Here is a 288,358-nt window from a genome sequence, read left to right on the forward strand (position 1 = left end):
CATCACTCTTCTTCTTCGTGTCGTTTCCTCCCTGCGCCATGCTAACACCGACTTCTGCCCATTTTATTTGTGCGAGGGTCCACTTGTTCGATCTGAAGTTGGGGCATTAAACGATGAATACGCCAGCAAATGTTAGCTAAAGCTGCAAGGTTGTGATCCAGAGTCTCTGTTTTCCTCCTTTCCGAAATGAAAATCTGGCATTTGTTTTGAAAGCTAAATTGGCTCCTCATTGTTTACCCCATTGCTTAGAAGAATGCAGTACTTACTTTTTCTCGCCCCTCCCTGGGAACCTGCATTACGCAACACAAAAAATAATGGCCCAGTCTGGCCGCACTATATGTTTGAAATGCAAAGCAGCGACGCAAAGACGGTGCTTCGTTAATAATTGCCATAATTGTATAAGTATGTGGAAACTGCTACACAAAATGGAGCAATGACTATTATCAGGTTGATAACCAATAATTACTTACAAACTCTGTGCTCATTAAGCAGCTCCTGTGGAGAAACTGAGCTCAATATAGCCCTCCAGAATCCCCTCCCCTCACCCACCAGGATCCTGCTGCTCTCCGTCTCCCTCTCGTTATATCCCAGTTTCTCCCTCCTCTTTCTTCATCCTGGTCCGCTTTTCATTCCATCTGTTATCCACGTTGTTCTGTTTCAATCACCCTCTATCTTTGCGCTCAGGCCTGCTCGTCTTTGTCCCCCTTTCTCGGCCCTCCATCCTCTATCTGCGAGCGGCGTCTTCCCTCCGCACATTTCCCTACTCAAATCCCAACATCCTGTTTATTTATGTGCATGGCGTGCTGCTCTCCACCTCCCTCCTCTCTCTGGTCTTTCTCTCACTGAAAGATTAACCATCCCCTCTGCATCTCCTCTCATCTATCATCCTAATGGGGGCTACAAGGGGGAAAAAAACAACAATTTGCTGAGGGAGAAACAGCCACAGAAGGGCAAGGAAAGTGTTTGGATTGCAACTGTTGATCGGGTTCCAGCCTGCCAACTGGTTTATTTACGTGAGGCTGGTGGCACAGGACCTCTTTTTAACGTCTGAAACCGTCATCTGCTGCAGCTCACATACATTCATATACACAAACGCTCCAACATGCAAACACCTAAATGACATTAATGCTCGTGTTAAAGTGGCAGGCACGGCCCCTTTCTCAAACTGCTGACTGTGGTCCAAGACAGAACCGCGGCATCTGAACAGTCAGCTGCAATCTGCCTTCAACACATTCAGCAGCGTTCTTGTGTTCACAACAAACAAAGCAAATTAACTATAAATTGAAACATCTATGTGTGATCTTATGCTGAAAAGCAGAAACTAAACGGGCCGTATATTAGCTGGAGTTTGGTGCCAGGCAAGCTCTGTTCTACTGTTGCGGTATTATTCCTAAAAACAGGTGCTGATCTGTGTTTATTTTCAAAGAAAAAAAAGCAAAAATTGGATTAAAAACACAAGCCCCAACACCATATATTGACGAGCTACTTATAGGGACTCCAGTACATAATCAGCAAATTACAAAAAAATAGAAAAATGAATATGAGTTCATTCTAAACATCAGCTGACCTGCCGACAGCCAATTCGGTCTCTGCTTTTCAGCATCACTCTTTGTCTTTGCACAAACTAAATCCCCTTTGCAAACACTGCCACAAAGATAGGACATTATTAGGTTTAATGCAGATTAGTAGCAGCTCCCAGCGCTGTCGATTTCTGCCGTACCCACTACCCACTGCTCCTCTTTGTCAGCGCAGTCTGTCTTTGTTTGATATTTGCTGTCACAACTCAGATTGTTCCCCTTGACATTAGGAACCGTTTTACAGTTTATTATTTTCAGGGCACAGATGATTTGGCCTCTTTAGAGCTCTGTTTTAGCTTCAAAAAGCTCAGTACCGAAGTGCTGATTACCAGCTACAAACTGACATTAGCGCTGCTGCAGCGGTGGTGATTGTGCTGAATTGAATATGCCCTGTGTATTACTGTTATTCCTTGTAATTTATGGGAGATTTTTTTTTAAAAATGGCCATTTATTCCCTGGCTTCCCAGACCCTGCACCTCCTCTTAAACAGCCTCCTTTCCTGTAAGTGGGAGAAGCTGACTGCGGGAGGCCCCTGGTAACCACATGCTATCACAGCTCGGCCTTCCAGCCTCCAACCGCGACATGCTTACACTCATCCACTCCACAGGGGAAGTGTTGAGCCTCGCTCGCCGACGTGAGAGCACAAACACAGAAACATTTACCCTCCGCTAGATAGGCAGCGCTGCTTATACCCCCCCCCCCCCCCCCTGCTTCACATCTCTCCCTCTGCTCCTCCCATCGCTGTTTCCTGCTCACTCCGTTTGTCTCTCTCCTCCTCTCAAAGCGCAGTTTCCCCTCCAGCTTCGTCCTGGTCTCTGTCATTTCTGCTGCTGTTTATTTGTCTGTCTGTGTGTCTTTCTCTTCCTCCCCCCGTCTCCTTCCCATCCTCCTGTCAATATTAGTCTTTGTTCATCTGCATCTCTAATTCTCTCACTCCTCTTCATTCCTATATGGTGTCAGCGTGCTCCCTTACTGAGTAATGCAATGTGTGATGCTGAAGCTGATGATACTCTGCAGTAGATACCAGTGTTTTGACACAGTCTAGATCTCGAGTTAATACCTCAGACTGTCGTTAGACTTTGTTTTGTTTTGTTGAAACCTTAATTAAGACACATGGAGCCACTTAAAAGTGACACGATGTAACGTTTGAAAGGAGAAGGCAGAATTATGTTTGAAAGGAGAAGTTATTGCTCGTCATACTCCTCGGCTCGAGTTTAGCATTGACGTCAAAGCTGCTGTACCGAGCAGTGTTCAGTGTTTCCCTCCAGAGTCCAGAACAGAGTCGAAAAGAGAGTGAATGTTGGACTTTATCCCATCAGGAGGCCAGAAACTTGCTTGCTGAATATGTGAATAGGCAACTGTCCGTAAAAAGGCAACTTAGCTTAGCTTGTTTCTGCTGCCCCCAAGTGGCTAAAAAAATCTGTTTTTGCAGGTCTAACGGGAAAAAATCCTTTTGAATAAATCAAAAAGGATTTATTGGCTTTTTTTTTCAGGTGTTACAAGTCGTGTTTCTATCAACATACAAACAACAATATTTTGAGCTCGCCTGAGGTGGTTTTTTGCCTCCAAATAAGCGTTAATGCACTGAACAGAAGATGGAATCAGGTTCGTACATGAATCAAACACAAATTGAATTCTTCCATTGTGTTTTTTTTCTTTTGTTTTGTTTGTTGTAGGTTTATTTGAGGTTTGACCGGTACTCTTTTTATTGCACCCTCCTCGTCTGCAATGGTATAATGGTTTTCTGACTGGAGACCTGGCGCCTCCTACTGCGTATCTCCCTGACCCAAGTCCTAATAATAGCATAGCGGGAGCAGATTGAGATACGTATTCATTCGGCTATAATTTGCGATACATTTGGATGGAAACTCAGCTAATGTTATTCTAAAGTTGAATTTTGTAGTTTGAATTATTCCTCTGAGAGAGACAAATAAATCTGATTGATTGACAAGAGCTGCTGAAGTAAACGCTGATCTGTCCTGGACTCTCGCAATACTGGATGAAAATGCCAGCCAGTCCTTGAGTTTCAGCTACCCCTAATAAAAACATCTTCCCTGCACTTTAATATTAGAAGCAAAACATGTTATTAGTAAATAACACGGATGAACATATCAGAAACCTTCAGAAATAGAAATGGTCCGAAAGCTTTGTGTTACTGTACAGTTTGTGAGTGTAGGCTTGAAACTGTATATTAATGTACTGTCTTCTCACAAACAAACGCCTTTACATGGTGTTGTTTGCAAAGAATATGTAGGCTAGAGGGTGACTGTGAAGCGTCAGTATCGTGACTGAATAGATTGGAGTAAGTGTGGACGCGAGGGAGATGGATGTGACTGTCGCACGCCGACTCAACGCGAGCGCCCTTTTTTCCCTCTCAGCCCTGAGGGTATAACTGGCCTCCCTTCAAAGGAGGAAGCTTAAAAACAATCTCTAAAAGAGTGAGAGCGGCGCTGGTTTGTGGTGGGCGTCAGTCAACCAGTCAGTCGCTCACTAGTCAGTCAGTCAGTCAGTCAATCAGTCAGTCAGGCGAAGGCCTCGCTGTCTCCCACTCCAGAGAACAGGTACGCTGAACTAGTTTCTACAAAGCTGAGTCGGAGATTTAATGCAATATAAAGCCTCTGGGCCCTTTTAGCAATTTGGAGTCAACACACAAATACGCCCACGCTCAACGGCAAAGACTTTCCATCCCTGCCCCTTCATGTGCAAATGTGCTGAATGGAGGTGTGTAAGTACGCGCTGGTGTGTGTGTCTGTGCGCGCTCAGCATGTGCTCAGTTTCCCTACTGAATCCTCCCCGCGACTCCCTCCTTCCCTTTTCTGATCTGTAGCAACACATCAATGGCCAGTCAGTTCAAAAACCCGGTCCAGAAACTCGCAGTCCTCCTTTTTTTTTTTTTCTCCTTCCTTTTTCCAAACAACTGTCCATTTAAACTGCAATCTTCCAACGTGGCTGCCGCCCACGCTGTGTGGGGTGAAGCACGGCAAGTAATTTAACACATGATGATCATTCAGTAAAGTGAGGAGTTGTTGATACCCTGCAGATTGTCGAATCTGTTCCTTTGTGAGAAAAGTTCTTTATGAGACACCGTCACATGGTCGCCATATGGCAGTGATGCAATAGAAAGTTTTCTCCAGATGCCAGTGATGCAGTATTAGATAGAGTGTGGCTCTTGACACTGCGTGATTGGCAGCTTTTCCAGCTGTTGGTGGAGTTTTTTATGCTGACATCAGCTTTGGCATCTGTTGCATATTTGAAACGTTGAATGAGGGGGAGATTAAAATATACAGTGATGTTGTGTTGTTCCTTTGAGATGGTGAGGAATCAAAATGGATTATATCCTCAGAAAAACAGTTTTTTTGTCTGGCCAGCTGATTGATTTGAGCGTTTGCCTTTACAGATGCAAGATAAACACGAGTTGTCAGATTTTGCTGTATTAACACGTCTCTCTGAACTCGAATCGCTTCAGCTCGAGCTGAAAGAGCTGAAACCTGCTGCAGACGTTGTGTTGCATGCACGTTTGCAACCCCAAGTCACACAAAGTTGCATTGTGGAAAACATGAATAAAACAGAAGGTGATAATTTGCTGGTCATTTTTGACGTTAACAGTAGAAAAACAACATTTTTTATGTTTTTGTCAGTAAATACTTATGTTTTTGTTTATATTTCACACAGAAACTTTAGTTTTTTGGAATCGGGGTTGTAGTTTTTGCAGGAATGTCTTTGGTCTGACTTGGCTGACCTTAGACAAACTGTTATTCCAAAAACCGAAGGTGAAGGAATTGCCATCAAATAGACAACGTGAATGGGAGCTGAAGCCAGATGAATATAAAAAAAAAACAAAAAACAGCAGTCCCTGGGCAACACGGCCTGAGGCTATTGCATTGCTAGCAGGCAAACAGGCACCCAGTTGCCCCGGCAGGGTAGGGATGTATCAGGCAGCCTATCGGATACCTGACAGCTGATTTACTTCCCCCTTAATGAGCAGAGGACTCTGCTGCAGAAACCCCACAATCTGTTACATAACAACATCACAAATAGCATGCACAGAAGAAGCAGAACGCTAACGCCGGCAGAATCTTGTGAAATCAAGAGATGTTGCATTCAGTGCACAGTGCATCACTAAAATGGTTAATAGTAGTTGAAAGTGTGCAAATATTGTTTGTGTTAATGTGCTAATGTAGCTGCACTGTATGAAGGTTTATAGATTTTAATCTTTAAATGACTTTTAAGATGTTTTACCAAAATACATTATCAATGAAAAATGTTAAGGTAAACAGACTTTGGGAAGAAATTAAGTAAGGTCATCATAGTATGAGATTTAATGAAGTAGGGCAGTCCTTTTATTTGTGCTCATGACTAAGCAGTTATTTGAAACAGCAGTTACATTAGTGGCAATGTCCCTGTATTTATTCAACTATCTACATAGTAATGTTGTTGAGAGTAAACATGTTGGAAACACACCAGAATATACTGTAGTGAAATTGTGTTCGTCTGTTTCTCAATACTTTGTGACGCTCTGCCTCGCCCAAGCATATTTGTTTTTTTTTTTTAATGATTTAAATCTATAATAAAAGGGCCCATATATATAGTCACATTTTAAAGAAAAGCTAAATAATTCTCTAAAACAGCAGGGCACTGTAGTTCCCATGAAACGCTACTCAGACAGGAGGAAATAGTGGATTTGTCAGGGACTATTTTCAGCTGCGGATTAATACACATTTGGTACTGTAGTGAGCATTTACAGCAGAAGTACAGTTTACGGGGGACTGGCACAAAAACTGCATTGCTCCTATGCATCATAGTGAAGGAAAATGTGACCCAGACCAACACTAAGCTCAATGATGTGTTTTTAATAGTTTTTGGAAGACAGCGGAGCTCTATGCTAAGCTATATCAGGCTTTGGTTAAACAGGCAGGGATAGATGATCACATCAGTTTGTATTTTGGTGTTTTCAAGGGATGTGTTGACAATAAGAAAAATACTGAATATCAACAGATGTATCCTTTTAGGAGTTAAGTAGGGCTGAATAAGGTAGCCACTATAACGAAGTAGAAGGACACCTTTCATTTGTGCTCATGAGTGAGCAGCAATTTGATACAGCAGTTACATTAGTGGCAATGTCATTAGCAACCCTGCAACTGATCTAGATTCACTTTATTTATTCAACTATTTACATGGTAATATTGTTGGGTCTTAAGTGTCGACATGTATAAGGCATATACTGCAGCGTGAGAATCATTAATCATTCAATAAATGCTCTATACAAATATCAACATGGAACAATGTGAAGCAACACTGTAACAATCAATGAAACTAAAGTTGTCTAGGAGCAGTGTTACTGAAAATCTGATTCTGACCTTAGCAGGGCTTGCTTGGAAGTATATATGTTCTGACAACACAGATGTCAGAGGGGACCCTCAGGACCCCAGCCTGTCACCGCAGGCTAGCCAAAGGGGTGGGGAGGAGGCTAAATTAATCTAGGCTAGGCCAGGAAGGGAAGGGGTCACAGTTCACTGTGTATGCCCCGCTGCTTTAGCACCGGCTGACAGGCCACAGGAGTCTGAAAGTCCATGATGTACTGGCATTTGCTGGGCTCCTTCACCGATCGCAAGGCTGTCTCCGTTCCGCATGTCAGTGTGACCTAGAAAAGCACAAAGAAAGGAAAGTTGAGGTGGTGCGGGGAGACGAGCCGTAGTTAGCCTGAGTCAAGAGCCATGCCAGCTTTGTCTCCCGGAGGGGGCTGATTGAAGACGCTGTCCTACCTCTTGTTTTAGTGATTTTCAAACTTTTGTGAAGCAATGGGATTCACTACAAATGAGAGAATTATACCGAAGCTACAGTAGCAGCGGAGTTGGTGAATCAAACACTATCAGGCCTCCCGTCAAATAAAATGATCGCACTGCACATGAAGAGTTTCATCACTGCCTAGCCTGCAATCCGAGTGCTACAAGGCCCGAAGTGATGCTGTGACTGCGGGACGCCGTGGTATCATCACCGCTGCCGTCCCCACGTGTGAACAGGACAGGCGAGGATGTGATTACCACTGTCATGACTTTAATAGGCGACTTTGACGCCCTCTGCAACAGAGTGGAAAGGGAAAATAAAACGCATTTTACTTCTAGGGAGTTTCCATAGCAACCCCTCACATCATACTGCACCCTGAACAGACGATACCGCTGGCGAACAAAAGCACCTGGAGAGGGAGAGAGATGGGAACTTGACAGGTATTATTGTGCTGAAGTTTCAGGCTGGTACAAGTGGTGATTTGGTTTTGTCCCGTACTTGGATTAAAAATAGTCTTTTGTTATGTCACTTAGTATCTTGTTGCACAGAGATATTAAGTGGGTGTGTGCCACTTGGTGAGACAAAGTGTCTTCCTGTGTGCGTGTGCTTGATTATTGGTGATTCAGAGCCATGGGTCAGGTTTGTGGGGCGACACTTCAGACTTATAAGATTATTTTTTTGTGGCTTCACGTATTGAACTGTCCAGCATGGGCATGTACTTCTGTTTTGACCCTTTTTTGTTTGAATGAGGAACAGCTACATGTCTTCTGGGGCTCTGTAGGTGGAGCTTTGTCAAATCTGACAAAATAACCCAGATGATGTCATAGTGATGTCATCAGGGCTGTCTCATCTTGGACTTAGAGGCTACTCATTTACAACTATAACTGTGACAAGTGAGCACCTAGTCCAAAAGAGGTGGGTGTTTGCCAGGCAAGGAGGAGCTAATGAAAGAGACTATTGAGTTGCATCATGGGAAATGTAGTATCTAAGGTTTGTGGAGCTCGACTCATACTAGGGGCCAAAAATTTTTTTTCCATTCAGTTTTTAATCTCTCTCCTGCAAGCCCACTAACTCATGTCAGCAAATTATGTCCATGGAGTGCCCCTTTAACACATGTTAACATATGAGCTAACTTTAAATATTCTAAACAAGAAAAAATAGCAATGATAGGTTAAGAAAATGCAAATAACACCAAACGATACCATTTATATAAATAAGTCTATTAGTTCTGATAATATTGTATTCACCAAAAGTAATACTGAGATCTGGGAACGTGGCAACGCCATCGCCTAAAAGAAGTACAAAGAAACGTGATCAGATTGTAAACAAGCCAACAGTTTAGACATTTTATCTGTTATCCGTCCAACTGAATGTGAGCATGCCACAAATGTCAGTAATTATCCCCCCACTGCACAGGAAAGCTGTGTGTGTGCACAACTACGGCAACCATAGTGGGTCAAGACGCTCTGCAAACTGTGCCGGATGTTTACAACAGACGGTCTGGGTGACTTTCACCGTTGGCCTTTGTTTTCCAAACTCAGGGTTTTGTTTAAAGCCTGCATGATTGCCTGAGCGTGAATCTTTCTTGTCCCATATAGCTTTCTTAGCAGTATCGGCCCATTCTCAGATCTTGGTGAGTACAATATTATCATAAAGGGGGACAGAGTGTGCACAGATCCAGGCGAAAATATTCAGGTGTGAGACAAGAAAATAAATATCACTGCAGGCACAAAGGCTCCACTGTTTATCTGGAGCCTAACAGTGTGCAGACCTTTCTCCTATGCGCCTGCAGTACAATATTGACAAATAGAAAAGATGGCCGGATCTACAAAAATCTGACCTATTATCCTTGAAACAATGGGAGAGGCCGGTTTAGATCTGGAGCCGCAGTTGTGGTAGTTGTAGCTGAACTCGCAGCTCACATGTTACAGTCACACTCCAGCACTTTGAATTTAATTAATAACTGAAACAGTTGAGTTCACTCTTCCCTACAGACTCTTAAGATACACTGCACGCTGCTTGAATTTGGATTACCTCAATATCCACCACTGAAACAATACATCACTGGTCCCACTACTCAAGTATAAAGTGTGTTTCACCGCTGAAAGAGAGAGCACTACCCAAAGACGAGGTTCAGCATTTCAAATATAATGAGCGTCGACTTCTGACGAGACTTCATTTATGCCGACTGCACACGGTTAGGGGGTTGTATCAAAGGAATTCAATTTAGTCTTTTCAAAGGGGGCCCCCGGATGGCATGAGTACATACATTTGCAAGCGACATTTATTGGACTCCGATTTGAAGAGGGGGGCCAGGCAAAGAAAATAAGATGATTAAATGTGCTGCATTTTTAATTGAGCAAATTCTCACACGGAAATGTAAATGGGTCTCATAAAAGTGACTGAAAGAGGAGGGAACACTGGGAAACGAGAGGGAGAGGAGTGGAAGAGGAGGAAGCTGCAGGAGAATGCAACCGGAGCGACATTAACCGTAAAAACCAATGAAGACTGACAGAGGGGGGAAAGCGAGTCAGCTTCCATCACTTGGCTTTGAACAAAACATCTTTTTGCCAGGCTGCTGAGTGGGCCATGAGGACTGAACGTCTTTTACTGATTGACTGACTAACTCCCCATTGTTGAAACACACATGCGCAGAAAGAGACATGCAGAGAGCAGACTAGGCTTCAAATTGTCCCTGATGAATGTGGAGAGAGGAGCTTCATTTGGCTGTTTTCTTTAGCTTTCCCTCTGGAAATAAGCAGTCCATGGCCTCTTTGTACAGTTAAGTTGTATTTATTTCTAAGGTTGATTGTTAAAGTCATTATCTACAGCATCTTTGGGCTACTGTAGTGGGAGGAGTGTTATCTGTAGCTAAAGAATCTTCTTGGTGTTACGCAAAAAGAGGTTTCAGCATCATTTATGATCTATGAGTCATGTGTCAAAAGTATCTGAAAGCCTGACTGTGGTAAAACCGGTGCTACAGAAACATCAGCCAGTCCTCGGTCAGTTTGCTGTGAACATTTTTTTTACTGCAGCCTCTATGAGAACGGCTGGCAGAGTGTTCTGTCCAGAGTAATGGCGACATTGTTTCTGGACAGACAAGTCGCTGTAATTTTTCTGTGCTGTGAGTATTGCGGTGGCAGCAGAGATCTCACAAGAGGAGATTTCAGAATCTGGCCATATCAAACCAAACTGCTGTAAATTCAAATAGTACCAGGCATCATTTCTAATTATTCTCCTGTTCCCCAGTTAATGCAAAGTCAAACCCTCCTCCATGTTTACCCCTTGTCTTAATAAATTCAGGATTTCCGCAGCACTAGTTCCATCAGCACAGCAAGTCATGTGAGGCGCTCCACTTTGCTTTTTTTCCCCGAACAATGTTAAGCTCTCATGAATGAAACTCAACACTTCCTCCAGAAGTTTCACATTAAAAGTCTTGCATCCTTCCCTTTGTACTGTACTGTGTGTAGTTAATCAGAATAAACATCAGTGTTAAGTCTTGTTGACGGCAGATATACACTAATCAGGAGTACAGCAAAGAGGAAACAACTGGAATTAATTTGAGTATGGAAACATTATTTCTGTAAAAAAAACAAACTCGGCCCAGCAGAGTGATGAGTATAACCTGACTCTGTTGTTCAGCTGATGAGCTGTTGCAGTAGGCTCAATGGTTCTTTTGTTCTTCGATGGCCGCGCCCTGGCTATTATTTGAGACTGCCATTATTTTATTATTTTATTTGTCATACCAGCTTTCATATGAGAATTTATGTTATCTGCATGGCTACAGGTCAGTTAGAACGCAGAGAATACTGTGAATCCTCACAAGAAAAGAAAGTAAAGAAAGGAAAAATGATTTTATGTTTCTAGTTTCATCAAAAATAATTAAACTCTGAATAGAAAACAGCAGTATTTCTGTTACGTTCTGTAGATCCCAGTAAAACAATTGGTGCGTCGGACTGTTGTACTAATGTAGATATACATTATACTTAAGTTTATCAATACAACACGTTACCATGAAGGGAATTTTGGAGTTTGCATGAAAGTGGAGGCTACTTTCCAAAATATGATATAATATACTTATAAAACATGGAAAATTAACAATACAGTAATGTCTAGTTTTTAAACAAAGGCCTCAGCCACTATTTGGGAGGATACGATAGTTGTGCTGTAATGTTGATACAGCGCTGGTTTTGTGGCGTGAGTGCAGGCAGCGTTGGTCTATAAAGGTATCTGAAACCAAATGATTTGCTCATATTTGTGTTGCCTAACAATGCGTACCACTGTGTAAATTACAAAGCATAATTGGTGTAATTTTTTAATTGCCTTTGAAAATCTAAAGTGTCCACATCTGCCATAATGAATTAAAATCCAAATAAGGTCTGTATCACATCTTTTATTTAGGGTGGAACTCTAATGAGCTGTGCAAACGACTTCTTTTTGTTCCCTCATCCTTTACTGTATCATCTACCCATCTGTGTATTTGACAGTCTGTCAGTGTGTACGTACCATTTGTTCATCTGTCTGTCTATTAGTTTATTCATGTCTGCCTCTTCATGCTCTCATATGCTCCCACTACTGTGTCTGTGTGTGTGTGTGTGTGTGTCTTTTGTGGGATTTGTGTGAAACACATGTACTTACTGTAGTACTGCGTGAGCCTCCTTGCCAGCAGGGTTCTCCATTCTCATACACCATCTGACTGTACGGGTTCTTTGGTGTTCCTGCCCACATCCCCCACTTCCTGGAATAAAAAAAAGAAAAAAGATAGTTTCACGGTCATACTCAAGTGCCTGTGGAAGCAAAGTTTCTGTCTATCAGTCAAGCCAAACAAAAACCATTTCCTCATCTTTTGTAAACATTTGGGACAAAGTGATCGCAGAAACATACATACATTTTTAAACACCACGACGTCGGCTTATTGAAAAACACTTTCTCCCAGCAAAAATAAAAAGCTGGCATGAAGGCCAGTCTGGCAGTGCCCTCCTTTGGATCCTGGCATTGGCGCTCCCGCGTCCCCTCTGCTCTTCAACAATGGAGGGGAGATATTAATTACCATTTTGTCAGAGTTAATTCTGTGTGCAGTAACACACGAGGGAAGGAGAAGAGGAAACCACACGACGCTAGTGAAGCCCATCTCGAATGAGGTTGTGCCTGCCCAGTGCTAGCTAATTACATTCTCACCAAACATTTGGAAAACCAAAGCAAACCAGGGTGCCAGTAGACACTGTCCAACACAGCTCGCAGTACTGACAGATGCCATTTGATTACGCTTCCACCAGCTAACTCCCTCTGATCTTTTGTTGAACTTCAGCAGCGTCTTTGAGGTGCCGTCGACTGCAGCCGTGCTTGCTGGTAAGTATTGATTTTTGCACAACGCTGTAATCCTGTTAGAGAGGGAAAACTTTTTCTGCATTTGGTGCATGGTTGATTGAAGATTTTCACAGAAATGTGTGTTGCTCTGATCTCTCGCCTTACACGGGCAAGCAACTGTTTTCTGTCAGTGGTGCTAAATGCAAATAATGAAATCAATCTTTTCACTTCCAGAGAAACACACATGGAAAAAGAAACCTGATGGTCTGCAAGCCTCTTTTTTTCTTTGCCTGTCAATGCCCTATTAATCATCCGGGATAAAAAGCTACAAAAAGCTATAAATTCTAGTTTTGGTTCCTTTAATCTGCCTAAGTGCTTTTCTCACCAGTGCCAACCCTGTCACGAGTGTGCAACACTTGATCAATGTGCCTACTGTACATTGACCTTTCATCGGTGGATTAAAGTAGCGCGATCTGCTCTGTTCTTTAAGCACTGCTTTTAGTATTATGGAAGCTAATCTGCCATATTTCATGACCTATTATGATGTTTTTATTGGTTCTCTAATTGATCTCAATGGTGTTCTATTCTTTTAATGTTCATTTTCACACATATAGAACAGAAATGAATAGGTTAATCCGTAATTAATGTTTCATATTGCTCCTTTTTTCCAAACAACAAACAAGTGATTACAAATCTTAGATGACAGGCACAGGACACAGACTATGGGCGGTAGTTGGAAGAAAATTTATTCTAGTTGGTTGTATTAAGTTGTGTCCAACAAACACTGAATTTCTTTCCACATTTCTGTAACTGCTGTTTCGTTCTCATTTGACCTTGATGAGGGCAAACATGGAGTCCTCTTTGATTTCAAAAAGCACTCTCAAGCTTTTACAGATACATGGCCGTCTTCAGGTCCCTGAGTGTGGCTTCTCTGCCGTCCATGATGTGCATGGCTTATTTAAGATGCCTGAACGGGTCAGTCAGAGGTGAATTGCTCACACAAGTGGAAGCCGGCTGGGCCCGAGCGTCTCGCCTTTTTCCTTCCAGCCTGTTTGATTGGGTTTTAGCACTCTCTTAGTACCATGAGGCCCTCAAATGGATTGCTGTCAGGGCCGGCGGACATGGCAGGCAGAGGAAGTGACAGCGCTGCGGCTCTGGCTGCTAGTTGACCAGCGATCCCTTGCGCATCACCTCCACGCCGCCATGTCCACGCACCCCTCCTGTCCCCCTAACGCACGCCAGTACCTCATTCCCTCGCCTCACCTTCGTTCACTTCCTCCCTTAATCTCCATTCTCGCTCTGTCAGCCCTGTGTGTGCCCCAGGAGGCAGCGTCGGCCCTGTCAATTAGGTTTAAGTTATCCCTGAGATGAAGCCAACACACTCCAGTCATTTGGACTCACAGGAGTCACGAGATGGGATCTTATTGACAGATCATTCCCCGTAATAATACCTACTTCCACTTGGTATTGGCAGGCCATTTTCTACAGCCATTCTACAGTTATCCCCAGACTAGTGCAAAGCTGGTTATTTACACCTCTGGAGAACATCATATTGGGCCTTAGTGCTTAATTGCATGGCACCAGGGTGCATAAACATTACTGTATGTTAGTCTGACCTGACTGACAATATAACACATGTGCAAAATGGACCCAGCTGGCTTAGTGACAACTTAATTTTCTCGTCCAATTTATCATTTGGCTTTAAGCTGCAGCCATGCTCACTTGAACTTATAGCAGCAGGGCCAGTCGCCTTATCTGGGTTACTGTACACATGCATGTATGTGCTGCACCTGTTTTCTGCAGCCATGCAGGAAATCCTGTTTGCCTGACCAGCGAAATGTTTCACACCCGACTATTATTATTCAGGTCAGAGCAGAGGCTACATTTTTTAGGAACAGAACAGGGGAGACAGTAGTAAAATAGCATGAATGAACATAATTAGATTAAAAATTGGCGGCAGAGAGTAAATTGCGTCTTAGCTTTTGTAGAAAATCCATTTCCGACCACATGCAGACAAGGGAGGGGCCGCACATGCAGACTTCCTTTTAATGATTAATGATGGCAGACACTGAACACATGCTCCTTTTAAGGCTTAAAACCTCGAGAATCTTATTTACAGATATCTGGGTTATGAGTCATTCTTTGTCTGGCCTCCTCTAATGCCATAAAATGCACCTTCCATCACAGATAAACCTGTAATGGCAGCGTATCTAGGCAGCTAAACCTATTATCCATACATTTACTTTGCATTGTGGGTGAGATAGTGGGCCTCGGAGAACTCAGACATGCCTCTAACCGCACACATTAGCCAGTCAGTCTCATTTAATTTTCTCTCTGAATCACTAAGGTGTGATTTCTATTGACACACAGAATAGCAGATGGAGTTGTGATTTAATTAGATCCAGTACCCACAAAAACACCCTTAAAATTGCAGTTTCAGCTCCTTGAAGGCTTCAGCTAAGTTTACTCTCAGACTAAATAAAGGAAATACTATTTAATATGCTGTTAATCACACAGTATAAGTCCAACACGCTAATTTTGGAATTTAAGAACATTAAGAAATACTTTTTGTAACTATTGGGACAAAATTGGTGTCAAAGTATTGTTTTACAGATTTTTTATAATCTAATCCTCATTAGGAATAATTAGCATTCAAAAAAGCTGATTAGCTTCCTTTTCTTCTTCTGATAATGGCTTGAGCTGATATAAGCTCCTCTTATTTCTTTAAAACGAAGCGGTCGCCAGTGATTCTGTTTTAAACTTCATCGCGGCATTAATCCGTATGCCTCGAGTGATAAATCCCCAAGATCCACAGCTAATCTCGCTCAACACTGAGAGGAGAGTTACCCCCTCTGATATAACCACAAATCAACCTTTCAGAAGCAATTATCATTTAGACAACTCTACTCTGGTATTTAAACACCCCGCAGATACTGAGGGGGGGGGGGGGGGGGGGGGGGGGGGGGGGCGAAATCTGGGCCAAAACTGTGTTTGTGCATGCTTTCATGTGTGTGTTTGTGTGTGTTTGTGTGCGGTTTGAGACCCTGGGCCATCACCGGAGAGAAAATGGATGAACAAAACTGCAGGGAGAAACAGCACAATGGCAGCCCCGATTGGTATGTCTGTGGCTTCCTCAAGAAAACGGAATATAAATTTGCTCATTTGCCGTCAGTGCTGTTTTTTTTTTTTTTTTTTTTTTTTTTTGCATGTTTCTAGACATCAGAAAGCTGACGTAAACGCCACTGAAGCATCATCAGATCTGCTTCTCATGCACGGGAGCAAGCTGCCTGCATATATTCACGCATGAAACATGTTTGCATACATGTGCACTGCGTGTAAAGGAATTACGGCTCTGGAAAAAATTAAGAGACCACTACAAAATCAACAGTTTCTCTGATTTTGCTATTTATAGGTTTGTGTTTGAGTAAAAATATTTTTTTCTTTTATTCTATAAACTACTGACAACATTCCTCCAAAATTCCAAATAAAAATATTGTCATTTAGAGCATGTGTTTGCAGAAAATGACAAATGGTCAAAATAAAAAAAAAAGATGCAGTGTTTTCAGACCTCAAATACCCCAAAGAAAACAAGTTCATTTTCATTTTAAAAACAACACAACACTAATGTTTTAACTTGGGAAGATTCAGGAATCAGTATTTGGTGGAATAACCCTGATTTTCATTCACAGCCTTCATGCGTCTTGGCATGCTCTCCACCAGTCCTTCACATTGCTGTTGGGTGACTTCATGACAATCCTGGCGCAACAATTCAAGCAGCTCAGCTTTGCTTGATGGTTTGTGACCATCCATATCCCTCTTGATCACATTCCAGAGGTATTCAATGAGGTTCAGGTCTGGGCATTGGGCTGGCCATGACAGGGTCTTGATCTGGTGGTCCTTCATCCACACCTTGATTGACCTTGCAGTGTGGGGGAACATTGTCCGAGCAGAAGGAAGCCAGTTTTCTTCCAGGATAACCTTGCTGAAGCACCTCCAGATCGTCACTGATCCTCCACCAAATTTCATGGTGGCCACGAGACACTGTGGCTTGTAGGCCTCTCCAGGTCTCTGTCTAACTATTAGACTGTACTCATCAGGGAAGATGACCTCACTCCAGTCCTCTACGGTCCAATCCTTGTGGTCTTTTGCAAACCTCAGCCTGGCTCTTCTTTGCTTCTCATTGATGAAGGGCTTTTTTCTAGCTTTTCATGGCTTGAGGCTTGCTCCTAGGAGCCTGTTTCGAAAAGTTCTCGCCGTGCACTTCACCCCAGCTGCCAACTGCCATTCTTTTTGTAGGTCACTTGATGTCATCCTACGGCTGCTGAGTGACATTCAAATAAGTTGATGGTCATGGTCAGATCAGTGGAGAGTCGTTTTCGCCCTCTGCCGGTCTGTAGCCTTGTTGACCCCGATGTCTGCTTCTTGATCTTGTTCTTATGAAACGCCGTCTTGGAAATTTTAAGGATGAAATGGCTATCATGCATGTAGAGATGCTGATTTCAGAAAATTTGCAGTGGTCACTTCATTTTTTCCAGAGCTGTATATTCATATTTTCACAACATGTGCTTTCACAAGCAATGAGAGACAACTGTATCTACACTGAGGCACCAAGGGCTGGGTGTTTAACTTCAATACTTTATGAAGCATTGAACAAAATGTGCCCACGGTGTCAACTACTGAAAACTGTCATTGACTACTTGGTTAGGTTCTTACCATGCATTTAGCACTGCACTAAAAAGATGCCAGGGGCTGCGTTGGTGTGTCATTTATCAATATTTGCTCATTTTAGCCTTCACTTTATTTTTGCATTTCAAATATTCTGATTATGGAGTCAGCTGTTCTAGTTCAACACTTTTTTTAATGCAAAATATGGTTGACTTCTGAAGCTCAGATGGAATAGACATGTTCTGGATTAACTGTATTATTTTACAAGGCTGCTTTATCTTGAATTATTCCATTTAACACTAATTGGGAACTCGAATTAGAAGCAAATGGAGAAGAAAAATGAAAAAAAATGTCAATACTCCTCAATGTGAATGAGGTATAAATTCAAAAAAGGTCATTATGTGTAGGTGTGGAAACTAAGATATTGTTTTGGCCCCAGTACTACAACATTTCAGAGGTATCTCCTATCAGTTTCTGTTATTAAAGAACGCACACTCCATTCATTTGCAGCAACTGTCAACCATCTCATGTGCCAACTCAGCTTTAGATTACTTGTAAATACTTCTCTAACAACCAGCTCCTCGTCCCGAATCCTAACCTGTGCTAAGATGGTGTAAAGTCGGCGCTTATTACCGTCACCTTCCCACCGTAGCATCCACTCATTAGCTGCCACTGCAATGAATTATACCTCACAGCTATGCTTTTCGCTGCTTTAACAAGGGGTCTGGAGCAGCAAGTTAGTCCCCTCACTATGCTGTTAATGCGCTAATCATTTACAGCATGAGACGCTGCGCTGCACTGGCAGGTAGAGAGAGCAATTTGGGAGCTGCTGGCTAATTTGGATTCAGTGAAGCAGCGGCGCTACAAAAAAAAAGAGGCTCCACTCTCATAGCCAAGCAGTTCCAAGCATCGCTAACCTCTGCCACTCGTGTAAGGTCACCAATCAGAGAGTGGCGTTTTGAGACGAGCCCAGACACTGTCATTACCGTGCCAGTCACTGATGCTCCTCTCACCCTCCTACCACCCATTGTGCCCAGCACCTTAATAAATAATTCATACGGATAGGAACATGTGAAGGGCACATGCTCAGTCGGGGCTTTGCTTTCACTTCATTTCATATGACTGATATACAAAGAGGGCACTTACACATCCTTCCTCTTCGTTGTATTTCGGAATTGCGGGGCTCAGAACAGGATTTAAATATATTATTAGACGTAACAGCGCATGTGGGGATATATACTGTTGAAACTGCAGGCGGCATCCTGGATGTTTTTGTGTCTCGCAACCATCCTCTTGGCCAATTTTCTTATGTATAACACGCCGACCCACATAATTACTCCAGATCAGTGAGTAACATCCATGGCACATTTTGTTTTGCGTAAACAGAACACCGAGGCCATTTTATGTGCAGCTATAAAACAAACTCAGGGTGCATATTTCATCAACACCTCCTGACAGATATGAATCAGGGCTGATGTCAAACCCAAATCAGTATTCTGTTAACAGCTCACTTGTGCCTCATTAACGACTGGGCTAGACGTTGCCATGGCTACCCAGCAGAAAGGCCATCAGGGGTTCACAGTGTCAGCTCCCCCCGTTCTCCACTCCCTCCCACTTTAACCCTCTCCTCAGACACACAAGAGTCATTACCCTTTCGCCTTGATTGCCAGATGAAGTGTGGGCTGTTCAGGGTTCAGGGACCATACAACAAACACATTAGGAACACAAATATATAGGCGTTACATTTCCCATATAAATTCGGCATCTCCTCTGTGGCTGCGCTCCTGCACCGCACCATGCTCCACTTGAGCATTGGGCATTGAGCGGCTTCCAGGTAGAGAGGGCCCCTTTCTTCGTTAATGGCACTCCAGCGAATGACCTTGACAGCTTGAAAATGAGCGCATTAAGTAGAACACTTACATGTATAATTATGCTCTTGTTCCAGTGGAACTGTCACTACTCTGTAGGTTAAATCATTAGAAAAAATTAAATCGTTAAGTACATCTGCCTTTTTTTTTTTTTTTTAAACATGTTTATGAAAACAATAAAGGGACGAGGGCGGGAATGTTTATGGACGAGGTAATGTATTAAAGATTTAGCTCGTCACTTCCTTCCTCACTCTCTCACATATCGCCCAGTCCGTAAGTTACAGCAACTAGAGAGGGTAAAACAGCCAAATAAAACGAAGCATTACCTTGAATAAAGTCAAGGATTTTTCCAGGTTTGAACATTGTTGGAAACATATGGGATAATGTAATGTCAATATACAACTTAGGTTGAGTTGTTCATTTTAATGTGGAAGTGTCAAATATTATGCCTTTAAATATGACATTTTCATTAAAAATTAAATCAGAATATCACAATAATCTATATAATGTTTTAAGAACACGAGCACTATGTTAAACTTTTATGTAAACATTTATATGAAAATATAAATTATGTATCAATAACACAGACAAAAAGAAAGCCTCGACATAAAAATAGTCCCAGTGCGATGCACTGTCAGCGTATACAAGTGAAAGATAAGGTGTCTCCTATATCTTCAGAGCAGTCTAGGCACTCCGACAACATATGAAATTAAAAAAAACAAGTCCAAATTCATTGCGATCAAAAAAGAGTCTATTCATTTTAATTTAGGACCACATTCAAAAGGGGGTTACACAATGTTTTGTTCCTTCAACATACTTTAGTATAATCAACTGGTTCCTGTATGGCCTATAGCAGTAAGAAGAAGACAGTATCACATTGACCGCAGTGAGGTTTTGTTTTGTTGCTCCAATGTTCCTGTTCTTACTACTCATCCAACACTGTTTGCTGACTCACACATCACACATCAGTTAGTGGAAGCTGCGAAATATTGTCAAATATCAACTTTGTCAAAATGCCAGAAGACATTGTGATTGTATTTTCAGCCTGTATCTGCCATCTTTAAGTGAGGCTATGTCGCCCAGAGTTGCTTAAGTGGATTCAATCTCAGGCTGATGTTCAATTTCTTTCTGCTCATTTGTAACCTGCTTGTGTTTGAGTAGCTTTACAGTAATAATCTTACAGCTCCCTTGTGATTGCTGTGCAATAAAAATGGCCACCTATCGAGATAATTACCTACAGTACTTCTCTCCTATTTATACATGCGCAGCCACTGCAGAAAACTGCAAGTGAACAGTAATTAATCTTAAAAGGAGAAGGGACGTGATATATTTCCCATCAGAACTTCATTCCTTTTAATACTTTTAAAAAGACGCCGGGCATTGCAGCTGCCCTCATGAGAAACGGACTCTTATTGATCAAATGAACATATTTCCATATTACCATGGCCACAGAGTGGAGGCTCTCCTTTCTCGGGCCTCCTCCGCCAATAAATTTGCTCAGCTGGATCACTCGAGCCCCTCAAAGGATTTTGACGGCCTGGAGGCATTCGCATCGTGCACCTCTTTCTCTCCGCACCTGGGGATATTTCTTTCTCTATTACATTTTGGAGATCTTTCATTTGGAGAGCTACAAGAACTGCATCGTGGCAAGACAATAAGGTCACCAGCCCTGGCTTTAAAGTGAGCCCGGCAGCTGGCGTGCAGGAACAATTTTAAGCCGGATGTAGCTCAAAAAAGGCAGATCTGTAAACAGCATGCGTATGTCTACAGTGTACTGCTACAAACAGCCAACCTATTTGTATTTTCCACGGTGGCCAGCACATCCCACTCTCTCTGGGGTTGCTCTGCGCTGTCATTTCAACTGCCTGGCTCCTTCGCAGTGGGCATACGCAGTCATTCACTGTGGTTTCAATGTTGCTAGGCTACCTCACTTCTCCACTGTTTTCTGTTTGAAAATCTGCTGTTCAATAAAGCAGTTCAAGGGAGACCTGTGGGTTTGAATACTGAGCAATATGAACCTGCAGGAGTAACTGACAACACTAATAGCCTTTTTTTTTTTTTTTGTTTCACAATACACTATTTCTTTTTTTTTTTCTCTTGACTCGGCAGCACAGTAGCTCTATCTGTGCCTACCTTTACAGCCCATGCATCTGCTTCAGTCATAATATTCATACATCAGAACATTTATCACCTTCTCCGGTTACATTTTCTGGTTTTTAAAGTGTACAATCTGAGTCATAACAGGAGAAAATCTTCCCTTTGTAGTCTCTCACTGTTCTTTTATGGTTTGTATATTCATATCCGCCCAGCACTGTCTAGGAGTTATTATTATTCCTGTTTTGTCTATCCTGTTTTCAGCTTAGGATGTTGGGCGTATTCCAAGCTTGGACTGTCAAACACAATGTGTTTCCAAGGTTGAAGGGCGAATAAGCGAGGCGCGCGCCGGGGCCCTGCACAATTTCAGCCCTTTGTCTCTCTCCCCGTGTGCTCTCGATGATGGCGAGAGCAGAGCGGTTTGACCCCGGCACAATGGAGGGCCCAGCTTCTTGAACTTTGCAGGGCGATACGGGCCGCCCCCGTGATCCCAACAGTGTGGCCACCTGATTTCCCTGGAGTCCCAAAACAAAAACTCATTGGATGACCCCTCAACTGATCCCTTCCTCCTCCACAGATACATTTAAATCATCCCACCCCCCCTCTGTCTGGTGGAAAACATGCTTCATGTTAGCACAGCGATGCTATTGCATGTTGCTAAATTCTAGAAGGTTTGTTAATCTTACATCTTAATTCTTGATTGGCCTTTATGAGAGAATAAATTAAAATACGTCTGTCACATATTTGGCTTAATATTCAGAATGAAGGTTTCTGAGTTCAAAGTCCTTGTTGTTGTCTGAGTCCCGACTGTTCCATATCATTGCTTCTGGAGCTATTTCCATGTGTTTATCCTACGCTGACTCTGAAAGGGGGCACATAAATATTTCAAATGCACTTCTGCTCATGGTGAAAGGTTATATGGCCAGACACTGTTGTGAGGGCGTACTTTAAAGAGTTGTTTTTCCTAGTTGTTGCGGTTGTTAGCAGGAAATGGCTCGAACACTAAGCTAATTACTGGATGTTGACAATGTACTTCCTGGGGACTTGTGTTTTAAAAACTTAAATGGATCAGGCTGATAGTGAGCTGTGGTGCTGCATGTATTTAAGCCATTAGATTCATTTGAAAGAAATGAAAATGAGGTTATATACTGGGCGCTCACTGCTAACTGGAAGAAAGTGCAGCCGGTGTCTTGTGTTACATCCTTGATTGTATCGCCTCAGTATGAACCTGTTCCTTGTTTGTAGTTGACTGCACACTCCGTGTTTCTGCCACTGAGAATCTGAAACTGCGCCGTACTTTGTTCTGTGCTTTGTCATCATTTTCACAACAGTGGTATAATGTCACTGCATTCAATTATGTTCCTGTGGTTTAGCATTATGGTGTGATTGTTCCACTTTAATTTTTGAAAACAAGAAACTGCTGTCACACCTCACTTTCTTTTTTTTTTTTAACTCCATGTTTTTTAGTTCCTTCTTTTATATTAAAGCTTGTATTTTTTTTTTTTAACTTTTGACCCATGAGTACTTTCAATTACCAAAACAGCCAATCAGCTGCAGGTTGCCGAAGCACAAAGAACCTTGTCACATATTAATAGACTACTAAGAACAGGTCGTGGGCACCATATTAAATAGTAGTAGATGTCTGAGTTTTTACTTCGCCTTCAGTTTTGACTCTTTGGGAGGGTACAGACCACCATGTCCCGCTGCTGCCAGCATGCACATGGAGTCGACAGCGCTGCCTTTTTACCTGACTGTGCAGTCTTTCATTTGGCAAGTGCAATGCATAATTCTGCCAAGACATTTAGGCAGCGATGACTGAAAATCTGAGTAAAAGGAGTCACAAAAGCTGAAAACAGCCTAGCAGTGTGTCAGCTACAGTAAGAGGTGTGACAGTAACTGTTTTACTGGATGAGAAGATCTATATCATCTTATTGTCTGAGCATTAAGTATACAGCTATGGCCAGGAGGTGGTTAGCTTTGGTTAGCATAAAGATTGGAAGTAACAGCTTTGGTTATAATATAGCACAACTCCTCACAAAACCACAAATGATTGCTTTTAGACTTGTTTTTTTTTTGCAACAAACAAGCTGAAATGTGTTAAATAATGGGCATTAGAGGTTCTGGCAGGCATTTTTTTTTATCTTGGAGAGAGCTAGGGTAGCTGTTTCCTGATGCTTTAAGTCTTAATGCTAAGCTAAGCTAACTGCTTGGTTCTAGCCCCATGTTTGACCGCATTCCATATTTCGTAAACTCTGATATTGAGCAGGCAGAATGGAAAAAGATCACGTGCCAAACACGACAAAACTACAGTGGCAAAGAGGAACAGTGGTCTCAACACTGACCACGTTTGAAAAACACTTAAAGGAATATTTGCTCAACAACCCCACAAACGGCAGCCTCAAAAATGACCATTGAGTTCAATCGAAACCTGCGGCAGTCACAAAAAACAGCAAATAACAAACTATAACTATTAGCACACACACACTTGAGTTGTGAGATTGCACCACAGAGGCTTGTGGGAAATGAATGCGACACGCTGGTGACAAAGGGTGATAAATGCTCTGTTTGTATGGAGAATATGCACAGTGTGCGTGTTGCTTCCGCCTCACAGTGTAAAGTCAACGCTCTCATGTTATATAAGCTCATATAAGATGTTAACAAACAGCACACGGCCTCTATGCTACTGCTTATCACTGATTTACATATACGTGTGTGTGTGTGTGTGTGTGTGTGTGTGTGTTTTCAGGTGGGCTGCATTTAGTAAACCCTGTTTGCTGTCCTGTCAGCGTACCCACCACGTCTGCCCGGGGTGGGGGTGGGTAGAGGGGACATTATGAAGATGGACGACGCTGTCACAGTGAGATGGTGTTTGTCGCAATGCAAGCATTTTCTTCTACTCTATTATCATTATCGTGGCTGATGTTATTGTTACAATGGCCATTTCAGGAAGCGGTTGAGCTGCTGAGACCGAAAGGCACAAACCGCTAAATGGAAAACGGAGACATTGGAATTCACGAGGTGAATATGAGTTGTATAATATCTACATTTACAGATAATTGGGAGCATACAGTATGACTGCTGTGCCTTATGAAATCTTTATGGCTATGCGTGTGGCCACAATATAAGAGCAAGCAGCTACAAAAGAAAGTGTTCCCAGGCTGATTTATTGTTCCTTAAGAACATTTGTAAAGCTAATGGTCTAACACCAACTATGCTGCAAAACCAAGCATGAAGGAAGGTTGGGACTCAGGGAACAATTTCAACTTTTATGAGCCTTGACACAATTCACAAACTGAGCGCTGGCCATGAACGGTAATCAAAATTCAGCAGCAACAGCCTCCATTTAATACTGCAGGAACGTAACATAACTAATCCAAATTAGTCGAAATGGTGCAAGCAAGTATTAGCAATGTCATCGCCACCGCGCTCACAGTTCCGGATTCACACTCCTTGACAGGCCACACATGTTAATGTTGTTTCCCCTTCTCTCCCTCACATGGTTGTCCTTTAGGATGCCGAAGCAGGTGTGATAAATGCTGCCGTTTAAATCAAAGCACTCCCCTCTTCCCCCTCACCCCCTCTGGGGAGAAGGAGGATGCCTCCATGCAGATTGATATCAGGAGGCCCAGCCATATCCTGCAAGGGCTGACTGATGGTCTGTCTGGATAAAAAATGAACTTTATTCCCAGCGTGCGAGCTATGATTCATGTATCTCCCCTCCCCCTCCCCTTCCTCCCCCAAAGCCATTCCACATATACCTTCACGACACACTCTCTAGAAACGGTGTAGTACATCATATAGTGCTGCACCACCTGCCTACACCCAGAAAATACCAACAAGGTGTTTGTGTGTGCATGTCATAAAACAAGTAATATTAAACTAGCATTATTTTTGAACGGATAAAAAGTCGAACATCCTTCCAGACTTACAATATTTCCTGTTGTGTTCAGTAACATCAGTCCTATGTAAAACATTTCAGACATAAAGATATATTTGAAATCATTCCCTCGAGGTCTGTTTGGCAGCGATTTGTTCCCAACAGAGTGACCAACTCCCATGAGCCGAGACGTGTTTGACCACTGGTTCCGTTTGGTCCTTCTGCCCTTCCATACCATCATGAGTGACAGGCAGGCGGAAGCGCTGGGGTCACATTACTCACAGTTAGCATTCTGTTCTTCCTCTTTCCTGCGCTAAAAACATGGTGAAGCATTGCACTTTCCGCTCCAAAAGTGAGTGGGTAGTGTGGGAGGTGGCGGTGCAAAGAGAACACAGCCCTGCTTCAGATTCCAATTAATTTGCCATCTGAAAGCAAAACTACATGTGCAGAAAGGGATAATTGCTAATAAATTATCTTTAACGTCTCACTTCGACTGCCAAAAGAAGACAAGTCAAGCCTAATGGCAGCACATCTCAAAGGAGACAAAATGTTTTGACACTTTGTCGCAAATTTCCCGCGGTCATTTATGCCTTTAAATTGTCTGCTCGCACAACAAGTCATTAGCCTATGGGCCCGCTACAACCAAAACAGCTCTGCAATTGAGTCTTCCTCTTTGGGGAGGAGTTGCAGCAGATCATAAAAGCTTCTTTTTTTTTGCAAAGAGGTGTCAGTGTCGATAGAATAGCGTTTCGATAATTGCACCTTATAAAAGTGCCGGATCACTGACGGTTAAGGCTAATGAGAGTGCAAAAGGACAGCGAGAGGACATCCCATAATTATCAACTCAAATCTAAAATTCAAAGAATAGCAAAAGCATAAAACAAGAAAAACATCAGTATAATATGTATGTTTTTTTCCTTTAAAATTCAAAGAAGAGGAAAAGTAAAAAAACAAAACAAGGAAAAGGTGTTTTTCTTTATCTGTTTGACAGAGATGTTACAATTTTGCAAAGGTGGGAAAAGGTTTTGTGATGTGGTTACAGAAGAGAAACTGCTGCTAAATGATTGTTGTTGCCATTGTTTCAACTCAGCAGGTAGAAAACAAAAAATCAAGACCACATATTTGATGAAGAAAGTTACTGTTGTACCCATAGGCAGTGTTTCTGCTGATCCTTCAGAGCAATTTCACTTCCAATCTACACTCCTCTGGAACAAAGAACGAAAAAGGACAGAACATATCTCGTGACATCTAAAGGTCCGTTTCTATGGGGACTGAGTGGCATCTTTCATAGCAGACGGGCATTTTGATACACGCCGATGTCCAGCAGTCGACACAGCCAATCCCACGGGGGACGGTAAAAGGCCAGAGCGTAATCCTTTAGATGAAATTGAAACCCTTCGAGGCTGAGGAAATACAACCCCAGCAGTATATGAAACTCGCCCCGTTTGTCATTGATCAAAAGGTATTAAAACCATAACAGAGATCTGTTAGCGACTGATTAAAGGTCGTATGAAGCCTAACAGAGATTGAATAAGAATTTGGAAAAAATCAATAGCACAAATATTGGTCTCAGGGTAACTTCACTATAACTATAACAATGATTAAAGAGCTTTCATAGGAGTACAGTGGTGGGATTTGTTTCAGGTCCACTCCTGAAATGACAAATGCTGCCATGTGAGTTTATCTAATTGGTGTAAATAAGAAAAATCGAACTTTGCTGGCTTTACTCCTCATGAAAGACCAAGGAAAACAAAATTTATGTTGGAGTCCTGAGGTAGTTGCAGAAAAAAACCTTCACCTTTTCTGTGGCTTGTTATTAGAACGTGTTCTGCTGTAGACTCCCAATGTTGTAGTACACAATGTACTCACAATGCTGTAAAGCTCTTTGAAAATACTGTCTCGCAAACTGCATTTAGGATATTACCACTGTCCCCGACATACTTTGGCCAGTCACTGTTTGGGGTTTTGAAAGAACAAAAGAGGAGTGGATTGAGGTACTTACCCCAGTGAGACCTCTGTTCCCGCAGTGCTCTTCTGAGTGACTTGATTGAACGGGCACAAGGTATAAGTATACCTGCAGAAGGGAAACGAAAACATCATGTCCACACTGAACTGCTGCACAAGGTTTAAAAGGTGGTTCTTTTCATGCTGTGCTTTGTTTCTTGCTCTTTTCCCCAGGCTTTGACAAAAAACTAGAGCTTGATTAGTACGCTTCAGCACTGGCAAAACTGTTGGTTTAGTTTATTACAGAATTGTTGCTATGAGTGTATGTTTCAGCTGAAACGTACCAAAAATGGCACTAACAGCATACCAAAGATGTTTGAGGTAATTTAGAAAAAATGTCGGCAGTACGTAGAGGAACTAGGGAACACTGTTGACTTTATTCTTCAATTATAAACGTGCATATCTTGGTCAATATTCTTAGATAGACAAATTTAAGGGATCATTAAATGCGATGTTTTGTATTTATATTAAAGCTGCTCTCCATAATATTTTTATATTACACTTTTTAGCATCTTTCAGTTTGTTTTGATTGTACAATCTGCAACTTGTTTTTTTTTATTATTAATTCTTAACCCCACAGCAAAGAGTGTCTTTTTTTTTTGGGCAAAAATGCTTTGCTAAACCATCTTTTAGCAAAGCGTCCGGCACCAAGCAGCAGAGGGGCAAAGTTAGCGACTAGCTGGAAGAGTGTAGCGGAGCATGTAGCATCTAAAGAGTCACATATTTCCCTTGGTAGTTGGTGGAGGCCAAAAACAGAGCTAGAAGGAGAGGGAATATTGGACTTTCATTTGCCAGGTGGCCAAAAATAGCGACACCGAATGAATGCTAATGTTGTTGTATGTAGATGTGTATGTGTATGTAGGCAAGCGTTGCTAATGCATTAGTCAGTTCAGCTTCATAAGGTGACAGCAAGTCAATGTTGTGTTTATGACAAAATAAAGAAAACAAATAAATAAAAATTCCATTATCAGTCCAGTTCTGTGAAAAACACACTGCAGACAAGCAAACTATAGTGAAGACAGTAAAAGCTAAGGAAGAAAGTGGTGTTTTACAAAGCAGCATTATTGAACAGTGACACTGTCTAGGCTCAGTGGCTACCTACTGGGACAGAAGATTGACAAGGAGCTGCCCTGCCACCCATAGCTCTTCTAAGGCAAAGACGAGTGTGAGGGAGTTCGCAATTAGCAGAGAGTAACACTAATGTACTCGCTGTGGAGAGTGCTAAAGAGTAAAGGCACGATCACCAGCTCCAGTAACAAACTGATCAAAGACCGTGATGGTGAAACCGACAAGAGGAAAGGCAGCCGGGCTTTTTGCCTTGACATTTGAACCATTACACTGACTGTTATAAAAGAGCAGAGGATGCCCAGACAGCCACGAGAGAGAGAGAGAATGAATGAGTGAGTGAGAAAGTGCAGGGCGGAGGGGGGAAAAAAAACGGCTGGAGCGTAAGAAGACGTGGGCCAGGAAGTGCAGGGGGGTGGAGGATCAAACGCTGTACGAGAGAAAAGCAAGATGAAAGAAAAGAAAATGATGAACATCAGAGAAAGGGAGATAGTGGGAGAGAGGTAAGTGATTGGCTGCCGACTTCTTTTGCTCATGCGCTTGTTTTGCGGATTGCATTAAATGCTTCTCATCTCAGAGACTTCCATTTAGGCATTTATCCTTTCATGTCTACTGTATGTTTTGACGGGGATGCCCCTTCCCCCATCTGACAGATACAAGCGCAAGGGAAAAATATCAGAAGCGTCTTTTTTGACTGCAGCTCAACTTAGCGTACAATTACATAACATCACATACATCACATCACGTAACTAAGCCTATGAAGGATGCATTGCCCCTCCAAGACACCATGCAACAAAGTTCTGACTGGGATGTTTTCTTATTTATTTGTATTCTATTAGTTCATTCTCATACTTTTTCAGCCATGCTAGCAGCAATGTCGGTCTGTCTGTGAGTCCACGACAGACTGAAATAACTATTGGATGGATTTTTAGCAAATTTTGTACAGATATTCATGGTCCCCAGAGGATGATTCCTATTGATGTTGATGAACTTAAAAAAAGTAAAAGTTTTCACTTATCCATACACATATTTGAACATCTACTTGATAGATGCTATTGCTTGTTTTTCACGGTTCCTAGAGGATGAATCCTAATGACTTTGATGGTACCCTGAGATCCCTCTAGTGCCACCATGAGGCTGACAATTGTGAATTTGAGAGAAATGTCTCTGCAACTATTGGCATGAAATTTGGTACAGACATTCATGTTCCCCTCACGATGACTTGTAATATCTTTGGTGATCCCCTAATGATTTATCTACAACCCTTATAAGATCAAACATACCCAAGAGACAAACAACATTTTCCATCAACCTCAGCTGAACTTTGCGTTTAGTGCTTCAGCAAATGTGAACAAAATGGTGAACATGGTATGGTACCATGCTGTCATGACCACTTAGCTAAAAGCACCACTGTGCTTGAGTGCAGCCTCCAAGTGCTGCTAGCATGGCTGCAGCCTCCTGGTCTTGTTCATCTCCTCAGGAAACAAAAAGAGCTAAGAATTGGTTAAAGTTTTCTTCACAGCTGGCCTTAACCTCATCAAGGACACTCAACGCCCTCAGTCAGCTCCACCATTACATGACAGGTTAGCAGGACACCCACGCCTGAAGGACCGATGGAGACCTTACATAACTGCTGCATAGTAGTTGAAACAGAATTTGAATCAGTGCATTGGTCCAGAATTTTAAGATGCACAACAATTTCTCAAGCAGAACCTTCAAAAGTGCCATCAAAGCCAAACAAAACAACGTGATGTGTGCCAAATAGCTTCATACACTAAATAAATGAAAAATAAAATAAATAAATCACAATTCCCTCTCGACACTGGCTTTATTGTTCCTTATACATGCCACTAGATTCATTAAGTTTGTAAAGCAGGTGTTTCAGCAACAACAAACATCCTCATCTGAGCCCAGAAACAGATGGCACCTGATAGACAGAAGTAAAGTGAGCAGAGGAAGGGGGGAAGGAAAAGGGGTAACACAGTGAAAAAGCAATCAAATGAGTCCCATAAGGGAGTACCCCTGTACGTCTGCACCTCTCTACCCCCTCTCTCTTACCCTCAAGGCAAAGCCATCCATCCCTGCCCACTTTTGCTGACATGCCAGCACCGCAAAAAAAGAAAGAAAAAAAAAAGGCGAGGCTATTTGTGTGTGGGGACACTGCAATCTGACCTTGGATGCTCGCCTCCATGTGGCAGCTTGTGAGAAAACAAAAGCAGGCAAGGCAGCACAGAAAATGTGTCGCCGGGTAAAAAGAAAAAAAAAAAGTTTGGAGAGATTAGAAATGCCGAGCCCAACATGCGGACGGAGGTGCAGGTTGATTAGCTGTCTGTCTCCAAGACAGACACTTCACATTCTGCTGTCTGCGTTACATAAATGGGACACGGCAGAAAGGTCAAACAGGCACATTTATACAAACTGTCCCCTGCTATCCTTAGCAAATGAGCGCGGTGTGACACGAAGAAGGAAATGTCCGCTGAGACGGGCGGGCGGTGACAAAGGCTGACTGACAGCGATGGAAATATAAGACAAAGACAGAGGAAAGGGGAAGTCAGAGAGATGAAAAAGAAATAAAAGTGCGCAAAAGAGAGTGGGAGGGAATCAGAGTGTGCTGGTGGTGACGCCGAGCATATGAATCACCGACTGAACAGGCCGCAAATGTGACAGATGATGACGTGCGGCAAGGGGGACACTGGGCGGAGGACGCAAAGGATAAGAAAGACGACGAGAGGACAAAACTTGGCGGGTCACTGATTCAACCGAAGACAAGAATTAGAAGGCTGTGATGAGCGGAGGATCAAAAATGACACAGGGGTCCTCCCATTCGGGCCCTGAACTCCACACTGCGTCTCTCGCTGTCCCCCATGTTCGATCTGCCTCCGGCTGACAATGCGGCTCCGATCCGAGCCATGATAAGTTGGTACCACTGTGTCAATCTTTGGCAGGTGTTCTGGGGCCTGAAGCTGCACAGTTAGAGAATAAATATCTTAGATGCAACCACTTTGGCCCTCAGGCAGTATTTCACGCTTCACTGGATCGGACTGCAGGCTCAGTTCACTCAGAACTCTGCTGATTTCTGGAGCAAAACTAGTTCTAAACCGAATACTTTCCAATTCAAGATAATGACATTAGATGAATGGTGACAAGCAAGCATAGAGTATTAGGGTATTCTCGTGAAAAGTGAGGAACCTTGAGCACTTTTTAGGAGATAATATATTTAAGACCTAATTTGTTGAAATGATCCTCTGAACTTTTCTCAAGCGATAGCATTGAAGAGGTGTCAGCAGCTCAACTGCAATGTTATTATTACACATAGCAATTACTAACTCCAAAAATAAATTGTAATTATTCTTTAACAGTCCATTGTTAATTAAAGATTTGACAGAGGCACCCACTAGGGCTCTATAGGAAGAAAGAGATCAGTATATTTATTTCTCAGTCCACTGAGATCTAGTCAAGAGAGGGAGAAGGAGAGAGACAGCAATTAAGCCCTTCTCCCACTAGACTGCTATGTGACGGCGTGGGTGGAGTTCACTGAGGGTGACACTGCAAACTGCAGCAACGTCAACACTAGCTAATTGGTTTACAGGTAACACTGTGTACATTCTGCTGGCATGCTCTACAGCAGGTCAAAGGTGACTCAGCAGTTTAAAGTGACGTGGTTAATTGTTTAGTTAAGGAAAGCCACAGCACAGAGCAACCTGGGGTCACACATTTTCAAGCAGAAGGTCTTTCGATAACAGTTTCAACATCGAATAACAGGTTATGCTCTAGGTAGCTTTATTAATTTATAAGCTCATATTCGTGTTGTTGATGATATTTTAAGATTTATATAATTTACCTTTAAATTAAAAATTAAAATCCTGCCCTACGTTTTTTTTTCATCATGCATTTATTAACATGTGAAGTGAGGCTATGTTTCAATGCTGTTCATAAAAACGTATTTGCCTAATTCTTGGAAAGATATTCCTAAAAAATATAAACAAGGTGTTACAATCTCCAAAATAAATGTTTCTCTTTCTGCTGAGCTATGGGTAATTGTGAGAGAGATAGAAATGAATTGCTTTAACACCTTCTTCCATGCAATGCATTTTTTTTTTTTTCAATTAAAGGCTAATAATTTACACATATATAGGAAAATGCACTAGTGGCTGCAATATGAACATAGAACATCTGCCCAATTTGAATGGAAAACAAGTTAAATTAATATACCAATCATTTCGGAGGTCAGCTTAGCTTATCTTAGCACAAAGAGTGGAAACAGAGGGAAACAGCTAGCCCAGCCTGGAGTCTCCATTGGTTGCGTAGTAGCCTCCTGATGATGACCACAGCCCAGGAAGCTGATCGGGTGCTGGCTGTGGCTCCACATTTAACAAACAGATATGAAAATCTTCTCATCAAACGAATAAGCGTACTTCCCAAAATGTTGAACTATTCCTTTAAGAGGATTTGGCAAACATTTATTCAGTGTGAACACAGAGTAACCCAACAGTGACTAGAGGCTTTTCTGACTATCAAGTTCACTCGCTGGAAATTGTAAAGGAGCAGTTGTGAAACTCGTTTTCAGAATCACACTTGCAGATTAAATCTTTAGCCAGAGCCGAGCGTTTTGTCCGGCGGACACACCTGACAGGAGTTTTCTTTCCCCCGCAACCGGAATCAATAGTGAATCATATGACCTGCTTGTAAAGGCTGCAGGGTTGTCTAGTGCCTGTCTGTCCTTTAATCAGCAGATCCAGCTTTAAGCCCCTGTGTCAACAAGTCGACTGAGGTTGCTGAGGTGTCTTTGGTGCAGGTTACAGCTGCAACTGCACCCTTGTTACTGGTTGCAGCTGGCAACAACAGCAATTCTATATGTGACAGTAATGCTCTCTTTAAACCAACCCACAGTACAGAGTCCACACTAACAAACAGAACAGGAACAGCTATTCTGGATTATACCCGTTACTTTAAAAACGTGTACTGCACATTGTGTACCCTTTGGAAAAGGGGCATTCCCTGGACTAAACTCCTATAAGTGCTGATGAGTTGAGTTTTTTAACTTACAAAAATGCAGAGCTGGTGATGCTACAACACATGTTAGTGTGCTTGTTCAGGACTGAGGACGAGGCTAATGTTAGCCTGCAATGATTTTCTTGTTAGCTTACAGCGAATCAACATGAGTATTAGAAAATCAGAGGAGCATTTCTGTGTGTGCCGACATCATATGTGTCTTTTGAAATATGGATGAGTCAGTGTTAACATATTTTAAAATGCCTTCAAATACACTTTGTTAAAGATGTAATGTTGCAGTACTCTCGCCAACAAGCACACAAAAAACCACAACTCCCTTAGAAGCAAGAATATAGTCGTTCTCTAGAAATATCATTATTATCAAGGTATGTAGTGTCTTGAATACAGATCCATGGGGTCTTTACATGCAGTAGAGTGCTATTTAACTGCATGAATGGCTTTGAACATATAATGATGATTAATAAGTATACACAGCCCCATATATTACAGCCAGAAAATGTAAATATTTCAGTGCAACTTTTATTACACCATCACACTTACAATCATTGTATTGTTAAAACTGCGGTTAGTGTACTGATATTAAGTAATAAGGGGGTGCCTATTCCTATTCTGGGAACGATCGTCTTGTGCTACTACAGTGGATTTTTTTTCCAGGAGTGCATCTAATATAAGAGCAGCTACTGTAGAGCATGGAGGTGGGAGTGAGGCACTTTGATTTATGTCTTTGTGGTGGAAAAAGTTCTGCAGTGTTTGGATCTCTCTCCTAAAGTAAAAGCATGAAAGTGCAGCCATGTTGTGAGCTTCCCTGCTAGCGCTCGAATGGTCAGCTCATTAAGCCTCAAGTGCAATTAGGGAATCAAACTCCAATAGTGTGACTTTTCTATTTCCAGGACACACATAGTTTCAAGAAGAGCATCACAATCATTGTGAGATCGGGTCATTGCAGGTTCTGAGAGTTTGCTGCCGGCCCAAAGACACAACTGCCAGTCCAATCTAATCCATCTAGAGCCAGTTTAAAAGAAGACACTCAAAGTGGGCCGTTTTTCAGTTTACCTTCATTTTCCACATGGTGAAGCACAAATGCAAGTCTGAATAAAAATGCTGGACAGTGTTTTCACTATGAGTCTGATTGAAGTCCACTTTCGTGACAGCTTATCATATTTTGGCCCTGAAATTCTTTATGCCGAGCTGAGAGTCAATGCATAAGATAGAGATATATATCTTTTTTCTTTTTTATCTTATTATGCTTCGTTTCTGTGAGACAACATGAAGAGGGAAGGTGAATGCACAGCAGAGGCCCCTTTCCCACATAAATTACCCAGGAAAAAAAAAAAAAAAACAGAGCGAAAGAGCCTCGCTCAAAAGATGCCTCAATTTATATGCGCAAAATGGGAAACAAAACAAGCCAAACTTGAAGCCAATTTAGTTTTTAGAGCCATCACTAAGGGCAATGAGGCAAATAGCCTCTGGCAGATCATTTAAAGCGGCATTCTCCCTGCCAGCTCTCAAGATGTTACATTATTATTGCTGCCATTTTCTTCTCGAAATAGGTGAAGGTTGAGGCATGTGGAAAATATAACAGGCAGTAAGGGGACAACAGCTGGTCTTTATCGGTCTTTCAAATGTCTGAAAAAACACATTGAACTCAATTATAGAATCATGGTGCTTTAAAAGTACTTTATTATCTTTATTATTAAAATTTGATGCAACAATATAAAAAAATGTATTGTATTGTCATACTTTTTTCTTTACATTTCCCAACTTAAATTATGGCCGTTATTGCTAATATGTACTTAATCCTACATAAAAGAGATTTCTGACATGCCTAAAGGGACTTTTCCCATGAAGTGATTGTCAATAATATTCATACTGTACATATACTGTATGTAACAGAATGTAAAGGATCCTACGTAGGTGTGGAGCAAGTTGGCTCAAAATAACATTTTACACTTTTCCTCCTCAAAGGTGTAAAAAAATGTCTCTTAACACTAAAACGTGTTAGGAAATCTACTTCAACATAACTTAAGGTGATAATTAGAATTCCCACATTAAAAGTGAAGAAGAACTGAGCCAATAATCAGAAGCTCTGAAACTCGGAGAGTGACTGTGAAACATCTGTTCTCGCGGTGCTCCAGCTCACTTTAAAAGGTTTGCGGTTTTGCTCAGGCTGTGTTTAAGAGATGTGCTAAAACCAGCAGAGTGCAAAACTTTGAGCGTAGCTTTCATCGCCGTCACTAAAACGTGAAAAATGTAGTTTTCATGATTAGAAAGTAGAGGTACAATACAGCATAACGGGGATGCCCAAATCTCACACAAATCTGGTACCGAAAGGAGGAGAACGTCATTTCGGAATGTGATTTTAATTTGTGGCATAAAGTGGAGTCCATAAAGACGGTTGAACTTGACTGACCTACACAAGAGCATTCATCACCTTTTGGATGAACTGGAAAACCAACTGAGGCCAGGCGTTATTATGCAACCTCGCTAATGCTCTTGTGGCTGAATGGGAGCAAATGCCTGCAGCCAGCTTCCATAATCTTGTGGAAACCTTTCCCAGAGGAGTGGAGGCTAGCAGCAAAGTAACCTCTGTGGTTTCAGATTGAGTTGTTCGACAATCACACATGGCATATGGTAAGTTTGGATATCCACATGGTTTGGACCACAGGTGTCCATATACTTTCGGCCATGTAGTGTGTATATGTGGAGATGTGCACGAGTGGAAAGTCATTCTTGAACTTGGATAAAGTAGTTTAGAAAAAAAAAAAAAAAACTCAAGGTCTCCTTCCTAGCTTTCTTCAACCACATGTTGCAAACTTCCTTGGCAGATTGACTGAGTTGTCATGGAGATAAATGATGTCATACACTGAGGTCAAATGAAGACATCTCAAAGTGACCTCCATCAACTGATGAAAGCCATGAAATGGGGCTGCAAGCTCCAGAACAAGCTAACACATTGACCTTAAGATTATTTTTTGAAACCACATGTGATGTTCATGGACCGACGTTCTCTCGTCCTTAGATGTAATGACAGTATACTGTTTGGTAATTTGAAAAACTCATGCCATCACCTTCTCTGGTCTAAAGGTGATGATATAACACCATGAGTATTTTTATGCTTAAACATGACATTGCTTTTCTATAACTTCAGCTCATTTTCTGAGTCAACAGTATAGACAGTAATTTCCAAATGGAACATTTACATCTTATTACAGTCTTATTTTCAGTCTCTGCGTGTTGAACATCATGGCAGAAATAGCTTCCTCGGGGTGAGGAGTTAAGATGCGCTTCCTCTGGCTGTTAAATATCATTCTCAATTATAGGTGTTTTGGTGAAGTAAACTGATGGGAGTGATCCATTTCAATAATTCGCTCCAATTTACACCATACCGTCACCACTCCTCAAAATACATATTAAATGGGTCAAACGCACTAAAAGTCTTGGCCCGATTTCCGTGCAGAAAATGCTCGGGGTAACAGGTTAGTAGATCAGAACCACCACAGCTATGCTAATGCAGCCACAGACAGGGTGCAGACGAGGGGGAATCTTTTTACAGCTATGTTTATACTATGTTTGTACTGTGTGTATTATTATAGACAATGCATTAGCTGGACCAGTCTGCTTTAGCTGGACTGACGATACAACATGTGGTGAAGGCCACTTTCCAGAAACCGACACCTTTTGACTCAAGTCTCTGTCTATATGTGGGCTGCGGGTTACAATTCATGTCAAACATTGCAGAAGTGCACGATTCAAGTAAAAAGTCACATCATAATGCGGAGTCGGCGAAAGGCAGCATTTTTTCAAGCAAGCTGCACTACTCAGTAGTAAAGTAGAGCAGAAACTATTCATTTTAATACATCGTCTTAAAGACATGTGCAGGAAAATAATTAGACTTTCACATGAGTTCTTACAGCTACTGAATTGGATCTTATTAGATTTGATCAGATAAGATAAACCCTGTTGATCTCACCAGGAAGTTAAGGTTGTCACAGCAGGAACTGTAGATGAGACACAGCATGAAAAGAAATACAATATAAACACTGATTAATACAGGGATAGTCATTTTTATACATTTATGAGTTTTAATGATTTTTATTTTATGCATAATTCTCTCCTGGGTCTCTCTGTTATGACTCCATTGACCATTTTAGCTACAGGTTCAAACCACACCGCTCAGCGTAGCACTGAAAATCTAATTTGATAGGGAATATAAAATCTTTGCAGCGGTTTCCAGACATCACATCACATATTACAGTGACCTTAACTTACTTTAAATTGGTTTATTCATAAATTAAAGTTTCAAAAATATTCATCAGCAGTGCTGACCTCATGTACAAAGCTGATAGGTGGCGACTAGTTCAATCCCACCAGAGCTCCTGCCTGCACAAATAGTGCAGATTTACATATTTAGATCAGCTTTCGCTCAACAATCCCATTCTTTAGTTTCAGAGTTAACTCAAAATAATTCTTCAGAATAAGATCATTAGCAAGCAGAGTTGTAGTACTCATGTAGTACTCATGATACCATTCACAGTGACATGGTAAAACTTCAAACTAACACATAGTCTGTCTCAAGTGGCATCATATAATCCTCTCATGATACATCTAACGTTACATGCTATCTGTATAACACCAGTGGTTTTCCAAATGAATGATCTGAGACACTTCTTTGTCTGAGTGAAACTCAAGAGCAGACCCACACAAACAAAAAATCCTGAATATGAAAACCTTTTGTCCAAGCTGACCCGGGCACACACAGCAAAGCCAGGCCCCACTGTTGGTTCGTGGCTTCCTCGGCGCAGAGGAAATTAAGCATAATTGCAGCTCATGTTTTGGTGGCTCGATTTGGTGTTTTGGAGGGTTACATGCTCTCTCAATGAAGTGCAATGCCTGTGCAACAGCAAGAAATTGAAAATTTAACTTGAGCCGGTGCAACAATGACAAGAACAAAGACGACTAACTTGGCTCCAAGTGATCTCACTGTGAATTAGAAACAGGAAGTCCTGGTGTGCAGCGAGAAGCTGGGATAAACAAAACAACAACAAAAAACTCTGAAAAGTTGACCCAGACTGTTTCAACACAACCAACCCACAGATACTCTGCTTGCTGCCCACTTCTCCAGCCATACAGTTGGCAGCACAACAAATACTGATGAGATGTGATGATTTTATGACCCCACCAGACACACATGCACTCACTGCCAGCCCACAGGTCTACTGGACCAACGGAAAACTCATGCTACTTCAGATGGCCACCCCTGCTGTGGAATGGGCAGAATCTCCACGTGCTTTCAGTTGCTTACAGGAAGAGACCAGCATCTTGAAAGCCAAAGGCTTTGTTGACTCACAATAGGGTGAGGGAGGCAGTGATTCAACAGGAAGATAAACTGACTGTGCTCTTCAACATGGCGTCTAGGAAAAACTTATCAGCAGGCATGCAAATACAAAAGGTTTTACTTCTAAATGCCTCACACTGCTGCACCAATTTAATTCAACTAAACTGTTAAGCTGGTGCAAAAATAACGACGGAACAGTGGTTTTAAAGACTGCTGCAGAATTTCAAAAGCTTGCTCTTGCTTTTATATGTAAAACAAATACTCATAATCAAATAAAATTTACTTTTAAAGGCCATTTTATTAACAGATGGTAAAATCTGCGGTCATTTCAGTTCACTGCAAATGATAGCTTATAGAACGGAGTTGATGACAAAAACTGAGTGAAATAAGACTAAGTGTGGTAATATTTTTGACTTTTGTCATTGCCAATGAATCCTATGCAAAGAGCAATACCAGCAATTAAGTGATTCTCCTAGCAAGAAATATCTGTGTCGTCAAACCTGATCCAGAGTCTCCCATAGAGTCTGTGCCATAGATCTCCACTGTTGTCGTTGGGATTTGTTGACGATAAGAAAAATACAGAATATCGCCACATTTATATGTCACATTTCCCTTCACTCTCCAGAATGGAGATCTTAAAGCAAGAGAATGCACTCTCTCTGCCCCCTCTGTTACTGACAAAAAACCAAACGTGACCTTTTGAAGTTAATTAATTGCATGAGCAGCTCATTAAGAGTAATGCTAAATTTCATGCTTTAATTTAACAACAGTGTCTGTGCCACATCTATCATAATTTGAGAGCTACTGGGTGTGACAAAGTGCTCATGCTCTAAGGCATGGATCTGCATAAACAGCTACTGCAGCACAACCACTTATTTTAACAACATTCCAATTATGGCTAACCGGGCCCTCGGCCCTTCTGTCCCCTCGATAAACCCGGACAAACAAGGTTTTCATTTCATTTGTGCGCATGCATGCATTCGTCTGTTGTTAGCTTGTTTGCTTTCCGGCATGACATCAATTTCCACCAGCGAGAGGCCTTCATGTTGAAGCATTAACACTGAAAGCTCATTTCTGCTTTTAATTATCTGTTTCTAGGAAAACTGACATGGCAGAAAAATGTTATTACTAGCAAGAAGTTTACTCAAATGCTTCCATTCCTTACAAGTACTTGCCAGACAGCAAATAACTTACTGTCTAAAGATCCCAATGGTCCTGTCAAACCCTATTTGCAACTAGATAGTATTCATGGCACAGCCCTTATGAAATCTACCACGTATATGGCTCTTCATTTCCATGTTACTCTCACGACAGTGAGCAGACACATCTAGGGCTCCACACCACCCGCCTTGCAATGGTTTATATCCAATTTGAAACCGCTCCCTCTAGGCTATCCTCACGGAGTCTCTTTCTTCCCTAGAATAACCCAGCGCACTGCTAAGGCCATGTGATGTTCTACAGACAGTTGGAAGTGTCACTTGTGCTGCGTTATCCTTCTCTCTTCTCTGTCAAAGCTGAACCACAGTGGCGGGCATGACTCACTGAAGTGCTGTACTTTCTAATGACACGAGAGCGGAGGCTGAGTCAATCTGACCTGACAGTCTTGCATAAATCACGGCCCTTCGATTTAAGTTGCTTTGAGGAGTGTCAACAAATCCACAGGAGGAATATTAGACTCTGCTGTAGGTAGGGACTCCGCCTCTGAGAACTCATTATGGGGTGTCTTCCTTCATGCTGTGCCAGGCTGTGTTGACTGAATTGCCAAGCTTATTTCTGATTCACTGGCAGAAGCCTGCGTTTTAAATTCCCGACTTGTGATAAGGGCCCACCAGCACCCTAAAGACCATTTCAGGGGAGATACATGGATTTTTAATGGGTGAGTTTTTGGAGGTGCGCTTCAATAGCTTGAATATGATGTAATGTATAAAAAAAGGTAACTCTAGGCTGGAAAGAGGTGCATGGAAGTACAGGAATAAATGCCATTAAATGATAATGCACCAAGAACAAGCTCCCTCTCTAAGCTTTTATCCATGTTGTTTATGGTCTTTAGAGAAACTGATGAGAAGGCAATGCGCGCTAGTACACAGCATTTAGCTTCTAATCTTGCCGTTAATCATTCCACTTGAAAGTGTTCAACAACAAAAGGCTGTTTTCCCCCCTTTGAAATCAAAGTAATTATTTTCTTTTTTCCCCTGGACAAACAAGAGGAGGCTCCGAGCCCCAGTTTGCAGAAGTGATTCACACCGTCATGAGGCAAGGCTGAAGCAAGGCTGAAGAAATAAGTCGACAAAGAGGCGCAGAGAAAAGGATCCTCTATCGCAAAGACAAAAGGAGCAATCTCGGCTGACACCTTCAGATAGAAATGAAACACACTTTCAAGTTAACAAGTTTGGCCTGCAGTATATAAGTGTAAACAGGACCAAATCCAGTTCCTATGAATCTCCTAAAAAGCAATCAGCTCTTTCTATTTCCTTGCTCCATTAGGGCTGTCTAATACACATGTGTCACTGTCATCAAATGATCCTCAACCGGCAGCATTTGCAACCTTTTTCCCACCACACCCCACACCAGCAGCTGAAATCCATTCATTGAAATAAGCTATTAGTTATATTACAGACAGCGTTTCAGCTCAGCAAACTTTTATGGCTCCGGGCACTTTTTCTCCAATATTGGCTTCCGCTCAAGAAAAAAAAAAAAAGAAGGAGCAATTTAATCAAACGTGAGAGATCTAAACACCAGGGCGGGCGAATGTAAGATGGTTTCAACCGATGATCAAGAAGCTGGAAGGAGAAGTGTGTGATTCTGTTCCATTATTGGAGAGGAACCGGAGCCCTGCTCGTTCGCTACTCAAGGGCATGGGAGGGAGTGCTACAGAAAGCCGTTGGTTTATGTGTCTGTCAATGTCATGTCTTTTCAGGATCACGGTTCAAGGCGAACAGAAAGGATAAAGGGGGGCAGGGAGGAGAACTGGTACATTGCTGAGAGGGTGATGGTAGGTCAAAGGACCTTCAGCTGAGTTGACGCTGGTGGATATTGTGCTCTTCAGTGAGCTGAAGGATGAAAAATAACATGGAGTGTATGATACCAATAGGGCAGTGATAGAAAGGTAGCAGAGTACAGTATGGGTTTCTGTGCAAAAGACTGAAGAGAGACTGAGAAATAGTCTAACTTGATGCAGCCTGCATGAATTGGATTAAACCTACAAGTATTATATTAAAACCTGTGAAACAGCTATATATAGCTAAAGGTCTTGGTTTGGTTAACATTATTCCTCTTAGTTATTGTTGCAGCACCTGTCTCTCTCTATTGTCTCAAAGCAGCAAGCTAATTAAGCTAACGCTAGCCCCATGAACTCCAGCTGACTTCTGCATGTTAGCATTTGAATCGTTTTAGATACAGTTTAAATACGGTTACCTATATGACATCATGCTAAAAGGCTGAGGCTAAAGCTGTATGCTGCAGGCAGAAATTCAGCATCCTCACCAGCTGACGAGAGGCTGCAGATGACAGCATTGTTCTTGTATTGCAGGTATTGGTAGAGATAGTTACCTCCAGTATCATGAATATGAGTAAAATGTAAGATCAGCGAGCAAACAAAATGTTAAATCCATTAATTTTCACAAAAAAAAAGAAAAAAAGGGAACTATCCTCATGTGGAAAAACACGATGAATGAATGAATTTGTTCATTTAAGTCTATTTCACTATCAGTAGCAAAGGATGATCAGCATCATAAGAGCAAGCTCTGCATCCCAAAAGCATGACATAGTCTTTCAACCAATGTGCAATATTGTTATCGAATACTGTCTACAGTAAAAAGACTAAGACAGATTTTTCTGGCTTATGTATGAGAACTGCAACTTTCCTTTTTCAGATTTTGCCTCCTAAATGGCAAACTAAGCAAACAAATCACACTGGTGTATGAGGGCATGGGAAAACCACTGATTCCAAGGATGTCTGAGAAATATATTTGCAGTGCAGATCTCAGTGCAGATCTCAGATAATTTTCTTTCAAAACTGCAACCACCCACAGGCTTCTAAAGCTCCAGCTGGCAAGCAATCCTGAGGAGAACAGATTCTACCCCAGCAGGGGCCATAGGGATGCAGCGGGAGAGAGTAAAAGAAGCTCATTCTGTTGATTAAATTTAGTTGATTTAGCTGCTTGGCTTTCTCCAGGGTGACTTGGAGCTCACAAATTATCAACTTTAAATGGTGGATCTTTACTGAGATGGTTCACATTTGCTACACATAGAATTTGTTTTAGTACCGTTGCTCAAAATAAGATGGATTCCAGCCTGTGCTTAACATTTTGATTTTGTGACGGTTCTCTGAAACTGTTTATTCTTCTATCCAGTGGCTTTCATGGCTACCTGCAGTGCACAGGTATGGCACAAGTAATTGTTTTCCATTATTTTCATTGCGGAGAGCAGACATAACTATTAAAAGCTTCAACAATTCATGACAAGACTGTCAAAACCATTGGAATGTATTTTTTTTCAGCATGTTTTTCCATAAGAACCTTATACAACCCTGATTCTGAAAAAGCGGGCACGCTGTGTAAAACACAAATAAAACAGAATGTGATCATTTGCTAATCATTTTCGACATATATATAAATTGAAAACAACTGCCAAAACAATATATTTAATGTTTTAACGGATAAACCCCATTGATTTTTGTAAATAAATGCTTATTCTGAATGTGATGACAGCAAACAGGGGCAACAAAAGACTGGGAAAGTTGTGGAACGCACCAAAAACACCTGTTAGGAACATTCCACAGGTAAACAGGTTGATTGGTGACAGTATCATGATTGGGTATGAAAGGAGCATCCTGGAAAGGCTCAGTTGTTCACAAGCAAGGATGGAGCGAGGTTCACCACTTTGTGAACACATGATGGTATAAATGATGTTACAACATGGACTCAGGAACAGTTCATATAACTGTTGCCAGTAAACACAGTTTGTTTGCAAATGACTGAATTCTGTTTTGATTTATATTCCAGACTAGTTTCCATATTGATGCCAGACACAATAATCAATACTAATCAAAAAGTAATGAAAATTCTGTGGGCACTTACTCATATACTTTCAGCTTGTAACACTGGCTGTTCAAAAACAGAAACTCCCAGTCTGTTCCATAGTCTATGGCCAGCTTCTTCTGGAGATCACTGAGGAAACCAAAATACATGTGTTAGGCACATTTTGAGCATAAACGGATGGGAAACTATGCAAGATTTTAGCCAATTAACATTTACATCTGAAAACAAGTCTCTCAAAAACAGACAGAAACTACAGCAGAGGTATAGTTTAAAGCAAGTCACTTAAACTAAACTTAAGGCTGAAGGTATGAGATGTTTTTTTTCATATGTCTTCTGGATGTAATCTATTTGTTTTGAGTCCCTGACAAGCTGCTTTAATAACTTCTAGATGACTCCTAACAGTGCTGACAATGTAGCTTTATTTTCCTTGCTGCCTTAAGTGACTGACTTCTTGGATAGTGTGTTATGAGGTGGCCCTTTAAAGCCCGTCCCCAGTCTCCAATTATCTGAGCTGGTGAAGGCTGATTTTCTTCACTGATCACAAATAAGGGATGGCGCACAGGCACTTATTTCCATATTCATAATTCAGAATTGCTAATGGGGTTAACAAATGTTTGGGGAGGGTGGTTGTTTCGCTTGAGGTTGATAAGGCAGGGTGGCAGAGGGGGGTGATTCGGGGTCAAAAAAGCAACGCAGGTTACATAACTGTGTGTGCATGTGATTCTCTGCAGGGCAGGGGTCGTAACATTCATGCACAGAGCCAATTTTTGAGGAAATTGCCCTGCACGGCATGCTAAAGGAATAAAAGATGTGGACTAATGAGGAGGAGACTTTAATTTCATGCTAGTTCCAAAAGGTAGGAAGACGCGAATGCACTACCAGCATATATCTGCAAACTGATAAAGGACATGGCTTGAAGAGAACAAGTGGGGGGATGCTCCATCCCACATAAATGATAGTGAGTCATTTGACCAGGAGCAACTGAAGCAAGGTGGACAATGAAAAAATAGAGCAACTGAAGTAATGCCAGCTCCTTTTGCCTCTGTTCCCCACATGCGGGCGTTTGTTTAGGGGGGAAAAAATCTTGACCTTTTGGTAACTGCCATCTCTGTGGTTGGCTCTCCGACTGTAATGAACAGTTTGCAGGCCTAAGGGCCACAGTAGCTACTTATCAGCTATTGCTGGCTGGCTCAGAGCTCTGTGAAAACATCTGAGCATGCAACCGGATTTCTCATCCAAACCTGCTCAGGTTTTTTCTCCCTCCCAGCTGTTGTCTGGACTGTATACTGCGTAATGTTTAAGGGGGGAGCAGAGGTTGAATGCTACAGGATGCTACAGCATTTGGAGGCTGACAGATTTCTGCTCAGATATATATGCATGTAACTAATTTGTTGTGACAGGAGGTCATTTTTGTCTTTTAAAACAAAATAATTACAGTTACTAATTTGTGCCATGTCTGTCTTTTAAAAAAAAAAATGGCACAAAGAAGTTTGGATAATTCAAACCCAGGCAGACGCCGTTCCGCTCAAAGTAAGCTGGAATAGGCCTACCCACCAGAGCACAGTAGGCAACCAATAGCGTTTGTTTTTCTTCATTAAAATTAGCCCTAGGTATCACACAGTGCAAATTCATTACTGTGCAGCTTTCCTCTTTAGCGCAGAAGGATGGAGTCTATTTTAAGGCCTGGTTACATACCATGCTACCCTGCTTACAATACTGTATCAGTGTGAGCAGCGAATGCATCATCCACACGCAGTGCAAAATGTTGAGGATTTAGCCACAAATATGTAACAATGGAACCTCTGCTTCTATTTCTTTGTTATTCATCCCTTACCTTATTTCCATGTTGACTGTCTCATAGGCTTCTTCTACCTTCTTCAGATTGGTAGCCTCCCACTCCGCAGCTAGACAAAACAAAAGGTCAGACAAATTAACAATGCGGAGTTGTTGCATCTCAACAGCTGCGTGTTGCCAAACAGTGGGCTCTTAATATAGGCTGTTATATCTAGCACTGGGAGAGGAGCAAGGCTGCACATAAACAGAAAAAATGTTGTTTCCAGGTGTGGAAACTGCCGAAAGGCCCGCAAGCTTATTAGTCTCTTCGCACAGAGAATTGTGTTAACTGAGACTGAGAGAGAAGAGGAGTTGTAGGGAGTGTGAGGGCAGCACTGGTGGCCACGGCGATGATATGTTTGTCTCTTTGTCACACTTGCAGGTTCCTGGTATTACACAATGTCAGGCTCTAGTGGGAAGCGAGATCTTCAAAGTCCTTTCAAATGACTGTGACGGGTAAAAACAGGAATAATGGAACTGCAGGTGAAAGTCTGCATGTGCATCTCTGTTTGTATATCTCACCATCACATGTGATGAACCCTAATGCAAATCTTGAAAATAATTGATGCACTTGTTAGTGCTGGAACAATTAATCACTGATTAACATAAAATAATTTGACATTTGACAAATCACATTTTCATAACTAATCAATTGAGCTGCAATAACTGAGCAACAACTGGTTTTTAGAGAGCAGTGACTTATAAACACAAATTTCACATGCTGTCACCTAATAAAGCGGTTTTGGAGGATGCGATAGCCAACATTCGCTTATGTGCACATGTAGCAGATACTGAGCGACATTAGCATTCATTTGGAGTTGTGTTTCTGGCCACTTGGTGAATGTAAGCCCAATATTCACTCTCTCTTTAGCTCTGTTTTGGTTTACAACATCCCCTGAGGGAAATATCTGGCTCTTTAGCAGCTAAATGTTCCACGAGCTGGTTGCTCACTTTTTCTTTCTGTCATGTAGTGTTGGGGAAGGATTACTGGTGTCCAGTCAGTTTTCATGGCTTTTTAGCAAAACAGCCTCCTGCTGCTTGCTGGAAACAGGGTTGAAAAGAGTTGAGTTTTTAGGCCACGAGGAAGACGGTAACATGCTCTGCAAAGCTGATTGGCGCTGCCGAGTTGAGCAACAAATCTCTGGTTTGTAACTATGAGCAAATCCTTTCGTATTAGACTGTTGTCATTCTTCAATTGTTAACAGAAAAACAGTTTAGTGCAATTAGAGGCCCTTTAATAAATGGCGAAACATTTGCTGGTTCCAATCTGTTCAATTTATGGGTTTGTCACTTAACTATTTTGCACCATTGAAAATCTTTATTTTCTCTTAGACATTCTGATGGTCCTTTTTCACTTTTTCCTGATTTTAAAGACTAAATGATTCCACGGTAAGTCAGAAATATAACGCAAAGTTGACAGATAACGCAAAGTTTTATCTTTAATGAAAATTTCTAATTGGAGCACTAGTTGGCATTACAAGCATCTTTACTCCATCCCAGACACCTTAATGTGAACTGATAGTGACACGGGCGACGCCTGACCATATTCAACTGGACAATGTTTCAGTCAGTCGGATCTTTGTCAGGTCAAAATGCCATATACACTGCAGCGAACACCACTGGGCTGAGAGACGAAACATCTAATATGTCAAGAATATACAACATACCTGAAATATACAAGAAAATAGTTGTAAATTACATGAAAGGAACATCAAAATATTGTACATGGAGGCAGCGTACAGCCATTACTCTCATCAGTGATGCTGATTTCCAGTAAGTTTGCACCTACGTGTGTTGCAGGGTTGGGCAGTTGGACGAATATATCAGCAAACAGCGACTGGCTGAGTCCATGGCCAGTTGGCTTTTCTGTGCAATTTTTGTCATTTTATTTGAGGAATTTAACGGTCTGCCTCTGAAACATGAGCGAGAGTCGCCGCTCAGAGACAGACACTCATTCAACAACATTCATTCAACGGGCCGCTGCACACACACCTGCATGAATATATCGGCCGTTGGGCTGACGGTGGCCGGATGGAAAATTTTAACATATCATCCAACCCTAATGGGATGTGTAGCTGTGCTTCTTAAAATCAATGCTGCAGTCTGAGTTATTGGCTATCTGTTATGGATCACTTCTCAAAAGAGGCTGAGGCAGCAGTAAAACAGGATTAAACATGAACAAAGAGCCTGAGCCGCTGAAGAGGGAGAAGAAGGCAGAAAACTGAAGTGAAGAAACGCTGAAGGTACTCTAGTTTAATTGTCCAGTGCTGATGGACCGGGGGATTTATTGTGGACAGCGTAGTGGACAGGTTCATCTCTGTTGTCGAAGAAACTCTAACTGGGCGCCGTGGCAACAAGAAGGAATGTGTATGCAGTAAGGACTGCGTGGGAAGCTGTCACAGCCCTGGCCTGAATACCAATTAGCATGTTCCTTGCATGTGGTCTCAGCTGGTTGCCCATAAAGATACCCCCCACACAATTCCCCCGGCACCTATTTCTTGCCGAACCTAGTACAGATGTGAGGTGTCCAAGAGGCAAGCTGTGATTTCCCTTGCTGTAATGGCTATTTTTATAGCACCAAGACGGGGAGATCTGTCCCTAACCCACCCCCGATCCCCTCAAACTCCTTCAGAAAATCACAAGAATGCTCTCTCCAGCCTGCTCGTGCATACTCTCAGATTCCCCTCTCTTGCCCTATTTCTCTCTCTCTCTCTCTCTCTTTCTTGCAGACATACACACCAATCATCAGGCTCAGCAATGACAAAAGGAGACGCGGAATCTCAAGTGGGTGACATTTGACCCCTTGCAGCAGCCCGGTTGTATATGGAGAGAGTGGTGACGGTAAGGGGGGCAGCTGAGGAGGGAGAAGAAAGACTGAGGGAGCAGCCAGGCGTACAGAAGTACCCAGAGCAGGGAACACAGGGCGAGTAAAGCCTCTGGAATGGTCTCTGCACCAGTCAGGCCGACATAACCTGAGGCCGATGTACAGTACGCCAAAAAGACCTCATGCCATGGTCTAATGACCACAAGAATTAGATTATCTGTCACACGGTCAATGGATGTCACGGCATCACAATCGCAGCCAGGATAAATGAACTGCTCGAGCCTGTTATGTCCTCATGCTGCATCTTTTGGTCGTGTGCAAATTAAACCTCATCAACATAATGGCTCACGTCAACAATCAGTGTAAAGGAAGAAATGCCTTTCATTAGATGGAAAAAATCGACTTTCTCTACACGCTTATGGAAAAATGTAGGACAAACGATTGCAAGTTGAAGCTAAATTAACCAGTAGATGACTTTTTCCACTTCAGGAAACGTACTGTACTTCGCTTTTAGCACTAGCCGCTATCAAGAGGGTTTCTAAATCACAGAGGCCGTGTACAAAAATAGAAAGAGAGGAAGAATACGCTGTATAGTATATGCCGTCTTCCGTCAGAAATCTCCTGTGCATACATACCTTGAGCCGGAGACCGGAGATGCTCTGTTTACATGCGAACAGATCAATAGGCAAGGCAATTTCTCTGCAGCTCTAAGAAAAGAAACCTGGGAGTCTGTGCAATGTGCGGCGATGCTTAACAACACAAGGGCAATGCAGTGAGGCCACCCTTGAGCCTCGGACTCACACAAGCAACAGACACCTTTAGCTAGATTACGTAGAGTGCGAGGCACATGTAGGAGTTTGCTTTGTTGTCTGTAAAGCTCTTTAAAATAAAGACAGCATGCTCAAGCTTCCATGTTGGTTCCTATTCACTTCCCTTTATAACCGCTGTTATTCGGCGCCATCTATCATCCCCGTTTTTTTCTTTTCATTCTGACTTCAACATTCTGAACTCCTTCAATATTTCCAGCATGAGCTCCTCAGAGTTTTCCTGTCACCCTCTACTCCCTCTCTCCAGCTCCATTTTCTCTCCGTTTCCCTCAGTTTCACTCCTCAGCTGACGAACTTGTTCCGACTGCAGAGCGAGGAGTGGGGAGGGCTAAAATATAGGTTGTGGATTCCTGTAATGAAACGTTTATGGCAGGTTGTAACGATGAACAAGAGGCCTTTCAGATACTGTCAACAGGGCTGGCGATAGCATTAATAGCCACCTGCTGGCATCAAACACGACCGCCCAGAGGTGCAAATTTTCTCAAAAGAAGCTATGTTATCAAAAATGAATTCAACAAAAGGTAATAAGAGAGGTGTTACATGATAGGGGAAATAATGAATGCCATGTTATGTCTTATGTTTCTCCCTTTGCCCATCTAAATCTAGCAAATGATTCTGAAACTGTAGCACAGGCTGCTGGGAGTTGAGGGGAGGTCAATCTCGCCCCCTGTATAATCGTTGTGTTGGAGTGTCTGATTGTATTAGGGCTGAGTGAATAACAGTAGCTGGCAGAAATAGCATCATGTTTTGAACCATCAGTGCAATTCATATCCCTGTGACTGACTCAGTTTGTATTCATTCTCCCACACTCTCCTGCAACTCTTTTTTAACCACGGCGGTCTGAAGGACAAGCGCAGCGCCACGAGCAGGACGCGCTGAAATTAAGAATGGGTCCATTCACTGCACGGCCGCCTTTATATCGAACCATATGAGCCAAAACGGAGAATGGCGAGCATCGGTGACCACATAATGTGATTTGATTATTAGAATGCGCTCAGATGTTTCAATTGCAATGATTTGAAAAAGACTGTTTCATTATCTGGTAGACATAGAGGAGTACTGTGATTCCCCTGTGCTAGTTTTGACTGACAAGGTCAATCACTCAGGCCTCACAGGGTACACGTAACAGTAAACATGACAAACCAGGGCTAGAATTAGTGCTAAAACAATTAGCCGATTGATAAGTTGACAGGAAATTAACCAATAACGTTAAAGTGATTTGTGAGGAAGAAATGTCAAACTATTTTCAGCTTCACAAATGTTTAGATTTGCTGCTCATTTTTATGCTATTGTTAATTGAATATTTTTGGCTCTTGGGACAAAACAAGAAATTTGACGTGTCGTCTTGGGATCCAGGAAACTGTGCCGAAACTATTCTCTGGCCTCTTTAGACTACTAATAAACCCTATCTAGAATCATTCATACATCTAACACAATCTAGGAGACTTTAAGGAATATTTTAAACATGGTTATTTGCGTTACACCACTCTGATATTTGTGCTAGCTTAGCTTAGCTTAGCCTAAAGACTGCAAATGGAGAACCAGCTAGCCTGGCTCTCAATTCACAGTAACAAATGTGCCTAACACCACTGAAGCTCACTAATTAACACACTGCTTCTCATTTGTTTCATTTGTAGCAAACTGAAGCGTAAAAACAACACGTGGTTTTACAGGGTGCCGTGTGCCGGACAATGTCTTGGCTGGGAGCTGCGACTTGCAAGGGAACCAGCAGAGTCACTGCTCCCTGGCCAAGACATAGTCTGGCACATAACTCCCTGTAACACCTCCCTGCCTTCTCACAGAGCCAACCTAGCTGTTTGCCCCAGCCTCCCGTCTTCATGCCAGGCTAAGCTAACCAGCTGCTGGCCACACCTTCAGATTTAATAGACAGATACGAGGGCGATATCAATCTTTTCATTCAACTGCCGGCAAGAAAGCAAATCAGCGCATTTCTCAAAATGTCAAACCATTCCTTTAAATAATGTACTGCCCTGGTTTTTTATGTTTCTGCTAAATGCGCTGATGCTTTGATCCCAGTGAAATGCATGACTTATCGAGACGAAGAGGTGTTAATATGTGATTACAACAGCATGCTATTCACGTAATAGCGGTAAAAGGCATGTAAATGCAGCAGTCAGGCTCAATTGCTCAGATTATCATCACGATGCGTAATCGCTATTTAACATTTAAACAGAGAAGGGGGCCCCAATGAACAGAATAAACAGTCTGTGTGGAGTGAGTTCACTCTGCAACAACTGGGTGCTGTTTATGAATATGTATGATGTAACAAACGCCTAGGAGCTGACCTACTTCTGTGTCTCCTCTGCTCATGACTTGGTCCCCTTCCGGGGTAACTCTGTCATCTTGCAACATACTGTAATAGCAGGAAGGATGCGACTCTCATGTACAAATCAACATGCTCCCATCTGATGGTTTTGCAAGCGACGATCACCGTCTGCTGAGGGACAGCGCTCAATAGGTGGTTGCGCAGCTGTAGGAACAATCGGGATCCGGCAGTGACAGGTTATTCATTCATTACACGCGTGCTGACGTGAGTTTTGACAAGTTTATCATTTCTGCCTGCCTAAATGTAGATGTTAGGATCAAAAACATCAATTTGTACCGCTTCTAAGGGACTCGTGTTAAAAAAAGTAAATGTGTTTGAACATGTACTCAAGCAGTCATGTGACACGCATACAAGCAGATGCAGGAAATGGAGTAAATGTGTGATGGACAAGTAGGAACAGACAAAAGAAAGCTCTCGACATAACTGGGGCTGCACACTGGAGAGTATTCGTCTGCACCATCTCATAAAATATCTTTATCTGGGATCATCTTGGTACGGTGCCAAACGCTGTTAGCTTCAGGAGCTGGGAAAGAAAAAATCTATTTCAGACAGCATAAGAGACAGAAAGCTGGCAGCCGCTCAAATCAGACTTCCAACATTTGATAAGTGAAAATGGGCTAATTTGGTGTATCCCTCAAATGGTTGCAATCCAATACATTCCTCCTGTGGCTATCGAAACACACGAACAAGGGTGAGAGAGCGTGAGAGGCAAATCGTTTCAACCTCTCCACGGCTTAATGGAAGAAGAGGGAAAATGTAGTTGCTCATTCTATAGCGACGGGAGGCTTGGTACACTTTTCCACCAGGCTCCTCTCTCGATTCTCCCTTCGCTCCTTCTGTCGAACCAGCACTCAAGGTGAGCACAATTATGTCTCAAGGACGCGTCGCCCTCAGCCGGGGTCAAAGGTCTCGCCGTGCACCACGTTAATGGCAAACCCCTCCTGCTTAACATTTCACATCTAATTTGGAAAGTGCTGAACAGAGCCTTTAATTAACATCAGCCCTTGCCAAGGTTTGTAACCTGCCAGTGCACGAGTCCCCGTGCTCTCTTATACAGCGACGCTCCGCTGCCCCACATGCCAATTCATTTGTTGAGTGCTAGGGTGCATTGTCTTGGAAAAGCTCCCCGGTCACCCTGGTGTGAACTGAGTGACATCCTGAAGCATTTTCTAGCCAACATTTCTGAAGACAAGACACTGGTTAAATAAGCAAGTTTAACAGGAGAGTGATACCCTAGAATGATGTTAATTATTATGCCATCTTAAATTTGAGCTATATTCTTAGACAAGCCCTCATGTCTTTAGATGCAACCTCACTAAATTAGATCAAAGTGAAGCCGAACTTCGCATAACTCATATGTACAAAGCTAATTTGTTTATACTACTTAAAGCAGCAACAGCTTAGCAAGTAGCGTAAAAATAACACCCTGGACTCCAAATCTGTGCTTGCCCATTGGATGACACATAGGCCTCTTTCATATAACTCAGGTGGCAGGGTCTAACTCTGATCCAGATTTACAAAGTAGTACAATAGTACAATAGTACAGTAAAGTAGTACAATAGTACAATAGTACATTTTCTCTGAATGTATGTCGGCCATATTGTACTTTAGGGTTTACCACAGTGCTTTGAAGCAGAGGCGGCCCACGTTTTAGCACAGCAAGCGCCACATATCTAATGAGTGTCTATTATCTGGGCCGTCATCTACTAGCTTAAATGATTACAAGATGAGATGCATCAGGATGTGTGAGGGGGGGAGGAAAAATCTTCTTTTCTGTGCAAACACAAGAGTCTACAAAGCTAAATATGGAGGCTGAAAGTAAAAACAAGAATTAAAGAGGTTTGTGTGATTTTTAAAGGGCACCTCAACCACTTAAAGCAAAGAGAAGACACAGAATTCGGGTGTGGCATGCACTCCACACCTGCTCAGAGCACACAGGCAGCAGACGGCGCAAAATGTGGAAATTAGACTAGAGTGCCGGTGACACTCCCCCTACTGCAGCGCATAGTGAGTCACCAAACCAGAGCACAGAACAGGGAAAATCCTCACTGCACCTCAGGAAAATGCCACTGTGCCTGCATGGAGATAGAGCCCATGAGCTACAGCAATGACAAATCTTCTTCCTGACACACATTTAACTGGCAGGATATGAGCAGGGTATAAAAAACAAAGGTTGCTCCTGAGGATTCGAAACACGGATCCAGAGTGGCAGTTAGCGGCTTACAATCTGTGGCAGACATTGGCTCCGCTTGCAGTAAGTGGTTACCGGGCAGCTCAGACTGCATCGTGGCCCAAACCAGCAGCGTTAGCACTGCGGACGGCACGTGCTCTGCTCGAAACAGATGAGGTAGCACAAAGGACAGAGCAGACAAAAGCTAACACCGTCAGCTGTAGCTCAGCGAGGGCCGACTGAAATTGGACCAGTGACGATAGCACCGCGGACAGCACCGGTTTGCCCCCGTCCAAGTCAGCACCATGGAGAGCGCTTGCTGAGCAGGCACCAAGGAAGAACAGACCACACAGGAAAGGCTGGGCTGGCAACTCGCTGAGCTGCAGCGCAAGAATGCCAGATCCAAGACAGCCCTCTAAATGCTGCTCTTTTCTCAGTTTACACCACATCTGACTAGAGGGCCTGAAAATCTGCCCCTGGATCATAATAGGTGGTTAGTAGAGGTGTCAATGGTTGTTTAGCTCAAAATTTCAGGGGACACTGGACACAACAGAAGAACTGCGTCCTGTCCCTTTCTGCATGGGAAGACACCTCTGTTGACACCACTGCACTCTTAGCTGTGCTATGCTAATGCCTCTCCAAACGGGGGGCCTTTTCAGGACATGTCGTACAAATTAGAGAATTAGAAGGCGAGAGAAAGACACACACACACATGCATGCACACAAACATGCTGACACACATACAACTGTGCAGTGAGACAACAACAAAGGAAGCCCACGAGTGTGACAGCGGTAGCTTGTAGAACAGAGAGTAAGGGGGAAGGGTGATATGGAGGAGGGGGAAGGGAGAGGGTGTGTGTGTGTGTGTATTAGTGTCAGCTGTTGTTGGACTAAACTGAACCACTGGCTGGCTGATCTAAGCGCCGCAATCGGCACCGCGAGGGCGCTGTTGAGCAGCAGCGACCTCGACCAGCTTTAATGGCCCTGAAGGAGGGGGTTGGTGGAGACAAGCCTGGTGACCTATGGTCTTCCTCCAGGCAACAGCTCTTTGTGAATATGCTCTCTCTATATATATACATATATATATATATATATATATATATATATATATATACATATATATATATATACACACACACACATACATACATAAATCTATACAGTGTGTGTGTGCGTGTGTGGTCCTGACATACATCTCCTCACTGCATCAGTCTAATCGGGGGGAAAGAGGGAGAACGACAAGTGTGAGTCAAGTCATCACGCTACGGCTGGCGATACACTCCGGGATAGCTCTCACCGGCCCTGAAGCGCAGCTCTTTATAGCAGCGAGCTCGGATCTGAGACACACTCACACACACACACGCACACAATGAGAGGATGCACCTGCATTTTAACCAGAAGACACGGAGCCGTACAGCGGAAGCGGAATTGGGTTTTATTGCATGATTCGGTACATCAATGATGTAGAACTTTGGGCCACACTTTAATGATTTATGGACCTTTCTGTGAAAGCTGTAGGTCTGCACAATCATGCAGATTTATACAGTGTAATTACTGTACTTTTATTCTATTTTATTCCAACTGTAGCTGTGCCAGTACAGTCCTTTTCAAATTACACAAGTGCTTTCAACTTGACTATTCTATCTTCATTCCTCAAAGGAGCTTTTTCATTTTTTTCACACTACTTTTCAAGACAGACCCATCTGCCTCATTTACTTTTACAACCATCCTCAATCCCCACTGGGACGAGCATGTTACCTCCCTCTCTTCTGGCGGTGTCACAATTATGATCAAAAGCTGCCTGCGTGTGCGCGCGTGCGTGCGCTCGTGTGCGCGCGTGTCGGGGACAAGTGTGGACAAAACAAATGGTGAAGCCAACACCAAACCCTCTTGTGTCAGTTAATTATTTTCAGCGCTCCAGATGCTGTCGCTGACTGAATACACAGCTTAAGACTTTGCTGAGGGCACTGCTTTGTGATGGCGCGCCGCTCCTTTAAATAATACTAGAACTAAAGGCGAGGGACGGTGGCTACCAACACTGATACAGCAGCCGCAGCCTGATGGCAATTATTTAGACGTCCCCTTGCTAATTATAATCGAGGATGACAGGTGCCCAAAACAATTTGAGCGCAAACTGCCTGTGAGCTTCTGCGTGTGGTTGTCTCTGCTTATGGTTAGAGATAAAGATAGCCAAGCCAATGTCTCATCAAACAAACGACTCTCTTGCTTCTCAGCCGGGCTCGGCTGCACTCGATTCTTTCTGATGAGCATGTTGTTACTGAGATGCTGCGCGTTGGTGGTTTCACCGGTCACCTGCACTGTGATAGACCCGGGAGGTATGAGGGGTGAAGGCGATTATGGTACCGAGCCGAACGATCGAACATGGCTGCACGACATGGTTTTCACATCTGTGCGTGCGCTGAGTTTGACACAAGAAAGAGACCCTGATTTCAAATTCATCTGCTGACGGAAAGTTTCTCTGCGCTCGCCTTAAATCTGAGTTTAAGACGTGTTCGCACAAACAAGGCTCGTTTGCAGGCGAACATGGTGAAATAGAAACTTGAAGATACACTAACAATGGTGTGATATTTACAGTGTGGTCTTGGAAATTCGCATATTCATAGATTCTGGATTCACAGTGAGGAAGTATAAGAAGATGTCAATTCGTAACTAGGTAATTAAACATTTTTGTAGCTAAACTACACACAAATAGTTACATTTTGTCTAAAAAGCCTGGAGGGGGTTTCTAATATTCACAGGTACATTTAAAGCAATATCAGGCATCTTTGCTTATTTTTTCTTAACTTGCCCAAATCAATACATGCATGTATTGATTTGGGCTCTTGCTACTTTCATGTTTAGACAAAGCCTGGCAGTGGAAACTGTGAATTAGGGAGGATGCATTATTGTACTGTAGAGGACTAATAGAGGGTATAATCTGCTGACTGACTGACTATTATTTTCATTATTGATTAATCAGAGAATTATTTTCTCAATTTGTTGATTAATAGTTTTGTCTATAAATTGTTTCTAAGAGCCCATGGTGATGTCTTCAAATTGCTTTTGTTTGCACACCCGAAAGTCCAAAACAAAAAGAAATTAAGTATATTTTCATACAAAGTCAATAAAAGAAGCAAAGCATCGCATTAAAGAAGGTGGCATCAGCAGATTTTTTTCTATTTTTTCCTTGAAAAATAACCGATTATGACATTATCACAACAAAGTTTTTGAACTAAACCAGATAATCTAAGTGAGGATCCTTAAGAATCCTCCATTAACAAATAATCAGGGGCTAAATAAAAGAATGATCAGATCGTCAATATCAACTAAAAAAGAAAAATAGACTACTCACTGATTTGCATATAAGTTTTTAAGTCTTTAATGTTTTGTTTTTTTAAAAAAAAGCTTTGAACCTTTCTGCAGGCTTTCTTCCTGCCTCTGTTTCCTTCAGGATAAGTCCTGATCAAACTCATCCAATCACATTTGCTCTCTGCTCATATCCCAAAAGCCGTATTACTGCCACACGCCCAGCACCATTTAACATACATAAAAGACCCGCAGCCACACACACACTCGCTCACACAGCCATCCACTCTGTGAGCTGAGGGGAGACATTGAGACCTCCCGTGGGACTGTGGAAAGCGGGGGGAGGAGCCAGCGGATGGTAGAGGGTATATCCAATCACTGAAATCAAGGCAGTTGACTGGTGAATAATGAATATAAATTGAATGCCCTTCGCTGGCGTCGCCGTGCGCGGCTGCGGTGAGTGGGAGAGCGAGCTGATGCACAGCTGTTGACGTGATGGGGTGATTGTGGGGTGTGTTTATACACACTTAAGATAGGGCCGCATTACTGTCTGTCTGTCATTTTGTCTGCTTCTCTCCTTTATTGCTTTGCCGCGTGTGTGTACGAGTGTGTGCATCTGCGTGCGCTTCGCTGTGTCTGTGAATGAGGCCTATTGACATCCTCCACTGTGACCCTCTGACTCCTGACAACTCCAATCAGTAGGATGAGTGGGAGGCGAAGGGAGGGGGTGTGAGTCCACAGCGAACGGCTATGATGAGCGTGTATGTGTCTATGAGTGGACTTATGTGTGTGAGGAAGTGAGCCAGAGAGAGCTCTGCACGCAAATTGTTGCAATCCGCGAACAAAAGTTCATGAGAGGAGGCAAGAAAGCTTGATTTTCATGCGATGACTTATTCTGTATTTATGCAGCGTAATTTAAATGAAGACATGTTGCAGTAATAGCAGCAGAGACACGTCTAGTTTCATTAAAAGTATCAGAACATCGCTGTTTGTAGAAGAAATAAGCAGAAATATTTGCTTCATTCAATAAAAAGACAATTCAACTTAGTGCAAACATTGTTCAAGGCCTCCACCTGAAAAAGGGAAAATATGGGGGCTCTATTTTCAATAAAACTAGCTCTGAGTGCATCATACAAACATGTCATCTCCTATTAAGCAGGCAATTATCTATTAGCACCATTGCCTGCACTGGGGTTTGTGAGAGTCACATGCCAAACAGTGTGACCTGCCATTTTCTATCAACAAGGTCCAGATTTAGATTCCACATTAGTCCCTACATGATGCCAGGCGCCGGTGTGAATGAGGGAGAGGAAAACCGTTGCACTTTGCTTAACACAAACACAATCCCAGATGGTTTTCTTCACCGCTCAAGAGGAGAGCGAACCCGACGCCGTTCGCACACACGTATGTGTGATTTTTAACACACACCCCAAAAGGAAACAAAACAAACAAAAAAAAAAGAAAAAACGGTGCACTGTCATCATCCTTCAGTCGGTTGATCCACTTGGAGAATTTAGGCCCATTTCCTGTGATCCTGACTAACACCCCATTTACACCTGGTATTAAAATAGGATCTGTATCGGGATACGTTATCTGAATAATACAGGATCTGATCTTGCCTTTGCGTTTACATGTGGTATTTTTAATGCGTTCTTGTTCTCCTCAGTGTGAACGGATCTCTGCCCTCCCGAGCTAAATCTGCATGTGAGTAGTAAATGTGGAAAATAAGCCCCAGACTCCCTTAAAAATCACAGTTGTTGAATTAAAGGAAACTTAAAAACTTTGTGACAAGCTGTCTACAACAAATTCTTCATTATTTGCCCCTTCTTGTAAATTCACACATTAAGTTATTCCTTTCTTTGTGTAAAAAATGTTGTGTCAGGTTGTCCCTGTGTGTTGCAGTACCTGCGTGTGGGCTTTTCTGTGACTAGATAAATTGTGTGCCTTGTTAGCAGCAGATCTGCTGCACAGGTGAGTGTGACAGTTATTTCTTCTCATTCATTTCCCACCGCGCTGCTTGGCTTTGATCACACAGTTCTACCGAATGACGCATCTTTCACTTTGACGGCACAGAATAGACGTGTAATCAGTAATTACAGGCATGTCTCTTTCAGCCTTTTTGCTCGCTCGCTCTCTAACTTTGAACAACAACCAAGCTAGCTAAAAACCTAGCTAGCTAAAAACCTGCATCATGTTATGTTATGTACTGATGCAAGCACGCTGTGTGGATTATGTTTACACGATGCGAGCCAGACTACCTCCAGATGTGTTCAAGCAGATCTGATTACATTTTAATTATGACACATTTACACCTTGCATTAATGTGTGTTTTTCATTATCAATCATTATAACCAGATACAAATCACATTTCAATACCAGGTGTAAAAGGGGTCTAAGAGGTGTGTAAACAGCAGACATGGCTATATAGAGCCTGCATTTTTTATCCTGTGTGGAGTAAAAGTGGTGTGGTTGATCACAGTTCAGATAGTGTAACATAAACACTCACAGAATACTATATTACAGTACGTTACATTGTGTTCTGATGTCAGGAGCCCCAGGCATTAACAGTCTACAGCCATGCAATCAGCTCTGTGAGGCTGTACTAAAAGCAGTGCTTGACCTAAATGCTAAAGTCAACATGCTAACACGCTCATTGACAATGCCAGCATGCTGATGTTCAGCACATATAATGTTTACCATATACACTGTCTTAGTTCAGCATGCCAGCATGCTAATATTCATGAATTAGCATTTCACACAAAGTATAGCTGAGGTTGACAGGAAGTACTAAAATACTGGTCGAATTAAATCTTTGACCTGATAATGGCACTATGAAAAGTTAAGGGATTATTAAAGTTAGCACAATTCATAGTGAGGGGAATGTGAGCGTCTGTGCCAAATGTTATGGTAATCCATTCAAAATTTGAAAAGACAAAAATGTGAACCTCATGGTGGCTCTGGAGGAGAAGTCATTTGGATTCATCCTCTGGGAACCATGAGTGTCTGGACGAAATATTCAATTTATTGGATTTATTTCCTTGGATAAGTGAAAACTGACCACCATTTGGTGCTAAATGAAAAGTCAGTGGATCAACAAAGTCAGCCACAGTGCTAGGGTGGCTAATAATTATTCAAAAATGTCTCTTTTTGTCTCTTTTTACAGTGTAAAGACCTCTGGCCGACATGGCAATGATAACCTGCAACTACACTTTCATTTATTCCTGCTGATTTACATTAAAAGTTAGTATGGTATGTTCATCAGAGAGATGGGCATGCATCAAGTAGATGACGCGCTGAATGGTATTCACCCAAATAGCTATATTTTCAATTCACAGAATTTAAAGGCCAATGAAAGAATTAACGCAGCTTCAGCAGAGAAAAAAAACATGTTGGCATGCTTCCTGAGCACACGAAGGCCAGGCAACCGCACTGAGTAATGATTGAGAGGGCAAAGCACGACTGAATGTGATTTATGCCTAATCTGTGCACTCAGTTTCATAAGGCTGTAACCGCACTTTCATTTCAGAGAGTAGTTTGTTACCCAGAAGGAGCCCTGTAAAAACCTCCGCTTCATGCAATGATATAGTAGAGGTTCGTGGGACTCGTGGTGCACCCTCGGTCTGCAGCTAGACCGTACATTTTTTTTATACGGGTGAAATTGAAGTGTGTTCTATTGCAGAGGTCCTTCATGAGAGGTTTAATATATGTTTCAGTCGCATGACATATCAGCCAATGATATGGCTTTCCATTGTTTACAACCAAACATGATTTTTTTCCTTTTTTTCCTGCCAGCAGTCGCAGGCTTTGAGGCACTCTTTCATAGGCGCGTAAAAAGGGTCACATTATAAATTCCCTGGTCTATTATTACCTTTGCTGGAATGACACATCCTACACAGCCAGTGCCAAAGAGCTCCACTTGGGCCCAAGGCACTACGTTATACCTTGCTAACTGCATTGTAGTGATTGAAATCTGAAAACCGAGTGTAAGACCTCATTTTTCTTTTGCTCTGCATGCCACACTCTCCTCTTTCTGGTTTTGCTCATTCATGCGCTTGCATGCTCTCTATCTTCTGCTCTTTTATGCTTAGGAGTTCAAGGGCCACTCTGGGGTCGGCAATGGCTTCAAGAGCCCACTAAACATAATGAATTACAGACTTAAGAATGTGATTCGCAAGTACACAATTATCTTGAAGAATGGCTCTTTAAAAAAGTTGTAGTTGCACTGACCTTTAACAATATCATACCAGCAGACTGTTATAGATATAACTATGTAGTAAATCCTGGTGGTTGTGAAGGAAAGTGAAGGCAGCACTATCCTACCAAACTACCCTGCTACTGCACTATGTTACGTTATGTGTTATTCCCCTACTTCTGCTACACCATCTAGTGCCTCCTGCACTAATTTCTAATTCATATGCATGTATGTAAGATCATGTTTTGAAATATAATATCGGTGTACTACAGTATCCCCACGGTGCAAGTGCAAGAAACCAATGTAAAATGTGAAGTAATCAAGTCTCGGCTCTGCACATGGGAGAATATGCAGCCCCTCAGTACACACTAGTCTGAAAGACAACAGCATAAACTGCATAGATATGATTGACTTGCCTAATCCAATTACATTAAGAAACCGTTGTTCATTTAAGATGTACATTAAGCTCCAATTTGAAGAATATTTTCTGATTAGCAGACAGCAACAAACAGACTAATTGTTGTGTCTGGTGATTTGTGCTGCATAACATGATTCATGCGCTGTCAATCAAGCTTGACTCGTGGATGGAGGGACGCAGCGTTGCTGTCAATCGCCACAACCCCGACATGCAAAACCGCACGGAGGCACGTCTTCATGTATAGTGTGTGCATATCAGTACATTGAGCTTGCTCGCATTTGTTTATCCATAGTTGTATTTAAAAGCCCTGACATTTACCAAAATTGATTTCCTTCACAGCCTTGCATTTGTTTGAACATACAACGGCGACGACTCTGTAATCCCATTTTAATTAGAAAGATGTAGCGGGCACGGTAAGCTCATGCGCTCTGTTCCCCGCAGCGATGCCACACTGGCAAGGAATCAATCACCAAGGCACCGGTTGCCAGGGCAACGAACAGGGGGCTTCTGCACTACTGTCTAAGTGGTAAATGATTGCCGGTGTAACTCATTGGTGAATGTGAGGAGTTTTTATCTCTCTCTCCGTCTCTCTCACTCTCTCTTCTTCCAACCCCCCACCCCCCCTCTCCTCTCATTGCATATCCAGAGAGTTAATTAAAAGCAGCCAACATGAAATAAATCTAAATCTGAGTAGAAATGAAACATACAGTACAAATTGAATTCCTACGTCAAGGGGTTTGAGGTTGGGTGGATTGGTGGTGGTGGGGGGGTTGGTAACAGAAAGGCAATAGTAGTGAAAAATGAATATGCAGTGTGAGAGAGGTGTGAAATGAAGAAAAGCATACACACGCCTGAAGAGGCTGGTGAATTGAGAAATGGAGGGAGGGGGCATAAGGACGCAGGCATCGGGTTACACATTTTAACTTGGACCAAAATTTCCCCAGCCCTTGATCCGACCACTGTTTAAACCACAGTCCACAGTTTACCACCCTGCTTTAACTGCATGTACTATGAATTAAACCCTTTGCAGACAGGGAACGCATAACACTACTGGTGTCGCTTTTTGTTTAACCGAAACAGGTGCATGTCTGAAAGGGCTTTTTAGCTGCTATTCTCCATCAGCTTAATTCACATTCCTATAATTTGTATTGGTAAAATGTTGATTTGTAATATTTAGAATGGGGTACTACTACAAATGCACTGTATCTAACTTAACTATAAAAGAGTAATACAAGCACATTAGAGGATTTGCCTGGTGTTATTCTGTATTCAATCAATAAAATCCCATGAAAAGACTAAAACCAACAGTTAGTTGTTAGTCTGTGTCTCAATACATCTGACTTCCCCAGCCTGTCTGTGGCACTCACCTTCAAGCCCATTGGGTCCTACTGAGGATGTAATTGTTTAAAAGCCTGTCACAACTATATAGTGTCTTTCTTATAAAAGGCTTAGTACTTTCCTAAAACAGCTGGGAACTGCAGGTTGTAGCAAACATTACTCAAACTGGAGTAAATAGTGCATTTGTTGGGAACTATTTTGAGCCAGTCCAGGGGTGCCAATCATTGTAATAACATGTCACCGAGCGCAAAACAGGAGGATTATGGCACAGTGGAATCAGGCTTTGGCTACACGGTCAATTCACTGTTTGTTTGTTGTCTTTTCATGAGGTTTTTCTTCCAATTCAGCCTTTTTTTCTGGACACTTTGTGAGAGCTGAACAAAACTGCAAAGTCACTCATGTAATCGGAATTGGCATTATTCACGAAATATCACAAGGTCGCAAATTTGTGGAGACATTGTAAGCTGTTCAGCAAAAAAATAGAAAGAAAAAAGAAAAGAGGATAAAGTTCATGACTCAGCTACAAAACAAAAGGTCAGCGGTAAGATTCACAAACAGGAATTTTCCTGAATGAAGTATGGCTCCGCCACAGCAAAGAGAAAGGTGACACAAGCCAAACAGACAGTCGGCTGTATTGAAGCAACAGGCGACCGTTCCTCAGTGAGCCCTGAAGGGGTCCTTTATAGTCTCGTATCAGATGCCCCGCACAGAAACCACAAACCGTCTGTGAAGATCTAATTTTGCCCAGTGCTGAAGACATTATTGTTGAAATACTGAGGGGACGAGACTGCTGGGGAAGTCGATACAATGCGACTCTGCACAACACAGTGGCCCCGCGCAGGATTTGTCACGTCAACATCCCAACTTTTGTAGGAGCTCATACATAACACAGGTTTTGCATTCCGAGTGAATAAAAGCAAAGACAGCCACTGCCGCACGCTTGCTTGTTTATATTCAGTATCACAATGGGAGAAAGTCGTGGAAGAAATCTACTACTGAGAACATCAACAAACTTCCAGTACACCTCTCCCCAAACCTCTTTCTGTCGCACACACAAATTGCAATGCAACCTCTGCAACATTTTAGACATAGAAAAACGTTTCTACATACATCTCTGCAGCTAGCTGATCTAGCCATGGTCTTCTTCTTAAGAACACCAGACTGCTCTGCACTGACGAATGCTGGTGCACTCAGTGTAGACAAGTATTCAATGTAAGCTCTCACAGTGCATCGCTAGTGAAACTGGAAACAGGCCCAAGCCTATTAAATGGCATTATACGAGTTTATTTATTCCGTATGGAGAGCAGCAGGATGAGCAAACAATGTTTGACGATGAAAAGTCATACACCACTGTAGCCTGGTTCTGCCAAAAGCAAACAAATATCCCTACCAAGAAGTTGAGCCCATTTTAACCTGTAGCAGCAATTTTGTGATTTTAGGCAAATTTCTGTGGTGTAACTACACTACATATATAACATTTCCGGCTACAGGGCAGGTTCACAAACGCAGTCAGTGTGCACAGGTTTTGGTACAAACCTGGCAACCTCATTCTGATTAATTAGTGAGCTTCAGAGGTGTTAGTAGGTGTGAGACAGCGCCAGGCTAAGCTAGGCTAAATAAGTCCTGACCTCAGCTCCAAACTTGAAATTGTTGTAGCAAATAAGCGTATTCTCAAAAACGTTGAAGTTTTCCTAAAAGGCTTAAACCTGCGATAACAGATTTTTGGACACTTGGGCGCAGCGGAAACAAAACGTGTTTCTGGAGCATTCATCAACTTTCCCAGTCTTTTGTTGCTCCTGTCCCAACTTGTTTAAAACATTAAATATATTGTCTTTGTACTGTTTTCGATTGATGTCAAAAAGGAACAGAAAACGATCACGTTCTGTTCATGTTTTACACAGCGTCTCAGCTTTTTTGGAACTGGGGTTGTACAATCGACACTTAACTGTCAATACTAGGATCCACTGCATGACATCTCTCAGAAATTGCCTATTGTCAAACCCTCCAAAAGATAATCTGAGCATTGTTCCTGTCTAACTCTGCCCAGTGAAAACAGCAGCAGTCTGCAGCACTTGAGATGTCTTGGGCCAAACTACGACTCTCCACCAAGCTCTTTGTAAAATAGAACACACACCGCACTGGCCCGAGAATGAAATGTGTGCACTCCAGGAAACTCAGGTTGTCCATCTGGCAGCAGGCACTGCCTGTCTATCCACTGGGATCATTCCTTCCTACTCTTTTGCCTCCCACCACTGTCTCTCCAATTAAAAGTTACACATCAGCCTCAAGTCTGAGCCAGACTTCCAGATGGTTGGAATGATAGAGCAAGCTTTTCTTCTGTTGCATTGTCAGTGGAGAAATCATTTACCTGTGTGTCTATTTTCCAAAAGTGCTGTGCAGTTGGGTGGTTGGTGGATGCTTTGGGAATTGAGCCGAGTTCTTGTGCTTAGTTAAATCCCCAAACTCTGCTCTGCACTTTTAGACACAGCAGTCTGAAACTGAGCAAGGAAGTGCACATTTCAGATGTTAATACGCAACTACATTTTGTTCCTTGTTGGGTTAGATGACATTGTTCACTTTTCACTTGAGAGACATTACAAGAGCTTCTGAAATAGTTGAGGTTTTCAGTAAAGTTTAAGTATACTGTGACTTGCTTTGTTTTGAGGAATCATCCTCAGGTTTAATCACTTGGAAAGGTCTCAAGTGTCCAGAATTATGAGGGTCATGCATTGTAGGAAGAAACTGTGAATTCTCCTTTAAAGAGACACTCAGACGTTTATTGAAATCTTGAAGAAAATGCCAATTACAGCTCTGCACATTGACGAAACATAATCATTTAATTTGCTCCTACCATGCTGTAAAATGGCACTTTAACTACGAAGCAAAGAAATGAAGCAACCAAAGAACTGAGCATGAAATGCTGGCTTACATATCAAATATTTGCCTGTGATAAGCCGACATGAAAAATGATTTTGAAGACACTGAGGTCTTCAAAACACAGACATCCATGCAGCCATCTTTTAATGCAAGTTTATTTTCTGCTTAGCTCCGAGGCGCTGACATACATGAAGCCGTCAGTGACCGAAGATCACAGAAAAGACGTGTCAGCCTTTATTTTACCATTGCAGCGTCTAGCGTATGTTATCCCACATGCTTAAGTGCAGTTGACAGGTAAATCCCATGGCTGTGTATTTCTGCTGCTCTCACGCTTCCTCGTGAAAGTCTTTCTGTGTATGAACGACCATCAAATCTCTTGAGATCACAAGACTGCAGCTCTTGCAAAATATAGAAACCAACTTAAACAACTGGGACTGTAATCTTAGCAAACAGCAGCACAAAGAGGAGGGCATTGTCCTGGAATGGTCTTCATCGCCTCAATGCATCCATAGCCAAGCCTGTAGACAAGCATCAGCTCCAAATGTAGCCTGCAATTAACACCAAGCCCATGTGGGAGACAACTTATGTTTTTTATGTATCACTACAAGGCTGGCAACCGACTGTCTCCATGACGTGCTATGCTTGAATTCTTCAATTCTTCAGCAAGCATGAGTTTTTGTTCCAATAAAATCTGACAGGCACATCTAATGATAAGCGTATCTGCCAATAGCCCAATTTTTCAAAGCAACATGGGACTTTAACAGAATTTCAGTTTCTTGAACTGCCTTTCAGCCGGCTGCTGCCAGGAGAGATTATAACAGAACTTGAAAGCCTTGGATGGTCAGGCTGAATATCGCTGTGGTAAGAAAATGTATATCGTGCAGACTGCGAGAACACTTTATCGGACCCATCTCACACAATGTGACATGCAACGAACTTGAAAGGCTGTTGTTATTGCACAGTCTGTAGGTGCCACAATGCTGTCAGGTTTTCAATCTGCAATGCTATTGCTAACTGAGCAATAGCATAGCTCTGCACTCAAGAGATCTGAGAGAAAGAAAACAGACACCTATCATACAGCACGGTCAAATCCTCAAGAGTGCAGAGGAAATGAGGTCAATTAGTAATTGAATAATGCTGATCTTTTGACCATTGCGAACATTTTAGTGTCACAAATCGATACAAACCACCACACTGACATTCACCAGGGTCACCCCTCAATGATCTCTGGCAAGAAATGTGTCTAATGCTGTCTCCTCCGTCAAGCTCATTACCTGCCAAATGTGGGCTGAAGGTGAACTGTGTGGGTGAGCCTCAAGTATGTGCCCCTAATAAGTGCTAAAGCAGCATGGTGGGCAGTGGGGGGAGAATACACGATGATAATTGAGAGCATAATGGTCACTTACAGCATGTGCAACCTCTGTGATAAATATAGCAGGAATATCCAGGAGTCCAGCATATCAGACAACTGGCTCTCACAATATACTGTGAGGATACATGAGGGCTTTGTTTGAAGGGGGTAATCCCGCTGAGGATGTGACAATGGAAAATTCTTGGATTCCTATCTTAAATTTACTGGTTTAGATTTGATTTCCACTGGAAATAGTAGCTCATGTTTGTGCTTACAGCCTGCAGGGCTGGCTTACCAGGAAAAGTAAGCAGTTGCCCCAGCTCCCAGACCCCCAGGGGCCCCGAAAGCCTCAGGTTTACTGCGTGTCATTTGGCTTGTGGTAATTTGATTCATTGCATTGCATATTTGTTTGGGAATATGCACAACTAAAGCAAAATATCAGCTGAAAATTTAAGGGCCTTAAGGCAGGTGCTGCATCATTACCTAATCTCTAAAGTTGCCCGTGTCCAAATCTGCTACTGCAGCTACTTCGGTTTTAAAAACTTTAAAATCTTTAATGAGACAGCCCTTATATAGAGCACATCCGAACATAAGATCATCTTTAGTCACATAATTAAACCTGAAGTCTCTGATACATACCAAGCCTGGGTCCATGTGGCATACCAGTGGATGAGAATTGGTCGATTTTTGGGCTCTAGGAAAAATATAGGACTAATGTAGGTTGCATTATCATAAATATCTATATATAAATGGCACTGACATTGAAAAAAAATGAGTAGATGCGTAATAAGCCTTGAAGGAAATGGAATTCAGTTTCAATATTTTCAAAACACTGAAACTACATTTGGTATTTTGATGGTACTGAATGCTCTATTACGTGTTTCTATCTTCTCAGTTGTAGAAAACTATTCCAAATCATTTGACGCGTATTGTTCTGTTGCCTGTAGTGAACTACACAAACCAACATCTGATTCTTGGTTTACTAAGCAGAAATAGGCCTTCAGCAAAGCGATGCACATAGCTGGAGTGCAGATTCTAATAAACTTGTTATTGTAAAAAAAAAAAAAGGAGTGACATATTAAACAATAACTGCATTTCCAAACGGTAATCAGGATATTGTAAATAGCAGTGGTGTCTGAATTAAACTTTGTATTAACAGTTACACTCTCTGAACATGCTTGAATAGATGTGGGGCACCGAGCAGAAATGCTGACAGCTGGTATGAGAAAAAAACTTGTGAATACCAAATGATGTTAAAATGTCATATTAACCTCAGATACAAAGGCCCCGGGAACACATCTAGACTGAATAATTAATGCAACATTGTAACAGGCTTATTAATAAGTGACGTGTTGCACACCAGGCGCTCAGACCGGTTTGGAAGGGGAAACATTTTGAGTGAACAGATCAAAGAGAAGGAAACAAAGTGAGTAAACACAGGGTTGTCACTGAGCTTGCTTGCACAGCAATACTCTAATTTCTCTAATTCATCAAACTGATAAACCTCTTCCTGAACAACCATTGTCCAATCACAGCTCAAGAATCGTAACTAGGCTTGCATGAGGCTGCAGTCTGTTAAAATCATCCGTGTGTTTATCCGCACTAAAATAACATGTATGTTCAGCTACCTACAGCAGTAGCCGCATTGCTTCCATGACCGAGGAGCATTTCATACTACGTAATTTTGCAGTGTTACACATTCGTAGCTTTAGCCTTAATCTTTTGGCATGCCATCACATATGTAGCCATCAAGTGCAGGTTTAAGACCATTTTAGGATAAGCTGGAGGCATTTATAAGTCAGCCGGAGACACTGTTCTGGAGAGATTCATGGAGCTAAACTAGCTCAAATTTAAGATGTCTTGCTAAAGCTGATATAGCTGTTTGAGATTTATTGTTTATATAAATTACTAAAATCTTTTGAGTGGTTGATATGCCACTACTGCCATTGTAAACTGCATACTGCAGGAACTGAGTGAACACAATTAGACTATTTGCTGATTCAACTAATGTCACTTACACAGTCCCATGTAATAATCTACAACAACTAATTGTCTATTCCTTTCCCCAAAGCATGCAGCATCCTTTCATGTACATAAATACAACCCCAATGTTCTTCTCTAGCAACTAACATGTGAAATTAGAAAAAAAAAAATGAAATCTTAAGCATTTACTGCCCCCAATTAATTTAACTCCTTCCTAATTGTAAGTTTGAACAGAAATGTTAGCGGTATATGCTTACTAGCATTAAGATTTGAACCTTAGTTAAGATAATCTAAATGCATTTTTTTTTAGGATTAACAGCTGATCAATGATCAGATTTAAGTACTACTATGCATGTAATAACATATGAACAGACTTCAGTCAACTACGCTTTTTCTTTCTTCATCCATGCGATTGTGATCTTTATATAACCGACTTGTGCAAAACAATGAAGTAAAAAAAATCAGACAAGAAGATTTTAAAAAAGAGCAGTTTCATCTGTGCTCGGCAGAACAACACACAGCCAAATTGGGCTAATCACTGTTGTCAAATCATTTCATGCTGCAAAAAATAAACAACTGCTTTTAAATTACAGATATTAGCGGCGCTTGTCTCCTAGAAAAGCACAAAGTCTTTGTTGTGCCAGCGAGCAGGTCAAAGCAAAGTCATTTATCTCTGTTGAGTTGGAAATTAACTTCTGCCTCCAAGCAATTCAACCTAGTAAGAACCCTGCTATGCTGCTGACCTCTCAGGCAACATGTGTGTGGCAAAAATAGCATGGCGGAGGGCGTATGACTCCAGCAGATTAGCATCACGTTGTTGATGTGACATACATTCCGAGGAAAAATGAGAAAATCTTCCGGCCGTTTAAGTTGCAGGATGAAGACATGGAGGCAGGGGAACTTAGGTTATTCACAGGACAAAGGAAAGCACAACATATGTAGAAAATCCAAGAGTATAAAACAGTAGATGTGATTCTCATTTTGCAAGTAATAAGGATGCTGATTTTAACATAGCTAGTTTTGTTTCCTACAAACAATGAAGCCTCTGTAACAATAAGTGGAATACATACATGGAAAAGGCTGGGACGTGATATATTTATATATCGTGACATATCTATGAGAGTAGTCCACCATTCAGATAGTGTAAATGGCAAAAAAAGATATTAATGCACATGCTCTGGGGTATATGATCCAGTGTTCCAAAAATGCTTTCACAAATCAGAAAATCCTGAAGGGACTGCCCACTTTCAAAGAAACAAAGCATTGCAGAGAACGGGGGAGGCTGGACATGCACACCTGGAGCTTCTCTGTTCACCATCAACCCAGTGAGGTCTGATGATATAGGAACACATAATGAGTTTTGTGCATGATTTAGAGCTGCACTGAGAATCAGGATGGGGGGCAAATTTAACATCTCAAGTTAAAATTATAATTTTAATGTAACAAAAACGTCATGCTTGCATGGCGAACACAATTCTAACCCCATCTTCTTTGCCAGATGAGGCCATCATAATCAATGCCCATAAAGCCCAAATGCCTGCTTTAACTGTACTTTCATTTCTTACTGCTTTCTTTCTGCAACTATTTTTGTTGCTATGACTTCCTGTGCTTGAAAGCTGGAGCCTAGTTCACTGCAAATGGTATACGCCTAAAAAAAGCACCAAATAGCCCATTTCAGCCAATTTTATACTGACGTGCACAAGGTCCCAAACACCCAGGCTGGTGCTGTATCATATAAGCTTTTTATTATGTTTTATTCACGGGTCAGGTCTCATCGCTCGATGTTACAGCAAAAAAAAAAAGTTTTAAGAATGTAATTACTGGGTTTCGACATCAAGAAGTTGCACACTGTAGCTTTAAGATATCACCAAGTTGTGGCTGCCTTTGTCTGCTCATCCACACAACGACTCGCAAGCCTGAAGAGATCAATTTTCTGAGCTCTGCTCTCTCCTTTGCGTGGCCTCAGAGATTCTGCTAGAGGGGATAATTGTTGTCTTCTATACACTCGCGCTAGCTGTAGGGACTCACCTGGAAAAGTACATGCAATATAGTGCCGGGAAATCAATTCTGTACAACAGCGCTAATTGGGCTCGCAGCAGAGAGTCAGGAAATGGCTGCAACTCACACCCATTTCTACAACCCAGAGAAGATGAAGAGCAGAAATTGAATGTGACATGCAAGACTGTGCACCATGTCTGCAAATAGAATACAGTTAGATTTATCTGCGTCTCACCTCAGCTTCAGATCAAATCCAAGTCTCTCCATTCAACACTGGACACACGGCGTGTTACATTTTATTCATAGTACATGGCCACCCTTTTAAATTTTTTAAACCACACATTCTATTTTGCTACAGTATGTTGAATATCAGATCTCCTGTGGTCAGAGAAAATCTTTACTCTTCTTACTTTAGGCAAGCAGCATAGTAATACAGGAGCTTATCTACCGGTGCCGAAAAACTGCTTCAAAGATACTGATTCATACATGTTAGTCCAACAATCCTTGGATTTCCCTGTAGCCCTTCATAGCACGGTAAAAACTCTTATCAGCTCGCAACACCTTGGATTTTTTTTTTTTTTTTGCACACCCTCTAGTGATACTACCGTACCTAAGACAAGTATCCACAAGTCAACGTCTTACAAAACAGTGACAAAAAAGTGAATCCCCTATAAGCAGATAAAAGTGAAAAGATTTAATAAATACTTTTCAGTAGCAGGTAGATGAGCGCGAGTGTGGACATGATAATGCAAACAGGGCATGACTACAGCAAAGGCGATGTGACAATGAAGTCGTTCGGTAGGCTGAATGGTACATTTACATGCAGACTTTACGTGTAACCGCAGATTAAGGCATCAACATTGAGTAATACAGAGCTGCTATATATGTCCTCATTGCTGTTGTTTTTGATGCTGCGTTCACTTACCGAGTTGTATCAGGAGTAATGATATTAATGTGTGTTTGAGCTAAGTGCTAATGATATTTGCTTGTCTGTGTGTGACTGTTAGACCCGAAGGATGGAAAACATAGCTCAACATAAGTCTGCTGGTGTGTTTGTGTCACTGCCTCGTAAATGTACAGCATTCTGTGACTTGTTAATTATTACTTACAGTATATAAATATGTCTGCTGGGCTAGTGCCAATGCAATGCCGTAGTTTCAGTACCAGCATCTAAATTATACCTAACTACTTGAAGGAATATAAACAAGTTTCTCTACAAAACCCTTTTTTCGACTAACAAAAGAAGCCAGAGCTTTCAAGTGATAAATGTCCTGTGCAAGGACTTTCCCTGAATAAAATGCAGTCTAATGTGGAGAAAATCTGGATTTACACTATTTGATCAAAGAATAGGTAAACAAGATGATGCATCTGATGAGATGACATTTAATCCCCAGCTTTGAGTACAGTTTTTGATACTCACACCATGCACACCACACCAAATAAACTGTGTTTACCGACAACAGTTCCGCAAAGTGTTCCTGCGTCCATGTAGAAACATCCTTCATACAACCATGTGTTCACAAAGTGTTGAACCTCGCTCCATCCTCGCTTGTGAGCGACTGAGCCTTTCCAGGACGCTCCTTTCTTACCCAATCATGATACTATCACCTGTTACCAGTCAACCTGTTTACCTGTGGAATGAACCAAATGTTTTTGGAGCGTTCCACAACTTTCCCAGTCTTTTGTTCCTCCTGTCCCAACTTGCTTGAAACGTGAATAGAATAAGCAGATATTTACAAAAATCAATGCTGTTGATGAGGTCAAACATTAAATATATTGTCATGTTTTCTTTTAGCATCCCAGCTTTTTGGAACCAGGGTTGTACCGACTACTAGAGCAAGTAGCACAGTGGTATTTCATGAATCCAAATGCTCCAATAATGCTTTGTAAGCAATGTACTGTATTTACATACTGTAAGACATGTATTGCATAACACACTTTGCTCTTTACATCGACAATCTGGCCTCACCAGAATAAATTTAAAGGTTCTTGAAGCCATGAAACAACCAAGAAATTGCCCGACACCCTTCATTTCCTGATTCTAAAGGAAAACCACTGACTTATTTGCTGGTGGCTGCCTTAGTGCATCCACTCTAGGCTGGCTTCTATGGTTGGGATTGTTTCTCTCCCTCTCTCTCTCTCTCTCTCTTTCAGACTCTGAATCAGCAGGTCCCTTCGGTAAACAAGGCAGAGTGATTGTTGGATTTGCATATTCCTGAATAAATCATATTGCATTTCTGCGATAAGCAGTGCACAACTGTTTGGTAGCTTTTCCTCCTCCTTTTTCTTCCTCCTCTCTGCTTTCTACACCATTCACGCATGCTGCCACGAATTAACCCTGATCACGAGGGACCATGGCAAGTGAGAAAGTGCTGCTCAAAATTCATGTTTTCGGCGGTAGGAAAAACCATGCCATTGGCCCCTGGTGGAGCCCAGACTGCCAACTACGTGGACGGTTAATCAGGCCTGATAATGATGCATGCCCATGTCCGCCACCAAGGACAAGGATGGCAGCCACGCTCAATGGTGGGAGATGGGGGTAGAAAGCCTGGGAGGAGAGGAGGTGGAGATTAAAGAGACTGAAGCTACAGAGAATTGAAATAGCCGAAGAGATGGAGGTGGAGAAGAGAAAGAGGGCGATAAGTAGTGGAAGAGGAGAGGAGAGGAGGAGGACTCCCAAAGATGAGTCTATGAAGGAGTGCAAAAGAAGTCTGATCTTCTGGATGAGGTTATTCGACGTGGGTGCAAATTAGTATTTTGTGTGTGTGTGTGTGTGTGTGTAAATGTGCGCAGCCAGGCAGGCATATGGACACGTGTGCATATTCACATCACTGTGTCTAATGGGGCTGGGGGATGCGCTTCTTAATGTGAACACATCTACACACTGTAGCCCCTTTTTAATTACAGCCCTGGCATGCTAAAGAAGCGACCAGGAGAAAAAAAAAAAATCCTCCATTAAAGCCACATGTAGGCCTCAGCCTTCTCCCCCTCATCAGTTCAGCTGATGACTGCTTTTTCTCCCTCTCCCCCTTATTCCCCTCACTTCCTTAGGAGAATTGGGCTGGTGGTATTTTGGCTGTGAAAAGGAAACCATCGGACGGCAGGGGCATGAATATTCCAAATGACTAATGTTGCACATGCTTATTTTTGACATATCTGGCTTCCGCAGGGAAATAAAACACTTCTAATGCAGGGGGACCATCTGTTATCTGTTGCTGGTGTTTCAGAGCAGGCGGGCTCAGTGTGCGCAGACACACACGCACACACACATACACTCGCCCGCGCTCACAAAAACACACACAGACACACAGGCGTACGCACGCAGGCAGACAGATCGACACATTCTCACACAGCGGGAGGCGTACGTAGACAGCGAGACACATGCGCACACACATGTACTAACAGCTGAATCCGTTGGGAGCACGCACAACAGACAGGCTCTAAACTCCTATACAAATTGAACACTCCTTTTTTTTTTTTTTTTTAATTCGCCGTGTTTGTCAAATGTGCTGTAAATCTCGAGCTGTAGGCTGACAGGGAATGCACACACTTTTTTATGCTAGCCATAAATACCTGGGCCTGTCTCCTCGCAGCAGCTGGAGCGGGATAATATGCTTGTGGTGTGAAGGGGGAATAAACTAGCTGCATCACCTTGAAAACAAAACACGAGACACACAAACAGCCTTCCACATCAGCCGCACATCTACGCTAGGTGCACACTTGGATTTGTTTGGAAGTATGGCCAAAGGAATAGATGTATGGTAAACAAAGCTCTCTTATGCATGGGTAATCTGTTTGCTGTTTTCAGACAATAACCAGGCTTCGAGGTATGCTTCCATTCGAGCAACAGATTATTTTGGACCGCTATATCTGTTGTAGAATTCCCTTTCCACTTGTGTGCCTGTACACTTCAACACCACAAACTGTGTTTTGAAAAAAGATTCCAGAGGATATCAAATGTTCCAATTAACTCCTAACTAGCTCCTGTGTAAATACACATCTTTTAATACCTAATACTACTAGATACTAATATCTTCCAAATGTTTTGCAGCTGGATTTTTTGACCGTTACTTGTACAAATGATTCGGTTCATCACAATATGAAACGGAGAAAAGGTATTTTGGATTTGTTTGGGACGTCTATGACAAATTATTGAAACAGACAAGCAAACTTAAAAATCAAATTGTCATCGATTTTCTGTAAAACAGCCAATCAAGGAGGAAACGTGAGGGATCAAATTCGGCTGGCGTCAGGCTGTTGCAAAATAGCTACGAAAACATCTCTGCTTGGGTGGATGTCAAACTGGTTGGTTATCCTGTAGCTTGTCTCCTCAGTCAAAGTAATTCACTGAACTCAAATGCTGGCCACTACCAGCGCTCCATCTGCGTCCTTGCTTTGTTTTGTTAATAATACATGAATATGAAAAAAAAAACATTTTTATTGTTGACTTTATTTCTAGTAATTCTATCGTCCTGCAAATTCAGAAGAGGCCTTTAGCAGCATGCTTGTGGCGCTCTATATTCACACCTTGCCATTTCATACCTCCCAAACAACACTATTATTTTTATGTGGCTGGACTATACGCTCCCTTAGGTGGGCCTTTTTTGCCATGCAGGCATGTGTGCTCCATCCTCGGCTTTTATTTAGCGAGAAGCACTGCAAATTCTCTAAACACAGTGCAATTACGCAAACATTTCACTTGATCCATTGTGGGAACACCTTGATAAAGTCATATGCAACTAGCATCAGGCGAGATAAACACGCAAACCTCTTGTGTTCAGGACATACTTTGGGCTTTATTAAAATTTGTGACACAATAAAAACATTGATTTAATCCCGGAAATGAACTCAGGCGTGCATTAATATCTGCACACGCTGGCCTGTAAAGTAGCTTTATGTGGAGGGATTTTATGTGGGGACCAAAAGAGCAGCAGGGGTAGAGAGGACAGTGAGGTTTAATAGCTTACCTCTGTCAGCTGCCTTTAAGTGATGATCTTCACCCGCAAGACTGCCTGGTGCACCCTGTGTGTCTTTGATCTACAAACACATAATGGAAGCAGAGAGGCACAGAAAACAAGGTCAAAGATCTATACACTTATAAGACCTTGGGTATCACCTGCATTAATGTATAAAGTGACAACAAAAGCATGTGTGTGTGTGTGCGTTTGACAGAGAAAGTGATTTTGAAAGATCACGTCTGCTCAAGTCCATGACTCTAATATGCACCTCCCAGCAGACACTGAAGACACTGTGCGCTTGATGTTGCAAAATACAAGGTTCCTTTCTGTGCTCTAGGAGGCTCCCACGAGTCTTTGCAAGACAGTTTAATGATGAAAGACAACATGCCTGGATGCTAGTGTTCTGTTTTAGGTCGCAGGGGAAAAACAGGCAGCCAAAACAATTTTAGGTCTTTAATTTTCTTTTTAAGATGCCACATTCATTGAGAAAGCTCCGAGTCACAATGTGGATTCTCACCTTGTGGAAAGCTTCAAGGAGACCCTTCCTAGAGTAAATATAGCTGATTGCTAAGCTGTGGTAGTAAAATATTGATATACTGAAGATCAAAATATTGATGTTTATCTCTAGCTGGGAATCTACCTGAGGTTAGAAAAATGTGTGTTGTTACAATTGTGCTGTCTTCTGTTGTTGATGCTTGTAGCATTCTCTAATATGAAATTAAAAAGGATGATAACGTGCAAAGCATCAGTTCTTTGCAGAGCGTTCCTGCTGCTGAGGAGGACTACATATGACAAGAGTCCCACATATGGGGCAGAGGAAATATGGGTCTGATTTGAAGACTTGACGCACGCTAATGTTTTTTTTCCTTCACCAGAAAACCAGACTGTAAACTCAACTGTGCAAGTGAGAGACGTCACCAAATGCAAAGTGACTCACCACCTCTGAGGAGAACAAAAACCTGCTTCAGATCACTGTGACATCGCATGCGGTATCCGCGGATCAGAATGTTTTGACAAACTGGACTGAAAACAAAAACGATAAAATAAAATAAATAAATAAAGCAGGTCGCTAAGTTACTGTGTTGGAAAAATCTTTTAAAATAATAATCCATAAACGTTGTTCCCATGAAGCCTTGTCAGCTTGGGTTTAACATCTGAAAGGGAATATCTACTGATTCCAAAATCAGTCTATTGATCAGAGCTCTGTGTTGTTGATAGTTATAGTAATTTGGTCTGCCCTAAAAGGAAAGCACTGAGACGGCAGTTCAAATCTGTCTTTTCTCATTAAATACAAATAGAAAATAGAAAACAAGCACTTCAACATTTTAAGATTCCCCACAGTCCATTCACCCACTGCTCCATCGTTGCTTTCCCCTCATGCCAGTAGACGATGCACGCTATCCAAAAATATAAACTTAGCAAACATGAGTGACAAGCTGCACATGGCAAATACAAGACAATTAAGTGGACACACAAACAAACAAAAAACAAACAAACAGAAACATTAAAAAGATTCAGAGCTAGTTCGCGGACTGCCGTAGCTTGCGAGCTAACCGCTAACTCGCTAGCTGGCAGTGCTGGGAAGCTCTAGTCAATAGGTGCTGGCGCTTCTCTCTGGTTTCTCGCAACTGTTCTGTTTACTTTCCTCTGGCATTTTGTTCGCTATTTCACATCACGTTGTTCAAAAAAAGGTTACTGAAGGGGTGAATAAAGCCCTCCGAGCAAAGCAGCCTGCTAATGGTGAGCTAGCAACACACATTTGCTCAACATCGTCAACTGGACTATGAGCTCGCACAATTTATTCAAAAGCTGTATTTGTAGCATCGACTCCTGTCACATAGTGGTCTGCAAAACATTGCTCTTTTGTTGAACAGCTAATACTCCAAAAGAGGGACATTCGTGCTGATTAATTTCGATTCTTCAAGTGGATCCTCTGATTGTGGCACGTCCTTTATAATTAACTGATTTTGCGGCAGAATTTCATTATTTTAAATCCTGTAGTGACCATATCGTTATGCATGCATATGCACATGCAAAAATGACTAAACAATCCATTTCTTCTGGACATGAATGCAGACTAACAACTTACACAGCAACTGAAAAGCTGAAGGATATGTCCAGGTATGCTTGAGTCTTTTTAAATTATTTGATATGAAATACACAGGCCATTCTTTGGCTAACAATAGTTCAGATCTGCTATAAAAGTAGTGGCACCCTCATGACAACAGTCAATGCTCACTTCACCACAATGGCCTCAGCAAGTCTCCTGCACGTACTGTTGCACTGTGAGAGGCAGAAATAATGGAAGCATCACTTCAAGCTCAGTCCTCTCAGTCTCCCTACCTGTCTTTTTCATGTCCGCATCATTCTCCAGTTCTTGTTTGTGTCTGAGAACGAGACGCCGGCAGAGTAAAGCCTTCAAGCGGCCACATACACCGCTTCAAGAAATCAGCCAGCACACGAAAACAGAGGCTCGCTCTTGAAAACTGTCTGCCTTTGAAGGATCTTTATTCTCCATTCCCCTGCTGCCGGAGATGTGTGTAACGGCTTAGACATACAATGGGCGAACTGTGGGTATTTGTCCACCGAGAGCCAGGCCCACCGAATGAAAAGAGGGGCACACATACCCAGAAAGCGCCTAATTAATTGACAAGCAGATATTTCAGAATTTATAATCATCAAACAGACTTAATTTTGTTCCCCCACCACCATCCTCGCCAACCCATCTTCCCAGGCGACTTACTTAAGAGACTTATCTTATAAATACAGCCCTAATCAAAATAAATGACTAAAAGCTCTAAGGGAGTTGAAGGCTATACACATTTACATCAGAGGAACTGATGCAATTTAAATAGCCGCCTGTGCACCGACTTAAGGTTCAAATAATCACAGAGAATCCCAACTTATGTAATACTTTCAGTGGTTTTTGTGTGTTGTTGCTCAGTTTGGCAGACCTATATTCATAACAGCCAAGTAGGAGAGACATGGCCTCCTTCTAAGTGTGCGTTATACTGAATTCCCTCAGCAGCATGCTCAGTTGGGTGAGTGTGTCATATTTTACAGAATACTATTAATAATTAATGTGTCACATGCTTTTTGTCTGTTTGAATGCACTTAACACATGTGCTATCTGCATTTGTGTGCATCTGTGTGCTATACATGACTATCTACACGTGTGCTGCTCCACATTCTCCGCCCTGTGGTGCTCTGGGTAGACGTTTCTTGCAGGATGTAGCAGCCTCGGTTATAGCCGGTCAGCGATGTGTAGCTAAGGTAGGAGACGTAAAGATGGATGGACTTTTGCCACAAGCCAAAGTTTTGATGGATATGTTACTGCCACAAAGCCCAGTACGACAGATTGCACTGTGAAGCCATATCTCTCCGTGTCCGACGGCTCTCTGTTAAATCAAACAGAAGCTGCTACAGCAATTTAACTCAGGTTTCAGCTGCACCAAAGTCAAATTTTGGGTCTGTGCTGGGACTGCAGTGTTCACGGCACGACTGGCATCTCTGCAGAGGCAGAGTTTAATGGTAAATGTGGCGGCATCACAATGTTTGCAGAGCTCCCAGAATCTCCTCTGCCTCGTGACACTGTTGCTAATGCAAACTGAACTTGAGTGTGACATTTGCGGAGGCCTCTGCGGAGGTTGGACAGGAGTGCAGAGTGAAGGGTTGATGCGGACCCTGCGCAGACCTTTTGTAGAGCTCCGCACACACCGCACCGAGGACGTTCCCACACTTGTCGGTGAGATGGGTTGTTTTTCAGTGCCTTCCGAAGCAACCCCTTATGACCACGTCAAGAATGAGTCGTGAGCATTTTCTTACCTGCCAACTGAGCTCCGCAACTAAAGTTACTTGGTTATGTTTGGACAAAGACAGTGCCTTGCATGTCAAAGTGCTCCAAAGTTGAATTCTCCATGAAATCACAGCACAAGTCCACTTCAGCTCAACAAGTGATACACGGATCACAGCGATTCAACTGAAATGAACTGACTGCTGTCCAAAATACTGCTATTATAAATGCTGGTGCGACCAATAGCTAATAGTGAAGGCGCACTGGAAGCCATTAAATCAAGCAACACCATCTCTGCCACTTCTTGCTTGTCGTTGTGGATGCGTTGATGCTTGCAAGACGGCGAGTATTGCAAAAATAAGCAAACTACATTGTTGTTGAGCCATGCAGGGGCAAAGGTGGCAAGCAGCACTTTGTTCTTTGTTAACATGCGTAATTTCAGTGAGGACAGTCTATCCACACAAATCCTAGATAGCATGAACACAAATGAATGCTAATGCATGCTTTGTTTGGGTCATATGAACAATAATGCAGACAAAAAAAGCATCACAGCATATGGACCAGTCAGTATTCAACAGCAAGTGCATAACAATGCTAAATACAGTTATAGGTACATGCCATTACCTCTAATATAACAGACCAATCATGCAGTATTTTAACATTTTAATGAAAATTGCGAAAAAAAAAAAAAAAAATTGTGCAGTTCTTCCATTCTGTTAAAGTTGGCCATGTTTGAGGATCTGGTGCTGGCAGCAGTTAAGAGCAGATCAAGGCGGCACAGACAGTGTGTGGCGATGTAACTGTGCATATGTGCCTGAGAGACGGCGTGTGCGCTCTGCGAGAGGTAAAATAATGACAGGCGAGAACGGATGGCTGGTGACGCCGCGGCGAGGAAAGCGCCTCGCATTTTGGGCCTCAGGCTGGGCAGCTGTGAGAAACTTCTTCTCTGTTATCCCCCCTTCCCCCCCTCCCACTCCTCTTTCCCCCCCTCTGTGGCACTGTTTAAACAGAGGACAAAGACGCCCCGAGTGGCTTTCCTTTTTCCGATCCCATACATGGCTGCTGGCACTTTCCTCTTCTGTATCTCCTGCTCACAGCCAGAAGAGCGACGGAGTGAGTCATGGTGGTTTTAACAAGGGAATCTTTTGATTAATTTTAATGGCACTTCCTAACAAAATCTTCTTCCACTAGCAGAAGTTTCCTGTCTATTATGACATGTTATCATGTTTTACTCTCTCACATGAGTTGAGATTATGTTGAGACTGAAAACGATTACAGTGGTGACATTTAACACCTTTACGGAATAAGAAACATGTTTAGATTTCACAAAGAACTGATACAGTAAAAAGGCTCTCTGTGATGAATACGCCATTTTTAAAAGTTTGAGGGTATTTGTTTGTGCGTGAGCGAGAGGGAGACGAGTATGACGCCGGTTGCCTTAGCAGCATACTTGACTTTGAAAACTACAGTCAGCGATAAATTCTTGGACATATGGCAGATTTATGTGTGACTAAGTTTGATGAAAACACAAGAATTTATGAAAATGAGGGACACAAACACACACACACGCACAAACACATAGCATCTTTTATACATCGCTGGCACCCTCTGCTGCATCCTGGGACACCAGTTCAGACAAGAGCGAGAGCCAATTAAAGTTCTTTAATCTAGGAAAACGACTGCATTTCTCTTTATGTATGTGCGCGTGTTGGATGGCTATCAACGGAGAGGAAAAATGGCAGCTTGCGTGTCGCCGTCACACTTTCAGGTCATGCCAGTTGGCTTCCCCAACGTGTGACAGCGGTGAGATCCAGACAGAGCAGGAACAAGAAAAAGAGCAGAAGGGGAGAACATGGCAGCCGAGGACTACCACTTCTACATCAAACGAATGTTGTCACAACAGAGCGACTGAGCCGCCCCTGTTAACTGTGACACCATTCAGCTGCTCGTCACACTGAGCAAGGCAAGGTGGAAACCTACTGTAAGTCAAGCAAGCACACTGTTTATTAAATAAGAGAGCAGGAGAGAAGGGAGAGAGCTGTGATGCGGCGGCGGCGGCAAAGTGAGCATACTGTAGTGTTGTCAAATCTTCGTAAGTAGCATGGAAAGGCAGCATTTTCTCATCCCTCCATGAAATTGAATGCTGGGGAGGGAAATGAAGTGTGCCTTCCAATAACAGTAAAGGCAATCATTGAAGCTTGCACTTGAGAAATATGATATTGAGAGGCTGGCGCTGAAGTTTGAGTAGTGCTGAAAGAAACAACAAAAGTGATTATTTAGTGGTATTATTTTATGGTTGATGCAGCATATTTCTATAATGCGACACCGAGAGAAGGCTGAGGTCAGCTTAAAAGGTAAAGGCAGATGGAATTGTTCTGTATCCTGAAAAGTGAGAGATTTTTAAAGTCCCTTGAAAGAATGGCACTCCTTTTGCAAAGATAATTTAATAATTCACTCATTAGTGTAAACATCAAAGTTGGCAAAAGAGACACAGTTAAGTTTCTGTGTGATCTTAAAAGCGTGTATCATATCATTAAGTGGTATAAATGTTGCAGTCTGTGCAAAACCAGATTTGTATCCATATGTTGGCATTTTAGCTAACAGTATCAGATGGATCGGCAGAAGTTTTGCAGTCATACTAAAATTTAAAGAAACAGCTAAATGATCAGCAGCCAGACTCTCGCCTGTAAGAACTGTTGTCTGTGACAGAAGGAAAACGGGAGGGGAAAAAGGAGTAGGAGTGTCAGGAAGACAAACCAAGAAGAAAGGCTGTCTCCTAGCGGGCGCCAGCGTACGGTCCTGTCAGTCGTCATCGCGTGCCACTCTCGCTGCTCGACACAGTGAAACTGAAGCAATGTACCCCATGAAATATTTACCAAAGTTGTCTTTGCTTAAAAAGAAGGGGAGAGCAAGGGGGAGGCAAAAAATGTGCTGCGATGTGATAGATGGAGAGTCCCCCAAATGCTCTTGATGTCAGGTTTGCTTAGGCCTCTTTACAAAGGGTGGAGGGGGGGCACAGGGAGACCAGCAGGGGGTCCATTAAATGTTCACACAAATGTACCCCTAACAGCGCGCCAGTCTCCAGAGCGAAAGCCCCCGATCTCTAGAAACACTCTGCTAATTCTGCTGCACTCTCTAAATATCCGAAGCATGCTTTCGCTAGGACCGCTGACGCTGCTGGTTCTCTCTTTCGAAGACAATTCCTTATTTTCATTGTTGATGCTTGCGGTGAAGGTAGCATATTATCAGCACGCTCGCCCTTAGTGTTGTTATTGTGGGTAAATTACAGAGAGTGAATTTGTTGCTTTCAACCAGGTCGCACTTTGACATTTGAAACTACTGTGTATTTATTGCCATTCTAACCAATGAGATCTATTTGCAAATACCAGCCTAAACCAGCTTTGAACACTGAGGCAAAGCGTGGTGATCTATAATGTTTATGTGCTGAGGGAGAAGTGGGATGCCACAAATGTAAAGAATGAAGAAGAAGAAGAAGAAGAAGATGAAGAAGAAGAAGATGATGATGATGATGATGGTGATGATAATGATGATGATGATGATGGAGAAGAAGACAAAGATGATAAAGAAAAAGAAAAAAAAAAGTTGATGTGAAGATGAAGACGAAGATGATGATGATGCAGGAGAAGAGGACAGCGATGATTATGAAGAAAATGAAGATGATGATGAAGAAGATGAGGATGAGGATGAAGATGAAGAAGATGATGACGTGATGATGATGATGGTGATGATGATGATGACGATGATCATGATGATGTGATGATGATGATGAAGGAGAAGAAGACAATGATGATGATGAAGATGAATATGAATATGAATATGAAAAGAAGATGATGATGATGAGAAGGAAAAAAAAGAAGAAGAAGGTGATGATGGAGAAGAAAAAAAAGAAGAAGAAGAAGATGATGAAGTTGAAGAAGATAATGATGACGATGATGATGATGATGATGATGATGACGATGATGATGATGATGATGATAAACTAAGTCCTGCAGTAATCTGGCAACCCTTTGACAAGGCAAGCGAGGGCAGGTTACAGTCATATGAAATTAGAGAAAAGACTGAATAATTAGCTCCTAATTAGGCTGCAACACAGATGAGGTGATTCATTAGCAATCTAGCATTGCTTCTGAAACAGAAAACACTGTCATGGCCATTGCATTTCTGATGGCCTCTGTTGCCGGGAAGAAGTCTGTAATGAAAGGGTGGAATGAAAAAAACGCCATTAAGGCTTCAACATAAGACAATCAGACCAAGTCCTTTGTATCTGTGCAAAAAGGTCAAATCTGTCACCCATCTTAATGCAGCACGCTCTGTAAGACACTCATTTCCTGATCAGGTGTTGAGATTTAGACGTCGCAAGAAAATGAATGGCGTGAGTGAACTGAGCATATGGCTGGAATGGATGTGACAGAGATGCTTGATCAGGCAGTGAAGAGGTATGAAACTGAACTGCTTACGAGCGGTTGACGACCTCTTGAGAATCTAAGTGTCACACTCATGGTTAAGTGGCACGTAGCAGCTGACACGTCTCCTAGAGTAAACAGAAGCAAAGCTTAAGATTGCTTGATGATAAATGGTTATCACTTATCAGCACTTTTCACAAGCTGGTCTGTAGACGTGCTGCATGCGATGATGAATAAATCAGCTCCGTCACGCCAGCGGAAATCCGTTAACATAAAAAATTTATAATATCCTAAAATCCAATAAGCCTTCACTTTTCACACAGAGATGATAAAATATCCACAGAAGGAAGAAAATACAAGATGCACACAACAAACAATGGCAAAAGTAAGCAACAGTAGAGTAAAAAGTACCCTGTACTGCATCATCTACTGTACCCAAGAACTCCATGTGCAGCGGACAACAACCAGCCTATCCTCATTTAGTAACACAAGAAAGAGCTTTTGTGTGCCGCAACTGCTCATCTTCACTGTGCAATCACAGCTAAAATGATGCTATGAAGTTAAAATAAAATTCCATCAGCAGAGGACTGTAGAAAGGCAAAACATACTTCATCTTCAAACATCTGGAGGGTCACAGAAACTGAGCATCTACGTACCTCTAGGGTCGCGTTTGGACATCTCGGTCAAGACTTCCAGTGCCTACGATCTTGAAATGAGACTGGATAATAGTTAAAGGTAAAGATGGGATTGAATGAAAAGAGAGCTATTTCAGAGGCTATTCAAACGCAGAGTTACTTATATTCTGACCTTTATGTTTGACCCGAGGAACACGACTACGCGACTACTGAGTGGAAAGTGATGAAGAATAAACATATGCACTAAAAGCTGCTTTATCGTGAGTCTTAAAGGGCCAATCAACATTCTTTGAAGCACTTTGGACATCCATCCGTCTTACAGAGTAGATATATTTCTGTTTCCCGGTCAGTTCTGACCTGGGGAACAACCTTACAGACCAAGGTCTAAGGCTTCGTATTGAATCTCAATGCTTTTGAGCTCTTTTTGGCTTCTTTCTTTTATCATGTGTTCCCTGATCTTCTAAGCAAGGTTAACTTGCAAGGTTATTTAACATTAATGCATTGAGCTAGTTGGCATATTTCAAAATAAATAAAAAAGGTCTATATTCTCCAATCTAAGGTATAAAAAAATATTGTCTTATATTGGCAACAATCTAGAAATCTAGAAAGGTCATACTTTCATTGTGGATGATTTGGCATTTTATTTTAAAAGACTTCCTTGGCTAGGTCAGACAAGGCTGCAATACAGTAATTAACCCTGCTAGCAATGAAAGTATCTACCTGGCATTACTTCTGCAGTCATTCTCAGATGGTGAGAAAACAAAAGAGGCTGTTTTGGGTATATTTCTAACGTGGACATCGAAATTCAGACCAGTGCTGCTGCTGCTAACAGCAATAGCGCAAATAAAATCATTCCGTTTCAAGTCCAAATGTATTTCAGTGGTGTCTTCATGTAAAGACAGGGGACAGGAGTTTGCCTTATAATTTATATTCCATGATGGAGCTACACTAAGAGAAGGCGGGCGGATGGTGAAATCTAATCTGAAGCCCAATGTTTTTTGTCTATGGAAATGACGAGCTTCTTATCGGCAGAGTGGGTTATTTGAGCAGATCCTCGCTGTGGCTTAGCGATGGGACTCAATCACTGCTGCCCAGCGATACGCCTCACTTTCATCCTCTCCCTCTCTCATCTTTTTATCTGGAGGAGCGGAAATGAAAGGATGGTATCTCGCACTCGCCGCGTCCTCAGTGCAGGAGACGGGGAGAGGCGCGGACATTTTCTTTTAGGCTTGGCTGTCAGATGAAAACGTGGTTTATAAACCTGCGCTCGGACAGAAATGTGTCGGCAGTTTAGGGGCTCTAAATTAACACAGACTGAAGAAAGGAAGGTATTATGAGGTTTATTTGTGTTGTGGCTGTCAAGATAGGATAGAACCATGAGATAAATCAAATCACACTCTGCTAACTAGCAGAACACCACTGCGTCAAGTCACCACTAACTCTGGAGTAATCAAGCTTCTGCACGTCATTGTTGAAGGAACACGATTTTTCCTCATTTTGTGCTTATCGCCTTGGTTTTCTCTCGTCTCTGCGTTGTTCCTGGAGGTTATTGCACACAGTCAGTGAAGATACAAGTGCTTTAGTTTTCTATGTACATCTATGTAGCCATTGTTAGAAAGTCGTTTTTATCAGCCGGTGGGACAGTTTTGGTTAGGGACCAAAGTAAAATGGCACAAAGAGGGAAAGATTTCAATCTACTATAGGTTAATGAAGGAAGGGACCGATGATGCATAACCGCAGCATCTATGTAGTCAATTCATTTCAGTGGAGTTGATGCAATCACTGGTTTCACACACAAAGGCGTGTAAGCGAACTTGCCCGGTAACTTTTGAATTTTGGCATGCAAATCCCCACTGTTCTACAAAACTGCCAGCTGTTGTATTAGCTGTGTCAACAGCTACAGCCATTCCAGTGGCTCTGTGAGGTTGTATTTCACAGGACACAGTGGTATTTTAAGCTGAATGTAAAATTAGCTTAATGTGTTAGCATTAGTTTTGCAGGTATAAATTAATCTTCTGACCAATGATGCTGCTGGATGAGGAGAAATTCCACTCAGTGCCACACATATCCACCTCATGGTGGCGCAAGAGGAGGGACCACGAATGTCTGTACCAAACAGCATGGCATTCCATCCCATAGTTGTTGAGACATTTCAGTCTGGAGCAAAGTGGCGGACTGACGGATCCGACAGACTGACACTGGTGTCTGTAGAAACAGGCCGCTAGCATTGCTAAACACACATTCACATTAGTACAATTAAAAACAGTGACACGAATGTTTACCGATGACAGTGAGTCGCAAAGAGTATCAAGTAGTCACTACTGAGGGTGTTTTCACACCTTTTTAGTCCAGTTTAATCAGAGTCTGCTTCGTCCTCCCTCTTGGTGCGAGAAGCTTGACAGGAGGTGGTCTCTGTCCAGTCCCAAATGAACTCTGGAGCGGCTCGTCCGTTATGGGAATGTGAGCCGACCCAAGTTAGTTTGAGCTAAACGTCTGTACAGTATATCAAGACCCTTCCTCTAAGTGCATTCGACATTCTGTTGGTGTAGTTTTAACTCGTATGTTGCTCAGATAATTACCGCAGTTATGAGCAAACGCAACTGTGCCGGTGCTCCATGTTAGACTGCAAAGCAATGTTTCTCTCACAGATGTGGGTATGCACCAGTCCAGCACACAGGACATTCTTCCTGTATTTACACTCTTGCTCAAGCATTGGTGAACGTTCTCACGTGGTAGTGATGCATTTTGGTTCGCTTGGATTTGTCTTTGTGTGAAAAGAAACCGAATAAAGCTGGAAAAGGGTCCAAGTTTAGAAAAATTATAAACTGATTCAGACCAGAGCAAACACACTTCAGGTGTGTGAAAACGCCCTGAATGTCACTAAGGTTCCTGCACCACCTATTTCACGAGGACAAGTCAATGAATTTTTCTGTGCTAATTTCTGGTGTAACTGGGAACTAATCTGAGAAAAAAGGAATGATGGAGTGAAAGACGAGTGGAGCAAGAAGAAATGAAAGAAAAGAGAAAAGGAAATAAAGAGTGGCAGGGCTCACCTTGACACTGTCTCCTTTTGTCAGGATGTCCCAGAGTGTGTGTTGAAACTTGGTGAGATCCATCTGATGGCCTCCTCCCAACAAACCCTGGGTGGTAAGAGGTGAGAGTCATTTTCAAATTTTTTATTATTATTATACACTTTTTATTTAAAGTACGATCAATAGTGTAACTGGCAGTTGGAAAAAATTAGTCACAATCAAATAGCATACAAACACTCGCTGTGCAAACGCAGTACATGAACCAAACATGGAGCCTCTGTATCTCCACAGGCACTCAACATATAACGCATTTTCTTCTCTTGTAAATTCTTAATACAACCAAAGACACGACCTGCACCACAAATGCACACATCTCCTCAAAAGCATGTACACATTCTGACACATATCTTAGGATGCACACAGTAGCTCGTAATCTCACATCTATTGCAGAGTGCCTGTGGCCCCACAGGTATTGGCTTATGAAAAGTGCATTACATGACTGATAATAAACTGCACACCATCCATCTCCCATTCAGCTCACCTCCCAATAATCCCCGCTGCCATATCTGCTTATCTATTCAAGTCACTCTCTCATTAAATCAGCTTTTACAGCCAAACGGAAGAAGTTTACTGCTTATAGAAGTCAAATACCATTCATCACGGAAAAGGCTGTAGTTATACAGATAAACTGCATGTTTTAATTCGGTGGAGGACAAACACACCATTCCTCCTATCTGAATAAACTCCGGCAGAGAAAAAAATTCACAAGCGAATTAATCTGCTGTCTTTTGCCTGCTGAAATGGAAGTCAGTGAGGCGGTGCGTACCAGTGGACGCCCATCAGTCACAGGACCTTGTGCAAGGCCTGAAAGAGCCGAATGTGATGCTGCTGTGCATTGGAAGGTAAAGGATGGGGACAGAGGGGTGGAAGGTGGCGCAGCTTTCAGTGTTTATTCATCTGAAACAGTGTCCCCTGGAAGCCATTTTGGCAGCGATGTATCACAGCAGGCACTGACCTTTAGATACTATGCACAATTAAGCTAAGATAATAAACACGGCGGCAGATCTGGACATTTGGACAGGAAGGCAGGTGCTGTGAAAAGTTCTTTTGTGCTTAGGTAGCCTTTTCAAAGCCGACCGGAAATGTGTTTGTTTGAAAATGCATCCAAATGATGCTGTGTGCACCGAGAGGAAATGAGCTGAACGCGAGTTTTGTTTGAGGCTAAAGTTCAGAGTTTGTTATGCAGTATTCGGTCTTTTGTTATTGGTGACATGCTCTTTGAATCTTGAGGTCAAATTGTTTGTGAATAAGCAAAATAATGCTTCGATGGGACTTTTCATTTGTGAGGACTTGCTGTTTTTCCTCATCTATAAGATTATTTTAAGTTTTGAACTGCTGGTCATACAAACAAAGGCATGTGAAGGCATCACCATAGGATTCAGAACATGTGATGGCTATTTTCACTATTTTTTTGACATTTTATAGACTAAACTAAAATGAATCAATCATGAAAATCACCCTCAGTCACAGCCATGCACTGTAGTTGGTAGATTCTGTTCAGTTAAGCAGCTGCCACAGATTGGTGGTTGCAGAAATCCTCATGCTTCTCCCATCTGTTTTACACCCATCACAATAACCATTTTTGCCTGCTTGGCGAACAGTTTAAAAGCATAAAGATGACTGGGGAACTAATGTGAACCTTCTCCTCTCCCTCTGTGTACAACTGTTACGAGCCTCAACCCTGTCCGTGTTCATTTGCTGAAATACAAAAACATAACAAAATCTGGCTGACAGCAAGGGAACAACAGCGTGTGTTTGCAGTCCAAAATGTTACAACCGCAGGTGAGGAAAAGAAAGTCAAAAATTCCTTCAAAATCCTCAACCGGGCTGTAACTTTAAGTGATGTTATTTAAACTCCTGTGGTTGAATTGCACATTAGGCATGCATTGCTTTTAAATAGCTGTAGACTTAGCCTGTAAACTGTACCTGAACTTCAATTTCTGAGAGATCTGACTCCTGCTATGTGGAAATTCACCAACACTTCTGACAAACGAGCTCTGTAGTTGATTTAGTCAAACGAACACGAGGGCTGATAAAACAGTATGCAAAGATATTGCCTTACAGAGAGAGAGAAGAGAGGAAAGATCAAATAACATTGTTACATACTGCGTTATGTTATTTGATAGATCCAGCTGGTCCCAGAAGCACAGTTCTACAAATACCACTTATATCCACCTGGCAAGAAAATATTGGGTTTCTAGTCGGAGTTATGAAATGTATCACCTTGCAAATATGTGGAAACAGCACAAAGAAAAAGATGAGACATTTATTACCATGAACCCACACAAGTGAAAATATTACCACTCCCACACAGTATTAAAGCACATACAGCATGTGTGCATACTGAATGTACACAGGAAGTCACATATGTAATAAAGCTGCCTGCTACTTGTGTCAGTTTGCCTCATCTGTGCATCTCCGTCACTCAGTTCAGGCTTTCATCCTTTGCTCAGTCAACTACCCAGCAGCAAATACAGCAGCACAGCATGTTGTTCGGATAGAAAAGTACTCGCTGGTGATCCCCTTTCAGGCCCTTTGACAGATGAGGGCGGAAACATCGACCAAAATAATAGAAGACAGAGGCAGATTTCCCAGGGTAGCAAGAACACTGGTCATCTTAGCTGATACTGAACGGTACATACAATCCCCCGAGTCCAGAGGTCCAATTTGAAGCCCAGATGGTTTCCACTGAAACCTTTCCTGGTAATTTCAACCAGGACTGTTCCCCAAAAAGTGAGCCTAAGAATCCAAAGATTAATTTGGTGATCAGAGATTATTCATGCAGACCCGGAGTCGCTGTTTCACACCGCTCTGCAGAATTACAGCATTCCTCTACACTTTCAGGCTACGAGAAATAACCTCACTTCACGTGAAAGATAAAAGTCTCAATAAAACAAGAAAGCGATGCCAGGTGACAGAGGGAAGAGACGGGAGGCTGTTTGCTGTCGACTTATTAACATGCACGTGGCACTACTCACCTTTTTATAAGCTAGATGCATGTTTACAGTAACTGCGACTTGAGCATCGACCGATTCATCCCTAGAGATGACAGGACACATAATAATCTCGTCATGTACCGGCCTGATTAGGCCACCTGAGGTGGTCATTAAAACAAGATCAAACTACATAATCTAAAGCTTCTTGGCTAACTCCAGTTGTATCTGCAGAGGCATAATCTTAAAGGAAACTACTGTTGCAGGTGAGCTTTCAGCTTAGGCCCTGTCATTTCTTTGCTTATTCAAACTGCTGCTGGTACATATATTAATGTTCTTTGTGTCAGTGGAAGTTGCAATAAAATTCTGCGTTTTTAGACTCAGATTCAGACTGAACTTCAAAGAGACTTGGCTTGGACTGTAAGAATACTTGCTTTTCAGGTATAAGCCTTGATTTGTGGCGCATTTCCCAGGTATGTAACATGCATACCAATGCTGAATAACAGCTCTTTAAAAATTTGCTCATTAATCAATTAGCTGATGGTTGGGAAATTAATTGAAAATTGTTTTATATCTCTGGACAGTGTATATTTGGGTTGTTGGACAAAAAATGCGAAGACATCACCTTGGGTTCAGGGAAGCAGTGAGGCATTTTCCACCGTTTTCTGACACTGCAGACTAAACTAATTCACGGATTAATTAAAAACAGAATTTGACAGTTTAGTTAATGATGAATATATGAAATGTCTAAATACTTATTTTCCATCCAATTATCCATCCACCACATTCACACATTTTATTTTAAACACATTCAAGCGATCCCAGAAAAATAATTATGTATATACATATTGAAGGAGATAAGTCACGGACTAAAAATGTTGTCTTCACAGCATTATCAACAGTAAGTCTGCTGGAGCTGCAACAATCAGCGGCAATTCTGATCAAATCGAATTATCATTTAGGTAATTTCTCAAGCAAAAGTGGCAATTCAACTGATTTCAGCTTGCGAAATGTGAATATTTGTTGGTTTTCTTACTCTTCTATGATTGTAAACTGAATATCTTTGGAGTTTGACTATTGGCTGGATAAAATAAGACATCTGTTGCATGGGCTGTTTGAACACTGTTAGCTGACAGTTTAGAGACTAGACAGTTGTACATGTGACATTTTTATATTATTTACTTACTTGTGTGTGTGTAACTCATTGAAACAGCCCACCTATGTACAGATTTACTCCTTGCAGATAACCAGCAAAGCTCGATTTCAGCCTTCATTGATGTAGAAATCAGATTGTTGCTGTTTGATTCTTTAACCATGCTAATGAACAGGGCCTCTGATCTTAAGATAAAAGCGAGAAGACAGGCAGATGGATCGATATATAGCACCGCATCAGTCTATATTTTGCTCAGCATCTGGGCCCAGGGAACATTTCATAAAGGCCATAGGGTCGGCTTATCACGGAGCTAAATGCCAATGTAATTATTAGTGTCTGGAGATAGTGGAAAGGGAAGCACATCCTGCGGCAGTACACCATATTTAATTAATGAATGTCACTCTGTAGAGGGAGTGAGGGAAGTGCGTGAGAAAAGAGAAAGAAGCAGGGAGGCAGGGAGGCAGAGTGACAACAATACTGATCCGGACTTAAGTGCACAGGCACACAACCACACCAGGTGCATGTGGAAATGCACTCGATAACAAACACAGGAGACTGAGATTAAACAAGCATGAGAACATGAGTATAATCAGGTTCTTAGTTTAAACCTTCTTATAAAACATGCAACTATAGAGACACAAACACCCACGAATTATGTTCATAACCCTGCAAATAAACACTGAGGCTGCGCCTGTGCTAGCTGCTATTTGTATCCAAACGGACACACACCTGACACACAGTCTGCACAGCCTGTATATGAGCATGAGTATTTCTCTGTATTTTCAGTATTGACTCTTTAACCAGCTGCTACTGTTGGATGTTCGGTAAAAGCCAGACAATGAGCGCTCCGGTGCACGGAATTGCCACCTGCGAGCGTGGGTGCGTTTTGACCAACAACACGATGATAACCAAGTCGGCGCGCAGCAACTCAGTTTAGTGACAAATCAACTACAGGACCGGTTTTCAAAAGGCGAGTGACTCAGTGGAACTCATATCATCCTCCAGACTGTTAGGCTGAAAAACACCCGAGCAGATGTTGTTCATCAACAACACACTGGTTTATATTTAAACATGTGTATCGGTGATGCTCAGATTTAAACAGACTGTTCTTTACCTGTGTCGCACGCCTTCACTGTTGCTGCTTAACATGATGAAGAGGGAGGTGTCCAGTGTGTTTGCAGTTTAACACTGTGCATCCAGTTAGCTTTCTTTTAGCTTTCGGAGTAAAGAGTGAAACCACTCCCTGAAATCAGGTGTATATGCTAAGATAAAAATTAGCATTATATGAGCATAATTCTATTAATTATTAATCATAATCAACAGATATCAGGGAGGCCAGCTCACTGAATATTTTTCAAAAGAAACTAAAAACGCATCTCTTCACTTTAGCCTTTAACTAACTAGCTGTGACTTCCTGATACAGGTCTGAAACTTTTTTCCTTTCCCTCGTGCTTATGTGTTGCTGCACTTCTTTCAAAATGTATTTTATTTGTTTTCTATGTATCTATTTTTACCTATATTTTATTATTATATATGCATGTTTTTATGTACTTTCTGTATGTAAAGCACTCACTTGGTGCATGTGATTTCTTTTTTGTAAATCACTTTGAGCTGTAATTCCTGTATGAAAGGTGCTATACAAATGAAGTTTATTAATATTATTATAATTTGTAGGAGACAACATTGAAATAGTTTAATTGGAATGTCATTCTCAAGACCATTTCCAATTATGGACTACTTCTCTTTCCTGGATGTCGTGTTTGATGTGTGATCGACAGCTTTGTTAATTAGCTGGTTAGAATGGTGGACGAATGAGTTGTGCGTGGAATATTTCAAGCGTAGTTTGTCATTAAAATAGATTTGTGCCGTATTGCAGCTATTTCCGAGTGACAACGGCAAACAATACTTGTATGAATAGCACATTTCAGCCAGGCATCAAAACTGTTGACGCTGGTTAATTTATTTGACCACAGCAGGGGTTGTCCTTCAATGGACATCAAAAACTGACCTTATGTTTGGGAAGAACTCTCTGACAATTTGATTCACCATTTAATAACTATGCACATTGTCTGTCTAAAAGGAAAACAAAGCCTGAAGAGCTTGAATAAAGATAATAAACTGCATGCTCTGCTAATATCTTTTCCTCTCCAGTGACTAGCACTAGCATGGCTGAAACTGTGTTACGCTATATGTAAGCCCACTGCAGTTAGTTTCAGCCTCACCTTCCTGCTTGTTGGTACACAATCAATGCTTTGGGTCTACAAGCCCAGACGATAGCCTGCCCCATCCTAATCCACTGCAGCAGCTTTTCTGCTGATGAACAGGAAAAACTCCTGGTGCCTGAGCACCGGTGGCGTCTAACGCTTGGACCCAACTTTACTGAAATAAATACAGAGGCGAGAGAGGTGCACACTCACGCCGCTGCTGTTCAGTACCAGAAGTCTGAGTCCTGTCTTACTTTGGTGAAGGTCAAGGGGGTCAGGCGTCCTGTCTGTTTGCTTTTCCTGCTGTCAGGGAGTATGCACACGACAGGCAGCTTGTCACACAGGATGCAAGCGTCCATGATGCCCCCCATGTTTCTTTTCTCGCTCCTTGCCCCCCTCAATCACAACCTCCTATCTTGGAGTGCTACTTGAGTCATGACTACACCTGGGACCCTCTCGCCTCGGTGCCATTTCTGTCATTGGATCAGCTGCTGACTCCAGCCCTGTATCCCCTGCCTTTTGTTCTCTGCCCACGTATTAACTCTGAACTGCCTGGAGAACAGAAAAGGAGTTGAGGCAGCTATGAAAAAAGAAAATAGATCAAGGTCCTGAAAAGCTGCAAAAAAAAAAAAAAAAGAAGATGTCTCTAAATGTTTCTTATGCAACAATTTCTATCCCTCTCACACATTTCTTCTGAAGGCGACACTCCTCGGCACACAGAAGTGGGTATTCTTGTTTGGAAACAATAGCAGGCGTGCTTCTGAGGCAACTGTTAAGCTATTGCAAAGCAGATGCTTTTTTCTCTCGCCAATCAATTTAACACCTACACCTCCCCTCTCCTCCTTCATGCTGGCTTTGGCTCATCAGTTTTAAATGGCACAAGGCATTCTCGCATTGTTCTTTTGACTTACTCAGAGGACAAGAAATGTCTCTGCTGAAGCAACAGCCCTATCAAGCCTTAATCACCAATAGGTTGGGTCAGCACAGCAAAAAAGAATAAAGGACGGCGAGAGAACGTATCACAAAAGACAATAACACGCTATTGCAGTATGTGAAGACTCACTGGTTTCTCTACTTTTGTAGAGGCAATTATATTTCAGAGAGTCTGTAAAAACAGGATGAAGATTTGGAAACAATTTTCTCCCCCCCTCTCTGAATCTCGCGCTAGACAGAATTGCAAGGGAAAAAGCCATCTGTGTCTGACTCTTATCCCTGGCTTCTCCGGAGCCTGGATGAGCCTGAGCCAGCAAATGTCAGTCGGATAAAGACCAAGCCTGACAGACAGACACAGGAGTTTTGTCATTCCGTGTGTCATCCCTTTGCTAGCAAGCCCAATCTTTGCCGGTCTCAAAAGCCCCGAGATGATGGGGGAAGGAAACATTCTCAGGGTGAACGTCAGGTTGTGTAACTCCTCCAAGTGCCACAATAGCTGAAACGTTGAGGACATGCACTATTCTGGTGCCCCTCCGGCCTTTGAGAGCTTTCATTATTGTCTTATGTGCTGTGCGGAGGGGTCACCATGGAAACACAAAAACACATCAACCGTTTCTCCACAAAGGACATAAGGCTCTTCAACAAGATGTTCTTCCAGGGGCCAGCGGTCTGTCTGGGGTCAGAGGATGCAACGTGAGAGGCTGTTATTGTTTACTGACTTTCAGAAGAATCTCATTGTGATTACCGACCATATCAGGTTTTCCTTTAACGAAATGTTAAAGGAAAAATCATTTCAAGCAAATTCACAGGAAATTAGCAAAATTAGTTAATCAAGTATTAGTTTTACATGTTTCCAAACGTTTTGTTTGATCTAATCTGTAGCAATCTATACCAGTATAGGAAAACGAGTCTCATTAAAGGGAAATTCCCTAAATTTTCAACCTGCGTTATGCGCCTTTTGACGTGTCGCATTAGAAAAGGTTGACAGAAAAGGCAGAATTTGCAAAAATTAGCTAATGCACCTGATGGGAGGTGGAAACAGTTCTGCCGTAGCCAACAATTAACTCACACAACTGATCAACTGTTTCCGATCAAACGTCTCCTCATCGCTCCACACAGATCTGACGGAGCCTTCCTCACGTTCAGACATGAAACAAACTGAAATGTTCTGGGCATCACTGAGCACGATAAATGCTACGTAACTGTATTCATTCACATTTTCTCTTGCTAATTTTCTATGCAATACATTTGGATGGAAACCCAGTCATTGATCCCCATGCAGTTAGCTACAATAACTAATGCAGGAAACTACTTCCTTTACTTTCTCTGTTTACTGGACTGGAGTCAACCATTCCAAATTATGACCCATAGCCATGCTAAGGTCATACTAACTGAGACCCTGGTTGAAAAAAAACAGATTTACCAGGAAGTTATAATCCTTAAAATTTTCATTAAATCAACCCTCCTTTCTGACACTGTTCATGATGGGCATTTTTCAGCAATAGCCATTAAATATAAAGTATTTACATTCTGTAATTACCACTTTACATGTTATTTTTCATTCCCACGCTGAATTGAAATTGCCTTTACACAAATGAGGGATTCACGGGAAACAATGCAGCATGTAATCCAGCATTACAGTCTTTAATTTCAGCCTCACTATTTACTGTTCCCTCTCCTACAGCCGTATCAGAGCTGTATTAAGTCACCGCTAATGAACACCCAACGACGTTTTCTGTTCACACAACACAAGACAACGGCCGTTTGTTTAACAGTTGCTCCACTGTTGTGTGTCGGACAAAGTTGCTGCTCGACGAGTGTTTGCTGAAGTATTAAACAGCATTTGTTGTTGCCACAAGTACCCGCGGGTGTCGCCAAATCAGCCAGGGCTGAAACCTTAAGGAATACGACTTTGACATCATGATATATCATATATACCACCCACCCCAACCATGCTGTAGAAAGAAATGCATGTACATAAAATAAGCTGATTATCTTCTTTCTGTCATTAGCATAAATTAGGAATAATCCATCTGAAATGCTCCTGAAATGTTAGGGGGTATTTAGAGTTTGCTCCCACTGTTAAAAACCTCCTTTCTCTTCTTGTGATACAGTACAAGATCACTGATCAATGCGTTCACCTGGGAGGCACTAGCAGAGATTGTCCCACAGGAAACCGATGTCTATTCTCCGTGGACGTCGCTCTTTGCACAGTGTGTACCCTGTTCTTGGGAGCTGCGGTTACACGGGCGCAACATCAATAGTATTTGTCAAGTGGTTAAAGCTGATAAGAATACAAATGATTGCCTTGAGCTTGCTTCAAGGCTGGTTTGTCAGTACAGCTTGTAAGACAGAATTTTCAGAGATGGAGTCAAAGCGGTACAAACACAGCTGTGTGATTCAACTTTCTTAAGTCTGTCACTGTGTTGTATTTTTTTAGACACTGCACTTTTTTCTGCCATTATTTTTCATATTTCGTGGGGATGCTCATAAGAACAAAACAAAAATCGGAAAAAGTGACAGGTAAACAGATACAGAAGGTAAACTGCAAGCATACGGATAAATAAGACGCCTCGTGAAGTAAGGCACCTCCGTCAGGACTTGTTGGAGCAGCATAAAGCGATGCCTCTTCACTCTGCTCATTCCCTCTCTTGCCTCTGACCTCCTGCTGGTTCCATTACCTGTGCCACCCGCGTGACCTCGAGCGCATCCAATCACGACAGTTACATAACAAAAGACGAGCGCAGAGAAGATTAGAGGCGCCGAGGAAGAGGGCAAGGCGAGAGATTGAGGAGTGTCAGGTGTACACCCTGAAAACAGTTTCCACCCAAATCATACGTTGCACCCTCCCTCCTCCGCCTCCCCGCACTGTGCTCCTATCTCGAAAGAACATGACACATTACAGCGGTTTTTTTTTTAGCAGGTCAGTTTTCTCTACCTCAGCTCTACAAACTGCATATCACTCCACCTCTGGTTTCAGCCTGTCATTTCGCATTATATAACTTGAAAGCACTCCAGCTGGGAAGCAAAAACATGACGCGTGTGATGGGAGGTGATGAATGGTACTGAGGGGGGAAAGGCGCAGACATCCCCCTTTTTCCATCAGCCCAGCTAGCCTCATACACCCAGCAGGCTTTTAGCACAAGACTATAATCTTGTTGGAGTACAGAAAATGATATGCAAAACCCGTATATGGCTGCCAGTGTTTACTAGCATGACTCGGCTTGCCTGCACATACCTAATTCTACCATCGAAGTTACTGAGATGATGCAGTGTAAGCCGTGTATGGTTTTCCTTGACTACTGTATAATCCACGAGCAGCCACAGCGTGGAGTGGCAGGCCTGTGCACACACTGTAAAGTAACATCATGGCCTACATCCATACAGTCAGTTCAGTAAGAGTGGAATCATGAGTACAGCTTAAGTCTGCAGATATTAAACTTCTAGGTTACTCTCAGTGAGCATATCTTGCTCCAAAAAAAGGCATTTCATGAAGTTAAATACAGAAAGTCTGCTCTTACAGTCCCATCCAGAACTCTCCTCAGAACACACAAATTAAATCCTAGAATCACTGCGAGCTTACAAAACCTCCCCACAAATGCATGAGAAAGGAAATTCTTAGAGGCAGATGAGGATTGTTCCTTTCTGAACGGGAGGGATCTCTCTCTCTTTTTTTGAGAAAGAGAGAGAGAGCGAGGCAGGAAAGCAGCACCGGAGGCCCAGCCCATGACAAAACAAAGAGATTAAATGACCTGTGAATGTGACTTTCCATTTTTCCATTAGTTCGCACTCAACTTAGAGGCCTGCTGCCCCCTTCTGGAGGCTGGCGAGACACCATCCAGCAGGATGCTGATTTGAATTCTAACCTGACAGCCTGTTGGGTTGATTAAATGTGCAGCAATTACAGCTGGGGGTTATATCTGGACTCTGGATGTAATGGGAAGTTTATATGCAACATTGTGTGAAAAGCCATTACTCTGTACGTAGCAGAACATTTTAAAAGGCTACACACTGACTCAGTATGTGCCACAAAATCCCTCTCTTCAGTAATATCTTGCAAATTCAGGGAAGATCTTAATTCCTGCCTTCCGAGTGCTGAATAGCTGAAATCTGTTATCCTGATATAAAACACAAAAACAGAATGCAAATATGCCGGGCCCCCCTCTGAAGTGAGATTTCAGTGCCGGCCAGGGCCAAATGTCAACCAGTCCAAACAGATGGTGTGAAGAGCCGGGCCGAGCGGCTGACCTTGTGGCTAGTGACTTAGGGTGTGTGGGGGGGGGGGGGTAAAGCGAGACACCGGGTGTTTGTTTTTTTATGTGTATCAGTGAATGTTGTGAACATCATAAGAGCTCAGTGTTGTTGCCAAGATAAAAAGGTGAAGTCACTTAAGGCCGGCTTGCTTTGCAGGTGCTTTCTGGCTCCGTGGGATGCTGTCAATCTGTCACGATGACAGAAAAAAGTCCAAAGTACATGGATGAATGGTATAGTGAAGGTTTTTACTGTTGATGACTACTAAACGTTTTATGGAAAGCATTTACACAGACGTTTTTACAAGATTATTCATATTAGCAATTAATTTGTCTCTTTTTTGGTCAGAGAAAATAGTGAAAAACTCCAAATTTCCCAGAGCCCGAGGCGACATCTTCACATTACCTGTTTTGTTCAAACAACAGTCCAAAACACGAAGATATTTGATTCACAATTATACAAAACAGAGAAAAGCAACAAATACTCACATTAGGGAGGCTGAAACCACTGAAAATGCTTGTCATATTAAATGAATTAAAACGCCTCCGCCGCTATCAGAAATGCTGTAAATCTTTGACAATTAACAATGAATCGACTGATTGTTTCAGCACTAATTACTGTTATCTATCTGCTTTCATGCAAGTTTAGTTTTTGACACAATTTTGTTAAAAGTGTTAAAAGCGATCAGAAAAATAATTGGGATTTTCAACATAATGTGCCAACCCCATCTGCTGATAGGGATCATGTGATATGGTCAAAGGCTGCAGAACAGCCACTAAATCGATATTAAACACACAATTCTGTCAATTACTCAATTGCTAACTTAAATTCTACAGTGCAAGTGAGAATACAGTAAGACTTCGATGCAGTTTGCTTCTCTATCAAGCACTGACAAATGGAGTATTTAGTCTTCTGCTGATGTAGCATTCAGGACTTGTTAAAGGTAGTTATAGACGCCAAAGAGTTCATTATAATGAGATCTTTAAGGTTCTGTTTTTCCCCTTTGTCCATGCACCACTACCTCCCAACTACACTGTCTTCATTTCTGCCTTGTTACCAACTAATGCCAGCTTCCTCTTCTGCTGTATATAGGAACCCCTGGGGTATAGCCAATATTATTAAACTGTGAAACAAGCAAGATTTCCATACCTACTAGCAAGCTGTTACGGGGAATTCCCAACCTTTCGTGTACCTACAGCAACGTTTTTCATCTACGCACTTTAAAAAAAGTTTAATTCGTCCATCTTTGTTCCTTTCTTATCACTACCAAGAGGACTTTTTTTTCTAAAATCGGGGGATTTGTTCGTTTCCCCGTTCAAAAGAAAACATTCTATATTCAGCCTCTCTCCGTTTCTGGTAGACTGAGTAAGGGGCTTTGAAGGGAGGCGGGTGGGTAGTAGATGGATAAGTGAAATTCACCTCTGCACAAATGCCTATTTCTTGAGAGAAGGCAATTTCCTGCAGCTCTGTTCACCAGCACACAGCCACGGTCCGAGCTTGGTCACACATCAGCGCTCCTGAGAATGTATTGTCCTATGGTTAATGCCAAAAGAGAGGACAGTCCGCTCTTTGCAAGGTTTTGCTAAGAGCTGATTTAGTGCAAATGCTTCAGTTTGAGTACTGAAATGATATCTGTTCAGGTCTCTCCACTGCGTTTAACATCCCGAAAAAGGAGAAAAACTCGACAAAAATGGCGCCTTTCTGCCGACGACGGCAAGACATTCTTCCTGGATGTCTATGATTACCTTCTAAAAGCAGCCGAACTTGAATCTACATTAACGGCGGTTTCTGCGGGAATGGAGGGCCATAACATAATGATAGAATACTGAGGGAGCGCCACGCCAGAATATCCCTTTTCCCTCCCGAGTGGAGTGCCTCCTTTGATCATCAAATTGTTCTCCTGAAAATCCTCTCTGTTCTTGAATTATCTGGGCCGCTGAAGTGGAAACTGAATTTTCTGTGGAGTCCAAAGCTTCTTAAGAGCGAGGAAAAAGAAGGGGGAAACTAATAAAAAGGTGTGAAAATGACACAAATTGAATAAGCGTGCAAAAAAAAATAGATATAATATATATATGTATGTGTGGCCCTACCCTTGAGTGTGATAGAGGAAAAAGTAATCAAGGTCTTTATACATCACAGCGGAGCACTGATGAGGACATAACTCTATTTTCCTTTCTGCCCACATATACAAAAAAAAAAGAAACTGCATGAATATTGTGTTCTCTCAACAACAACATGTATTCATCAACCTGAAAGGATTTACACGTATTTAGAATATGCACGGGGTGTGCAGCAGCATACCTGCAGTGTTAGTTACCAGAAAACGTATTGTCATGATAGAAATGCCAAAGAGGTGATAGCGAAGCAAAACCATTTATCTGAAATCCCTCCTGGTACACAGAATTAACTTCTCATATGGTACAACTGTTGCTGCCCTTGGACCTTGATTAAGGTGCTAACACAGGGCCGCTTGTCAGTTCTAATGTAAATTGCCTGTTAAGTACTGTCAATGGCACCCTGTTTAATTTGCCCAGCTTGATCACCGTTTGTTGTGGTTGCAGTTAAGTACACATTTTCATATTCATGCATATTCATACCGATTCATCCTCCTCAGATGCAGCTGGATTCATTAGGAATGCCTCCCCGTTAGCCAGCAGGAACAACAAATGAGCGGTGATTTTTCCCATCCGTGAGCCTTTCATTTGGGTTACAGCTTGGGTGCCGCTTAGGTGTTTTTTTGTTATATACTAAACACCACAACATCCGACGATTTCTCTGGTTAGATGTTTACCAGCAGCTAAAATTAGCAAGCTAATGCTTACATAGTGGAGGGCATTTCTACTCTAAGCATACACACAGCTAATGTAGTTTTTTGGAAAACATCTCTTCAAGCACTTTTTCAGCAATGTGACAGCCTCACAAGTTGAACTTTTACTGCCCTGCAGAGGGAGAACCCAGACTTTTTTTTGTTTGCTTGTTTGGTGTGTGTGCTTATGTGTACGACCGTGCATACCAATTGCCATTTATAATAGAAAAAGGCACAGGGAGAGGAAGAGGAAGAGGAAAAATTGAGCTCTAGCCATTTTGTTTACAGCCAGCGATTTTGATATCTGCTGCCTGGTAAGAGGGAGGCTCAACAAGTTTAAAGTGAAACAGACAGCCGCATTCTCACACATTGCAGCTCGAGGGAAAATCACTGTTGGGAAACTGTGCTCGTCCTGTTCAGAATTCAAATGAATGTGGAAGGGACCCTGTTGTACGAGTGGAGAAAACAGCGGACCCAGACAGACAGCCAACCCAAGCAAGATACAAATATCACAGAGAAGGCAAGGTGGATGTAGATCTGCATCAGCTTGTTGCTCGGCAAATCTGAAAAGAGCTAAACTACCCGACGTGACTGTGTGGCTAAAAGCGGACGTTTTAAAGTTTTTACATTAGATTCTCATGTGCAATTGCGATCTTGGAATTTTGATTCAATCTCACTGATTTGATTCACTCACTTGTGCACCAAATGAGTATAAGCCTGCAAATAGTTCCCAAAAAATCTACTTATGTTTCAGTTATGTTCGCTAACATCTACAATGCTGTTTTAGGAAATGACTAATCCATTATCGAAAAGAAAAAAAAAAACGGTAAAATAGGAAAATATAGAATTAATACCACCTTTGTCCTTTGAAGTACTCTCCTAAAAATAAAGGTGGACACGCAGTACACAAACGTATTTAGATGATTTATTGTATATTACAGTAACTTGCAAAGTACCTGAAAGTCAAATAGGACCGTGGATTCAAGCCTCGCAAACCACTCAGTGAAGCCAACAGCCCCTCATGATAGCTGCCAGCATTTCAGTATAACCTGCATGAATAAAAGACAACTTACCACTGCTTCATCCTCAGAGAGAACTCGCTCCTCATCATGGACGAGTGCCACTTTAGCCTGGACTTCATCCACTGTTATACTGTTGTGTTTAAAAAGAAAAAAGAAACGATGACAGCAGTGTGAATATGTCTTACTGTTTTGGGACAATGACACGCAGTGTCCTAGTCATTTTCTCCACCTCCTACACTAAAATGTACAGAATAGAAAGAATACTAAGGTTTCACTCCTTAAAAAAATACTAACAGCACCACAAAACCTAACCTAACATTGTTAGCATATTAGCATGCCTTACAGTTTAAAGCACATTTTGGAACAGGCATGAGCTTTAATTCTTTTTAATGATGCTCTGAACATGTCGAGGCCGGTTCAGAAGGCAAGTATTCCAGAGCACCCGAGGGCCAGCAAGACATTTCCACTGGACTTGCTGCAGGGGGGCGTGAGGAAATTAATGAAATAAATACCGGAAGCATGAGCTGACTCCCCAGCTGGTGTTTCAACTGATACTGAATGTTGTCAGTTTGGGCCCAGTCAACGTTGGACTGGATTTTAGCCGATCTCACTCTGAGTGGCACGCGACACAAAGCGACACACAGCGGCACACGGCGCAATCAAAAATCACACACGCCACCGCTTATCCTAAAACTCTCTTTTCTTCAGCCATTCTTCCCTGCTGCTGTCTTTCTTGCAGAGGCCCCGCCTAAACTAACATGACCGAGCTGAGATAATGACTGCATAGCCTGGATCAATCCCAGGGGTCCATCAAAAGCGGAAGAGCAGGCAAACATACAAAGCGAATAGCTTGTTCCACTACAGAGGATCAATGCTCGGGGTAAGTGCTGGAGAAAAACAATAGCTGTCTCCATTGTGAGGCGGCACAGTGGCTGCAGCTCTGAAAACACGTGTGAAGAAAACTGGCTTTGGCCCCAATCACACACACACGTACGTATAGACCATGGCATTGTAAAAGCAGGTGCACACACCTACAGTGGGTTTGACTGAAAGAGAACGTAATGAACATAAGGGAAGTCGCTCGCACTCACACACATACACTTGTAATCCTGACAGAGAGGAGGGGATAAAAAGCACAACCTGTTCATGGGCCTTTGGGAGGCTCCATCATGGTTCATTTCCTGAAGCAGTTGGTAGACTCTATTTATAGGCCAGCATACTGGTACCAGTTAATCCTGCACTGGGCTGCCAACTGCCTGCCAGCTGGCACAGTGGGTTGCACTTGTGTGTGGTGGTTCGGGATGCAATAATGGTAAGGAAGTCCAGAAGCTACCTTAATGACCAGCGTGTGAGGGAGATTTTTTCTCCCCATAGTACAAACTGACAGGAAGAAACTTCCAGACTTAACCTTTACTAACTGAATGCTCTAAATGTGACCAAAATATCTGAACTCGCTAACCCACAAATCACAGGAATAATAACCTTCCCACATGTGTTAATATTTGTATTAAAATACAATTATGATGCTATCAGCAGCGAGTTAGCTCCTGACATGTTCTTTTATGTATTTCAGAGAGGATTCAAAACTTCGTGGAAAAAAAAAAAATGTCAGCGTTTTTGTCATGAAGCAATTATTGGTGGCTAAATGGACACAAAAATGAGATTAGTTCACAGTATAAATGAGAGAACAATTATCTGTGAATCTGCATTAAAGATAATTAGCAATTCCAATCGAGTGGATTAAGAACGGGGTAGTGTTTTGCTAAGTGTCCATAGGGACAAAGCCGAGAGCTTTTTTGTACAAGATAAAGAGTCTGTGATGTGCATGCTAATCCGGCTCAAAGTCAGCAAACTGCCTGGCAATGTGCAAGCATCAGGTATATCGGTGCCTTTGGACTTTGCATTTATCATAATGGCGACTAAATCAAGCTTGACACTTGGGCGTCTCGGCTGCAGAGCCTTTCAGAAAAAAATGGTGATGTAGCATACATACACAGAGCCTCCGCCTCCTGCTTTATTCAAATGGGCCCCAATACATGTCCTGACTCAAGATGGCCAGCTCACGGGATCACACTGACGAACGGACTGAAACAATGGCTGTATAGAAATGAGCGAGCACTTGCAGATATTTCAGCTTAGTAATGCGTTTGTTTAAGCGCAGCCCCGCGGAGGGATGGAGGGGATAGAGTGGATGGATGGAGGCAGAGCTGGGGAGGGAAGGGGATTCGGGGGGCAGAAGGGCTGAATAATGGTACACATCCAGGCGAAGGAATGCATAAGTGTGCACACAGCGCTGCCCGGAAAATCGCTGCACAAGCACTTCATCCTCGACGCAGCCATATGTTTTATAGCACTTTCAGTTTACTATGCCCGGCCTCGCTTCCTTTCCGGGAGAATATGCCCAGTTAGCTTAAGCAGTATTGATTTTTCCAGGCGTGGTGTGGAAAGGTGAGGAAAGCGAGGGTGGGGACAGCGGTGGAAAAAGAGCACGAAGGGGACCGGCTCATTGGATATCACGCGCTCTGTTTTTCTGCAAGCCACCAGCAAACTTAAGCATCTCTCCTGAAAGCAAAATGGATGCCATTCTCTTTAAAGCTGGCAGAGGTTAAACACTGCTCACGACAGCAAGTTAGTGAGCCTGGGAGGGGAGGCTGGGAGATTGGGTGGGGAGGGGGAGGCGGCGGTGAGTGGGTCTGTTGGGACTTGAAGATTAAACAATGCACATACGGCAATGAATTACTTTTTGAAGTTTGCTGCAGAACAAATAGGTGTGGGAGGTTTCAGGGAAGGAGATGTGTGCACTCAACTCAGACTGATGAGACTTCTGCATCAGAAGTTAAGGTGGAACTAATGAGTGTAGTACATATACTGTACATATTGATTTGAATTAGGTGCTTGAGAAACACCCATTTATCTTATAGCGTGGGTAATATCAGATAAAAATAAATGTGAGGGCAAAAATGTGACTCATTATTTCAATCCAGCGCTATGGATCTTAGTCATCGTCGGCTGTTTTTCTGTCAATTTGCAGCATTAGCAGGATTTCTCTCGAGGACGACGAGAATTACAAGCGAGTGAACATGACTTCTGTGAATTTGTTGCCCCGTCTGACATGGTAATATTTCCCACAACCCCTCTCATCCTCATTGATAGATCTTATTCTTTACATACTGCAACCTTTGTTTTCATGTGTCGTCTGTAAAGCTAAACCCAGATTCCAATACAGTTTAGACGCTGTGTAAAACATAAAGAAAACAGAATGTGATAAGTTGCTAATCTGTTTTGACATACACTCAATGAAAAACTGCACAAAGACAATTCATTTAATGTTTGACCTCATCAGCTTTGTGGATTTTTGTAAATATCTGCTTATTCTGAATTTGATGCAACAACACGTTTCAAACAAGTTGTGATAGGAGCAACAAAAGACTGGGAAAGTTGTGGAACGCTCCAAAAACACCTGTTTGGATCGTTCCACAGGTAAACAGGTTGATTGGTAACAGGGGATAGTATCATGATTGGGTATGAAAGGAGCATCCTGGAAAGGCTCAGTCGCTCACAAGCAAGGATCAAGTGGGGTTCACCACTTTGTGAACACATGGTTGCAGAAAGGATGTTACTTGATGGACTCAGGAACAGTTCGTGAAACTGTTGTTTTTTGCAAATGATTGAATTTATTATTTTGTTCATGTTTCACACAGCGCTCAAACTGTTTTGGAATCAGGGTTGTCCCTGCCCTAAAAGAGGGTTGCTTTTCATTTTTGTGCATTTTTATGTAATCAACTGGGACATGAATCAGCTGGGTTTTCCATTGAAAGAGCCTCACACCTCAGAGAACTAAATTTACCATTAATATCAGGAAAGGCGAGGTGCTAGGAGAGCTCTTCTCTTCGACTTGTTAACTTGTATTTTGCAGCTGAACCTTACAACAAGATTGAAAATGACAATGTCAGTCAAATTGTCACCATTTGAGCACAAAGCTATATTCACTTCACTGAACCTTGCTCACTGGACAGCTCAGTAGGAGAATGTTCAAGGACAGTAGATCATTTGGTAGAAAAAAACAGGAAATATAAAGCCAGATTTGAAACCTTCAACCTTGTTCCTTTCTTTCACACTCCCCAGCCTTCATGCCCACTCTGGTACATTTTTAAAACTGCACAGTAGGAGGAGAAAAGCCCAACCTGGGAGCAAATATGCTTTAAGAATTTCTTTAGTATTGGATTTCATAGCAATCTAAATACTGTGACAGAAGCCTTTTCACCCTGGCAAGAGCAAAATCCTGAGGGAAAAACTGTTTCAGTGCAAAAATATCAGCAGTGGCTTTCAAAAAACAGAAAAAGTGGATCCCTAAAATCAAACAAATAAAATAAAGTACAATATATTTCTATTTTTTATTTAACGTTTTAAGACATGCATGGGCTTTGGAGGGGTGTCGTCATTTCTAGCATCATTAAAAACTGTCAACGATGAAATAATCAGCATGTTAGTTACCTGCCATCTTTATTGCTGTCCAGTAACTTGAAAATGCTGGTTACTGTGCTGTTCTGACGTCTGAGACCTAAAAGGAGAAATCATATATGGGTTAACGCTAAATTACCTGATGGAAGTAATATTTCTTTTTGCAACATAAACACTAAACACTAATCCATCTGAATGCACACTGAGAGGCAGGGATATAGAAAGGGACGGAGCTGGAGTTGGATTTAAAAACACGGGGAGCGGCAGGGGGATGGAGGTTTTTGGGCAATCAGGCAATGAGTCAGTCACGCTGTGCAAGAACATTTGGTTTCCCTGTAGGAAAAAAAAAAAAAAAAAAAAAGCGTGTCAGAGTCCAGAATGCAATCAGGAGGCTTTGTGCTGTAACGGCTGGTATGACAGTGATTTCCCTCTTCTCCATTCACATTCACAGGCAGATGAAAAGGAGACGCAAAAACTTCCTCAACCCCCTTTCCAGCGAGCATGTGACCCCAACTGATTCATTTTGTGAATCGCATTCATTGGAGTGGGAGGGAGAGGAAGTTCTCTTATGTTCGGTACTAAGCATCTCCCACATCATCAGCAGCACGGAGAATGTAAAGGGGCAAACTGATTGGCCCCTAAGTCTGGGGAAAAGCACTTTACATAATGCTAATTGCACATCCGCCGCAATTACCTTTCCGTACTAATTACAGAAAAGCTAATTGTGAAATTAGCATTTTTTTTTCCCAGTGTACAGTAGAGCGCCTGTGTTGAGTGTGTGCTGCAGGGGTTGTACAAAACATGAAAAACTAAACCCCAGCTCATAAATGCAGCCTTGCCAAAATGCACATTACATTCGGAAAGATATTTTTTGGATGTCAGCTTAAAAAAAGATTCAAGATTGTGCTCGTCACCCACGACATGACTGGAAGCAGAAAATGTCTATAGAGGAGCCAGATTCCTCACCCCCGTCGTTGCCTCAAGATTTGCTAATATTCTTCGGCACTACACACAGCATCTGTCATATTAGTGGCCTATTCTTTTGTTTGAACAGCGCTCTATTCCCAACCTAATGCTTGACATTCTCGACCCATCCTCTAGTCGCTCCGTCTCGCAAAAATGAGTGCACAAAGGAAGGAAGAGAAATGGTCTCATCCCTGCCTCTGCTGCGGAGCTGTAGCTATGAAAAACAACCATAAGGAGGATAGATGGAGAAGGGAGGAGAGGGAGGCAGGGAAGGAAGGAAAACGATGGAGTGGGGGCGATGTGGTGAAAAGGTAAGAGGAAGAGTGGGGAAGAATGTGGAAAATAAGTGAGTAGGAGGGCAAAAAAAGAGAGCGAGAACAGAGGTTCAAGACGTTGGCTCTTTAGGCCGATGGCACATATAGGGGGCTATGTTTACTAATGGACACCATCACTCATCCACCCATGTTGCCCTGGCGATAGCGCAGCACACTCGTAAAATAAGAGAGGCACAAAGAGAACAGAGAAAATGGAACATATCAGCAGGAGACTGCAGATCTATGCTTAGGCTACAGACCGTGTTATCCACACAGAGCTTTCTTTGTTACTGGAGACTGTGCACTCCAAGGCTAACAAAACAGACATGTTGCTTTCTTTCATACACTATTAGGCAATATTTCCAGGCAGGAATTTACTCCTTTCAGAGGAAAAAAGAAAATGCTTTGAGATGGAAATGGATCAAAAGGGCTGCAGGTGTTGGGCTGAATTTTCCCATTTCAGAGGAGATACTGTACATATAAAGACAGAATCTGCAAATGAGCCTTTTAACCTAAAGGGTGCGTCAGATGGTGTGGCTTTACAGCATCAGAATGACACCGCGCTGCATTCAGAAAACACTGCAGCACAAAAGGAACGCTGCAGCGTGCACGATCAATGGCTCACTGATTTAAATGTGTTCACGAATTCATCAGGGTTGTGATTACAGTTGATGAGCTTCTCAAGGTTCCCATATGTTCATACTCCACGTTACTCTCCAGGAGAGGTGTCTCAAATGAGCCAAACGAATGTGCATTATTTTCCACAATGCTTACCTTTGCTTTTAAAAATGATGCTCACCTGGGGGCTAAGGTGCCGACCATGAGCTGCAACATCCCCTGTTCAAATCTGGATAACGACTTTGTTGACCTTTGTCTCTGCTATCTTTCCAATAAAAACTTAAAAAAAAAAACATAAAAATATATATAAAAATATCTATTTAAAAGCCAAAAGGCTGCATAATATTAACTGAGAGATTGATTGCATATTTCAAGTTTCAAGGCACTGAAAGTTAATATTCATAATGTATTGAGGGAATAGAAATCAAAATAAGAAAAACATTATGATAAATAAAAAAAACGTCCATCCACTTCTGTGTTTATTTCGACAGAAAATTTACATTTTCCAGCAGCTGATGGGTGTCTGTTTTATATTTGTTATTGTGGGGAGAGGAGGAGTATAAGCAGTAGGAGCATGAAACGTTTGGAACTGGATCTGTTGCATCCTGGTTACCTCAGGGGAGGTTCTGCTGAAATCCTCCGAGACAATCTGACAAACACTGTCTTCTCTGCATATTACATGTTTCTTAATATCCATACTGCCCAACGCAAAATCCCACATATATTGTAGGGCTACAGGCAAATAAAGAAATCCTCGAACACAGGACAGATTGCAGACAGAAAAGCATCTGTAGGGGTGCAAATTTCAGTTTTACCCCATTTGCAGTAACTGGCCCAGCATACAGACCCTTGTATACCTTGAATGGGACAAACATTAATCCATAAGGCAGTGTGTCTGGCAATAACTTTAGCCAACTAGACCGCAGAGATATTAGTGCAAGTCCTACATTTATGCTTGCAAGTGAGTTCCCAAGTGCAAGTTGAATGTTCTATACCCTAAATGTGTCGGAACAGCAGACAGAAGCAAAAGTGAAAACAGCAAAGGTGTGTATTTTTAGAGAAGAGGTAGATATACTGCAAGCCCACCTGACAAAAGTCACTCATTAAACTCACTGGCAGAGTTAGCAGGACCTGATGGGCTGAAGGGAGGTGGACGGGTTCAGACTAAACCGGCTGTGAAACTGGGATCAAAGGATCATTTTTGGGGGGTGCAGCTTGCTTAATAAGATGGGGAAAAACAATTCTACTGTAAATGAAGTGTTAACATGTGATGTTTATCTGGATATCTTATCTGGGTAAGGAAAAATGCAATGAACATAAAACGCAATCCAAATAATATCGGATCAGCCAGACCACATCTGGTGGATGTTCAACAGCACTGCAGAGGGACAGCACAAGCAAAACTGGAAACATGCTACAAAATCCCCCTCAGTTCATAAATAAGTGGCCAAACAGATGGCAAGCAGGTGCAAAACTCTCTCCAGTGCCAATATAAACTAAAACACCTGAAGGTGTCTCATAATAAGGCGAGGGATGACCACACTCAACAAACGCACAAGCTCCACCTACCTGGATTTGCTTATTGAGATCAGCTCCTAACACGGAAGCAAGAATCCTTCAGGTGTACGGTCAAAATCAGGTTTCACTGTCAAGATAACGCATCCAACCACCCTACCGGGTGTAAATTGGGTCTTTGCATCATCATGTCTCACTTTGTTGGCACTTTGTTGTGAAATACCTAACACGTCTGTGCCTCCAGGCCTCCTCTGATAATTAGTCAAATCACTTTATTAATACGGTAAAAACAATCTTCCCATACAAACAATAACGATCTCCCTCAGGGTGATGTATGGCAGGGGAACACATAGAGTAAATCCTCGTGGAATAACAAAAGCCTAAGCATCACACCTTTTTCTTTTCTTTTTTTTCTTTTTTTTTTTTTTAACCAAATGAATGCTCATGTGGTTTCCTTATTCATGCATCAAAATGTTCTGGTCAGTCTAACAATACCATCTGCTGAGAACAAGGTGCTATTTGTTGCACTACAGTGTGGTTTTATGAATTGCTAATGACACAAATGATTCAAAAGGGGATGGAAAGCCTGCATAAATACAAATTGACATGTCTGACTATGCAACAATTATCGTTTACACTCTGCTGTGGGTCGACCACTGCTGGGGAAATGTGACTCTGACATTATCAAATCATTCTGCATGACTGTATTGCTGGAAAAAGCTACCAATCAGACATTAAAATGTGCATGCAAACAAGCAACATGATGGAATTATGTCAAATATGAACGTCATTTTGAGGTCAAATTCCATAATTTTCCAATTTAAAAGGACAGACCATGAATTATGTCCATACGTGACATAAATGAAATGACCAATTTCATAGCTTTTTCTTAAGTAAGCATCTTCAGTGGTTAAGTGTTGAAATATTGTGCATGTTGCTTGGTGCGATTACAACGAACGAAGCTGGTTTGACTGCAGAGGCATCCTACCATCTCAGTACACTTCGTATATGCTATATGGTGTCATACTGCACTCATCCACCTTTGGAAAACACGAACAGCAGGGAGGTGGTTTGCGAGACGGTCTGCTGGAGAAATCAGGTCAACCGCTGGATTAACGATGAACTTGGGGAAAGCCCCTCAAACTGTGGGTGAACTGCGAGACAGCGTAGCTTTGCATATTTGGGCGTATCATTAAAGAGACTAACAGACATTCAATACAGTATGTCTCTATATGAGGGGATCAGGTCAAATAAACATCATCAGAGAAGGAGGAGACCTCCATGTGAACCCCAAGCTTATCGAGGTTGGCATTAAAAAGGATTGCTTTCAAAAACAAGCACACATGACACATGTGTCCTTTCTGAGTGGCTGGAAAGAACAAAGTCTTTGTTATTCAATGAGGATTTCATCAGATTTCCAAGCATGCTTTGCAAAATATGGCAGAATTATAAATACTGACCTCGCTAATGAAATGACAAGATGTAGCTCCATAATGTGGTCCTATGAATGAGTGAAAACAATGTGCAATATGTTTGTATCTTGTAATATGTAGTTTGTCTATGTATGCTTGATCTGTCCTTCGCAAATAAACCATATTAATAATAATCATACGCTTGTATGAAAAGCATGCACACATACAAAGCTTTAAAAATCTCTCATGCTAAACACACTCAAACTGTGAAAACAATATCCAATAACTCCAAATCGCCAAGTCCTGCAATTACTGTTTCATTGTACCAAAAGCACCAAGAGAAACTGCAATTTTCTTTGAGGGTACAAATAACCCGGCCCTTTAAAACTTCTCAATAACTGCACATGAAGCCCTGGAGACATGTCTGAGTGACAGCAGCGGTACAGGGAAAGACTGTTAAGTTCTACTTTGCAGGCTCAGCTGCTTGTTCTTCAGGCTTTTCATTCCTATTTTTAGACTAGCTATTGACGGGTCATAAAGAGAGAGAAACGGTCATATAAAAAAAGAAAAAAAAACAACAGTTTGTTTATTGCGCTGTTCCTATTTTTAATTGAGGTAACTCAATATTTGTCCTCATGGGCCCTTTTTAGTTTGAGGATCTGTTGCATTCTGCATTTGTTTTAAAGCTTTAACAAATAATGTGGAAACACTCAAGATGCATAGGTTAGGAGACATGTTTATACAATATTAGTCAGTGCATTAGGGGTGAGAGGAGGTCTGAAGGAAGTTAAACTGTTGCTCCTTTAGCCTGACATGCAGTTGACAGCTCATGATGGCAAAATTACACGATGTTAAGAGTTATGCTAACGCTGAGAGAGCTGTGGCCATGTACTTCATGACATTTTTTGAGGAGCTTTGTAATCCAGGACACTTTTGAGACATGGAAACTAAACCTGATTTAAGGCATGTAAGTGACGGGGTGATCTTACTGCACAGAATGTAAATGTAATGTCCACACTTGTGACATGCTACTGGTAAGAAACGATGTCATTTAAAACTGGAGCCTAACCGATCCTTGAGCCGTTGCCTAGCGCTTTATCAGGGACATAGCAATTAAAAAAGGCAGTAAATTCACAACTGCTTAGGTTGCTCTTCTGAAAAGTATTAAAAAACAAGCTCAGGGCCACGCATTAGCCAGATCACATTTAAAATTCCATCAAATATAAACACTACAGATTGGGAAAATACTTTCATGATTACACTTACGTACAATCTCTGCATTACTGTGTCTGCTTTTTAAATGCAGAAACTAAATCAAAATATGTATGAGAGCCGTAACAACTTGCCAACCCAACAGTAACGACAGTAAGGCCCATAAAGGAGCCGTAAAGTGTTCTACTGTTGGCAGATTAATGGCACTTATTCACTAAAATTCAAGTATTAATCAACATGTAACGTCATAGGCTGAAGGCAGGAAAAAGGATGGATAAGTAGCCTGAGAGTGAGTGAAACATCCCTTCAACTTCAATGCACTACCACACACACACACACACACACACACATACATACATACATACAGAAACTGTCATTAGAACTGTATAAGAAAACCAGGAGAAATAGCCAACAGGCATAGCAACACGACTACGGAAATGAAAAGTGATGGCTGTTACACCTTGAAGATGAGCAGTAATGGAAGTAAAGAACACGGGGGGGGGCTGGAGGGTGCGGGCTGTGACGTCTAGCAAAGGTCAGCTCACGCAGCAGGAGGCATGATGGATGCATGCTCACAGGAACCAGCAAAACCTAATGACCTTTATTGCAATCAAAACTTTTACTTGAGGGCCCTTTTGACACTAGACAGACAATCAATCACCAGAGAGGAACATGAGCAACATGACAGCAAAGTGTTGACAAGTAGACCAAGGAAATAATTCTGATTAAAACGCGTTGTTTGATGAATTTTGTTCCGTATACGGACACTAAAACTTTGAGCTAAATTACCTCCACCAACTGCCTTCCCTGCACGCACACACATAATGACTCTAAATCCTTATGGACTTCGGCGCAAAAATGATTGAGCCCATTTCCTCTCCAGCCCCACCACGTTCTGTACATTCACATGCGCAGGTCTGAACGTCATTTAAATGCCGAGCCAGCTAGTGCTCGGAGCGATAAGGGAATTTTCCTGTGAGTCATGAGCAACTTCTCTCTGAAGGTTTGAGGAATGTAAAAGGAGAGCTGTGGGACTGCAATATGCTGTTGCTCAGCACTCCTCTCCAGGTCCATTTATTTCAATGGCACAGGCATCTGTATTTAACCCTTCCAGATGTTCCTGAAGTTCTACCATTTGTCATCCTGACCATCTGGCCCGAGGCGCTATGGCCAATTTACTTTTGTTCGATGTAAGGCTGAGCTGAAATAAAATGGAAGCAGCCCTGTGGTCGCCATACAATGAACTACAAACTGGAGCAATTCCGCGGATTGAATTGAGTCAAACCAAATCACGGCAGGTTAAAGGTTTTGAGGCACTTACTGCTGTCCCCTGCTTCCAGCGCCTTTAACGTTTGCTCTTTGAGTCGGTCGGCCTCGTGTTTCCTCCTTCTGTGCTCCTCTAATTTGATCTGTAGGTCCTCAGCTGCCTGCTGAAGCTCCCTGAGCTGAGCCTGAAGAGAGACAATACAGAGACAAACACAACGTCTCAGATCAGCAAAACATGGCAAACACCAGGCTGCCAGCTGATGGACACTTTCATACCACTCAGTCACAGTTGTAGTACAGTTAGTTGGTGCCATGCTTTTCTAGTTTACAGTCTGTACACAAGAAGCACAATCAAACTTATTTCTGAGTTTTTCTTTCTGATATTATCCCTCGTTTGTGGTACAAATCTACACAGAAACACAATTAAATTTTATGATATGGTCCTAAATCTGAAAAATGTCTGAAAAGTCAACAATTAAAAAAAGCATCACCATCTTAAAATTCGGGACATTCTGTGTCAATCAAACCACCCGAGTAACTTTCCAACCATTCTTAGCTCCAATCTCATAATTTAAATCTTGGCTCCGTTGTCTGTAAACTGCAGCGATCATCCACTGCATATTCATATACCACGCACTGTACAGGTACAGGTACATGTCTTTGTTGGTTATCAAAGCAACGCTGTTCATGTGCATTGTAGATTCAGCATACTGCAGAAATCTTGGTTTCCAGTTTGGAGACATGTGAACCACTTTGGAGCATTTTTTTTTCTCATCATCCAGTGATTAATTTGCAATGAAATTAGGTACAGATCTTCAGGTTCCCCTCAGGATGAATTGTGATCACCGTGGTGATCCTTTGAATCTGAATCTAGCACCACCACGCGGTGAAAAATTTGATTTGTCCAAAACTTTGGTTTGTAACTGAATGCCTTCAAAACTAAATGCATTCCCATGGCACTCAGACTGCTAATGACAGCTAATGCTAGCATGCGAACACACTAAACATTTTACCTGGAAAATGTGAGCATGTTAGCATTGCCACTGTTAGAAGCTCCAGATCACAACTAGCTATATATATATATATATATATATATATATATATACACACACACACACAAAAAAAAAAAACTGTCCTGCAGTAGTCGGCCCTGCACAATGGACTATTTAAATCACTTGCATCAGGAGGTGTTGCTGTCACACACCAAAAATGACAGCTTTTGACAACCAAGCGTAACCCATCATCACTCTCCGTAATGGACCAATTAATATGAAAGAGTAGAAAAGTCCCTTTTTGTGTGTGTGTGTGTGTGTGTGTGTGTGTGTGTGTGTGTGTGTGTCAATACTACCTTCCGACCCCTCCTCAGAGACGCTCATATTGCGGTGATGGATTCTGCTTGGTTTGGATAGGGATGACTACCTTTCTAGGCCACGCTGCTTGCTTAGGCTCCTTCAGCGTGCTGCAGTGATTTATGGGCTCCATTTTGAGTGTATAAGAAGATATTTACTTGTGAATGGCACCCATGTAAAAACCTTCATCCACAGTGTTTAAAGTCCTGTACAAAACACCAGAAACTAATGCAAAATGTGTTCGTGTTTAAGTAAGATTTTTGCACTGGAAAATCTGAGCTCCACAAAAGTCGAATATCTGTAGAGTCACATACTAATCTGAAAAAATAAGCAACACTCCCGTTGGGATGAGTTAAAATGATACTGTTTTTTTGGGTTAAAAGATCAAGGAGTGCTGATTCAGTACACAGCGTTTGAGACTTCTTCCTGCTGAGTTAACTCTTGGAAAGCTGTACAGAAAAAGCACAATATGTTCCTCTGAAATCCTGACAAAATTCAGACAAAGCTATGCTGGGAAGAGAAAAAATATCTTCAAAAAGGACTGGGGAGTAGCCAAATGCTGCACACCATTCCTCACTTTAACATGCACACTTACAGTGGGGCAATCAGCAGAAAGATAATCACAAACCTCCTGAAAGAGGATTTTATCGAATACCAATTTGTATTCAATCGACAGCAGCATCCCTATTTCTGCTGGTTCTAGGATGCGTAGTGCTGACACACCCCACTCAGCTTTCCCTGGGTAAAGGCTTCTAATTTGCTTAAAAAGTTCTCTAGCATCCTTCCAGAATCTCCTTTAACCCTTGAACCGCAGGAGGAGTTCACTTTTGAGTCATTGTGTAAGGTTTCCGAGACAAGGCCCCCGAGGTAACGCTGCCATATCAACAGAGACGCACTGAGAGCAAGAGGATCACAATGTGCGGCTGGGCTAGGAGGGCTGGGTGACACTTCAGCCTCGATCTGCCAATCAGCCGCCACAGAAAAGAACACGGGAAAAGAAAACAGAAGAGAACAGAAAAGAAGAGCGCAGGGTACACGCTCAGAGACCATCAGCTGGCAAATGCATGATAAAAAAGTGGCCTTCAGTTAGAATCTGTGATTGTTGAATAAGTGGTTTCTTTCTAACTGCATCTCCCATTACAAGCAATACATATTTTAAACAGGACTGACATTCTTGAAATGCATTTCTTACACCGACGTGTGCTGTAAAGTGCCCCGACATACCTTGATAGAAAGTAATATCTCACATATTGCACAAATATAACACAAGGATTGAGGGTAGCCCTGAGAAGCTGTGAAATGTGCTGCAGCAACATCTTTCAGCTGCCAATTCCGAATCCCAAATACATTTTTTCATGACCATAACTACATCTTGATCAATGCCCTTACTGTATTCAATTTTCTATAACTACGGCATGAAAGAATGGGAAATCGTCTTTGCGTGTGCAGCACGTGAGCGAGACTTGACCATCAAACCGTGCAAGGAGGGCGACTTCAATTTCCTCAATGAAGATAATGCATTAACTAGTGAGACCGCTGAACCAGTAAATATGACTTACAAACATCTAAAGAGACCCTCAGCTGCCAAATTTAATTTGCACCGAACTCCAGGGCTCCGGTGTCTAATTTGGCCTAGTGCTTGTTGAACTAAATGTGCAAATGGAGAGATGAGGAAACACTGTGAAGTAGTTTCTGCTGAGCTGGAAGTTCTGTAAAGGAACATGTTGATTCAAAATGGGCTTGATGACTCGGTGCTTGTTTACTTGTGCCGACTTAACCCGAACCATTTACTCCTTACGGCTTTGGAGTGAGTGCAAATGAAGCATAGTTACATCTCAAATTGTGAAGAGATAGAGGAAAATGCAATGCTTATGGCAGTAAAAGAATATGATAATAAGTAGAATTGTTTGGATAGGAGGCGTGATACATTTCTTCTTATGCTAAAATGAGAGGAAACTCACGAGGGAATGTCATAAATTGATGAACTTAAACGCAGAGATGCCAGTTAGTTAGTGGTTGGAAAGATGCTTTTTGACAGTTCTTATAGCTAGAAGGCAGCGAACATCTCATTTCAACATGGCAGAACCGCACAGCAGGCTAAGGTTGATGATGGAAACTGCACAGCAGACGCCTGTAGCAGCAGATGCCTGGAACATGTGTGGTCAAAACAATATCATAGAAGCCAAGCTGCTCATTTAGAGCAGGAATTCTCAGAGCGCAACACACATGAAAGCAAATTAACCCCGACGTCCCTATAAATCAAGTGTGTTAGCTAGCGAGCCAGGTAATAACACTATAGCGACATAGCGGCAGAACAAGTAGCCAGGGTGAAAAGTTAATTAAATCTATTGAGAATAATAGAAAAACATCTATACACAGTAAGCACAAGGTAGAGGCACACTGGAGCATTTGTGTGATAATTTTAGGGGCATTCAGCTGTAATGTGGAAGTTGACAACAACAAAAGACAAAAAAAAAAAAAAAAAAGAGTAAAAAAAACTCATGAAGAAGAATAAAAGCCAGGATGGTGCTTTGAAATGGCAACCAAATATTCCAGAGCTACTGCATCTCAGAGCAAACTGAATTCACCGAATGCAGCGCAGCCACAAATTAGCTCACAACATACATGAATGTGTGCCGCGGTTCAGAACACACCCATGGGTTCACCATGTTGACTGCGATGGGCTCTGACAACAGGCCAGCGTTCATCATGCAGGCTACAGGACACGCTTTGCATCCTTGTGAGGAACTAGGTTACAGGTATAGAATGTCTGTGCTGTAAACTACAGCAAATTAAACTTGAGGGAAAAAACACAACTAATCAAAAGGTTTGACGCTTGAACGCAGCAGTCGCAAAGAGCCGAGAAAGGTTGAAAGGGGTCATTAGCGGCGACTGTGGCTGACTCACAAATCCTCAGCAGAGATGTGATTAGATCATTCATGGCAGATCTAGGGTCAGTTTTCTGTAATAGATTACTGAGTCAACATATGATGGATATTCAGGCTTTTTCAGCTCCATGTCATTTCACTATTATGGAATAAAACCTACACTATAACGTGTGGGAATTCACATATATTTATTGATCATACACTGAACTAAAGGCCAAATTTCCATACAAACCTGATTCATTATTACACACCTGGAATTACTTCAGTGACATTGCAAGGGTTTTGTTATATAGAAACCCACTTATTTGAAAGTACATGTCTCTGCAATATTTATCTAACCATTCCCTTTGTGTAAAGCCAGTTCTGAATTATTGGTACTTCATGTATTAAAACTACATTTAGAGAGTTTCTACTTCCCAACAGTGTATGTTCGCCTGTTTTCTACTGATGTAGGGATTACCTGAAAATATAAAGGGTGCTATAGACTAGATATAGACCGCTTTATGAACCCAGCGTATGTTTTGTGCAGGTCAGACTAAACTAAAGTGAAAGTGACTGGTTTTCTAATAACAGGAACAAGATAAAGCTTTTGCAGGAAAACCTTGATGACTATCCTCTGGTACTACTACATGCCACGCAGCAACAGTTCCTTCAGCAGAATACAGTATACCTGTTTCTCCCTCCACAGCAGAACTCCCTCCTCAATCAGTTGCTGCTTGAGTTGCAAACCCTCGTCCAAGGTCCTCATCTGGCCCTCCACGTATGCTCTCTCTCTCTGTCCCAGATTCCTGGAGGAGAGCGAGACAGGGGATGCACAGTCCCATCATTACTGAGAAAACATCGGCCACCCCTGCCATGGTCATAGAGATGGTGCAATCCAATTTTTAAGGGCCCACAATGCAGCAGGAATCCAAATGGGAAAATAGAAGAGTAAATAAGATGGGGGCTGATGCTCTGTGGCTGAGCTAAATTGTTTCTGAAGTCTGGCAAACATAATATGAGTGTGGACCTTGTGAAATCATAATGAGATATATTCTGCTTGTATGTGGTTTTGGGGCGAATGGCAGTGAATGAAATAACAGAGGACTGTCAACAACAGAAGTGGGTTACGGTATTAGAAGTTACATTTACACTGCGGGCTACATTTCAGCATCATAGTATGGCCAATCTTTGCAGTGCATCTCAGAGAAGATGATAAATATGACCTGGCAGGAGCCTGCGTTCTGATAAATATAAAAACATCTATTTGTACCATCTATGCTGCATATAATTCATATCCTGTAGAAACTAAATTATCTGCATCAAAAACACCTCTGGATGTGGTTATTGAGAGGACATTTTACAGAGGAAAGAGGTGGTGAGTCAGATCTGTCTTTATCATGGATGAACTCTTTAAATCAATATTGTGATGCATATACATTACAAGCGATGGCCTGAACTACATCAAGTTTTTAAATCATAGTGACACCATGCCCCCTGGTGGCACAGTGAATGAGTCACTAACACATGAGCGCAGCAAGTGAACCGTCTATCACACTCATGCTGTGATAAATAGCTTTATATGACAGACAACTTGGATTTAACAAGATCAGCGTTTTCATCAAATTGCCCAAAACGTAATATTTGATACAATACACCCAGGGAAATTGGACTGGTCGGATATTTATTCATTTAGCTGCGCGTGGGCCTCTAATGCCATGTTTTGAGTCAAAATCTGCATGTGTTATTTTATAAATATTGAATCTCAGTTTTGATTCAACTGACCAGCAAGTGTTCTGGCAGCGAGCGTGGCTGTTGTATTCATCTGAAGCATCGCAGCAATCTGGCACGAGACACAGGAGAAACCAATCCAATGCACATGCAAGAGAACAGAAGAGCATTCAACATCATCAGCAAGGAGAGGTGAGCAATATGTCTTTATTATCCACAACGTGATCAATACATAATTTGGGAACAGAAGTGAAGACAGATTGAAGTTTAAAGCAATACTCAATAAAAACACATTAACAGTAACTATTAATAATTTCAGGCACTTCTGGGGCATAGTATCAATCACTTTTGCCCCTTAAAAGTGAACATTTGACCATTATAACTAAACATGATGTAATGGACAAGAGTTGACACAATTAACAATCAGTTTGTTAAATGTAAGAAAACTAATGAGCTCAACTTTTCTGGTAATCAGTTCATTATCTCAGTCATTTTTCCTGGAGAAAATACCAAATGTTCACTTGTTCCAGTTGCTCAAACATGCTCGTTGCTTTTCTTTGTCATATATGCTGGTTAGGTTTTGGGGTTTTCGACAAAACGAGACATTTGAGGTATCATTTTGACAGTGGGAAATTTTAAAGGCCGTGTCTTTTCTGACAATTCATAGCTAAAATCATTAACAGAAAAAATAATCATCACATTAAAGAAACCGACATTTGGAGAAATACTTGTATTTGCTTACTTGTCAAGAGAAGAGAAGATTTTTTTTTACCATTCTCATGTCTGTACAGTAAATATGAAGCTACTGCTGACTGCCAGTTAGCTTAGCATAAAGACTAAAAACAGAAGAAAGCTCTGTCTAAAGGTAACAAAATCTGCCTACTAGCACCTCTAAATCTCACAGATTATACTTAATGGACAGACATTAGAGTGGCACAAAATCTTCTCAGCTAACTCTGCCCGAAAGGAAATAAGTATATATTCCTTTAATCAATATGAAAATAACCGTTAGTTACACTCCTAAATGACAGTATCATTAACTTGTACACATTATTGCACAAAACAAGTACATTGTGCTTAATTTTTGTGTAATTTTGACCATTAACACCCATTAAATGGCATGTCTACACCAATTGTCTTACACTGATAAAATGTGAGGTCTCTTTAGTGCAGATATTGTTGACCTAACCAGTCACTTTTCATGCTCACTGAAGATCAGACCTTTGTGTCTGCATGATGTCTCTCTCTGTGTTTCAGAGAGGGTCTCTTGAGATCAGCCACTTATAAGATCAGCTGCACGGTGTTTTGTGAGAGCTCAGACCTGGCTTTTGCTCAGATGTTTCACCCAAGAGAGTGGGCACAGTGTGACATTTCTCAATTATCTGGAACCGCATTGGCGACCGCTGGTACAAGAGTTTTAGAGCCCAGATAGTGAAGCCTATGAAAATCTCTCAAGAAGCAGTCGAAGAGGAAAAGCGACAACGTGTTAGCTATTAAGTGGCTCCATTCAAGGCAGGGAAGGTATGAAAAGACAGGTGGGAGTAGAACAAAAGGGGGGAGGAAAGGGAGGAGGAGGCTTTGAGAAAAATTCCACTACAGCTTTTTCATTCTTCATTCCTTCATTTTTTTGCCCAAAATAGTTGCATTCCGTCTAATGCTGCTGCGAGCACTGGCGACAGAGAGGAAATGTCGATGACAGAATGTATTGATTTTATACAAAGTGGAGAGCTACAGGAGAACAAACGTGGATAAGGCAGGGGGCTGAAAAACTATCTGATTAGGCATGGAGTTTGGCAGATTTTATAAGAAAGAATGAGGAGAGGCCTTGAGGAAAGGGACAGGATGTTTTTCAAGGAAAACTGTGTGAGGACAGCGAGCGCGCGGCATGTGTGTGTTAGAGAGCCAGGTTTTGTTTGCTGTGTCTACTTCATCTGTTTGTTTGTACTACAAAAGGAGTGACAGTTTGTACACCAACATGTCAGCTTTTTGACATCGTGTAAAATATGAATTCTTGCCCGTGTTTGCAAAACACACAGAAGGGGAAAAAGCAAACAGAACAACTTCTTACCAGATAAAAAAAGAGACGTGAACTATTTTGATTAAAGCATCACAACCGCCTATGAAATTAATTAGGTTGCAGGATATTAGAGAGCACGTTCAGCATCAAACCTTTTCACAAGCTATTTTGAAACAAATAAGATGGCGATTCATTTTCTGCAAGAATAAATCAGTTCATCACCATCAGCACTCGCAGCGCTGCCCTTGTTGTCCTTGAAAAATGCTGAAGCAGAAAACATTGTTGATACGTTGCCTCACTTCAAACGATTCTGCAAAGTTTATTAAAGTCACCTCTCAGGAGAGTACCATTACGTTCGAGATAATGCAATGTAAAAAGCCTTACCACAGATGCCATCGTTGACTCGCGACGATGGGATGTAGTGTGGGCGGAAACCCAGGTTGGTGCAGTAGAATCGACCACGAGGACAGGCTGAGGTGCCTACACAGGGGCAGGAGCAGAGGTCAGCGCTGCATAATAAGCTAACTTTCAGAAGCAAATTATCAAACTATTTATAACACATGCACAGGGGCTGACGCCAGTAACATGTACCTTTTCAGACTTGCTAACATGCACTTGTACAGATGGTGCTGGAGTTTTGTTTTGTTTTTGTGGTTGTGATTTACCCTTTGACTTAACTGCAAACTAGAAAGTTCTTCCAACCTTGTTTTAAATGCGTAATAAAGTATACTTTAAAGCCAGTGTTATAAGACTTTTTGTTTGCGGTATAACGCATTTTAATTTTTTTTGTTTCAAGTGTTGACATACTACATACGCAAATATGATTCAAATTACTGCATGGAAACTGGATGCAACTCAAACTGTATAAACTGGATGAGTCAAAAGATTTTATCTCGAGGTCTATATTTTCCTGGTTCATCAGCATTGGTGTGGGTTAGTAACATTATCAACATGCTCAATTTTCAATATACTACGTATGGCAACAAATATGACTCGTAAAATATACGTTTGTGGATAGTTCAGCCGGGAGCTACATGGTTTCGCTCCTCTCAGTATGACGTCATCGCTGGAACCCCCCAACGTGCTCAATTTTGATTAAATCGCCTCTTCCCTTTTGTCCACCCCCACACTGTAATGAGTAGAGAAGTTCATTAGGGTAGCTATACTTCAGCTGCAGGCAGTGGTAGAGGCTGGATTTACCTCAGCAGTATGTAACAGTAGGAAAGGTAGATTATGTACTTTAGCTGCCAAATAGATTGTTTGGTGGCTTACAAATCACATCAAGTCTTTCAGACGCACCGTAATCTTCTAGTTAAACACTGAACAGGCACAAGTGTACACCACAGACAATGGAGTTGATCCCATGAGCAGAAATTGTGAGTAAAATCAGCAATTTAATGACTCCTTCACTTAATTATGCTTTTTCTTTTAATTTTACGACAAATCCTCATTGTTCAACTTTAGCAACACTTTTGAGGGCTTCGGACTCCACAAGGAACGACAGATTTACATGCTGAGGTTCAGAAAGAGAACCTTGAATAACTAATGAGTCGATGATGAATGACGATGAAGACGATGATGTTTTGTAAAGGCTTTACATGTTTCATAATCCCATGAGGGAAGGGCCACGAGATGACTTGGTATCGAAATGAAGTGTATCTAATACATTCATTCACAGCCTACTCTACCGAGGGCAGGCATCAAATGTGTGGCTATAATAGAGTCTGAATGGCATATGGTCTGTTAAAGATGTGCCAGAGTGACTTATTTGAGATGTAGTGCAGTCCATTATTAAGCTCCACAAGGACGAAAAAAGAAAAATCAGATAAGGAACTCTTGGTGAGCTGTATCAGAAAATATGTCTACAGTGACATACATTTAACTGATGTTTAAAACAACCGATAACTTATATTTCATTTATTTTTGAGGTATGCACAGGTCACATTGGTGACTCACTTGGTAAACAGACACCCACTCGCCCAACTTTTTACCTGGTTCATCAGAGCCATCTTCACAGTCGCAGTAATCATCGTTCACCTGCTCAAAGGGGATGATTTTCGACCCATCAATGCACAGAAAGGACTTCCTCTCCCTGTAGAACCGCTTGTCTGTTACAGAATGAAAACAGCACATACTTATGCAGGTTGATGACCTTGAAGTGTAGCTAGAAATGCAACCAAACTAAGGAGTAGAACATTTTGTATCTTGTAGCAGTTATTTCAGGATATAAGATCGGTGCTTAGGTCCAGAGTCTGGGAAGAAATGCTACTGAAACTATGTGTCTGATGTTATTGTTGCCATCCCGAACAAATGTACATGCTGTGTACGTTTGTTACCAACTATTTTCAGCGTTGACAACTTCGTAAGACCTTGCAACGTGTTGTCGGTGTTGAAGCTACTGAGCTGTTAAAGTCACAGCACGTTACACCATGCAGTCTTGTTTACAAATATGATGATAGCTACGTTACCCTTAAGCTAGCTACAAGGGGGCAGTGAACTTACAGGACGAAGATATTCCTCTTATTTTCCGCGAGTTTACGAAACCACACCAAAAGACAGCGGCGATAATAATGTGGGAACGCATGTCAGATGGCAGAAATGTAAATTGTCTCCCCCCTGCCTCACAAAAACGCGCTCAAAGGTGGTTGAAACTCATGACATACAGCACAGCCAGCATTTCAAACTGACCATGTCCTGACTTCCTGAAACATGCGGTCTCGTGACGCCACGGACGCTTTCTATTGGTGTTTCTCCAAGCCAATGTGGTTCCGTTGACCAATCATGAGTAAGAATGGCTTTCTGAGGCGGAGCAAGAGCTACACTTGTTCATGTTGTTATTAAGGATTTATGGACTTTTTTCCAAATAGAAAGAATGGATGGAAAAGAAAGTCTTTCAGCCTCCTTGCATTTCTTTGCAATTTTAAACATATCTCACACTGTCTAGTCTGCAAGAAGTGCATAAAGTGTCGGGCAACGAATATTGTGACTCAACCCTTGCCGGTATTAGCGCAGCAGATAGGCTGGTGAGGAGGTTTGATTACATGCACAAACTCCAAAAGCAGGAGGGGGCAGTAATTTCCCTAGCAACCAAACGCATTCTGACTCCATCCTGAACGGTCACATTCTGTGACGCACAATAGCCTACATTCTAATATTTCAAAGCTTTGACGTTCCGAAGTTTAATTCATGACATGAAACACGACATTCGCTACATTGTAACAATCCAGTGATGTGACACTCCGGGGTTCCATTCATTCATCACTCACTGGAACACGTCAAGGCCGTGACGTTCTATTCTAACGTTTTATTCTCATTTGTACTGTGATATAATGACAGTTTCAACATGGCTGATGGAAAGTCTGTAAAATCCATCTTATTTTTAGTCAGGCACATTGTCAGACTGCAAATACCTGTGACACAAAGTGAACTTCTCACTAAAGGTGTGTTTGAAGGAGAAAGTTATTTTTATCTGAGAGTGTGAACAGCAAGTTGTTAAGAAGTTTTAATGTATCTCATAGGAAGAAAAGCAGATAGATAGATAGATAGATAGATAGATAGATAGATAGATAGATAGATAGATAGATAGATAGATAGCATCCTATAAGATAATATAAGCACAAAACCATGGACTCATAAAACAAGAGCACCTTTTGATGACTTTATTAATAATAAACAATCTTTACAGAATGTGAACAAGTTTAAAAGGGAAATTATCAGGATGCAGTGATTTTAATCAGCACTTTAGCTGGGTTTGAGGTACCGGAAAGGCGATTTAATGGTAAATCTGATAGGCCATTCACAATAAGAGTAACTAAAGAATAACATTTTTTTACTTGTAGATTTTTAATTTGTCATTTTTCACTGTTAAATCGTGTATAAAGACCTGTACTGCATAGTGACTCCTTGCTCTGAAGGTAAGAGAGGTCTCGGATCATTCCCGGGAAGGAATATGAGTCCAAGGGTGGACGCAGTGGAAACACAGGCATCAGTCCAGATGGCATGTACGGCGACATAAAACCCGCCATGCCACCGTTTGCAGAGGAATAGGCCAGCCGCAGGGGGCTGACGGCGAGGCGAGGGCTGAGCCCGTAAAGACTGTCTCCCCCGGCGGCCGTCGGTGGCATGTGGAGCGGGGAGAAGGCAGACTTGTTCCCCAGAGCACCGAGCGCTCCAGGCAGCCCAACAGAAGGCCTGAGTGCATTTGAGTGATTAGACACAGACACGCTTTCAGAGTCAGTTTTGCTCTCTTTGGAACTCAGCACCAGTTCAATGGACCTGACAATGTCGCCTTTGCACGTTCTCACCATAGACTCCAGGGTGTCACGTTTCTGGTGGGGGAAGATCTTGGCCATGATGTCAGTGGGGTCCCGGTCCAGGCTCGGGAAGTCCTTGGGTTTCTCCAGCTCGCTGCCTGATTCCGGATCCGAGGAGGAAAGCGACCTCTGTGGACTCTCCATGTGGTCGAACACCGGGGAAGGACTTGCGCTGTCACCAGAGGATGAGGTGGTGTTGTCCTTGATTGGAGACAGATCCTTCGTGTCGTTTGGAGAGGGCAGCCGTGCGGTGTGGGCTGCAAACAGGGGCCGACCCACGAAGCCGTTGTAAAAGTTGTACTTGCTCAGTTTGTCATCTGAAATAAGGACAAAAAACAGGTGGTTGATCACGGCTCTGTCTGCGCTTGAATCAAAGTAAATATTCTTTATTATGTTGTGATAACTTGAATGCAACTGAAAGTGCTAATAAACCTAGTTTCTTTCTTGAATTTAAATTATTTTAAGCTTTCTTTTTTTAACACAGTTGGGTACAATAATCTCCAAATTAATTCTTTTTATTTTCAACTTACCATCTTTTTGGTTCTCTGCTCCAATAACATCAAAACTGGGAGCTGTTGGAGTGCTGCCGGTAACTGCTGGGACCCCGGGGCCTACGGGTGAGCCTTGAGGGATCCCTGTCTCCCCGCCGATCCCCGAGCCGGGGTACAAGAGCCGGAGCTCCCGGGCCTCGCTCTCCTCCTGAGCCTGCTGCCTCCTCAGCGCCACCTGCGCGGCCATCACCCGCTGCCTCTCCGCTATCAGAGTGCACTTTGCGCACACGCAGTCCCTCCAGCGGCAGAAGCGCTTGTGGCCCTTGAGCGCCGAGACCACGCCGTGGTTCCTGCACCTGGCGCACTTCGGGGTGCGGGGGTACCCCCTCTCCAGCGCGGGGTTGCAAGCCCGAAGGAAGAGAGGCGGAGGGCGCAGGAGGGAAGGGGGCACCTGCAAGCCACCGAGCGGGTTAGCGGTGTGCCCCGCCAGGCCAAGCGGTCTGATCCTGCTGTCCATTTCCTGAGGGGGCGCGAACGCTAAATCAGGCCAGTTATTAAAGCGATGTGGCCTTCTTCAGTGACTCTCTCCACTGCCGCTGGCACCCTCAGCCGGCGCGCCTTAAGTGTCTCCTCTCCAGGTGGTTTGACATGAAATACAACACCCTCGTCACACCCCTTTCCTCTCCAGCCTCTTAATACCCTATCATGTTTATTTGCATCCAGGGTGAATAGTGGTCTAATCTGATGCAACCGAGCCAATATGCAGCTGCAGTTTAAGAAAAAGTGAGAAACTGTGATCTGCGGGAAATTACATCCACATTTGCATTGAAGTTTCAGTTGCGTTAAGTTTGCTATGTTTAATATGCATCAGCAGTGGAAAGGGTGGACTTTTTTAAATTGCATGTTAGCAAGAAGGTTTTTCAACACAAGGAAAAAAAAAACATGTTGCCTCAGGTCAACTAGCTACAATGACCCCCTTTGGATGCCCTCCTGAGCACTGAATATTCACTATTAGGATGTTTTTAACACAACAATGGCCCTAATAGCCACAAAAGCAACAGGTAATTATCTACCTGGTTATTCTGTTGAACACATTACCTTGACAAAAGACCCATCTGTCAACAAACACCCAAACTGGTGGATAACTAATCGCACCTTGTCACATGTTTCATTCATTTTTCCCCATTCTACCAGGATCCGGTTACACGCAGCAGCTTGCCTTACCGTTATTACACAGAAAGCAACTTGAACATAATGTGACAAACAGCGGCGGTCACCAAGGGAGACACATAACGACAACGCTGCTAGACCTGCATGTGCACATAAGCACACTGCCTTCCTCTGCATTTGCATACAGTCCACATGTCATCTGCAAAAAGACGCTAAAAATGATATCTAAAATGTTAATGATAGTGTCCTCAGCTATTAGACATCTCCTAATTATCTGTAGATGTGAGAGTGAGACAGAGAGTGGCTTCTCTTGGTCTCCCTGTAGTTCTGACTCCACTAGACTATCTCTGAATAATGGATGTGGGTTAAGGAGGCAGTGGATGGAAGCACTCATCCCCCTTGTGTTCTTTCACAGAGATAATGAATCCCTGAATGGCATCTCAGAGGAAGGTCTGCTACAGCAGAGGCCAGGAAACTTGCTTATGGTATAATACACAATGATTTGAGGCAGAGGGAGCTATTATTAGTCTCTAATAATACTACTTAGCACCCGCTCAGGCTGATAGGTGTTTCAACTTGCTGAAAAAAGAGGATGACTGTTTTCCAAACCAAAACTTATGAGTGACAGGCAGTGACTTTTTTCACCTCCTGTGCTCCATCATTGCTTAAGTGATGGATCTTATCAGCAACGTGCCTGCCCCACCTGCCCCATCACACTGCATGCGTGCACATATGCAAAGAGAAAACACATATCCTGCAAAAAACACAAAATCTGTGGGTATGTGTGCGCAGGCATTTGTCGTAACAAAAGCATCCCGATAATGACTCGCACAGAAAGAGGTTTTGAGAAGCGAGTCTGCTATTTGCAGAAAGATGTTCCACAAGTTATGGGCCTTGATAGATAGGGGTTGGTACAGAGTCACTCCAGCTGCGCAGGACATGAAGATAATCTGAAATGCATCCATCAACAAAGAATGCTAAAAACATGAGTAAATGCCAACGCTGTGCAGACGCACATGCAGCTTTTATCACTGCATCCACTGTGAAGTGGAATTTGAGGTTTGGATTTGCGGCTGGCGAGTTTATCCAGGCACATTAAGCTGCTCTCACCTGAATCTTTACACAGACCACTTAGGCGGTTTATATGGACCAGTTATAGCATTTTCTTGCAGGAGGGGTGGCTGGAGGCAGCGTGGTGTTAAAAAGCCTGTAAATGTGTGTGTCCTTATGTATTGAGCTCTCAGAAAGGTACTGTTTTAGCCTTATTTCTAATTACCCAGCGGAGGAAAATGGGACCAAAATAGCTGTTTTGGAAAAGCCTCTTTAAATTGGATTATGGATAAAAGCTGTGCTGTTATATTTACTCATTTACTGCCTCTTCTGTTTGTCTCTGGATCATAGGATTACTACAAGGCCTGGTTTGTTTAAGTGCCTTCAAACCAGATCAGTTTCACCTTGAGATAAGGTCATTTCTCAACTAGTTTGTGTCATTCGATCATAATCTACAGAACAACTAGTACAGTATACACTACAGGTATCTGTCCATCATAGAAGACCTTGCATCTAGTTCCACTGTTTGCACGGGTGATCTGTTTTTAGTCAGAACCTTTCAACGTCATCCCCAACACAGAACGAAGGGATTAGCAGGGACAAGTGCAGCTGGAGTAGATATGGCTAGACAGTGTCTTAATTGTGTTCTTAACAGATCTGCTCATGTCAGATATGGCGTTTAATCACAGCCATGTGCCTCCAAGGACAGGGCTTTATCAGTGAAGCTTCTTATCTGAACCAAGGTGGCTGCTAATCTACTGCCAAATCTCACAAAACCTGATCATGTCTCCCACTGTCAGAGAGATGGAGAGACGGAGGGTGGGGGTTAAGGAGGTAGGGGAAGAGAAGCCCATCATTAAGCAGTAAATCATGACATCTGGATACAAATCTTCTCTTTTATAGTGTCCTATAAAGACATGCTGTGCATTCAGATTTCATACTGTAGTAACGCTGTATCATAGATTATTGTCCTGCAGCTCCAAGTTTTCCGATGCACAAACTCAGATCAGGTGATTGTTGCCATCTCTGACTCACAGACGCTACAGAATCATGTGACGTGGAAACATTTGTAGCTTTGAGACGACGGCACTGTTTCTGAAAATACAGCACTCAAGTTACAACAAATTTGCCTCCCTTTCAACGTATGAAGCGTCTTGACCTTTGCGTGTTTACATTCTCATCTCTCACTTCACGCCCTTGTCATTTAAGGGCCACACAGTAGCCCCCACTTCGCTGCTGACGGACGAAAGGCCACCTGGCGAAGGCCATCAGGTTGGTTGGGCCGCCGCTGTGATCAACGCATTCGCTCATTTTCATTCCCTTTATGTGAGTTCAAGTCTCTCCCCGCTTTCATGTCACTGTCACTTTGTTGTGTTAAAACTTTGTGGGAAACAGGAAAAAAAACCCAACAACACAGAGTAAACTGATTTGTGTTCGATGTGACGTGTGTGGTCTCGGCGGAGTTCAACAAGCAACTTTGCTTTAAGTCGAGCTTTCAAGATCATTTCCTCTGTTTTATTTTCGTGCCAGGGGATGCTGACTGTTGCTGTGCTGTTGGACTTGGCGTCTCTGTTTACAACGCCTGGAGCAGAAGTTACGCCTTTGCCAGCATCCTACGGAAATATTCTCACACATCTTTCTCTGGAGATCAGATTACTAGCTCGCTTTGAGGTGCAAAAATTCACATTGAAACATGTAAGTGCAGAGTTTTGTTCCAAAGTATGGAATCTTTGTGACTTTTGACAAAAAGGTGGCATATTCTTTAGAAATCATTGATGACACCCAAATAAAAACAACAGGTGTCCCTCAGGATTGCAGGTGACTTGCATGGCTAACCATGCTAGCAGAGGTGACACATTCACTTCAGTACTTCTGAGGTACTTGTACTTTACATGAGTATTTGTATTTGGTGCAACTTAATCTCTACACCACTAGACATTGGAGGTAAATATTCTTCTTTCATTATATTGCTTTTTTGACAGCTATAGTTACTAATTACTTCGCTAATTGTGTTTTTATATGCAAAACATATGATAGATATTCAGATTTTACAATATAGTGCAATACTTTAAACAGTAACACAGTAGACGTATAGGAGCATCACCTCAGCTACAACATCAAAATGCTAGTGACATGCTGATATATAAATAATTCATAACACTCTTTTGTTACTTCATTACACTATCATTATTTATGTATATTTTCTTGAACATGCATCAATTGATTTTTAATGCTGGATGCAGCGCAACAAGCTGTACGATAACTGATCACCTCATGGAGTTGTTGGAGCTAACATGTTAGCTTAGCTGTTGCCTATTAGCGCATCCAGTAGATATGATGCAATATTAGCTTAACTTATTTTAATTTTGGGCGGTGTTTCAGGAGACTTGACAAATGTAAGGCCAATGCTCACTATTCTTTTTGCTCTGTTTTTGTCTCCACCACCTCGTGACATAAATTTCTGGCAGTTTAGCAGCTAAAGTCTGTTCATCAGCTAGTTGCTAGCATTTTGTGCATGCTGTTTGATGCGGGGCTGGTAGGGTGCAGAGTTTTTACACTGAAAACAGTTGCCTGGCGAGTCTGGAAATGACACTGATGAGAGCGGTGAGAGTGAACCAAACCAGTAAAGTTGCTAAAACCAAGATGCTAAATCGCTTTCAGCTAAAACAAGGAGAGGTTCAAGCAATTCATTTTTTTGTTGGTTTGTCTCCATGAGCAATCCCTTCCCTTTCCCATTTGCATCATCATTTGACCCATTCTTAATTCAAAAATATTGATCAGAGCTGTTAAGCAAACCTTTTAGTGCATTTACTTGTAATGGAATATTTTCTCCATGTGCTATTGCTGAATTTACATAAAGTTATTATAATGCTCTTCTGCTCTTCTTTTTTGACTATAGCTGGATGGAAATTCAGCTAATAACCTTGTCGCACCTATAATTCACACAGCGGAGTGAGCATTTCTATTCTATAGAGGTGACATATTATATTACAAGCCATGCAGAAGGGGAGCATCCATATTACTCTCATACACACACCTGTGCATTTGAATGCACGGGACAATAGATTTTCCTCCTATTCCTCGCCTCTCCCTTGCATTTAGATTCTGCTATCTTCTGCCATCTTCCTCTCCCCTATTCATTATTCCTCCATTTACTCTCTTTCCCCACCTCACACCTTTATTGGTGGTCTGAGTCTGGTAGGGATCCATCAGGGCCCCTCACTTAGCCTGGCAATGCCTCAGTGCCAATGAACAATGGTGGGCCAAAGACAGCCAAGTTTGCTCATGAGCACTGGGGATGGATGTGTGTGTGGGCGTGGGTTGTGTGTGCACCCATGTGTACCTGTTTTAATCATGCATATTACATCTGCATCAACACGGTGCATCTATAAGGAAATGCAGGCTCGCTTTTACATACCGGCTCATTGTGTGTGCGTGTGTGTGTTTGTGTGCGCATTTAAGTGCTTTAAGTGCTAATACGAGTGTGTGTGCGTGCGTGCGTGCGTGTGTGTGTGTGTGTGTGTGTGTGTGTGTGGGGATAGGTAGCATTAGTACCTTGAAAGGTTCTGGTCAGGTGCCAATGAATGCAACCTTCACTTCTAAACAGGCTAAGCTTGAACCCGTAGAGTTCCTCGTTCTGCACTTACTCTAGCTACACTCTCTATTTGTTTCCTGTCAAACACTTTTCTTTACTTAACGATACACTTGCGAGGAGAGCTTTGCAGTTCAACAATGCATAACTTAGTGGCAGATGAGCACGGCCCTCTGTGAAGGATTTGAAGAATCGTGTTTCTAAGTGTGCGTTTTTTTTTTTCATAAAAATGTGACACTTGACAGACATTAACAAAGAAGTGGAGTGTTAATGATAGACAGAACGTGGGAAAGAACTCGCTGTTGGTACTTCACGAATATGAATGTGCACTCAACACTGAGGCTTGAGTGAATAAGGCAGAGGTGATCAGTAGGCAGGAAATATTTTGACAATTCAGTTCCTCTTTTTGTATAACCTTTAAATTTGCAATTTGCACTTTTACATAGGTTGAAAAAGATCAGTTATATTGATTATATTAAATTAAATGCAATACTTTGGCGTGTCACAGCTAAAAAGACAACCCAAATGACAGGGAGAGTCTCCCTCTCCTCATTCTCATATACAAATAAGCAAACACTCAGACCTCCAAAGCGTTGTTTACAGGGTCTCGAGTGAAAGGATCTGTCGTCATCCTGTTGGCAAAGGATTCTGGTTCATTTCTGTTTGCTGAAAAGATTTCCTCCTCCTGTGAGGGTCTTCAGATGTCTTTAGGATCAGATGAGGAGGCTGTAAGAATCTTTTCAGAACAGTAAATCTGATGTTAGCTCTTTAGAGAGTTAGAAAATGGCAGCAAGGAAGAAATTCAACAATATTCATGTCTTCAGGAACTTTCAGCCACTGATATATTATCACCATGTAAAGTTCTTAAGGCAAGTGTGTTAGCTTATTACACATTCAGCAGACGCAGACATTCATTTATTCACTTAGAAACATGTTTATGGCTACAGAACCCCAATGTTTACTATATTTATTATCACAGTATTTACTGGTTTGGTCTCCACTCCTGTGAAAGTATCTGGCTGTTTAGCTATTTAATGCTGCGAAACAGTTAGATTGTGGGCCGCAAAACCAAAACAATGTGCTAAAAGGCACTAAAACATGCTATGAAGGTGAAAGGACCTGCAGAATTGGCTGATCATTTTCTATCTTTTACGTTTCAAGTAGAAATCTGGGTCACTGATGATGGAAAAATAATTTTAGAGTAAATTATATCACAGTCATACACTTCCCACAGATCTATGATAGTTAACAGTTTCAGTGCTGCACCGTTGAGAACATAATGACAAACAAGGAAAGGCGGGAGGTGAAGCATAAAGAAGGAGGTGAGCGCGCTATCAGATGAATGCAGGGCACAGGCAGAGACATCAGCGCTGCACATCTCTGCCAGGGTGTTATGGGAAAATATTCTAGGCTTTCAGTGACAGACAATAACAGCTTCGAAATTGTTAAACATTGTCTCTGATAGTGGCTAAACAGATCAGATATGAGTCGCTACTGAGATTAGGGGAAACATGAAACCGTCAGAGAGGCGGAAGCGTTTGGAAGTGCGTTTGTGTGCATGGTGATTTGTGAATACATGCATTGTTGCAGAGTGCATGTTTTCTTGGTTTAAACAGCATAAATCTGACTTTTTCATTATGTGATTGAAATTTCCGAGTCGCTGCAGAGCCAGGGTTGCTACAGATTTTGAAATGCCGACCTCGCCTGCCTCGGTGTCTTTGCCCCCAGCATACCTGTGACTCCATGTTCGCATGAACTCTGCCCATTTCTCGCACAGGAATCCACTGAGACGTGATAAATCTGTTACAGTTGAACGAAACCTCACAGTACTTTCTTTATTTTTATTTCATGCTGTTTATTTTCACCTCTCGTGACCTTGCTGAGCATTCGTACAGATGGCGATGCAGAGCAGCGTGTATGCTGGCCTCCAAAATGTCACACTTTCTTTATTTAATTAAACAAATAAGCCACTGGAAATTGCAGTGAGATATATATTTAAGATATTTAACTCATAGTATGACAAAAAACGAGAAATCTTTCTATGTTTTAAATGTTATAAACATCACGGCAACAAACTTTTAACTGCTGTTAAAAGCGTTAATTGTGCCCTGTTTTCTTATCAAACATGACATTTATAGAATAGCAAAAAGCGCTTGCCAGAGCTGTGGCATTGTGTAGCTACAGTCCTCAAACCTGCAGGGAGTTGTGCCCTACTCCTGCACTTGACGACAGAAATTAGGCAGCAAGCAAGTACGACTAAAACAGGAGCAATAGCGCAGAAGCTGTGTGGGCTCAGCATGTCTGCCATTCCCAGGTGCTTCAGTTCTTCTTCAAGTTATGATACATGTTTGCAGGACTGTAGCCACCATTGAGGACACAAAGGTCGTGTCCTCAGGGTTTTTTCTTGGAATCTGGTGGTTGTAACTGCAGAAATAACACAAAGTAACCCTAAATAATCCCCTATGAGTTGGGGATTCATATAAACATTTGTGCACATAGGAATACTGCCTCATTCCTGTATTTTTGGACTCAATAGGATATACTGTAAAACAGCCAAGAAATCTTGTGCATTGTCAATCACTCCTCACTTTATTTGCTTTGGGTTTGTTTGTTTTTTTAATTTCACACTTCCTCTGCACTGAACATGATATTTTTCATTTCTTTATAATCACATTTGTTGACCGAATTGTCAAAAGGAAGTGGCAGCCATTTTTATATTTGTTGGGTTCTGATAAGTTAAGTGGAAAATGAATGCTTTCATTAATTTACTATAATAATAAATGATAATAATCATGGCCAAACAGACAACTGATTCATACATATGACTCCAAACGTATGAGAATAATACGGAACCCTCTTTACATTAATGAGACATGATATTTTGCTTTACATGGCATGACATTGGGGAAAGGTTTTCAAGTAAGATTTGCTTCCTTCACATTTAGTAGTGTTGGCACCAAACCACAGGAACATGCATCTACATGGACCGACACCTGGATATGGTTCAAAGCCGCTGGGGAGCCACAGCCAGTCAGGTACAGAGACAGAGGAACAGATAACAATGCACACTGCAGTCTATTCAGAACTATAGACTGCAAAATGCTGGCTGCATGCAGATTAAACTCAGATAAAGGAAAAACACAAAATAAAGTGCTGACCACAGGTGTGAACAAAGCCCTATTTTCAAAAACATTTACAAATGGGGGACTCTGCGGATCTTTGGGGAACTTTTTGAAGATCTTACTCCCTCGCATCTACAAAACCCAAGATAAATGGGATCTTTTATCAGTTTAGATGTTGTATAATTGTACAACTGGAGTACCGGCATCAATGCGGGCTTTAGATTCTAAGAACTGCAACCTTAAGTTCACAGGCTTTAGGGAATTTATCTGATCATGACGCCCTGAATCGCAAACACAGCTTATCATTGCCATCATTCACATTTTGGTTAAGATCCTCTTCATGAAGCTGCACAGAGTGTGAGAAAGTACTCTACCTTATTTGAAGTTATAAAACTGTTTACAAACTTTAGAAAGCTTTGACAAAAGGCACTTTTATTGCATCGTAATGTCTATGAAGTCGATCCAGGATTGCTCAGTCCAGGGATGGGGATTGCTGGCCTACGGGCCATATGTGGTCTGCTAGACTGTTTGATCCGGCCCATAAGGCAATTCATGAATACAAAAAAAGGCAACTCAGAAATACAAAAGGAATCAGCAATCATTTGTTCTTTTGTGATAAAAGAAAATAACGTATAATAATAGGTTAACACGTCCTTCTGGTCCCTGAATGCAACACGCACATAGTAACCTTGTTGTCAAGCCAATGTGTCTAAGATAGTTTGTGATGAACACGGCTAATCTTGAGAGTCATTACAGCTGCAAACATACTAAACTGGAGGAGCTACAAGGACAAATGCACTTGGATAAAGTTAGTGCTCTCACACAGAGTCTGAATGCCCAATGAACAGCTTTCACAAGACCATATTCTGACACACACAGTGTTATGCAGACAAGTTTTGTGGTGATTGACCTAATGGCTAAGAAGCTGAAACCTCATTCAGAAGGAGACTTTGTGAAGGAGTTTTGTTGTGTCAGTGTTGGTGTCAGTTTTTCTCATAGAATCCATGGAGATAAAGGGAAAATCTGGTGATAGTAAGGGTCTGTGTGATCTGGCCTTCATCCTGGAAGTACCTCTCAGTGCTGAACCTCAAGCTCCAGCCAACTTCTCAGCTCAAAACGAACTGAATATATCTGCAACGCTGTTTAATGTGGAACCAGCTGATGTGCCTGACAACATGCTTACAACACACAACACAAAATCACCAAGCCGCAAAGCAACGCAAGGTACAAAGCTCAAAGCTCGGTACAAGCCAGGAACCCTCTTTCTCTGCTCTGAGTCGTATAAACTGCATGTATGTCCTGAGGATTTTCCCAGATGACATGCACTTAAGTTTGAATCTTAAAACCTGGAAGTAGCATCATCATCACCCATCTGACATCAGACGCTTTGCCAAAGGGAAACAGTTTCAGCCATCACATTAGAGGTCAGTGTGATATATGTGGTTAATAATTTAGTTAGGCTCTCAAAGGTCGGAAAAAGGTTCCCCCCTTGACTAAACTCTAGCCAAACTCGGTACAAAAGTGTTATTTTAAACTTACAAGGAAACAATCAAAGGTATTCACGCTTACAAAATCCAGTGACACAAACGAATAATCGCTGCTGGTATGAGGTTGGTGAGAATCTTCAGCATCTAACAGGAAGGATTAAGTCATGAGGCATTTAACAGTCACCAGTATTTCCTTTCAAACAAATCTCTGCTATGTATCAGGGCTTTGTGTTCCAACCACAAAACAGGTTATGTGTTTAAGCTGGAACATGACTCCCCTTTAGCCAGTTTGTTGTTGAATTGAAAGTGCAAGATCACTCGAGTGGCTGAAATTGTGTCACGGATTGTTTAAAGTGCGTATGTGCCAGGTTTCAGGAGGAGGAATCACTGCTCTTAACAATAATGTACAAAGAAGTGTCATCTGCAAATACTTGAACATTTGGCCAATAAACCCTATGTTTGTTTGTTTTTTATCATTACTATTGCTTATTTGATGTTTTTTATAATATTTAACCTCAACCAGAGAGATATAGTTGCATGAATTTAACCACAGGCAGGTCACAGGACATGAATGCTGCTTTCAGATGTTGAAATCCTGCCTTTTGTTCTTCCACCATCTAAACCATCCTCCTATGACTTCACTCCAAGAACAAAACACTTACTGGAGCATTAAAAAAAAACATTGCCAGCGAACATAATCTATGTGGCAATTACGCTTGCTCCTAAATGTCCTACATTTGACAAGCCATACCTGTCACCAGTGTTTTCCTCAACGTGACACGCAGGGTCACAGCACGGTCAGATGGTGCTGTTTGGAGGGCTTCTCATTTTAGGATCAGGGCTTAATGAGAGGACGGGAAAACAACCCGCTGGTGAGAACAAGGGGGACGGCCCGAGAGACGAGGCGTACGAGGAAAGGATACAAAGGACAGCTTAGAGGACCTCTGATGTCACCCCAGCACCAGCAGAGTGGCTCATTGAAACTAAAGTGCCTCCACTGTGTTGCTTTTGTCTGATTCTTGTCAGGCTTGTCCCTCTCCTATAATAATGAGCCCTTTGACAAGTGATTAACTTCATAGTGGCTTTTATTTTGATTTTTTTCCACAAGTGTTTGTTTTAATGGCAGACCTCAGTTCATCACCTTTTAAGTAGCTTTTTCTGCTAATACCCAAGGGTGAGCTTACCTACTGAAAGAAAGGTCCACTTATTAGCTTTTATTCTGGAACTTTCAGCTACATCTCACAGTATTCATCAGCAGATGGAGTTTTCTCAGATTTGATTGGTAGATGTCTTTTCTGGGTGAACATCTGGTGATGAAGCCAATGGGCAATTAGCCTTTAGCCTGTGTAATAAGCTTACACATTTCCTCTTATTTATTTAGTTTTTCATCCTGAAATTTGACAAATTTGTCTTCCTTTCATTTAAGACTTGGCTCTGATCCTCTCAGTTGGGCAGGGGGTACAGTCGTCCCCTAAGGGATGAGCCCCCCTCCCACCCCCCGATGGGAGAATTGTTTTTACCCCAGCTGTGATTTGCTTGTGCTGCAACATCCAAATGCTATTTTGTCAAATCAATGCCTGGACTTTGTCTTGTTAAGGCCAGCCTGGTTTCCTACAGCAAGCAGGGTGCTTTAACCCCCCGATGAGGGCGGCAAGCTGAGGCTGCCCCTCACAACAAAACAACACACCACTCCACAGCAGCATGACACTTCCTCGACCAGCAAATGAGATGAAAGCTTAACCATGAAAATAGTGGTTCGAAAAGCTTGTGAAGCCCTGCTACCCTGCTAGCACGGAATAAAGATGGGCTGTCCACCCGCAACAAAAGCCAAACACAACAGGGAAAAACATCAAAGTGTGATTTCATCAGGGAAAAAAACACCTATTTGTCGGAGGGAACCCACTGAGAAAAACGCAGGTGAATTGTCAGGTAATAGCCCATTGCAGTTAAGCGCTACAGTTTATTTGCGCTTCTTACTTTGCCATACTGTGATACCCTTTCATTACAGCGTTAAACAAAATTCACCTCTTACAGTGTTTTTGATGCTTTATATCTGTTTCCACTCTCAGCAGTGGTGCCAAGATTAGATCTCGACATTATGGTAAATATAAATCAAATTTTAACCAGTAGTTAAATTAAGACTCACATTTTGGAATTAGTTCATTTACAGTATATGGTTGTAATTTTGTATATTTTCTAATGACGCGACTCGACACACTATAAGCTATTTTTAAAATAAATTTAATGAAGGACTGAAACGACATTAAATGAGACTAAAAAATAAACACATGATATTCAATATGATGTACTGTACACTAGTCTTTAATTTGAGTGATTGATGAGGCCCAGCTTGATTTTAACATCTGCAAAGCTGACTAATGGGATCCAGCCTCAAACGTGTAGCTCAGGATCAGGTGATTCTGACAACAGCAGAGTTTTTGTTCTCTGTCCACAGGTGGAATTACCTGCCTATGTGGATTACAATCGTTCTTTGATCCAAGTAAAACTAAAAGGAACAAGCTGAAGTTAACAAGGTGTGAAATTCCTTCAACAAGGAGCTTTTTGTGGTACTTTACGTGAACAACGCCCCCAAAAACAAACTGTCACTGAAAGTCAGGAGAGTAGGAAGAACTCAATTCAAGGTCAATCCAACAAACTATATATATACAGTATATATTGTGACAATTTCAGTATAACAAAATATGTTGTAGTGCATCCACAAACTGTTATCAATTTGCATTTAGCACTACATGGCTTAAATTCCTTGTAACACAACAGGTAATCTTGTGCGTGGGAAATTTGTTAGCAATTTAAAATAAGTATGTGCATAGACACTGAGCCACATGACTAAAAGACATGCAGTATACAACATGATACTGGTCAACTTTGCATTTGATTAGCAAGTACCAAGAATAGGTTGAATCCATTACTATGTGTTTTAATGCTGGGCATTGAAGAGAGGAGCTCAAACACGGCATGTTCATGATCTCATTGTGAAATTCCACAGGTTTAGGATTAAACTGCCTCGCGCAATCAGATTGTTCCATGCAGATGGATGTTTATTAAATGGGCTGCAGTGAAGTGTGGGAGTCAGAATGCAGCACATTCCCCAGTTTAAGTAGTGTATAGGAGTGTCGGCAGAGACGACTGTGATAACCACAATAAAACAATGCTACGCTCAAACAGAAATCTGCATTTACTTAAACAATACTTAACATTCAATCCTGATTAGAGTTCACTGCTCAAACTGCAGCCACGTATTAAATATTCTGTTTTTCAATATGATATTTGAGCTCTAAACATCCTCAGTGCCCTCAATCATCTTTGAAATAAATTCTGCTCAACACTGATGAACAGTAATTGCCATCCAGCTCAATATGTACGATGTCATGACTTGGCAGTAAGTGTACAAATGCGGTTTTGAGTTTGCGGACGACACATGCTCAGGACATTCCAACCTCATGAATGATTCACAGCTGCAAGAATAATGACGGCGGGTAAAAACTTGGTGCGAGTAATGCGCAAGTAGACTCATCAGCGTTAGGAGTGTGTCTGTGTGGAGTAAATCTCATCATTTTCCACATCAAAATGTGGCAAAATTATGCTGCTGCACAATGAGAATAATAAGAAAATCACTCACTGCCACTTTATTATTTTATTTTTGCTCCTGCATATCCAAGCAACAATCAACTCATGCCAGTTTGACAGCTATTGTGAGCAGATCTGGAAACGTGAGAAAAGTTGTTCCACATTTTTTGTCCGTGGCTGAGTTTTAATTTGTATTCTCAGCTCCCAGCACGCCTGTATTCCTTCCACCTGGCTGTGCTCTTTGCTCAACCCTCTGTGCCTAAGTGACCATATATTGGTCTGGGCATCCATTCAGGGGCTCTATTTTCTAGGTGATTGACTCTGAAAAACTTGTGTCGTAATCCCCCAACGTGTCCCCTGTGTTTGAGGAAGGGTATGCATTGTTGAGACCCTGGGAGTCCTGCCCGGTTGTATGTCTGTCATGCTGGGATTAAGAGTAGTGGGAGGAGCAGGATTTTAACAGGTGGAGAGATACCTCAGGAGCAGGATGGACCAGATCTGCCAGAGCTGAGCCCGCCTCCTGTCAGTCTTTCAAACCGACGACACGTAGTTCTATTTTTGCCTAGAAAATCTAAATATTCATTGATTATTTAATGATTATTTGTGTAATGATTAAGGTAGTTTACATTGAAACACAAAGGAACAGTGCTAACATTCTATAGCCATGCTAGCAGCTCTGTTAAATGGAAACAGCTAATGCTAGCATGGCAACGTGTTCACAGCTAATATTCACCAGAATCATCATCCTAATTTAGCATATTAGCATCCTGACATTTGATAATTAGCACTATACAGAGCGTAGCTGAAGCTGATGGGACTAATTTTTGAAGCATTTGGAATATTACGTCCTTCATACCATTACTTAGGGATGAATGAAATACTCACTGGTTGCTACTGGTTCTTAAATGTAAACACACTGGAAGACAAAGACTACGGGGAACAAAGGAGTCCAATCTTAGAATCTGGTCAGGGTTGTCCTCTGGAACATCTTGGGAGTTTTTACGGAGCCTCACTTAATAACTGTCATGAGTAGCAGTCAAAGAATAACATGGTAGCCTAATTCACCTCTGCGGTGGGTTAGCATTTAAGCTTTATCAGTCCCATATAAGTATTGTACATTACTGTATTGTATAAATGATTGACAGGTTCCTCATTATTCCAACATTTGTTTCAACTTTCTTCAAGCTTCCTACCCCCAAACTGTGTTGCTGTGTCCTATAGTTGATGAGTAGCCTACCCCTGTAATACATCTGGGAAAGTTTTTCAAGAACCCCTTCATCTGGGTTTTGAGAGATTTACCCCATTACGCTATTGTGCCCCAGGAATTTCAGGAGAATATTGTAACCATATTATAGCATATTGGTGGTGCAACACATCACCATTTTCCCCAAACTTTTGTTCCCCAGGACTGTGAGTTTTGGTATCTAGCACTTACAAAATAACTGGAAGTATAATTAACTTGGCCTTTCCTCCAAAATGCCCAATTGTTACTCCTTTGTTGCTCATAATCTGTTACCTTATTTGGTCAAAAACAAAAGAATTGGAAAAATAAAAAAATTGACCTCATGGTGGCACTAGAGAAAAAGTTAAGGGACTACCAAGTTGTTAGAATTGATCCCGAGGGGCACTTGAATGTGTGTACCAAATTAAATGGCAATCCAACCACTGTTGAGACATTTCACTTAAAACTACATATTTCACCATCATGGTGTTGGTAGATTAAAAGTCAGAGGGTCAGTAGAGCCATTAAGTGGTGCACCAACAGATTGACTGACGGACATAAAACCGTGCTGCTTGCATGGCTAAAAACAAGACTTTCAAAGCCTTTTCTTGACTGTGTTGCTATAAATCATGAACTAGCTCTGAAAATCAGCACTTGCCAGTCAAAAGAAATCAGACAAATCAGAGAAATTTACAGACCATTACTCACCACTATGCCTGCTCTGTCAACAAGCCTATAGCGATGGATGAATGCTACACTTTTCCCAGCAAAACAAGCCAATTTGTCTCCGTCAGTCAACATCTCAGCTCATCTTTTCCATCAGTGACTGGTCTACTTGTCAAGTCAGGCCTGCACAGTTTGCAATGGAGGATTTTGTTTATCTCTTTTTCTTTGCGGTATACAATAAAAGATAGTAAAATGGTATGAAATGCATTATTTGTCATGAAATAAAGATAAGGTAAGCCTTTATTGATCTCCAGAGGGTAAATTCTGGTGTTGCAGTAGCACAAGGTTGGAAATAAATACAGATAAACAGAAAAGAATAAAAATAAAGAAATAACTACAAGTGTGTAACAATAAAATTAGGAATAGAAACACAAATAGAGGCTACACAAGAGCAATTTAAAGGCAAGCAGGATACAAACAGTACCCATGACCAGTGTTGGACTTTGTAGTGAGATAGCTGCTGCAACAGGCTGCCTACCGCTCAGAGCCTGGAAGTATAATCTACAGCAACAAATGAAGAATATTCAATATAGCTTCTCTGTTAGTTTAAGCAACCCAGCCGAATTAATTCATCTCGTTAATGAGCTCATTTCCCCTCTTTATCCTGGAAGAAATGAGCAATGCCATGAGCAATGGCAGCGATTCCCTGATGCTTCAACGCGATTGGCTGCAGATAAGGACCACCACCCACATTAACACGCAGGTAATTATTTGGATTTCTGCAAACAGGTGGTGATGGAGGCAGGAGAGTCCGCGATCAAGCTCCAGAGTATCTCCAGATAAACATCAGGGGCGCCGAGATACACCGACACCAGCCCCTGCAATGCTCAATACCCTCATAGCTCTCCCCAATCATGCAGTCATTATGCACAGCGTGTCGTAAAAAAATGTGGGATAGCTATATAGGCCAAGGGGCTGTTGAAAATACTGTACTCGGCTCTGGGTTATGATTTGTACCAGCATAGGAATAAAGTGGTTTCTGTCAAATGAGACCAACAGCATCGATGGGAGGAAAGGGTAAAATTGAAACTGTAATGCAGACTAATTTCATAGACAGCCATAATGAAACATGTTTAAAAAGGGGTTCAGAACCAAAAGCACAGATGGATTAAAGTAGGAGAGAGACCACAGAGTTTTATTGGGAGTATAATGATTATGAGCAATTGTGAAAATACATTGTTTTTTAACTTAACAGTTAATCTAACGTGATAACATGCTAATTAGCAAGCTGTAGGTGGCTTTTGTTATCTTAGGATAGAGTGATGATGGCTGTTTCCTCTTGGGTGACCATATTTTCAAACCCCCAAACCAGGATGCTTTATTGTACCGCGCATTCATGCATGCAAACATGAGTGCTTATGTTTTCATCAGGATGGGGGACAATTATTTCAGCACTTAGCACTCCTTCCGAGCGCACCTTTCAACACCAAGGACGCCGTGAACGCAGCATTTTCATTGAACTTCATGGAGGAAGGAGTTAGCCTCCTGGAGAGCCTTACAAAACGCCGACTTTCTCTTCAGCATGACCGCTAACCGTTAGCATACAAACGACGTAGCCTATGACTCGTTGGCATATAACAGCCTTGACAACGACACATTGATAGTGATCGGGATTGAACACGATAAGCGTCGATGTAAGTGTTGAAAGCAAGTATAATTTTTACCATTTTTAATGTGGTGTCACCATAGTTTCCCCACCTGCTCTCAGTCTTAATGCTAAGCTGTCCGCTGGTGATAGCTTCATTTTTAACAGTAACATAGGAAAGTGGCTGCTTTAAGGTTAGCATCGTGGTAAGGTTAAAATGACAAGTGTCAACAAAGAATTACGTATTCACTTGTTTAGCAGACCAGCAGTAGCATTAGCATTCATTCAAAGTCATGTGATCTGGTTGCTAGGTGAATAAATGTAGGTTCAATATGCTTTCTCTGGTCTGAACCAACTGCTGAGCTAATTGCTCTTTAGCTGCAAAATGCTTCACCCAGTGTGGGCTACCAACGAGATGCAAACTGTGTCTGCTGTTTGGTGCTGGGAAGGTAGCCTACAGTGTTTGGTTTTGCTGTGGGCTGGAATGCAAAAACAATAGCAAAAATATTAGCCACAAGGTGCTAACATGCTACATGGAGCAAAGATGAACCACTGAGCCGGGTGGCAATTCTTTCATCTCTACAGGCAACCCCTCTTATATTACACATAGTCATTCCATCAGTGTTAATGTGAAAATATGATCTGTGCAGACTCTAGTTTTAGATATTTTAATCAAGTTTGGTAACTTTGGTTCAGCTCTGGTGAGGCCAAAATTACTGTCATCTCAAATGCATGTTGTGTTTGAATCATTTGCATCATGTGCATCCTGGACTTTGCATTTTGCACAAATTTGTACACATTTTTCACCTCTGGCTTCTAAAAAATTATGTAGAAATTTATATTACATTTGTTAAAATGTGCAGATATGCTGATTATTGTCAGACAAAGACACATATACAAATACTTGGATAAAGATTAATACCTTTCCTTATTTTGCACACATGAATTAAACAGTTTGTGTTGAGTCTTGCCACTCGAAGAGCTGAAAAATAGCTGCTGTGACTTGTTGGCAGATGTTGTACATACGTGACGAATCCATCTCCACCTTAATCATCTCATCTCCTCTCTCTCTCGCTCCCTGGCTGTTGCTGCCTTTGTATGGAGGTTTCAAGTCATCGCAGATAAGGACCGTTTTCGCACTGTTAATCAGATCGTCCTGACGATCTGCTCCCCTGCAACATGCATAGCTTGGCATGGTGTTTTCCTGCGAGACATTCGCCTCAGATCTAATCCCCTCAAGCTCTCCACTCCACTGGACTGATGGGAGGTGGCAGGCAGCCGTGGATGAGTTACTACGGAGAGATTATGACTGGATGATGCAACGGTGGCGGAAAGCGCAGGGGTCAAGGGAGCTTGTGGGCAACACGTCCAAAGAAACTTCCCCGTTGCTTCACAAAGTCACATCACAACGTTCTAACCTTGAAGTCAATTTCCATTTTCCATTTCCATTTAAACTTGATTAATGCAGAGAAAGTTTGCTTGTGTTTACTTTTTTTCGCCAGCGCAGCCTGCTTCATATTCATGCGCTGAAGTGAAGTTAGGGAATCAGCGCTTTGCTCAAAGGCACAACTCGACTACAAGGACATGACATCACGGAAAATCAATAGACCTCTGCTGACATCATAAAATGCTCAGACTCGTGCCGCAATACCAGCAGACTATTGGCAGAATATTGACGAAAAGTTTGAAGCAACATGAGTTAAAACCACAATAATAAACAGGAGAATAGTTTTTTCTTTGTGGCAAAAAAAAAAGAAGCTTTAAATTACCCAGGGATGTATGAAAATGGCTCCTTCAGGGCACCAGTCCTCCATCTTGCCTGCAGTCATTAATTAGATCTAATCAACACCGCAGGGAAAAGTTACTGTCAAGACTAATTAGCCAAAATGGAGCTTGTGTAATGGGAAACAAATGAACAACAACAGTTAACTGTAGCAGCCTGCTCCATGCTTCATGGCTCATTCAGCCTCAGCAGGAGAGATTTTTGGAGCAGCACCGTTCAGAATTATATTAGCACTTGATTACTGCTTTGAGGGAAGGTCTGAATATTCGGCTCACTAGCAGATTTTCAATGATAAAATGATACTGAGGTATTTTCAGTCACTGTGCTGCAGTAAAAATCATTTTTAGCCGAATTCTCCACCACACTCACACACACACGCCTCTGACAGGTTGCCTATTGTAAGCACCACGCAAGCTTCCCCTCCAACCCCAGGCCTCAGAGGTCATGAGAAATGTTGACTTAATCCTTCCTTCATGCCCACACTGCTTCTGAGAGTCAAGGCAGGGAGTAAAAAAAAAGAAGGAACCTTTGTTTCTCCCACAGCGCTGCGAACAAAAGGGGTTGGGATTGGGAAAAGCGTACGCACACACCACCTGCAATTAAGAGCTTAGAGTTTGTCCTCTCGGCACAAAACCCTCAGCGGCCGAGGAAACGTCAAGATTAGGGGGGAAGTACTACGAGGGTGTTAGAAAAACTAGTGAGAATGAAAACATTTGTCACAGAATATTACTTACAGGATGCTGGGGGACAGACACCTTATACCCTGTGCAAGAGTAATTGTGGAGGATTTGATAATTAGCGGCTATTAATGACAGTTGAGCACTTTAATGACTTGGGTTGGAGGTTTGCACTACGGTCACACACATCATGAACAAGCATCTGTTTGTTTGCCCATATGTTGGATCGAGCAATTAATACGCGGGCATCTGCCGAGGAAGAGAAGGTGTTAAGCGATCACGAGAAGCACCAGAGGACGCCGCTGACGGTCAGTCCGTTTCACATGATGCAGAGTGGGAAGTGTCGGCCTGGCGACGCAGAGCAGAAAGTTGCCTCTGCTGAAACAGTGCCGTCATCTGAACTTCGCTGAAAATGCCAACTTCATTAAAGCAAAATTGGGTCAAATGCAGCGAGCGCAAATTAAAATCATCAAAGGGAGACGAGATGATTGTAATTAACATCTCTTCAATCAAGCTGGAGAGTGAGAATTATAGCTCCGTGTTTTACATTTACGGCTCGACTCCGGGGGCCTTCTCAGGTGGTACAATGTGACTTCTGCCATTTAAAGGACGGTTTCTGTACAGAAATACAGACACGTGTGTGGGCCGTCAGGGAGAAGCTCAACAAGTTGGTGCACACTTTTTAATCAGGACAATAGTGACATGACGCAATATGAAAATACATGCGTACATATGGAGGGATTATTTAGCATTATGCACAAAGATTTTTGGCATATTGTGCAATGTATGGATGATAAAATGACACATTGTGCAGGATTGTGCAGCCTTGGAGCAGGTTTATGATCTCATACCCATCAGCCCAGGTTATTTACTCATTACTTCAGATGTCCTGTGGAGAACCCCTGTTGTTAACCTGCAACCACAGCTCTGCATTTTGTGCAGACACAAACGCAGCTTCCATCTGATCTGCTGAAGTGGTTTTCTTCCCATTTCTAAATTAGAGGGATGTCATTTATAGACACGCTGCTGCCTCCATACTTAGACCCACAGATTCCCTCGGCTTCATCGCCGGAGATAATTACAAAACTCACCACTGCATCTTATATGATAAGGTCAGCCGGCCTCCGACTGAGAGGCGTAATAACCGCTGGTCTTTACTGCATTTATCTACAAAGCTCATGTTGGAAAATGGCCATATTATAGTCTCATATCATTTTTGCTGCTCTGAAACTCTGGTCTGGAGTGAACTCACTCTAATAATTAGCTGATGCTTCAGGCACACTGAAGCAGAGATGGAGACTGCATTTACTGTTAGTGCACATTTTTTTTTGTCATTTTTTAAGTGTTACTATAACACATACATACATGTTTTTGTTTATCCTCTGACCTTCCCTTTAGCACCACCATCACACCAATATGTGGGCCATTGAACACCTTAATCTAATTCATATTCCCCAAAGGATGATTGTATTGCAACATGGCTCAAAAATACATCTGACAGGAGGAACAGTCCTATCAAATAAGCATGTTTTAACAAGCTGTGGTGTCACACTGTCATTTAATTCTGTGAGTACAGGCACATAGGCCAGGGTTGTTTCGGGGGTCTTCCCGGGGGGTGGCACTGCATGGCGCCTGGTCCCGGATCATTTATAAACCCACACCCGAGCCATGCTGGTAGCCCCGGAGCAGCCTGTGGTGGGTGGCAGCATAGCGCCAGCCCCAGCAGAGGCTGTAGGATGCAGACCAAGCCAGGCGTGTAATCCCTCTCTCTGAGTTGGAACGCACCGTCGATGCAGGAAAATAAATATGGAAGGGTGAAGCGCTGAATGGGGGAGATAGGGGAGAAGCTATTACCAAGCAGAGAGCCAACAATTAAGACAAGGATTTGTTTTTATATTATGTCACAACTTTGAGAATTTTAACATGGAGCGCGAAGAGTGCTGCTACTTTCCTGTAAAACATTCAAACCATGAAACTCTGCTCTGTAGTGCTGGATTTAATCATTTCTTGCCATTGTGGCGTTCTTCCAAAGCTTTCTACCAAATGAACCTGCACAAATCCTTCATCTGACTGCATACAACATCGTACTTATACACGCAGGATTGTGAGTCCCTACTTCATTTGAGAAGATGGATTAACACCACTCACATTCTGCCTTACGCTGCCACTCGCAAAGTGCTTTAGGTCACCCTTTCCTAATTTGGATCAATCATCCCATTTCCCCTCTCTGAAACACTGTTTCTCATTCAGCGTAATGTAGCGGCTATTTGTCAGCGCTCGCCTCGTCACTGTTAGCGCACGCTCCTGTCAGGGTGACTGAATGCGAGCTTTCTCCACTGTCTGAGGCTCATTTGAAATTCAAATATTGCCTCATTGCTGAGCCTCAATAATATTGACTTTCACTTACTCTCCAGAGGCACCGGGGATATATTTAGGACGGGATTGTGTTTTTTCTTACAGTGCATCTCATAGCGTCTGGGGCTTTTCTGGCCTGTGATCAAATGCTGCAGGCTCTGCAAAGTTTTATCTGGCTTGAAGGTAGTGGAAATCACTATCAAATTCCAGCCGAACCTGATAGGAATCTAAGTTGTTGCGGTTATTAGAAAATAAACTCTTTCTTATGCGACTGCTTTTTAGTTGGCAAACCGGTGACATTCTGAATAGTTCAGTGTGGTTCGTTGAACTTTTCTCAATGCAAATTTAGTCCCAGAAACTTTTGAAAGATATAAATCTTATATTTTTTAGCATTTTCTTTACAGTATGATTGTTATCACCTCCACCAGTTTGCAAGAAGGGAAGAGAAGTGCATGCTGCAGCTGCGCCAGTGGACCACTAGATGGAGTGCTACATCACTGTGCTGTACATCATAAAAGGTTTGATTATTAATGGCAATATCAACTCTCAGGGCTCCAAAGTGCTAAACTACTAAAATACTATTGTTTTCATTATTGATTCATCTGCCAGGTGTTGTTTAGATTAATTGTTTCAATGTTTGACCCACGTCCCATTGGGACGTCTATGAATTATTGGCATTGTCTGACCAATAGTCCAATAGAAATACTCAGTGCAGACAAAAGCAGCAGATCTTGAGTAGCTGAAACCATCAAATGTCTTTGCTCTGAAAACCTATTTTATCAGTTTCTCGCTACTAGTGACAGGGTCCTACATGAACACCCAATATTCTGCCACAGCTTGAACTATTTTGGCTGCTTCTCATGAGAGATTTCTGTACTTTTGTGTGTGCTTTTCTCCCTGGTTGGAGGTGGGTGGAGCTGGAAGACTGTCAGTCGACTCTTCAAATCAAACTACACTCACGCAGTCATAAAGAAGCAGCTCTGCACTGTTTAACTCTTGATATATTATAACTATTGAGGCTTTTTCCAAACTTTAGCTTTAATTGTTGCTCATTTAGTCATGAATATTCAATTGCATAGACAAATACAGGCTTTAAATGTATAATGAATTACCAAATACATTTTCTGTCGATCAACTATTTCACTGATCGAATTATCAACTAATTGTTTCAAATCCATTTCAACAAGCTAAGCCGGTGGTTCCCAGCCTTTTTCCTCAACCTCTTCTATCATTGAGTAACCTGACGACCCCTGACTTAGTGACATATTTTATGGATGTTTCATATTATATCAATACATCACAATAACAGTACAGAACAAATGATAAACTGTACAATTAATTGAATTCCGAGCAGATTATTTCCTGTGAATGTTGCATCACATGAGATGAATTTTATCCTGATATTTTTAGGAACTTTTTATACAATTCTCTGTCTTTATTATGCTTTTTTTTAAAAACAACATACGTATTTAAAAGGCTTCTTTTTTGACAAATTGAGTGTTTTTTTCTCCCTGACGCTTGGCCTCCTGACACCCTGTGCAGCTTTGGCGACCCCTGGTGGCGGCCGAGTTAGGAACCGGTGAGCTCAGCCACCCTGAGTGACTCCAAACATTTATTATTGTGACTAGATATTTTACAGACTCAGATTATTAATACAAAATATGATCAACAGATAAAACAGATCAACACAGATTAAGCTACACAACAGAATATAAAGCAGACAGAATTCGCCCCACCTGTACCAGCTGCAGCGTTACAGAGATACATAAATTAACCAATCAATGATTAGAATCCAAGAATATTATATGTACTATATATGTGCTTTTGCTTGAGTAAAAGTTTTAATGCAGGAGTTGACCTGTATTTCTACACTGTGGCATTGCTGCTCTTACTTAGCAATATGGGAAAAAAAAAAACCATTAAACTAATTGTATGTTTAAAAACAGAGTCATTCGTGAGATTATAAGTTGTAAGATGCCATTGTGTGACATCTAAGAGTGGGAGTGAGCGGCCAAGGTGCATTCTGATGATAAAATCAGACGTATAAAACATTCACTGAATCGGTCTTAATCTCATTTTGGCGCTGTTTATAGTGCAAAGTTTATCCGGGGAGCTCAGCAGAGAGTCAAAGTGCAAACTGTCTTTATTGACAGCAGTAAAAGGGGCTGTGGGATGAGAGACACAGCCACGACCAGACGCTGACACAAAATGCAAGCGTTAAGTTGCAGAGCACGCCATTCACGTTGTGCAACTGTCGGTCTGCTGCCAGGCGCTGATAAGGGCCTCTGGGGATTCAACAAAATGCATGTGAATTTAAAGCTCTTATTCCATCTAATGGTGTGTGCGCTGGTGCTCAAGTGTTAATGATTCATCTTATTCACACACATGATAAAAGCGATTCAAATTCAGGTTAAGACAGCAAAGGTCGCTCTGCAGCTCACATGTGATTACTGGATACGTTTCAGAACGCTTTAAATTATATAGAAACAAACTCAGTATGAGCTTTAAAGTCAAATTTTACCATTTAAAAACACTTCAGAATATATACATCCTCTAGTCATACTTAAATTAGACCCTAAAGGACATCCTAACTCAGCTATTTCAATACTTGTCCATCTATATTGTCGTGATAGTGAAAGCATCACAGCTAATATTTCTATGCCTGTGTTACTGAGCGCTGAGAGCTCATTGATCACACAAACTGAGCACAGGAATTAGGTTTCCCCCATAGATTTATCCTCCGACCATCCTTTATAAGCAACAATATCCGTCATGCTGTGTGAGACTAACTACGCTCATTCATCTCTGGATCCAAGCTGCAATCCCAGATGCATTTTTAACCATGAAGCATGCGAGGAATATGGAAATGGCAGCAGCTGTGAACTGTGGTACCCACGCAGCTCAGACATGATGTATGCGATCATCGTCTGCAGTATAGGCGTCTCTGTCTTCGACATGTTAGATTTACACACCGTCGCATTCCTCCTCTGCTAATGCTGTCATGCTGAATGGAAGTGGGATCTAGTGGTGGCTGAGTGTGCACAGTGTATTATTTTTGCATGAGTTAAACAAGCACGATATAATGAGCTAGCTTTCAGAGGTGCTGTCGTGTGGAATTTATTGGCTTTGGGCAGAGCTAGGCTAATGTTCCTCCCTGTTTCCAGTCTGCATGCTAAGCTAAGCGATGCTAAGCTATTCAGCCGCTGGCTCCAGCTTCATATTTACTCCTTAACAGATGTCCTAATGGTGCTATAAATTGTAATAGCTTCCAAGCAGCAGATCCACCCCCATGACAAGAACTGGGCAAACTCTTTCCACTGGTGAAGACCATGTGATATGGATGAAAGCTCCGGATAAGCTTGTAGGCAGACCTTTTTCCCACTGATGTGTGCAAGCACTTCAGCTCAAGTTGTCACTGTCAAATGGTGCTTTACAACTTGTTTTCATGCCAGGCACAAACAGGGGCGACAGAAAGGGGCTCAGTTGAGTGACTGCCTTGAGTGACCCACACCCTTTATCCCCTCCCTTGCAGGACAGTGCGGCAGTGTTGAAACCAGCGACAGATTCACAGAGAGAAGTTGCCCTCCAATTATTTACGAGCGTATCCTCTGCGGCACTCGCCCTGCATTTGACACCGTCTTGAAACGGCCGCATCAGCAGACAGATAATCAGCCAGATAAAGAAGAGCAGCCTCCATGCCAGGTCAGGGAGCGGAGGGTGGCGGCGCGTGGGTTGGTGGAGGAGAGGGGAGGGGTGCATATAAATGGAGGTCAACGGGCATCCACGGTCCCACGGCCTGCTAGTGCTTCATCACCAGCTGCCTTCTACCCAGCGAGCCTGCAGCCATGGCATTCAGCGGAGTCTGGAAGGTCGACCGCAACGTCAACTATGACATGTTCTTGGAGCAAATGGGTGAGTGTGTGTGGATGCTGTGTTACAATGGTTTTTCGTACCAAGTCGGGCCTTATGGGCCACGTGCGCCATGCCGTTCCTCCCAGTTTGACTTTGCTGTGTGAGTATGGAGCTACATACTCAGACTTCTTCTGCTTAACAATTAAGGCATCAACGTCATGAAGCGCAAGCTGGCCGAGCACGACAACCTGAAGCTCACCATCGAGCAGAACGGGGACAAGTTTCACATCAAGGAGTCCAGCACCTTCCGCACCAAAGAGAACGACTTCACCCTGGGCGTCCCGTTCGAATACACCCTGGCTGACGGCACCGAAGTCTCAGTGAGTGCGCTGAAGTGGCTTATTAAAGCAACGGCAGCTGGAACAGCCACTGCTTCCTGATTTCAATGCAGCAGGAAATGGTTTGCTTTAGGAAAATATGGTTTATTTTTAAGACTGATGGATTCCTCGCTAATGGGGAAAGTGCAAACCAAGCCAACTTGGCAATGCTGAAAGCTCCACTGAATAATTACTCCACGCTGGACATGCACTGTACTTAAATACAAATATAAATATACGCATATGTGAGAAGAGCTTCTATCACTAATTGTATATTTTCAACCAGGGCGCATGGGAGATGGAGGATGAGATGCTGAAAGGAAAATTCACCAGGAAAGACAACCAGAAGGTCCTGACCACCACTCGAGCTCTGGTGGATGGAGAGCTTGTGCAGGTCAGTGCAGGTCCAGATGCATTTCAACAATAATGTGCAGTATGTTCATTTGTTTGGTTTCTATAAGCGTCTCTTTTCCCCCCGCAGACCTACGACTACGAGGGAGTGGGCGCGCAGAGGATTTTCAAGAAGCAGTAACCTGGAATCTGACGTTTTTTTTATTTTTATATGGATGACATCATGTGGTTTGCTTTTTTTCTAACGAGACATGGCTAAGACCATTGTATTGTTATGGGATTCTGCTTTGTATACCTCAAAAATGTTGATGTTTTAAGAGCAGACTCTTGTTATCAGTGTAAAAAATGTCTGGAAATTGGTGCTGACACAAACCCAGAGACGGGTTTAAGTGGGTACTTACACTTTACTTGACTACATGCAGCTGGGCGGGCAGGTGGACAAAGTCAGGTAATCAGCTGAAACATTCATCGTGAGAGAGGCTGACAAAAGACACAACAGTGCTTTATAACAGGAAAACAAGACAAGATAATATGATAAAGTACAAGCAAACTGCACCATTGATCACCATGTCAGGCTAATGCGCCTTACCTGAACACCCAGTATATCCCAGAAAAGGCCAAAGACTCTGGTGGTATCTAGCCGTGCGGATTTCTGAGATATTTCGAGGATGGAATTTAGTTTGTGTTTCGCCCTGCGTTGAAAAATGTCATTTAAAAGAACTCAACAGCAGCTCGTATGTCCCAGTCGCTCATGATAACCCACAGAACAAGTTGTCTGCAGACTTCTCTGGGACAGCCAATCAGAACTGCTCAAGTGTGTATGGGTTGTACAAGGTAACAGGTGCTTTGTGTCTACAAATACGTGCTGCTGTTGAATTTCTTAAATGCCATTTTCAATGTAACACCAATGGAAATTCTTCCTCCTCTGCTGTATTAGCGTGGAAATAGAGACGAATATCTCCAAATCTGGGCCAAAAATATCAAAATATCAAAACTATGAGCATGATTAGACACATCTAGAGGTAAGTGAGGCGCTGTCTTGTTGAACTTGACCTCGTTAATGGTTCTTATACATTACATGCAACAATAAAGCAATTTTGTGAGTCACTTGAGTCTGATATTAGTGTCTTTTTTAACACATCTGAGTTCATGGTGCATTGTGTTAAATGTGAGTTTGATAAATGCATGCAATCCTTGCAGTTGTGCCAGAAGTCCTCCGGGTCACTTACGCTTGATTATCACGATCGAGTACAAAGCTCATGTCTTGGTGATAACATTTTATGAGCATCATAAGTTGTGTCTTAATTAAGCGGAAGGATTCTGAGGAAATGTCAGATGACCGCAGCGTTTAGACCCTGCTTTAAAGCACTGCTGCTGTCTGATCCCATGATGACAGCGGGGTCTTGTGGTGTCATGTGCTGGCCTTTGGGTGCTGTCCTCAGCAGTAGGTCTGAGCAGCCGGGCTGAAAAGCACACGAGGGAAATGAGGCTTTCTCACATGACGGGGTTGTTGAGAAGCTGTGGATAAGGACATTCATTCAGTGTGAAAATGAGGGGAAATGAAGCATGTATGCACCGAGGCCCTCTGACCACAAGAGGGCGCCCTGTGCCAACTTTTACTTCAGCAGCACTAGATACTTTGATTAATGTGGAATCCCATTTCTGACAGAAAGAGAAAAAAATGGATGAAAAGTTAGATATGAAAATAAAATTGCATGGGGTAAATTATCACTAAGAGAAAATTTAGAGATAAAAAGTCAAATTTTTTAAATTTTATTTTTAACTTTTCATCTAATTTTTCATGCATCAAATCAGACAAATGCCTTCAAACATTTTACAAAACCATTCCGATTAAAAATCATTCGTCAAAAACAAAAGAATTTTGTAGTGTGTTGCAATCATATCATCACAATATGACTGCAGTATGAGATGATAAATGCAAATATTGGGTCACTGCCCTGCTGTGTGTGGCCAGAAAGTCTTATCCCGGCACAGCTGATATAATAGACAGTAGAGGTATTATCATCACTGCAGGTGCCCAGCCAAGCCTGGACCATCAATCGATCGAAGCCCCCCTCCCACTGAGCCCTGAGTGGCACCTTCTTTCATGGAGGTATAAACCCACTGCTCGCAAGGCTAATCGGGCAGAGGCAAGGCTGCTTTGAACACCAACGCCCCTGAGCCCACCATTGGGAGGGAGGTCCTGTGAGGCCCCTCAGATGCTGTGAGGCTGGAGGACTGTGAGCCTGCAGATTTTAGTGCAGAAGTGGGTTCTTTGCATTTCCAAAGTGACATCCGGCTTTCCAATTTTAAATTGCCAATATCTGATACAGCTCTAGTTGTGTCCAATATGCAGTTAGTACCAGATGTGTTTCGGCCTCATCCGTTAAGCCCATTTTTTGCACACTCCATCTTGAACCTTGTTCCTCCTCATTACTGTGTAAACTACCTTAATGTCATTTACAGTCAGAGTGTAATAATGATGACTAAGATCAGGATGTTCATTTTGAGCATAATAAACATATTTTGAGGTACTTTTCTGTTTGATGCTATTCCACTTAATTATAAATAATTTCGGAGGGAAAATTTGCCCTTTTACTCCAGTAAAGTACAAGTTTAAGGAGCTTGTGCTCTACTTGAGTATTTCCACTTTATGTTGCTTTATACTTTTACATAGAAAACACATTTGTTTATACAACATGATATCTTATAGATTTAAACCACCCAACTGTATATGAAATAGTTAAAATCAACTCTGCCTTGACCAATCAAAAATCAATAATGATCCAATAGTATAAAAACCCTAACACTGACAAGAGGCATTCTGCATAATGACTACTTTTATTTTTGATACTTTAAGTACATTTTTTGCTTTTACTTGTAATGGAGTATTTCTATAGTAAGGCATTACTAATTTTGCTTTAATCAATAACTAACTAACCCCTGTTAGTTTGCAAATTTAGATTTTACACTTAAAGTGGAAGCTTTGATCAAACAGCTGAATAGTTACTACAAATAAAACAAACTGGTATATATTATATATAGTATATATGGTATATATTAGTTACAATATTTTAAAAGCAGGAGTTCTGCTTAATGGAGTATTTCAGGATGTGAATACTTCCCCCAGCACTGATGATGGGACCAGTGTCATGTGCTGTATATGAATGCTGTAATGTATCCCGAATGCCACAGGGTGGCGCTGTGGAGCTCTTTATTTTCTTGAAAATAAAGATTCCTCCTTGAATGATGTCATCCTCAGTCCAGCTATCATGTGACACACACCCTATTTGTGCAAACACACACACACCTACATAATTACTGGATCTCATCTCAAAATATTAGAGTAATATCTCTGTGCACACATCTGGAATCAAAGAGTGGACTGCAGCGACATGAAATCAGCGAGGAAGCAGGGAAGTAGCTAGCCTTCGGCGTTTTGATTGCTGCGAGCCTGAGGGAGCAGGGGCCCACCCAAGGGAGAATGGAAGCTGTGGATGAGGAGGAGGAAAAACAGTGAGAGGTGGGCAGAGAGGAGACTGAGAGCGAGGACAGTGCAGGAAGGGAAAACACTCCTCGCCCTCCTCTTCCTCCCCCTGCTGTGAAATCAAATTCACTGACTCACTCTGTAGTCGTCAGCTTATCTGGAAGAGTAACGATCACAAAAGACACCAGCGGCGCAGTGGGGAGTGTCGGGGCTTTTGCTTGGGCAATCTTTCTAAGAAGACACAGCCCCCCTTTGGCCAATCATTGTTTAGACAATGACTGTGCAGTCCTTCGCAGGGACACATGCAGGCTGCTGAGTGATGAGTCACCAGTCTGAGCCTTCCAAATGCCTCAACATCCATGTCACCGTGCACGCTCAGATGTGACGCTCGACAGCCTCGAGAATTAGAAGGTGTCGTTGTGACAGAGCGCGGTGATGCTGATGATGTCACAGCAGCGCGGACCAGATGTTCATTAAAGTCGCTTTAAAAATGTGTAACGGGATGTGAATAATGTTCTACAATCCAGATGTGCAAACGCCTCATCCAAAATAGACAGAGCATGGAGGTAAAATGCTTCTGAGCAAGGCGAGGCCCTTTGGAAATCCTCTGCAGAATCCCAACCTGGTGCTGAGGACGGACCCCCCACAGTGGTTGCAAGATATAATCCTCACAAGATGATTAACAGGAAAGGAGAGAATAGACATATTTATTATTTATTTACTAGCCTTTACTAGAAAGGAGGGAGTGGAGACTGAGCCAACCCTAAGCTGTCAGGAGACCCCTACATATTCCTTCTGTATAAAACGATGCTTCGTTTTAGCTAAGCTAGCAGCCTCTAATAGGCCTATCGATGTTCAAGAGAGTCAGATATCTCAACCAAACTGCTGGATGGATTGCCATGATGTTTATTTTAAAGAGATTCTTGGTCCCCAGGAGATAAATCTGAAAGACTGTGATCCCCTGACTTGTCAACTAGCGCCACCATGCTTGTCCAACATTTATTAGATGGATTGGCACAAAACTTTGACTTTAATGGGCAACAATGTGTCTTTGGTGATCTCATCTTTTCCTCTCGGGACACCAACAGGTTGCCATTTGTTCCAAGTGAAATGTGTCCAACACTAGTGGAAACTTGGTAAACACGATGGTGATGATGATGATGATGCATGATCTCCACAGGATGAATTGAAATTACTTTGGTGAAATGAACAGCATTCCCATCAGCCTCCACTGCACTTTATGTTTAGTGGTAATTAGCAAGATGTTAGCATGCTAGCCCACTAAACCAATGGTTAACATAGTAAACATTATATCTGCTCAACATCAGCATCTTCATTGTGAGTATGTTATCATGCTAACATTAGCATTTAGCTCAAAGTACCTCTGTAACTATGGATATTCTCTAGGTTAGTTTGGAGGCTTTCACCCCCTGCAGGCCTCTTACAATCATGCAATAAAACAGTTCAAAAAGGGGAAAACAACCACTGGTTTAACTGCACACAATCGCTAAAAATATTACATAAACCTCTGACGATGGGTCACAAGTGGACTTTGCTTCATTTTAAGGGGGCAAAAGTCAAAGGCTTTGGGAAGTGGAGCGTAAAATGGATCATGGACACACTGAATCCAGAGACTCTTCAGGCTGTGTTTGTAGCAGTGGTGCATGATAGCACGCCATGGTTGCATATTACAGAAAGCAGTGGTCAATGTTTTACTGCAGCGAGCCAAGCAACAGAGCTTATAGGGAAATGAAAACACAATACAGGCCCTGATGCATGAGGAATGGATAAATCCAAAGTGGGGGCATATGAGATTTTTAACTGAACTGTAGTTCTGACCGTTCATTGTAGAGAGACAAATTTCTGCAAAGACCTTTGTCATGCTGCAGCTGGATGAGTGGAGGGGGACAGAAACACCTTTTTAATGGGCTTGTCAAAGGGAGTAACACTATTACAAAGTGTTGCCAGTTGGGCGCATGCATGCATGCACCCAGATGATTATGTCTCCTTGCCCCCCACGCAGGCACGCACAAGCACTGTTATCCCCCTCTTTGCTCCACTCTGACACCCTGCGTGTCTCCCCTCCAGGCGTGGACGGGTGTGTGTCATGTGAGAAGCTGGTGCGTGCCACCTGGTGTGACTGAGCAGACACGAGCGGGCGGAGGCAGCGAAGAGAGAAACTAAATTGGCTGCGGCCTCTGTCTCAGGGGTAGCCAGCCCCTGGGTTGGGTGGGCTATTCTTATAGAGGGCAGCGAGAGGTCTCCAGCTCCCCTGGTACACAAACCACTTTATAGGATCCAACATCATGTTTTGACGGCCTCCTGGGATTGTGGGGGAGGTGTTATCCAATGACAAGTGTGAGAGAGGAAGAGGAGATTGAGGTCCGCGCAGGTGGATTTCTTTGTGGGTAAAAGGCGACTTTGTGCATCACATGGTCCAGTTTGTGTGTAACACTAGCAGAGCGTTCACGGGAACATCCATGGGAGTGTGATGTGGCTAGCTAGCTTAACTAAAAACACTGAAAACTAAACACATTGAACACAAGCCTTCTCTGCCAGACAAAATAACTACCTCCACCATGCAGCATACCTAACGTTAATAACCCAAACACTGTACTGCTGTAGGATCAGGGTATAAACTCTAGCTAACAGTTGCTAGCATTTTAGCAGGCAAGTAAACGCTTACAAGCTAAGAATAGACACATACCATCTACATGCCAACTTCGTCAAGTAATAAAATCATAAGTCATGACGTTTGTGTCATCTTTTACATTTTGCTTTTTTCACAATGTCAGCCAAACAAAACTACAAATGACTTAGTAGTGTTAGCTAGCTAACTTTGTCAGTGTTAGCATGCTGGCTAGCTACTGTTAGACGAGGCACTGGTGAAAAACGTTAGCCGCAGTAAGCTAGGTGGCTGAGAACATGGATGTTTTAAAGAGAACAGCTGAAAAGGCTCATGCTCAAAGTGTTTAGCGTTAAGTCTTCATCTCTTCTTTGTGAGTATTTATCAAACAAATTTGAAGATATGATCGTTAAAGTTTTTTTATTGCTGTTGGTCAGTTTTGGGGCCCTGTAACACAAACGTGCTTGGCTTCACAATAATATTCAGAAAGGTGAAAAAAGGTAACCATGACAGCAGCAATGACGTCAATCTTTAATGGCAGATGGCCTGAAATGTCTTCATTTAACATTTTCATAAAAACTTCTCATTTTGATCACCTTTTTTTTTTTTTGGTTTTCAAACAAACAAACCTCTGCAATTCACTGAAATACAGTTTCTCCTTACAGTGGCCAAAGTACATAAATATCAACAGTACTGTATGCATTAGGGAAAAGAAAAAAAAGAACACACACATGCCATGAACATGCACAGAACACACAGGTACACACATGGTTTACTGAAACAAGAAAGGAATATTTCTCATCGGCAACGGGAGGGATCATCATATTAATTTCCAGGAACTTCGGTACCGTAATGCTCGCAAAACACAAAAAGATCCATTCGTTCAAAGAGCATGTTTTTCTCTGGATTTCACAGTGAATTATGTAGGTAAAACAGTATTCATATATCAGATACAAACACAAAAAGAAGCCCTAGAAAATTACCAAATGAATATACAATTAAACTTACAATAATACTTACAATGAATTATATGATGGGCATCTTCTACGGACTTTAAAAACATACCCATAAAAACACACACGCACGCACACACACCTTATAAATACTTGTTCTAATAAATTTGATGCCAGACTTGGCTTAAAAAATGTATGTAAAAGCAAAAACTGCTTCAGAAAATCAGTTATTATGTGCATATTATTATTATTCATTACAAACACTGACTAAATGATTCAACCACTCCGATATGATTGTACACACCTGGGCTAAATGTTACTGGGAAGATTTTTTTTTTTCTTACAGCATTTCAGTTTTTGATTGTCACATCACTGTGAAATGTGACTTAGCCTCATCAGAAAAGTACAAGAATCACTGTTTGTTTTGTAAGAACGCCACATGAATGAGAATCCTGGCGTCAAAATGTCACAGAAATACGATCACTCGATGATATGCCAAACAGTGAAGAAGTTATTGCAGGCCCAGAATACACAAGATTACAAAAGATTATTTTTTTTTTACGCTCCAATCATTACTATGTAAATTGAAAATTTACAAAAGCAGGTTGAATCACGTTGGCTCCCTAAAAATAGACAAAAGAGACAAATTGCTTAAAGTGAATGTCCTTTCAGATGCTGAGTGGCTCTTTGGAGTGACACCAAAAGAGACATGCAGCAAAAATAATGTCATACTTCATAAGAAATCAGATTGAAGACTACAAAGCAGTCAAAAACAGAATAATTCCACTAGCCTAGATAGCTCTCCAGTGTAAAAAAAAATGCCTTTGGTCTTTTGTTTCTCTATACTGTGCTGCTGTCCTCCTGCTACACAATGAAGGAGCAAATTCCTTATTATAGCTGGGCTCAGTTTGCCAAGTTTTGCAGTCTCCAGGGTCAACACTACCTTCACCAGTGATGGCTTGTTCCTGTCAATGCCTCTTTCAACACATCTGATTACCTCAAACTGCAAAATCATGAGCTGGATCAGGTGCGTTCGTCTCACTCGCCCGGACTGCTTAGCTGAACCGAAGCACGTCAGACAAAAGGACTAATGTGTTTGCTTCATCGGGTAAAGACGCCACATAAAGACACACATGAGCAAACCTAAACCCATACAGTATGCAGAAAAGACAGGAGCAAACCGACAGGACTGCTTTGGTATAGCAGGGCCGTTTACCATTTTATAATGGTACAAAACAGGAAGGGCGAAAAGAAAAAAGTATGAAAGTTCCTCACACACCTTAGTACAACAAGAACCAATCAAACATTGTCTTGATTACAAAAATACTTTTTTGTATTTCTTTAAAATATCTAAAAATGTACAGCATTGTTTTTTTTTCCTTTTTTTTGCAAAGTCATGCTTCAACATGTATTTAATGATCATAATAACATTAATATGAATGATATACAGAATAGTAATAATTATAGTCATATAATAACATTACCCGGCAGCACTTTAGCCACGCTTCCACGCGTCTGGCCTTGCGAAGATCCTGCATAAAATTGTACTCCTTTACACTTGCATATACAGAATGCACAGCAAGAGACCTGCTAACGTTAGACAGGCGATGCAGTCAACTGGTAAACAAAGGGTGTGTGCGCCTTTGTCATGCATGCCCGGTACCTTTCATGGAGGTGTCAGAGGAGGTGTAGCCAAAGCGCTGCCGGTACATCTTGAGTATGTAACAGTATAAAAAAGAACTGGAGGGACTTTGGGGAGGGTGGGGGTGCTCGATGTGTGATGGAGGCTGGGGTCTAGTATGTCCTGAGGCCCATGAGGCTGCTGCTGCCTAAGAGAGAGAAAGAGGGATTCAAAGTAAAGGGGGTGAGGTTGCCATGGTCACAAACATGCACCAACCTTGTACTCAAATGAAAACACAGGGGATCGCGTGGAACTGTTGCACGACACAAACACATTCACACACAAAGGTAGATGCGCACACACACAGAACTTGCTTCTTGTTTTCTCTACAGCTTCTCTCACTTGGCTTTGTGATGCCAAGACCACACACACACACACACCTTTATCCCACAAATGTCTAATACTGCGATTCTGGGGTTGTTTTCAAAACATCTTCTGTTGAGCAACAGCTGAAACATGCACAGGTGAAAGTTGAGGCGCTGTCGCTGTGGCTACGCTCGTTCCAGCAGACGTCTTTGGCAGTGCAACGCCACCTCAAAACAAAACAAACAAAAAAAAAAACCCTGGGCTTTCACAGCTTTTCCACAAGTCTACACTTTCAAATCAGACACTGTGCCAGAAGGGAGAGGCGCAGCGCTTTGGTGGCGAGGTGAGATTTACACCTTTTGTCCTCGCCTGTTGGGATCAATGGTCGTGAATTCCGAGCCGTAAACTCACTCTTGTGTGTCCTCTGCCGTACACTCACCGACGGTACGCTGCTCCGAGAGCCGGAGACAGGTCAGTCCTCCTGGTTTATAATTGGACACGAGAGGCAATCAGCAACGCCCGTCACAGCCGGCCACGGCCACCATCACACATCAGGAACCTGAGGACACAAAGAGGCGAGAGTGTTGCTGTTGAGGCCACTTCATGCGCTGATTCTACGTGTTTGTGGTGTCATTTCCAAGGATGAAACACCTAAAAAAAAGACAGAAACACACTGCCACTTTTGCCAGCTTTTGCCAAATCCTTCAAGCTCGAGAACCACACTCAGACCAGACGGGACCTTATTATTTAGAGCCTTCATTACTGTTATGGCAAAATACAGCTGTGTATAGAGCTGAGCTGAGTATAGCTTACTGCACTTCTATAAAATTGGGGGGCTCAAAAGAAAGAAAAAAGAAATCGGCAAAGCAGCGATATCATTATTTTTTTGAATGCACTGGATCCTACACTTCCCACAATGCAACTCAAGCCTTCATCAGATGCTGTGTTTCTGGTAAACGCCCACGCCGTTTAAACCTCACGCCATCAGTTTGTAATGTAGGCTTGCTGTTAACATGTGTAGTCTTCCAAGCCCACGCTGAGATGACTCCAAGTGATGCTCCTTAAGTCATTTTCTCAGACAAAGCTCCTCCAGTGCCACAAGAGACATTATACAAGTGCTTTCTCCGGATGTGGCGCGCACCCTCGGATGAGTAAACTGAGGATGACGAGTAAAATCAGCTGACTGCCCAATTAAAAACACTGTTTGCCATTTTTTTTAACCATGTCTTTCAAGCTAGAAGCTGTGAAAAACAGGATGTCAGCTGACAATAGTCTTAAATACTTGCGATGAACTTCTGCCTAACAACCGTATCTCCCACGATCCCTCCCCACCTCACCACCAGCAGACCGAAGACAACCCCCTGACCCCCTCACCCAACCCCAGATGTATCACCAAAAATAGACATCTCTTGGAGGTCGTGGTAAGTCGGGTTCGAGGGGGGGGGGGGTGGAAACTCTTTGGAACAATAAACAATTAGCAAACCAAACATGGTCTGAACAGAAAGGAAGAGAGAGACTGTAGCAGGGAAAGAAGGGGGACGGGTTGGGAACTGTTCCCCGTTCTGAGAACAGTGCTGTTTTTTTTCTTTTGAAGGGGCACGGCTGGCCTAGCTAATGCCCTGTTGCGCGTTCAATCAAGGATGAGGGAATCGATGCGTTATCCAGCCGCTTGGCTAAGCTGATGCGACGCATACTTCCAGACCACCCTATTTGTTCTGGCTGAGACACCGAGGTTAAACATTCGGTTGATCATTGAACATGTCTGCACAGATTAGGAAAAGGTTTAGCGATTTGCGGGCTTAATGTGCTACATCCAATAACTCGGCCCGGGCGCATAATGTGAGATAGGTAAACAAGTGGTGTTTGAGAATGGGGGAGGCGACTCGGCTTCTCGTGAATGTGCGCACTGTTTCCTATTTTTCTCATTTTCAGCCAGGCTTCGTGTAGCAAGTGTTCCTGTGTGTGTTATCAGCGATCATTGATCTCGTGCTGCAAATGAAGAGAAGGCTTGTTCAAATTTACACCCGGCATTTCACGGTGCTTTGCTGTAGCTCTCCGCCATTGCACTTTGCTGAATGAGAGCTGAATGTAGTTTTCTTCCATACTGGGCATCATTGACTTCCATTCACTTCTGTATGATATGAAAATCAATGTGCAGACTCCTGAATTGTGTAGTCCATCACAGTGAACATCAAGTCTGCGTTCATTTTTGGCAAACAACAAGAAAACGTTGCACAGAAGAGATATAATTTGAGGTCAATAAGAAAGATATTTATAAAAACATAAAAATATTTGTCTGACAATTATAAACCTCAACCTCAAAAACTCAGTATCAGCTGTTACATCAGTGATACAGCAGCTACCCACAGCAAATCAAGCTGCCATGCAATGATAACAGAAATTTGACAGAAATAAATGCAGACTTGTTATATGTCATGATGGATTACACAACATAAGTGTGTTTCTGGAGTTTTCTAACCAACTGTCTTGTCACAAGGAAGAGAATACAAAACAATAACTCCATGCAGGGAACAATGTACAACTGCATAGTCCATAATCAAACAGTGGAATGTAAAATATACTCAATTAGTAAATCAGAAGTTAAAACTTTAAGATTTCTACCTGTGCAGCGCGGCCATGAAAAAGAGCCCCATCTGAAGCCCCTTTAATCTGGAGAAAAGCCTTTAGGCCCTGGCTGTGTTTCTCACATACCAGCAATAGCTGCTGGAGCTGGGTGGTGATGAACACAGCTGCTGACATGTATCTAGCTCCTGAGACCCGGTGCAGGGACGAGGCCTGAGTGTAGCTGCACTGTACGCCTGAGTGTGTGTGTGTGTGTGTGTGTGTGTGTGTGTGTGTGTGTATGTCAGTAGGGGGTGAAGGCATAAAGTCCCACTTCCTTATTAGAAGGGGCCCCAGCTGGCCCTCAGCTCTCCAGTGGGAGTTAGTCCACCACTGCACAGGAACCATTGGTTTTTGTCGGGCTATTGGCCAAAAAGCTCCTCAGGGCAGGCAGCCAGACTACACACACACATACATATTCTCTCTCACACACAAGGATGCATGACAGGGGTACACACACACTACACTCCCCCACCATGTCTTGTCAGATGGAAAATCCGGATTACCTTTCCCTCCAGTTCACTAGGCATTAATGTCCACTATTAGGTTGTCTTTGGATGCAGCTCTGCGCCGGAGCATGAATGTCAACTATAATTCAGCATCACAAACATTCAGATGAATGACTAGCCTCAGCTTCCAGGGGCATGAAAATAACAAAAAACTTACAATGTGGCACGGTTTTAAGTCAACACTGTTTTAACTACACGAAGTGGCAGTGCAGTAAATAAAGTTTTAAGAATGGCACTTGACAGGCAGGATGCCAGGCGATTAGGACGATTCATTCACAACTAAAGACCCCTGAGCACTACCTCATATTCAGCTGTTCACACACACACACACACACATTGAAGTCTCCCACGGTTACACTTCCTAGTGCACATACTCGGACTGTGAGTGGTCCCCGGCGGTCCGATGCCGAGACGCCCGCTGCCTGACCACAAGCCTCTCAGGACTGTGGAGCTGAAAGCTTCCCTGAATTCCCATTGTGAGGGTATACTGTCACCAGACGCCTTCAGCGTGAGTAACAGTTCACTAACGCTGCCTCTTTCTGAATGCGCGTGACCCATCAATAGCAGACAGCTTGTACAATAGACTTCAGCTTCACTCTGTAACCTCAGTTCAAGTTTATTCTTGTTGTCTTGCCGCTAAAATTGTTTCAAAGTGTTTCACAAGTGCTAGGCCTTGCAGACTGCATTGCACAAATAAGTAACACCCTCCCCGTAGCCCACATCAAGAGTTCTTGAATACTCGACTGTGTCCACTGAACAGACAAGGAGGGCCAAAAAACACAAGGTCTCGTACAGCTGAAATGTTTGTTTGCAGAGCTGCAAAATGTCAGGGACAAACAAAGCAGCGAGGCTAACTCAACACTGACAGTTTACTGTGGGAAGTGACCGGCGTTTCTGTTTTAATAATGGACGCACGCACTCTCATTAGATTTTACTATGTAAACATACTTATTTTGGAGATATGTTTCACAGTGTGACCAGGCTTTAGCTACCATTCCACTGCAGACTTTTGCACTTGTGCAATGCAATTTACATGAAATGACCATGTTGATGGACACAGGAAGTGAAAGAGCCTATTGTGGAAGAAACTTTTTAAATCACTGGGTCAGGGTCATCTTGCCTTTAAGGGTCAGTCCACCTAAATTACAAAAAAACCCAACTTTTTGAGTTATATTGAGTCATATTATCACGAGGTTTGGGAATGCAAAGAAGTATCTTGAAGTGTTTTTGGAAAGTGGTGCACATTGGTATATGTAATATTCTGTTATTCAAATGTCCTCATACTGTATGTTTTCCCAAAGACAGTGGTTACTTTCATGTTTTGGTATTATTTATTCAGAGCAAAAGGCAGCCAGAAAACACAGGCCAAAGACAGAAAATGATGAAATTAGGTCAGAAGTGGCAGAAAAATATGGGGATATGATATGTATGTGTAGTCATGGATATGCATTTGTCTGGTAGTGTTGCTTAATAAAAAATGCTATCTCACTTACCTCTATCTAGTTTTGAATGAATTTGTTCAGGTTTTACGTTATCTCTCTATCTGTCTCTGACATTTCTGCCTCCACCACAATTCAGTGGAGATGAATGGAATTAGTTTGTGGCGCTCCTTCCGTCTCCGTCCAGAAACAGTGTCCCCCGTTATTCTGGACAATCCACAGACGTCACTGTGAGCGGTTAGGGGCTATTTCTCAAGAAGGAGTTCCAAAGAAAGCGCTCACAGTGAGGTCTGTGGTTTTTCCAGAGTAACAAGGCTGCTGTTTCTGGAAGGAGATGAAGCTTCTGACTTATTACAAAATTCGTTGCACCTCAGCGGTATCAAACATCAAAACCTGGACAACAAAAACAAAACTAAAAAGTACAAGTGAGTCAAATAAAAACATTTTTGTGTAATTTGACTGCACTGAACCTCTTTGTGGAAGTGCATACTGTTGCCTGTGAGAGGCCTTACTGTGCGACTGGGCATGTACGCTGCACACTACATAATTTGAGTGTGTTGCATATGTGTATATCTGCTGCAGCGGCCTGTAATTATCACAATATTCTGACTGGATGTCTCAGCTTCACTTCACCCTCCACTGCGAGCCGGATGTGGGGGTGTTGTCGTTTCATTGAGGGGCTAATATCCACTGGGGCAGCCTGACCGGCCAAATGACTTCCTCCTGGTTTGATACAGGAGTAATTATTTCCTCCATGTCCCTCCCTCCTCCACTCCCTTCCTCCTTTACCCCCCTGACAGCCACAAAATCCCCAAAACACCAAATTACTCCAACAGCTTTTTTTCTTCATGCAGTATGTTTCAATCTCTGGAAATAGAAAAGTCAGCTATGATGCAGGGTTACAAAGAGACAGTACAGGACTAGCACCAATCAAGGGCTTGATGAATGTTAGCCTCCACGCTACCATCACCACCCGTCCACCCACTCCCCACCGACTCCCTAAGGGGTCGGGAGAACATGTTTCTTCCTGTCCCGAGACATTGAAGGGAGGGTACTGGTGACAGTGTGACTGGCGCCAAGTGCAAAAACACACACACACAAGCACACACTCACACACACACAGACTAGCAGGGGATTTGTTGTGCTTTGTGGTTTTGTTTTTCTGCAAGCACAACAGCGTTTAGTTTGTCTGAACCAGAGAGCGAAGCACATGTGCTGTGTAGCTCACGCACGGTTACAGTTGACTCATGTACTTATCAAGGCACTTATTAGAAGCTACTGTGTAATGTGCACAGCTCCACTAAAATGAATTCATCTGTAATTTATTTGAAATAAAGCCCCATGTTAATTATTTTTAATAAAGATTCATAAACACGGCCCTTCCGGCAGTACCCAGGTACCTCAGCAGGTCATGGCGCATATTCCACATTTACGACCTTTTTGGAGCTTCACATCCTCCGTCAGTTTCTGCCTCATCTCCTTTATAACTCTCCACTGTGTTCTCTGTCATAATGCGGAAATGCCAAAAACGTCCCCCAAATTAAAAACTGTATTTTATCCTGCCAAGGTTTGACAAAATGACAAATATACACTAATATCTGCTGTTCAGCACCAACGTTATTATAGGACAATATTCAGTGTTTATTATTGCAAAGAGTGGGAGCACAGTCATAAACTTCCCCTTCACGCACAAGTACAATAAATATCAGGCGTCCTTCCAATAGTGGAACCAATAAGTTCCCTGTGATCCTCCACAAAAACTACTCAGCATGTACCATCTTAATGAATCTTTTCTGTGTGAATTATCAGCGCTGGTAGAAGTATTCAGATCATTTAACTTAAAGATGCACCAGACAAGATTTGTATATTGACAAAGGATGAAATGACTATGCATACTGTGAAAGGAGTTGCTTGTAGTGATGGACCCAGAGAGAATCACCCGACCCGTTTTGGCCTCTTCCAGTTGACTACTTTGATTTTCTTGCCTGCACATTTATTGCTTATTGTTGTCTCCAGTCATAGCAAACGCTCATTTTTAGTTCTGATAAACCCACTGTATGCTACCTTTTCACAGAGATATGCTACCTGCCAAGCGTCAAATGCCAGATCAGAAATCAAAGGAATGCTAGTGTTGCTCCATGTTTGCTAACATGTTCATAACAACACCATAAGGGGATAGCATGTCAGTGGTGTGTATGTAAAAACTGTGTAGACCTGCAAAAGTATGAGCACCAAATGTAGCTACTAACTATTACTAAGGTAATTAAGTAAAAACATAAGATTGGCTTCTGTATTGTGGTGTCTAAGTTAAAAGTGGCATAAAATATAATCAAGTACAAGCATCTCCAAACAGTGCTTGACTGAATATACTGAGCGACTTTCACCAGTGGCTATGATAAGATTACCTATCAAAGCAGCTGATATTAGCATTTTAGTCATATTTGCTGAGATCTACCCGGTCTGTTTTATTAAAACGTTGGCATCGCAGCTCGTTGTATATTCTGTTTGACTCCCTGCCTTTGATGCCTGAGATCAAGCATCACATCAATGGGAGAAGTCGACCCTCTGTACCCTGTGACCTGAGTGGGGAAAATAATGGCGTTCCCCTTTAAATTGCATCTTTCATCTCTTATGATGATGTACAAGCAGTGGCTGCGGTTTCATTGACCCGCTGGGCTTTACACTCCCACATTTACTTCTAAAAGGCTAATTTGTTTTGTGTTAGCGAGTTGTATGTCTGGCAGAAACGTGACTAATTGGTTGATTAGTTGGCAGTTAGCTGGATGGACGTTTTCCATGTGAAGTTAGAGGGCGAGAGGAGGGTGCTCACTTGACGCACTCACCACGTGCAGGAAGTAACACCGTGCGATATTCCCGACGTGTGTTTAGGAATATCGCCGTGCTTGTTTAAACAAAGTGTCATAACATTTACTTTCATGGTAAGGCACAATGTACACTTTTTGTCATGAATGTGTGTGTGCGTGTGTGTGTGTGTGTTGTTACTCACACATACTTCAGCAGAACTGCCTGGACTTCCATCCCTGAGGAGTTCCATCTGCAGGTGGGAGCCAGCGAATCTAAACACACATAATCATACATACATCAACATACTTGCACACATATGTACATACAAATCACATGACTGCTTACAATGTATATTCATACAGGACGTTAACATATAAATGAATGTCTGTTACATTTAAGTCCTTGCGAAACAAGTTCACAAAATGCTGATAAAGCCTATCACTGCCAGATGAAAGTTTTAAATCTGGTGTCTGTGGTGACATTCCTGTGTCGGTGCACCTGCAGTGATGCATTTTACGTCAACCAACAAGGAGCAACCGTAGGCGATGGAGTAGGCTCACCTGTAGGATACATTTCTTTTCATAGGATTGCCAAGTCAAGTCATGACTAGTTAATGAGCACAAAACGTTCATCCAATCGGAAAAAAAAACATTTTTCATGGCGAATGCAAGGGAGGTTAGGATGGTCGTTAAAGGGTCTGACATCAAGAACATTTGTTCACTTTAATTGGATGATGATGATGCTATCTTAGGAGAAAAATTTCCTGTAGGCATTCGTCCTAAAAGTTTTGCATGTCAGGTTTAATGTAATGTTCAACTTATTGAGTGCTTTGGCTGAAATAGTGTAACCTCAAGGAATAAGTTAACATGTTTTACATTTTGAGAAATTATTTGCTTTCTTACTGAGAGTTGAAATGAGATGAAAATTGACACCAGTCTCAGATCTGTATAGGAAATATAAGCAAGCAGCTGCTATCTTAGCTTAGCAATACGCAATACCTATAACGATCACTAATTAAAATGATATACTTAATTTGTTTAGTCTAGGCTGGGTGCAGTGACTTCCTGGAGTCTCTGATGGTTGCCAGGCAACTTCATTGTAATGACAGGACATTACAGTTTCCCTCTGTTTCCAGTGTTTAGGCTAAGCTAAGCTAACGGCTGTAGCTGCATCGTCACTATATAGACAGGAGTGTGGAATTAATATTTTCCTCTAGCTCATTTGCAAAATACTCCTTTAACTCATGTAGGTTTTTATTTATATTGTCAAATTAAGTTGATTTTTAACATAGGATAGACTTTAAGATGCTTTATTCGGAACTTTCAAAGTTACCAATGACCAATTATAATATGCTGTGTATATTTCTACATAACTCGTACAAGCATCCTCCTGTATTTAAATAAAATTCACATAATGCAACTTAACGGAAAGATTGGTTTTCTGAGATCTATTACTTTGAAAACAGCCCAGTCAATAACATCTACTCGCAAACATTACTGTAGTCTCAGCAGAAAAGATGACAGCATCATTTAGTCTTGTGTGTGTGCTGCATTTATAAACAATTTTCTATATCTCACCTCAGCATCCACTCTAGGTCAGAAGGGGCAGTGAGATGCAAATATAAGCCCCCCCCCCACTGAAACCACACAGCAAGACTGTGTGTGTGTGTGTGTCAGTGTATGCTCACATATCTGACACGTATGGAAAAATGCCAACTAGGCAAATTCATCTTGCACTCATTTCAAATTCTGACATCATCCAAGCTTCAGTTTTAGTGTCTTTGCTACAGGCCGTATACTTAAATAACCTCAGTATCTGCATTATATATGGAAATAGGCTCGATATACTCTCTTGCAGAGATAAAAGACAATTTGAGCTTGAAATACAGCAAAGCACTGAGAAATCCATGCAAGCTTCAAAACCAATCAACAAACAAAAATTCAGAAACGGCATGTCTAATACTGAGATCTTATCAGGGTCAGCCAGCACCAAACAAGCTCCATGAGAAGAATTTCAAGAGATCAATAATGAACTCTTATGTGAACGAAGTGAACCCACAGTGGAGCTGCGCAGATTAGAAGACCTCAAGAAACTGGATCACGGTTGGTTGGAAAGCAGGGATTTAATTAATGGAGTAGGTGATGGTCAAATGATGATGCAAACCTTTCAAACCACTCAGGCTCGCAGTTGTATGGATGATGCCACTAATTGAGATAAATAAAGTGACACGATATGAGTTGTTATTAGTTCAAACTGCAAACTGTGCTCAGAGATGTCAGAACTTGACAGATTTTTTTCCATTTTCAATTGGTGTTGAATTCTTAACTTAAAAAAATGCTGATTCTCTAAATCAACTGGGTGTGGATTATTTATCTGTAATTTCAAGGATTAAAGGAAAGAGGCAGGAACTCTGTATGCCTAAATAAATAGTTCAGTTTTGGGGAAAACCTAATTAATTAATCTTTTAAATGGCCATCCAACTTCTCCAGTTTAAACATGTACTATCTTGAATTGAGGGAATAGCTCTTCACTCAGCCAACATTGCTCTTTTTCCTACATAGTGCACTTAAAAGTCAGTCCAACCCTTTCTTGTGTCTCTGCATGCAGTATAAGGGTATGGTGAGCTGCGAGATTAGTTTAGTTTAGTTCGATTCCTGGAAGTTAATGGGATCAGGTAGCAGTTCCTCTCAAGAGAAGGGTAAAACAGCATTACACGTCTGCAAAAATGGACTACACCCTGTAAATTAAATATTTATAAAGTCACTAATTTCACTATCAATTAACAAATTCGATATATCAAATTCCTGATCCACATCCTGCATTCATGGAGTGCTTTGTATGATGTGATTGCTGATATGTTGTGTGTAAATATTAAAAAGATACTGGTTAATGAATATAAAGTAAAAAAGCTATAGCATGGGAAAACATGTATTAAGGGCTTTATTTTAGAGCTACTCCCTGATCATATAGTCTGCACTTAGAGACAATTAAAAAGCTGACATGACTTTGCCTGACTGTAAGTAAAATAGGAAAATTCTCAAATGCAAACCAGCCCCTTGACTTCAAAACAATACACAATGAACGGAAGAAGCGATAAGAGCTAATCATCAAATCTGTAACTCTGCAAATGACTGGGTGGTGTGTGCTCTGAGGTGCATCTGTGGGATGGAGCACAGAGTGATTTCAGGGCTGACGGCAGCAGCTGTTTGTGCGGTGGGCTCAGGAAGAGGTGACAGGCAGTGGTCGAGCTGGTGGTGGTGGTGGTGGTGGTGGGGGAGAAGGAGGGGATGGGGTTTTGCAGGTTACCTGAGCGTGGAGCGAGGAGGGGTAGGTGAAAGCGGGTGGGAGGGCCGGCGACAGCTCCGCCGGGTACAGCGGGTATGACGCCCACACGTCTGGGCTGCTGGGATATAGAGCAGGCACTGTGAGCTCATCTGTGGAAAGAAGAAGAGGAGGAGTGGAGTGAGGAGGGTGGCCAGTGGATAGGTGAGTGGCTAGAGAGACAGGGTGGAGGTGGCGGTCGGTGGTCGTGGAGGTGCACTGCAGGTGAGGAGGAGTTATCTGAAGTAGCTTCCTCTCGTTTCATTTCTTTAAAGCAACTGTTGGCTAAACCCATCCCTCGAACAGCGACTGTACAATGTTTAGCCATGACTGGCCTGTAAAGCCTCGGATTTCTATACGTGCTAAAGCAGTATGCATTGGGCTGTAATAAGCGCAATAATGCTTGTCAGATTATTATTGAGCTTGGGCGACACAAAAGCAAAAGTGTCTGGAGTGGATCTTCATCTTCTCAAACTGAAGCTACAATATGTACAATCATGTCCATCTGCTAGCTCGCTACCTATTGGAGCCTTACTCCCAATGCCAAGGAGCACATCATTAACTAACTACATTAGTTTGTGGGTTACAAGATATATTAAAAACACATTGCAAAAGATACTATTGCTCTGCACTGCAATACAAGGACGATGCTCTATCTTAATATAGCATCAAACTAAATGTCCTCTAAATGGCATGTGAACTAGTCAGGATGCTGAATTTTGGATATTTAGCCTTAGCCTCAGTATTAGCACAAAATCTTGTACAAAGTCAGTACGTAGCGTCAAAGTCATATTTAAGCTCTTTTTTGTTTTGTTTTTTAAAAACAAGATCCTTTTTTTAAACAGTTTTTAAAAGCGTTATTAATGCAGCCAGAGATGGCGTGTTCAAGCAACTCATGACACTAGCATTAGCTTGATTAGCTAGTTAGCCAAAGCTGTCATTTCAGCTGGCAAAATTGACGGCCATCGGCTACAAATGAATAGCCTACATTTGTCTAACTGTGACACATTTTTTCACAGAATTACTGAGTATTTTGAGTGGTAAATCTGTCCCTTTTATTATTATTAACTGCATATTATGTGTTACGAGACATTGGAAAGCTTAACAGGTGTAGCAGCACTGATTAAGGGGGCAGGGCTTAGCAAACAGTTAAATATCCCCCCTGAAATCAGCAAAACAGACTTAATTCAGGATAAATTGAGAGGAAACCATCTCAGATTTGATGATTTACTCACTGAGTAGAGTATAAAGTGACAAAAAGGAAAAAAAAACAGCATAGTGCATGAGTGAAGAGATAGGTGACAGTGCAGAGTGGTACAGAGGAAGTGTACAGAGAGACAATCATCAGATAGCTGCGCAAATTTAAGGAGCATTTTCCCCTTGCTCTCTGCGTCTCCTGCTAAGTGTTTATCACAGCGTGATCAGAAAAATTGCTGATTTAAGCATCTCTTATCAGTAAATGACAGCAATTTCTCTCCTGGTGATTACGTCATGGTTTCATTCACTGATCGTTTCCTTCCATTTTCCACCGGGGCCCCAAGTACACACCCTTTTTCTGGCAAAAAAAAAAAAAAAAAGATCCAAGATAAGAGCGATTTGGTCATTTAGGAAGAATGTATGACCACAGCTGGCCTATGTTCAACTATCAATGGCTGATTCTTGCAGAATCCTTAACTCCTTAGAAAAATATTTAACCAAATGGATAAAAAGGAGTACAGAGCTGAACTAGCAGATTCCATACACGCCTGGTACTCAAAGGTCCAAATAATGAGAGCGATGGCTAACAGTGAACACGTACTGTTTATGAATCATTAATCTAACAGGGGGCATGTCATTTAGGGGGAGAAATATAATGAAGTTAACCCATTATGACAGAGGTACGCAGACTCTAATTTCAAAGAAACACTTTTTCTAGTAACTGATTAATGAGAGAAAAAACACTGGCCTGTTTCCACCATGACAATGTTCCAATGAGCAGCAAACACACAACCATTAAAAGAAAAAATCTACTTTTCAGCAGCTTGCAGCCAAGTCAGTCTCCATTTTTCATGCATAGTCACAGCTGAAGCACAAACACTCCTCCACTAATGACAACAAATCCTAAAGAGAAACAGCTGTCCAGTATACTCAAATAAGAGAAACTAATGGCCACAGGAAGTTACAACACAGACAAAAACTAAGACGAGCTCAGGGACAGACGGGCGATTGGTCGAGGTACTCACATGGGTCTCTGCCAATGAACTGCGGCCCGGGGCTCTGCTGGGAGGGAGGGGGGTTGGGGGTTCCAACCAGCTTGTTCTTGGCCATCTTGGTGTTGGCCTTGGCGAACTCCAGCCGCAGGGTTTGGGGGATCTCTGGATCAAACCGGACCCCCTGAGATCAAACAGAAAGATGTGTCAGCAGAAGTTTTGTTTCCTAGAAAGCTTTTATACAACTATATAATATTTGGCCTAATTGATCAAGCTCAACTGTTGTAAGGACTTGCTCAGTATATCAATTATTTGATACTGTTTATTATTATTAGTTTGACATAAGGTCGAAAGGTAAATGTCGGATATAAATCTTGGTAGTAAAGATGAGCATCATCATTCAACAACCGAAGTCTGTATTCTCCTTCAACAGTTGTGACACACTGATGGACATTTGACAGATGTTGATAACCAGTAGATGTTGATTTCTTTGTATGATTTTCTCAATGTTCTCAACATAGAAACATCTGAGTCTCCAGGATAAACTATGAATATTTTTGCTTTATGTTATGGACAATGGTTGTAATTATTTCAGCCTCCTGCCTCCTATCAGCCTGGTACGGTGGATGTTTCTCAATACTATGATACCCACGATCCTCAGCTATAGTGGCTATGAAGAAGCTAGTCAAAGGCGCTAGTCAGAGTTGGAGAAAACTACTAAAAGATAATACTTCCTGCAGGGGTACTTTTCCCAGACATTGCTCCCAGCCAAAATATGATGAATGTGGCCAAGTTGTGTAGAGTTCTTAGATGTCTTTGTTTTCCTGGAAGGTTGCTCAAAGTCTTGGGAGGTGTCCTTGTTGTGCAAGATTAGGGTTCACCACATGATGACTCTTAATGATGTCACACATTATAGCAGTGATGCTTTGCTTTAGCAACCGTGCCTGAAACAACCTGACAAAGTTATTTTGTTCACGACTGAGGTGGTAATGCAACAAATTGACTTGACTTGCTGTCTTGCGCCTTGAAGTAGTGATGATGCAAACTAATTTAGACCACTGAGGAGTTAGTTATCATGCATGTCTTCCACTTTTACATTCTCAGCCTTGCTGTTTATTGTTTAGATGTCCGATGGGACCTGGATGAGATCTGGAATTGTCACTTTTACTTTTCATCTTTCAGCATTTTCTGATTTAATTTACTGCCAAATTCTTGCCGGTGAGAGTTCATTTTCAGGCGCTTAGACTTTGAAGCCTGCTGTGAATGGCTCACTGTGGATTTGAGTGTTATACTGGTTCAACTCACGTGACACCCGCAACTGAAAATCAGAACCTGATGACACAAACCTGGCAAGCGCATGATGTCACTTACACCACATGCAGAGATGCCACAAGACCGTCGCTATGCTCCCTATGAACTCTGTAACTGTAACTTAATATCATGACATCAAATTCGCCATTCGCCATGACATACTGCAAGCATCACCGCTTAAAGGGAGCCAAAAATTCTGGCAAATTCTTGGGATGCCGATACTAAGAGCCTTCTGCCATACCAGACAAGCCAAGTGAAAGGTTGTTTTTCCCTCTTACAGTTTGAGCCACATCAAAAACCTCCACATGTGCAGTGGTCCAAATCATTTTTCTTCTCAATTACTTTCACCTGAGAAAAAATAAGGAATGTGACATCAACAAAGGTCTTCTTCATCCAAAAACAAAGCACCTATTTGATTGCCTGCTGTAGAAGCAACAAGGCCACGAAGAATTTCACTGGCAACTATAAGCACCCTCTAATTAACCTCATTCGATTGTGAGTAAAAAAGGCACAGGAAAACACGGAAGGTCAAATCAATGGAGGAGAAAAGCAGTCAAGAGTAAAGTTCTCTGCAGCAAAAGAGCGAGAAGCTGCGATGGATGGTTTTCTCGGCTCGTCCCTGCAGGCTCAGGCAAAGCTGAGCTGAAACAAGCGAGGGATGACTCTTCTCATGAAGGGTAGGGAATTAACTAGGATTGCCTTGGCTCAGTGCACTCGCAGCTTCTGCCAGTCGAGGCTGCAGAGGTATAATAAGGTACATGGATATAATGAGGTCTGAGCACATCTCAGTTTGAACTGTGCTGAATCTCTACCTTGGAATGTGTGCTTTTTAGCATCTTAGCAGATCCTTCGCACTTGTGCATGCATTGTTTTGGTGATGACTGTAATTGTTTAATGGTGCGAGAATCAGGTGTTCTTTTTAGAAGCTATATCCGCTCATGGTTTGGAAGAAAATATAACAGAACGACGACAGGAAACAAATCCCCCTCGTCCCTCAGTTTTCTCTGCCTTTCCCACATTTCAATATGCAGATAGATGTTTGCAAAATCTGGCTTATCTCCATATGACCCCCGGGACGCAGCTTTCCCCCGAAAAAACAAGAGCACTGTTCAATTCTCAGCCCCAGTGAGCGATTCTATGGAAACAGTCTGACTATTGTTGGCTCATAATAAGATGATAATTTTTATCCTTTCTTCAACTCTCTGCTCTGCCTTTGATGCGCACCAATATCTCAACATCTGAAAGTTGACAGACTCTGCTCCTTTGTCACGGTCCCACTTTAGGAGGATGATAAAACTGAGCTTTTTCTGTGACAAAGGGATCAACAAAAACTTAAGAAGCAATAGAAGGGGTGGCGTATATCTAGAGAGGTTAAAAAAACAATGGGAAACTAAAGCTGTGTGAGAGCTGATGTTCATTACCATCCATCTATGCTTTGTTTCAAGAGAGCAGAATAAAACCCAGAGGATGGGCTCTGTTTCATATTTGAGTCTGCCTCATCAAGGCTTTCTACTGAGCTACGTTCTGAAATAAGTGAGATTAAAATTAAACCCTAGATCAATATCTTCTATTTATATGTGGAAGGAGAGCTAATTTTCCTCCTGACCTTGCAGGATCCAAAGTAAAGCTTTAAGAAAAAGGCTTATTTACTCAAGAAGCAACATTGAGACATATGGTATTTAGAGCAGCTGTGATATGTTTGGCTTCACCGCTTTCCCTGGCTTTTTTCGCATGCGATAGAAAATGTAGGAATGTCTGGATTTCACCGATATCAGATGCGTTTGCACAGAAGGCAGAGAGATGCGATTCCAAGTCATCACAAGATATTCGAGCACCGAGCTGGTGCTCGAGAGGAGCGCGAAGAGGGCATGACACTTACGTTCAAGGCATTCTTAGCAGCCTCCGCCTCTGATCGACTGTCAAAGCTGACAAACCCCACTGGCTGGAGAGACAAGAAGACAGAACAAAAGAAAGAAACATGGTTTAAGGCAGAATACTGAGTCGGCATTTCTGTCTGAGTGACATAGACATGTTGTTCTTTTTTTTATATTACTTTTTTTTTGTTTTTATCATGCCCAGCCCCCCCCCCTCCACTCGTTCTTCTCTCTTGGCCTGTTTATAAAACAGTGGCGACAGAGAGAAAAAGAGGCAGAGCGAGAAATGGAGGCTGGACGCTTACATTGTACAAGGAGAGTTCATCATTCAGCTCTGCTATGCCCAAATACGGGCAATGTGAGAGCGAGAAAGTGCATGTAAGAGTGAGTGTGAGAGAGGCAGAGAGGTGAAAGCTGAGAACTGAAAAAGGAGAGGAGATAGAGAAGACAAATGGGGTGGGGGGTCTTGAGAATGAGAAGTTTCAGGTTAGAGGTGAGGATCAAAATGAAAGAAAGTGAGGCGAGAGGTAGAAGTAGTTTTTTAGACCTCCTCAAATAGGCCTGTCAGTGGAAAACCATGCAATAAATTCTTGTTCACATCTATTTCACTGGTGCTTGTTTTATATTCCGGAGACGACACTCTAGAGCCTGTGCCCGCAATAGCAAAGGTGAGAGGGAAAAGTTAAAAAAAAAAAAAAAGAACAGGGATGCGGGTTTGGTTGTCAGATTTCTAACCGCTGTTGCAGATATGAACAAAGAATACAAATTTCTGCAGAGTGTATGTGTGTGTGTGTGTGTGTGTGTGTGTGTGTGTGTGTGTGTGTGTGGATGGGGATGTTGGGAGGAGGTGGGTGGGGGTGAGGAGAAAACGAAATCTCTAAACATGTTGCTCCCATGGGTTCGCACTGCTGCGTGTGATCTGGAAAAGCAGTGTAGGGTTATGGGAATTTTGAACAAGTAGGGAAAGAGGAGGAGGAGGAGGAGGAGGGGAAAAAAAAGAAAAGGCACGAAAAAAAAGAGGGACTAAGTGAAGACGTCAGGAGGAGGAAGTGTAGCAGGAATATAAATAGAAAAGGTCTGAGATCTGGCTCTTGCTATATATGGAGATGGCCGTGTGTTCTCGGACCGGGAGGGAGAGGGAGATCGATTGATTTACATCGCCATTGTCAGGAGTGGAGAGGAGGGTCACTCAAAACAAAGACAAGCCTGAGGAATGCTGCGCAGCACTTTGTGAGACCTGAACATAAACATCACTTGAGGTTTGTCCCGAGGATGACGGCAATTATGAAAGCATGAGGCGAAGTGGGGAGGTGCAAAGAGAGGCCAAAGTGCACCAGGAGTTGCTGAGTGTTTCACTTATTCATTAAACAGGCGAGCAAAAAGAGCAAAACCTGCACAAGCCACATTTTCTACATTATGAAATTTGAGATCTTGCAGGTTTAGAGGAGGCCAGAGTAGCTTTTGGATCGAGCCACAATGCTTCAGTCACAATTATAGAATATGGTGATATTTTTAACATTAAATTAATCAGCACGTATTGTAATGGCAATTGAAAGGTTTACATAACGCCAGGCTGAAAGCACCGCAATTAATGGAGTGGTCATGTGTTAAACCTGTAACCACACTAGTGTCACAGGGTCCTGGAGTACACCTGTACATCACAGCAGCAAGATAAGAGCTAAAACCACAGGGGGTCGGCAAGAGCAGCACTTTCAGGAGGTGTTGGGTTACTCTTCAGGTCATTTTTTAAGCAAAAATGCCCAAAAATCTCTGATTCCTGCTTCTCCGATGTGAAGATTTGCTGCTTTTTCTGATTTCTATCATTGTAAATGGGATCTGGATTTGAGAAACGAGACATCTGATGATGTCATCTTTGGCACTGGGAGCTCGTGATGGGCGTGTTTCACTACTTTCTGTCACGGAGCGCACAGTGAATCGACTAATCGAGACAAGAATTGCCTGTTAGCTGCAGTCCTAGACGACACAATGAGATGCAAGAAGAAGAAAAACAATAAACAATACATTAATAGTGTCAGTATCACAGCAACCCTTACTGATAACAAAGATAGCTTAGAATAGTTGCTAATTGCCTTTTCGAGAGCATGCAACCAAAATGAAACAAAAGAAAAAAAGGGGGGGGCAAACTATGCAATGGGATTTTATTTGTTCTGAAGAAATTTCACCACCAGAAAAAAAAGCAGCTTTCCTTTGTTCTTAGTTTTAGAGGTATTAGACTCAGCACATTCGATCTAAATCGCCCTAAACCCTTCTAATGAGCATGTCATGTCTTTATGGGAAACAGTGTAATGTGGTAAAAAGTACACTGACATGAAGCTAAATTGCTTAACTCTGGATGTGGACACCTGCCAGCTGAGCTCATTTTCAGTCCCGCGCCCCTTGAGGCAAAACTCAACCGTCAGTACTGCTCTTGTCAAAACGTTCGCTTTGACACCTCAAAATTCTTTTCCCGTCTCCCTTCCCATCCCACCGGAGTTGACTGTCTGTGACTACAAGCGTACTATCCGACTGCCAAAGGCAAGTTGGTGCAACACTGTATCCCTCCCCTCCCCCCAATAATTTGTTTTTTTTCCCCAATTCCAGGTACTTCCTGACAAAGGGTGCTAATCCTTCATAGTCAACAAGATGAAAACCACCAAGAGGGGAAAAAATAGGACAAAGGAGAGACAAAGAAGTTAAAGGTGTTGATGAGCAAGAAGTTGTGTAATGCCAACAGTGACAGCATGGTGAGAGACTGACTGATGCCTTCACTCGTTAGAGTCTCTGCACAGAAACACAGCGCTCAGCGTGTCTTGTAGCATACCTGTTTAGAAGTGAGCTTTATCAAGGAGCCTTCATAGCCCTGAAACAAAGAAAGGAAGTCAGAACCGAACAGAGACAAAAGCTTTCATTTGATGTCAAGAACAAGATGTTTTAGGGGTAAAGTGCTATATTTTTGTACTGCAGGGCCACATCTGACTAAGCTCTGTTGTTTCATGAGTCAGAGCTCTCATGATGACGTGATGAACTCATTGTTGTGTCTTAACTGATTAATCGGGATTTACTGCTTTCACTGCTCATGATATAAACATGTACTCAGAGTACATACCATGAGCATTATCTAAGGGAGAGATTAGATGCTTAGCAGTTGTCCCATTATTCACTTTAACTGTGCTGCTGCACCATTAAAGTGCATTATTCTAGGGCGATGGTCCAAAAAGCTTGCTACATCTGCATGCATTCACCTGAACTAAACTCTAGGACTCTTTGTGCCGGTGACAAAGCGAAGTTTCTGAGGTGAAGCAAATAGCTTTGTTTTTGTATTGCAGGCAGCGAGCCATTTTTCCATGAGACACACACACACACACTCAAGCACTCACACACACACACAAGCTTCCCGTGGATCAAGATGTGATTGAACCTCGGCTTTAGGATCACAGACACTTGAACCTCGCGGGAGAGTTTCCATTGCCGTTTATTTCATCACCATTAATGGAGGTCCCATTGACCGCTGGAAAGAAAAGCTGCTAAGAATAGCTGCAGCCCATCCATTTAAAACATACAAACATACCTTAAATGGTCTGAACAGGAGATAGAGCTCCCGCGGCTTAATATCCAGAGGTAGCCCACTGACAAATAGCGTTCGGACCTGAGGAAGACAAGAAAGAGATCATGTATTTTTCATTAACCTCCCCTGGTTATAAATAGCTACCTTGCATACCTGACAGTAACAGATGAGGTTATGAGGAAAAGGACACTGAACATGAGTTAAATAGTTCCCTGGGCTGGCTTGACACTAAAAGATAGACTTTTCAAACACTGACAGGGATGTCTTTCAGCTCTGCAAACACACTCACACACACCTTTCTACAGTACATGTATTGTGCTCTCCCGTGTAATCTACAGCCTGCCGTGTTTTATGGCGATCCTCCCTCGCAGCTCTAGCCTCTGTTTTACATTTGAACTTTTCAACTTGCAACTTGAGCTGGCTTTGCCGGGGAATTACAATGTATATGTTAGCAAAGACAGACTGCAGGAAAATATAATTGTCGCGGTCCGTACTGAGTCACAGAAGGCAGAGGACCACGGGGGGAGTAACATGAGAGTGACTCCAAACGTGCTTTCAGGCAAAGAAGTTGTTGTTGTTCTCGTGTGTGTTGATAGAGAGGAAAATGAACGCTGTGTGATCGCTCTCATACTGTGGGATACTGCGGGAGAAGTTTAGGCTTGTCAAAAGGCAATTTTAGGCTTTAACACCTGAATTTTTAGTAAGTAAATCTCAGTTTCCTGCTATTTTCAAATAACTGTCTAAAGCCAACATTTTCAACTACATGTTGCCTCCAACCTCAGTGTGAATGTCAGACCTGAGAGATGAAACAACACAGAGATGAAAAAACGTAGACAACAGTGGGACGACTCATCTGATCTATGTGGCCTGAGCAAAGGGACAAACTTGAACTATTGCTCAGAACCTATGGGTGAAATGTGTACTTTACCGTACACTAAAATGTGGCAAGAGCCGTTGAGCAGCACATTTCTTATGGCCTGCCACTCAAATGTCAAACAGAACTGTCTCATTAGAATAGCAGAGGTGCAAAAGCAGGATTTTTAGAGAGAAAAACAAAGTGGATACATAATGTGCATTCAATATGAAGCTGCCAAAATTCCCGTTCCTTCAAGAATCTGATATTCTAAATGGCAAGAGGCAAAAAGTTGTTTACCAATAGAAAATCACAAGTGGTCACCTGGTTTCAATGCTCAAAATGGCTTATAATATGTGGGTACATTCAGGGCACCGTCAGTTTGAGCCACCAACCGCTTTCATTTTTGCACACCAACAGTGTCATGTCTGAAATATCAGCACCTGGCTGCCATGTCTAAAACGGCTTGTGTGAACAGCAGTCGTTCTTTCAACGTACGCAGACACATTAGCACCAACTGCAACATTTAGAAAACACAGACATGGCAGCGCTGCAAGACACAGGCGGTGAGACATCCTGTCACAGCTCACGAATGCAGATCTGGTTACATTTTAGAGGCGATGAAACAGGGAAATTCTATTTGTTGCATGTAATTGTGTCTGTCCTTAATAAAGGGTCAGCACGGGAAGTAGCTGTTAACACAGGTATTTCTTACAATAAACAACAACATGTGTCGTCTTCTAACACAAAAGCTGTATTTTTTGCATTTAACCTCTCTTAAGCTTTACAAAACAACGAAAACAATCCAATTAAGTGGTACAACTGGGGCAGATATGAAAAGATAGGTAAATTGAAGTTTTTGTTAGAAAATTCTTTTATCTAGACTGGCACTAATCGCACCTCATACCTGGAATTATCAACTAATTGGAGTTGGCTTGCTACAAGAAAATAATTGCTTCAGTGCACAAGAGACATCAAAATCAAACAACAGACTGTGTCTATTGAAACCGACTTCCAGGAACTCCACTGTACACGCCCACATTGATGTGTGGATGTGTAATTTAATTACTTATTCAATATTCTAACTCCATTTAAGGCTGAATTTAGAATACAACCATAGGTATGCAATTACACAGAGTAGATTCAAAGGTCCAGATTCATTAGATAGTAGATTCACAACTCAGGGGACAAAAGAACTGCTGAACTAACACTACACCTCATTCCCACATGTAACCTGATACGCACCACTGATGCCAAAGGCAGAGCAACACACAAACAAAGGAGCTTAGCAACTGGGGGAGCGATAGCTGGAGAGTGCCAAACCGGCCATCCAGCCAACAAATCTCACCTCGCCGACTTTCTCACCTTTGCTCTTATCTTATCTTATCTGAGCCGAGCTGAACCCTGCAGGGCCGTCACTGGGCTCTGTCTCTGGCAGTTCTGTTTAAATAAACTCTTTTACAGGGTGTCCTTATATGGAGTTACATGGGAACAAAGAGTCAGAACAGGATGGTATCAATCAGACACAAGCAAGGGTAGTCACTGACAGCTGTTGAGGCTGATAAAACTAATGGCGTAATGGTAAATAGAGCAGTAAAAATGAAGGAACTGCTGAAACTAAAAATTAAAAAAGGTGTTTTAGGAGTAGCAACCAAGTCCCAAAGGCTGGCATCAGCCCTGTAAGTCTGAAATTTCTATCAGGGGCTGGTTTTGCTTTCTTTGCTGTTTCGGGGAACATGTTGTTAAAGCTGCACATGACCACACGAAGGTGCCAAAAAAACATCAGTCAAAGCATCTAATGTTGGACGCTGCACTCCACGTTCTGTCCAGATGATGGTTTCACTTTCAAAGTCTCTGTTTCACTTAATGTGAGTCGAAACTGAACATCAGAATCACTGTACTGATTTTTCAAATGAGATTACAGTAATGATATGGGGTATTTTAACATGCAGCATGTTAAGCAGAAGGTCTTAAAGTCTGAGTCATCTGACTCTCCTTCGCCAATTTATCAAAGATCCCATCTTTGATTTAGCTCCTATCTTCAGCCATGAGGGTAATAGACACTTGAGAACAGGATGTGCTGCACAAGTTAAGACAAACACACACAACAATGAGTCCCCTCCACACTCAGAACAATGGGACATTCTTGGCTGTGTCCAACCTCATTCCTGAGACTTCCTGACGTCAGCTGTTGTGATATATGATCGGTTCGTCGTGTGTCCGGCGTGGAGCTGACTGTACACGCAGGACACGGGATGATTCACAGGCAAACGTGTCGACAGCTCTCTCTCCTGCAGACATCTGCTGTTGATTACAGTATCAGTCTTTATTTATGTTGCTTTGGGACTAGCACGAAAAGGCAGAGAGAGCTGTAAACACGCTGCCACCAGGTAACGCGAGGCATCAGCGTTTCATGATGTAGTAAACTAAACTGCAGGTCGAGCCAGGGGTCGAGCAGATTCATAAAAAAGCAAAGATAAACCCTCTGCCACTGTTTTATTGGGTTTTAGAGGCATTGTTTTATTGGTTCTTCGTGATTCACATACCTACATTTCCATAGTGCTGAGTGGCCTGGTATAGGCCTTTGAATCATTGACCATTTATGGCGTGCTCACACACCAACAAGCAGGCAGGCTTCGATCAAAAACAGCAGTCCCTACCTATCACAAGGCAGCTGAGTACTTCACAGCCGGCTACCAGTGCAGTTCCCTGGCAACGCCTTAGCGGAGCACAGCAGAGTGTGGAGCCCCGGGCCAAAAACATCAGATCTTATTAAGGCCACTTCTGCAGCAAGTCCCAGGGGATCACTGTACCTCTAATCAGAGATCCTTGACTCCACAAGCCCCGGATGAGGTCATCACCTTATTGATACTCTATCATTGCACCTTGAGGATTTGCTGGTGCCACCCTGCGGCTATAGGAGGAGGAGGGGTGAGGGGGTCTGTGCTTACAATGACATTCAGCAACTAAACTATTATCTTAAAGGATAACTGCTTCAACACAACTTGTCTGTTATGATAACACTGTATTGTATTTTATTTATTATTAACTTTAAATCATCTATATTACCTTAATCAGTTTGACATAAAATGTCAGAAAATAGTGAAAAATACCATCATCCAAGAGTCCAAAAGGCTTAAATATTGGGTTTACTGCTGTATAAGACTGAGAAAAAATAGCAAATGTTCACATCGCAGAAGCTGGAGCCAGAGAATGGTTGGCGTATTTGCTTAAAAATTATTGAAATGATTAATTGATTATCAAAATATCTGTTGAATAATTCTTTGCCAATCAACCAGGGCAAGAAACTCAATCATTCAGAGTATAATACACATTGTAAAGAAGCCAACAGTTTAGTCAGATTATCCAAACCCCTGAAACTGAAAGTGAGCCCATGAAAATGTGCAATCATCCAATGACGCCACTCTCCTTTGTTTCCACCATTCAAATAGGTCTGATCCATCTGACTGCTCATCACTTAACTGTGTGAGCACAATACCACCAATAGAAACAATGGCCAAACTTAGAAAAATAAGATCCAAGTTGTAATAAAGCAAAATTATCCTTGATATGAGCCAGATGAAGGGGAAAAATTACAAAGGATGATAAATTTAGCACTGAGCTAAAACATCTGGTGCTAAAAATATCTGCTACAGAACGATGTTTTTTCTGGCTTCACTAATGAAATGTCATGTAAAGGGAAAAGTTAAGCTTGGCCCTGAGACCGAGAGACCAACCTCTCACAAAACATCCTTCCCCTTCTCAAATGTCGTGAAGCTTTAAAGCCAAACTTGACAGCACAACTGCCTGATGGCTGGAACAATAACTGTCTGGAACACCATTCAAAACCTGCATTAAAGCATTCTGAATTTTCTCCAGCACAGAACGCAATTTGTCAGCCATTCTAAAAGCTGCTTGATTTGTCTAATTAAATGACCTAGCAACTTATTCATGTGTCATTTCTATTCAGCTTGCGTTGTAGACTTATAAAATGTGTTACACCTACTGCCTGAAATGCCTCATTATACTCTGTGTGACTTTCTCAGATATTTGCTCCGACTTTAATTGAGTGCTTTTTTGACCGTTCATTCTGGCTGAAATAAGGGACACGACCTTGGTGCGATGTGAGATGATTACTGTGTGTTTCTTTCCCCCTCCCTATGTGTGTGTGTGTGTGTGTGTGTGGGACAACCAAGTTAATAGATAGAAGCCCTTCGAGCCAGATGTGGCAGGACGCAGATCTAACCTTGAAGCCTTGACTGAGAAGGTACAGTAGCCGATAGTAGCGTGTGTGTGCATGCAACAACGCTGCGATTACCTACACATGCAATCAAAACAGCTCAGAAATCTTTCACTGCACACCCACACCAGTCGCCTTCAAATGCACACACAAGTCTTGGTTCGCTGTGACCGAGCTAAAATCAAAGTCTACCCATAAGCCAGTGTGAGCTCAGGGCAAGTTGAGTTGTCTTGCATCAGTTGAGCGCTGCGTTATTAAAAACAGTCTAACTGACAGACTCCCACACTCCTTTGCTGTCTGAGTTGTCACTGCTCTGTGTTGGCATCGCTCTCCATCATCCTCGCAAGCATTTTTGTTTTTTTTTTTTCCCCTTCATCTTCCATGTCGGAGAATGTGAAGAGTGAGAGACCGCAGGCCCGGGGAGGTGTCAAATGACCATAAATGGATGACTCCATTTGTCTGTTGATCGCCAGAGTTCTGCGGGTCAAGTTTCACAGCCGGGGGGTCAGGGGTCACAGGTGAGGCGCAGGTTAGTGTGTGGGTCAGGGGTCAACTGTGAGGTCGAGCACACTCCGAGAGTCACGGGTGAGCTCTGAGAGGAGAGCTCCTTTGTTTCCTCTCGCTCTCCCACAAGCGGCCAACAATTACAGCTCAGCGAGGGCCTGTAAATGTTCCAACAGGTTAACCTTTAAAAGACGTTTAAAATAAATGGCAAGTAAGTGCCCACTTCACTGCGTTTTTCCTCCTCTTGCTCATTTCTTCCTCTCTCCATAACAGTTCCCCTTGTTTTAGCTAACCTGGAAAAGAATGCTCTCATGTCTTAATGACACATATGTGCTCCTTCTTTCTTATCAACCGTTTTTGACCTCAGCAGAAAGGCCTGAAGGTGTCATTTGGATGACATGTGTGGAGGAGAAGAGCGACTCATTCGCAGACTGTCAGCTGCGCATGAGTTTGACTCCGTGGCTGTCAGCTTAGCGTTCATCATAATCTTTCATACTAGTTTGCTCTCTTCTTCCCCTCTCTTATCTGATGGGTCTCGATGAATGGACTTAACATTCCAAAGCGCTCATTAACGCGGACTAATCGGCCAAGTCCTCCTCTGCCTTTCCTGGACTCCCTTTGTTGCCGCCTGCCCAAGTGGACACCTTAAACTGTTTGGTTTTGAGGTTGGGTGGGCAGAGGGTTAAAGTGTCCGGTGCAAGTGGAGGCAAAAACAACTGCAGATACTCAGTCATCCTCTGTGTCTCCATGAAGAAATGTAAGCCTCCTGCTAATACGCTCCCTTTATGTGATAGTGCAGCTGTTCCTCTGTGTTTATCAGTCACAGCACTTAAAGATCCCACATTCAGGGCTGCAAACTATGATTTATTTGGCATTTTTTTAAGGATTTGTGTTTTAATCAAAGATTTATCATAAAAGATTCCAACCACAAGGTCTTAAATCCTAAAATTGTATCTTAAAATTGCTTTAATAAACAATCAAAGTTCCAAATCCTAAATACCGTCCATTTTTTATAATGTAAAAGGGGAGAAAATCAGAAAATATGATAAAACTAGAAATCTTTATCCGTCAATTGACTGGCTTTCAGCACTAAATATGGTTAATTTCCAATATGTGTTCAGCATCTGTTTTCAGTTTAAAGCACGACTATTTAACGTTTGAAAGGGTGACTACAGCAGCCTGCCTCAGTGCACACCAGGGCTGTGCAGCTACAACCTTAAATGGTCTGGTATGACCAGTATCTTATGGTGGCTACTGTTTGCAAATGTTTGCTAACTTTCGATCTGCTCATGCTACTGTTTTGCAATGTTTCAGCATGTTATCCCACAATTGGCTACTTATGGCAAAGTTATAATCCTGCTTTAAAGGTTAATTACTTGAGAGTAATTTACTTGCATTTTACCTTTTAAAATGAAATTATTAGTTGATTATCGAACAAGTTGCAGACTAATTTTCTGTGGATCAACTTCTGCTCCGAGCTAAGGATATTATATGTTCACTTTGCCTTGAAGTGGACTGACAACAGAGATAGCGAATCTCCTTTTTCCGGAAAAACAGCCTACTACGGACAACATAACAAGAAATTAGCCCCACTTAGAGCATTTAAGGGGCTAATCCATCAACGCTACCCACAGATCTTGCTACTTTGCTCCCAGCTTTTTGAGCTAATCTTGAGCGGCCTTGGATGGCTAACTCTCGCTGCCCAGCCTGTTGGCACACAGCTGGAGAGTCGGACACAGAAGTTTCTCCTCGTTAGCGTCCTGCCTGGCTCGCTCCCGTCTCTTTAGGGCTCTTCTCATGACCATAAACGGCCCTTCTGTTCAGAGATCTCAGGGTCATGCTTTCAACGTATGGGGCGATAAGGGATGAGGAGTTTGTCTGCTGGGACTAAAATTGGCAAGAGAGTGAGAGAGCAGGATGAAAAAGAAGGGAGTGGTAGGAAAGAGGAGAAGAAGAGTGGCAAATTATAAACAGTACCAGGGCGGAGGGAGGGAGGGAAGGAGGGAGGAAACGAGGAGAGAACGAGATAAAGAGAGGGAAGAAAAAGGGTGGGACGGAGGAAAGGAAAAGGCGAAGGAAACGGAGAGGAAGGGAGATAAAAGTGTGGAGAGGCATTAAGAGAGATGGGGGAGGCTGGATGGAGAGGCGGTAAGAGAAAAGAAATCAGAAGAGAAAAGAGAGAATTATTGATGTTAAAAAAAGGAGTGTGAAGGAGTGTTCGGAGAACAGATACTGTAAGGTGGATAATTATAGCGCGTGAGTAAGCAATATTAAGTGGAGGTGACAGAGTGAGCGCATAAATACAGTATGACAAAGCAAGACAAGATGGCTGCCGCTGTGTTGGCACAAGCCGACACTTCCTTCACTTGTGTAGCGTGTCATTAATTACAAAGCAACCTCAAAAGTTGACAACTAAGGCCTTTTAAGGAAAAGCGGTACCATATAAGAGGCTCCGCTCGTGGCCAGTTTTAATAGTTTATATATAGCTGTAGATATATATCCTGCATATCTGGTGCGATTCTTTAGCTCTGACTTTTTTTCTTTTCTTCTCACATCAGTCTAGCGGCATCGTTTGCCAGCCGTTCCTGACGCTAAGCCTTGTTGTTGTCTTTTCAAATACCTCTTGTCGCGCAGCTGACAAATGGCTAAGATAAGATGACAATTCCTGCCGTGCTTTTATAAATAAACTCCTATCAGACGGTAGATAGAGCAGGGTTTTACTCTTTGTATGAGCCTGTACAGAGGCTTTACATTATTGTATGTTTCATAGCTTTTATAGTCTAAATCTACAGTAAATTTATGCGTATGCTGTCTTCAGCAATCCCTGAGACTCTTTGCATGTTTCCCTTTTGCCCTATCATGGCCACTTTACCCTCCAAGCTCCCCTCTGATAACATTTCATGTCACAGAGCGTTAATATATCTGCGTGCCCTTTTCATAGATACATGCACTAGTACGGACCACTGTGCCCACACCACTGTGCTACGGGCCGACGTGGCCTCCCTCCGCTTCGCCGTGCTTCTCCAGCAGCACCGCTCCCCACCTACATCTCTCCATGGAAAAGGTCACGCCGGCCACATGACCTGCTATTTGAAGAGGACCTGGTGGATACCCAAAGCAGGCCAAGCACAATCCAATTACACCCCAGGGAGCTACGCCACATTTGCTGAACTCCGCTTGAGTGATATTCTGTTTCTCTCTGGTAGCTTGTGAAGATCCACTTGCATGTTTACGGTGAGCCGGGAACTAGAATCAACAGATGTTTTACGAGGTTCAAACTCCGGCTGCGTTTGACCGCGAGATCCAGTTGTACGATGGATATGATGATGAGTATGATTTCAAGTCAAACATGGTTTCATCCTGCGGAGGAAACAATAAAACAGTACTCTGTGCTCAACCATTTGTCAAAAATCAAGTGCGGTTTGACGGCGGACCTCCAAGGTTGAGGAGGCTGGGCAGGTCTCGGCTTAAATAAACACGAGTTAGCTGGAGGGAAATTGACAGCAAAGAGGTCAAAGGTCAAGCTTAGTCGGGTCACTTGGTTAGCTATGATGCATTCCATGTACTCACAACCTGTACTGCCTGTCCTCACCTTACTCTCACTGCCATCAGTCCCTCTGTTCACTGTGTACTACTGCTAAAAGGCCTGCAAGTAATCTCAAATCAATAACTGATTTTTTCAATACCAATCAAACCATCTGCTGTTTGTCCTGTCAATCAAATTCACGGTTTGGGCTGTAAAATGTAAGAAAATAGGGAAAAATTGGCCAACTTTGTCCGAGCCTTTAGTCCAAAACTCAAAGATATTTAATTTATGATGATATAAAACAGAGAAAAGCAGCAAACCCTTGTATCTGATAAACCAAATCTTTGGCCCTCTTTGCTTAAGTGATTAACTGATGATTAAAATCATTATCATCTCCATTATTGCCTAAAGGCCAAGGTGATGTTTTCACATCGCTTTTTTTTCTTCAACCACCGAGCCATAAACCAAATATTTTCCATTTACTATCCTCTAGAACAAATTCAGTTGATTCAGTATGTAAACAGTTGAAGATTAAACTCTGTTGGTCGATTAATCAAAGAATCATTTTGCCTCTAAAACCTGCAACTCTTCTGTTAAAACCATCTTCAGTTCAACTTTTTAAAAAAAATCTACTGTGAAGACCCCTTCAGGTCCCGTGTCCATACAAGGCGTGGAAACCACAGCTGGTCGAAACAGATCTTTGACATACACCATGTAAGAGGCGGCGCGTCAGCTCGACTACATCAGTGGCCGTTGAGTGCCACAGGATGTGAAAGCATCCAGAACACCTGATAATAACGCTTATCAAACCAGCTCATGAGATTAGACCCTGCTGTGGGCTGAAACCTGCATACCTCGCCTGCAACGGCACCATGTTTGGTGAGCGCTGGCCCGCACAAGATAAACATTAAGCATCGTCAAGCTGCGGCGTACGGTGATGATGCCATGCGAGGTTGAGCAATGAAGCAGGCACGAGAAGCCAAGCTCACTACGGCGCTTTACTGGTGCAAATCGCTGATCCACTGAGTCGCACACTACAGTGTGCAAGAGGAGGGGGAATGCCACGGTCGTTCAGCATGTGAGAGTCATACCAGCGAGGCTGTTAAACTTTGGCTCTCATAAGGTCATAGTTTATGGTGGCTTTAGTGCTGCTGAGCGCAAAGCTGTTTGGCATTTTGCGTTCAGTGCTTTTTGTGATCTTTGTGAATGTTTGAGCAAAGGAGACCAGGATGGAAAAAGTGTTTAAAGACTTCAATAGAAAAGCTGAAAATGTCAAATTAGTCACTTGATCATCAATAAAGCAGTTCGTATTATACTTATATTCATCTTTACTAGAAACTAAACTCTAATTGAAAACTCTCAGGAATTAGTCACATCATTCTTAGTCTCATGTGTGTTTTTGTGCACCCTTGCCTGCACACTATATAAGTGAGTGTGAACGTGTGTGTGTGCGTGTGTGTGTGTTACAGTCTCCCCAGAACATGCTGCTCCCCTGCATACAACACACGTCATTACAGAAAAGATAAAGTGGTGCTGTCTAACCTTACGTTAATTCGCCCGGGTAAATTTAAGTCTGGACGGCTTCCAAACATTCCCACAACCATTAGATTCCTGTGGCCATTACTCTCCCTGTCTCTCCGTCTGCCTTTTACACAATGCAAGAGACGACTCTCGTCTAGTCCTGGTGGGCGTCACACAATTTCAAACTTATTTTCATGGGAGCTAGCCCAGAGATTGATTTATCAAGCAAAGTAGATCTGCACCTAATGATTATTCGTGACTGATGTGATGCTCGTAGCAGCTTGCTGGAGCCAAAGCTGAGGCCGACAACCCATCCGTAAGCCAAAAAATGCTGGATTTAGAATTAAAAAAACAAACAAATACAGCAAATTTGCACATTTGAGAAAGTGGAATCATCTAATGTTTGACTTTTCTCCCTTAAAAAACGAATTTTAAGATCAAAATAGTTGAGATTTGAAATATAATTTTTCAATCTATTAATCATCTAAAACAAAGATGATGATGAGGCTTGGAGATAATCACATAATCTTCTTGGAATTTTTTGTCCTCTTTGGTTAAAATGAAAAGGAGCCATCTCTCCTCTTGCTGGAACAAAGATGTTGACCCCCGCAGTGCTGAAACGATCCGTCGATTAACCGATCAGCAGAAATCTATCAACTGTTAATGCCAAACATCAAAAGTTGCAGCCCTAAAGTCACGTGCCGGTGCATAGAAAGGAGCTGAAATGCAAAAATATCGTGAGTACATAAGGTCACAAGGTGAGTGAAGCTTTAAACCGAAACTCCTTTATCCAGCTCTTTGCTCCTCATCTGTGCGGCGCTACAGTAACCAGCCTGCATCCACAGCAGCCTCAGCGGTGGACCAAATATGGTGATACAACAGGCTGAGTATGTTTGGCTATTCAGTTACAAAGTGACGAACAGTACACCGAGCCTTAATCAAATCGCTCCAAGAGAAATATCTGATATAATCTGATATACCTTTCTTACATCACTTGGCTGCGGATGTGTGGAGCCCTGAAACAACAAGCCTCGTCGTTTGAACGGAGATACTCCGGAGCCAAAGAAAATAACCCCACGCAAGGAGCGCCAACTTATTTGCCGAGACGGGAGACAGTATGGATCCAGATTGTGCAATGTTTACAGAGGAGAGGAGGAACAAACTGGGCTATTACCCAGCATGTTTTACAGAGGAAATACATTTTCAGCAAAAACTAAACAGATAAGCTCACGTTCTTTTAGGCAAACATCATCATTCTGCTGTGTTAAGACATAATTATGGCATTTTAACTGAGATGCCACTCTTGCTTAACAGCAAAGCAGCGGGTCTGTGTTACAAAGAGCTGTTGCCTACATGTTGCAGCAGCGGTTGTTTGACAACTAATTCGCCCCCTGGCTCAGAATTCCCTTTACTACTGCTTTCCAGTGTTGTGTGAAGTCTGGCTTTACGGTACGGTAAGCCAGAACTAACATCACTTCAGCCTGTTGTCAGGTAACGTATCATTATCCACAATACAGCGCTGGCTTCAGAGTTATCCAGGAACTACTAATTAGTGATTCATCAATCATTAAGTCCTCACTTTTTCCCCCCTCATAAGGATTCACTATTTGTTCTACCTTACTGTACGGTGTTAAAAACTAAACAAGACGTTAACTTTGATGTGGACACAGGTGGAGGTAGGTTATGAAAATGAGGAGGGAGAGATAATATAGGCAGATGACAGGTGCACAAATTAGTGTAAGAATAAAATGCTGCCTTCACGAAACCCGGATATTGAATGTCTCAAAATATTGTCGAAGGATTTGCAACTTTTAAAGGATAAACTAGGCTAGAAAACGCTACAGGAGCGAGTCGTTCACACGTTAAATAGATTATAGGAAAATAATAAGAAAACTGCAGGGGACAAAGTAGCTATTTGTGGTTAAAAACACGCTATTAGCACTACGCTTGTAGCATGAATCGCTTCATTTAGATGTCGTTACGGGTCACGAGCCGACTTGTTAAAATTAAAACAAGCAGCAGACCAGGTGGGTGCTCGCGTGCGGACACGTACCTCCTCTTCGTGGTTGGTGAATTCACTCTGCTCGTTTTCCTTCTCGGTTTTGTTGTTATTCATTCTGAGTCGGACTCTTTTGTCGCGTTCACTTGGACTGTCTTCTCCTTCTTCTTCTTCTGTGGTCTTTCGCTTCTGCTTCGCTGCGCTCTTCTTCTCCAGGTCTCGAGTTTTTTGGGGGGGAATGAAAAGCACCCACCGACAGACCAACAGTCCGCGCGCGGCCGCTGTCCCACTGACCCGAGCTCTCCGCTACTTTGGCGACATCAATGGGAGGCGCGGGTGGTTTTGTTCGGGAGAAAAAGACGGGAAAGTCAGAAGCGAGCGGCGCTGTCTGTGGCAGATATTCCTCCGCATTCCCTGGAAAGCTTCTCCGGAGGCTCTTGTTGCTGTTCCCCAGATGAGATACAGTAACGTGTGCCGCGGGCAAACTTCTCTCCTCATCTCAGCGTGAGGGAGGGACGGAGGGAGGGGTTTAGGGTGGGGTAGAGGGTGGGATGCACCGTCTGCTCGGCTTCAGCAAGTTTCATCAAGTGCTGTGAGTGCGACAGTGGAAAATCAGCGCCAATCACCCATCGCCTTATGGACCTGCTGAATGTTATTTTAGTCGCTGCAACATTCCTGTAATATTATTGCAGCGCGGCGGCTTGAGTGTTTGCGTGTTTTTTAATGTGCTGTTACACGGCTGAGTCTGCTGGGCAAACAGTGCTTAAACAATGCATTTCTAAGAAGTCTAACAGATGTTTATTAAATAGCAACACTTGGGTTGAAGTCAGATATATATCAAGTCTAAAAATATTGTACTCCTCATGTGCATTTTTTCTATTATTATTAAACTCAAACTGCCCTCAGGTTGCTAAAACTTACCTAACACAGAGTACATGATCTTAGTGTCTGTGGTGTCCATGAGCCAGCTGTTAGTTCATAGTGGTCTTACATATATTTTGTTCTGTTTGCACTGCTGTGTAATTTATGTTCAACATTTACTAATATAACTACTACATCCGTGCAAATGTTTTGTACAATATTACATATTTTTCTACTGTGCAATAGTACAAAGCACTGTATTGTATTTGAAAAAATTCCAGTGCCAATATTAATACATATAATGTACATATATATATAGTTGATTTTGTTTTGTGTCCTTTTTATTGTCTGTTTTGTTCTTTTTCCGCATCCCTTTTTTATTCTTTATGTTATTACTGCCTGTAACATCTTAATTTCCCCATCTTGGGATCAATAAACTTGTATCTTCTTGTTGCTGCAAGTTTTTGCACACTTTTGCTGTGATGCACCTTTAAAAAAGGGTTGCAGCATCTCAAATTAATTTATTATTTTCTCCCTTTTTTCTCATGTTATTATCAGCCTGCCCAGGGACTACTGTCTTACAACGCGCCTCTTCCCTTTGCTTGGGATTCTTGTTTTTAAGCATGTTTAAGCATAGCAGAAATGTACAGTATGCAGATTATATTGTGAGATTCCATACATGATTAATCTGTACTACGTTTACGATGCATTCATCTGAGCCTTGTATGATGTGGTTGGTAAATTAGATAAATTATTGTAAAAAAAAAATAGATAGTCCATAGAAAACAGAAAGTTGCAAACAGAAAGTTTGCTGTGATTAGCAACTTCTATTATAGGAGGTTTTATAATTAGTAAATTTTGATTGTTGTACTTTCCTGGGAACAGTTTTGCTTTAGAAAGAAGTCTGTTGCTCCTTTTCACTTCGCTACTTTTCTATATCTTAACCTGTTGAACCTTTAACCAAAGTGTGTTACATACCCTCAGTTTCCGTCATAAATCTGGCATCAGGTGACTTGTTACCCTGCACACTCAGGAGTATTTTCCCTCTCTCACAGCCTGAACCCATTGAAACGCAGTGCTCAGCACAATCCACCACATGTAAAGATGCACAGAGCAGTAGACGCAGACAATTATCAACCTGGCTGTTTAATACTTTCCACGTGGCTCTTGGTTTATCATTTCAAGGCCTCTGGGTAGTTTTGTGGTTTCGGATATTTCTGCTCAGACACCATCCACGCTCTGTTTCTGTCTGCATTTACGATGGCTTGGCAGGGCGTGCATGCGAAGAGCTACTGGAGACAACACCTGTAAACTGCTCCAGGTTTGATCACAAGGTGCACTGATCCACCGCGGGCTCAGTCAAGACCATTTGATTTATGACCTTAGAGTGGGGAGACTGCCAGACCCCGGAGCTATGGAAGTGATGTCTCAACAACAGAGGAGATGAGCAAACACTGAGAAGTTTACTGGCACACCTATTATTGTCTACAGCGCGGGGTGCAAAACAGCCTTAAAAGCAGCGATCAGGTGACAAGGCAGCCTTGAACGCCCCCCCCCCCCAACCATTTCAAAACATTTATTTTGAGCAACTGCCTCACTTTGTATCTCACGTTGAAAAGTTCAAGAGCTGACAGTAGCTCGGCGGTGGAGACTTTGACTATATGTTGCATGACATTTATTGCACAGGACAGACGCTTGCATTTTCTGACAGCCAGTGCAGAAAACAGAGCGAGTCGTTTTTTTTTGCTGAACTTGCACCTCAAAAGCAACAAAAGAAGGAAAAACAGTCATCGTGGATCGGTCTTAGAGATTTCTGCTCTTTCCCCTCCCCGATCATGTCTATATCAATTACGCTGCATCTGAAGCATACACAATGAAGAAGGGGAATGGCAGATTCTTTTATGCTGATGAGAAGCAGTTCGGGATGGGGAGAGAGGGAGGAGGGTCCTGGAGTCTTCGGAGCAGATAAAAATGGAAATGCTCCCCTTGCTGCTGAACACCCCTGTATCAAAGCTTCCTGCCGGAGTCTGGGGAGCGAGGAGGGGGAGGAGAGGTGGGAAGGAGGAGGAGAGGAGAGGAGTCGTGGAGGGGGGGAGATGTCCCAGCTGTGTTTGACAGGTCTCAGGGCTGAGCTGTGTGGTCTGATGCTTGCAGAGGGAGGATGCCCCCCCTTCCCACACACACACACACACACACACACACACGCGGGGGGGTGCAGAGCAGTGAGGAGACAGTCTGGTCACGGTGTCCTGGGTAACATGTCAAGCTTTGACATCGTCCAGCCTTACATGAAGACATCTTTGTGTTATCAGGAGACGGCTGGTTTTAAGACAACGCTGCAGCGCTGGCTGGACTGAGGACGCCTTGTTGTTTTAGTGTGAGCTGACAGGGAGACAAAGAGGGAGAGCATCCATGCTAATGTCATGTGAAAGAAAGGAGTCGTTCGGGGGAAACACACCTCTCCGCTTTCTCGCCGAGAGCTCGGTGAGAAGATCGGAAAGGATCTCATGTCTGTGTGCTAAACATGAAGCTACAGCCAGCAGCCAGTTAGCCTAGCTTAGCATAAAAATAAGATGTCTAAAGGTAGAAGAGAAATCTGCGTATCGCCACCTCTCAAGCACTTTTTCAACCATTTTCTGGAAAAGTCTTTTTAGACTAATCCTGCTGGGAACAGTCCCACTCCTCCGGCCTTTTCTCTCGTAAAAATAAGACGTGAAATAAGTGGAACATAAATCGCACGATTGTTCAGCTTGTCCATTAGTTTCATGTCCACGCTCCCCTGTCACACTCCTGGAAGCACTCAGTTAGTGTTTGCAAGACAGTTTCAACTCAGTTTCACGAGTGAGGAATTTATTTCCTCCAAAACACATTAAACAGGTCACCAGAAACTGTCTTAGGTCACTCCTGGATAAGTAAACACTTTGAGTGCTGACTAACTTGAACTTGTTAGCTTAGCTTAGAAACATTTAGGCTTTAACAGCCCATGATGCAATGGTGAGTGGATTTTGTTTATGGACAAAGCCAGGCTATAGCTGTTTCCCACTGTTTCCAGTCTTTATGCTAAGAAAACTGACTGACTGAGTGGAACCATCCACCGTGAACCATCCCAGCAACAAAGTAAACAAGCATATTTCCCAAAAACATCAAACTGCTGCTCTAAGAACCAGAGATCTTTTGTTGCCCAGATAACAAACATGTCAACCATACTGAAGAACCTCTGCTGAAACAAAGGCAGGACTGAAGATTGAGACACAAATCAGATTATCCAATATTGTCTTCTGGATCACTGACTCATAGCTAAAAGGCCAGCATGATATGAGCACCAAAACAACAATCTATCATGACACAATGCCGATGTATTGACCGGTGGAGGATCCCCGAGGGAGGATCCCCGAGGGAGGACCCCCGCGGTTCTCGCAATCCGCTCAGTCACATGACTCCAAGATAGCGTGCTGTCTCTGCCCCCTTTCACGCTTTCTTTGCACTCCTGCGACTCATTGCGTACTCATCCTCGTTGTTCTCCACGGTTACTAACTTCCTCCAAAACAAAAGAGGAAAATAAAAGAGAGAGAGAGGAGGAACAATGTTGCAATCTATCCAGAGGTCATGTGTAAAAACAAGCAGGCCTGCCTGCAGACATGACAGCAGCTCTGGCTTTGGCAGAGCCACACACTTCACTCTCATGAGCGATGTGGGGTAAGTGGCTCTCATCGGGCTCAGAGCCAAGCCATTCCATTCCTTTGGCCTACTGATATGCAGTGTTCCTCCATTATGCTTAGTGCCCTTTGATCTTCCTCTAACATCGCCAATGAGCAATGTGTGGTCAGACTGACCCGCTCTAATTGGCCGTGAGAGGCTCTGCGCTTTCTTTTAGTTTACTCAGTCTTTTTCAGTGGCTTCTTTGCAGCCAACGCTCTGTTTACTCGTGACTCGTGGCTTAAAAAAATCACATTGAATGGCAAAACAGGTGCTTTTTGTTTGTTGTTTGCTTTTAATTGTGCTGCCTTTCCGTCACTTTAACTGGCGTCTGTACAGTCTGCAGAGTTTTCTGCTTCCAGCGATCCCATTTGTTGCAATAAATTCTTCCACATTTTAACAAGGCTGACACCCCACAGACCTGCTAGCAGCTCTGTCAGGCTGTTCTCCCACTCAAGTAAATGCTATAGTCAGTATGCTAACTTTCTTACAACAACAATGCTAGCATGCTGATGCTTAGCAGGTATAATGTTCATCATGTTCACCATGAGTGTGTATCAGCTCGCTAATATTGGCTAATTAGCACTGAACACAAAGTGCAGGAGGACATGAGTATCTGTACTACAGTTCATGGTCCAGCAGTTTTTGAGACATTTCACTCAAAACCACAAATGCAAACCTCTTGGTGGCGCTAGAGTATAAGTTAGGGGACCAACAAAGTCAGTGCGATTCATCATCTGGGAACCATGAATGTGTGTACAACATTTCATGGAAATTTGTGCAATAGTTGTTGAGATGTTTCAATAAAAAACAACAATGACAACCTCATGGTGGCCCCTTAGAGGAATTTGTGGGATCAGACTTCATCCTCTCAGGACCATGATTGTAATTATCATGCTCAGTGTCAAAGTAGTTTAGCCAATAGTTGTTGCGCTATATAAGTCAGGACTAAAGTACATGGACGTTGCCATGCCAACACTTGAGCGTAATTTAGTTCAGTTAGTGAAGTTCCCTGTTTTATCATTAAAACGTTGTGTTAAGCTCTCCTAACTGTCGATCACCAAACAGGAAGAAATGCAAGCCTCTGCCAGGAAATACTCCCTCAAGGACTTGTCGCCTTACAAATGTTAACGTCTCTTTTTTTTGGTGTCTTTGTTAGCTGGAAAAGTGGCAAAACCAAAGTGAAAAAGACTTAAAAAAGTACTGTTGCCTTGAGTAAAATCATCTTTATCATGAGTTGCTGTTGTTCTGCATCACATCTCCTCTGCTGGACTGGCTCAGAGGAGGAGAATGCAAGAGCTCTCGTGATTAACTTGGGTGCATTACTGAGTAGTGAGGTAGAACGTGGGTTTATCCTCAAGGGCGCGCCAGGGTCGGCAGGTGCAGCCGTGTGTTAAATCTGACAAGCCACGAGAAGGAAGCCCGCTCCGAAGAAAAACAAGAGCTCGACTCACAAAGCCACCTTTCCGTCTTCTCCTGTATGGAATGACCTGCAGTCATGTCAAGGTGCAGAAACACAAGAAAGAGGGAAGTGTGTGTCATTAGACTATAAGCTTTCATGGTTCAGGGGGCAGAGGAAGGGTTGAGCAGAGAGCAGAGACCATGCTAAGTACGTCTCCAAGGCTTCACTTCTCAAATGTTGACACACCTCTATGTAATGCACAGTAATGTTCCCTTTGATTGATGTTGAGTGGTCCTAAAATGTCTTAAAGCAGGTCAAAAGGAAGTACGTAAAGTTACATCTCCTCTTTTGTTGTGCAGTGGAACCAATAAAAGGTTAAACTAAAACCCAGCTCCTGAGGTCTTTCCCACCGCCTTTGATCTTTATTGAACAATTTGTGTGTGTAAAAAAAAAAGTTCATTTGCTTTCTGTAGCCTGCTTCGAGCTGCAGAACTCTGCGTATTGACCTTCACTTACGGGGAACTTAAATCTTCTTTTGTCAGTTTTAATCTTATTTGCATCTTTTCTCTTGTAATTGTCCTGCCAAGTTTTTAATGAAGGCACCAGTTTATGTTAGCATGTGGTTAGTTTTTATGATCTGTTGCTTTGCAGTAAAAGAAAGACAGATTGCTACAAATGTCGTTGGCATACAGCATGTAGGTCTATCTACATACTGTATGCACATACAAACATACCGTATGAGTGTAGGTGTTGCACCTCATTCATTTTCCTCCTCTGTTAAACTGTTACATGATTTTACTACAGTTACCACATAAGGTCATGAAATCAAAATTAGTTTATTGCCAAGTAAGTTTGCAGGAATTTGTCTTGGTGTTTTGCTGTATAACAACTAACAAAGCAAGGAGAGAAGATTAAAGATACAAACCAAGTACTACAAGTCAACGAGGATAAATAGAAGATAGAAAATTGACAGAAAAAAATCTTAAAAATATTCTACGAGCAATATATGCAATGTGTCGCTGTTTAAATGAAAGAGCTGAATAGTTTGGTGTAGGAATGTGCAAAGTATTCACCAGGGAATGTGCAAAAGTTCACAGCATGCAGTATAAGAATATCTGAAATGTGTAAGATAGTAATCCAAAAAAGATGTAAGATAAGAATAAAAGAGCATGAATGCAAGAAATGCAATGCTAGTGGCTCTGTGAGGTATACGGTTTTCCATGTTCACCATGTTAGTTTTGCTAATTAGCATCAAAGATTAAGCGCAGCTGATGATGGTGAGGAGGTCATTAATTTTGCAGGTATTTGGTGAGAGAAGGAAAGTTACGAGATCACCACAGTTTCTGCAGTAAATCCTCAGGAGGGGTTTGAATGTGTGTTCATGACCATCCATCCAACAGTTTTTGAGACACTGCATGCCAAACCACAAATGTCAACATCATGGTGGCGCTAGCTCACGCTCACCACAGTCATTAAGATGCATCCTCTGGGGGATATATGCACCACTTTTCACAGCATTCCATCCAACAGTTGTTGGGATATTTCGGTCTGGACCAAAGCGGTGGACCAGCCGACCGGCATTACGATCCACAGAGCCCCGGCGCGGCTTTAGCATGGCTAAAAAGGCATGACATCGAGTGTTTCAGGGTCCCTGTTGTGATTAAATTAATTATTTCTGTGGGATTGCAATGGAAATCACTGCGGCCTATAGGTCACATTTCACTTTCCAAAGGTGGAGTGGACCTGGATGCAAAGGTCAGCTGTCAGAAAGCCTTTATCCTCTCAAACCAACTGGTGGCCTGCTGGATGATGACTGAGTGCAGTGGACTGCACCAGGACGTGAACTGTATCTGCTGCTGAAAACAGACCAGAACAGTGTTTCGCTCACATTTTTACAGCCGCCCCCTCAGTATCCGGCCCCATACTACAAACTGAAGTCTCATGCTTCCTTCTTTGTTTATGATAAGATATTATTCACTCGTCAGACAATGCTGCATATTGTAGCATTGGCCAAATATTGAATTGAGATAATCCTGTGAAAAGAAAAGCACATACCAGCGCGCTGCACAAAAGTCTGCTTTAAGAAACGACTGGAAGCTGGATAATTCAGTTTCACAACAGTACAGTAAGGGAGGGGTATAAATAACTGCTCCAAATATAGAACAACATTTGAACTTCCTCTCAAATTCCTGCTATGAGTTGCTATCATCATAGCCATTTCGCCTCTGTAAAAACCCATCGCACCACCACACGTGCCCCCCCCCCCCCATGAGGTCCTTGTCACTCTGCACATCCGTGCAACTGTGCCCAGCATCTGTCTTCCTTGTCATATCAAAGTAAACTGACGCTTTGGCAACACCCCAAAATAAAAATGATGGTCATGGGGGGGGGGGGGGGTTGGTTGAGAGAAGTGAGAACGGAAAGGAGCCTAGACGTGGCCCCGGCTGCACTCCACTGCCGAAATAATTAGCCCCAGGTTGATGTGGACTCCTTGTGGGACTCCACCGTGACATGTTCAAATGAGTATTGGCAGTGTGCGACACCAGCTGTGGGCCTCCTACAGGGAGCTGCTGTCCTGTGCAGCGCCCTGCACACTGAACACCACGCAGGGGCCTTTAAAACCCCAAGCAGCAGCCTTGAGCTTGTTTTACAGCTGCGAGAGTTTAAAGGCGACGACTGTTAAATGTGACATCTGAACTTTTTAAGCCAGGTGTTTCAGGCAGTGAAGTGCTACCGTCTCTCTGCCGCACGCACGCAGCTATCCACACCCAAATCTGTGAGGCTGCGGCACAGATGGGACCACCACCCAGGGGGCTCAGACATGTGGGGGGGGGGGGGCACCAGGGAATATACAAGCCCATGCTGCAGCAGAAATGCAAGTTGCAGCCACACCCGTGTCAATTATAATAAACCAGGCATTGTGCGGAACTCCCCATGTACCCAGGGCACCAATTTGGCAACCCCTGGTGGGAGGGCGCGGGACTGGCAACCCACCGAATCCAAGATGGGGACTAACTACCACACCCAATCGTTGCAGGCATCGTTTTTGGTCAGTAATTGCACTTTTTAAATGGGAAATGAGCTTACAGTCACACTCACCAATGCACGTGTCATTTCTAACGACTATTTTTAGCCCAAAAACTTGATTTTATGACTATTCTTGAGACAAAAAAACATGATAACATAGATATTTTTAGTTGCATTATTATTAAATACTATTTTAATTGGATGCTTTGCCTCACCTGATGAAACAAAGCAGAGCAGACAGTGCAATGGGTGCACAAAAAGTTGCTCAATAGTTCCTCCTAGTGGTCAAAAAATATAGGAAATATAAAATCAACGCTTTGAAGGATACAAGCTTAAATGAAATCTTTATTAGAGTCTTTGTTGTAATATTTTTGGATCTTTATCAGAACAATTATAAATATATATGAGTATAGTTGATGAAAATAAAAATGGGGGGTATTCTGCTAAACATTAGGGAACAACATTAAAGTGTAAGACAGTGCAGGTTGAGGGGAATGTGTCTGTGGTGCCTGACTGCGCAGATGCTTTTGGGGCTGCAGGATCCAGCTCCATCTTTAGTTTCTCACGGGTGTGCTGTTTCCTTTGGCCGTCTTCTTCAGGTGGTGATAGTTTGGCAGAATCTTCATGAGGAAGTCGAGCTGCAGAGTCTGAGGCTACAAGATACACATGTATTCAAAAAAACATCCCCAGTGAGACAAATGTGCACACATGCCAACAAAAGCTTTGTGACTCATAGGCAAAGACAAGCATTGGCGGGGAGACTGACCTGTGGCTTCTCGCTCTGCACACGCCTGATGCAGTTTGAACCGTACACGACCGTGTTCTCCGGCACGACCTCACACGTGTTGACCTGGCAGCATGCGCCAATGATGCAGCCGCTGGTCAGGATCACGTTTCTCCCGAGATCAGCTGGGATTCAACATTACAAAATACATGTATTTTCTCAGAAAAATACACTACAGGAAAATGGAAACGAGGGTTGTAGGGCATTATGATTATACCAATTGGTGAACTTTTCCATACTGTTTATACTGTGGCCTCTAGCCTGGGTGATTTAGACCATTGTGTGCAATGTGAATAATCAATTAGCAGGACTTATTTTTTCATTAATGTGATGATACGCCTTCATTAATCAGGTAGTAAATTAGCAAGGAGCAACTATTCAATCAACAGCTTCTCAATTTTATGTACTATTTCATGAAATATATCGATACTGAGAAATAAAATGGCATATATCATTATATCAAAATAAGATCTGATCTATGTGGCACACTCCTAAGAGGAATATAGTGAGTGATTACAGTACTCACCTTTAGACTCAATCACATTGTTGTCTCCAATTTTCAAAGCTTGAGAGACTGTGGCAGAATCATTAAGGATTTAAACCTCTTAACTAGCATTTTAAAGCAGTGAAAATTCTCTACGAACTATAGCTGACTAACACAATGGTAGATATTATAAGTTTGTAAACATACAGTACTTAAATTTATCTGATAGGTAGTGAGCGGGACATTTTACTGAAATAAACTTGTCAGTGCTCTCTGGTGGATAAACTATATACTGTCAGCAGTGTCTCCACACATCTTTGGTATTTCTATAGATGCATTTCTATTTATCAGCCGACATGAATTCAGACACATCTGCAGTCAGCTGATATGTGCCAAATAGTCCAGCTGACCTGCAGTCTCATGCTCATTTATTGTTATTTGCAAAGGATACCACATCCAACCTCAAACACGTTATTGGTCCCAATTGTCATGGTTTTTGGCTCAACTCCCTCTGTGTCTGGCATGATATTCTCTGGATAACTGCAGGAAAAACAGACACAGATAAGTGTAATGCAATGATCAAACGGGGAAGTTAAGATGCAGCACACTGTACCTGTTAATAATAAGTGCCTGCTCCTCTATTAGATTGCCCTCTCCAATGATAATGGGCCCTGCCTCTGCTATGATCCGTGCTTTGGGGTGGACAACTGTTCTAGCACCTGTAGAAACAATAAAAAAATGTCTTGTCTTATTGAGCACACAACAGCTGGATTATATATAAATATAAATTTAAAAAATGGCGCTTATGGTGAAGTTAAAATCAAATTCTCACCAATGGTCACATCTCCTCTTATTTCACTCTCAACACACACAACAGCCCCAGCTGCTACTTTAGCACTGCAAAAACACACAGATTATTTTCATATATTAACCTACGAGGCGGTGGAGCCATCACAGCTACAGCACAGACACAATAAACAAGATGTTACAACGTCAGCAAATATGTCGGTAATTACTGTCCAGGCGACCTATAAATAGGCTCTGGGTGTCGCCGTCAGATAAATTGCAGGATTATTCAACGATAACATTTTCATTTCTAAAAAAGATAAAATTGTTCACCAATGATCTCGTGATATAAAACGAGAACGTTGATGCAGTCATCTACCTTTTCTGTGCCATGATTTGCTTGGCGTCTGACATCCTTGCGGTGATGAAGAACTGTATCGGTAATTGATTATCAAGCCTAGTTCAGAGTTGGAGCTCAGGGGTTGATTGCGTTTGTCTGATAGTCGGCCTGGCACTGTGCTGCCCTCTACTGTATTTTTAAGGATACTGCAGCGAACCGATGTCGGTATATTGATAATAAAACTGACCTGTCCACATTCTTTGGTTTATTTTTTATCTTGATACAGGAACTTAGTAGTCATGAGGCACAATTAAACTTAGATTTTATCCAGGTTTAGGCTCTATATATCTTCATTAATAGTCATAAACAGCAAAGAATATTATTATTATATTATATCTTATTTCAAAGCATAGTATTCCATTTATATTGTTTTCCACTTAAAAAGGATGTCCTATTAACATTAACCCGCCACAAATGAACCTACTTATCTTAAAAAATACATTTTTTTTTGGATAAATACAGTCTGTAGTGTTGCTATTATTTTTTTTCTGTTTGTTTTGTTGAAAAGCAATAATTTCTTGTGATTTCTATCAGTGTATTGTCTTTGTAACCTAAGAATCTTCTCTTTTCAAGGGTTTTCATTCTTTACTTTAACTTTTTTCCCGAGCCACTTCATATTTCTACTCCACTACATCTCAGAGGGAAATATCGTACTTTATACTCCATTACATTTATCTGACATCTTGAGTCATAATTGCTTCACAAATTAAGATTTTTGCACACAAAGCTTACTGTGTAAGGTTTATAGAATATGAAGTTTTGTTATAAATAAAACTACTAAATGATTTTTTAAAATCCTGCTTTTATATTAATGCATGAGTTATAATCATCTACTTGAAGCACTTTTCCCTGATTGTAACAGAAAATTTTTTTAAACTGTGATAGTAGATTAACTAAAGTGAAGGATCTGAACACTTCCCTCACCGCTGGTCTTTTCACAAATTAATGGCTGGGTAAACAAGTTAAAGAGGACCTGTATTTCACTCTCTCACCGGCACCAAGTGACAGGCCTGTGTGCATCTTGTTTAGTCTTATTGCAGTGTCACCACGTCTCCTGCAGGGTGCAGCAACCACCAATGAACAGGAACAAATGCAGCTGTAGAATAAACCAGGTACATTTACTCAAAACACTACTGCAGGAAAATAATACCTCTTTAATGTACCACGAGACACTTCTATAAAAATATCTCCTAGTGGTAGCTTAATATAAAATGATTAAATTATCTTATTTTCTTTTAAAGACCGTCAAATGAATCTGTAAATGGCATCCAAGTGCTTTGTCAATAAGAGTCAGAGAGTTTTCCTCTGATGTTCTCGTTTGATCTCGTTTGAAACAGTTATTTTAAATAAAGTATTCCCCTAAATGGGATTTGAAATGTCAAGTCAACCAGAGTTCGCGCTAATATAAGAGGAAATTAAACACTACCCTGTTTTCATAATAAAATGTACAGTTTGTGATTCATGACACAACAACAGAAATCCCAGCAGCTTTGAATATATGTAATCTGTTTCGAATTGACATTTTGGGTGTAATCTTGTATTAAGTTTATTTATTCATTCTGTTTAAATGGCTAGACAAATACAACAAAGATTAAAAAATACTAGTCCCAACCAAGGTTACCTGATACTTCTTGTTGACAGCGATAAAGCACACAGTCCTCTTTCTGTTGCATATTAAGCTAAAGGCTCAGTTTATGAATTAAGGTACATTGTTACAGAGTCAGCTACATAGAGTATTAATACATTATTATATTGGAGTTCGTGCATCAACCACAATGCTAGAGTGCCTGTGTGGGTGCACTGTACAGGCCTTTAAAGTACGCACCAGTACTACAGTGTAAAAATACTGTATGCAGATACTGATGCGTTAGCATCCAGGAAAACTTGAAGTACCAAAAGTAAACGTATACATTATGCAGAGTGGCCCCTTTCTGAATCATGCATGTAATTTTACTGGATTATAATTGGTGATGCATTAATTGGTACACCACTTCAATGTTACAGGTGGTAAAGGTGGCTCACACATAATTATATACCTAATGAATGAGTTGATTCAGGATATATTTCGTACCAATAATGTAAATCTGCAAAGCAACTACTGACTAAAGGTAGTGGAGTAAAAAGTGGAATATTTCCCTCAAACCACATTGAAAGTACCTCATAATTAAACCTCACTACAGTACTTGAGTCAATGTAAGAATCCCACCATTGTTTAAAGCAATACCAGCCAAAATAAATAAATAAATAAATAAAAGGGATGTACGTGATCCGCTTCGTCACTTTTATTTTGAAATTCGCCACCGGAAGTGTGATTCCTCACTCCGTGTAGATTGACGGCAGGAGGAGTTTTGAAGGAGAGTGTGTCGTCTCAGCATCAGCTCCTGAAGGGAAAGTGAGCGGCGGACCGAAGCACCTGAGCCCGCCTGTCTCAGTTAGACTGCGGCCAGGTTCAACACCAGCTACGCTCCTAAGTACTTTTTAAAACAAAACCTTAAAAGTACCGTTAATATGAAAAAAAGCCCCACTCGCCTCAGACGCTGGATTTCTTTTTGTTTTTCTGAATGGGATTGAGGGAGCGCAGCTGGCTCGCGCAGCTCGGCTGAACGCCTCGCGCGCTGAGCTTGTTTCAACTTTGTGGAAATATGTAACTGCGACCAATGAGACTGTAACATGGAGCAGTCGGCCACTCTCGACATAGAGACGCTGAAGGTAAGCTAACGGTGGCGGAAAAGTGCGTGTTTAACGTCGTGTCAGCTGAAACTTGCCAGTTTATCGGTGGAAATGGGGAACAGTTGAAGAAGGTTAGTTTTATCCATCTGTCTGTCCCGGAGAGGAGGACACTTTCACGGTGTTGGTGATGAATTATTTATCCAGGTGTTGCGTCTCATTCAGCAGCCCAAACTCAAGCTTCTCGTGGGTCCTGCCTGCAACAGGTGACTTCAATTGTTCCTTTAAAAAAAAACAGCTAATTAAAGACAAGTGGAAAGTGTCTGAACCTGCTGATTAATAACCCTTGACCGGCGCTCAGACACCGCGGGCAGCCTGCCGGGGATTCTTTACGTGTCTCCCTCCCGCACTACACCTCATATTCAATGCCTCCCCCTCCCCATGAGCCTCAGTAATGTGACAGCCTATGAATATTCCGCCTGCGTGGTTTCTCATTATGATTCCGGTCCAGCAGAGGAGGCAGTCACCTCCGAGTACAGTATGTGCAGCTCCCTGCTGCAGTGCACGGTGTCACAAACCCGCACAGCAGAGCTACTGTTTGGCTGTGGTCGGCTGCAAGCACGCGTGCGCGCGCGCACGCACGCACACACACACACGCACACACACACACACGCACACACACTGGGCTTACTGGTTGGGTCACGCATATCAGTCAAGAAATCCTTCCTGCACACACCGGCTCTGAGCTGATCCAGCACTTCTGCAAGTTTGCAAGTTTCAGCCAATTTGTCATGTTTAATGTGCTTTTTTAAAAATTAGTTCTGAATGATTTTGCATGAGTCATGATTTGAGTGCAATGGTCATTTTTGCATTTGATTTTCAGTGGGGAAAAAGAAAATCGAGAAATGATGCTGGTGTGGTCTGTATCAAACAAACATGCTCAGTGATGACTTGAGAATGTGATTTACGGACACAACAGAGCTCTATTTATGTTGTGACACACTTTACTTTTATCAAAAAAATGTCATCTCTTGCCACATGGATGTTGCACTTGGCCATATTGCAATAATCGATAATAATTCCATCGAAAGTGTAAGAATCCACTATCTTCTCTAATTAAAACTGAAGCTTTGTTTAGGCTGCCTTGTGATGGTTTTTATGTTGTTGATGAGGCTGCGTTCAGGCTGCCTCTTTCCCCCGTGTGTTCGACCGATGAATGCAAATGACGCCTATGGGGTGCTGTCCAAAATGGCCCCGTTGGCTCTCCAAGGATTTGCCAGGGATTAACAAGAGAAGCTAGTGTACTGTGGAGAAGTGTCTGTCTGTTTACATCAGCAGTTTGTCGTCTTCCTCCCACTGCCAGAGCCACCATCAACACGGAGGACGGAGCTGACAGACCAGACTCCACAACAAACCGGCTCTTGACATCAATAAATGATGCAAAGGTCAGAGGTGCAGCGTGCCGACGAGGTTTGTTGCACACTTTTGCGTTGTCGAGCACGAATACCTTTCATGAAAGCGTCATGAAAAGCAGTGCGTGGAGCGGCAGGAGGAAATTCTCTCTGAAAACCCGTCTTCAAACGGTCTGTGATGTTCAGTCTCGTTGGCTCTGCACTCTGATTGAACAGCTGCGACCTTTCTTTGCGCCGGACTTATTGGAGATCTCTGATCCCCGCCGGCCTCGTGCTATCAGCTGGGTTTACCTTGTTGCTCGCAGTGGACGGGAGCGCGCTGGCGTCCGTCCATAAAGGGCAACCACTCAGCAAAAGATGAAGCCTCTGATGAGCTACTGTAACTCCACCAGAGATGACAGAGCCACGAAAATCGAATTTCACGTCCAAGCAGAGCCGCTATTGACAGCAGCAGCCTCGCCCGCGTGCTTGATTGTCACGTCAACGAAATGCGAAATGCATTGACAACCTGCTCTCCCAGCTACGGCGGGCTTCTCTGTCTCTTTGATTGGGCTTTTTGTCAACCTGAGGAGCCCTCAGAAGCCACATAAATAGGTGCTTTAATACTGCGTGTCAGCCTTGTAACATGATCGTGTCCATCCCTTCTCCCCGCTGCTGCCTCAGCGATTGTGCGGCGTTCATGTGCGGGACGGGCGAGCACAGGCTTTACAGTCATTAGTGCATCTCAAATGTTTTCTTACCTCCAGCTGAGGCGGCCCTGCAGGGCTCCTGTGGCACCGCTGAGTGAGGGAGCGCTGGCCGATTTGCTGATTAACATTATCAAACATTAATAACGTCTCATTTTCTTTCATTAGGGGCTTCTCAGCTGCATTTTGCTGCCTCTGCAGCATGTCAGTGTTTGATCAAAACAGCATGTAGAATATCACCCTCTCTGCTAATTGGTGAAGATGAGGCGTGCTGGCAGCGGGAAGGGACTGCTGGGTAATTGCCGGCTTTGGCTGGATCCAGCTGTAACGTCTGTAGTCAAAGCTCTGAGGACCCCCTTTCCTCTCTGTGCAAAAGGAAAGTGACACAGATCTCTGCACAAACCTGAAAGGGATTGATGAAGTAGCGTATACAAATATAAATATGATCGTGCAGCAAACGCACAAGGGCACTTGTGCAGCGCGTGATCTACAGAGACAGCAGTTTTTATAGCTTATTGTGCCTTAGAAAAGCAAGTTACTGTGTGGGTGTTTTCTATTAATAGAAACTACATGCAATCAGGACTGTAGGTGGTAAACCCGCTGTAGCTTCGAGTAGATTTCAGACCCATCTGTTTGTGGTAATGTGTTGACATTTGTCTCGTGCGTGCTGGCACATATCCTGATAGTTTCAGCAAAGACGGAGCTGCTCAACTGTGCCTAAACAAGCCTTTTTGGAAGATTTCAGACACTCGGAATAATTGTTGGACTCGTTGGTTGTCGAAATGGAGAGAAAAATGGTCTTTAGACTTTTTAGAATTGGAAGTTTTCGGCGCTCAATTATTCTTAGTCCCAGACTTTTAATTATCCACACATTCATATGGATGTTGTCAACGGTATCAGTTGCGTTATTTAAGATGAATTCATTGGTTTCAGCCGCCAGAGTGCAAAAAACTAACCTTGAATCACAAGTGTTAGAGAGAAAGAACCAAACCCTGAACAATGCATGAGAGTATTTTGCATAATATGTCTAGAAATACAAGTTCAATAAATCAGCAGTGTCTTTAAATGCAGGAGTATAACGTGGCTTTATTTTCTCATTATGGGTTGTTGAGAAACACACAAAATGCTGTTTTTCAGCTCTAAGTCAAACTGCTGTTGTATGAATAGATCTGTTCACTTTTCACTCAAGTGGATAATACAGCAGTGACCTCCTTCATTCTTTCTCTCAGCGTGTGTTTGTTCTTAATGCTTCTTCTGGCTCATGAAAGGCAAATCCTCTCTATTGTTTGTGGATGTATTAAACAGTGAGACCTCACCTCATGAAGCCACCTTTGGTTTTCTTTTAGCAGTATGTATGAGGACATATATCATTTTGTAAGGTGATAATGGAGCATCTGCAGCTGGCAGGTGGCGTCTCGGATGCAGGAAACAGGTTCGCCAACCCCAGAGTTCACTTTTTTCACTTTTTTTTTTTTGACTGGATTTGTGGCTCCAAATCTTGGGTCCGCTTTAAGGACCAGTGTGGAGGATTTAGTGTCATCTAGTGGTGAGGTTGCAGATTACAACCAACTGAATGCCCCTCCCTGCAGGTCAAATTGTTATTTTACTACAACAGACACCCTCAGGTTGGGAATCAGAGGTCTGGATGATATGACCTCCAATATATCTCACAGTAACCGATCTCATCGTCTGATGAAGATTTAGCCTCAAAGGGCAACAGCCAGCGTTTCGGGGCTTCCCGCGTCACCAGTGGATAATCGGATAATGGATGTCTGGGTCAGGACTTCCTTGAATTATAGTTGCCAGCTCCGTCTGTTCCTGCAGTGACCTTTATCTGACCACCGCTCCTATTTTCTAATTATCATCAGGACTGCTTCTGTAGTCACTCTGCTGCTTAACAATGCTTTTGCATATAAAGTGTAAATTGTCTGACCTACTGAAGCTGACACAAACTGATAAATGAGATCCAGCATAGTGTGACGCGCCTGCACAGCGGGCTTTGTAATCAATATTTTGTTTTCACAAAAGTCAAAGTTGTTTGTCGCGCGCAGCGCTGCAGTTGGACGTCTCCATCAGTCCGGCCCAGCCCGTTTGTGCGAGTCAGCTGTGACCGGCATGCTGAAGTGACAGATTGACAAAACGCCAGCCGCTATGCACTCCTCCGTTTGCTCTGTGAATAACCGAGCTTTAGGAGGCATGACTCGACCAGGGTAATATATGCATTAAAACTCTTGCTAAGAAATCACAGGATCCACTAGCGTTGGGAACAGTGGGTTGCCATAGAAATTACAAGTGCTGAAGTTTCCCCTAGCAACAGTGGATTGAAAATAGACTGGATCTGTCCAGCAGGGGCATGGCTGTAGGCAAAAAGAAGTGTTATTTGAATGTTTGTACAAGTTAGATTCCAGTGAAGTGTGGGGATGTTGGAAGTGTCTCGAGGACGATCTGGAGTCAGTCAGCGTGTGGTTTTGCTGAGTGTTGCGTCGAAAGCATCTTCCAGCGTTTTGCAAAGTTGTGGTTGTAAACAAAAGTTCTCCGCTGACACGGCGTCAGGAGTTTATATTGAGCCTCAGCGTGAGCACCTCTCATAATGATCTTGTCCCTCAGCTGTATCGCTGGTGAAATTGGAATCACTGACATTTCTAGGCCAGCGATATGGGCCATTTGTGTTCGCTGCAAAGTCGCAACATCCATTTGTGAGACATCTGCCACCGCTGACCTAAACTGCTCACCCAAGGAAACAGTCACTTAAACAGTGGATGAAGTTGTGAGGCAGTGGTGAAGCTGCTGTTAGGTGCCATGAGTTATTATTGCGCTCGTTTAGAGATTGTCTAATCAATCATGCCCTTCTGAGGAACCTATTACGGGAAGGATTTGGAAATATAGGCTTCAGTGCACAGACACAGGCATTATATTTTGGTTGCTTTGTAAAAATTGAAAGCTGAAATTTCATATCATAGTCCAGTAAGATGTTCGACCAAAACATTTAATTATAAACATTTGGGTTAAAGGTTTAGTATATCGGCAGAACTGGTATGTAATATTGATACGTGTGTTTTCATTAGTGTATAATCACCTGGAAATAAGACTTGTTGTGTTTTCATGATCTTCGAATGAGCTCTTAGGGAGTTAGTCCTCTTCCATGTAGTCCGCCATGTTGCACCGCCATGTTTCTACAGTAGCCCACAATGAACAAACCAAACACCGGCTCTTAGGGCAAGGTGAGGCGCGAGGTATTCAGTGGGTTGCAATCTGCAACCTCACCACTAGACGCCACTAAATCCCACACACTGACCCTTTAATGCTAGATTTGTATTTTATTAAATGAATAATTGTTTTGTCTAAAATTTCAGAATATAGTAAGAAATGAGCGTTAGTTTCCCACAATCCAATGTGATGTATTCAAACAGCCAGTCAACAATCCAAAACCCAAAGATATTCAGTTTACTATCAGATACGACAGCAAATCATTTCGTTCACGTTTGACTGAATTAATTGGTAAAAAAAATTTGAATTATCAAAATAGTTTTCTTAAATAATTTATTGATGGACTAATCTATTAATCTGCTCCTCGTTCCAGTTAAGGATCTAGTTGAGCTGCACAGATTATTTGTGTAATCCATCAGTCAGTCAACATTTCATCAACAATTAATTGCTGGGTGTCGTGATAATCAGCTGATAGTTTAATTAATTTCTCAAGCAAAAATGGCAAACCAAGGCTGGTTCCAGCTTTTCAAAGGTGAGAATGAGAAGACATTTACTGATGTTGCGATGGGCATTTTCACCGTTTTCTGACCTTTTAATGGATTAATTTATAGTATAATCAGCAGATAAGTTAACAATATTCAAGATAATTATTGCAGCCACAAAGTAAAGGCCTCTGCATTTGGTAAATGTCTGAATATGCAGGTTTCTGTGACTTTATGGACAACCTGAAGGACGTACGCTTCTTTCTGACACCAGCCTTTTACCAGCTGCAGCAGCAGGCAGTATGTGGTGTAACATGCTGCCTGATACACACTGTTACACAATTTTTACAAAACCAATTTTAGAGTCTGTGGTTTATAATCAATACAATTCATCAACCGCTCTCCCTCGTAAGAGATATTGATCTGTTGCAACAATAATAAGTACCATCACAGGCTGAGGTTCTGTGTCCCGGTTGTTAAAGCAGATACTTTCTGTAGCGCTGCTCCTTCTGTGAGCAAGTTCACTGCAACTACATCTGACGTGATGAGGTGCAGAGGAGCACAGGATGCAGTTTCTTCCTCTATTTAAACCTCGGTCAAGTAATTCAGTCCCTGTTGGAAAGAGTGTTTAGCTTGCCGAGCTAAAGACTCTTTGCTTGCTCTGCCGCAGTTAAAGAGAACCTGTCAGGAAAACATACAATCTAATGATACCTGCCATCAGTGTCCTATGCTAATGACATGCTGAGTGTGAATAAAGCATGTGGGCCATGGATTCTGACTTGAGTTATGCATGCAGAACTCCTCTGGGGAAAACTGCGCACATGTTTGTCAGTTATAGATGTGTTTCATGCAATTAAAGCATTTTATGCTTGGGGGATAAATTAATGGTTATTTTCTTGGAAGTATGAGGAGCTTTTAAAAAAATATCTGCGACATAATTGGACATAATAAAACATTCTGCTGCTGCTGGAAATTTTATCTTGGTTCGTATGAGGAGGCGCTTTGCTTTATTGATCATCTATGCAAGAGAGCGGGATGGCAGGCCCCCTCAGTATGAATCCATCCCAACAACGGCTGAGCGGAGCGGCTCAGAGCTCGGCCGGCCTCGCGCCCCGTGATGGGGATTTTCACACTGTCAGCCCGCGGTCACGATCGGCTGGAGAACAGCAACTGCTCGCCCTCGCTTGGATGGGCGCGCTTGACAGACATCATCCTCTCTGATCTCAGATCAGAGCTCGCGTGTAGCAGCTTCTCAGTGACTGGCAGGCACTCCGATACTCAGCCAGAGTGGAGAGCGTTTCCCTGGCACCAAATTCATCCTTTGTCTCATAATCCACCTCCTGTCTTCATTTGTGCTGAGTGGAGGAAAGGCAGATGGTAATTTGTTCTTAATGTGAAATTTCATACCAGACTTTACTGAAGTCATGGACTGACTGCCTGTGGCAAGCGTCTCCATCGGTTTCACATCTTCTGCTGGACACAGCTCCGTAGAGCCCGCTTAGTGCACATGATGTGAAATATTTTCCTGTGAAAGGATTGATGGGTAGCAACATTATAAAGATCTCAGCCGGAGGGGAGCGGTAAACAGGTCGGCCACAGGAAGCTGTCACTCACGGCGACTTTCTCTGTGAACACAGGGGATCCGGTTTGGGAAAATGTCAACAAGTAATTAGCATGGTAAACAAAGCTGTGACATGTTGTTCAATCCATACAAATGAATTTCCATCATAAACTACACGAATACAAGCAGGAATGTCAAGGACCTTGTTATTCAGGATTGTAACTTACATAAACGCTATGATTAGTTCGGCATCTAGATTTGGCTGCAGATCTCTGTTCATTGACTTAACAAAGAAGTGTGAATATGGTTTATTAGAGCTATTCCACGTCTGAGTCATGTATTTCCACAACCGACCACTAACTTGTAATCAGTGAATCTTGAGTGACGATTTCCGCTTCCTGCAATGAAACACTCTGCATTTGAGTTTTTTTTAAAGTGGGATCTCTAGATTTGGTTTAATCTTTTAATATCTTGACTGGTTCCATTTGTAGACGTGTGCAGGGCTGATGTACTCTCAGGTGTGTCATTGCAACAGTCGCAAACGATGGAAAATGGTCATTTTTCCTGAAATAAGTCTGCAACCATTATTCCAAAAAAAAAAAGTTCCTAGTGTGTTACAGAAGGAAATATCTTCTTCTCCCTCCATTTAATTACCAAACATGGATGCTAGAGGCTGTCGTAATACCCGTCTTACATTCATGCCATGCTCTCACCTTTTGTCCTTTATGTAGTAGTACCGTTTTCAAAAATTGTAGAAGTAGACAGCCATGCCTGAGCGCAGACTCAAGGTAATAACCACTTACAATATGTGATTGCTTCTGTGCAGTGAATGTATTCTTGACAGCAAGCTAACATAAAGGCTCCTGTGTGTGTATGTGTGTGTGTGTGTTTGTTTTCCAGATTACCCAGGAGCAGTTTATTCTCGCGTCCCAGTCCCTGCACCTCCAGCGACCAGGCTGCGATGCCGTCTACCCGGTGGGTCTGTACGGCTGGAGGAAGAGATGCCTCTATTTCTTTCTGCTGCTGCTGCTGGTCACCATGATAGTGAACCTGGCGCTCACTGTGTGGATCATTAAGGTCATGAATTTCTCCGTGGTGAGTCACAGCACGGCATCATCCGATATAAAACGAGCTATATTGTAATGACATCCATAAGGCTCAGTACAGACGTTCAGGTTGCTTCAATACTAACAGGTATCAAATTTAGACACTTAAGCAGAGAGTTTCTGACGGCAAACTGGCCGACAGGTAGAAGGAGAGAAATCTCCTGAAGTTGACGCAGTGGGTGCTTCTTCATTTTAGTCCAGTTGTCCAGGATGATTTAAGCGTGCAGAGTAAAAACAGTTTCTCCAGCTGCTCCCAGGTCTTCAAAGTGAGTAATTGTAATGTGTCATAGCTTTTAGAAAACTGGTATCAAAATGTGTCGTTCAGGAACAGGTGTCGAAGTCCCTACCCTGAATATCCAACATATTCACGGACGAATGTCTCGACTAGTCTTTCCTGGAAAAAGCTCCGCTGCATGGCTGCGATTAATGATTTCATTGTCACTTACTTTGTCCACGATTTTTCAATTACCAGTTCTGTCCATAAAGTGTCAGAAAACTGCAAAATATGCTGATCAAAATTTCCTAAGAGCCCGACGTGATGTCTTCGTTTTCGTATCAACCATCTAAAACCCGCAGATATTGAGAGACAGGCTGCTTGGCACTGAAACCCACTGTTTTAAAGACTCACGTATGTTGGGTAATGAAGCATAGAGATCAGTTTGATAATTCCCACTGAAGTCTTATGTACAACAAAAAGTCTTGTAGCTAGACTTCTGTAATTACATAACATTTATTAAAACCCAATCATAAGATTAGCTCTTTGAGATCAGAAAATGAAACAGCATGTACTTGGCATCAAGTGCACAGCAAGGTTTAATATCCAATGAAACGGCACGAGACGAACAATTAGTCTCATACTGTGTTCTCGTGCATTTCAAATATAAATAGAAGGATGAAAATGAGGCCAAATTGCAGAAAATGTACAGCATTTAATCTTAATACTGGGCCATGGTAAGATAATGACTGTCATTATCAGTCCGCTGCTTTGCTTGTGTTTCTGTCTCAAAGGAGAAGGAGGAGCTTTTTAAGTAACATTGATTTTACAACACGTAGGTCAAGTGTCGTTTTTTACTCTCCCTTCATTTTGACCTTAATACGCGAAACCTCAGTGGAAGAATTTATTCATGAAGGCCCGTTTGAAATGTGTCACCGGCACCATCTCTCTTCTCCTGTGTGCTTTGCAAAAAAAAAATTAGTAGACGACTTGGCAGCAGGACCGGCTGACACAGAATGTGTTAATCTCCAACTAAAACCAAACAGGCAGCTGCTGCGAGCTCCTGTGACATTTCCAGGGACAATGCACACAGTTTACCATTTTGTCAACAAACTCACGATGGCAGCAATCCCCCCGCTGTGACGGATGCGTCCCCTGACTATTGCTATCACTCCTCTACTCGTTCGCCTCCCATCAATCTGTGTCGCGAGTAAAAGACCTTATCAGCGCTGTTGGTGTCGCTCCAGAAAATGTACTCCGCTGCTCCCCATCTCTCAGGACCCGGGCAGCTCAATAAGAAAACACGTGCCAAACTACACTCGGTTGTATTATAGTCTGTTTTGAGCGGCTGCTGGAATGAGAACATTCGGCTCCGGAAAAGCTGCCAGGCGACACCATCTCACCATTATTGGCGGGACAGGTGTATGATCACCTGTCTGGGGACGAAGCTTGAAGACGGCTGCAGCCCCAAAGCATCAGTGTTTAAAATAAAGCTACAACAATTGTGATGCTTGTGAGGAGAACGGTGGAAGTACACACCAAACAAGTGTGCCAGTCTGTCAAATAAGAGTTTATGGAATGACCGGAGCAACGTGTTAAAGTTAGGCTTAAAAGAGGCAGATTTTATTGTCTTTTAAGTCAAAATAAGTCAAAGTTGAAGCACCTGTGGTGGAGAAATCTTGATTTCAATCCGTAGTTTTGGTACAGCTCCAAAAACGCTGCATCCTACATTTCCCATAATGCAGCTAATAGCATCTTACTATTAGACCCTCCTTAGTAAACGTAAAGGATAACTTTCGTTTTTTACAACCTGAACCTTATTTGTAGCATTAAATATGCCCATTTACTCACCCAGGCAACTTTGGTGGCATTTGGAGTCGTTTTGAAGAAATTAGCCCCAGAGGAGCGGCGCGTATATCCGTATAATGCGAGTACTCGGGGCATCCATGCGCAGCCTCTATATAACGCATAATCTGCGGTGAAACTCTTTCATATTCCAATATTTTGTTATGATATGCTGGTGCTATTCCCCTCTGAGCCGGCGGTCGGCTAGTTTAGCTGTAGTTTGGCACAGCTATGGTTCGTTATTGTGTATTCGTAGCCGACCGCCGCAGAGTTAGCCGTGTTGCGGCTGGCTGCTCGCAGCGTGCGGCGTTCAGTAATGACATCATCCACGTCAGAGGTAGTTGTCTAGAGACGCCGGATGTTGGTAACATGCCACCACGGGTGTATAGTATACGGGTATATAGAGGCTGCGCATGGATGAGTACTCGCTTTATACGTATATATGCGCCGCTCCTCTGGGGCTAATTTCTTCAAAACGACTCCAAATGCCACCAAAGTTGTCTGGGTGAGTAAATGGGCGTATTTAATGCTAGAAATAAGGTCCAGGTTGTAAAAAACGAAAGTTATCCTTTAGTAAGAGTGGGAAAAACCATTCATTGCCTTCGCCTTTGTTTCAGGAATATCTAACACCAACATTGTTACCACATGTCAACAAACTTGATTATTAAATTAAATCCAGTATAGACACTAACATAATTGATTCAGCTTGCATCCGTGTCTGCTTTCACTTTTAACGGACTGCTACAAATACGAAACAAAACAAAAAGCAGCTAATTTATCTGTTGTGACTATAAGGTTACCACGTGAGCTAACCGCCACTGGAACAATGCATGAGCCCTCCCAAGCCAGAATAAGGGTTGTTCTTCTCGTTTTGCCAGCGTTGCAGGAGCGCACCCAAATGCCCACATTAAAATGCCCTCAGAGTTATTCTCTCAGACTTTAAAAAGCCCCTCCAGTGCCACAAAAGGCATTAGACAGCTGTTTTTACAGGCTCATGACTAGTAAACTGATGTTTTATGTGTAAAATCAGTGGAGGTCTGCTTTAAATCAGTGTGTTACGTACATGTGCATGACTTAAGAAAGGTCTTTGGTGAAGAAATCTGAGATCACAGTATAAATAGATGTTAACGGAAATGTGCTAATGGAAAGGATTTTGAGAAATCATGCAAAAGACAGCCAAGGTAAAGCAGCAATAATAACACAAAATGCTTCTTTATTTGCTTTCAGTGCAGCCTTGACTGCTAATTCCTGCTCACAAACCACACACAGTCCACGTGTCTTTATTTGTGTTTCGTTTTGTCTGGATGAAACGTCGCAAAATAGCTCAGAAACTGCTGGCTTGTTTAGGACACCATTGTGACCTTGGGGGATGTCTTTGGTTCTGCACTTTTCTTTTCTCTTCTCACAAAAGCAACATCTTCCCTTTGTCATTTTTCCGCCTCGGAAACGTCGGCGGTGTCTGTTTTTTTTCTTTCTCTCGCTGATGCCGAGGAGCTCATCCAGGCCTTCAGCGCCTCACGACTGGACCGTTGCAACCCCCCTCCCTGTTGTCCTACCCCGCACCTACACGTCTGACTGACTGCAGCTTGTGCTGAACTCTTCACACCCACCACATCACAGTCACTTCAGCACAGGAGTGACTTTAATGTCTGGCTGCTGACATACAAAGAACCCCACGCTGCCCTGCCCACCTCCTCCACTCCTCTGACTTTGTCCTCCCGTCTGTCCCCAGTCCTGCCTCCCTACCATCGTATGATGGAGCTCTCATCGCTGTACTCCGCCTCCATAATTCACTGTCTCCATCCAGGGCCCATCTGTTCGCGCACAGCCTCGCAAAGATGCCCTCAAACTCCACTTTGCTCTTTGTGTTATGACAAGGCTCGTCCAATTTCTGCGGTGTTATCTACCAGCAAAACGAGCTGAATAATGTAAATGTACAGTGAGAAATATTCTCATTTTAGATGTATTTTTTGAATGTGATGCACTTCCTCTTAAAACAGAACAGCTAGCATTTCTAAGTTAATGTAATGACTTTTATTGGTTGGTTGAAAGTTTTAAGTGCCCATTTTATCCAATCTGTCATGTTATAAGCCCCTTTTTGTGGCAGATATTTGACAGGAAATGCACAGGTGAAACAAATTTCACTAACAAGTGTCCCAGTGAGCCAGCGTCGCACACCCTGAAACTAGCTCACCTGCAGGAGGGAGTGCAGTCTTTTTTTTAATGTTACCAATTACACTCGTGCTTTTCCTCCTATGACGAGCCAGAACGTCTGCTGTGAGAAAGATCCGCCGACGTGGTTCACGAGCGTCGAGAGCTGAAAATGGCTCGCTGAGTGATCAAGCTTCCAGGCTACAATAGTTTAGGAAAACTCTGCTCACAGGGCCATACTGGTGGTTTTGCATATTTTAGCTCATTTGCAGGCTAATTTAGTGAAGCATTTTGATGCATGCACCCCAATCCGACTTTTTAGCCCCTAACATGAATTTTCATACATCAGCTTAAGGTATCTACCAATACGCCCCAAATTAGAATCTCATTGGCATCATTTTTTAAGGTTTTAAAGATAACAAAGTCAGGGGCCTGCTTTAAATGCAACTGACTGTTTTCATCGATAGCCAATAGGCTTCATAAACATCAGACATGGCATCTATCTGGAACTGGTGCATATTTATGCTCACAAAAAACGTACAACTAGTACAACTACCACCACTGATAATAACAATCATTAAAATAATGCCAGCTCATGTAAATCTGCATCATTTTGAGTCTCTACATCCACAGCTGCCACATTAGCCTGCTTCTCCTCAGTCTGCCTCCCACTGCATGCAGCCCGTCACCACTGAGAGTCTGTGGCATTGTCACCTCAATGTCATGTCCTACTTCTTCCCTGTCGCTGAGCGCTGCCGCCCGTCCGCCGGCCCCCTCTGGCAGGCGGCAGTTCCTGTTCTTCCTAATGCACTTCAGCGACAGCAGGAGTCAGTTTTGTCCCGGTCCTTTGAATCAAATCAAGACAATCAGAAGCACTGCTCATCACAACGTCACTGACAGTCGTGATTGTGTTTCAGGGCGGGATGGGAAACCTCCAGCTGAATCAGGATGGGATTCGCCTGGAGGGAATCTCAGAGTTTCTCCTGCCTCTCTACGTGAATGAGATCCAGTCCAGAAGGGTAAGTTGCTCCCTTTGCTCTTCTCAGAGACTCCAGCTCGCCTGTTGATCAATACTCTGATGAACTAGGAATAACTACCATCGACAGGAACCCGTGTGAAAAGATCTCTCCAAAGCTGCAGACAAGCTGCTATTGATCTCCCAAGTTATGATCAATTCATTAACAACAAAGGCCAACTTCCCTTTGAGCTCTGACTCCACAGTACTTTGATGTTACCTTATGTTTGTGCCTGGAAAGGAGAGATTACATTCTTTCTCTCTCTGTCCTGTGCTCCTCTCCTCCTCCTATTCCTCCTCATTTCCTGTCATCCTCCAGCAGCGCGCTATCAGGGCCTCCCATCGGCAGGAGATGGGTAATAGGCTGCTTCTCGGCTCCTCTCAGGCCACATACAACCCAACAGGAGATTACAGGCGATTACAGAGGGACCAGAGTCCCCCCGCTGGATTTCCAATCAAGCCCACGCAATAAATTCCCCTCTTCCACTTCCTCCCTCCGCTTTCTCCTCTTTGATGTTCAGTAGATTAACCAACACAGCTCCAGTGCAAAGTTGATCCAAATTTCCCTCTCCCACACGAATCACAGACGCTCAGTTGGATCATCCCCTTTTTCAGTGATTAGGCATGGTGCAGAAAGCAATTTCAAGCACTGGAAGCTGTGGTTCCATGTAAATTTGATTTTTTTTTTTTGAGGGACGTCGATGGAGGAAGTGGCTCGATAGTGGGTACAATTTTCCACAGCAGATTGAGAAACAACTTGGAATTGCCCACTCTTTCCCTTTGATGTTCTGGTTGGAGCTAGATGTTGATTTAAATATGAGTCGTGTGCTTAGCAACAGCAAACACCTCAAGGCCATAGCAGAGACGCCCAAGCCGAACATTGGACAAAGCAGATATTTCATTCCCCGGTGCAATACCACCTGCAGACATTTTTACTGTCTTGTTTTACAGACATGCTGTTCAGTGGCCTCCTTATCTACCGGCACCAGAGATATTTGCAGGACAAAAATCTCTGTGGGTCACTCAATATTTCTCACCTGAGGAAATATGTCAAGCACTGCGAGAGCGGGGATTATGGTTATCCGATGAGTTTACACCACAGTGCACAGCGCTGTCCTTCTGTCAGATAACCACCATTGATCAATAAGCCATTACCACAAACAGCAGTGACCTCTGTAGTGCACCGCAGATATCTTAAAGTTAAATATAGTATGATGTATTTATTTATTTTGGTGTGCTCACTGAGTCCAAGCTGCTGTCGAGGCTGAACCCAAAGCGGCTTTAGTTTTACTTCTCGCTGATCAATCGGTGCTTTGAATCTTCATCAATGACCGAAGCCGTAATCTGCGAATACAAAGCAGAAATAGCTCCCTCTGTGTTTTTGGCAGGAACTCTGACGGCTGGCAGCAAATTACAGGCTAAGTAGCCCCTTAAAGCAGCGCTCTCAGTAGCATGTTGTGAAATGAGAGCTGCAAACTTTGCACATACGGTTTACACTGGTTGCAATCCCTGCCAAGCTAAAAAAAAAAAAGCGTCTTCTGTGGAGTTGTGCCGAAGCTTTAACAAGTTTTTCACCTTGAGGCCACTCTGTATCTGCATAGGAATATCTGTTGTGATGCATATGGTTTTAATGTATTTGCAATTTGCAGTCGTATTCTGTATTATAGACCAATTTTGTATTCATATTGAGTATTTTTAATTCAGTACAAGTTTATATATTACACACACACACACACACACAATGAGGGGAAGAAAGAAGACACCGTTAATCACAAAGCTTAAAACAATCAAAGGCTGAGATTGAAAACTGTATGTAGTATTGGTGATAAATACATTAATAATTAAATATAAGATGCATAACATACAGTAGCAGTGAAGATAAATGTGATTATTTTGTGATTTTTGAATCTCTTATGATCACGGCTAAGTATTGATTGACATTTTGGCTATACAATACCCAAGTTTTGTTGCTGATTACAAAAGGATACGTTATATTGATACCTAAAGCTGCCCTAATCAAACATTTTAGATTAAATATATGTGAATGGGGTGGCTCATTGTGACAAACCCACAGAGAGATAATCACCCAACCTTTTTTTATCCTCGTTCAGCTAATTGTTTTGGTTTTACAGCCTGCAGCTTTACTGCTTTGATTCTCAGTCTCTGCACTCATCAGCCTAATTTTCAGGCAAAAAATTCAACAAACTCCCTCTACGCTGCATACCCTGCACTAAACAGCAGACAGACGAGGTTATCGGCTAGCTGGTGAACATCATTGAGCATTTATCAGCTGAAGGGCCAGGTAATATCCCTCGAGACTTGGTGGAGACCAAAACAGTCTTAAATAAAGAGTGATTATTGGACTGTCAATTGCCAGGTGATCAGACACAGATATGTCTCCAGGTGCATGCTGATGTTGCTCCACATGTGCTGGCAAAATAAATAGACTGTTTGCTAACAGGTTTGCCCATACAGACATTACAAGGTGAGAATATGTCAGTGTTGTGTTTAAATCTTGTTAACTAGTGTGCTCATTAGCATGCATATTGGTAGGTTTTTGGCTCTGTATAAGCACTTATTCATGCATCATTCTGCATTACCATATTCCACAACTACTCGGCCAATAATAAGTTTTTCCTAAATATCCTCCTTATCACTGCTTATTGTCCTTACTTTTGTTGTTGTGCATGTACTACAATCCTAATAATGTAACCATAACTCCTGACCCTGACTGCCTAACCAGCTGAATAAGGCATTAATAAGTCCTTTATAAGTGCTTTATAATGACAATGCCAATATGCTACCAATATGCAAGCTAATTAGCAACATGCTAATGGTGAATATGTGCATCATAACATAAAGTGTTACCATGTTGTTCTACTGACTCTTCTTCCATTGAACAAAATAAGACAAACCTCAACGGGCATCAGTGATGAATGTTTAACACAAAAAAAGACCTTTAATTGAATGAGACACAATCTAAAATAAGTAAAATTATGATTTTATTATTCTAATCAGAGAATAATGAAACATGACCACAAATCTGACCAACAATCCAGTGTCAGTTTGTCATACTATAGCGATATTTTGGTTGGTGCTATATCACACAACCCTACCATGTACCATACCGACTATACGCTAGGTTATACAGTATAATTTGTCTATTTTCCACGCCGTGGTGGCAAAGTGCAGGCTCCAGTGCTTTAGTGTTGATGCTTCACATTTCCTGCCTGCTGTGCGCCGCTGTGTGTGTGAACCCAGGCGGTTTGATTTGCTAACAGTGTGCCGCGGGCAGGTGAAATTTCAAGTGCAGAGATGATTTCAAACACTTAAAAATTAGATCCCCATTGTTGCTTTCTCGTGTGAAATGATGGGCTTTGTGTGGCACCACTGCTCAAAGGTTCAAGTGTAAATTGGACAGCAGGCACTCAGTAATACGACTGTTTTAATATGTGTGACTAACGTGGGTCTCTTTTTGCAGCCGCTTTCAGTTAAACCTGTGCTGGGCTGTGTGTCAAATCTGAGAGGCAGATGGATGGATGGAATATTCTGGATATTATTTTTCCTGCCCCTGGGGCCTTCCCCTATGCATGTCTGCCCATCCATCCATCCGCCTGTCAGCTTCTACAGATGACACGAACAGCAAGAAGAGGCCAATACGAGCACCATGAGAAAGATTCCACAGGACCACCTTAACATCAAATGTTCGAAATCCAGTTTACACTTGAAATTCCAAGCGTGTGATTTCCCCACAACGACACCTGTGAGAGCCACAATACTGTATAATTTCATCCGTGTGAAATCAGTCGGACTCCTTGAAAATTCCCCTGTTTGAAAGCAACAAAGTGGCTGTAATTTCAGGCTTGAAATCTGTGTCCTACTTGAAAAATATGGATGCCGTGTTCCTCTGGTGGGTGAAATTTCAAGTGTTTTGTGAAACCAAATGTTTGCAGGCGTTTCTTGCCCCCTTTCACTTTCCTCCCACAGAAACTTCAAGCAGGGTGGATCAAGTAATGCTCGTTCAAAGACAAATGAGCCTTTGCCGTGGCTGGAGAGCTTTTTGCATTGCCGGAGAAATGGCTGTTTATTGGTCAAACTGTAAAATTGATAGCTTCAGACGCTGTGGAACATTTGCACTTTAACAACTGGATATGTTGCTACGCTGCTACTGCTCAGTTTTCTGTTTTCCAATTTCCAGATTTGGATCATATAGAGTTTTATCTGAGCATTTTTAACAGAGAACTCACGCTTCTGTTTTGGTTAAGAGTTGAATGAAAGATAAATTATTCAGTACACCACATTTCTTTTTGCAAAAGTCATATTTCACTTCCTGAGCTCATGCACTCTTTTGATTTCTGGAAGATTCTCTGCAAACACTTGAGTGCACCAATGAGAAAAGTCGTGGGTTTAGTGATTTATCTTCTGTTTCTCACATGCATTAGGGTAATGATATCTGCTGCGGCTTAAGGACAACAGAGTTCAAATTAGATTTGATGAGCAGCAGTGATGTATTTTTAGCAGAGGGGTCAGTCCACTCAGATTTGCTGCTTTTAGTGTTTTGTAAATTTCTGTGTTCCAGTGAATTCCAACCATGGATCATTGAGTATTTTATTAATGTTAAGAACTACAGGAGCGGATTTCAATGATTAGTTTCTCCTCTTTGTTTGAACGTGCTCAGGGAAAAAAATCAGCCCCTCCAGTGTTTAGTCTGCAGCCTTGGCCTTTGAAAGTAAAAGCCCACTGATGCCCACAGTAGGGGGACATTAATGAAGGCAGACGTTCAGGGATGTGGAATAGCAATGATCTCTGCATATTGAGGTCTCAATTTCTATAGTAAAATACCAGAACTTCTGTGAGTGTGAGTCTCAATCCTTTTGTGACGAGACTGCAGAGACGCTTTATTAAAAAAACCTATAAAAGCCTCCTAAATTATATAAAATCCATCCAAATTATAATAAAGCCTGCAATGAGCACCAAGTGTGTGTATTGGTGTAGATAGGCAGAGGTGTAATGACATAAATGGCCAGTAAGAATTGGCTTCTTGTGATTATCTTCATGTTTAACTTTATACAGTTGTATTCATGTTATTCTACCTTTTTTTTTCTTTCTGTATAACGCTGTTGTTGCAATTTGGAGTCAAGTGAAAACTCTGAAATTGCATCTTTGCTTTGAATTTAAGTGTCTGCCTCAGTCTGAAAAACAATGTGGTATGAGGCATCGCATTGCCCACATACAGTTTATCAAATCTCTGCTGTTCAGACTGTTGGCTCTCGTTATTTTCCCCGGGGACCCTGACTGATCTATAAATAGCATCAGATGCAGGTGCATCTTTATTGGGGTGAAACTTGTCCCTCACTGATTCTCACTCACTCGCTCTGGTGATGCCAAACAAAGACGATCGTAAGCACCAGATCTGGATTCAAGTCTGCAGATGACGGCTAAAGCCATCCACTTGTTTAACTCTCACAGTTTAAAATCAAAGGTTTTTGCAGCAGCAGCAGCAGCAGCAGCAGTGCCTCAGAGATCTGAACATCCTTCAAACGCAGTTTGCTAGAACCAATTTAATTTGGCTAACAGTATTACACTGAAATACAGGGGCCTTTTAATATGAAAAATATTAAATATGCCTGAAAACATGTTCCAAAACAGGCTGTACCCCGCATGCTGAGAGCCTGCCTGCTAGATTTGATATTTGAATGAGGAAATTAAGACTTAATAGGCGTACCTTTTTAACTTGTGACATCTTTTTTTCTTCATTATATTTACTTGTTCAGCTCAGTATGCAAATTGGCTTCGAGCACAACAATCAAATATAATTAAAATTTAAATATATTTATGCAAATGTTTGTTTCGGATTACGATTAAACCCTGAGCTCTTTATCTGTGCTTTAAAGGTCTACATGTTTTTTTACACTCACACAATGATAGCACCATCATATGAGGTTGCTTTGTTTTCAACTGTTTCATCGAAGCGGTGCGCCGTGCTCTTGCTTTCGGCTGTGATGTTATTCATTGTATGCAGGGAAGCATCCTCTGCCTTACAGCAGCCATGGTAATTTTTCAGTCTGACGGGGCCCGCTGCACCTTGAACAACAGGCTCCATTTATGTGCATTCACTCTGATCTGCACTTGACCTTCCTCAACAGGCGCAGTGACTAAAAAGCCTTTTATGTGATCCCAAAGCAGCGTGGAGGAGAGCAACAGCGTCTCAGTCGTGGCCCCTCAGGAAACAGTTTAAGACCTATAAACTCTTTAAAGGGATACTTCAAATCAAGAACTCAAATTTCTTCATGATGCTGTTCTTGCTGGCGAACAGCCGTTCATGATGCGCATTTATATCGGGAAGGAGCAAGCCGGGAATGAAAATGAACCGAATGACCTCTCCAAAGTTACACACCGCACAAACTCGAGATAATCTGCAATAATTTGACGCCTCTTTCGGGAAAGCATGAAGTTAATCAAACCCATTAGACTGCATCATGGCATAATTATTAGCTCAAATGTGAAACTACAACCCCAGTTATAAAAAGGTTGAGACGCTGTGTGAAACATAAATAAAACAGAATGTGATAACTTACTAATCCTTTTTGAACTTATGCTTAATTGAAAACAGTACAAAGACAATATATTCAATGTTTTATGTCATCAAATCAACAGCTATTTGCACCATCAGTGGATGTGCTTGTGGAGATCATCAATCTGTTCAGTGTTTTCGTTTGTTCTGACAAATGCAAACTCTTAACAGTGTTAACCTTTGAGGGAAAAAAGGGGCACGAGTGCATAATGGAGGATGCTGTCTCCTCAAAAGAGATGCAGGATGTTCTGCAGTCTGTCAGGAGACAGGAGTGTATGGTGCAAATGTTCCCTCCTATGAACCGTGTTAAAGCTGCGCTAATTAATATTTTATATCAACCAATGGGTCAAAAGAGTGTGTAATGTGAAAGGGTTTGCAGTTGGCCGAGACACAACTTCAGATGAATGCTAATGTTGCGCCATATCTGCTGGATGTGTAAATAGGCAGTTGTTTGCTAACAAGTCGGCTTTATGAGCTAACAGCTTGTTAGCAACCGAGAGCATCTGTGCCACAGAAAGTATGAATTAATTTACACTTTGTAGTATGAACGCATCATAATTGCACATTAAAGGTGGCAGATATGGCCCTAAATAGCATCATGATATTTACAGCTACACCAGAGTACAGCGCATACGTGTGGAGCAGTTAGTACCACTAAGTGTATTTTGTCTGCTTGGTTTAGAGCTCACAATAGCTGTTGAGCTCTCCTTGCAGGATTTTCAAGGATTTTCCAAAACCAGGTGCTTCTGCTTGAGGTGGTTCACGTGAACTGAAGGATGAACGGCGTACAGTTTGGTGGTCAAAGCTCAGGATCACAGGGACTTCACAAAACAGGTTTTTGGCCTGAACTCATGAATTCATTCACTAATCATGACACAGTTTTTCAAAGAATAAAATGAAGTGAAGATATTTTCTGTCCAAAAGGTCAAAGGTCGGCTTCACTGTGACGACATAATGTTCTGCAGAAATACTTTTCTGGCCACTATTCAACGTTATAACTCAGGAAATATCACATCCCTGATTCTGATTTTGTCCCCACTAACCTGCTCGTACTATGGAGCTGTAACCGTATTTCTGTTGCTCTCATAAACTTATATTATCTACAACAAAGCATTGACACAATTTCACATTTGGTCAAGCACCTCATGTGCATCTCAGCTGCTGAGATATCAAGAAGCGAGACTCTCAGCAGCTTCATTTTCTCTGTTACAACTGGACATAGTTCACAAACACTGCTGTAAACCGCCCACTAATGCATATACTTATAAACCCTTAGAGTATGGTGGGTTTACTGAGTACCTCACAATACTGCAACAGTTTACTGCATATGATAACAGTGTCATCATGTTGCAAAACAGTCATCTGCAATATAATATCAGGATATCTGAAGGAGGAAATATACCCCTGAAAGTATCAATAGCCTTTCAAAACATGAGTTGTTTTCATTTTATTTTACAAAACAGAGCTGAATCCGTTGCATGGTGTGTAAGCCTTTTCAGCATGCACACAGCGACACACACGTGTGCCATCATTCAAATGTCAAACAGCCATAAACTTGCAAAATGCAGAAGCTGCAGAAAGCAGAAGAGAGGTCCAGAGTTAAAATGTCTGCAGCGAAGAAAGGATACACCTACGCCTGTCACTGATGGAAAATACACATTTTCAGCTCAACCGCCCTGCCACCCCCTTTCTCCTCAAACTCGACCTACACTTCATTACTCATCCTTGAATAATTTGGTCTTAATTTGTTCCATTTTAGTCTGCATGTAGTTTAATTCAGTGGTTTATATCTAGGAAAGGTTCGTTGGGAAGTCTTTTTGATGCAGTTATACAGATTTTGGAGATTTGCCAGTGACTTTCTATCTTAACGGGTGATTTAAAGGATAATTCTGGTTTATTGCACCTTTCCTAATAAGCAATAAACATTCAGATGACCCGAATTAAGATTAGGCAAAGGACACATAAGGCCAAAAGTAAGATTGGTGTAAACATCCAGCACAGCTTGCAGAGCAGCTTCTGACTCAACTGTCTATACTTCAGTTAGTATTAATTGATTTTTTTCGGGGGTGTTTTTGGCCAGTTGGGGGCAGCGGAACAACCAGTAAATGCAACTTTGACATATCATCACTGTATAAATTCATAATCCTGAACATGTTAGCAAGCAAGTAGCACATCCAGCAAACACAGGGAATGGTAGCAGTCATTTGTGGTGTTTCTGGCCACCCAAAATATGCAATATAAGTGCAATATTTGCTCTACTTTAAGCTTTGTTTTGGTCTCTACTGTCTGCTGAGGTCAATTATCTAACTCATTAGCTGCTAAATACTCCACGATGTTCACCAGGTAATCGCTAGCTTTGTCTGTCAGCTGTTTGGTGGTAGCAGAAGAGTTGGTTTATCTGAGCGCTTCATTGAAAGAATGTGCCACCTGAGGCAAAATTAGCTGTGGGAGTGAAACAAAGCAGTAAAACTTTCAGCCAAAAAAAACAAAAACAATGAGCTGAAAGGTGCTCCTCCTGAGAGGAACTACAGAGACGGGTCATTATTCTCTATGGTCACCACGAGAATCGACCCCTTCTCTATTGTTGTTATTATAAAAAGTGATTACAGCAGCTTTAAACAGTTGTACAAACGCAGCTACTTTAAATAAGCCAGTGGCATCATGGCAAAGAAAAATAAGACAGCTCACTTCTCCTGCTAAATGATCCAAATATAAGATTTAAGATCCTGACATATTTCTTTCTTCTTCTGTCTTCCTCCCTCTCTCTGTCTTTCTCCTTCATCGCTCATGCTTCCCCTAGGACAGCTTGCTGGTCTTGCGATCAGAAAAGAACGTAACGCTGAACGCCAGGAACGACCAAGGCCAACTGACCGGACAGCTGACCGTGGGTGAGTCCAGCTACTGCTGCACACACTCGTTTGGAAGCCATTTCATTTGAGATTATAAATGCCAGCTGTTGAAACACCTACTGTGACGTCCCTGTTGGTAGATGGGTTAATGACTGTTTTTTGACCTTGTGTCACTTAAATGAATCACTAAATTATCTGTGTTATATGTTTGTTTACACTTCGGTTCAGCCTTTACTTCCCTCTTAATGTTAAACTTGTTTCTTTATAAATCATGATCGTACATTAATCTGGTCCTGACTGTAAATTGCCTGATCAATCTTGTTTTATTCATGACTTTAATCAAGATTAGCCCAACTATTCATATTTAAATTCTCTTTAATCGTCTCTGTGCCTTCAAGAAAGACTCTGAAGATTCTTCCAGACACTAACCTTTGACGCACTCATTGAAAGGACAATGGATTCTTCTTATTATCATCAAGTTCAACCATCAGTCAGTCCAAATTACCAAAGTCATTTACATGATTAATGACCACTGGAGAGCAAATGACCTCCTTATTAACATTAATAGCTATTGATCTTAGCCAACATAAGTTGAGAGTTGACGCTGATTTGACAAGACTGGCTATATGACACTTTATGGTCACGGCTGACCTTCCTGCGAAAATTAGAGCCTGCTTTTGTAGAAAGTGCATTTTATCTGAAATGAGATGAAACTTGGCGAGAATAATTAAATTCCCCAGCTGTCGCAGCCCGTGGATTAATGGAAGAGATCACAAGAAGGCGAGACTTAAAAGTTTCTGCATGCACATCTGGAAAAACACCAAAGACTGGAGAACCGGAATTAATATTCCTCACCAGCGGAACAGATTACTGATTTGTCTCCATCCATTGTAAAAGCTGATCCAACTTTGTTAGGCGCCTTTCATTTGCAGAGCAAGCACTCTACACAGTGTTTCAGACTGCTAATAGTCTTACCCAAACTTCGTTTCCCAAGGCTGATTTGCAAGGCCAGAAAAACACGAGGCAACCTTTACTTGACAGCACCATTTACAAAGAGAACAGCAGCGCAGCATTAGCATTGCAGACTAATAAAACTTTTCAGGTGGAAATCTATTCTTTAATCCTTTTTAATTATCAAACTAAAATATATGTTTTGGTCCTGGAAATGTTCATAAAATATTGAACGGCGCAGTAGAGGTAAACAAATACAAATAGGTTCAATTCTCAGAATCTTGCTGTTTTATTTCCAGCTGGTCGCCTGAGTGCAATCAGCAGTGTTTATAGGAGTTTTTTTTGCTGGAAGCCAGAAGCTTCAAACTGGACGTCTCTCTGTGCAGGACCTGAGGCTGTGGAGGCCCAGTGTCAGAGGCTGGAGGTACGGAGTAAAGATGGAGGCAGGCTGCTGTTCACCGCAAATGAGGACGAGGTCATCATGACAACCGAGAAGTTCACCGTTACAGGTAAGATGTGCCGTACTCTCAACTTCTAATGAGAATCTGTCCCAAATGAACAAACAGTAACGTCAACGCTGGGATTTCATATTTTACTTAGAGCTTTAATCGTCACTTTCTACAAAACTTCTGTTTAAGTGAACATAAGTGAAACTTCTCAAACGTTAAATACTGAATAAGAGCTTTTGCACAAATGAAATCCAGTGTAAGTTTCAGATCATCGTTAGAAGACTCTCACACCAACACCTATTGGTTTGGTTCAAGAAAGTTTGCCTGAACGGTTCAGTTTGTTTAGCATGATGTGAAAACTTCAGTTCTGTGGCGGATTCACCAGCGCACGCTGATAGAGGAAAGGTCCCTGAACACACCAACACACTTGTAAACATGTTAATAGTTGTCAGGGAACTATGGGTTGAACCCAGATGCAGACACGAGGTGGTGCTGGTTCAAATTAACAAATTTATTTAACAAGGGGAAAACCAAAAACCAAAACTATGGGAACTATGAAACAACACTCACAAGGGTAAACAAGGATAAGACGGAAACATTGAACAAACACATGGAACGTGGCATGACTTATAGACAAAGACAACACTTGAAAAACACTAACAAGAAACGTGGCTTGACAAAGTCACATGTCTAGAATTACACTTACATGGACTGTGGCATGGCTAGAGACAAAGACACACTAAAAACACACTGACATAGGCTGTGGCGTGGATAAAGACAAAAACAAGACAAGAAGCAAACTCACAGGAACTGTGGCAAGGCTCGGGAACATGGACTACACAAGAACACGGTGGACAAACACTTGACATGAAACACATGGAAAAACACTCTCTAGGGCATGGGCAAAGGCAAGGTTTCACAAACAACGAAGGGTAACGTAGACAACGACCTGACAAAGACTGGGGGGAAGACACGGACTTAAATAGACAAGGGAGGACAACTAATGACACACAGGTGAAACAGGTCAGACAATCACAAAGGCGGGAAGACACAGGAAGTAAAGCCGACAAAAAAACATGACATGAACCTTCAAAATAAAACAGGACGTGACAAAAACAGACTATGATAACACAAAAGGACAATCTTCAACATAAAACAGACGTGGCAAGCACGGATCATGACAATAGTGATGAAAATAACTATTAACATTCGAATTAAATATATTTTTACTAGCTTCAGTATTTTCGTTCAGAATCACATTTTTTGAAACATGTTGTATCCTTTACAAGAAAGCAATCAAGATCATTTGGTAACCATGGTGACCTGTATGTGCATCGGCATGTTAAGTGTCCTACCTGCTGGACTGTCAGTGCATAAAACTTCATGGTTACACCTCTTGGTTCCTTTTGTAATAAGTCAGTGGATCAACACTGGATCATTTTTCACTTTGGTTTGGATGAAATAAAACTCCAGCAGGTTTTGCTGCACCTTCCTGCACCTTATGTGAATATTAATGATTTGTGGTGTCACAAAGAGCTCAGAAAGAAACTGCTTAGGAGCATTATTAATATTGACAAACAGGAAACAGGACAAAAAGAGGTGATCTGTAATAATACAGCGAGGATAACTTTGTGGTCGCTGCAAAAGAGTCGGACATGAACGCTCCAAACCAGAGGCCCAGACGGGTTTATTTGATCTGAAGCTTACAGGTTAGCTGTTAAGCAGCCTAAGACTCAGTGCTACAGACACATTTGGGTCAGTATTGATTCATTATGTTGGCTGTAACTTAATGAAATATAAAAGTCTGTTTATGTTTTTTTTGCTAGGCTCGGAAGGCGCCGTGTTTGGACATTCAGTTGAAACTCCCCTGATCCAGGCGAGGGCTTCTGAAGACCTTAAGTAAGTTCGTATTAATTGACTTTACAGAAATTCATTAAAAGTTAATCTCACATGTTCATATCCTGTTCAATTAAAATGAAGATCTTTAAATGATGATGATAAATGTTCCATGGCATTTCAAAGTCTGTGCTGCGAGAAAAAAAAAAAAGAAAAGAGAGAAACCCGTGGCAGGAACCATTATTCACCAGTATCATTATTCTCAAGCAACATCCTGTAAACTCAAGCATCTACTGGTTGGCTCGTTATCACACAAATTTAAAACTCGATTTGACCATTATATTAATTTCACAGCTGATGGGTGAGCTAATTTGTTGGTTATTCTCTATAGCGGTCCGGAATTGATTAAAGCGTCGACAGAGCGTGGAGAAAGTGGGTAAGGTTGAGATGCTTATTAGACTCGTACACGCCCGTGCATGTGATCCCCACTGCACTCCGCCTGAGGCGCCGAGCCCTGTGTCGGTCCATTAACGAGCTATAACGAGTTTGGTTTGTTGTCCACCTTACTGGTCCTGAAGGGAGTGCTGGGATCAAAGTTGGCAGAAAAAGCAGTGTTCTGGCATCTAATTCCTCCAGAGTGAGAGGAATGCTGATGAGGTTCACTTTAAAGCAAGCACATGTATACACACACACACACACACACAGGCCTCTCACACACACACACAGGCCTCTCACACACACAGGCTCAGCTCAGGGGTGACCATCTGCAATGTGGTCAAAATCTTAACGAGAGGCAAGCGACGGGAGACGGTTAAAACTCAAAAAGCTCCACATGTTAGCTTCAGCAGGATTGAGCTTTTCCTCTATTTAAATGCATATTTGATCAAAGATGTTTGATCCGCGCATTGTCAAAGTTTGATTCTGTTTTGTGTGGTTTAATTTAAAAATGTATTGCGTTTTCAAAAATCCATCATTTCCTCAGGCGCCTTCAAAATGACTGGCTCCCTTCACTGAAATATTTCCAAGCAGGCAGATGTACGAACTGTACTGTCAGGACTTTAAATAAACGCTCCTTTTATCTAAACCCAATTTATTTTCCAAACACCATGTCAAAGACTTTTTAGATTTACTCGTACAGTAGCATTAAAAAAGCAAAAGAGAGAAATCCCGTAGGCCATTAATAACACGAATTCAAGCCTGGCAACATTTTTGTTATTATGTTGTTGTTTTTTCATTCTTAGCATCTGTTTATGGACTCATTTGGCTGTAGGCAAAGTAAACAAGTCGCCATTTCTGCAGCGGCATCGCACTTGCAAACCTGTTCAATATTGTTTCGTAAAGTTTTTCACTTTTTAATTGCCGTCATGCAGCTTTTACAGAAACTTGTGCGGGTTGTGTTCATATACAGACTAGTTGTCAGAGTGGTGTAAAGTTTTTGTGTAATCTAGATTCTTAGAAATAAACTTTTCAAGCTTTGCAATGAAAGTGTGTCCAGTTTAAATGGAAGCCTGCATCTCATCGCTCATTTCTATCACCAGTAGCACACGGTCTGCAAAGTTATGATTTTAATTTTTTTATATCATTTGTCTTATTGCAAGATAAAGTCAGAGATAAAGGGGTAAAAGTAAAGCAGGCTCAGGTTTAAAGACCGCAAATATTTCTCTGTAAGATTAAGTGTTGACCACATGAGCTATAATCAAAGTTAAAGCTGAGAGAAATAATTGTATTTGGCAGAATATTGTTCTTTTATATGGACCCCATCACTTGTAGTAAGCAACAAATTGAGAAAATAGGTTTTCGGGGCCTTTAAAGTCCACACAAAACACCAAAAACACACAATGGCACACAGCTCTTTTACAGTCATCCTGTCTGTGTTGAACAAAAGTTGTATTCAGTATTATTTTTTCTTCCAAAGCTGATGTCATATCCAATTTCAGACCAGAGTTTTGAGACGAGCTACATTCATCCGTTGGAGAGTGTTATTACAGCCGCTGACAATTGAATCGTTGTGCTTTTGCTGCACTTTTGGTTTGTGAACCATTAAAAAGAAGAACTGAAGTCTTCTTTTTCAACCCGTCGTCACCAGTTTGAGGTTGTGATCGGTTCAACTGAAGAGTGATTTCTCTCGCTTTGTTCGGATCACTTTTAGAGTGATTCACAGGAATAGAAGAAAATATTAGCGGAAAGTTTGTAAAAATAAGCATAAAGCTGCTTGTGTGCTTCTTCAGAACTGCTTATCTGGTGATCGAACGCCTTCTGAAACCCCCACACAGCTTTCTGAGTAGGGGGCGCTGCGTCCGAGCATTTCTTCAACTTTCTGAAACAGACAGTCGTCGTGCGATCCAGTTCTTCTGCCAGGAGATAAGCCCACATCCTTACTTAATATGATTGGAGATAAAGGCCCAGCCACCATCATGGAGCAGAAAATCAGCACCATCTGTGACGTCTCACTCCGCCTGCACTGCTTCCTTTTGACGGTGCCAAAGCAGACACTTTTTCATTATAAAGCCAGACGATAAATTATGAGCCGGAACAGCCTGTTGATTGATTACATGTGTGTTAATCTAATTCATCATCTGACACGCTGACATCACGCTGTGCAATTCGGGTGACAGTTTTAGAAAAGGCCGAGTCCTGCTTGAATAAAAATTTGTTAGACACTGACACACCCGTGCCATCTCACAAATGCACTCATTATTTTACTAATTTGCCACATCACACGTATGACTGCTGTGAAGCAAACATTGAGGTTTCTTCTGAAACTCAACATCTGCGTTAAAAGCGGCATCTTATTTTGCACTGTTTACCTAAGTGGCTCTGGGACATTTCAGCCACCCCTCCACCACCCTGAAAGTTAAACCCTCCTGTGCCACCTGTTCGTAAAGCTCAGATGATGCAGACACCGCTTGGCTGGCGTCCACGTCGCCCCCCTTTTCCTCTTGAAGGAAATATCAGTCTGTTTGTGATGTGTTTCATTTCTCTGCAAGCCAACGGCAATCAGGGACGAAATCAAACAAACCCACCTGAGATCCTCCTTCTCTTTGAAGCACCTGTTCTTCTCCCTGAGAGCTTTTTCTGTGTACACTCGCACTCAAGTTTGTCTTCATTTGTCACCATCGTGCTGCTTCTGAATAGTTGAGTGTTCTGAGTGTAATAATTCCATCGGCCTTTAATTACATATTTCACTTTCTTTCTTTTGCACTTTGTCGATAATATTATGTGAATTAAAGCAAGACACACACTCTTGCTGTGTCTGCATTATATATAAGAAAGGATCAGCTGTATTGATCCTTTCCAGAGATATTTACATAGATGTCACCGCAGTAGATGAACACAGACGCATCATATAGATTAGTGAATTTACAGTATTAGAATATGAGATACATTATGAGCATACAGTATGAAAAACAAAAGGTGCTATGCAAACATTATGAATTTTGAGGTGTATTGAGACAAAAAGAAAATAGAAATAAATAATAATAATTATTAGTCATTATAAAACCCTACTCTGGGGGTTAGAGTCATTAAGATCATAATTTGTGTAACAGCCTCCTTACTTATTATCAAAATGCAGTAATTAGGAGGTTATCGGGAGAAAACTCTTAGTTAATGTCCTAGTAGTTGTCGAGTATGGTCATGCACAATAATGCCGGGATCAGACTGCATGATATTTTTGTCTTTTTGACGATGGTCACCGTGTCAGATCTAACGATCGCACTTCCAGAAACTCTTGCTGTGTCTCGGTCGGGTGACTGGCAAGACAACACGTGCGACCTCGACCAGTCACGGAACGTCTTAATTCACGATCACACATGAGTTCAGATGTCAGCGGGGAGGCGGGTGAAGCAACTGTCAATCAAACTGACAGAAGCGTTGTGTGATGCTGGCGGTCTTGTATAGTGAAATAAAAAAGAAAGAAAGAAAAACCACCTGTGGATGTGCTCCTGAGTGGCACGGAGAGGACTTTCCTTCTGTTTCATTGGCCCACCTGATAGCAGCAACCTCAGCATCCCTCCTCCTCCTTTTCGCCATGTTTGTTATCTGACTACACTCTGGAGAAAACACCTGATTGGTAAACCCTCAGGAACATGTCATGGGACATGTCACACTAGGCATGTGAAGACAAAGAAAATTCTGACATGCTAAATTTTTGCCAAGGTGATGCTGTACAGCAGGTCGTTTAGCATGTCAGACTCCGCTAAAGACGCACGACTGTCCTTCATAATTGGTCACAATGCTGGTAATTTGTCAAATTCAAAATTGGGCTAGGTTCATGTAGTCTGATCCCAGCATAAGGCATTAATAAGAGCTTTAGAATGACTAATAAAAAGCCAACATGCTGCTAATATGCATACTAAAAAGCAGCTAGTTAATGGTGAACATGTGTACCTTAATATGAAGTGTTACAGAAAAGTTAAGCCATTAATAAGTAAATACAAACATTTCCCTTGAAAAAAATGTTTGTCACCATCGTGTGACGGGTGAAGTTTCTTGTGCCTGCAGCGTTGTAGCAAGAAGTGTGTGAAATTATCTCCATCATTCATCCAGACAGTGTAAAACACCAGAATCTTTTACTTTCTGTTGATCAGTCAATCAACTCATCATATATGCGAGTGAAGTGTGTATCTTATGATGCAAAGACAGTAGTGCAAGGTTGAGTAGCATGACTGATTTACAGTCCGTCAGCTGTTCTGGTCCCCTGCCTCTCGTATTTCACTTTGTTGTTCCTTTTATGTGCTCCTCGGTCCATCCTCTCTGTCAACTGTGCACCCCAAAACCAGGGAACCTGTTTGTGTTTGGTGACTTGTGAATAATTGCACTCATGCTGAGGAGCTATCAGGGATGGAGGCCTTGATGTTGAGGTCTCTAAAACAAGGGCGGTGCAGTTATGAAGTGCATATAGTCCCGCAGAGGAGACGTGTCAGTTTGTCATTTCCTGCTCTCTGCTCACGGCTTCATTACCTTTTAGTCGTAGCTCTTGTCAGGCTCTGATCAGCTCCTTCACCTGAAACTCACCTCTGGAGTTCAGTTTCACCCTCAAAATACCCACCGGGGCTCAGAGTTGAGGACAGAAATCGAGATAGTTAATTGCAGGAAATTTGGCTCTGAGGATTCGTGTTTTGACTCCCCAGCTGGCTGCCCACTCAGCTTGATAATAGCAGCAGCTTCCAACCAGAAATTACAGGCCTAAATATGAAAATATTTCAGTCAATTACATAATCGGATCATTTTATATCTGACTCTGGAGGATGGTGCTCTGATTCCTGATGCACGTGTCCCAAATCCATCTGAACAGGCAGGGAAGCTGCGTGATAAAAATTACTCCCCCCCCATCTTCCCCAAATCTATTACTAAAGCTGCAGCGTAGCGTCACTGAACATTTCACTGTGATGCTTGTGTCATCTCGTTTGTTCGCATTCAGAGTCTATTCTCCTGACATGCATGGAGGACAGATGGTGCACGGACGTCTGATCAACATGACGAAAAATCTCCAGGTCTCACTCGTGTCAAGAACACGCTGTTTTGTTTTTTTTTGTTTTGCACGCTAAATAAAACCGCTGCTTAAAAAGCACACGGGAATCTGAAGTGAGACAAGTCTGACATTAAGAAGCAACGGCAGACCAGACAGGATTTGAAGGCTCTCTTACCGTGCAGACATCACATGCTACATTTTCCAGGCCCGGCATCAGACGGCAGGAAAACAGCTTTTCGTCTGATTTCCTCCACAACCTCCTGCTACTAGAGCTCTCCTCCTCCTCAGGTTTAAAGTCTGCTTGCAGCGCTTCCAGCCACGTCCTCCTCTCCAGCTGATCCGAGCAGCTTTCAGGACCGTCTCAGCAGCGGTAGCTGTGTCCACACGAGAGTGACAGGTTCATTAAGAAGATAAAGGCAGAACAGAACAACTCTTCTTGGTGCCACTTAGCTCTGGTCAGACTTTTCTCCGACCAATTTGCTGGGATTGAGTTGTAGTGCAGCAGGAGTATATATATATGTTTTTTTTTTTTTTCTAGATTTGACTGCACCAAAGAAATATGGTGGTTCTTTGCTATTGTGATGTCTTTTGGCCTTTTGGACAGCAGAGAACATTGCATGCAGATACATTGGGGATGACTGCTCTTAAGTTGTGTCAGTGTAAGTAAACAACATCTATCATTGCTGCACAAGCTTCAAACCGTATAGAAACTGCAGCACATAATTAACCCCTTGACACCTGAATTTATTTAGAATTATATTAAAAAATTAATTCTGTGTTTTTGCTTTCAAATTGATCCTAAAGTAAGAGGAGTTTGTTATTTTTTTCTGTAGCACATACAATAGTGACAAGCCCGGAGACACAAGGTTTTATGACTCAAAATGCAGACCACAGGCAACTCAGCGAAGTTTCAAAAGAAGGAAAATTTATTAACTCAAAGCGCTCAGGATAAATGACAAAATGCAAACAAGGTAATGTAACAAAGTACAACTGAAAACGCTAAGGATAACTAGACTAGGTATGGAACAAAATATCTACGGCTGAAAATGGCTCAATGACAAAGTATCAAACAAAAGAGGCAAAGCTGGACTAATCACAAAAGCTAGATAACAAAGTAGCAAACAAACGATTCAAGATTGGACTAATCAAGAGGCTAGATAACAAAGTAGCAAACAAAAGGTGCACTAGGCTAATAACTAGACTTACAGGGACACAGAAGACAAGGATCATGGAACACTAGATAGCAAGGCAAGTACAGGACAAGGCACGAGTCAATCTGGCACAGGACAAAGGGAGACGCAGACTATATATACACGAGGTAACGAGGAACAGGTGGAGACAATCAGGGCGGGGTAGACAATCAGACAGGCGGGGAAACACACTGGGAAGGCAAGGGCCTGAAACGAGAGGAGAGTTAGGTTTCACAATAAAACAGGAAGTGCAAGACAAGACATGACACTCGTGAACAAAACACATTAACAAATCCGATGCGACATGACAAATAGATATAAAGTTAGGTATGATGCAAATTAGCAACAACAGGCGTTAATGCTTAAATGCAATAAAAATACTTTTTTTCAAAATTCATAAATGTGCATCAAAAAGCCATTCAAAATTAATTTATTTCATCAAATTTCAGCAAAATTGGCTTACAACCATGTAGTTTTCACTTTGATCGGTCCGACGAGAAACCAGTGCTTGCAAAAGATTCCTATAGGTGTTGAATATGCACAAACCGGCATTAGAGGAATGCATGTGCGATAAAGCGGTATGATGCGAATTCGCGACAATCGGTGTTAAGGGGTTAAAATTGCCACCAAAATCAATGGTGGTAACAGTGTGCTCTCTCAGATATTTCATTACTGATTAACCTGTGGACCACTTTCTCCAATTGTGTTGTGTATAAAATATCAGAAAAGTCGAACCTAAAATACATGCTGCTTCTCCAAACTAGAGGCGTGTCAGCTCCTGCAGGTACGACACTGACTGTGGAGAAGTTCTTCATGCAACCCCACTACAAAAGTCTGAACTGTCCCTCCATCGGGAGTCAAACAGGCTTGTATTTTTTCAAACGCGCTCAACCGAGAACCACAAGAATGCTAACCACTATATACCTGCACTTGATCAAGCCAAGGCAAGTTTATTTGAATAGCACTTTTTGAGCAATTTAACGTGCATAAACAAAGCATTAAGATATAAAGGATAGGCAAGGTAGTGTAAAAAGACTTAAAACAGGGTTTTTAGTGAAAAATGAGATGAAAATTAGCAAAAATTGAATAAAACAGAATAAACGTAAAGGTAAAAAATTGCAGCTTGTTCATTTTGAATGATGTTGGAGAACTGCAAAGCCGAGTGTGAAGGCCTGAGGCTCATTATTTTCATTATGGAGCAAGCTTCTGCGCTGGATGAGGTGGTTTTATTCAGGCTCTGGATTTTGAGATACTTTCTATACTGTGGTCCCCCTATTGCTGCTGTGATAGTGACATATTAAGATAAACTTGACTTTCACCTGTGGAATCCCCTCAGCTACCAGGGTAGATACGCAGTATTTAAACGAGCCTCATCCGCTATGACTTCAGCGACGGCCATCAGCACATTTAGTCCTGTACGGCTGTGCGATACGGTGACCTTTCCGCGGCTGTAAAGGTCATCCTGAGCGCAGAGAGAAAAGCTGGTCAGATTTCCCACAGAACAGTAGAGCCTGTTGTCAGCGGCCGATACGCCTGCAAATACCACGTAGGTTATCTACAGTGAGGGCTTTACATATCAGTGTTCTGGATGGAGCCCGAAACCCTGAAGTATTCTGGGTAGAAGAAGCTGCTTGGTCCTGTCTCCATTTTTTTTTTATGTAGTATCAATTATTATTACAATTAATCATCAATAGTTTATCAAATCTGACTGGTGGAAATCACGCAGTTCAACAGATATAAAGGAGATATGTTACATATGAAGGAGCTTCATCTCCCAATTCAGTCTGAGAACATTTCGTCTTTTCTCATTATTCACACCACAGGACATTGTTTTGGAATATTACAGGAAGTGGGACAGAGCATCCTACATCTGCATTTGTGCTGAGGTTCAGAGTTTGTTGCTCTGGAGCGTTCAGGAGCTTTCAGTCAAAGCACCAGATATTTATCAGTAGGTGGAGTTTGTCCAGTTGTCATATGTTCAAATTTTTTCTGAGCACTTTTAAGGACTTCTTCTCCATTTTGGCTTAAAATATGTGGTTCAAGGTTCATTCTTGAGCTAGGAAACAGCAGTTGATAACGTGACGTTCATGTTTTAGTCAAATTTTATTCACAACCCTGATTCCAAATAACTGGGACTGGGATCACTTACAAACGAACTGTGTTTACCAGTTTGTTCCTGAGCCCATGCAGTCACATCCTTTATCCAGTCATGTGTTCACAAAGTGGTGAACCTCGCTCCATCCTTGCTCGTGAATGACTGAGCCTTTCCAGGAGGCTCCTCTCATACCCAATCATGATACTATCACCTGTTACCAATCAACCCGTTTACCTGTGGAACGATCCAAACAGGTGTTTTTGGAGCGTTCCACAACTCTCCCAGTCTGTTGTTGCTCCTGTCCCAACTTGTTTTCAGTGGAGTAAATGTCAGAAAGGTTGAACAAATGATCACATTCTGTTTTCTTTATGTTTTACACAGCGTCCAGGCTTGTATTAATTTAACATTAACCTTAATTGTAATGTTTGCCAGTCAGCATTAAGTTGAAATTGGGCTTCAAACTGCTGTCGGAGCCTCAGAAACTCACCCATAAGCTTTCTGTACATGAAAATGGACGCGGTCTGAGATGGTTGTAAAACCCAAAAGACATTTTTAATTTAATTCATTTAATGCTTTATTTTGGACTGTGTCTGAAACAAGCACTCTTGAAAATTGAGCACTTTGTCTTCTGGCAGAATTGGCCGAACTGTGTGTGTGTGTGTGTGTGTGTGTGTGTGTGTGTGTGTGTGTGTGTGAGTGAGTGTGCGTGTGTGTGTGCGCGCGCAGCGGTTGACGACAGAACCGAGTGAAAATATCACACACACATCACATATCACCAGCTTCTTGCTACACAGCTCAGCGCAGGGTTTCTTAAACGGGCCTTTTAATGACTCGTCTAGTCGAGCCGTGGATAATCAGCGGATGCCTGGGAAATAATTATTGAAACATGCGAAGTCGAGGAGCCCTCAGATTCTTTTGGCTCGTTAATGAGCGGCTGGGTTTCAGCAGAAGTATGGTATGGTGTGTTGTGTTGCTACGGGAGATGGGCTGAGGATGCTTTAAATAATAAAGTTAAATCTATTTTTTTGTCATATATTTTTTATTGAAAAGCAGTTTTCTACAAATATCAAATACAAACTACAAACCTGTGCTCCAAAATTGTTTCTCCACTTTTTTTTTTTGCCTTGTTAAAACAAAGAAATAAAACAACACCTTCCTCCAACCCCCTCCCAAACCCTCAGGAATAACAGGCTGCCATGTTTTGTGGAAGCTGGCAGATGAAGCTCTTAAGGAATATTTCCAGATATTAAACATGTTGGATGTTGTAGAGCAGGGGTGGGCAAACTTTTTCACTTGTGGGCCACAAAGGGTTCTAAAATTTGACTGGGGGGCCGGACCAGGAGCAGATGGATGGAGTGTTTTGGTAATCCACCTCATAAGAGAAAATAAAATATCATGAGATATGTAGAAAACATGTAATTTAATTTCAACTGAAAATGAACAAAAGCATTTCAACTAAATATCTGTCTTTGAAGTCCCACAGAACTGAAGATTTATTGAAATGACTCTTTTTATTATTTTAAAGCACTGAAAGTTGTGTTATCCTTAAGGATATTATCATCATCAGTCTCCTCCTGACTGTCTTCATTTAAAAAATGGTAGGAGATGCAGGTCTACTGTCCTCTCCTTCTATTCAATCATCCCTAAAGCTAAAACTCAACAACGAGCAGCGCGAGGACGGAACAGTGACAGCGCCAGTATGTGGAGCGCGTTATATTTGATCGCGCTGCATTTGCGCACTTGGTTTTGAGAACGTACGTGCACCTGAGCACCACATATGTGCATCCCTTAACAGACAGAACAAATTAGTTTCAAATGCATTTTTTACATAACACAACGGAGAAACGTACTTTTAATTTCAGTGGGAACAGTGTTGTTGGTCTCCCTTTTTATCCAGCGCATCAAAGTCTGGAGTCAGTTTTCTTGCTGTATCATCGTCTTTAAACACCGCCTGATCGGTGTTCAGTCAAAAATATTTAGTTGTCCACTCCTTATTAAAAACTGGACATTCTTAGCTCCGCTCATCTTTACAGAAGGGCTGAGGGTCGAAGAGTAAAGCGCAAACGTGGAGTAATACGCTTCACCTCAACAAAGCTCAATGTATCTAGAGTGCGCCATCTATTGGGAAAAAGCCAGAATTGCAGGGAAAATAAAACATTAACAAGGTTTATTGATATAATTTGTTCAAGTTCCGCGGGCCGGATTAAATTTTGTAACGGGCCGCATATGGCCCTCGGGCCATAGTTTGCCCATGCCTGTTGTAGAGGGTGGATTTGAGCTTTTCCACTGTAACAGGAGACATCTCTGGGCTAAAGAGGCTAAAACAACATCAGAGCCCAAAGATGGCTATCAAAGATCTACATGTATGATCCACCACGTCTATCACAGCTGTCATCTGTACCTGGAAACAACCCACTACGCCCAGCTGTTGTGAAGTGAACCCTCTGCAGGACCTTAAACTGAATTAACTTTGACGATCCGGCTCATGAAGATGTAGAGCTGACCCTGATTGGCACCTCTTCCCACTTTTTTTCTGTCAGAAGTTAAACACACTCTTTGCAGTTTATTTTTTTACAGTAACTTTTTGTCACCTAACCACAATAATGATCACATTTACTCTAAAAAACAAACTAAAAAGTGTGAATGGAGCTAAAAGTTGAACATATTCAGGGCGTATCTGCTGTTAGTCTGAGCAGCTTTTCATAGAGAGAAAAAAGAAAACGAGGAGACGTCTCTGTTTCTACAGGTCTGTGGTAGAAACAGTCCCAGGTCAAAGGCACATTTCACAGATCCTCTCCAAAATGTATCTCCTGCAAGCTGATTTAGAGTCAAGAGGCTTTTCAAATGCAAATGAAATTCATTTGCCCCCCCCTTATTCCAATAGCGCATAATCCGAAATGTGTCACTTTCAGAGGGTATGGAGATTTAAGCGATTTCAAGACGGCTCCTTAAAGTCTTCCATTTAAAATTCATTGAAAACAGATTTGGGGAAGATGGGGGAGGGTGGGGGGAAAATCAATTTGAAACGGTTATGAGTTATGAAAACAAATTCCACATTGATTGGCTCTCGCACTTATCTTTCCCCGTGTAAACAAATAGTCCACGGGAAGAAAATGCAAATTGCATTAGCCTCAGTGTTGCTGAAGGTCAAAATCAGCTGATACAATTACGGGCTCTTTAGGAACCATACTGGATTAGAATAATGTGAAGAGCTGCTTAAAGATGAACTGCAGCTTCAGTATTCCACAGGTGGAGAAATCGGCGGTGCAGCTAACACACAAAATACATGGATGCAGCGAGAAATGTGACTGAGATGGCTTGTTTTTTTGCAGTGTGAGATGTTTCGAGTCGGTTTTGAAACGCCTCTCTGCCTTAGGTCTGTTGTGAAACAATGCAATTGGATTCCATCATCCTGCCCTGAACAAGTAATTACACAGGGATGGTCATAAGCTATGAAGTGAGCAACAATCGATTTAACCTTGAATGCAACTTGTATCCTCCGCTATTAAATCATACTGAAAGGCAAAGTTGTAATAATGCAAACATGCTGAAAGTATAAACAGAATCGATGAGTCCGCGTGCTGAATCTGAGCCTTTGTTCAGGCTGGAGTCTCCAACACGGACCCTGACCATGGAGGCTCCCAGAGGGGTGGAGGTGAGCGCTGCCAAGGGGCTGCTGAAGGTCAGCGGGCGAAAGGACCTTCAGCTGGAGTCCACAGAGGGAGAGGTGAGCAAGCTGGATGTGAGGCTCTTTGGTGCCCGAGTTTATTTGTGTCCCCTTTATCAGCTCTAATTTATTTTCTAGCTTATGTTCATGCAGTCGGTGCATTAAAGATAAACTGTGTATATGAATTTATAATTTTAAAATCCCGCTGGCAGTCTTGTTCTTGCTAGCGTTGCCACACAATTGCACATGACTGCCACCAGCTGTGCGTCAGCGGAACAGCATGAAACGACAGGCATGAGCGTGTGTAGCTCTGCAGGTGTGCTAATCCTCCTCTGTGTACGAGATGCAAACAGCGCGGACTCACTTGTAAAAGCACTGCTCCGTAGCGCTAATAGTCGCACCTTTATTAAAGTAAAACAGGTTCAAATGGCTTCTTAGCTTAGCACCTCTGTGAGGCTGCTCTCACACACAGTGGTGCTTTGCAGTAAATGCTAACAATGGCATGCGAATGATTATCAGGTGTGGTCTTTACCATGTTCTCCATCTTAGTTTAGCGTGCTAGCCTGCTAACGTTTGCTAATAAGCACTAAAGTCAGAGCACAGCTGAGGCTGATGGGCACGTCATTGATTTTGGTGTTAGTTATGTGGAAGTACTGGACACATTTAGCATTTCAGCCGGATGTTGGCACCAGATAAAAAGGTTACAAGAATTTATCCTGAGAGGAGACGTAAGTGAAATCCATCCGATCCGGCAGCGGGCCGGCCGTCGCTCAGGCCACGCCACCAGCGCAGCTACAAATGGGCAATTTTCTCTACAAAATCAAACTATCAGACTACTAGAAGGACAGATTTCTTCCCTCACTGCTTGTCCTAACTCACCAGATCAGTGCTGTGTTTCACTCCAGCTGTCACATTGTATTTACTGATTGCACCAGAGTCATTTATCAGTTCCAGCTGGTAATACATCACTTCAGGGCGCCTGTGCTGAAGTTTTTTGAATGACTTCCAGCGTGCCTCTTGATTTTTTTCCCCCTCGCAGATACTTTTAGACGCCAACACCATTCAGATGGGCAGCCTCCCGCTCGGCGTCTACACGCCGTCGCCCGCTCAGGCCTCCCTGGAACAGGCCGTGTACGAGGTGTGCGTCTGCCCCAGCGGCAAGATCTACCTCTCTCCTGCAGAGAGCAGCTCCACCTGCCAGGCCATGAGCAACATCTGCCTCTGGAGCTGACCTGGGAGCAGCGCCGGGGATCGGGGACACCTTTAACATCTGCTCCGGAGCCGCTGAGGCCGAGACTCCTCCGTTGGTACATTTGACGGAGATGGAGCTCAAACTCTTCGCTGTCCGAGTTCAGATTAGCACAGAAGCATCCGAGTGCGCCGCCTGCAGGGGTCTGCCGGAGGTCAGGACGGCGTTTGAGGAGTGGCTCTCTGAAATCAGGAATATCACATGCGGACAGGAACATTTCCACTACCTTATATTACAGTCGGAGGGACACAGCCTTTATTTTTCTACCTTAGCTTCATCGTAGACATGCAGTGACTGTTCCGAACGAATAGAAGAGAAAAGGTAAAACACAGGTGCCTTCAGCTTTGAACGAAGTCATATTGTGATGAATATTGAACCTGTTTGTGCAGTCAGAGAGAGGCAGTGTGAAGGTAGAAAGACACGTAAGCACAATTCAGTCATGTTTTCCCCCCAAGAAATCCGGATTTTAGATTTTTTTAATAATCTCAATAGATATTTTAGTTTTTTTCCACTGTGTCAGCAGCTGTTTGGTTTGAAATTAAACATGTTTTTATGTGGCGCACGTGGTGCTTGAAGTGATTAAGACCAGTTAAAACCATATGCTGCGTTGGACTTCTCCACTTTAAGGTAAATATTCTACCTTTTCTTTCTACATGAGAGGATTACTCATGAAGGTCCATTTAGCAGCTGCTCCTGAGCTTTCAAGCATATCAGACCATCCTCATCAGCAGATGGACTTTTCCCAGTTGTTGTGCAATTGCAGATGTTTAGATTTCCACTTTAAAGGACTTCTCATCCATTTTGGCTTCTTTCATGACCTTGGAAACAGCAGTTGGGAAAAAAGATCTCACCACGAGGTCCAATTAATAGCTCTTCTGGATCTTTGTAGTCTTGTGTGAGCTTCATCGTGGACCGGAAGCACTTAAAGATCTCAGAAAGAAAATGGAAATTCAAAGAACTGCAATTCTTTGACATCTGGGAAAACTCAATCTGCTGATGAGGATCGTTCGACACGATTAAAAGCTCATTAACAGCGACTAAATGGACTATTAGGTGTGTTTTTTAAAACTTAATATTAGAATAATACAGTAAATTCTGTGTATTTCGACGTATAAACATAAAGAAGATGATCTCATTTCATGTCCTGCTATTTAAAACCTCCCTCCACGTGTGAACTGTGCTCCTCTCCGAGGCGGCGCTCCACAGTGGACTTGGACACGAGAGGCTGGCTGACCTTGGCACTGCAGCAGAGAGCGAAGCAGGCAGCCGTGTGTCAGCAGGCCCACTGGTGTGCAAAGGCTCACTCCGCTCCTCTTCCTCATCCTCCATCATCGCCCTGCAGCAGAGGCACGCTGCCTCGGTAAGAGCCACGACGGCATTCTAACAAGACTTTAGCCGCCCCGTCCGCTACCTGCTCACTGAGTCGTCCTCAAGTGACATTGTGGCGTTTTTTTATGCTTCAGATGCACTGACAGCAGCACAGAGTTACTTGAGATGCTGCAGATTCACCTTATCTGCTTAAATGTCACTTCGGTGTGATGTACTGATGCTTCCTCAGCCACACAAAGTGACAAATCCAAGATATGACTGATATTATTACATCCGATTTAAATTTCTGTTATTATCTAATCCAGTTTCTGTAACTGATGCACAGAGGGTACACACTGACGTGACCTTTTCATGTGATAAGACGCCCCTCTCCATCACTGAATCGCAAAACAAAACAGCAATGGCCGCTGTGAATGGGAACGAAACTTAATTTATATGGTGCTCACCGTGTTTGACCCAGGATTAAAACATTTGAGGGGGGCAATGAGGCAGATAAAAATCAAACAATAAAACATATAGGACATTTAAGACTGTGCGCTGTGACATCTGCACCAGAAGGAAAACAAAAAAGAGTTTAATACCATAGATGATAACAGCGAATATTCACATCTGGAATCTGGAACTGGAGGATTTTTGGCATTTTTTGCTTTAGAAATGACTTAAACAACACATGGATTATCAAAATAGTTCATTTCCTGTCACTCTGCTAATCATTTTAGCTCTAAATTGAAGGCTGCATTGCCTGAATGAGAGTTAAATGAGATTATTAAGCAGAACAGAATCAACACATTACAGACAGTTGCTGGATTTAAATATATTAAGATAAAATAAGATGAAATAAGAAGATTCCAGATAAGATTTAAGATGTTAAACAAACATAAATCATGAGCTCTGTCAGGAAAAGAGAGCACTCAGAATACCATAGAAAAAGGAGAGGAAGGACTCCAGCCTGCTTTGTACAGATGCTGTCACCTGCTTTATTTCATTATCCTCTCTTTCCCTGTAGTGCTCCTGATGTTAGACGGTTGCGTGACCGTCTAACATCAGGAAAGATGCTTCACCATCTCACCTGCTGGAGACATTTTACAGGCTTCCCTTGGCCACAGGCAATCTGAACAGAACTGGCCCGAGGAGAGTGTTTAAGACTCGGGGGTTAAGAACGGATATTATTGTAGCCCGCTGCTGCAGTCACGGCTCGGTGCACATCACAAGTTTTCTGGCTCTAATTAAGCCCAAAGTTGCCATCAAAAAGCCAGATCAGCTGCAGCGACCACTGTAGCTGTTGTATTTTAATCTCATTTCGCAAAAGAACACGTCGGTTGGCTCTGGAGCAGCAGGACGGTCGATCAGGAGTGTGACGCCAGCTGATCTTTTTCTTTGGGATGCTTATAAATCGGAGATTAACCAGAGCAGACACCAGAATGAATGCGACCCTGTTGCCAGTCTAACACCAACTTGTTTGCCTTGACGGGTCACCTCATTAACAGCAAAATGTTCTCCTGCATATTTGCATGACTTGTGGGCTTTTCAGAAAGTAGCATTGAATCTCCAAGCTAATAATTCACTCTTGTCCACCGGCTGTAATGCACAAACTCCATATTAAGCGAGTGGGATGACAGGTGAAAGGTGGTGCACACTTGCACAAAGTCAATAATCACTTCACGTTAGGGAGTTGAATGTTTTTGCTGCTGGCTAAAGACCTCCATTTCTGCATTTCTGATCACGCTGAAACATTAATTTGGTTCCAGCAGGCACCAGATGCTTCAGACCTCAGAGATCGTCGCTGTTTTGGATTCATGCCTTCACATGCATATCGTTATAAAAACTCGATGTGGATAACGTTTGGTGCTGATCCTCGAGGGGATTGTTTTTTCAGGAGACCAGGAAATGGTGCATTACAGTGAACAAGTCAGCCTGTAATAAAGGCATTAATCAGTTTCATCAGCATCTTTTTGATTTAGAAATGGTCCTACTTTAGCTCTGTTTGTAAGGTGGAAAAATTGTTTTATCCCCTTGTAGATGTTGAAGCTTTGATCTGAATCTCTTCATAACACCAAGACTTAAATGTAAATTTAACGTTTGTAGCTGGTACTGCCACAAATTGTACGGACCGTTGTCTGCAGATGTTGCAGTATACAGCTGTTTAAGTCTCCTGAAGGTGAGGAGATATGGTTTTAAGGTGTAGTCGTACTGTTAGAATGCCAGTCTGGTTTCCTGTAACTTTGATATCACTCTCAATCCACAGATTGCCTCATGGTTGATGTTGCGTCATCAAATGCTGCACAAACAGGTAATTTTTCAGTATGTTCAAGGCAGAAATGTCTTCAATCCATCTTGTCTAGCTTTCTAAGCAATAAATGTTCTACTTACATGTCTCTGCGTAAAACATTATGCATCATCTCCCAATTATAAGCACATTGGTGGCCTTACTGCTGTTAGATAATGCCGGCAATGTATAGTCGCCCACATAATGAAGTGAACTTTGTCCAAATCGAGGCTGCAGGGAAATGTCATTAGCACAAAGTACACAAACCTGTAGTGTGGAGAATTAACCAGCGCTACTGTTCATTACTTCAGTTTCACATTAAGCTGAAGAAACCCTGTACATCAAATTATAGTGATTACCAGCGTTCAAACAGCTTGTGCTGTTGTTCCAGGTGCTGCAGAAGAAGTGCACTGTCTGCAGCTCAGGACATCTCACTGCGTTATGATGGTAAGTTTATTAAATTGATATAATCAGAAAGTTGAGCTGTTATAGGAACAGCGAGGAATTATTTTTCACACAGCAGCACCTAATTGGTGAATTCTCCAAGTTGCCTGTTCAGTCCAGGTTTTAGCTTGTGCTGCCATCTGTTGGCTTTGAGACTTCAAACTCCCATTTGGGAAATTCAATCAGCTCGAGTTCAAAGCTGGATTACTGCCTGGACAAAGAGGGCAAATGTCCCCAGGGACCAAGAAAGCCCCAGGTCTACTGTAAGTCAATTAGTTTTTGGTAATTAAATTAATTCCAATTTTGTTAGGAAATATGCACCACATGAATGCATCAGCTAAAATGTTAAGTAGCTCAGCGGGGGGGTCCTGCATTAATCTATAAACTTAAGGCCCTGTTTTGTTAATACAGTTTCTTAATTTAATATATGTAGTAGGCTTATTGTAGGTTTTTCCATTTCATCCTTCTTTAAAACCCTGAGTGACTGAATGTGTACACATGCAGTTCTGACCTTGAACACAGGGTGGAGCATCAATGTAGCGTGCACATGGTTTGAGGTGATGGGACTCAGGTGTATGTGGAACAGGTAGCAAACAGCTTTGACTTTAGTTCAAGTTCATTTATTCGTGGCTTATTGAGGTGTTGTTTGATTGAAAGTCAACATAGTTTATGTTGAAAATGTGACAAATACTGCAAAAAAGCAAATTTGCTTTTTCTGGTAAACAGTGCTTTATTATCCAAACATTTTCAATGACCTTTTACTGTGGTTCAGGCAAAATATAATCAGAAGCTGACGTTTGTCCTGTGTTTTCTGTACTTAAAGGAAAATGACTACACAATTAATAGTCTAAAGCCCATCTTTATTCTGGGCCTACTCATGGAGGGACCATGTTTAAATAATGAGTCAGGAACTGAGAATGTGAAAGGATCTTTAATTCTCAAATTAAGAACAAACTCCATAATTACTGAGTGCTTCTGAATAAAATAAGACATGCCATCCTGCGATCAACCACCACTGAAGAACTGTGACATTTTTAAGTCACCTTAAGGAAGAAAAATGAGCAAAAGTGATTGAGTTTGCAACAAACAGCGGTTGTGCTATAGATTAAAAAGATTGTTTATCGCAAATGACTTGTATTAGCTATAATGAATAGTAAAGATTCTGAATATAGATTCTGAATACAGGTAATTTAGACACAGGCCATAAATGCAAGGCTCTTGTAATACCTAACTTAGTTCACGATAGGTAAATAAGGTCAACATCACTATGAAGTTGAACTGTATTGATATATAAAAAACACCATTTAGTTGAATTGGAATCATCAATAACTCTGTACTATACCAGCTCGTACTGCAGTGTTGTAAACAGAGTTTACTTTCTCATGTAATTTATAAACTGATTTTCCTGCATACTGATATTTAAAATACCAATATCAACCTGTAATACATGTAATATGTATGTAGTATGTAATATCGACTCTCCAATATATCAGTCTGGCTTTAAAAACATTGGCATCAGTAATTGTTAATACCTGGAACCACTGCATGTAAAGCTGTAAGGTAATGATTAAAGTAAGCGTATATTTGTCAGTGAGTCATTTTCAGATGAATACTTGAATTCCTTCTTAAAAAAAAAAAAAATCAAAATAAGCAGATTTGTTGTCCACAAAAAATATCATAAAAATACTGAAAAAAGAAGCAAAGCCTTAAAGGTCCAGCGTGTAGGATTTAGTGGCATCTTGCTGTGAGGTTACATATTTAAAACCCCTCGCCTCGCGCCCTCTCCTGCAGTGGCTGCTAAAAATATGCAAACCACAAAAGGTGTTCTCTAGAATGAGTGCTTGTTTGGTTTGCTCTGCGATTATACACGAATGAAAACAAAATTGAAGATTATACTGGACTTCTGCTAATAGAGCCCCCTGAATCTTACACACTGGACCTTTACAATCATGTAGAATACTGTTGACAAATCTATACTGACAGTATAAGTGATTATGCTTTTATTATGAAGGACAGATGCCCCACGGCCCTGTTTCCTTTCATTGCTTGTGGTTGCCTCTGTAGTCTGGGACAGGTCTGTAAGGGCGAACAGGTCTTCGGTTTCCGCCTGCATTCCTCCCGTCAATGTAATTGTTTTGCCTGTAACCAATTGATTACATTGTTACATGTTTGCACTGACAGTTAGTTGCCCGTTTATTAGGTACACCCATCTGAAACTCATGCAGTCTAAGGATGCTTTCGCAGCGGACCCGTTTTGTTCCGTTAAAATAAAACCTTTGCCAGGGTTAGTGTGGTTCAGCTTGGCTGTCAATCGAACCCTGGGTCGGATTAACCAACTGGAGAGAGACCACTTAAAGAGGAGGGCTTCGGTTTGCTTCCAAGCAGACTGGAGTGCTTCATTTCTGGGGTTTTTGATAGATGTGATTTTAACATGATTACAAAAGCTTAACTGCTAATAATTCCATCTGCGGATTGTGAACTGTTTAAGAGACGATCTTATAATTTAACTGTACAAGCGATGTATATATTTATGTCAATCGTGTTTTAAGGTATATGCTCGTCAGCACTTGAGTGCGGGGAATTCCCCCGATCAATGACAAAGTAGTTATATAATCCTGAATCATCAGGTATCATCAGGACGCACATGGTCACAATGAAATTCCAGCAACTGAAAGCAGGTTGTGCAGCACTTTGAATGCTTCTAACGTGTATATTTATGCTATCTCGTGTCACAAATTGGTTTTAATCATTATTAATATTATCAGACTGCAAATCAACTGTATGTTAATAACAACAGACAGGTCAGACAGTACTGTGAGGGGTGTTAATGTAGGACCGCTGACTGAGCTTAATACACACAGACTACAAACACACACACAGCACTGCTAACTGCTTCTGACTGTTTGATAGATCAGGGAAAGTCCTTGCACTTCATGCTGATATGCCTATCTGTTACCATGGTTACAAACAAATGAATACATAAATCACTTCCTGAATATTAATGATGAGCAGATGGTACAAATAGTAGTTTAGCTTTTGAAATCATGCTAAAAGTCACATTTTTAAAAAAAACTGTGCTGTATCTCCTTTCACACACCATGTCAGTCCACTCTGATGCAGACTGAGACCCTCCTCATCAAGCGGTCTCTGTCCTGTTGTTTGGTATGTATCAGTGTTCAATTGACGACTTTCACACCAGCCCAAACGAACCATGCTAACTGGGAAAATGCAACAGAGTTGGTATTAACCGAACAACACTGGTCGGGTGTGAAAGCATCCCAATGCAACAGTCCTGTTATAAAGCCCCCTTAATGAAGGTCAGAATGTTCAGATTTTGTTGAAACTGTTTTAGAGCGTTATTGAATCAACAGTGTGAATATTTAGAAAGATGGAGTTAGAATAGTGTTGCATTACATAGAGAGGCGTTTCTGTTATTTAGTCTACCCCCATTGATATAAATGGGGTGAACAAAATAATAGAAGCACCTATAATCAGTGTAATGCACTACAGCTCAACAGCACCACAACCTTACACCCCCAAAATGACCAGCTGAATCAACACCTCTGTGAAACAAAAACTGAACATTATAACCTTCATAAAGGGAGGATTTATTGCAGGACTGTTGTATTATGCTGCATTATGTTACAGTCAGGTGTGCCTAATAAACTGGCAACTCAGTGTATAGTTCAGCACAACATATAACACAGCAATTAAAACAGGTAATACTTTGTAATTACTCTAAGAGGATGATGGCAACTTGCACAGGTTCATTTAAAGGAAGTAGGTCAACATTTGTGAAGCTCTTACTCACTTCCTTGCCTGGCGTTACATGAAACAACTGACACCCCTCTGTCTTTGTGTTAAGTATAGAGCTGGACCCAGGATGTGATTGGCCGAGCATGAAGACAGGAAGCAGATGGAAACAATTAGCTCGGCTTTGTCCACAGATTTAAACAAAAAGATTTCTGCTAGGCACTGTAAAGCATTTCCTGTCCTTATGCTAAGACAAGCTAAACTAAACTTGTCTTGACTCCAGCTCTGTTCTTATTGCACTCCAGGAAAGAAAGCAAATGAGCTTATTTGCCCAAATGTTGAAATATTCCTCTAAAATCAATGTTGGATATTAAAAAAAAAAAAAATCAGGATTGATTTAAAGATTTTATTTAACAACTTTAAAGTCTGGCCACCAGGCCCAACTGTGTGTTATTTTATTCGCATGTGTTTTGTTCAGCACTTTGTAGCGGGGTTTAAATAAATTCTCTACAAAGTTATAATACATTAAAAGCACTCACCCCACATTCTCATCTTGCAGGTGAGCAGCTTTGAGGGCAGATTTGGAAATGCCCATGCCATGAGGAATCCGGTCCGGATATCTCACAACAAGCTTGTTGCCATTCAGCTCGAAGCCCTGACGAAGTGAACAAAGATCACAACTATACTTTTAGTAGAGGATTAAAGATCAGTGAGCTTAAAGACTACTGTGCAGCCATTATTTACATACATGGGAAGGGGAGCAATAATTTTTCTTGGGGACTAAATTCTTTACGAGTGAACAGATAGCAGGGCTCACAAAGACTCATGTAGTAGGTATTTGTAGCCGAATGAAAAGATAAAACTTGCTTGGCTGAACAAGTAAAATGTAACAAACATGGCCTCGTCGTCAGCCTTTGACCTCCTGCTAAAAAACACAAATCTGGAGACAACTAGTTGAAACTGTAGTTGCAAAAAGAAGCCAAATGAAAAAAGAATTCAGGTTTTTGTTCAAATTCTGCTGCAGGTTCTTATCCCACCCTTGAATTATAATACTTGAACATTAATACTGATATATTCAATATTTTACATAAGTGCAGAAAGTTCAAACTAGCTTACAGTTTCATGGTCAACCACATAAATGCATACACTTACACACCCTTCTGCTTATATAACTGGCTCCATGAGATGACAAGGGGAGTACACAGGAGGGGAAACATGCAGTTTATGATGAAAACATGAAAACCAACCAATCACAATATCCATGAACTGCAACTGAATTAGGCAGCATGTGTAGTCAAGAGTTCAGGACGTGCTTACACTAAAGTGCCGGATTGCTTCTTCACAGTCCTCCTGTTTTGTAAAGTTTATGAAGGCACATCGTTTGTAAGTCAGAACCTTCACACTATAGACGACCCCGACCCTGCGAGAGAAGACCACAGTAAATTACTTACTACAAAAGGTGAAATGTGCAAATAATCAATAATATAAAGAACAAACACTCTCTTACTTGCTAAATAGTTTAGTTATCACAGTCTCAGGTACTGGGTAAACCAAGTTTCCAACCCAAACAGGAAACAGCTCCCTGCTGAAAGAAAACATTGATTAATTGATTGTGTTTAAAAGAAAATTAGAGCGACAGATTATGTGACAACCTATGCTGATAGCCTGACTGTTATTTTGTAGATAAAATAACACAAAGTTTGAACTGCATGAAAGCGTTCACTGATTTTCTGCCCTCTTTGAATATATTGTCTCATTAGACAAGAAGCAAGACCAATAACCATAATTATATTGTAGGGTACTTAATTGAGCTTGTCCAATACATGAGTTGATTGAGTATCATCCAATCGCCCACAAACAAACAGCAGCACCAAATCAAAGCTTCACATAAGAACCAAAAAACTGTTTCTGTTTTCTGTACCACAACATATTATTGATACATTACAAAGTTGTCACCAGATGTAGGTGATGTGGCCAAATTTTTGAAATAATGTGATTTTTAAGACTCCATGTGCAAGATAAGAGCATTAATTAAAAGCACTGCACCATCTGCAAGTCTGTCTTTGTCATACACATTCAAAGCACACAGGTTATCCCACACAGCTTAAGACTGTAAGTACCTGGTGCTTCATCTAAATAGAGAACAGATATCCAGTTTAATTTATAACTAGAAGAAATGAGCCAGATATCTGCAGGGAAGTGAATAGTCAGCATTAGCTGCCCAGCAGGCAGAGACAGACTTGCATAACCAGAGATAAAGTCTTGTCAGCAAACAGAAATTGAGAGTTGCGACAGCCCTGTGAACTAAGGCAGGTGTGCATACAGTGTACTGTAATCATATGGCCATATTATATTCAAAATATGCTGGTAAGCCTTTAAGTCATTTTAAATAAAACGCCTCCATATCTGTACTCACTGTGGTGGGTGATTGTTTTCACTGGCGGCCTTCATGGCCTGATTAGGAAAAGGCTTTGGTTGACTCTTGACATTCGACATATTCTGGACTGGGCCTAAGGGTTTGTTCTGAAGTGTTGTTTTTGGTGCATCCTGTGGCTGAGGAGGAGCAGGACTTGTGCTGGCAGAAAGGACTGGAGAGACTCCGCTGGCATTTGCTACCTGAGCCAGTGGGAGCAAGCCATTTTGAAAAGCCCCTAAACACAAACACAAGTGTTTAGAATTGGTGATGTGTGTACAAACAGATGCAAGGAACCAATTCCATTTGGGCTTGCAGGAAACTTACTTTGCGCAGGTAAGCAATAAACAAAAGGGCATTTTCATGTCATCTGATGCATGGCAGCATGTAAATCTAACCGTGGGTACTGAAATCACAGACAGGCAGACACTCACCTGGTTGGTGGTGTAATTTGGAAAGCACCTCTACTGCTTTCTTAACAGTCCCATGAATAATTAAAGCGTTTGAGCTCTGTTCGCGAGTGTAACCATACTCCTGAAAGAAAAACAGAATTCCAGGTTAAAACAGCTTCAGTGAAGGATTATTTATCCATTTGCCTGCAATGACAGCACTTTCCCTGCGACCTCCCCCACTGATGACTACACACCATTAGCTGTATTATCTGCATCCGCATCAGTTCCTGGGCAGCTTCTGCATATGAACTGTCCAGTTTGAGAACCTCACTGAAGGCCTGGGCAGCTTCCTCATACCTCTGGAGGAAGAGGAGAAGAGGAGAGGGAGGGGGAGATGAGCATTCACCACTTGCTACTTCAGGACTAAATCAAAGTTCAGACTCATTGGCTGTCATGCTGCTGGACTAATCAGCTCAGTTATTAATGTTTACAGCAACAGCTAGTCAAAACAAGGCTGAGTAAATAATGTGAGCCTCTGCAACTCAATGACACTTGGAATTAATTCAATGTTGTTGCAACAAGGCCAAAGTGATCACAAAGTCATTGCGACCTGAATACTTCGGGTAAACAAAACAAAGTAAACACTGATGAAAAATTACTTTAGCTTAGAAGTTTGTCACAGCTACAAAGAAGTGCATCACATTTAGAGGTATCACACTACAAACACTTTGATACATCCCATAGTTTTGTGCTCATAGTTCAATATAGGGAGGAAAAGTCTAACCACCGGCTCATGGACAGTAATTACCATAACATTGGAATTTTCATATGGTTGATATGCAAAGGAAAACATAAAGAAGTATACAAGTATGCCTTGATAACAAAAATACGTATATGCATGTGCTGGAACATGGTTGTGGGCTCTAGCACTCAGCTAATGCTGTTGCAAAAGAGTGCACATGCTGGGCTAATTTTGGATTATTTTGTCTTCCCCCAACAAGTAAACATACCACAAATCATCAGTGAGTGAACACCTACATGACACTTGCAGGTCACATGTGGGTGGTGCAGATTTTATTAAAAGACCATTTACCTTAAGACCTGCCAAAGCTCTGCCTTTCCTAAACAGACCTTTAACCCACCCTGGACACATGCTGAGCGACAACTCTGCATCAGTCAGCGCCTTCATATATTCTTGCATCTTTTCAAAACAGAAGGAACGATTGCCAAACAACCTGTGACAGAAAAAAAACATTAAACATTGCACAAAAAAACAGTGGTAGTGTAAGTACAATCCATGCATTTGCTTTAGTGTGAAGAAAAGGCACATGTTCTTACTTAAACTCTGTAGGGTTGTATTTAATTGCATCCGTGAAATATTTCACTGCAGTATTAAAGTCTCCAGAACTTGCAAACTTATTTCCCATAGCTATAGAAAAAAGGAGAAAAGTTAAATCTCTCGGATGGTTTACAAATGTAAATATTTCTCATTCTATAAATCACAATCAATCAATCTGGCTGAGAGTTTATGTACATGAAATGGACAAAACTTACTTGCAAGATCAGTACTTATTTTTATATTATCCTCAAACGTGGGGTTGCTAGATGCGGCTGACTCCTGTTCATACAGCAAGAGAGAAACGAGATGAGCAACCTTATCCCATACACCAAAAGCCAAAATCAAAGTAATTATTACTGCATTATGCATCAATCTGTAGTCATTGGAATAGCAATCATCTGTCATTACTGTTGAAAATCTGGCATACGCAGATACCTCACCTTCTTTTCAAACTCCAGGTCTTCATTAGGCATGTCAGGGACAGTTTTAGTTTCTTTAACTGGGATCTTCTTCTTCTCCTTCCTCTCAGGCCTGGACTTCTGATCCAATTTCCGCCTGGCTATAAGAGCAGCTTTACTCACAAATGTACTTGTCATATCCAGTTCCTTTAACAAAAATTAGGAACATACAAAATTAGTCGCCTTCCTAAGTGGATAATGTTTACAAAATAAAGGAGGGGTTTGTTCTTCTTAATCGCTGGCAAGCAACACTTTGTAAAACCAATAAAAGCCATTTTTAAACGTTTTATATCAAGTGTTATCACAAACTGCAATTCTGGAATTCCTGTTGACACACTGATGAGAAACTTTTCAAGGTGAGAAATCTCATCTCTTCTCATCACTAGATGGACGGCAGACACACAGCAGCTGACATGCAGAGGAGGTCATATTGTCCAAAGAAATATTAGTCTTTTGGGTGAATAAAGTTTAATGTCATTAATAACACCAATAAGAACAATATGTTTAGGAAAGTAGTTTCAAAAACATGTGCACAAAGGGCAACCATTTACTGCAAACTGCCATGGGAAACTGTTAAAAATATATAGTAATATAATATAGCTAATAATTAGCCTGTTCAGCCACCATCAGTTAACAGTACCAAACCAGTAATTGCTGCAGTCAAGACGAGTGCAAGTCAAGTGTTTCTGTGGTTGTATGTTAAATATTACAAATATATAGGGATGCACGATAACTGTTTTTTAAAACCGATACCGATAACCGATAACTTTCAGCTCCTAAAGGCCGATACTGATAACCGATAACACACACATATACCTAACATCATGACATCAATACCACGAACAAAACCAAAATCAGTTTTGACTCTTTAAATGAAGAGATATTTATTTTTCCAATGAAAAACTATTGGTAAGCCTCTCAAACATGTTCTTAAAGCTATCAAACAAACCTATTTGATATCTCACATCAATTTAAATAAGGTGCATTACTTACTGATATAAAAAATAAAGGCCCCTTGAAATGATGCAAATACATGCATCAGGATTACAAACTGAAAAAGTGCATTCCAGAAGTTTGCAAAAAATAAATATACATAGAAAATTAATGCACTGGCACAAGTTAGATTCAAACATTTCTATTCAAACAAACTGAAAAAGTGCATTCCTCAATGACAACAAAAATAATGCACAGTGCATATCGTACTGACAGAAGTTAGAAGACAGCACTCTTAAATACTCAATTCTGATTGGTCAATCGCGAAAATTCAGCGGTGTTCCTAACAGTCAGACTAAAGGGGCAATCCCTTAATGTACCAAGCTCAATAACACATCGCCAACTGATTTGAGAGGCAAAATATGGAGCATTTTCCGTACATTATTTTTAATTTGTTTGGAGAGGACCAAACACTTGGCTGGAGAATGATGTCCCCAGCAAAAAAGACGAGAAAAGTAAAGAACAACGCTAGACCGACAAGAGGAGCGATATTAAGAGACAAAAGACTTGAGGACGCAGAGATTGACCAGATTGAAGCCGACAGACATGAAAAAAACACCAAGAGAAACACAGCATGGACGATAGGTCTGCTAAAAGACTGCTGAGTGGAGACAAAACTGGAGACAGATTTTTTTAATGTCTGACGCTGAAAGCAGAAATCAGCTGATGCAGGACTTTTATCCATCAGTCCGAAAAAATAGCGGTAAACCAAACTCTGTCTCCAGCTACGTCTCTCTCGGGTCTGGGATATTTGACATGATTTCGCTGAATAGCTGTAAAGAAATAAGTTTTCCTGCCTGCCGGCCTGCGCACAGTGAGGGGTGGTTGCTAGGCAACGTACCTGTTTACTTTCAGAGCCGCTGCGCAGTGAGAGCGGTGACAGGCGAGAGTAGGCTCATTTTAAATCAATAAAATATGTTTTAATCAGTATTTTGTGTCACACTATTGAATGCTTTAGTAGTAAGCCGTGTAAGCGGGATAACGTATAGTGAGCAGTTTCCTACGGAGAAGCGTTGCGTCGGGCTTCTATGTCATCCTGAAGGAAGATACATGATCCCTTACTTAGGCTTATCTATGTAAACAAACTGAAGAAGGGCAGTCCACAGTAAGTCAAGCACCATCACGCCCATGATTAAATCTTCAATAACCTTAGCCCGTGGGTCATCTTTGGCAAATTTCTTGGACTTTTCGAAAGCCTCTCCATCGCTTAAGTCCCGGTGGCTTCTTTGCGGCTGCCTTGCTAACGTTAGCATCTTTAGCAGGCCGGGCGTCCTCATACGCTTTCCAAACTCCGTCAAAGCGGTGGTTATGTTTCAGGTGACTGATCAGGTCTGATCACACACTGACATGACACACTGACATCACACTGTGACATGACATCACACTGTGACATCACACACTGACATCACACACTGACATCACACACTGACATCACACGGCGACATCACACAGCGACACCACACGGTGACACCACACGGTGACACCACACGGTGACACCACACGCTGACACCACACGGTGACACCACACGGTGACATCACACACTGACATCACACGGTGACATCACATCACACATCACACGGTGACATCAAACGGTGACATCACACCACATCACACCACATCACACGGTGACATCACACGGTGACATCACACGGTGACATCACACGGTGACATCACACCACATCACACTGTGACATCACACGGTGACATCACACACTGACATCACACGGTGACATCACACGGTGACGACACACGGTGACATCACACGCTGACATCACACGGTGACACCACACGGTGACATCACACGCTGACATCACACACTGACATCACATCACACATCACACGGTGACATCACACGGTGACATCACACGGTGACATCACACGGTGACATCACAGTGACGTCACGCTGTGACATCACACACTGACGTCACACTGTGACATCACACACTGACATCACACTGTGACATCACACGGTGACATCACACAGTGACATCACACACTGACATCACACAGTGACATCACACACTGACATCACACCAAGTAATCAAAGTAACAAATGAAGTGCTTCTTTTCCAACATGTGCCATTTCTCACTCCTAGTGGAACTCGCTTGGAACATTTGTTACGAATAACCAGCGAACTGTCTTCTTCGGAAACTTTGAAGAAGTCTGAACTCTGTTTTCATAAGCACACTGTACCGCATGCTGCATTCAAGGTGTAACGTACATTCCCTCGTTTGCCAGTCGTTCTTTCGGCCTATTTAAGTTCATGTTTCTATTTTTTGTGTGTAACGTGAAGGAATACTGCGAATGTTAATTCAAGTCAGCAACTAGCAAAATTATGACCGAGTTAACGAGTTGTTTTCTGGCATGAGGGGGTATTCTTGATTTTTCCCAGTGAGAAAGAGTTTTTCTGATTATGCTAACGTCACTTGAACGCAGCATTCACTGCAGGCCATTCGGGTCTCATAGTGGGAGCGAGGCACTGCCGTGCTGACAAAAACACATATGTTATCGGGGCTGTTCGTCATGATATCGGACTTATCGGAATGACGTCATAATTTCCTGTTATCTGCCCGATAACTATCGGGCCGATAATTATCGTGCATCTCTACAAATATACATAACATATTTGAACTAAAGGGAAGCTCTCTCGGCCAAACCCCCTTCAAAAAACATGACATTTAACAATTCCTAACATGTCTGCAAAAATACTCTAGAAAAACATGGTAAAAGGTGTCACATGTCTACAGTCTTCTTGTCAAATCAGCATAAACATAATCCATTTAGAGAAACTGTAGTTTGTACAAACTATACAGATTATGTATTTTGTCACCTCAACTCCCTACTAGCTCAAAACAGGGCATGCCAAAACTGACTGTGTGGTAAATGGGGCATTACGGCCACACGCCGGGGCATCCACGGCACTGGCCGTGGTATAATTCCTGCTCTGGATATATCAATATGTCATACAAAGAGATTGGAATAAATGCAAAACTAATTTCAATTAACTTCTATGAACAATATCTAAATGACAGTATATGTTACAATAAGATGAGCACGTGGTACCTCAGAGTCGCATGAGTCATCCTTGGCGTTGCTACCTTCATCACTAGATTCGTCTTCGCCACTGCTGTCTGTAATGTTTGCGGAAGCCAACTCTTTAACACTGGAAGTGGATTTATTCTTAACTGGTTTGCTCTCTTCTGCTTTAGATTTCTGTGCATCATCATTTTCCTGGAAAACAGAAAAAAAAACAAACATTTTAAAATATGAGTGCACGCACTGATTAATTTCTCTTTAGCAAAACTTGAAAAAGATGTTGCACACAAACGATCACTACCTCTTCATTTTTCACAGGGTTCTGTTTTTCCTTCTCCAACTTCTCTAGCAGTTTTCTTTCCTTCTGTTTCTGGTAGACAATAATACACACACTGAAGTGTAAATTTACACAATTTGACCTTCACTTATTACTATGTAACTATGACAGAAATACTGGAGATTGCAGAATTTACCTCTTTCTTCAGCTTCTTCTTCTCAGCTTTTTCTTTGCTTTTTTTGGCCTCTTGTAATAATCTTGCTCTTCTTTCAGTATCCTTCAAGAGTTGCAAAAAAAGGCAATGCATAGATTTTAATTAATTAACTCTGCAGAATCAGTTCACATCAGAATGAAGTCATCTAACTTAACAAAAGTGGAAAAATAAAAAGGGACTTACGCTCTCCTTTGCCTGAACTTTTACAGAAGATGGGCAAGGAGGGTCATAACCTGCGGTGTAGTGATGCCGTGGAAGCTGATAAACAGAGCTGGATGACTTTGTATGGTTCTCACCTAATCCTCTATCACTACCCAAGGAGGGCCTTGGGTATTCATAAGAATTACTAGGATGATGTAACCAATCATCCTCATCTGCGACATCTAGCTCATCACTGTAGTCCATATTAGCTAGGAAACAGAACATTTTATTAATTTGACACAACATATTTCATAAACTGAATTACTGCATGAATGTGTTAAATCTATCAAATTAATGCAATTACACAAATAAAAAAACACTGAAAACAGACTTGTGTGTGCGTTAAATGTGTAATGTAATATCATCTTACCAAGAAGGCCAAGTCTTACAATCCTTTGAATACCTGGACGACCGTCAAACATATCCACAACCCTTTGCTACAGAGGAGTGAGAGAGATCTGAATGTCAGTTCACACAGTTTCTTAAAACCACCAGATTAGCACAGCACCTTTAGCATTGAAACTTTAATTTCCCTACATACAAACCTATGTGCCAGTACTGACTGTGACTTTGAGCTGTCGTGACTTTTAACACTGAAGCAATGAACACTTATAAGTTTCACTTTCCTTTACCCAGGGTATGATGACTCACAGGAAGATCAGCAGAGAAGATAGTTTTCTTGCACTGACACATAAATCCAACAACTCACATATTAGACTGCATCTAATTTACTGAAAATGCCCATATTTAAGAGTTATGAATACCCTTTAATGCAGCTCGCTGTGCTGAAGTCATTAACTACACAGTATGGTACCAGCAGTAATGTTAGGCACATGTGGAAAAAACACTGCTACAAGATGAGATGAAGCTTCAGGATGTGAAACAATAAAACATGTAAATAAACTTAAGCTAACTTTTTTCTCCACAGGGCCAAGACATAAAGTTGTACTTTTTTATCTGGGCTATACAGTTTGAACTTTTAAAAGTTGTGTATTCATATGAAAGATGATGTGATCTGAATTTTTGGCAGCTTCTGATGTTTTTCAGAAACATGTTGAGGAGTGAGTCCGAATATCGTCTTTATCTGGTGGGTGCAAGTAAAAGACTGCAGGCTGTGATCATGGGTAACAGCTGTAACTGGTAGCAATGTCCCAACCAAAGAGTAGATGGCGCTATGCAATGTAAACAATGCAACATTCAACACAGGAAAGAAGGATTCACAAATATTTTTATCATATATATTATGTGTTTCGGTCAAAAATGCAACGTGCAAACAAAACAGCTTGTAATGAAAATTCAGCGTACCGCTGTATCTGTTAACTGGCTGCTGTGTTCATTTTAACGTTGGGTGTTAATTTATCACTTTGAGTCTCGGGGTCATTTTAAACGTTGCAAAACTAACTCGCCGTCTTATTCTGCGTTAAAACGACGTCTGATCAGTGTTTTGCATCATGAGAGGTCACGTTAGCTACGCACACGGCGCACTTCAGCATACAGAACATAGACAGGAAGTGAGTACGTGCACTGTTTAAAGTATACCAACATAAACATTAGTCAGCAAGACTGATCGCGGTTTAGTCTGGATGCATTCCTGTCAAAACATTTCAAGTACAGGATGCACGACGGCGACAGCTACACTGAGGACAGGTCCTCTCATGCGGACAGCAGTAACGGGAACATTATCATGTCAATGTTAGCGACATTATAGCCACCCACGAAGCAAGAGCAAACATGTGGGCGCTTCCTTAATGTCGTCGCATGTGGCCACACACACAAAAAGGACAATTTAAATGGTGTACTTACGAACATAGGGATATGTGTAACGTTAAACTCTGAAAAAAAGGAAGACAATCGAACAGCGTGAAGTCAAAAGAACAGGTTTTTGGCAGTAATGTATCTGTATTCAGTTAGTGGTAACTTTCAACTATCGCTAACTACTACGCGCGAGTTAGCATGTTAGCTAGAGTAGCCACCAACTTCTTACAAGAAAATAAGAAGCACAAATGTGAATTTCTTTACCCGTTTCTTCTTTAAATATATCCATGTTTAGTAATACATGGCCTCCCAGAGCTTCATATACTCGTAATTTCTTGCACTTTACTAACGCTAATATCGGCAGCCCACAAGTTTTGCTGCTTGCATGTTTAATGCGCGTTCTCAACTAGTTTTTTCATATCGTGAACGGATAGAACTTCCTTTTTATTGAACGCATGCGCGCTGTGACCTTACTGCCCCCTGCCGGACGCACGTTGATACAGCAGCACGTCCTTACATACTAGAATCTCCAAATACTATACAGCATTACTGTATATACTATAGCATTAATCTTAGTCACTATACTACCCAAATAAGGGAAATAACATTTTTGCAGTTAGACTTCTCCACTAATTGCACATACACAGTTCCACTATTAATCTATATAGACGAACGTGACGTATGCACGTATGCGAAGCTTTTAAATGTTATTCAATCACACATTTATATCATGTAAATAGATCTTTAGTGGTTTTCTCACCTTTTGTGTATCTCTTGTGCTGCTGTAACATCTGAATTTAACATTTGAGGGTCAGTAAAGTCTTACAAGGTGTATTATCTTGCATTATTATAGCATCATAGCATGCATCTGAAAGTATTTTCTCACTTGATTCCTTCATCAATCAAATATAAAGTGCCACTGGGATTTAAGATCACATTCTTTATATGTCATTCTGTAAGTCATTAGCATACACACATTCATACATCATTTTCTGAATTTTTTCAGGGAGACAACCTGTTGTTTCAAATAACCACAAGTGGAGCCATTAACAAAAATAATAAAAAATATTTTAAAAACATCAATATCTTCCATTAGAGGTAAAACAGCTGAATGTGGACACGTTTCACTGTAAATTTTCATCTTAGTCCCATATGTGTGGTTTGCGTCTCTCAAGAATCCCATTTCATGCACAACAACAATCATCGCACAGTAATACTGATGTCTCACAAAATTTCCACTCAAACAGCAAAATAACAATTTCAAAGACGTTCAATCAGTAAATAAAGCAGAGGGAATGTCAAACCCAATGAATCAATCATTATTCAGCAGCCAGTACATTGTAGGTCAGTAAAAGTTAAATATCAAACAATTTGATGGACTGTATTTTCAAGTCGTGGTTGTATGCTATGCATAGACCATGTACCTGTAGATTTCACAAATCAAAGTTATAATTTAATGCAAAGACATTCTGGAAACCTTCTCAGATCTTACAAACTTTTTGTTAAAGCAGTCTGTTTTTAAAAAAAAATGTTATAATGTGTGTTTGAAACCAACTATGCAATTTCATAAAACTTGAGCTTTCAGTAACAAATGCATGTATTTAGTAACTCATTGATTAAAACTATCATCAATTCAGTATCACAGACCCACCTCATATTTCATAAGATTCTGAAAAGGCATCACATGGCTTCTTTCACAACAAGCAAGTTAAAGAGCAGCTGCAGTGCTAGCTCCCTTTTAACACACAAAGCAGCCTTCCTTGGTCAACTTATTAGAAATATCCTGACCTCATCTCTTCGACTTGAGTTTAAAGGTCAACCCTGAGTCACAAATTCTCAAAGGCTTATCGGTTACCACATGTTAAAGTAACATCAACAGACCTGGCATTATAGCCTGGATTTTGGCTTGAAGTCTTTGAGAATAAAAGCAGAAAACTACCATCAGCCTCTCCAGCGGGAATCTTGACTTGTTATTCCGCAATCCTCCCATAGCGCACAGCAAAGGCGATGAGCCTGTGGTAAAGAGAGCTGAGGAGGATGATGGCTCCTACCACCATACCACAGATGAGACTGAAGGCCCAGCGGGGTCCCAGGATGGTATAGACCTGGGATACAAAGACTGGGCCCAATGTCCGTGCCCCGCTCCCTGAGGCTGTCAACCACCCCATGTACACACCCTGCAGAAAGCAAAAGTAAGCATCCACATTCCTGCCTCGACAAAGTAGAACAAAATGCCTAGGCACATTCAAAGTGGTTTAAGGCACCCTAAACATTTCGAGTTTAAAACAACACTACAGTCTTCATACCTGAGGTTTGGGTCCGAGGATTTTGGAATACAGTGTGTAGGACATGACATTACAGGCTGGGTATCCCACCCCGATAAGGATGTCAGATGAGATGTACTGGGCCAGGTGGATGGCAGGAGTATACTGGCACCAGGTCTGTTCAAATGGGCAGCCTGTTGGCTCCAAAGAGCTGTTGGGGGCTACAGTAGTTTCAATCATCTTACTGACCAAAGAGTTGTTTTTCAGGTCTGTATTTTGAAAAGACAAGCAAAACATGAGCAGTTTAATTCTCAGCCACCATTTTAAAGAGTTATCTAGTGTAACTTTCAGCTGTGTTATAGCAGCCCCAAGAATTAGCACCACTACACAAGGACAATGTAATATCCTTATGCTAAGACAGTCAAAATTCTGTTAAAAATCTTAAATGATCAAAGCCACATCGTCAAACCGGCATTATTTCGATAAAAAAAGGTGGAAAAGGCCAATCTGTACAATTAAAACAGTGCACACCTGCCCACTGGATTTTAGGGTAATGATTTCCCCATGGAAGCAGAATAAAGAAGCCACAGAATATAATGGCCAAGCCTGCAAGCAACACGGGACGATCCCCGAACCTGGAAGAAAATAAACATCCTTTGTAATTAATCAAATTCAATAAAACTGAAATATATTTTTGATCTAATCCACACAAGCATGAAGGAGGGTACCTTTTAGAGGCCACCTTTACAACCAGAAACACCAATATGGATTCAAATCCAATACAGCAGATGATGATGCCATTGTATAACACAGCTTCTTTCCTTGTCCAAGCGAACATGTCCATGGACAAAGGAGTGGCAATTCTGAAAAATGGCAAAAATGTACTGTCAGCTATTTAAAACTTTATGCAACGGATTATAAAGAGGCAGGGGTAAAGTAACAAAAACTGTCTTGGTTATATTCTAACTTGACTTCCTCAGCAGTCTGTGATGAAATACATACGTCTCAAAGACAGCAAAGATGAACATGACGACGAAGAAGAGGATGTTGGAAGTCAGGACCGCTACCTGATCGATGGTCTCCTCAGTTTCTTCACTAATGTCAACTCTATCTACGGGAAAGGGAAGATGATAATAAAGGCTTGAACCAAAAAACAAAGACTGATAATCTGCAATGGTATATATTAAATATAATTCCTGAGTATAATTCTCAGAGGTACTAGCATCATAGGCTTGGACTAGGGCCACCTTGTGTCACAATCTCTTTCCTGGTAATGTGTCCACAACACTTATTATCACCTCTGTAGGTCAGTTAAGTGGACCTCTGCAGCCAACATCTTCTTTGTTTTTTACATTATATCACTACCTGTTATAACAACCTTAATGAAAATTTGGTTTAAAAAAAAGGGAGTGGGACAGTTAATACCTTCTGATGTGTAGTTGATGGCTCGTATTTGTCTTCCGTGGTCATCAACACGGTGCTCTCTGTCGACAAGAAACACAACAAACATCTCAGCCGACTACAATAGCATTGAGAAGCTTAACACTGGAGATAACATGACAGAGGTGTAGCTAAATCCAAGGACCTATGATTTTGGTTTTGGAGTAAACATACATGCAGGGAAGGCCTCACCTTAGCACCAATAGAACCAGCAGGATGTTGATGATGCCAAAAGCTGCAGCCAGGAAAGCAGGAGCAGTGTACATGTTGAGCTGCAGGTCTATGAACTTAACCGTGACACCTTTCTCACCAATGACTGACAGGCAAGCCTGCAGAGCTAGCATATACAAAGATATGCAAATGTTAAAACAAACACACCCATAACTTTTTCTTTGTTGTTTCTTCTCATCATACACTACACTTGCATCACTGCACAGGAACAGAATATAGCCGCCTTTACCTGGTCCCATGATGAAACCCAGGGCCTGACAGGCACTCATGTTAGCCATGGCACTGGTCCTCTCCTTCAGTGAAGTAGCTCCAGCAACGTAGGACCTCACCACAGCAACATTACCTAGCATGGAAAGACAAATCTTATGTTGGGGGATGACATGAACCACAGCAGCTCTGACGCAGAGCCGTATGCACAGTTTATGAGCAAATGCTATGGCATTAAATGAGAAGGACAGTTAAATCACCTGCTCCAAAGCCCACAAAGGCTCTTGACATGAGCATGTGGAACTTGTTATTGGTTCTGGGCAGGTATGCGTATGCATAGTAGATATTGGCTGACAGGTTGATAAAGATGGAGCACACCAGTGGCTCCCTGGATGGCCGGTAGTTGGACCAAAGGCCAAAAATGGGTGAGGCCACCATCTGACTGACACTGTAGGCCGCCACAACCCATCCCAGGAAGGTGGCATTGGCACCATCATCAATCTAGAAGAAACAAGCCAAAAAATAAGCATGTAAAAGCATGAGCATGATGACATAGCTACAATGCAAATACCGGTGATATCCCCGAGTATTTAGAATTGCTTTACTACTCAGTTCGACTGAGTTGTTCTTTGCAGCTTCTTTTACGTCCCATTTACCCTGCCAAGATTGCCTTAGAACAGCAAAAACAAGAGCCTTCATTTGTCAGCAGTATCAGCCAGCATTTTTTTTAACAAAGAAAATAGTAAAAGCCTTAAATACCTTTTGCAAATAGGGCCACAGTGATGTGATGACAATAGTGAAACCTGAAAGGTCACATAAAACACGTGCTGTCAAAGATCCTAAACATGGTGTTATTAAACATATCATACTAAACACAAGCCAAGAAAACACTCAAATGCATCACATGTTATCACAGTACTTCAGGGAGTAAAAATGTCATACCCACTATGTGTGAATTTGTTTAGCTGGTTAAGATGAAAAATGTGGTTCTGTGTGGATGGTTCCCCATAGAAGGATCATTTGATTTGTTGGATGTTTTTTAAGTTACAGAACATCACCATCGGGGGAGTTACAAACAGTTTCCTTAATCATTATTCTCCACTTCAACATGAAAGAGACTCCTCTTCCAGACACACACAACCTCTGAAACCCTGCTTTAGTGTCCCTGCAGTGGGCTTTCAACATTACAGAAGCTTAACAATCAAACTCATGGGCGTCCTCACCTACACTGCTGAGGAACATGGTGAAGTACATGACTCGGATAGACCTCCACCGACTCTTGTAATCTTCATCATGAGAGTCATCACTGTAACAGGCAAGATTACAAGACAGTAAGGTTATAGGTGACCTGATGTGTTACTGATAGAGGCTCGTAAAAAAGACAGGCACACAAAACAGCAAACCATTTTCAGCCAACTCAGGCACGAATCACAGCACAGGGTTAGTAATACCAGACCTTGCACAGCCTGTTTGGTAAACAGTGCACTTGTGAAGCTCCCTATGTTAACCGCTCCTAAGGTTACAGCGGCAAATTTGTCAAGTTAGTGGCCACTGAACTCTGCACTCACCTGCTTGCATCATCACCGAGCAAAGGAGTGTTCTCGTCAGAGTCGACAAGTTGAGACATTTTTGCTAAAAACAGCAACCCCGCTAAATTACGACCAGCCACGGAGATGTAAACAGTGTTGCTAAGTCGCCATGTAGCCGGGGGTCAGTGAACTGACGCTACACTGCTAACGTTAACGCTAACGCCAACTCTCCCGGAAGGCTATAGGAAGCTAGCTATAATATAAGCAAATGTTACAAACTCAGATTTACACTTTACACTGTTATTTATACGTTGTTAGCCTAACTGCTGCCACACATCATGTTAAGTAGAGTGTGAAGTAAAATAACACAAGTACGCCACACATAAGCGCTGAAGATTGGACTATGATACCACAGACAGCGAGACTTCACTGCTGTCAAATCAAACAGCGTTAAAAAGGTAACTTCCGGTTAAACTTTTCAAAATCTGTGTAAATGAGAATATATTTAAACTGTTTTTTGTTTATTTTCTCAGTGGGCCTTTAATTTCTTAACGATAAAACCTAAACAAACCTGTTAATATGAATACTGAAGAGTCTAATTGTTCATTTTTTCAACCGTGACCAACTAAATACATTTATTTTGAAGATAATATCTCATAACATCCAGGCTGCTTCTGGCGTTTGCCGTTCTTCTTGACGGAGGGTTCACGTGAGAGTTCACAACCAACATAAACACTCCCATCCCTCTTTGAAACCTCTGGCACATCTGTTTGACCAAATTAATAAAAAACAGGATATTTTAGCGTATAAATGTACTCCTCACATCCATGGTGGTGCTAGATATGATAAACTAAAAACTGATTATCTATAACATTATCTATAACAGCTAATCCTATAACTGCTACAGGCAATTTACCTGACAACATCATCAGGGTCATTTTCTCAAACTTTGGAAATGGTCCTCTTGAGTCAGAGTTGTTTTCACAGGCTGAGCAGAACATCCAATGACAAGGACACTGAACTTCATGAGTTAAATACACCTCAGTCTATAAACCAGAGTAGGCTATTAGACAAATTCTGACCTCACGGTGGCGCTAGATGAAAAATCTTCCTGAGGGGAGCATGAAAACATGAACTGAATTTCAAACATCATTTTGTATTCAACTTTGAAAAAGAAAATTCCATTAACTCACATATGGAGGTCTATTTAAGCCACCCAGGAAATGAACAATTTGAGGACAAACTTTCTACTAGGTGAGTTACAGCAGGTAACTGTTCACAGAGCAGTGTTCCTCCCACCTGCCCCCATGTCTCCTCCCCTTCCTCGCCTCCACCGTATTCCAACTGTATTACAAAGTGAAAGTGAAACTGAATCCTTTATTAAACAACAATGCGGTTTTTTTTCCATTACTGCAGATCGACGAGGAAATACACTTAAAATCCGAAGCTGACTTCAAATCTGTACATCTAAGCGTGAATTACGTCCTAGGAGGAGTTGCATGACGGACTTTTTCGCCTTGGATTGCGGTATAATGGGTAGGCCGACCTTTGAATTTGCACGATAAATCAATGGCGAAAGATGATGCGTTTATCCTGTTGTTTTTAGAGTATTGACTTCAGTTGTGGAGATGTGCTTTTTTCTGCTTTATAACTGGCGGCTTATTAAAAATTAGACCTAACAAAGACAAGATCATCGGGGGCCATTTGGGGTTCAGTGTCTTGCCCCAGTTTACTGCCGAGTCCAAGGATCAACTCAAAGCCCTTCTGTTTAGAGGACGCTCTCCCTCCTGTTTTTTTTTTTTTTACCCCTGTTTGTTGGCTGAGGACCTATTCTGTGCCTTTCCTTACGTTATAAATGATCATATATAAACATATATAGTTTCTATTCCTCCCATCTCACAGGGTCACTGGCTGTGCGTGTGTGCCTCGTGGTCGCTCTGGGTGCGTCAATGTGCGGTGCTGCTCCCAGTAAGTCTGTTTCTTCTACATCACGTTTCAATGGTGTGATTTTCCTCCTCCTTCTCTTTTTACCATGTATTACTCTCCATTCGTAGCTTTTTATTTATCAGGTCACTGTTTATTCACTTTTTATTGTTGCTTTTTTTTGTTCTAAACCTACAAGCTTTTTCCACTTGACTACATGAAGCCTTAATTTGCATAGAAACACTGTACGCCCTCACTGATCACAACATGATTCAACATCGGTTATAAACATGCTGTAGTGTACACCAGTGGCTGCTAACCTTTTTCCTTTAGAAATGAATGAAATGCGCAATTAGAGGACTACTGTATATATTTCTTAAAGAAATTGCTCGTGACCCCATATGAAGCTTTGTCGCCCCCTACTGGTTGGGGACCTTTGGTATACACTACAGCTAATTCATTTTCACATAGTACTTCAGTTCTAAGTGGCACTTCAGACAATTATTATCAGAAAACATCAAAAAATTACAAAAACACAAACTTGACAGACAACAATACTGTTTCCTGTTTCAGTTTCAGACAACTTTGTGGTTGTGGTCAAGTCCAATGTCTCAGTGCACCGCGGCCAAACAGCCACATTACCATGCTGGCTCATTCCACCACAAAGTGCAGAGAGTCTGGAGGTGCATTGGTACCATGAATTTGATTCCCTGATCATGCTTTACCGGGAGAAGAAGTTTGAGTATGGATCTCAGGAAGCTTCATATGCGGGCCGACTCTCGTTTGGCTTAAAGGATGCAGCGTCTGGCGGGCTGGCGGCAGGTGATGTGAGCCTGCAGCTGGTAAATGCCACACTTGAGGATGCAGGAGTTTACACTTGTTACGTGAGCAGCGATCGGGGTCATGACAAAGCATATGTCAGCCTCATTGTGACAGGTGAATATCATGAAAGTGGAGAAAACACACACAATAATATAGGATGGTTAAAAAAAAATCATCACTTTAACATCTGTGTTTTTCATCGTCCTTCTCAAACCCTCTGCCTAGAAACCGGAAGCCCTCTGCTTCTGTCAGCAGTGTGGAAAGAAGAAAACATGGTGAATGTGAGCTGTGAGTCTGAGGGCTGGTTTCCAAAGCCGCGTCTGCGCTGGTCTAATCAAAGTCAGGCTCTGGCCCCAAAAAGACTGAACTTCAGCAAAGGGTCCTCTGGTCTTTGGTCAGTCCACAGCTGGCTTCTTGTCTCCAGCTCTTCTGAGGTTTCCTGCTCAGTTGGTCTCTCTGATGAAGAGGCAAAGGAGGCACGAGTGCACCTGCCACCTAGCCCTCCTCAACCTGGTAAACAAGGTAAAGAGAAGTGTTTGCATATGTGCAAAAGTTTCTTTGTTCTTTTTCATTTAGAACAACACACAAAAATCCAAGATTTCTTTTATTTAGTGTCTGGATCCTCATCGGCTGGATGGCTGGCCTTCGCTCTCCTCCTCATAGCCACATTAGCTGCTCTTGGATGGCTGTACTTCAGAAAGAGAGGTAAATGTACGTAAAATGTAGGTAAATACATGCTTGTTAAATATTTTTTGGAAATAAACATATATGTTTGATTAAATTCTGAAAATGTTCTTTTATGTTTCAGTGAAGAAAAGCAAAGCAGAACCTGACCACGCTGCAGGTAAGAAGGACTTGGTAAATTGGTGGTACTGCAGGGATTGTGTATTAGCTTTGCGTATTCAGCACTGCTGTAAAGCACCTTCTGTGAGTCAAGCACCAAAAACCACTACATTTCCCAAAATAATCAATCATCAAAGTGATTTTTTCCAATTTTTGGAAAGCTCCCTCGTCGAGAGCCACAGAAGATATTATACAGCTGTTGAATAAAGAGCATCAGGTGTGTGAAGTGTGTAAAATGTGTCAAAGGACAGAATCCATGGGTTAACTGTGTTTGTTTTTTCCTCGCAGAGGATGAGAAACTTTTACCAAAAGGTGAGAAGCCATGCTGTCACTGTTCATAAAGTGAAAGTCAGATAATTCTCTTGGTGTAAAAACATTTTTTTACTTATTATCTATAGAAGTGAGCCAGCCAAACGATCTGTCAACAGCTAAGGAGCATTATGGTAATCACTTATTTTATTGTAAACAATAATTTCCTTCAGTATCTCTCAGACCTGACTTTTTCTGATTTCATCCAATTTTTTGTTTTTGATTTTCAACAGTAAATGTTAAACTTGAGGACGCAGGAAATCCATATCTCGCAATCAAGGATCATAAAATAAGAGATGCCAACTGTACATTTCCTGATGGACAACAGGTTACCTGTCTCACAGCTATCAAAGGAACACCTGGCTTCTCCTCTGGACAACACTACTGGGAGGTTTCTATGGGAAACATTCAGATAGGCCTCAAACAGTCCTGGTGGGCAGGAGTTACAAGTGCAGCTGTCATCCCTCCGAAGTCAGATTTGACTCCGACTGCATCTAATGGTTTCTGGTTCCTGTCCTCTTCCTCCGACAGAGCAGATCGCTTTCAGTTTAGCACAGAACCAAGAGTTTCACTGCCTGTCCGTTCCAGACCACAGACGGTCGGTGTGCATTTGAATTACGACAGTGGAGAGCTTTCCTTTTATGATGTGGAAGATAAGAGCCTCATTGGCAGTTTAACGGCTACGTTCACAGGTGAAGTCTTTCCATTTTTCAATCCTGGTAAAGGTGACAAAGCACCTATGGGGATATTACAGCACAGGACAGAACAGGGCCAGTGCAGTGACAGGGAGACATCTGTAGATTTAACAGCATGAGGGACTGAATCTTAATATCATCAGTAACAACTGCTTTAACAAAGCACAATGAAAACATTTTTCTGTACACGGATCCTGTGTTGACTGGAAAGAGGGGATACAAAAACAGAATGGAACCGAGCTTAAATGGTTTTACGTTATGGTTTTATTCAGTTCAAGAACATATGTTGATGCCTGAAATGTGTGATCACCCAACATTTGTAAAGAGGTCATGTTAAAGCTGAGATGTTGAAAGTCACACTAGCTCAACCTGCAGACCAGCTCTGCATGGGACAAGCATGAACTAACCTTCATAGAGAGATCTTACTGTAGGAATAAATATACATTAGGTACTGATTTTGTGAAGCTCGTAATAATTGTTTAATTGTTGAAATTGTAAAATCTGACGATTTAGCTCCATTGTAAATTTTGAGTATGTACTTTGTGGCATTGGTGTGTAAATGACAATTTGGGAAAATCCGCTTATTAGCTTTCATGAAGAGAGTCAGATTAGAAGATTGATACCACTCACACATCTGTGCGATAAATGTGTCGGTAGGGTTAGCTTAGCTTAGCATAAACACTGGAAAAGGGAAAACAGATGGCCTGGCTCAGTCTTAATGTTTAATCTGTAAGAAAACCCAAGTGTAAAAATAACAGTTAGCTGTTTGCAGGATGAATCCAAGAAATTATAACAGCTAGTTGTCATTTTACCACTTCAATTTTCATTCAAATTAACAAACTATACATAGTTAGTGAGCTTTAGTGGTGCTGGTTGGTGGATTTTGTTACCTTCATACAAAGCCAGGCTAGCTGTTTTGCCCCGTTTCCAGTCTTTGTGCTAAGCTAAGATAATCCCCTGTTGGCTGTGGCTTCGTTTTTGGTATCAATCTTTCCATTTAACATTCCACAAAAGAAAGAAATAGGCATATTTCCTAAAGTTATGACTGAAATTGTCTGTGTTCTCCTGATAGCCTAGTTGTTAAGACACATACATACACTGCGTTTGTAATGTCTCTAGTTCGGGGACCTTTGTGTGCTTGTTTAAAATGTGTGCTTCTCGATGTGACCACTCCTAATTGATAGTGCAGTCCTCTCATCTTTGGCAAGCTGCATGTCACTATAGTATTTCCACACAATTTAATTCTGCAGTGTTTGAAACTGACTGATCAGCACTTCTTTTTAATAACAAAGTGTTGCTGTTATCTGTAAGCTTACTTTATATTGTTTTCTACGCGAAACCATGTTTAATTTATATGGTGCTCTACCTTTATACACAATTAGTAAATATATACTGACATGTATTTCACAGTAATAAGATATGACGTTATCATTATTTACAGTATGCTCAATGTCTGCCTTAGAAATAGTTCGTGATTCGTAAGTAGTATTTTCTTGCCTTTCAGAGAGTTTAGTCTTGTAACCATGCTGTTAAATATAACTAATGTGCTCATTTTGGTTCCAAAGGTTGTGAAACTACTTTAACTATCAGACGCTGAAGAAGCTGGTTTCAGCTATCTTTAATCTTACTAGTCTTGCATTGGGGACCACTGGTGGACTGAAGCATATTCAGGACATGGCAGCTAACATGAACCCTCTCTTCATTGATTGCAGGCTCCACGTGAAATATGGAATGGATTTTCCGACGTTTTAAGTAGTATGTGCCTTCAACAGACTTAGTGTTATGATGACATATTGCTAGCTGCCGTGTTAAACCTCTCTATTGCACCAATTACTTACAAACTGACCTAGAAAAGGGAAAATTAACTCAAATCAAGCACTAGTAATGATTAAGTTGCAAATGCATTTTATATGCTCGACAGCTCTACTTTCAACCTGAGTTAATGGGTTGTATTTGAATGTGGTACTTTGTTGTACAGAATGGCATTTGTATTTTTGTCCATGTATTTCCAATGAATGTTGCCGTTAGCATGTAAAAAAAAAAAATAAATCAATAAATCAGTCAGCTTTTTCAATAAACTCAATCAGTATTGGATCCTGTATTTATTTTTCATTTCTATTTTCTTCGTGTCACTCTGCATCCACAATGTAAAACTCACTTTACAATCCAGTTTAAGAAAACACAGCAAAATGTCATACACTTTAATAAGTACAGGTAGTATTTACAGTATATACACCATAACACAATACTAACTTTGTCAACACTACTGTATACTTTTCATAGATTAGGAAGTATTTACATTGTGAATAAGACCATATGTAATAATTTTTTTTTTTATTCTGATACGCATGAATTCAAGTAGGCGTGCCTTGATACATAACAGTCTGACTATGATCATGGTATGAGGGGTATGTAAGAACCACTTCACAGGTGCATCATGGTCCAACACGAAGAATACTTTTAATACACTCGTCAGTTGGGGGACATGGGTTGGGGGTACGATGCCAGTCAATATCAAACACAAACTATACAAGTTCATACATGTCTCAGTCCTGAAGACATGCAGTCTGTCTGTGGGGGTTTTTAAAGATCAGAACCGTTGGTTTCTTCCGCCAAAGCTTTACACATTCATGTTTGGTCATCAGCCTTCAGTGGAAGCAAACAATAGACCAAGGATCATTCTCTGTTGCATGTCCTGGTGGTCTAATTTGCCTACAGCAACCTCCTTTGTTGCACGTCACCTCTTCTCTCCTGTATCTCCTACTGCTCTCCCCTGTCAACTATCTAACAAAGTAAAGATGACATGAAAAATAATCTTTAAAAAAAAGAAAAGAAGCATTCACTGTGTCTGAACTCATATTCACGCTTTAAAGTACATCTGTTTGAAAATACATCTGGAAAACAGACACTGGGCATCCCGAACGCTGAGGATGAATGATGCTTAACCCATCTGTTTTCTTAGCTTAGTCAGTTTATTACACTACTCGCATATGACCAGGGTGATGAGACTGGGCATGCGCCTAACTTCGGGTACCGCACCGCATAAAAGAAAAGAAGAAGAGAAGCTGCACTCCACCATGACCCAAGACCTTTTCTCTTCTTTATGATTGCTGGTGGTTTGTACATTATGGTAGGCGTCCTCTGCCATGTCTGAGTTTTGCTCTAGCAGACCGAGGCAGCGCTTTCCCTCCTGCCCTGCTTCTTCAGCAGCTGGATGCGGTTGTGGACGTAAAACTTGATGGCCCTCCAGTCTCGCTGGTTGCTCACCAGCAGAGGGCAGAGTTCGAGGCAGCGCTCGCAGTCCGCCTTCGCCGGGACTCGCAGCTCCATGAGGTTTCTCTTCAGGTGAGTCTCCACTGCTACACGCTCCGCCTCTGACCAGGGACGCTTCAGCACACCGCGCTTCCCTGTGAGATAGAAGAGTAAATGAATGGAAGTAGAATGCATGGGGTCGAACTAATACGGATGTGACTGAAGCTTGACTGGCAGATGTTACCTGATTTGGGTGGAATACATCTCCTCTTATGAACATTGGCTATCGACGGGCTGACCGGAGACGGATTGGGTGCTCTCTTCTTCCGTGGTGGTCGCCCTGGTCCTTTCTTCTTCACCATCACCTCAGCTTTCTCCTTCACTTCCTCCTTGTCTTCCTCTGCCTCTGAATCGTCTGAAAAGGAGTCTCCTGAGTTGCCAGACATTACTGTAGGACAGAGATAAAACAGAGGGTTCACAAATCAAATAATGAACAAATAACTTAATATTTTAAGAAAAGGGATCAACTGCCGTACTGTTACCTGATAAAGTTCTTAAAGGAAATGGTGCATACTAGTAAAATATGCCTGCAAGATGTTGGCCTTCAACCTTCTTAATCAGCAGTAACAGAACTTTGGCAGATTCATGATAACATATGTGTGGATGTCAAGTTTTTTCAGTTAAAAAAAATTATCTAGAATTTCTCTATATCATAATGGTGCAGCCATTAAATGGTGTCTACGTTCTACTGGCATGGAAACAATATAACCAGGGGACCTCATGTCTGTGTTTCGTGCAGCGCAAAAACACAGAATACTTGTAGTTTTACTAAAATTTACTGACATTATCCTCCGGATATGATATCAAGACATCATATAAACATCAATGTTTCAGAAGCTGAGTGTCTGGTCCTCAGCAGACACATTAATTGCAGTTTAGAGTCACTTCCCCCACTTTCTGCATGTGTTGCAAGCACGAACACACATCTGTAGCTCGTTTAGATCAAGAAACAGATGCTCTGCGTCTGTACTTGAAGATGACAACCTTTTGTTGTCTGTCACCACTCATTTTAAACGTCAATGCAGCCGCTTTCACAGCACAGCTGTTGACTGCTGTTCCACATATTATGAGTCGCGATCAAATTTCATACTCGTTCAGTTGTCTGACAATAAGAAACAGATATTAATTAAAAAAAATTTTTTTTAATAAGACCATCACCATTATGCCGATTCCCAGGGGACTAATATCACTAATATCACATGCACACTCACACACGCACACGCACAAAAAAAAACCCAAAACACAAACATTTTCACAGTCATTTGCCTACATAGCCCTATTGGTCTCCAGCAATAACTTCTGGTTTAACTGGTTTATTTTGAATAGGCTTTGACATATCTGCTACTGAGATTTCTGTTTCTGAAAACACTGAAAAATGTCCTGATCAAGTGGAGAAAATCCACAAACCTTGCGGTTAACATTTTACTATTTTCTACCTTAAATGAAGCTGCATTCAATTAGACCTCTGGATTCTTGAACCACATTTTATGCAACACTTTGCTTTTTATTTGACCCCTTTATAGAAATTTAAAAGGCTTACACTCTTGTTAGAGTCCAATACAAATCAATAGCTCCACTTCAAAAATTGTGTTCTTTCCATTAAAATGAAAACACAGAGTATGTCGGCATTTTGTCTTATTCAAAGCAGATGCCGGGAGTTGAACCTTAAAAAGGTTCTTAGAAGCAGAATTTGCACTGAATTGAGCACTGCATGCCTGAAATACCTGATGCTGGGCCCAAGTGACCTCACAATCTTCTACTGAAGACAGTAAAATGCAGAATGTAACTCCTTACCATCCAACTCGAGGCAGATGTGCTGCAGGCTCATCCCTCGGAAAAGCACGCCCTCTCTCTCGCCATAAAGAACAACACGACCCACACGACCCATCAGAGCTGGATCCCGCAGGATTGCGGAGCAGTTCTGGGTCACATGGTACTCTCGTTCCAGGAAGTCCTCCAGCCGTTTGGTAGCTCCACCCTGGCCCTCACCCTCCTCTAACAGTAGAAGCTGAGTGAGTATTGCTACCTGCCGCCGCACACGTGTCGCTGTCAGTGCTCCGGGGTTCTTGGCCCCACTGGCTCGTGCCAGGTTTCTCAGAAGGTCTGTGCCCCGGAGCGGGGTGGCAGGAGAGTGGTAGGGCCGAGAGAAGACATAGGGGCTCTCTGGGTCCACACCCACGTTGGGGCTGGTTTGAAGTAATAGGTCCAGGCAGGACTCACAGTGTGGCGGGAAAATAAGCGGCTGGATGCGGCCACGCTTGCCCAAAACACCAGCGCGTGGGAGGTGACAGAGGACCTGGCGCTCAAAGGGGGACAGGAGGGCTTCCATGCCAGTGGGGGAGCTGTTGCTGGAGCTGGCCTGGGGGGTGATTCGGTTGCGGTAGTCCTGGATGGTGAGCTTGGCCACCTCGCACTCCCGGTGGCGGTTGTAGAGGATGAGCAGAGAGAGGCTGGAATGGCAGAGCAGGCGCCAGGCCTCGGCGGAGTGAGGAGAACGGGTTAAAGACAGGAAAGAGGAGTGCTGCTGGCGGCGGAGGTAGAGGACCAAACAGGAGAGCGACGAGAGCAGCGGAGACATGTGATGCCTGTGTGTGTTGGAAACAAAAGAGAGGAAAATACTTTAAAACAGCAGTTGAATTCACAAAGCACCACCAAATACCCAAAACATCCCCAACAAATATCTAATTATAGCGCCGTATGATTTCTGCCATGCAGAAAACACAGACAGAAAATAAAATCAGAATCAACTATAAAATACTTATTGGCCTTTTTCACAGCACTAAAATGTGTTTAAATTGTTAAACACAGCATTCAGAAATACTAAAACAGAAAACGTGGAACAGAATCTGGAAAACATTTTAAATGGATTTCGTAGGCCAAAATAATTGGTACTAAGACAACAAAGGGTTTCAGAGACAGCAGTGCAAAGATAAAGACAATAATCTGACCACACCTTACAATCTCTCCATTCTTCTCCTCTGGTGCATCATCCTCTCCTTCTCCACTCAGCTCCAGATCCTCATCTGGATCTACATCTGGCTCTGGAGTTGGAGGTGGAACCAGCTCCTCTTGACTTCTCGAGCTCTCCACCTCCACCTTTTGCGGCTCTTCATGCTTTTCTTTCTTCATCCTCCGACCCCTTCTGGGTGTAGATGGGGGAGGTGGGGACGGACTCTTTACTCGTGACACCATCGGGGGTGTGGGGTGTTTTGTGGTGGGCGGCGGTAAGCTAGGCCCCTTCTTGGTGGCTGCAGACTGAGCCGAAGGTGGCGGTGAAAGTGAGAGAGAGAAGGAAACGGCACCAGTGCTCGAGCGTGTCGCTGGTGATTCCCTTTCCCTGGAGAAGAGGGACGGTGGGGCAGGGTTGGAGGCCGAAGGCTGAGGGACAGCAAAGGAATGACTGTGCGGAGCGGAGGTGGTGGAGGACGACGAGGGGTGAGGGTGTGCGGCGCTGCCATTTGAAGAGCTGTGTGTGTGCAGGTGTGCCAGCTCCATGGCTGTTCGGACCTCTGGCTGGTTGGCGTGGTGCTTCTCCAGGTGGCGTGCCAGAGAGCGATAGTGGCGTCCGCAGTACGGGCAGTGCTGCCGCCGGCTCACTGTGGCACCGCTGGAGCTGCCAATGTTTATGTTAATATTGTTGTTTATGTTGGTGGTCGGCGGTGCCAGGGTGCCGACTGTGGGCTGGGACTGGGATCTGGCTGGTGGTGCGACAGGTGCCGGGCGGGAAAAGGATGAGCAGGGACGCCCCGGTCCTCTGGAGGAGGCGGGTGTGCTTTTCTTCTTTGAATTGACCACCGCGGGCAGCTTGCGCTTCTTGCGGCGCCGAAGCATTCGTCCCCTTATCTCCTCAATCTCCTCCTCTTCATCGTCGTCGTCATCATCGTCATCTTCCTCCTCTTCGTCCTCCTCACGGTCTGAGTCACTGGGCTCAGAGTGGGTGAGTGGGGAGGATGACGGTGATAATGACCAGGAGGGGGTAAGGTAATCAGAAACAGAGAGGGACAGTGGGTGGGGGCCACCCTCTTCCTCCTGGTTAGACAGATTTTAAATGAAAACAAACCACGATAGCTAAATGTGCAGCTGTATTAACAGCATCTACGTACGTTGGCATCTACGTACATTTAAAGTTGACGTGGTGAGGATAACAAAAAGAAAAGTTAGTCCATTTCACCAAACTTTCTGCTTCCCTACGCTGTCTGTGGCTCTCAGCCCCAAATCCTCCAATCTTATGGAAGACTGGAAATCTGTAAGATTTAAAGTTAAGGGTGAGTGTCCCTGGTTTCGAATCAGGTCATGGACCTTTGCTGCCCTTCTCTCTCCCTCTTTTACCTAATAAAGGCATAAAATGTCAACAACCCAACCAATGCATGATTTCATGAGTAAAACAGTACATTTGTTGAGGATTATTTTCGCAATTGTGGTGTGCATGTGAGTCGCGGGATGGTGTATGTGGGACTGACTGAAAATAAACTGCACTGCCCACGTTCATGGTAATGAGGGACCATGTCATCCGGTGCAACAGTATAGCTCATTGATGTTTTTAGTTTCTGGATATCTATGGAGCTCTGTAGCACAAAGGAATAACCTACATCAGGCTTTGGTGACATAGACAACAATCAAGATCCTCTTGTTGGGAGGATTAATTAATTTTGTATTTTTTCATGGGATTTGTTGAATAAGGAAAAATACAGAACATTGTCCAACTTATCCTTTAACCATTCCTTGTCAATTTAATTCAAGTTACCACCAAGATAGTAGCTCACCATTGCATTCTCGCCCCAGTCTGTCAGGCTGTAGTCCACTGTGATCTCCTCCCCTTTGGCAATGTCTCGGATTGCTATGACAACCAACCGTACCTGGGTCCCACAGTGGACTTCTCGAATGCGGCAGTTGGGCGGCGGATGGAAGAGCACTGGTCCCCGAACACCACTCGCGCCCTCCTCCCCCAACTCCGGCACACTGGAAAACATAAACTGTCATTAGCTTAAAAAAAAAAAACCCAGCCGAAACAAAGCAGCCGAGCACAGTTACCATGGCGAGGGTCCTCCTTACCAGAGCTGAGTGGGATCAGGCAGGTAGTATGGACTGCCAGGTGGAGGGAGGCGGTCTTCTGCACCCTCTGGATACTGGCTATCACCTGGGACAGAGTGGACTGTTTAAATCTACCACATCTTAACTGCTTTACCACCAACCACAGGCCTTGTATGTGAAAGATGGAAGGTGGCTCTCCTTAATACAATAAACTGCTAATTACAACATGGTACACTTGTTTTCCATAAGCACCAGAGTGAATAAAAAAACAAACAGCAGGTGGCAAAAGGTGTGTGTGTGTGTGTGTGTGTGTGTGTGTGTGTATGTGTGTATGTGTGTGTGTTTCTATATATACCAGGGCTGTAGCTGTGTTCTGACATGCTCTCCTCCTCCTCATCTTCTGTTACATATGCTCGGTCACACACCTTCACAGGTGTCCCCTTCCTTTTTCTCCCACACACACGGCTGTTAAAACAAAACCAGGGCTTCATTTAGCATAATGATACATTCTCACAAAGCAGCACTCCAGAGAGTGCTCCTGTACACATGTGAATGGAGGGCACCCGAAATGAGCTGAGCATGTGATACATATGTCAAAGCAGGACATGTATCTGTTCACGTGACTTTGAGGTGGGTGACTCATGCACAACAACAAAAAGGCTTTG

The 288,358-nt window shown here is 42.1% G+C and overlaps 10 protein-coding genes across 18 annotated transcripts in view; 3 read left to right on the forward strand and 7 right to left on the reverse strand.

Annotated features, from left to right (window-relative positions):
• Positions 1 to 5,911: 5,911 nt before the first annotated feature.
• On the reverse strand, positions 5,912 to 125,688 carry LOC121626468 (glucosidase 2 subunit beta-like). Its single transcript, XM_041965001.1, has 15 exons — positions 125,527 to 125,688; positions 125,016 to 125,132; positions 123,409 to 123,504; positions 121,062 to 121,119; positions 119,968 to 120,085; positions 115,116 to 115,245; positions 107,791 to 107,857; positions 103,348 to 103,426; positions 87,956 to 88,042; positions 76,060 to 76,129; positions 45,463 to 45,532; positions 43,668 to 43,757; positions 27,175 to 27,246; positions 12,000 to 12,099; positions 5,912 to 7,218 (listed from the first exon to the last, which is right to left on the reverse strand). Exons 1-15 carry the CDS (start codon positions 125,606 to 125,608, stop codon positions 7,081 to 7,083), a joined length of 1,374 nt encoding a protein of 457 aa, XP_041820935.1. The 5' UTR covers positions 125,609 to 125,688; the 3' UTR covers positions 5,912 to 7,080.
• A 981-nt stretch (positions 125,689 to 126,669) lies between these two features.
• On the reverse strand, positions 126,670 to 128,443 carry LOC121626469 (doublesex- and mab-3-related transcription factor A1-like). The gene is made up of 2 exons (XM_041965002.1): positions 127,868 to 128,443; positions 126,670 to 127,654 (listed from the first exon to the last, which is right to left on the reverse strand). Exons 1-2 carry the CDS (start codon positions 128,343 to 128,345, stop codon positions 126,876 to 126,878), a joined length of 1,257 nt encoding a protein of 418 aa, XP_041820936.1. The 5' UTR covers positions 128,346 to 128,443; the 3' UTR covers positions 126,670 to 126,875.
• A 25,513-nt stretch (positions 128,444 to 153,956) lies between these two features.
• On the forward strand, positions 153,957 to 154,946 carry LOC121626947 (fatty acid-binding protein, intestinal-like). The gene is made up of 4 exons (XM_041965703.1): positions 153,957 to 154,097; positions 154,245 to 154,417; positions 154,701 to 154,808; positions 154,896 to 154,946. Exons 1-4 carry the CDS (start codon positions 154,031 to 154,033, stop codon positions 154,944 to 154,946), a joined length of 399 nt encoding a protein of 132 aa, XP_041821637.1. The 5' UTR covers positions 153,957 to 154,030.
• A 6,451-nt stretch (positions 154,947 to 161,397) lies between these two features.
• On the reverse strand, positions 161,398 to 196,581 carry LOC121626606 (RNA-binding protein with multiple splicing-like). Of its 4 annotated transcripts, none has more exons than XM_041965210.1 (9): positions 196,151 to 196,581; positions 183,457 to 183,534; positions 182,710 to 182,748; positions 179,894 to 179,956; positions 176,737 to 176,887; positions 174,500 to 174,627; positions 171,402 to 171,465; positions 164,258 to 164,377; positions 161,398 to 163,660 (listed from the first exon to the last, which is right to left on the reverse strand). In XM_041965210.1, the coding sequence occupies exons 1-7, from the start codon at positions 196,211 to 196,213 to the stop codon at positions 171,403 to 171,405; spliced, it is 585 nt and encodes a 194-aa protein (XP_041821144.1). In that variant the 5' UTR covers positions 196,214 to 196,581; the 3' UTR covers positions 161,398 to 163,660; positions 164,258 to 164,377; position 171,402. The 4 variants fall into 4 exon arrangements, with proteins under 4 accessions (XP_041821144.1, XP_041821143.1, XP_041821146.1 ...); XM_041965209.1 differs by having other exon boundaries at positions 171,396 to 171,465; XM_041965212.1 differs by lacking the exon at positions 174,500 to 174,627.
• An 8,883-nt stretch (positions 196,582 to 205,464) lies between these two features.
• Positions 205,465 to 207,552, reverse strand: LOC121626770 (dynactin subunit 6-like). Its single transcript, XM_041965442.1, has 7 exons — positions 207,516 to 207,552; positions 207,183 to 207,247; positions 206,964 to 207,069; positions 206,802 to 206,890; positions 206,393 to 206,440; positions 205,849 to 205,991; positions 205,465 to 205,735 (listed from the first exon to the last, which is right to left on the reverse strand). Exons 1-7 carry the CDS (start codon positions 207,548 to 207,550, stop codon positions 205,637 to 205,639), a joined length of 585 nt encoding a protein of 194 aa, XP_041821376.1. The 5' UTR covers positions 207,551 to 207,552; the 3' UTR covers positions 205,465 to 205,636.
• Positions 207,553 to 210,206: 2,654 nt separating this feature from the next.
• LOC121626653 (zeta-sarcoglycan-like) lies at positions 210,207 to 250,197 on the forward strand. 3 transcript variants are annotated; one of them, XM_041965277.1, is made up of 8 exons: positions 210,207 to 210,245; positions 218,452 to 218,646; positions 223,785 to 223,886; positions 233,257 to 233,344; positions 234,643 to 234,765; positions 236,532 to 236,604; positions 248,903 to 249,026; positions 250,006 to 250,197. In XM_041965277.1, exons 1-8 carry the CDS (start codon positions 210,207 to 210,209, stop codon positions 250,195 to 250,197), a joined length of 936 nt encoding a protein of 311 aa, XP_041821211.1. The 3 variants fall into 3 exon arrangements, with proteins under 3 accessions (XP_041821211.1, XP_041821213.1, XP_041821212.1); XM_041965279.1 differs by lacking the exon at positions 234,643 to 234,765; XM_041965278.1 differs by lacking the exon at positions 223,785 to 223,886.
• A 4,969-nt stretch (positions 250,198 to 255,166) lies between these two features.
• On the reverse strand, positions 255,167 to 269,488 carry LOC121626787 (tetratricopeptide repeat protein 31-like). Of its 3 annotated transcripts, none has more exons than XM_041965466.1 (18): positions 269,352 to 269,488; positions 269,136 to 269,164; positions 267,703 to 267,769; positions 267,315 to 267,541; positions 267,114 to 267,194; positions 266,942 to 267,010; positions 266,668 to 266,835; positions 262,592 to 262,756; positions 262,367 to 262,430; positions 262,151 to 262,241; positions 261,906 to 262,047; positions 261,067 to 261,171; positions 260,855 to 260,954; positions 260,424 to 260,658; positions 259,515 to 259,589; positions 259,325 to 259,427; positions 258,547 to 258,662; positions 255,167 to 256,393 (listed from the first exon to the last, which is right to left on the reverse strand). In XM_041965466.1, exons 1-18 carry the CDS (start codon positions 269,374 to 269,376, stop codon positions 256,294 to 256,296), a joined length of 1,962 nt encoding a protein of 653 aa, XP_041821400.1. In that variant the 5' UTR covers positions 269,377 to 269,488; the 3' UTR covers positions 255,167 to 256,293. The 3 variants fall into 3 exon arrangements, with proteins under 3 accessions (XP_041821400.1, XP_041821399.1, XP_041821401.1); XM_041965465.1 differs by having other exon boundaries at positions 259,515 to 259,592; XM_041965467.1 differs by lacking the exon at positions 269,136 to 269,164 and having other exon boundaries at positions 259,515 to 259,592; positions 269,352 to 269,486.
• Positions 269,489 to 270,018: 530 nt separating this feature from the next.
• On the reverse strand, positions 270,019 to 275,177 carry mfsd8 (major facilitator superfamily domain containing 8). The gene is made up of 12 exons (XM_041965165.1): positions 274,798 to 275,177; positions 274,453 to 274,535; positions 273,989 to 274,032; positions 273,490 to 273,730; positions 273,252 to 273,365; positions 272,984 to 273,128; positions 272,777 to 272,835; positions 272,354 to 272,462; positions 272,080 to 272,214; positions 271,883 to 271,986; positions 271,394 to 271,620; positions 270,019 to 271,264 (listed from the first exon to the last, which is right to left on the reverse strand). Exons 1-12 carry the CDS (start codon positions 274,854 to 274,856, stop codon positions 271,058 to 271,060), a joined length of 1,527 nt encoding a protein of 508 aa, XP_041821099.1. The 5' UTR covers positions 274,857 to 275,177; the 3' UTR covers positions 270,019 to 271,057.
• Positions 275,178 to 276,123: 946 nt separating this feature from the next.
• LOC121626549 (butyrophilin-like protein 3) lies at positions 276,124 to 281,433 on the forward strand. Of its 2 annotated transcripts, none has more exons than XM_041965123.1 (9): positions 276,124 to 276,294; positions 276,661 to 276,726; positions 277,255 to 277,617; positions 277,729 to 278,025; positions 278,116 to 278,214; positions 278,312 to 278,347; positions 278,635 to 278,658; positions 278,745 to 278,789; positions 278,889 to 281,433. In XM_041965123.1, exons 1-9 carry the CDS (start codon positions 276,258 to 276,260, stop codon positions 279,467 to 279,469), a joined length of 1,548 nt encoding a protein of 515 aa, XP_041821057.1. In that variant the 5' UTR covers positions 276,124 to 276,257; the 3' UTR covers positions 279,470 to 281,433. The 2 variants fall into 2 exon arrangements, with proteins under 2 accessions (XP_041821057.1, XP_041821058.1); XM_041965124.1 differs by having other exon boundaries at positions 278,116 to 278,208.
• Position 281,434: 1 nt separating this feature from the next.
• Positions 281,435 to 288,358, reverse strand: part of LOC121626548 — an 8,555-nt gene continuing 1,631 nt past the window's right edge. Inside the window, exons 2-8 of the mRNA XM_041965122.1 lie at positions 288,049 to 288,158; positions 287,715 to 287,799; positions 287,426 to 287,621; positions 285,616 to 286,691; positions 284,457 to 285,247; positions 282,847 to 283,050; positions 281,435 to 282,757 (exon numbers count right to left, since the gene is read on the reverse strand). Of these exons, the coding sequence (XP_041821056.1) occupies positions 282,513 to 282,757; positions 282,847 to 283,050; positions 284,457 to 285,247; positions 285,616 to 286,691; positions 287,426 to 287,621; positions 287,715 to 287,799; positions 288,049 to 288,158 (2,707 nt within the window). The 3' untranslated portion in view covers positions 281,435 to 282,512. The remainder of the gene's footprint in view (positions 282,758 to 282,846; positions 283,051 to 284,456; positions 285,248 to 285,615; positions 286,692 to 287,425; positions 287,622 to 287,714; positions 287,800 to 288,048; positions 288,159 to 288,358) is intronic.

Source organism: Chelmon rostratus, chromosome 23 (genome assembly GCF_017976325.1).
Source record: "Chelmon rostratus isolate fCheRos1 chromosome 23, fCheRos1.pri, whole genome shotgun sequence".
Lineage (NCBI taxonomy): Eukaryota > Metazoa > Chordata > Actinopteri > Chaetodontiformes > Chaetodontidae > Chelmon > Chelmon rostratus.

What these genes read in the sequence shown, in the direction of transcription:
- LOC121626468 (XM_041965001.1), bottom strand. Translation starts at nt 125,608, where the DNA reads ATGCGTTCCCACATTATTATCGCCGCTGTCTTTTGGTGTGGTTTCGTA. An exon ending in AGTCAACGATGGCATCTGTG is followed by an intron (nt 121,120 to 123,408) that starts GTAAGGCTTTTT and finishes GTCTCGTGCCAG; the next exon opens with ATTGCTGCGATGCTTCAGAT. An exon ending in CGCTGCCAGAACACTTGCTG is followed by an intron (nt 120,086 to 121,061) that starts GTCAGTTGAATC and finishes GCTCTCCTCCAG; the next exon opens with GAATCTGGGACAGAGAGAGA.
- LOC121626469 (XM_041965002.1), bottom strand. Translation starts at nt 128,345, where the DNA reads ATGGACAGCAGGATCAGACCGCTTGGCCTGGCGGGGCACACCGCTAAC. An exon ending in AGCAGAGAACCAAAAAGATG is followed by an intron (nt 127,655 to 127,867) that starts GTAAGTTGAAAA and finishes TCCTTATTTCAG; the next exon opens with ATGACAAACTGAGCAAGTAC.
- LOC121626947 (XM_041965703.1), top strand. Translation starts at nt 154,031, where the DNA reads ATGGCATTCAGCGGAGTCTGGAAGGTCGACCGCAACGTCAACTATGAC. An exon ending in CTGACGGCACCGAAGTCTCA is followed by an intron (nt 154,418 to 154,700) that starts GTGAGTGCGCTG and finishes ATTTTCAACCAG; the next exon opens with GGCGCATGGGAGATGGAGGA. An exon ending in TGGATGGAGAGCTTGTGCAG is followed by an intron (nt 154,809 to 154,895) that starts GTCAGTGCAGGT and finishes TTCCCCCCGCAG; the next exon opens with ACCTACGACTACGAGGGAGT.
- LOC121626606 (XM_041965210.1), bottom strand. Translation starts at nt 196,213, where the DNA reads ATGAATAACAACAAAACCGAGAAGGAAAACGAGCAGAGTGAATTCACC. An exon ending in TAAAGCTCACTTCTAAACAG is followed by an intron (nt 179,957 to 182,709) that starts GTATGCTACAAG and finishes TTGTCTCTCCAG; the next exon opens with CCAGTGGGGTTTGTCAGCTT. An exon ending in CTGCTAAGAATGCCTTGAAC is followed by an intron (nt 176,888 to 179,893) that starts GTAAGTGTCATG and finishes GTTTGATCTCAG; the next exon opens with GGGGTCCGGTTTGATCCAGA.
- LOC121626770 (XM_041965442.1), bottom strand. Translation starts at nt 207,550, where the DNA reads ATGTCAGACGCCAAGCAAATCATGGCACAGAAAAG. An exon ending in CAGGCACTTATTATTAACAG is followed by an intron (nt 206,891 to 206,963) that starts GTACAGTGTGCT and finishes TTTTTCCTGCAG; the next exon opens with TTATCCAGAGAATATCATGC. An exon ending in CGTGTTTGAGGTTGGATGTG is followed by an intron (nt 206,441 to 206,801) that starts GTATCCTTTGCA and finishes ATTCTGCCACAG; the next exon opens with TCTCTCAAGCTTTGAAAATT.
- LOC121626653 (XM_041965277.1), top strand. Translation starts at nt 210,207, where the DNA reads ATGGAGCAGTCGGCCACTCTCGACATAGAGACGCTGAAG. An exon ending in ATGAGATCCAGTCCAGAAGG is followed by an intron (nt 223,887 to 233,256) that starts GTAAGTTGCTCC and finishes TGCTTCCCCTAG; the next exon opens with GACAGCTTGCTGGTCTTGCG. An exon ending in CGAGAAGTTCACCGTTACAG is followed by an intron (nt 234,766 to 236,531) that starts GTAAGATGTGCC and finishes TTTTTTTGCTAG; the next exon opens with GCTCGGAAGGCGCCGTGTTT.
- LOC121626787 (XM_041965465.1), bottom strand. Translation starts at nt 269,376, where the DNA reads ATGGATATATTTAAAGAAGAAACGG. An exon ending in AGAAGAAGCTGAAGAAAGAG is followed by an intron (nt 267,011 to 267,113) that starts GTAAATTCTGCA and finishes ATTGTCTACCAG; the next exon opens with AAACAGAAGGAAAGAAAACT. An exon ending in GAGCTTTGGCAGGTCTTAAG is followed by an intron (nt 261,172 to 261,905) that starts GTAAATGGTCTT and finishes CTCTTCCTCCAG; the next exon opens with AGGTATGAGGAAGCTGCCCA.
- mfsd8 (XM_041965165.1), bottom strand. Translation starts at nt 274,856, where the DNA reads ATGTCTCAACTTGTCGACTCTGACGAGAACACTCCTTTGCTCGGTGAT. An exon ending in CTTTGTGGGCTTTGGAGCAG is followed by an intron (nt 273,366 to 273,489) that starts GTGATTTAACTG and finishes TTTCCATGCTAG; the next exon opens with GTAATGTTGCTGTGGTGAGG. An exon ending in TCCTCGGACCCAAACCTCAG is followed by an intron (nt 271,265 to 271,393) that starts GTATGAAGACTG and finishes TGCTTTCTGCAG; the next exon opens with GGTGTGTACATGGGGTGGTT.
- LOC121626549 (XM_041965123.1), top strand. Translation starts at nt 276,258, where the DNA reads ATGACGGACTTTTTCGCCTTGGATTGCGGTATAATGG. An exon ending in AATGTGCGGTGCTGCTCCCA is followed by an intron (nt 276,727 to 277,254) that starts GTAAGTCTGTTT and finishes TTCCTGTTTCAG; the next exon opens with TTTCAGACAACTTTGTGGTT. An exon ending in TCCTCAACCTGGTAAACAAG is followed by an intron (nt 278,026 to 278,115) that starts GTAAAGAGAAGT and finishes TCTTTTATTTAG; the next exon opens with TGTCTGGATCCTCATCGGCT.